The sequence below is a fragment of the Nilaparvata lugens genome, chromosome 1 (assembly GCF_014356525.2).
Source record: "Nilaparvata lugens isolate BPH chromosome 1, ASM1435652v1, whole genome shotgun sequence".
NCBI classification, from domain to species: domain Eukaryota; kingdom Metazoa; phylum Arthropoda; class Insecta; order Hemiptera; family Delphacidae; genus Nilaparvata; species Nilaparvata lugens.
This window is the reverse complement of record NC_052504.1, coordinates 37,500,269-37,788,626: the sequence shown is the minus strand read 5'-3', so window position 1 is coordinate 37,788,626 and position 288,358 is coordinate 37,500,269. Positions and strand designations below refer to the sequence as shown.

Here is a 288,358-nt window from a genome sequence, read left to right as displayed (position 1 = left end):
AGGCATTATTATGAATAATACTCTTGACTGGTCAGAACAAGTGAACAAAACTTGTAAAAAGGTATTCTCAGCCATGCATACATTGAAGAAAATGCACGATATCCTCCCTAGAAACATTAAATAATTATTTGTTCAATTAAACATAAAGTAGAAAATTTGTTTATTAATGTAACTTTTGAAAGTGTCAATTTAAATTTTTCAAGGTGTTTAAAATTAAAAGTGGAATCTTGGGTAGGCTAAATTCACGTGAGTAAAAATTAATTAATCTAATCTATTTTGAGAAAATCAGTAAAATTTGTTCATTATTTTAAAAATTAGGTCTTGTCAAAAAGAAAACATAATTCAGAGTATAGGTTTGGTAGTAATAAGTTTTTATTGTGTAACATTCTTTTATTTTGTAAACTTGAAAAGTTTTCAATAAACGTAATCAGATGCAATGTATTTTATTTATTGCCAACGCATTGTCAACTTAATGAAAATGGTAAATTTGTTAGTTTAGGATCCAGAGTAGAATGATGAATATTTTTATTAGACAAGAGGCAAAATCCTTCTTGGAAAATAAGAGTATCAAATGATTCTATCTCTGAAGTGGGGTTTCGGTGCGGATACAATCAAAGTAGACACACGAAATGCCCCAAATGGCATCCCTGAATGGGGAAAATCAAAACAAAATATTCACAAAGACCACAAATAATAAATGTTGAAACTTGAAAAGTTCATGGTTAGGTTAGAATTTGATAGTGACGCTAAGAGATACTTTGAATGATTTTGACTAGGTTAGATTACAAATCAGTTAAGTTCATTGAGTTGAAATGCGAGGTAAATTATAGAAAACATTGTAAATGATTATATCTGTATTCAAAATACTGCGTTCTGATGAACAACTATCTACTAAGAAGTAAGACGAAGACATCAACCAAAATGGAAAAATTGATTCATGAATCTGAAGCGTCCAAAGATACTATAATGGTAGATGAATTAGAAGATAGGGAAGTACAATGCAAGAGTTTGATACATCCAATGATACTATTGTATTGAATTCAAGTGATATGGAGTCGCAAGAACAACTGAACTTAACCCTAGTAGAGTCAAATGAATCCTTAGGTGAAGATTTTGTTGGTTTCCTCGATCAAAACGATAGGAATTGTAATAAACCTGAACTACAAGAAGTTGATGATTCAAATTTAAAGATTTCAAATGATCAAGTCAATAATTCAAACAATGATGCTCAACAAAACATTGAAGATTCTATTGCTCAATCTAGCGATTCACTTTATAATGTAAATTCTAAAATGGATATCTTGATGAAGTTTCTTGAAGAACAAAACAAAAGTATAAAAAATGAATTTAAAAAACAAGATGAAGCAAAAAATGAAATTAAAAATGAAATTAAAAGTGAAATTAACAGTGTAAAAAATGAAATTAATGGTTTAAACCAAAAAATTAACAGACAAAATGATAAGTTTGATGAGAAGTTTAATGGAATAAAAGCACAGTTTCAAACAATAAATCAGAAAGTTGAATGCCAGGACAAGAAAATTGAGAAGGTTAGGTCAGAACTAGACAAAAAAATTACAAAACAAGAAAGTAGGTTAGATCAATACTGTATGAAAAATAACAAAGAAATCGAAGAAATGCAGGTCAAAACTAAAAAACTTGAGGTACAAGTAGGTCAGGTAACCGAAACAATGAACAAAAATACAAGTCAATTGAAAGATGAAATTAATAATATTAATGAAGAGATGGAAAATGTTAGGGCTAGTGTTCACCAACAATCAGCCATGCAAATCAATTTAGAAGATAGGATCACTAAGAAATCTGGATATTTTGGAAGTTAGGCAGAACGAAGAAGCTGTCAAGGTCTGTACCTTAAGGTGCGTACAGACTTTCGTTCCGCTCCAAGACCGAACGTCACTCCAGCAGAGCGATTGATGATCGACCGGCGAGCAACAATGGTTCGACCGGGGAACGCGAGAAGATCTACCATCTTCCGTAACGTTCATGATCGGTGCGAGTAGAGAGCGGAGGCGGAGCGATTGCTGTGCGATGGTGGTACGTGGACGGTACGAGGGAGGAGCGTGCTCGGTGCGGGTTGGAAGCACGAGTATGTGTACGCAGCTTTTACAGTTGAATGTAGAGAAAAACAGTGAAACAGTTGATAAATTACAGAAAAAAATCTCATCACAAGTGAACTTTGTACCGCAAGTAAATAATTGCTTTCCTTCTGACAAATACGAATTTCAAATGTCGATTGACAGGAGAAATCCTATGAACTTCATCAATAGCTTGACTGAATATTTATCTCGTAACCATATTAATGAATGGGGAAAAATAAAAAGTATTTTGGACAATAATTTGAATAAAACTTATCAACAACAAGAATGGTGGGATTCTGTAAAAACCGATATTGACAGTTTTGAAAGCTTCAAAAACAAATTCATCTCGAAGATGTGGTCGCAAGACATCCAGAAGAAAGCACGACAAGAACTTCAATTTGGAAAATACGTCATTGGTAGTAAGTTAACTTTAAGTGAATATTTTATTTCCAAATTTAACATCTGTAAAAATTTAATTCCGGCTATTGACAAAGACACAATTTTTGAAATGTTGAAAAATCATTACAATGAAAATATAATTACCGCTGCAATTGTTAGAAATGTAAAGAATGCAGAAGAATTTATTAAGGTGTTGGATGCATTCAGTTTATTAGATGAATATAGGGTGAACAAAAATCAAAACAATCAAGAAAATCAAGATAAGAATCAGTCAAATGACAATCGAAGATTTGATCAGGTAGGACGCAATAATTTTGATAATAGAAGAAATAATAACAACTTTCAAAGATCAGGTTATCAACAACGTCAGGAAGATCGTAGACAATCAAATAATGCAAACATGAATCAAATGAATCAAAACATGAATCAACCAGGTAATTTTCATCCTAGAAATCCAATGATGTTTCCGCAGCAGTTCAACTACCCGCCGCCTGGATATGGAGCATCACAAAGAAATACATCACAAAGTACAAATAGTAACAAACATCCTTTAAACTAAAGGATGAACAACGAAAAATGATTTCTCCTGTTAGTTCATTAAGTTCAGGGTTTACCAATGAAAATTCAAATGAAAATCTAAGTAAAAGTTCAAATGAAAATTCTTCAAATATAGACAATCAACCTGTATTGAAAAATTATGAACGAATTTTAAATAAGAGAAACTTTTGCATTTTCCAAGAATTATTAGATGAACCGGACATGCCTATAAAAGAAAACTATGAACTTGTCGAAGTAAATGTTAAGATTTGTAATAAAGAATTTATGTTAATTATAGACACAGGATCTGAGGTTAGTGTAGTAAATGAAAAAATAATTAAAGAATTGAAAGTAAATAACTCTAAGAATTTAAGTATTGTTCCAGCTCAAAATATTAGTATTGTAAGTGCAACTGGTATAAAACATAAGAAAGTAAATAAGCAAGTTATTCTAGATGTAGGGTTTGAGAAGATGGAATTACCAATAGTATTCTTAATAGTTGATGATTTAAATACAGATTTAATTGTAGGTTGTGACTTTCTAAAAGAAATAAAAGGTATTGTTAATTTCGAAGAAGAAAAAGTAGTGATTAAAAAACTAGAGATACCTTTCATTAAGAAACCGATTTGTAGGTATGGACAAATTTTCAATATCAAAGTCAATGCTGATAAAAGAACTAATGAAGAAATTTGGGATGATCAAATATTAAATATACGTCATAGTTTACAGAATGAATCCAAAGATCTAGTAGAGAAATTAATTGATGTGTTTGATTCCAATAAAGATGTATTTTCTGATTCTCCAGGCTCAGCTAAAGGATACGTTTGTAAGTTAAGAATGAAAGATGATATAAAATTAATCAAGAAAAGTTATCCTATTCCTTATAATCAAAGAGATGCAGTAAGGGAAGAGCTCAACAAAATGTTATCTCAAAAAATCATTGAACCAGGCTGTTCTGAATACACTAATCCAATGGTTGTAGTTAAAAAACCGAATAATAGTATCAGATTGTGCTTAGACGGTAGGGATGTAAATAAATTCATATTGAGAGATTACACTGAGCCAGAACCGATTGATAGCTTATTAATAAGATTCAACCAATGTAATTATATAACAAGTTTAGATCTAACTCAAGGTTTTAATCAGGTAAAATTAGATGAAGACAGTAAAAAATTTGTAGCATTTAACGTATTTGGACAAGTATATCAATACACGCATCTTCCATTTGGACTCAATATCAGCTCATCTGAATTCATAAAATGTTTGTATAAAATACTAGGAGAAGATGTTTGTCAATTCATTATCGCCTATGTCGACGACTTAGCTATTTGTAGTAAAACACTTGAGGAACATATTCAAAGACTTGATCTCTTATTTAAAAGATTGAAAGAAGGTAATTTAACGTTAAAGTTGGCTAAATCTAAGTTAATTGCAGATAAAATAAAACATTTAGGATATGTAATAAGTAAGGAAGGAATCGAACCGGATCAAGACAAGTTAAGAGTAATTAAAGATTTTCCAGAACCCAGTAATTTAAAACAACTTCAATCTTTTCTTGGATTTTGTAATTATTATAGAAAATTTCAAAAGAACTATTCGTACTTAACAGCTGAATTTAAGCATCTATTGAATAAAAATAAAAAATTTATTTGGACTGATAAGGAAAGAAAAGTATTTAATGAAATAAAAGAAAAATTCATTGATTGTGTAATGCTCTGACATCCTGATTACAATAGAGAATTTATTATGAGTACTGACTGTAGCGATATAGGTATCGGTGTGGAATTATTCCAAGAAAATAATGAGAAGGAACATGAAGTGATAGCCTATGCTAGCAGGAGTTTAAATAAGAGTGAATTAAATTATTCTATTTGTGAAAAGGAGTGTTTATCAGTATTGTTTGGTTTGCAAAAATTTCAGAATTACTTTGGAGATCGTAAAATAATAGTAAGAACAGACCATAAAGCATTAACCTTTATGAAAAAATGTAAAGTAGGACACAGTAGAATGGGCAGATGGATTTTAGCATTGCAAAATTATAATATTGAATGGGAATATATCCCAGGTAAAGAAAACATTGTAGCTGATATAATTTCAAGAACCGACTTTGAGGGAAATTTAGAGGTACGTAATTCAAATGAATATAAAGTTTTTAATATTATTAAAAGTGATAAGCCCATGAATGAAATAATTAAGAAAATAAAAAATACACAGCATACTGATCCATGGATAAATAAGATAAAAGATGAAGTAGAAATGGGTAACGTTCAAATTTGTAAATACTTCACTGTCCATGAAGACTTATTGTTCTGTAGAAAAACTACTAAAAATAATTATTGGAATTGTGTGTGCCTTCTGCACTTTATGAAGATTTAATTATGGAAACACATTATAGACAAGGTCATGTAGGTATTTCAAAGTTTGTAGATTTTTGCAAGAAACATTTTATATTAAAGATTGCTATAAAATGGTAACGAAAACTATTAAATATTGTAAGTATTGTCAGTTGGTAAAAACTTCAAATGAGAAAAAGTTACTCGATATGCACACTATCATTTCTGAGAAAAAGAATAGCAAAATATTTGTAGATGTATATGGTGAATTACCAGGAGGTCGATATAAATGGATGTGTATAATATTAGATGGGTTCACAAAGTATGTAAAATTATATTGTTAGTAAGAGCAAATAGTAAGACTTTAATTAAAAAAGTAGAAGAATACATAAAAGAATTTGGTAAATTTGAATACATCATCAGTGACAACGGTACCTGTTTTCAAAGTAGAATATGGAAGTCAGAAATGGAGTGTCTGGGAATCAAACCTTATTACATTTCTATGTACCATCCTCAAGCTAATCTGAGTGAGCGGCCGTTAAAGGAAGTAAACAGGATCTTACGCACCTATGTTCCGAAGGAGAAGCATAATACTTGGTACAAACATCTTGATAAGGCAGAATACATCATTAACTGTAACTTTCATGAAACAACAGGACAGATTCCAGTAGAGATGATGATGAATAAAAAATTAGGTCATTTAGTTTTCAAAAGTATTAGATTTCCTCCTGATAATAAATTTGAACTTGAACCCGAAGAACTTAGAAATAGAAGAGTATTAATTAATATAAAAAATAAAGGAGTAATCAGAAGATTTAAACAGAATATGAGAAATAAAAATCCATGTAGAATCAATGTAGGTGATCAAGTCTTGATAAAAAATTACATTCTATCTAACAAATTGAAGAAAATATCTGCGAAACTGTGTGCAAAATATAAGGGACCGTATGTTGTAGTAAAAGATTTAAGAAGGGTTGTTATGAACTTGAAGAAATAAAAACTGGAAAAATTTTGAAAGTAAATAAGTTTATGATGAAGCATTTTTACCATAAAGATGATTAATTTTTCTAAACTTACGTGATCAATGGCTTGAGAATCATTCTAAAATAAAAAATATGCAATTGAATACTATAACACTTTGTTAAATCAACTGTAGAAAATGAAACTTTGTTTAAAATAATAATGTAATTCTAACAATTTTATTGAGTCATGAAATCTATTGTATTGGTACTGTTGTTTAGTATTCTTGTTGGTATGTATTAGTATTAGTAATTATTGATTTATAATTGTATTTTGTTTGAGTAAGAAATCCTGACCTTGAAGTCTTAAGGGATGCTCATAAATTTTGTGTAATGTAATTTGTGCTTATGAATGACCATGTAGCTTGTGTTGGTAATACAATGATTTAAATGACTTGATGAAACGTATTTTGAAAGTTTTGGAAAATTTATAAGTAATATCTAAATTTCATTGTGTTTAACTTCCTACTTTTATAGTAAATTCATAAACAAATGATTGACATTTGTGATTAATAAAAAAATGATTGTTCAAATTAATTGAAAATAATTGCTGAAAACTATTGAAACGATTTAAATAAAGGAATAAATAATATAATATTGTTGTTACCTAACTGTCTGAATAATTCTGAATATGTATTTTGTTCACAATGACTTGAAAAATATTATGAAGGTATTAATGATGATTGTTATGTTTAATCTGTCAAACATGTATTCAAATATTGTTGAGGTATTCATGATGATTGATATATTTACTCTATATTCACTTGTATTCAGTAATAATAATGTGTATGTACTTGAAATAATAATATTGTTAATTAAAATTGATTCATATGCTATTGATCACTAATATCCTATCTAAATATTTAGTATAACTCTTCTGTCAATATTTTATTTTATGATTTACTTGAAATTTGTAGATAAATTCATGAACTTACAATATTCATGATTCATTTTGTTTGAAATATGACTGACGATTTATCAACTTAACTATATTTTTGAGTAATAGTTAATTCTAAAACTTATCTTAAAAAAATATATATATATTTTATTCTTATTAAAAATTTAAATAATAATTTTTTATTCTTAATGCTCATACATTCTTGACGTGAAAGTGACTACTAGTGCATCGAATAACACTGCAACGTATAATACAAATGTGAATGATATCTTCGAATCTTCAATATTCTACGACAACGAAATTACTGAAAATAAAATGGTAGTGGTATGGAACTTCGTCGCAGAACTTCAAGCTGAGATGTGGCCTAACTCCATTCCACAGCGTAAATGTCATTCCACATAGAGGGTGTTCCAGAAATTATAGTCACAAGAACTTCAAGATTTTGCATTGCAAGAAACCTTTACCTAAAATTTACCTTACCTTAAAAAGCTATTCCTTTCTAGATATTGGCAACAGTGAATCCTTTCTAGCAACTCACTCCGTTCCTTAAGTTAATCCTTTCAAAATTTTCCACTTGCACATAATGCAACTACAACTACAAATAAAAGTGCTATCTAAACGAGTATGGACATGTAAAAGTGAGAAGTAAAAGAAATGAGTGATTAAAAAATAACGAGATGTATCTACGAATGTGCCTGCAAATGAGCTTTCATCTTCGTCTAAATCCAAAAATGTTCCAGTTGTAAAAAAAAAAAAATTTGTTAAAATTGATCTTCAAGATTCGCATAAAACCAAGTTTAATGGATTTTTGTAACATCTTCATCTAAATCCAAGTCTAATGGATTTTTGTAAACAATGTTCCTGCTTTACAAAATGTCAAATTGATCTTCAAAACTCGTAATAACTATCGAATAAAATAGTTATTTCTACAAGAACTTCTATCAAATGAACTTTCTCATTGATGCTAAAAAAAAAAAAAAAAAAAAAAAAAATCATGACTGAAATCTACAATATCTTCAAGTTATTCACGATGTATCTACAAGTTATTACTGCATAAGATGTGTCTGAAATCTGTATGCTGATATATTATCTTCGAGAATAAAAAAGAAGAAAAAATCACTCCTAAAAAATTTTAGAAGCACTAAGAAAAATGAAACGAGATGTTTGCGATGTCTACAATTTGTGACTATAATTCTTCAATGATGACTGATGACTACAATTCCATGGTACTTCAAGAACGAGTTGGTCTACAAGAACTTCTAGAGTTCTATACTGCTACCATCTTCGCATTCATTGGAATAAAAACATTCTTCATCATCATTGATCATCACATAAAACATTTCATCGCAAAAATTCAATTCAGTTCAATTCAATTCAGTTTATTTCCAAAAACATAATACACGAATAAGAAATACAATATACAACATATTTTGGAATCCCCCTACTAGACTATCCATCTGTGTGTAGGGGGGGAGTTCCACTTTATACATAATAAGCTTAATCTGCTCATAGAAGTAAATAATAGAGAATACACTTATATTATGGATGTATTATTAATATTCTGATTATAAAATAGATAATATATGTGCTGATGTATATTTAAGAATGAGTATGTAGGAATAAGTATACTTAATACCTTGATTGATAAAAGAATAAATAAAGAAGAAATAACAATATTTTTTTGAAGACCGCAGTGGCAGGGATTCCAGAAATTCTCAGAAGAGAGAATGAAAAAAAAGCATAAACCAGAAAGGCAAAACAGTCAAATCGGTTATATCAATGATAAAATAAATACCAATCAATTGTCTGGAAACCTTGAAGTCGTGTTGGTCACCAAGCATAACGAGATTGGAGTAGTTCTTCTGAAGCTTCCCAACCAATCTGGTACAGCCACCTGTCCACCCTCTTCCTAAACACTACCAAACTAAATGCCTCTGCTTCCCTAATCACCCCTGGCACATTTCTGTACAAGACATGGGCCAGGTATGAAGGATTTGTCAATTCAGAGCCGTGAGTCAGCTGAGGTATCTCAAAGCTGTAATTGGATCTGTGGCGAGTTGAGTAGCTATGGTTAACTGTTTCTCCCAGAAGTTCAGTTTTGTATTTTTTATGTGGATCAACAAGGATTTAATAAAAAGTTGTCTAACATTCAGTACGGGAAATTCGATAAACAATTGTCTTGTTGGGTATCTAAAGTCTCTCTTTAAAATTGTTTTTATAATTGATCTTTGGGTGACTGCGAGAGGCTCAATGACTGAGGAGGAAGCCCCTCCCCAAGCTAGAATTCCATATAGTATTATAGATTGGACATAGGCAAAGTAAACTACTTTGCACTGATCCACACTCAGAACATTACTAAGCTCTGAAAATGCGTGAAGCAGCTTTCTGAGCCTATTCTTAGCACACTGGACATGTTGTACCCAACTCATCTTGGAATCCAAGACAACGCCCAGGTATTTGTAATGATCAACGCGCTCAATCATACTACAATTACATCCAGCAGACCTGGGATTATTACAAGAATGCATCGTTAGTATTAGAGAGCCTGGATCAGCTTGATTTCTTGTAACTATTGGCATAAACTTCGTTTTTTCCACATTTACTGTAAGGCTATTGTGATCAAACCAGTTCTTTATTTTTGACAAATCAATTGAAGCACTCATGTAGGCCTCCTCCCAAGTGCTCCCAGTAGACACTAGTGCTGTGTCATCAGCAAACAGATACAACTCACCTTCAACTACTAATTTTGACAGATTGTTGATATAGATTAGGAATAGCAGTGGCCCAAGGGTGCTTCCCTGGACTACCCCATACTCAACATTCTCTTTATCACTATTTTCACCATTTATGCAAACTGATTGCTGTCGATTGTGAAAGTAACTCTTAAACCATCGGAGAGAGATATTTTTTATCCCCAATGATTCAAGTTTTTTTATTAAAATTCTCCTGTCAACTGTATCAAAGGCTTTTGCCAAGTCCAAAAAGGTTATCAGTACTTTTCTTCTTGATTTAATACTACTTGAGATAGCCCTAGACATATTGAAAAGAGTATCAGATGTATTTTTGGACTTTTGAAAACCATACTGTGAGTTGGAGATGAGATTGTACTCGTTTAAATACTTAGTCAGTTGTATTTTTATACACTTTTCGATTATTTTAGATAATGTTGCCAACAAAGAAATAGGTCTGTAATTGGAGAATATGCCTTTGGGGCCTGATTTATAAATAGGTATTACTCTGGCTGTTTTGAGAGCGCAAGGAAAGTGTCCAACCAGAATGCTTAAATTGACTATATGTAGGATAGGATGTATTAATATGTCAATATTGTTTTTAATCACTCTAGTAGGGATTCCATCACAACCTGGAGCTGATCGCCCTTTCAAACTCTTCACTACCTCCTCCAATTCCTGCCTTGAGACCGGTTGCAGTTGAAATTCAGAGTCCGCAGCATGTTCATCATCTCTCACTACTGGTGCATCCTGGGTTATTATAGAATTTGCTAGGTTTGTCCCAACTTTGGCAAAATATTGATTAAATTGGTTGGCAATTTCTTTAGTTTTTTGAGAGTCGATGACTTCACCAGGGCGGGAGAATGCACTAACGGGGAATGATTTACTATTATCTATACGACCTGAGATTTCGTTTATAACCGACCAAAATTTTCTAGGGTTACCAGTCGCTTCTTCAACTTTGTTTTTGTAATAGTTATACTTGGCTCGCTTGATTGCTGAATGTAGCATATTTCTATATTGAGTAAACTCATTTCTAAGGAGATAGTTAAATGGTTGTCTATTGAGTTTTTTTCTGAGTTTATCACGATGTCGAATAGAATTTACTAGTCCAGCAGTTATCCATGGTTTGAGTTGAGTATTTCTAGATGAAACTTTTACTTCATGTGATTTTTCGGCAATTATGTTTTGTACCGATTCAATGAAAATATCTGTTGCATTGTCAACGTTGTTTTGTTCAATGACTCTATTCCAATTGTGACTAGAAAGTGTGTTCCTCACCTTTTTCCAGTCTGTTTTAATAATGACTCTATCTGTATTAGGCGGCTTATGAGTTTTTGTCGATAATATATTCAAGCAAATAGCATAGTGATCGGTAACCGAGGACTGCAGAATAACAGAAGATGCATTGAAGAAACGCGGAAGCTTGACAAAAAAGTGGTCAATACAGGTTCCGCTGGCCGGCCGTGTAACCTTGTCAATACAGGGCACAAATCCTGCGTCACTCAAAATATCGATATAATGCTCCTCAACAGAGCCAGGGGCAACATTCAACGTATCGCAATTGAAATCACCTGCCAGAATTCGGACGACACCTGGCGATTGTTCATTGCAATATACGTTTAACGCGTTTATGAATGTAGTTAGATTAGTGCTGGGGCTGCGGTAGACAGCTAGAATTTCGCATGCCGCCCCCGCCCAGGTAAAGGTGAGAGAGAGACAGGTGGCCAGACCGCCCAGTACCAGTTCATTGCAAGTGACTGGAAGTCCTTCATCGATGTAGACCACCAACCCATCGCTCTGGTTCAGATTATTGAATGATCTAAAAGAATGGTAACCTGAAATGTTAATTGGATGGCTGTCGTCGTTAAGCCATGCCTCAGTTAATATTATGCAGTTAAACTTATGCCCTAATCCCTGTAATACTGTTGAAAATTCGTCAAAGTTACGTCTATAACTACGTATGTTCTGATGAATGACCGAGAAGCCCATGCCACTGCCGTTTCCCATAGAATCTCTATTACTAAATTTACCATGAAAGTCAAATATATCAGCACACTCTGTGCATCTTATTAGAGATACATCAAGTTCATCAAACGATTCTCTTATCATCCACCTTCTAGTGCCTTATGATCGGCATCCCAACGTGACAGCCGTTATTTATAGTAATTATTATAGTAGAAATGTAACTATTTCGTTTCACTAATTAACATGTTAAAGCAGGAGAGGAAGAAAAGCGTTACTACTATTTTTATGTTTTTCTTTTAGATGACAATAACCCATAGATGAAAAGAAAATTATGTTGAACAAAATAGAGTGAAGGCTTGAATAGGTCAGCGGTCTGATAAAATAAAGCCCAAGCACAGATTGCAAACTTGACTCTGAAGCAATTTCAAGGTGCAATGCAAGATGCATTGCACAACAGAGACTAAGTTCGACTATGTTAATTAGTTTTAAAATATCAAAATTTAAAATTTTTAGTTTAGGCATTAGTTTTGAAGTGTAAATTGGACTTTTTGAAGTGAAAAGTGGAATCTAACCTCCTTTTTGGAGACTTTTATTTGTAAAAAATTTGGGAGAAGACAGTTTTGGGCTATGCCTGTTGTCTTTTCCCAATCATATTTTAATTATGATTGTGATTGTGAATAAAATAATTAAAATAAAATGTTTACCTATTCATAACAACGTAAACAATCATAATTTCAGCTATGACCTATGTTAAGATAAACAAATTTACGATGCATAAGTTTAAGACAAGTTTGGTATTATATATGTGTGGCATAGAAAAAAAAATATGTATAGCCTATCAGAAACTAATGGCATTACGATATTATTCATGGTTATTAATTCATCCATTTGTGGAATTTGAACCTACAATATTGGTGAAACACAGTAAGCTTAGTAATCTTAATTGAGCTGTGGTAGCACCAGTGAGGATAGAAAGAGAGAGCTACTCTCTGGGTAGCACCAGTAAGTGCTTACATTGCTATTCATTCATTCACACAATGATATGATATTTACATCCTAACTAAGCGTTTTATAATCAAGTCACCAACTATATAACAGCAGTGTGAGAGCGTTCAACTGCAGGCCACATATGAATATATATATATATATATATATATATATATATAATATATATATATATTCATATATACATATACATATATATACTGCATAAGCTGCATATGCTGTATTGTATTATTGAAGCTAAATTGCCTACTGGGCTCAGAATTACTTTGAGTAATTCTACTGTAGGAACGTGGGAAACTATTCATGAGAGATTGATATAAATATTGTATCTGTCTGCCATAGATAGTTGGCGCTACACTTCTTGATGATAGTATAAAGAGGAATATCGACAATAATGCAATTACTATGACCTAGAATTGTGTGAATATTGCGAACATTGGAAAATTGAAGGTCCCTTATAAGATCATAATATCGTATATTTTAGTAAATTCAAGTTCGGAAAAACAAACCACGTCTGGTTCCGTATCTTCTCCAATCTACGATTCTCAGATTGCCGCTATTTAGTAGTCGCAACAACTAAGTAGAAACAACTCTCTTCATTCAAAAGTAGCTTTTCTATATTAATGTACTTATAGTGTAGCCTAATAACTGGGTGATTCACTTCTATTTTGTTATAAAAAATGTCATAGAGTTGAAGATATTAAGATGATTATAGATATTAGAATATATATATATATATATATATATATATATATATATACATACATACATACACATATAATAATTAGACTATCAGAATAAAACCTAGATATTTGAGTTCATAACTTGAAGGATGAAAAAAAAAACAAATAGAGTTCTTATCCTAGGTGAGAGTTTAACATAATCCAAAGTCCAGTCACAGTTTAATTGTATAGAAATTATAATTGTTGTACTCATCCTCAGCCCGAGGCGTCGACGCTGACGTTGACCGACGCATCTGTCGTGAAGTTCTCCATCTGCTGAATAGTTTTGATCAGCGTGATTGGTGCTCCGGACTCTGCAGACTTCTTGACGTATATTCTGCAATCCCTTGTCCATGCAGCTGCAAGTTTTTTCTCGCGGACGAGACGTTTCGCGTTTCCCAGGATGAATTTGTTGGTTGGGGAAAGATGCTCGTTGACGTACACAGAGGTTGGGGGCCAGTTGATGGATAGCGAAGCAGCTGTCAGTTTCTTGCGATTGGCCCGTGCAGCTCCTATCCACGAAGACTTGTAGTCTCTAGATATGAACTTGACAATTATAGGTGGATTGGGACGTTCGTTAGTCACGCCTAAGCGGTGCACGGTTGAAATAAAGTTTATGTTGTAGTTGACATCAATAACGGCAGCGATTCTGTCCAACAAACCATATAAATCTTCACCTCGGTTGTACGGAACACCTGTAATTTCTATGTTGTCTTTTCTGCTAAACTGTTCCATATCTTTGATTTTGTCATCAAGAAGATGAACAGTCTTTTTCAGCTTGTCATTTTCTTCCCTAATTTTCAAAAACTCCGACTTATGTGATTCATTATCAGATGCAAGCAGTGCGAGAGTGTCCTGCATTTTGTTGATAGCGCTATTGACACCTACTAGTTCATTCTTAATGTCAGTTACATTAGTGGCCACTCCACCTATCTGCTTTTCCATGTTTGTCCGCATACTGGCTATGGACGCAAGGATTGCGTCTTTAGATTGTGATAACGGCGAATCACTGTGGCTGGAATCAGACGAGTCTTCACCCAAACAAGAGTTGCATTTCCACGTATCCTTATCGAGTTTCGTGAAGTCAACTTTAACACATTTTATATGGAAAGTTGATTTACAGGTTGAGCACGTAAGCCTATCTTTTTGATGTTTGATTTTGTTTGCACACTTGGAACAAGACCCCATCGTAGAAGTTGTTTGTATATTCTGATAGTCACTGACCACACTATACACGCTTAATAGTAATAAAAAGTAGATCACGATTCAACTTTTAGTATAAACACTCGTTATATGAGTACATGATAACGTATTACAACGACCGGCACGCCAGGCTGGAGACCTAGGCTAGAGCGAACCGATAACGATGTTCACTCATCGGCGTCTCGACTAGAACTGGGAAAACATTCATCGACGTAAATATATTGAAAGTGTCTTCATATATTGAACTATCTTCGTAAATAGACTATAATTGAGTATGAGTATTTGAGAATGTTTTTTATAACATAAATATATCCACTATACATCATTGATTTATTCTATATTTGTTTTGTATTCTAATAATCTATATTCATTTATTATTAACTTATGGAATTTTATTCTTACAGTTTGACATTTGTTTATATCTATAAGGTATTCATTTTGATGAAAATTTTGACAATATACATTCTAGATTGTTATGCATAAAAATGTAACGGAAATATTTTGTAATTTTCTTATATGAATTAATAATCATTTGAATATTTTTTGACATACTTAAATTTTGCTATGAGAATTTAATGCAATTGCTTTATATAAAAAAAATAATTATTTCAGTATATTCGATGTAATAATCTTGATTTAGAATTTCTATACTTTGTGTAATTACACTATAAAAAAAAATCAATTTTAAATTTTTTCAAAATTGAAAATAATTTTTTTTTATTGTTGAAGGCGGGCATTTGTAATGTTAGGAAAAATAATGAAAAATGTTACACTAAATATTATCAGTTAACTTGAGAGAGAATTGATTTTGTAGTTCAAACTTGTCGATCTCGTACCGCCAAAACAAAATTTTAAACTTGCCGCCTTTTAATGTCAATAAATCAGGTTGAATAAATGAACTTGTTTGAATTGTAAAAATAGTTTATTTAATTTTTTATAAAGTTTTGACATTGTACAAATTAAATAACCAGATTATAACTTAAAATTTAACTTTTATTTGTTTGATACATTGAATTATATAACTCAGATTTCAGTAGCATTGAGATTTATTTGCTCTAGGTAAAGGAAGTTCATAATATATCCTGTTTGATTCAGTACCTTTTTCACCTGAGATTCCCACGAGTTAGAACAAAAAATTTGGTTGCTCCACATTTATTGGTAAAATTCTAATTAATAGCTTATTATTTCATTTATTTGTTCAATTAAACTTAAAGTAGAAAATTTGTTTATTAATGTAACTTTTGAAAGTGTCAATTTAAATTTTTTAAGGTGTTTAAAATTAAAAGTGGAATCTTGGGTAGGCTAAATTCACGTGAGTAAAAATTAATTAATCTAATCTATTTTGAGAAAATCAGTAAAATTTGTTCATTATTTTAAAAATTAGGTCTTGTCAAAAAGAAAACATAATTCAGAGTATAGGTTTGGTAGTAATAAGTTTTTTATTGTGTAACATTCTTTTATTTTGTAAACTTGAAAAGTTTTCAATAAACGTAATCAGATGCAATGTATTTTATTTATTGCCAACGCATTGTCAACTTAATGAAAATGGTAAATTTGTTAGTTTAGGATCCAGAGTAGAATGATGAATATTTTTATTAGACAAGAGGCAAAATCCTTCTTGGAAAATAAGAGTATCAAATGATTCTATCTCTGAAGTGGGGTTTCGGTGCGGATACAATCAAAGTAGACACACGAATCGCTCCAAAATCTATTCAAGCTGTCCCATAACAAAAATTAATGAAACAGTTGGAATAATGAATCAAGATATCAATTCGATAGTGGAATGGACAAAGAAAAATGGCCTTATGCTTAATCCCATCAAAACACAACGCATTATAATCGGATATTCTCGTCTTATAAGCAATATTGACTTTGAATAATAGATTCACAAAATTAGTGTAGATGGTAATGAAATTCCTCACTGTAGCTCAGTTAAAAATTTAGGCATTATTATGAATAATACTCTTGACTGGTCAGAACAAATGAACAAAACTTGTAAAAAGGTATTCTCAGCCATGCATACATTGAAGAAAATGCACGATATCCTCCCTAGAAACATTAAATAATTATTGGTTCAATCTCTCATCTTCCCACATTTAATGTATTGAAATTCTGTTCTTAACGATATGCAAGTCACTCTGAATGATAAACTACAGCGTTGCCAAAATTACATTCTTTAAATGTGAAAAGGGAAATAGCTACAAATGCTAGAGATAGAGTAGCACAAGATGGTAAGGTTTTTAGTATTTATCATCAAAATATTCAGTATCTTCGCAACAAAATTGACAGATTAGAAGTATTTCTTAAACAGGAGGATCCTGACATTGTTATTTTCACAGAGCATGGCTTAAAAATAAAGGAAATAAATCAAGTTAGGATTCCAGGCTATTCACTGAGATCAGAATTTTGTAGAATAGCTCATAGAAGTGGTGGTGTATGTATATTCACTAGCAATGCTAAACATACCCAAACTTATGAACTGGATTTTGTTAAGAGATTTTCTGTTAAGATGGATTTAGAGGTGACAGGACTAAGGTTAAAAATTGATGATCGATTCGAGGTAGCAGTGTTAGGTATCTATAGGTCACCAAATGGAGACTGGCAAAAATTTTGTGAGCTGCTCCATACACTTTTGGAAATTACAACCGCTCGTTTCACACATGTTATAGTAGTAGGAGATTTCAATACTGATTTTGCCAGGCAGGATAAAATGACAGAGGATATTAGAGATATTATTAATATGAATAATTTAGAAATTAAGGTCCACGAATATACAAGAGTAACTCGAACTTCACAGACAATTATTGATAATATCCTCACAAATATAGAAGGTTGTAATGTCAGGTTAGGTAGCTCAGATCTATCAGATCATAACTATCAAATTTTAGATGTTAAGTTGCAGGGCCAGAATCCAAGCAGAAAAAAAACTTTTGTGAAAGAAAGCAATACGAGCTAGGAAATATAATTTGTTTGAAGCAGGAACTGCTTCAAGAAAATTGGAGTAGTGTTTATAACAGTTGTAACCTAAATTACAAATATAAGCAATTCATTGATACTCTAAGATTTCACATTAGTGTATGCTGTCCGATAAAAAAAGTCAAAGTAAAAAGTAAATTAAACAAAGTAGATGAATGGATAACTGAAGATATTCTTACTCAAAGAAATATTGTTAGGGAAGCTTATGAGGAATTTAAATTAGTGAGGGATGTTCCGAGTGTGGTCAAATACAAATGTCTAAAGAAAAACTATGCAAAAGAAGTGAGGAAAGCTAAGTGTAAGAAAACAGCTGAAATATTAATAACTAGTACCAATTTTAACTCTGCTGTTTGGGAGGTAATTAATAGAAATAGGAGAGCAGCTCAAAAAGATACAGTTACTAATGTCCCTAGGATAATCGATGAACATGGAAATTATATGGATGATAGTATAGACATTTGTAACTTTTTCAATAAATATTATCAACAGGTTGCATATAATCTCCAAAAGTCACTGAACACTAATACTTATAATACAACTACATTAAATGCTGAGCCAATTGAAAAGATATTTAAATTTCATCCATTATCAAGAGATGAGTTGTCAAGAATAATAAAAAATTTGAATAACAAAAAAACAGTAGGATTAGATGGGGTCTCAAGCAAAATTTTAAAAGAATGTGAAAATGAATTACTGGACCCTTTATTGCATCTCCTTAATACTTCACTAGAGCAGGGTATTTTCCCTGATGATCTGAAACAAGGAAAAATTTTGCCAATTTTCAAGAGCGGTGATTCTGAAAGAGTTGAAAATTATAGACCCATTAGTATTCTAAATGTAATAAGTAAAATTTTTGAAAGAGTAGTTTTAAATAGGTTATTGATGCACCTGGAAGAAATTAATTTCATATGTGATGAACAGCATGGGTTCCAGAAAGGGAAATCTACTAAGACTGCAATAGTATCCCTTGTTGAAAGACTAATAGATATAATAGATTCAGGTGAGAAGGCAGCCGCAATATTTCTTGATTTATCCAAAGCTTTTGATTGTGTGAACCATAGAATATTTTTGGAAATACTAAAAACTGTAGGTGTGAATGGTATAGAACTAAAATGGTTTGAATCATATCTCATAGGTAGAAACCAGTGTGTTGAGCTTACCAAGGTGGATGGGAATGAAATAGTAAAAATTAAATCTCAAAAACTGGAGGTCCAGGCTGGAGTACCTCAAGGCTCAATTCTGGGTCCCTTACTGTTTCTGTTGTATGTGAACCAATTACCAAAAGAGTTAAAAGATCACAGAGCTCTGTTGTTTGCTGATGACACATCGCTTATCTTTAACAATTATTTATTAGATAGTCTAGAAATAAATGCTTTTACTGGAGTACAGTCAATTGTCCAATTCTTGAAGCAAAGGCAATTAACAATAAATAGTAAGAAATGTCAATTCCTACAATTCAAAAGTAAATATAATTCAGTAGAGGATATATAAATGTGAAATAAATGTGTTTGTAGAGGAAAATGAATTAGACCAAGAAGAGAAAGTAGCATTCTTGGGAATTTTATTGGACAGGAAATTAACATGGCATCCTTACATTGAGAGGATATGTAATAAGATATCATCTGGGGTATTTGTCCTGCGGCAGCTTGCTAGGCTGAATGATAAAAAACTACTGTTAACTGCTTACCATGGACTTATACTATCTCATATTAGGTATGCTATTTTAGTATGGGGTAATTCATCTCAACAAAATATGGACAGAGTGTTTAAGATTCAAAAGAAGGCACTCAGATGTATAGAGAAAGTGAATAGGTTAGACTCTTGTAGGCCTTTATTTAAAAAGCTTGGTCTATTAACTGTGCCATCTTTGTATGTATATGAAGTTGTAATGCATGTGAAAACGAGTGGTGTGATCCAGAATTCAGATGTTCATGAGTAGGCTATAATACGCGAAACAGAGCAGATTATCATATAATGGGTCACAATAGTAGGTTATTTGAACAAAAACAAGATTATATTGGTAGGAAATTTTATAACAAGCTACCTCAAATCTTGAAAAGTAATGATGATTTGAAGATTTTCAAAAAACAAATGAAAAAATATTTAGTTGATAAAGCTTTTTATAGTGTACAAGAATTCCTTTCAAACCTAAACTAGGTTGAACTACTTAGTGTTAGAATTATTATGTAATAACATGACTTGTCTTATACTCCATGACTGGAGTCTTTAGAACGTAATCTTAAAAAAAAAAAAAAAAAAAAAAAAAAAAAAAAAAAAAAAAAACAAGGCTCACTAGAGTTCATATTGGAAAAATTTAGTTCAATTTTGATCAGTTCAACAACCTGAAAGAAAGGCACAAAAAAAACTACAAATCAAACCTCTCAATATTCACCATATTACAATAATAAAGGCCTTTTCAAAACTAGTAAGATGACAAAAATAAAAATCGTCTATGATACTTTTATCCAAAATGGCGGCTGATTGAACTTTTTAAATTATTTCTTTGAAAGCTAAAACTTCAATCAGCCGCTATTTTGGATGAAAGTATGATAGAAGATTTTCATTGATGTCATCTTTCTCGTTTTGAGAAGGCTTTCAAAATTTTGTATCACACAATGGGTATCTACATTCAAAATATTTGAGTTACAACCCCTCATTTCTTTGAAAACTAAAACTTCAATTAGCCGCCATTTTGGATGCAATCATCATAGAACATTTTCATTGATGTCATCTTTCTTGTTTTGAAAAGGACTTTGAAATTATGTACTACGCGATGGGTGTTAACATGTGAAATATTCGAGTTACAACCCCCAAGTCACCCCCATAAGAGGGGTTGAAATTCAGTTGTATATCAAAAGGTGGAGTATTTGACCAATAGCTTATCCTGAAAGTTACAGTATTACAGTATGTTTTGAAATAAAATTCAATTTTAATATGAATTATTGTTGTTTCTTCATTTTATTAAAGCAAAAATCATCCTATTGGCCATCCAGACATTTATGGTTTTTTCCCAATGGGTGATATAAAGCTATAGTGAGGTCCACGTTATAATGACAGTATTTGATCAACTTTGGTTTTGCTTTCCTTGTCTATCTTCCGACAAAGCCGGTGGTACTATCCTTTTCTAGGTCCCCAACGATACCAATTATGTTTTTGACGGTATAGAAATATAATTAACTAGCAGGAACTCGTGCTCCGCAAGGAGCTATTTTGAAATTTGACAAACTGAAAACTTGACGTAATGGAATTTTGAAGAATTGAAGATAGGCCTATAACCATCGTTGGTTAATTAAGAATCTACATGCAAAATTGTAAGTTAGTTTCAGTCCAGTAGCTTTGATGATGCGTCAAACAAAATTTTCTATCCCGTACGTGTATAAGCCAGCTTTTTACTTTATTATAGATATAGTTAACTGCAAGAGATAGGACTGTGGAACAGAATAGTGGTGGAACTATGATAGCGCCAGAAGTGTCTCAAACACAATAGTTGGTTACTACATGAAATTTTTGATAATGATTTGAAAAAAAAAGTTAAAACAACAGAACTGAAAGTTGTCAACCTTATCATTCTACCTCCATTTAGAGAGACTTTTGTTTGAGCCGAATGTAAATCTATATACATAAAAATGAATGTCTGTTTGTGTGTTTGTTTGTTCCCTATAGACTTGAAAACTACTTGACATAACGACATGAAACTTTGGAAATATGATGTGTGAATATTGGGGATGGTTTCTGAAGAGAAATTTTGATAGGGGGGGGGGATAATTATTTATTAATCTATTTTACAGACCTATGTTTTCGAAATAAATTGTCGACAGAGCGGCTACCGAAGAACGGAAAGATGATCATGATTCAAGATCATATTGTGATCATATGATTGAGCATCTGAAGTTACCAGCTGTATAATAAACACGTCACCCTGTGATAAATTGTGTACTGGTATTAAAACGGAGATATTAGATACGGTAATCGTTCCTTAGAAGACATAAACAAATAATTATCACTCCTCTATCATTGAAAAACTGGAAAATGTTGGAAGAAACAATATTCACCTCATGAAAGAGAGTTGTTGATATTGCATCCAATAATTACGGAAGAATGAAAGAATAATTTCAAAAAATTTGAATTAGCTTAGCTTATATTCATCCTGAAATGGAAGATGGAAAAAATATGAAATTCTGTGTGATTCATCGTACATCGCATATTTCCTGGACCATCTATTGACAATCAACAACTATGAAAACATTGAATTCATTCCTGAAACACTGATTCAATCTATCTATTTTTTTCAATTCAACACTTTACTGATAGATATTACTACCAATTGATTGAGTAGAATATGTTTTCGGAATAATGAATGCTGCATGACTAAGCATATAGGGATAGGAAGTCCGTATTGAGATGTAGATAAAAATATTGATTGTCAAATGAATTTCATGATTCACCAAACAAAGACAAGTGTGACATGTGATACATTGATCTTTTGGCGGTACGAAGTTCGCCGGGTAGACTAGTTGTAAATAAAGCTTTATTATTAATAGTCAACGCTGAAAAAAGACAGACTCAATTACCAGGAATACTATAAATTCTATGAGGGACCAGTAAGCCATTAATTTTGAGTATTTCAATCACTTTCACCATGGACACTGGATACATTATATGGACAATCAATTAATCAATACGTTATAGTAATTCAATTCAATTCAAAAATACGTATGAAATTTATTACCTACAGAATAAGAAACTTTTGATTGCAGTGACCCCGACTACTACAACATGAATAACCATTTGGATCAGATATAAGGAATTACCTACATCTCTCATCAACTCGTACTTTTTATTCACAAAATATTAACAAAAAAATATATAAGTTATATTGAATGAACTCACGGCTAAGGTTTGCCTTTTTATGGCCGTGCTACAAATAAATTTAGGTATATGTGCGACATTTTTTTTGTAATCATGTTGTCTATTAAGAAAGTTTTCAATGTGATTTTTGATGGCAATAGAGTTTGAATTTGAAAAAAGAATTATCAACAAACTCCTAACCAAAGAAAATCTCTGTGCTCTGTTCTAATCGGTTCTAATGTATGAGACTCCATACAGCTGATAGAAGGCGCAAACCGAACTGGCCAATAATGCAACAATGAAACACGCACGTGGCAAGCTCGCGTACTTGATTTACTGAAAATTAATTCGATCAGCTGATTGATAAAATTATTTTAAGCTTTCCAATGATTACAACATATGTTAGAGTATCATGTGTCAATTATCTCAGTTCCATATGGCATTCACCTTACCATGTTCATAACCTTACTAAAAAGAATCCTTTTTCATCCTTTGAAACCCTTAGAGACAAAATATCTCAAAATCCATTCTTTGTGCGCGTCTAGCATGTTTGAAGAATATTTGTGCAAAGTTTTAAGCTGTAGTGTTATTTTACATATTTTTTTCGAAAAAAGCCCTCTCCTGAACACCCCTGTGCTCCTGATCGGAATTTTTCTGTAAAGATCTAATTATTTTCTGTAGCTGAACAAAAAAGTTCCTCATGACTTTGCTGTGGAATGAGCGGTTAAAAAGTACAAAATTTTGGGGGGCCCCAGCTCCCTCAGGGGGGCAAATTTTTGAAAATCCTTTCTTAGTGGATGTTTTGAGGCTACCATAAACAATTGTGCAAAATTTCAAGTTTTTAGGCACATTAGTTTGGGCTGTGGTGTGATTTCAGTCTGTCGGGGCTTAGCCTTTTATGGATATAGAGAAGAAGAAAAGAGAAGAAGAGAAGAAGAGAAGAAGAGAAGAGAAGAGAAGAGATCAATGTAGAGAATCGGTATCGCTATTCTTCTATCTTCATTCATTGCCATTATAACGTGGACCTCACTATAATAGAAGCAGATGGCTGATACGAAGTCCATCAGCTAATTTACAAAAAGGGAGCTCACATGAAAAATATTTGAAATTTGTCAGCTGTTAAATGATCACAAATAAAAATGACCTTTTCCTCCACCTACTGCCTAAAGTACTTACTTCACTCCCTGAAACCTAATACTAAAGTGTCACTTTTTCGCTCTCAGTAGTAAAAAACAGAAAAACTCCCTAGGGAGTAAAAGTGACTCCATTAACATGGGGAGCATCTCTATTTTGAAACTTACATGGTTGTAATAGGTTAGAAGGTCTAAGCTCAGATGAGAAAGCATAATAGAGGTGTCTGTCATTGAGTCAACTGAATTCAATAGTCTACCACAACCAGAAATTTGATCAACTCATGAAATAAATGTTTGTATGATAATTATTATATTCTTAATATTAGTAGACGATAAAAATTTATACAATTTTTAAAATATTTTATTCTATTCAAAATACCAGCCAACAAATATTTTTGATCTGCTATTCAAATCTGAACCGCGTGATCTGGAGTCAGCCATTTTTGATAGCTGCTCAGCTGATATAATTGTTACAACTTTTGCCGATAGATAGCGCAATCGTCAGTGCCAAACAGACGACCGGTTTTTAGGTTTTAGATTTAGGTTATGTTGTTAGGAATCATTGTCACCAATACGTAAGTTATTAGAATGATTTTATTTGCAGTTTCTATAAAAAAATGTACATGGAGGAAAAATGTTGTGTACATCATGAGCGAAAAATACTTTTTCTCCCTCAGGAAAATTGCTGCCCTCAGCTTCGCCTCGGGCTTCAAACTTTTTCCCACAGGGAGAAAAAGTCGTACTTTTCACTCTAGATATACAAATAACTATTCTTTTTGTAATTATAGTGTCTAGCTGTTAGATTGCATACATCACCTACTAGGAAAAAATCCATTTGTCTTAATAGCACTTTATAGTTGAATTTAATTTCTATTTAGTTTTGTGTAAAATTGTTGTAAAGTTAGGGTTGAGAATTTACTTCACATTATATTGTGGTTATTCAAAAGTTTTATAATATTTACAGTTTTTTAATGTAAAAATGGAAAATTGTAAACTTCTCCATCTTCTTACAATGAAATATTGTGAAAATGTATTTAAAAAACGTTATTTTCATGTGAATTTTTGGAAATTTTCAGGTGGAAAAATGACATAATGTGGGACAAGAAATGTAGAAAAAAAACGTTTTATCCATGTTCTTTTCTGAGAGTTTTTACATGTTCAGTATAACGTGAAAATGTGAAAACAAAAAGACTTTATTTTCAAGTTTCAGTTTCATGTCCTTTTCACGTGAAAAGTTGGAACATTTCCACTTTTATTCACATGAAAAACAATGGGGTTTTCTCGACTTTCCCACCAGAATATAACGTTATGATGTAAAACTGTGAGGACATAATTTTCATGTAAAAAAAAACGCTCTTCTGTTATCTTAGATTTTCCTTTCACGAGAGGGACAGTCATGCATATTTGAATACATTTTAGATTATTAAATAAATTTGCTAGCAGATTAATCCAGGAAATGAAATCCTTATTTTCTAATTTTATACGTTTCTATTATTTTCTAAGATTTTATACTTTGAACTGTTATTTTTTCTAGAAATGTTCAAACACCGGAACCTGGAGGAGAATCTGAATGCTTCAAAAATTGAAATTGAATTGAGGTAGAGTAACATAAATCAGTATGTAGCTCAAAAAATTGCTACTTCAAACAGGAAGAGATTGAATACATGGATACCTATTGATGTTTATTAATATCAATAGGTATTGGGGCCAAAACACATCAATACATATCCATGGATATGTATTGATATCAATACAGCTGATTATGTATTGATATCCATGGATATGTATTGATATCATGGATACCATGGTTAGCTATTGATGTGTATTGGCCCAAATACCTATTGATATCAATACATTTTTCTTATGTTCTCCATTGATCACTTCCACTAGGGACATTAGTTGTTCAATTGTAAATCCTCTCCTCAGTGACCACCTGGCACTCGGCTGCAATGTGGAATTGCCAACTTCTGCCAACCCTACCTCTGTACCTGCAGGGCATCATTGATTCACTTGGGTGCGACCCATCACACAGGGTGGACATGAGCGTTTTCTGACCCTATTGACTGACCCTGATTGACTGGAGCTTTCTGAAGGATCATCTTGATGCACAGCCCAGTTTCACAGCGTTTTCTGATAGACTCCTGACTGGCTTCAACAACTGCTTTCCACTAAACCGATTCCTCTCTGGAAGGCCTGGTAAACATGGTGCACTGTGGATTACAGATGACCTTCTTGACCTGAGACACCTGGTTCTCATGGCATATGAGCGGTTTCGGGCTGATCAACTTCTGTCCTCTAAACGGACCTACATGGGACTTAGGAGATCATACCAGCGGGCTGTTTGTGCGGCCAGGATGCGCTACAACTCTGAGCTGATTGACCGGGTACCCAATAGGTGCAAAGCTGCCTGGGGTATCATCAGGGCCGCTGCAGGTGTACCAGTTCCTGGTGTGTTCCGGTATCTGCAGATGATCTTCATGACGTATGGACCAGCTCTATTCGCGGGATCTGCGAGGGGATTCGAGCTTCTCCTCTGGTGGTGGCGGACCTGCTCTCAGCTTTGGTTTGGCCTCCCGCTCTTCGGCTTTTGACCTGGCGCCATATTACTTGTGATGATGTCACTCGAGCTGTGAACTGTTTGGGCAACTCGGTTAGTAGAGACATTTATGGTATGACCAGTGCTACTATTAAGAGTGTATAAGCTCTTATTGTTGCTCCCCAGACTGCTTGTATCAATCTGTGTCCAGCAGTCTGTATTTCCTTCTCAGCTTAAAATTTCTAAGATGGTGCCGGTCTTTAAGAAGGGTGATAGGCATGATCCTACTAATTATAGGCCTATCTCCATCCTGCCTGTTATGTCAAAGGTTTTTGAAATCCTTATTGCTGAGCAACTCCTTGCTTATTGTGACCAGTGCAGCCTGTTTGCGACCACCCAGTTTGGTTTCAGGAAAGAGAGATCCACCACTGATGCAGAGATTTCCTGCTTTCCAAAATATTTTATTGCTTTGAGACACGTGGACTTGCTGGGCTCACCTTGTGTGATCTCAGCAAGGCCTTTGATACAATGGATCATTCTATTCTCATGGACAAGCTTAGGCATTATGGTGTGGGACTGTCTCCTCTCAAACTGATTCAGGCCTACCAGGGGGTCTCGCAGACAGGCGGTGCTGGCTAATGGAGTTCTCTCTGAGATCAGGGATTGTGTTGACTGTGGAGTGCCTCAGGGCTCTGTCCTGGGGCCTCTGTTGTTTCTGATTTCAGTTAATGACATAGCTCAGGTGGATTGCAGGTGTGTTGTTTGTTATGTTGACGACACCACCTTCTTCAATGCATCGCGAGATGGGAGGGCTGAGGGCAGCTTTGGTAGTGACTGGGGCATTCGTATCGGACTGGTTCTCTGCCAATCGCTTCCTCCTCAATGAAGACAAAACAGTCTATTTTGTTCAGTCTCAGAAATGGGAATGATTACTATTTGCCCCTATTAAACTGTTAGGGTTTACCCTTGACAGGAAGCTTACATGGGGCAAGCACATTGAGACAGTCTGTGCCAGGTTGAGCAGAGTGGTTTTCCTGCTGAGAGGTCTTAAATACAATGTGCCACCTCATTATCTTAAAATGTGTTATCTTGGCTTTTTTAGAGTGTGATTTTATATGGCCTCCCCCTCTGGGGCGGAGCCTCAGATGTCACACAAGTCCTTCGTCTCCAGAAGAGGGCACTGAGGATTATTTGTGGGGCTGGTAGATTAGCCCACTGTTGCCCGCTCTTTATCAAAGAGAGGATCCTCACCATCTTCTCCCTCTATGTTCCTCATACCCTTTGCAGAACACATGCGAACGTGGGATTTGCTTTCAGCCTGACAGAGCTTTCAGCCATATGAGACTAGGGGTGGACTCAGGCTGGATTTACCCTACCAGAGGCTGAGCAGAACTCAGTCTGGTCTGGCTCATATGTCTATCAGCCTCTATAACAGGCTGCCTCTGTTAGCCAGGGATCTGCCAGCTGTGCGGTTTCAAGGGGCTCTGGAGATCCTGCTGACAGATCACCCTCTGTACTCACTCCGTGAGTTCTTTATGTTGGAAAGCAGTGTGGTGAGTGCCTATTTTCTCATTTAATTTCTGCCTTAGGGCAGTTGTTTTTCTTCTACTTTTTTGATGTGTCCCAGTGGGCTTCACTTTAGTGATACCTTTTATGGACCTAATTAATTGAATACTGAATGCTACATACTGGTTATGTCATGAATAATATGGCTTCAAGTGTTGTCATAAGGTTATGTTATGCATGGCCTATAGCTTTCGAGAAGATTATCATTTGAATATTGTAACATTATTTTTGATGGAATAATGCTTTGCCTCCTGCTTGGCGTCAATCGGTAGAGCATGAGAATTAATAATTATAAAATCTGGTCGTTGTTTTCTAGGATATAATTTCACCCAGATCCTAATAGGCTCATTCAGGAGCTCTCACAATAATTTAATACTGATAATTAAACAAATATATATAATTTGTATCCTATGGTATTGGGGAATAAAATGAATGGTACACCATGGAAAATTTGATACATATATTAAACGAACAATCTCAAAGTCAGATCAATATAGAAATATATAGGGCAACAAAATATACAATGAAACCATAACGAAATCAAATAAAATATCACAGATCAGTACTATTTTCCAGTTCTATAGCACGAAACTCTACCATGTGCTTTTCACTTCATTGATCATATGCATTTATTTGCATGTAGCTTTGACATCAACTTGCTGTTGCCTGTCGATTTAGGTAATCTCCCTTTATATATATTACTTCCCAAATCAGAGCATGATAAATTGACAAATCAATAATCAAATATATATTAATTTCTATGACTCCCAATAAATTTATATATCTCAGGGTGTAAGATTCGGCACCTGATGGAATTAGATAAATCAATTTATCCAATGAACCAGAGCTACATTATATTATTACAAATTATATTATAAAGTCAATGATCATGTGAACATTAGTATTACTAGCTTAGAACTTAATATTCTTTTAATTGGTGTATCCCTTGATATATAAATTGACTCGTTCCTATTCAACAAAATATTTCTTATACCATTTTAAGACTTGCGCAAGTATTTTTATTAATTTCTTAATTTTTAGAACCTTTCCGATGAGCTAGCTTTTATTTCTTATTTCACTTGAAGCACTGAGGGCGCCCTATTCTTATTTCAACTATTTATCACTCACGTACTGGATTTTTTATAAGTTGCTGATGGCGATCTGAATTCCTGGTAGTCCTGGATTATTGGTGGCCAAAGTCATCTCTTCCAAGGGATTAAAAATATTTGAATGACTTTTGCTTTACTATAGCATCACAAAGTCTTATGGAAAATTAATAATTTGATTTAACTTTAAGTCATTAAAAATGTACAGTAAAAGATATTGTGCTCTATGAATTTTGGTGACATTCCATGGTAGTGGTTGGCAGGCAAGTGGGCCAGTTCTACTTTTCTTTTTTACAATTTTCATTTCCAACTTGCAAATTTACATAAAATTTAAATAATTTGTTACTACACCGTTCAAGGCTCAAATAGTTCGTGCCAATCTATTAAATTATTACTTATGTCACCCATCTGACATTATATCTGTCTTTGGGCCATATCCAATACATAAACTGAACAACAATAATTCATAAACTCTTATCATTTATAGAAATATATACAAATACATTTGAATCAGCTCACTATTACCGCCCATCGATTGCTACCTTTTGATTGGTTCATGCAAATTTGTTACAGTAAACATGCGCCTACAAACCTTCTACTTCCTTAATACATTAATTTATTTTCATCTTGGGTTTTTAGTACATTTTTTACATGCAATACAATTTTCTATTGTTTATAGGTTGTTTCTCATTTTATAACAATTAGCCATGTACATTTTTAGTTCTTCTAGTTGCATACCATTTAATTACAATAAATTTCTGCCAAGGTGTCTGGCTAGATTTCACATTATGCGACTCAATCGATCATTATGTTGCCAATCAATAGATATTTTATGCCTAACCTCAAATTTTCAATACTTTATATAATATTATATAAGTGGCAAATTATTTCTATTTTTATTCGGCCATTCTAAATTTAGCCATGATACCTGATATTATCTAATCTTTAAAAACGTTATCACATTTGGCGTTACTAGACTATTATTCCACTTTAGACCTATAAATTTCATTCAAGTAGGGATTTTATTTACCCATCAGATTTTTATACATTACAATATGTAAGTATTTGAAGCCTATGATAAATTTATTCTTCCATTTTACAGTGATTAAAATGAAATAGAAACAAAATCACTTGACTTACCTATATTACTGGATTGAATCACAAAAACTACAAACAACCATTTCATTCCAAAAACCGTTGCAAAATGCATTTTGACCAACCACCACTGTGTCATCCTAATATCGATAAACCCAAAATGTCAATATAATATTATCAATAGGCCTAAATCGATAATTAATAATTATTATTGATTATTGATAATTATATATTTTCAAACATAATTTACATCTTTGTTCGAATATGGGTTATTCAAATTACATAATTAAATAGTAATACAGGAATACAATCCTGATTTCTATATTTTTTAATGCAATAAAATTAGTTAACCTTGGAGAAAAAGTTAGAATTAGTTTGATATATTGATTGTTTAAACTTTGATATTTCCATTTCATAGTATCAATATATTGATATTTTAATTTGATACCATAGTAATGATGGCAATTTCAAAATTATTGATACAGTATTAACAATGTTATTGTTAATATTGAAACATTTGATATTTCAGGTGGGGATTAATGATTTTTCATGGTGAGACATTTGTGCTTGAGACTGGAATAATGTTGGAATTGATAAGATAGTAGGTAGTTATTATTTAAATTGAAAACCCAAAAATCATTTCAAAATCTCTGTGAGTAACTTGGATACTGCATGATTTTCCTCATAAACTGTAATCTAATTTGAAAAAGTGATATAATTTTTCAAATTTTGGATAAAATCATTCGAAATTCTAGGACAAGGTTGATTATATAAACAGAAACGTTCATGATTTTTTCCAGAATTTTTCATTATCAAATACTATTTCTTTTCCAATTTAAAATGTCAGTGGCATGCTAACCGCATGTGTGACAGGATTTTCCCATTGCACAAAATGTGCTAGAAATTTACTTCTACACCCAAATCAGTCATAAAAAATACATTGTTTTGAAAAAAATTGAAAATTTTTCAAAAGTAAAAAAGTTTTTACTGCATTTAAAATTACCGCAAAAGGTCTATTCTATTATTATTGGTGCATTGTAGACGATTATTGCAAGAGACAAAAATTGTTTGAAATTCAATTCTGCACCCGAATTAATCGACAGAAAGCCTAAAGTGAGACTTTTTTGGAAAACTAAAAAAAATCCAATAACTCTATTGGCAAGAAACATTTTTTAATCTCTATAACGATTGTGTTGTAGACAATTTTTGCAAGAGATAGAAAGAAGTTGAAATTTGATTTAACATTCGAACTGTTGGTCAGAAAGCCTAAATTGAGAGTTGAAAAAATGTTTTATTTCCACTTTTTACTTTCCTTACCCTATTACCATAGGTAAGGAAAGTATTGCTTCCCAAAAAATTTAAGTTACCCTAATTTCATGTTTTATATACGTTTCAAGGTCCCCTGAGTCCAAAAACATGATTTTTGGGTGTTGGTCTGTGTGTGTGTCTGTGAACACGATAACTCCATTCCTAATTAACCGATTGACTTGAAATTTTAAACTTAAGGTCCTTTTACCATGAGGATCCGACAATAAGAAATTCAATAAAATTCAATTCAAAATGTTGGAAAAAATGGCAGATAATGGCAAAAAAACATATTTTTCACGGTTTTCTCAAAAACGGCTTTAACGATTTTCTTCAAATTTATGCACTAGATAGCTATTTATAAGCCCTATCAACTGACATGAGTCTCATTATTTCTGGGAAAATTGCAGGAGCTTCATAATATTCCTGAGAAGAATGTATTTTGTTAAATTTCTATCACAATTTTCTCAAAAATGACTCGACCAATTTTTTTCCAAATTTATACCCTGTATAGTTATTTATCAGCTCTATTAACTGGCATGACTCTCCTCCCTGGGAAACTAACAGGAGGTCCACCCCATCCCTGAGAAATTCACTTTGTAACCTCCTTCTTGTGCGTGAGGTAGGTAGGTAGAGCAGTTTATTCAAAAGAACACATGTCGTTTTTTTTTAGTTGTAGAGCAGCTGTTTTGACAACTTTTGAAAAATCCTCAAAGTTCATAATTCAAACAAAGGAAAATGTACTCTGAAAACAATAACAATAGTATAATCATAGTTTTAATTATTTAGCCGCCAATCGGCATAATGTTATTCCCCAAAATTATCCTCGTTTGAGAATGAGGCTTATAGATCAATGAGCAAGGAAAGTTGTGTGAGTGTACCACACCAGATTTTTATTCATGTGAAAAAAATTGATTTTCACATTGTGTGTTGACATGGGTAATATCATCCTGAGAGCTCAGAAACCAGTCCTTATTGATATCAATGAAGATTTAATATAATCAATAGATGCTCATTGACTGTATTTACCATGATGTCCAATTGTTTGTATTTACTTCTATTGATATCCATATAAATTTATTGATATCACTAAACGTTCAGTGATACCAATAGATTTCCATTGACTGTATTTACCATTATTTCTATTGATATCCATGAACACCTATTGATGTCACTAAATGTACAGTGATATCAATAGACGTTCATTGACTGTATTTACCGTGATGTGTATTTGTTTGTATTTACTTTATAACGGTGCATTTTGGCACACATAAAATTCATTTGTTGAAATGAATTATTAGGTCTAATGAAAAGAAACCAGAGCCTTTTATCATCCGTTATATTATCAGTCAATAATAGAGATAAGATAATAACAACTATAAAGGCTATGATTATTTGCAACAATACAAAATGAAAGTCATTTTTCAATTATAATAACAATAAAATATTTTAATTAAATATAAATATTTTAAATAATAAATATTATTATTTATAAAAAAATTTTATTTATAAAAAATATTATGATTTCAAATAATAAATATTTTAATTATAAATAATAATAATGAAGTATTGAGGTTGGGTTCTTTGGAAATAGAGCTTGTCAGGAACATCAACAGCAGTCAAGCTGTACATCTGAAATTCAGTCAGATACTTTCTAGCAAAATAATTGCAAGTAAACAGTACTCAATACAGTGAAGACGAAGGGGTTTTGTAGATTACTAGCATGCTAAATGAAGGACATAAACGTTTGAAAACATATAAAAATATTCATTGTTCATATATATATATGAGCAGATGAATTTATGAAAAAATATAATAAAAATGAAGAGGAAATGGGATCTAGTTTTATTAGGCATAGTAACACAATAGCACATTTTGTACAAAAACTGGTGATGTACCAATCAGAATCCAGTCCTTGATAGGCGCTAAAAATGTATACTTCGAAAAGTCACAACAATGTGTAAGCCGCTCTCCTGGTGACAAATGATTTTGTCGGAGAAGGCTTAGTTGTTAAAATTGTGCTAGGCCCTGAGGTCTGTGGATTTTTATCTGATCAATAATGTGATCCTAATTCTAGTGGTTTGAGGGTCTTGGAAATAAAAACCTAGATATGCGGTTGACTGAGTGCTCTTATAATAATGGAAATAATATAGAAAATATTACAAAATACATCTTTACAAGGATAATCAAATAATCAATCTGTCTTTACGAGACCAACACAACATGTCTTTAAAGGGCACGCCACACCAAGCTCGCTACCGCGGCGGTAGCGAAGTTTTAAAAATCGCTAGCCATGTATTCAGGTTGATCGCGCCACACCGAGTGGGTAGCACTGCGGTAGCACGACGCACTACCACCTACGACCGCCTGCTAGGCGATTCAACAAAAGTTCGCTGAGAGGTAGTACGGCGGACAAAGCAAGCTCAGTGTGGCGCGCTCAACCTGAATACATGGCAGGCGATTCGAAGAGGTAGCGCATGCGCACAGAGTGATGACTCATTCGGCGTTCCTCCTTGCAACACAACGCAACTAGTACGTCTCACTCCCACACTGTAGTTGGACTCACTACTCGGAGACTACCGCTAGGGGACGTTTTTCGGTGTGGCGTGCTCAGCCGAGAAAACTACCACCAGCGGTACTACCTCGGCGGTACTGGCGAGCTTGGTGTGGGGAGTCCTTTTAAGAGATCAAATACTCATGATTGTATTTAAGAGATCAAATACAATACGTCTTTAAGAGACCAAATACTTATGTCTTTAAGAGATCAAATACAATATGTCTTTAAGAGACCAAATACTCATGTCTTTAAGAGATCAAATACAATACGTCTTTAAGAGACCAAATACCCATGTCTTTAAGAGACCAAATTTACGGGGGCAAATCTGATATTGTAATGGAGGGTATCAAGCACTTATCTAAGATCTGTCGTCCTCGAGTCCGGTGTCCAAAGGGTGATGGATGAGGATGAAGGGTGATGGTCTCCAGGCAACGGGCTAGTGGCGTCAGATCAAAGATCGTCTTTCAGCCCTGCACGGCAAGGTCAGATGCCCGATATCACCGGCCATTTCGGTCGGAGAATTTGTAAGCACTCGTTCGACAGCAAGGCATATTTTACAGCTCGATCCTAAAATGAGTATTCAATAATACACACACACACACACACACACACACACACACACACAAAAAAAACCTGCAACACAAGTCACAACTACTTAGTAATGCTAGAATAAATAACATACTGAATATTGTATTCAATGAATGGTTTCTCAAGAAATCATCTAATGAATACAATACATACAATTTACATAAAATATAAAATTGGAGGAATATTATAGGTTTTAATTGTAGAATTTGAAATTTAAGTTACAGAGTTGCAGTTGAAATACAACCAGTGAGTATTTCAAACTTTACTCACAATTACAGAATGTCAGAGATATAAATGACTGTACCAGTAAAATAAAGAATAGAAATAATATACTACATCCAGTATAACTTTCTTGTACATTAGGATATTGTCATACATCTCAGATGTAAGACTGCAAAATTGAGTAAAAGTAAAATTATCAAAATTGTAATATTACATTTTTTCTCGATTGGAATTGAATCTTCAATTCGAGATCTATAAAACTTGATAGTAAATATCAGAGTAATCGATATGCGGACAACTTCTTAACTGAGAATTTATCGTGAATAATTGTGTTGCATTCCATGGTATCACCGAAACAGAGAAACAGAATTAATAGATTATTTAAATATAGATGATATAAAAATTTAAAATAACAGTTTCAAAATAAAGTTTTATTGAGAACAAATATAAAATGTAAATTCTAAACTTGTAATTTATAATTTTTTGGAATTTAATATCAATGATGTGTCCATAACGTTGACACTGATTTTGAGGTGTGGTCTCTGCTCTGTACTTTGTGCGGTTCTTCTCTAAAAAAAATGGTGGCTGGCTATGGAAAGTGTTTTGTGCTCTCTGAATATTTTTCTGTTTAATTGAAATTTATAATGGTTTAAATTGAGTTTTGAACAGTTTTATAGTGTTCTAATTTTGTATAAAATTGTTTTGTGTGTATACAAGCTATAGCCATTGTTTTCAACTATATAAACTGGATAAGTATTTTAGCTTGTAATGATGCTAGGATGTTTAAGTGTGTAAGGTATTGTATTGTGGATTTGTGTTGTATATTGCCAAAATCTTCTGAAGATTATAAGTTGGTTTGCTCTGAAAACTGAATTTCTCATTCATAGGCGATAGATCCATTCATAGTTTATCAAGAATCTACCACTTTGGAGCCAATAACTTCCTGTAGGTTAATAGGTGTGAAATGCTATCCAACCTATTTAGGAGAAATTGGTAGCACGGCAAATGTTACCCCTGGTGTGGGACGAATCTCCAAATTGTCCAAATGGTACGCCCTGGTGTGGGACCCAAACTACAAAAAATATATCCTGGTTATAAAAAATTATTGGTAGGCTGATGTCTTGATAGGTTATGAATGGTATACTGCTGAATGGGAGGTCAGTTCTGGAGTGGTCAAGTTTTAATGAATAGATATCAGTGCATATTACAAAATGGTAAACATTAAAAATGATCTGAATCTTATAGCGTTCTTAACACAAAGGTTTGATGAGAAAAAGGCTAAGATTGATAATTTGAAACAAGATCAAAATGCTAGGTTTGATGATATGAAGCAAGAATTTGCTAGCATAGACTAGAGCAGGTTAGTATAAACCTTCTATTGAAAGATGCACATGAGACATTGATTGATAGTCATGGAGATGAAGGCAAATTGAAGCAGGATGATAGTAGTGTGAGATACAAGATCAATTATTTCAAGTTTCAGATAATGTAGGCTAGTTAATGTTATTGAAAAAGTAAATCTAGTGAGATAGTAGAATTGAGTAATGTAGTAGGTAGGGAGTTGTCTTTATTGAAAGTCAACAGTAAAGAAAGTAGTATTGCCAAATTGAAGTTAGGAAAACAGTAAAAAAGTGAATGTTTACATGAGGCAGGTTCTGTAGAGGTTAGGAACAATGTAAACAAAATGAATCTTGCTTTGAATCAAGTTGATGAATTCAACTTTCAACTGAAAATTGAAAAAGTGTATGCAAAGCATTATCTAGTGAACATGACTGATTTTTGTAAGCAAAATGGCTTTGTTGAAACAAATGAACCCATGAATAAAATTATGTTCTTGAAGAAAACAAAGCACAAAGTCACCATTGATGTGTTAGTATTCAAAGGTTGTTTCAAGTTGCTTACTTACAAGATGATGACTGTGAATCACATGATGAAAGGATATTCTGCAGCACACAATGATTAGGAATCCTGTGTTATGCCGGGATTCAGAATAGCATAACCACTACGCAGTGTATGGTAAGAGTCCATAATTGTGTCTTTTTTCTTTCCTGTAGCCTATTTTTCTGGGCCCTTAATCTTTTCAAATTTCGATTCTTTCCTGTCTTTGTGTAATGTTCGGTAAATTTCTTCTATGATGCATATCTTAACCAATCTTGTCCATAGTCATTTAAATTTGTATTTTTTTCTGAAATAATTTTGGAAGTTAAAATAGTAGCTTATTTCCTAATCTTCAAATTGTTGATAAAACTTAACTTTTCTAAAATCTATCCATTGTAGTGTAAATATTTGTTTGCTTGTGGTATATTTTTTCATCATGTATTACAATTTTAATTTATCTATTTTATGTCAGGTATTATATTAGGTAACTAGGTCTTTCAGAGCAAAATTATGTCCCATTTTCTCATCTTTCATTGCATATCGTGCCATAAGCCATATGTAATTAGGTTATAGTTTTCTTCTGGGCTTTTAACCTATTTTGCATTTTATATATATATTTTTTTTTTTGCTGTCCAATTATTTGGATTTTTGGTAGAAAAGTAGGTGTGATTCTTTTAGAGGTGTGGGCGTGAACCACATATGGCTAGACTCGATTATCTGACCTACTTGTTTGCGATATAAAAACTTTTTGACTGCAACATCAAATGTTTGTAAAAACTTTTGCATACTTTTGTTTTTGTGGTCCAATACTAGAGTCTGCTATCACATTGCCTTACAGACATCTAGGAACTCTCCACCCAGTCACAATAGTCAAAATATTTTTTCCTTCACCAGTTGTTTTTGTGGGAGTGATAGCTCACAGTTATAACAAATTAGAGTCATACTTGGAATCTACAAAATCGATAGTAGTATATTTTATTAAATATACTTCCTTATGAAAGTTTAGAACTGACATGTAGGATAGGCTCTAATTAATCTTCTCTTCCTTGTATTATTTAGGAAATTTATTTACTCAATTTTTCTTTTTCTCTTATTTGTATTTTTTAGGGAACTTATTTACCCATTATTCATCTTGATCGTCTTTGTATTGTAATCTTGAAATGGTTTGTACTTATTATACAGTCTTCAAATTCTGAAATTATTTAAAAAATAAATGGTACAATTTAGAACATACTGAAATTTAATCTATGTATAAACTCTTTTGTTATAATAATAAAACTTCAAAATTTTAAAGTATTAATGAATTGTGTTGCCATATATATGAGATGTTCAATATAAATTAAAGTTAACTTGAATAATGTTTTCATTAAATAAAAACGTTTTGTCATATTATTAATTGAAATGAGTTAAAGGTTAAAATTTCTCTAAAGTTTTTGTAATTGATGTCTTTTTCTAAATATTAAAAACTGTTCTATAAATTTTGATATGATTGATTATCGTTTGAAATGGATGCTGGAGTGTATTTTGAATTTTTAGTGGGGTTTGTTGATTAGAATTTTGCTGGTATGTGATTGTTTTTTGAGATGGAAACCCATTATTGCCTAAAGAAGGAATAACAGAGGTTATGACTTAGAGAGGCAGTAATGAGATAATATTTTTTGTATTGATTACTTATGTTGATTGCCATAGATGCAGATGATTACTTATGAATATTGATTGCCTTTGAAGCAAAATATTATTGATGTTTTGAATGATTTCTTGTTTAATGATTGATAGTAAAGTTCTGTCATGAAATGTAGTTTGTGTTTAGAACATTGAAAAGTCGAAATAAACTATAGTACCTATCCAACAAACGATGATTAATAATATTAAATAATTTGCTTTTTATACAATATTTGAACAAAAAATTAAAATGAGAATTTATAAATGTGTTCACATAAATAATTTTGAATCCCTGAATGATAAATCATAAATGTGAAATGAATTTGCTATAAATGCTATAAATGAAATGTTATACTAAATGATAATGAAATGCAGATATATTGTATTATGAAATGATTGTGATAAGAAGACCAATTGTCTGAAATATTATTGAAATATGTATTGAAATTATTTTTGTTGTGATGATCTGATGTTTTTTACAATTTTGATAATGATACAGGGTGTAATGAAATTCATGTAACATGTATTTGTTTATGTTCTAAATTTTGAAGAGTGGATTAAATTTTGTTATTTGAACAGTGAATGAATGGAAATGAATTTTTTTTATTAAAATTTTGTAATTGATGTCTCCAAATTTCACAATATATGTATTGCTGACTGTATAATAAGATGTTAACAAATTTCATTTTTATATTGATTATATACTTAGAAATAATTTTCATGTGTATTAGATTGTATTGGTAGCCTAATAAAATTTTCTTTTCAGTTTATAAACATTTTAAGATAACATGTACAGCGTGGACATTAACATCGAAATAATTATCATGTGAATCTCAAAATCAGCAACAAGTGAACGCTATGAAGAGTGTTAAGAACATTTGGGTGATTTTCGAACTAGTGTGACTCATTAATTGACTATCAGCGCCCAATGTCAATGCCAACAACTACACTGATGTCTATGCCAATGCCTGCGCCAATGTTGATGCCAATGCCAACGCCAATATCTACACAAATAACTATGCCAATATCTACGCTGATGCTTATGCCAATGTCAACGCCAATAACCACACCGATGTCTATGCCAATGCCTGTGCCAAATGTCGATGCCAATGCCAATATCTACACAAATAGCTACGCCAATATCTACGCTGATGCTTATGCCAATGCCAACGCCAATATCTACGCCAATATCTACACCAATAACTACGCCAATGTCTACACTGATGCCTGTGCCGATGCCAATGCCAATATCTACGTTGATGTCTACGCCGATGCCTGTGCCGATGCCAATGTCTGCGCCAATGTTGATGCCAATGCCTACAACAATGCCAATGCCAATGCCGACACCAATGCATATGCCAATGACAATGCCAATGCCTATTGCTGACCATGTAACTCAAACTTCATACTACCACATTATCTGGAGGTAATTGCCATCCATGTTCACATTCACAACTTTACAGTCACAGTATCATGAAAGAATTGATTCAAAAAATCCTCTCCTAAATTATTCCTGTATGCAGAACTCTAAACCTTGAAAGCTGAAAATATCAAAAAACCAAACCTTACCTAAATTAATCCTCACCTAAGTTAATCCTGTATGCAGCATCTATCTCTTTTCCAAAAAAACAAATCACATTGTCATTTCAAGCCTGAAATGTACATTGTTTAATTATATGATACAAAATTTATGTGACTCTGTATCGAGTTTGGTATGCAGCCATCTACTACAAGCATGAGGCAATGCTAACTGAGATGTCACCTGTATCGAGTTTGGTATGCAGCCGTCTACTACAAGCATGAGGCAATGCTAACTGAGATGTCACCTGTATCGAGTTTGGTATTCAGCCGTCTACTACAAGCATGAGGCAATGCTAACTGAGATGTCACCTGTATCGGGTTTGGTATGCATCAGTCGACTACAAGTATCAGCCCAACACTACGTGCATCCAGATCAGCCCAACACTATGAGTATTCAGATCAGCCCAACACTGATGTCATCACACTGGAGTCACACTTAACTGAAATTCATACTGAGTGCTTTAACGGACTGTTTTCCAAAACTTGCATCGATAAAATCAACTGTGTCAATAGTGAAAGAAATGAACATTTTTGATTTATTGAAATTTTATGTGAAAATTAAATGTAACAATTCATCATTCATTTAAAAAAAAAAATTTTTTTGTTCAACATACTAAATTTTCATGCAATAAAAATGAATTTTCTATCTATTAAATTTATATGCAATTTCAAAAACTATTATTATATATATTAAACTTTCTGTTGAGATATTTTCCTCAAATTATGAGGCTAAATCAAAAGTAATTTTGATATTCTATACTTTGAAATATTGTTCGGAAACATATAACAAATGCTATTGATGGATTTTTATAATAATTTTCAATTATAGTTGACATGTAATGTTTTATAGAAAAAATTGTTACTGTTCTCAAATTTAATTTCAACAATTTCCATTTGTTTCAATGTAATTTTTTTCTTTAAATTCTCAAACAGTAAATTTTTTTATGTCAAGAGGGGGGTATTTGTAATATTACATTTTTTCTCGATTGGAATCGAATCTTCAATTCGAGATCTATAAAACTTGATAGTAAATATCAGAGTAATCGATATGCGGACAACTTTTTAACTGAGAATTTATCGTAAATAATTTTGTTGCATTCCATGGTATCACCGAAACAGAGAAACAGAATTAATAGATGATTTAAATATAGATGATATAAAAATTTAAAATAACAGTTTCAAAATAAAGTTTTATTGAGAACAATTGTAAAATGTAAATTCCAAACTTGTAATTTATAATTTTTTGGAATTTAATATCAATGATGTGTCCATAATGTTGACACTGATTTTGAGGTGTGGTCTCTGCTCTGTACTTTGTGCAGGTTCTTCTCTAAAAAAAATGGTGGCTGGCTATGGAAAGTGTTTTGTGCTCTCTGAATATTTTTCTGTTTAATTGAAATTTATAATGGTTTTAATTGAGTTTTGAACAGTTTTATAGTGTTCTAATTTTGTATAAAATTGTTTTGTGTGTATACAAGCCTATAGCCATTGTTTTCAACTATATAAACTGGATAAGTATTTTAGCTTGTAATGATGCTAGGATGTTTAAGTGTGTAAGGTATTGTATTGTGGATTTGTGTTGTATATTGCCAAAATTCTTCTGAAGATTATAAGTTGGTTTGCTCTGAAAACTGGATTTCTCATTCATAGGCGATAGATCCATTCATAGTTTATCAAGAATCTACCACTTTGGAGCCGATAACTTCCTGTAGGTTAATAGGTGTGAAATGCTATCCAACCTATTTAGGAGAAATTGGTAGCATGGCAAAATAAAGATAATAATACAAAAATTCTATAAAATATTCATCACTCACCCTTGAATGGGTTTTCGACTGTTACTAATCCATAGCCTACAATAATAATAAAGTGCAGCAGTCAACCGCTCTGAATGGAAATGAACTATGCCATTAATAATAATTTGATGAAATATTAGGGATTTCAAAACTGATCAGATAAATGATTCCAAATAATATCTTTAGTATCCAGGAGAGAACAAAAAACAAGACGAATATGTCATGATTAAATCAGATAAGAAATAAATCAGCTCAGAAAATAATGTCTGTACTCTACAGAATCTAAAAGCGGTCTCCTGTTCAGGTCTCCAAGTCGACCGAATCAGGCTCAAAAATAGGTATCAGGGCTAGCAATATTATATTATGAGATTCACCCATTTGCAAATTACTTGGTGAGGATGACAATAATTTCCCTCAATAGAACGAGAAAGGAATAAAACTAACAAGGACAGAATACAGGAAAATTCCCTCAGTCAAAGTAGAAGACTCAGCAATAGAATGAACGTTCAACTGATTTTTTATAATGATTTTGCGTCTACAACAATTCTAAGTACTCAAGGGAAACGTTGGAAAACAATAGAGGAAATTTCAGAATTTAATTATGTAATGTGCTGAATTAAATCATGAAACTACTCCGATACCATGGGAATAACAATGCCAATCCAGCACTCTAATAAAATTTTATCTTGGAAAAGTTATAATTTTGAAAAAAAATTTGGCACATGTGGTCTTTTTAAAAATTATAAAAATATACAATTATTGTAAAAAATGTATGTGTAATTGTAACTAGCATGGGATCAAATTTAAGTGTGAATATGTTTATATATAACTATTTACAATGTCTTTGTATTGCAAACTATTTGTCAGAGTCAAATTATGTCATTGGGGATTTGTTGAAATCCACCAATAATGGCAACTATACAAGTTCATGCAAATTTAGAAATAGGAAGTATTGCCGAGAAAGAATAAGGGAGAATCACCTCCCCACTTGCTTGCCAGAGATCGACTGGGAAACCAACCAATATGAGAGCATTAGACTGAAACCCTTATTACAGTATTAATTTTCTCTTCAATATTCATATTGATTAAAACTTTTACAATATTTCCATTAATAAATAAATCCTTAGTTTAAATAACGAAATTAACGTTTTGGTAGAGAGTTAGTGGGGAGGATATTTTTAATATTCTTCCGAAGAATGGACATTGATATGTCCAAAGCTCCACCAATTTATGTAGATGCATAACAATATGATTATTATCTATAGTTATTATATTACAAATTGCTTTTTCATATCATATCAAATCAATTTATTGCCATTCTTTTTTTTTACAAACAAGTGAAACAAAAACATTCTTATAATGTTATAACTAATTATAATCTTAACTAATTTAAAAACATATTCAACGAATGTTTTCTTTTATTTTAATATTGAAATAATGTTCTCTCCCAGAAAAGCTAATGCTTGAGCTCTGGAAGAGAGTTCAAAAATCTTAAAAGTAATTAGGATGGATGTCTAAGACAATTTAATTAGTACCAGAAGAAACAATATGCAATATAAACACTAGAACATAAATGTATGTACAATATAACAATGTAAGCACTACAACAAAAAGTCAATTAATCTTCTGAAATCTCAAGTCCGAAGTAAACTTTCCTACATACCCACTCTCTTATTTCATAAATAAAACACTTAGTAATTCTATTTAGAATGAATTTTTCAGGTAGACAATTTATTATTCTATGGCAATAGAAGGACAATTGGTGTTTGCAAGATGTAAGTCTAGTGAATAGGTTATTGTAGGTATTGAAAACATTTGGACGTATTAGATATGGTGTATTACGAGTAGTGAATTTGTCTTTGTTTTTATTAATGCACAGAATTGCGTTAGTTACGTATGTTTGTCTCAATGTTGGTAAATCAATTTCTTTAAATAGTAGTCTACTAGGGTACATTCTCGGTCTTCCCAGGGCTGCTCTGATAATATGTTTCTGTAGAACAAAAAGTTTATTGAAGTGAGTATCCTGAGCTGCCCCCCATGCCTCAATGCTATATTGAAATAAAGAGTGTGCATAAGCAAAATAAATGTTTCTAATAATACTTGGATGTTTAATTTTATTGATTTTGTAGAAAATATAAGTCAGATATTTTAATTTTGAGCAAAGGTGAAGTATATGTGCATTCCATTTCAAGTTTTGATCTATAATTATACCTAAGTATTTAATTTTTTCAACTTTTCCTATAACTTTGCAAGAGCAGTCCACAGAGACTTCATTATGGTTATGCATTTTTATATATTAATCTATTGGGAGGTTGTCCGCTATTATTTGGTGAGAAAGCAATAAATTTTGTTTTGTCTACATTCAAAGTGAGAATGTGAGTTTGTAACCAGTAGTTCGTGATTGACAGCCCTCTATTTGCATTATCATACGCTTCGTTCCATGATTCCCCTGTGAAAATTAATGCTGTATCATCTGCAAAAGATACTATATTGCAATTTGGTATATTTAGCTTATATAAATCATTCACATAAATCAAGAATAATAGCGGTGAAAGTACCGTTCCTTGTGGAAGTCCAAATTCTGAGGTGTGTCTACTGTCAGTTTTTTTGTTAAGGGTGAGGATCTGCTTCCTGTTCGCAAGGTATGAAGCAAAAAGGTTCTTTGCTGCACCTCTAACACCACAATTTTCTAATTCATTTAACAATATTATGTGTGGAATGGTATCGAATGCTTTTGCAAGATCCAAAAACACTGATATTGTTTTTTTATTATCATTGAAATTACTGCTTAAAATTCCGGTTAATTGAAGAATTGCATTTGTTGTTGATTTTCCCGCCTGGAATCCATACTGAAATTTTTCTATAAAATTATTTTTATTTAGAAAGTTTAAAAGCCTCATTTTTAGTATTTTTTCAATTATTTTTGAAATATTAGTAAGAAGACTAATAGGTCGGTAGTTCTCAGGTTTTGACAGATCACCAGATTTGGGAATTGGTTTAATCACAGCAATTTTGAAAATTTCGGGGAATATGCCATTAATAAAGCATTTGTTAAATATGAATTCTAGAGGATGTACAATAAAGTTGGCGATTTTTTTAAGACAAGTTCCTGTTATTCCGTCGTATCCGGGTGAAGAGTTATTACCAAGAGTAGATATTATTTGCTCTATTTCAATTATATTTGTTGGATGAATGAAAAAACTGTTTCTTGGGGGTTCTGATAGCGGAGGAGGGATGATTATAGCAGCATTCGGGCCATTTTCATTCAATATTTTATTTGCATATTTACGACCCACATTAGCGAAATGTGAATTCAGTACTTCTGGCTCTAAGTTTGGTTCCCTACGTTCGTTTTCAACACCAATCATTTCTCTAATGTAATGCCATGTTTTTTTTATTATTTCCCTTGGCCTCATCAAACTTGCCATCAAAGTAATTTATTTTTGTCTGTTTGATTAATTTATTTAACTTGTTCCTATAATTCTTGTATTCTTCTTCCAGTCTGTTATTGAAAGGTTCTTTTATTAGTTTACAGTGCATATACTGTTCAATAATTATCTTCTTAGTCTATATTATGTAAATTCATCTATAATTTTGCTGTATTGTAAGCTATTGTATAGCCTATAAGTGTATAAGCCAGTATATATTGTAATCTACATAAATAAAGTACTCAATCAATCAATCAATCAATCAATCAATCTTCCTTCTTCTCTAAAATTGAGAAGCTAGGTTTGGGGAAGAAAGGGTCACATGACCAGTTAATGACCAATCACTGGTCAGAAAAACAAATCATTGTTTAAACAAAAACAATCACCCTCTAATAGGATGGCTACAAATGAGGAAAATGTGTTCAGGTGTGCCATATAGAATAAATAAATAATTTTACAAATAAAAACGAGAAAACAAGCAAAATAAATATAGGGGAACAATGAGCAGATTTTTCAGCAGGTCAAAGTGTACAATAAACAAATAAAATAAAATTGAAAATCGAAGCAAGCAGTCAACAACCAGAAACAGACATGCCGGTTATCAGCTGACTGATAAGGTAGCCGGCTCAGTTGCATCGAGAAACTAACCCTTATTGTAAACAAACATTCATTATGCTGTTATAGGTTATTCGAAAACCATTTACAACTGTTTGTGGATCTGGATCTTAATAAATGAATATATCATAGATTTTGTTGTTATTTCAACAGCCAATAAAGGTGGGTAGTCGTAGTTTTTAGCTTATTAGTATAGAAAGTTGCTTATCAAAGCTGTTTGGCGAATCTCACCGTGACAGTATTTTGATGGAATGAAGAAAAAAATGGCGGCTGAGAATTGTTTGGTCAGTCTTTTACAGTCACTGTCAAAAGTGAATATAAAATATTCTGGCAAATAGACAACATTGCAAAACGAGAGAGAGATAGTGCTATCTGTTTTGTTGTGTGATAGAAAAGGACAGCAACAGTATTGTCAATCGTACACAATGTGGACCTCACTATAGGGTGGTTTTGAGTGTTCAATAAAACGATGAAGCCATTAAATTTAACAAAAATTTCCTCATTCGTTCACCCTTTATTCAAGCATTGGTGGGCCATCCTTTTTCAAGTGTGTGCTCATTCTCTTTCTGGGAAAAATAAACAGTGGTGGAATGAAGGTTCCAGATGCACTCATTGCACACATTACTGTGATAAGCTTTCCTATTTCCCAACTGGTTACAGATCCAACTTTTTCCCTCTTGTTGCCAGTATTTTCCCAGGGTCTTGTGCAGTTGTTATGTCAGTTTCATCTGCATTGTAGATTCGGTCTGGTGTGAATTCATCTTTCGACAGAACTAATTCAAGGTTATCCTAAAACTTTGTGACTTCTTCTCTGCAAAATCCAGTAATTCTATAAATACTTGTAGCTTCAGGTTTATGTAGACCTACAGTTGGATTCCCTTACCTGGGTGAATTTTTTGCTTCCACTTCCCACAAAGGTCGTCCACATAAATATTGAAGAGAGTTGGTGAGAGAGGACAACCCTGTCTCAAATCGACATTTATAACAATTTCCTCTGACTGGGAGCCTGAGCAGCTAGGATTATTTCTGTCTCGTAATATTGTTGATATAAATTAGAAACAGCAAAGGATCAAAGGTGCTTCCCTGAACCACACTATTATTGACACTGATAGTGTCACTGTCCACACCATTCAATGATATAACTTGTTTTCTTTCCTTCAAAATAGTTCTCAAACCAGCTCAAGGTAATACAGTTGAAGCCTAGCTAATTGCTTCAAGTTTTCAAAAAAGTAGTATATCTCTATCTATCAAATCGAATGCCTCAACTAGGTCTAGAAATGTAATTAGGACTTGTTTACTACTAGATTGAGTAGTTACATATTTATTTGAATCAAAAAGAGCATCAGACGTATTTTTAGAGCACCTAAAAGCCATACTGGTTGTCAGATATTATATCACAATCACTCAGGTAACTGTTAAGTTGGAATAGTTGATACCTGATTCCAATTATAGGCTTGTTAAATCTTGTGTGATATTGATTGCTGATTCTCGTTAATAATAATTAACTCTATCGAAAATATTAAGTTACAGTATATATGATTTTATTCACAAAGAAAATATAATATTTAGAAAGAAAATTCAAAATGGCCGCCATTTTGTTTCATTATTTTAGAAATAATCATAGTTCTTTTGTTGTTTTGTCCAGTTCAATCAATCAAGAATCTTCTTTATTCCACAATACAGCAAGTACATAAACGATGAATAATATGAAATATAAAATACAAATTATTAGGTACTTATATTAGGGTTTCATATCGATATTATCATAGCCACCTCTAATACAAGGCCACGGCCTGCGATATTGCAACGTCGCAGTGTAGGCCTAGAATCTAATAAATGATTGGTGAAAAAGATCAGCTGGTATTTTTAAAAATCTTTTTCACCAATCATGTATTAGATTCTAGGCCTACGCTGCGACGTTGCAATATCGTAGGCAGGCCCGGCCCCAAGGGTGGGCGGACCGGGCGGCCGCACAGGGCGGCATTTTTTTGGAGGCGGCAAATTTTAAGGAATGGAACATTTTTAAATGCAAATAAATAATAAATTTCATGTGAATAGTAAAATTTTATAAGAAGCTTTTTCTAACTCAAGCTAATGAAGACATATATCTAAGATCAACAATGTCCCAGGAACGTCTGAGTGGTCTAGCGAACATAAAATATCTCAGTCCCTAGATCTTGAAGAACTAGAGAAGGAATTTTTCTATGCAAAGGTCAGACGAGTTCTACTCAATTAAACAAGTGGGTTGAGCAAACTCGTGTTGTAGCAATTGTAGTTTTGATTACTTAGCAAGTTAAATCGGCCCAATACTCTGTTGCAGTCTCTTGATTCAGAACTACCGTCTTAATTATGTTTTCTTATTGTGTACCATATATCTGTTTCTAACATAAAAATCTGGTGTGGTACACTCACACAACTTTCCTTGCTCATTGAACTGTAAGCCTCATTCTTAAACGAGAATAATTTAGGGGAATAACATAATGACGATTGGCGGCAACATATTTGAAACTACGATCAGACTACTGTATATGTGTATATATATATAATTGTTTTCAGAGTACTTTTTTCTTTGTGTAAATTGTGAAATTCGATGATTTTTTAAAAGTCGTCAAAAAAGCTGTTCTACAGATGAAATATCTCGACTATGTGTTCTTTTAATAGACTGCTCTAACTACCTACCTCATGCACGAGAGGGAGTTTACAAAGTCCATTTCTCAAGGATGGGGTGGACCCCATCAAATTCTCAGGAAAAAGACTCATGCCAGTTGATAGAGCTGATAAATAAATATATAGGGTTTGAATTTGAAATAAATCAGTCAAGTTATTTTTGAGAAAATCGTGAAAAACATGGTTTTTTAGTAACTATCCGCCATTTTTTTCAAGAATATTACGGAGCTCCTGCAATTTTCCCAGAAATGAGACTAATGTCAGTTGATTCGGCTTATAAATAGCTATCCATAGTATAAATTTGAAGAAAATCGTTAGAGCAGTTTTCGAGAAAACCGTGAAAAACATGGTTTTTTTAGAAATCATCCGCCATTTTTTCCGCCATCCTGAATTGAATTTTATTGAATTTCTTATTGTCGGGTTCTCATGGTATAAGGACCTTAAGTTTAAAATTTCAAGTCACTCGGTTAATTAGGAATGGAGTTATCGTGTTCACAGACATACACACATACACACACACAGACCAACACCCAAAAATCATGTTTTTGGACTCAGGGGACCTTGAAACGTATAGAAAACTTTAAATTGGGGTACATTATTTTTTTTGGAAAGCAATACTTTCCTTACCTATGGTAGTAGGGCAAGGAAAGTAAAAATAGTTTAATCAGATATTTTGTGTTACTGTTCTCGTCCAGTCAATTTAAGATTATTGAGTGAAATGTTTGGAACACAATTTTCAACTCAAGAGCTCTTTTAAGTAAGAGGATAACATATCAAAAGTCCTCACCCCTTCCTCATGTGCTAAAGGAGTGGAGGTGGTTTGAAAGTACCATTTTTTCATTTTTCTCATATATCTCTGGAACTATGCATCTTATGGACATTTGTATACTGTACAAAATTGAAGCTCACAAAATTACCAACAAGTTTTGTTCCCTACATTTTTTTCATATCTCTTACAGTTTCTGAGATATCCGCTTTTGAAGGTGAGACATTTTTTGAAAATCACTTCTGCCTACAATTTTTTCATCTTTTCGGCCTTATAATTTTTGAACGATTGATGAAAAGAATCCTTGCTGACTATAAGCTGACGGAGCATCAAATTATATTCAATTTGATGTATATTTTCACTATTTTACGCATTTCCCTACGACTGTTGCAGCAGTTTTAGTAGCATCACCTTAGAACATATATATCTCAAAAAGTATCAGATTTATCGAAATCCTCTACCAAACAAAACTTTTACTCTCAACACTAAAACTGAACTTCTGAGATATGACTACTTTAAGATATGAAAAAAATGTAGAGAACAAAACTTGTTGGTAATTTTGTGAGCTTCAATTTTGTACAGTGTTCATAAGATGCATAGTTTCCGAGATATATGAGAAAAATGAAAAAATGGTACTTTCAAACTACCCCCACCCCTTTAGTACATGGGGTAAGGGTGAGGATTTTTGATATATCAATCCTCTTAACATCCTTAAAAGAGCTGTAGAGTTGAAAATTGTGTTCCAAAATTTTCCCTCCATACCTTTATTTGAGCATTCGTTGCCTGCACTTATTCCTCAATATTTATATTTGTCAAATATTTGTTTAAATGTCATTTTTAACTTGAACAGCTGATAACCTTCCGGCAAATTTATAAGTAAACAATAATTATTAGACGGGATACCTGTCGTTTGGGGGGGGGGCGTTTGCTGATTTCGCCCAGGGCGGCAAAGTCCCTAGGGCCGTGCCTGATCGTAGGCCGGGGCCTTGTATTAGAGGTGGCTATGATATTATACATTACAGAATGAGCCTACATGGGCACTGTGACCTGTGTGTAGACTCGAGTTGGTATTTCAAGTTGAGTGAATCTTATGAAGGGGAAGAAGAAGGAGAGCCTAAATGAATTTAATTGATGACGGTAATTTCATTCAAATGATTGTCATAGTTTCTTATTGTAGAAAGTCATTCTATATTGATGTTATGTCCGTCTGTAACGTATATAGCCAGTCTGTATAGTAAAGTCAGTTGGGATTGATATAGAGTCAGTAGAAGTCATGTTAATTATTATGAAGTCAGATGAGTCAGCCGCCCGCCAAGACCAGACCCACAGCCACCTTCTCACTTATTTCAAACAACCAATATTTCAATCTTTTTTTGAAAATTGCAAGACTTGCAGCTGAAAAAATGTTATTTTGCAGAAATAATCTCTTGAAATTATGATATATTTCTGAGGATAAGAAAATACAATTTGTTGTTGAGAAGGATCTCATCAGCTGGATAGTTCTGATCCCAACTGTGGCTGCATATCTCCTGTTATGAAAATGTAAAGATGGTAGGAAAATTGAACCAAAATGTTTATAAACATGAATGAGTAAATCCTTTATGTATAATTTTTTCATAGGTAGGAAAACTCTAATTTCCTGAAATAATAAAGATGAGGGATATCTTCCACATCTACAAAAGCCAGCTTTAAGTAGTGTACACACCAAACTCGGTAGCTCTGCAGAGTCTGTGGATGGATGGATGGAAAAAGATCTGTCGCCGGCTTAAGCAATGCAGTTATACAGACCGCACTCTGCTTATCAACCCATATCGGCCAGCCGACGTTTCCGAGAAAACTCTGCTGGCATGAAGATGTTTTCGCTCTGGGAGCAGTTTACCCCAGGCATCCCAGCAGACGTTTTCAATAATGTTCTCTCATCAAAAACCTAAATCGTGTAAAAATGGAGATAGAAACATTCTAATTTCAGATTCAGGTTCAGCGCCTTGAAATTAATAATTTGGCTTGCATTTGCTTAAAAAAATGAAAAATATGAGGAATTGGCAGAGATCTAGAAGAAACGCCTTCTAAACATTACCTGAAACTCCTAACAGAGAAATTTGCTCAAAACGAAGGTATTTTTATTATTCTGGAGTTGGTAGGCATGCTATTGAAGTGGGAATGGTTTTCATTAATGAAATATGATACTAGTATTGTATGATTTATTTTGACTAAAAAGAATGATGAATGTACAGTAACTATTAAGTTGTATTATGCCAAATAACTCACCTTAAGCAGACAGCTAGTCATTCTCTGCTACTCATACATTCTCTGTGGTTGGTATCTTCTTTTTTAATTTCATCATCAATAAATGATGAAACTTCACTAAATTGGTCCTTACTAAGTCTGAAGTACCCCCTAAATCTGTCTTTATCAGCTTGGAGATCTCGCATCAAGTGATGAAACTTGCCATAATTTTTTTTTTATTTATTGGGTGCACCCAAATGAGATCTACCACTACTACTAGAGTATAACAAAAGCAGATCATTGTCACTGCTATCATCGTTGTCCCTATTGATCCAAGGAACACTTTTATAAAATAAACTTCTACATCATGGCACAATACTGGTTTGACATCATCTTCCTTTGTCCAGAGTCAGAGCGCAACTGTGAACAGAGCAAAAAGCTCTGTAGGCCCACAGATGTTTTTTGGTGTGAATACAATCTCTAGGGATGCTCAGATATCTGTGCTCTGTTGCTCTGCCACTCTGCAGATCAAAATAGTTTGGTGTGTATAAAGCTTTAAGGATTGCTTTTTGAATAACTTGTAATATTACATTTTTTCTCGATAGGAATCGAATCTTCAATTCGAGATCTATAAAACTTTATAGTAAATATCAGAGTAATCGATATACAGACAACTTTTTGACTGAGAATTTATCATAAATAATTGTGTTGCTTGTTCCATGGTATCACCGAAAAAACAAACTCTGTAAACCGAGTTAACATAATTAACAGATCATACAGAGGATATATAAAATTAAATAACAGTTTCGAATAAAGTTTTATTGAGAACAAATGTAAAATGTGAATTCTAAACTTGTAATTTATAATTTTTGGTGACGTGTCCGTGAAGTCGTCACTGGTTTGAGTGTCTTTGCTCTTTACTAGGAGGCTTCCTTCTTCTCTAAAAAATGGTGGCTGGCTACTGAAAAGTGTTTTGTGCTCTCTGAATATTTTTCTATTTAATTGAAATTTTAATGTTTTAAATTGAGTTTGAACAGTTTATAGTGTTCTAATTTTTGTCTATAATTATTTCTTGTGTTTACAAGCTATAGCCATGGTTTTTTTCAACTACATAAGTGGATAAGTATTAGCTCGTAATGATTTTAGATGCTTAAGTGTGTAAGGTATTGTTCTTTGTGGATTGTGTTGTTATTGCCAAAATTCTTCTGAAGATTATAAGTTGGTTTGCTCTGAAAACTGGATTTCTCATTCATAGGCGATAGATCCATTCATAGTTATCAAGAATCTATTACTTGGAGCCGATAACTTTCCTTAGGTTAATAGGTGGAAAATGCTATCCAACCGATTTAGGAGAAATGGTAGCATGGCAAATGTACCCCTGTGGTGGGACCGAATTACAAAATAAATATGTCCCAAATGGTACACCATGAAATCCCTGGTTATAAAAAATTATTGGTAGGATAGATGTCTTGATAGGTTATGAATGGTATACTGCTGAATGGGAGGTCAGTTCTGAGTGGTCAAGTTTCAAGAATAGATATCAGTGCATATTACAAAATGGCAAACATTAAAAATGATCTGAATCTTATAGCGTTCCTAACAAAAAAGTTTGATGAGCAAAATGCTAGGTTTGATGATATGAAGCAAGAATTTGCTAGCATTAGATTAGAGCAGGTTAGTATAAACCTTCTATTAAAAGATACACATGAAACATTGAAAGATAATCATGAAGATGAAAACAAATTGAAGCAGGATGATAGTAGTGTTGAGATACAAGATCAATTAGTTCAAGTTTCAGATAATGTAGGCCTAGTTACTGTTATTGAAAAAGTAAATCCTAGTGAGATAGTAGAATTGAGTAATGTAATAGGTAGGGAGTTGTCTTTATTGAAAGTCAACAGTAAAGAAAGTAGTATTGCCAAATTGAAAGTTAGGAAAACAGTAAATAAAGTGAATGTTTACATGAGACAGGTTTCTGTAGAGGTTAGGAACAATGTCAACAAAATGAATCTTGCTTTGTATCAAGTTGATGAATTCAACTTTCAACTGAAAATTGAAAAGGTGTATGCAAAGCATTATTTAGTAAACATGACTAACTTTTGTAAGCAAAATGGCTTTGTTGAAACAAATGAACCCATGAATAAAATCATGTTCTTGAAGAAAACAAAGCACAAAGTCACCATTGATGTGTTAGTATTCAAAGGTTGTTTCAAGTTGCTTACTTACAAGATGATGACAGTGAATCACATGATGAAAGGATATTCCCCAGCACTATGTTATGATTAGGAATCCTGTGTTATGCTGGGATTCAGAATAGCATAATCGCTACGCAGTGTATGGTAAGAGTCCATAATTGTGTCTTTTTTCTTTCCTGTAGCCTATTTTTCTTGGCCCTTAATCTTTTCAAATTTCGATTCTTTCCTGTCTTTGTGTAATGTTCAGTAAAATTCTTCTATGATGCATATCTTAACCAATCTTGTCCATAGTCATTTAAATTTGTATTTGTTCTGAAATAATTTTGGAAGTTAAAATAGTAGCTTATTTTCCTAATCTTTAAATTGTTGATAAAACTTAACTTTTCTAAAATCTATCTATTGTGGTATAATTGTTTGCTTGCGGTATATTTTTTCATCATGTATTATATATTTTAATTATGTCTATTTTTTGTCAGGTATTATATTAGGTAATTAGGTTTTTCAGAGGAAAATTATGTCCCATTTTCTCATTTTCAGTATATTTTTATTAAATATGCTTCCTTATGAAAGTTTAGTACTGACATGAAGGATAGGCTCTAATTAATCTTTCTCTTCCTTGTATTATTTAGGAAAAATATCTACCCAATTTTCTTTTTCTCTTGTTTGTATTTTTTTTTTAGGGACTTATTTACCCATTATCCATCTTGATCGTCTTTGTATTGTAATCTTGAAATGTTTGTACTTATTATACAGTTTTCAAATTCTGAATTATTTAAAAAATAAATGGTTCAATTTAGAACATGCTGAAATTTAATCTTATGTATAAATTCTTTTGTTATAATAATAAAACTTCAAAATTTGAAAGTATTAATGAATTGTGTCACCATATATATGAGATGTATTAATGAAAGTTAACTTGAATAATAATGTTTCCATTAAATAAAAACGTCTTGTCATATTATTAATTGAAATGAGTTAAAGGTTAAAATTTCTCTAATGTTTTTGTAATTGATGTCTTTTTCTAAATTTTTAAAAACTGTTTATTCTATAAATTTTGATATGATTGATTATCGTTTGAATGGATGCTGGAGTGTATGTAGAATTTCTAGTGGGGTTTGTTGATTAGAATTTTGCTGGTATGTGATTGTTTTTTGAGATGGAAACCCATTATTGCCTAAAGAAGGAGTAACAGAGGTTATGACTTAGAGAGGCAGTAATGAGATAGTATTTTTTTGTGTTGAATTGTGTTGATTGCCATAGATGCAGATGATTACTTATGAATATTGATTGCCTTTGAAGCAAAATATTATTGATGTTTTGAATGATTTCTTGTTTAATGATTGATAGTAAAGTTTTGTCATGAAATGTAGTTTGTGTTTAGAACATTGAAAAGTCGAAATAAACTATAGTATCCAACAAACGATGATTAATAATATTGAATAATTTGTTTTTTATAAAATATTTGAACAGTGAATAAATGGAAATGAAATTATTTTTTCTATTAAAATTTTGTAATTGATGTCTCCAAATTTCACAATTTATGTTTGCTGACTGTATAATAAGATGTTAACAAATTTCATTTTTATATTGATTATATACTTAGAAATAATTTTCATGTGTATTAGATTGTATTGGTAGCCTAATCAAAATTTTCTTTTTAGTTTATAAGCATTTAAGATAACAGGTACAGCATGGACATTAACATTGAAATAATTATCATGTGAATCTCGAAATTGGCAACAAGTGAACGCCATGAAGAGTGTTAAGAACATTTGGGTGATTTTCGAACTAGTGTGACTCATCAATTGAATATCTACACCAATATCTACGCTGATGCCTATACCAACACCAATATCTACACCAATAACTATGCCACTATCTACACTGATGCCTATGCCAATATCAACGCAAATATCTGCTCTGATGTCAATGTCAACGCCAATATCTACATCAATATCTACACCAATAACTACACTGATGTCTACGCCAATGCCTGCGCTGATGCCTGTGCTGATGCCAATGCCAATATCTACGCCGATGCCTGTGCCGACACCAAAGCATACGCCAATGACAATGCCAACGCTTATTGCTGACCATGTAACTCAAACTTCAACACTACCACATTACCTGGAGGTAATTGCCATCCATGTTCACGTTCGCAACTTTGAATTCAAAATAACAGTCACAGTATCATGAAAGAATTGATTCAAAAATCCTCTCCTAAATTATTCCTGTATGCAGAACTCTAAACCTTGAAAGCTGAAAATATCAAAAAACCAAACCTTACCTAAATTAATCCTCACCTAAGTTAATCCTGTATGCAGCGTCTATCTCTTTTCCAAAAAAACAAATAACATTGTCATTTCAAGCCTGGAATGTACATTGTATAATTACAAATATGATACAAAATTTACGTGACTCTGTATCGAGTTTGGTATGCAGCCGTCTACTACAAGCATGAGGCAATGCTAACTGAGATGTCACCTGTATCGAGTTTGATATGCATCAGTCGACTACAAGTATCAGCCCAACACTATGTGCATCCAGATCAGCCCAACACTACGAGTATTTGGATCAGCCCAACACTGATGTCATCACACTGGAGTCACACTTAACTGAAAATCATACTGAGTGCCTTAACAGACTGTTTTCCAAAATTTGCATCAATAAAATCAACTGTGTCAATAGTGAAAGAAATGAACATTTTTTGATTTATTGAAATTTTATGTGAAAATTAAATGTAACAATTCATTTAAAAAAAAAATAATATTAATTTTTTTATTCAACATACTAAATTTCTTTTATGCAATAAAAAATTGAATTTTTCTATCTATTAAATTTATGTGCAATTTCAAAAACTATTCTTTATATATTAAACTTTCTGTTGAGATATTTTCCTTTAAATTATAAAGCTAAATCAAAATTAATTTTGATATTCTATACTTTGAAATATGTTTGGAAACATATAACAAATGCTATTGATGAATTTTTATAATAATTTTCAATATTATAGGATGACATGTAATGTTTTTATAGAAAAAATTGTTACTGTTCTCAAATTTAATTTCAACAATTTCCATTTGTTTTAATGTAATTTTTTTTTCTTTCAATTTTCAAACAGTGAAATTTTTCATGTCAAGAGGGGGGTATTTGTAATATTACATTTTTTCTCGATTGGAATCGAATCTTCAATTCAAGATCTGTAAAACTTTATAGTAAATATCAGAGTAATCGATATACGAACAACTTTTTGACTGAGAATTTATCATAAATAATTGTGCTGCTTGTTCCATGGTATCACCGAAAAAACAAACTCTGTAAACAGAGTTAACAGAATTAACAGATCATATAGAGGATATATAAAATTAAAATAACAGTTTCGAAATAAAGTTTTATTGAGAACAAATGTAAAATGTGAATTCTAAACTTGTAATTTATAATTTTTTGGTGACGTGTCCGTGAAGTCATCACTGGTTTGAGGTGTCTTTGCTCTTTACTAGGAGGCTTCCTTCTTCTCTAAAAAATGGTGGCTGGCTACTGAAAAGTGTTTTGTGCACTCTGAATATTTTTCTATTTAATTGAAATTTTAATGTTTTAAATTGAGTTTTAAACAGTTTATAGTGTTCTAATTTTTGTCTATAATTATTTCTTGTGTTTACAAGCCTATAGCCATTGTTTTTTTTCAACTATATAAGTGGATAAGTATTTAGCTCGTAATGATTTTAGATGCTTAAGTGTGTAAGGTATTGTTCTTTGTGGATTTGTGTTGTATATTGCCAAAATTCTTCTGAAGATTATAAGTTGGTTTGCTCTGAAAACTGGATTTCTCATTCATAGGTGATAGATCCATTCATAGTTTATCAAGAATCTATTATGTTGGAGCCGATAACTTTCCTTAGGTTAATAGGTGGATAATGCTATCCAACCGATTTAGGAGAAATTGGTAAAACGGCAAACTTCTAGTCTTCTTAGATGAGTGTGGTAGGCTGCTCCCCATGCTAAGATGCTATATGAGAGGCGAGACTGTACAAAGGCAAAATAAGCTACTTCAAGGGCCGGTTTCCGAGCTCGGGATCTATAAGTTCTGGACTTACAGAGTCCAGGACTGAAATAAGCTCTCGGGTCTAAATTGGCTTTCTGAGGCACGATTTTATCTTCCAAACTCTGGAGTCTATCAAGTTCTCGACTTATTTGAGTCCAGGACTTTAAGGCAGTAAACATGAGGGGAATTCACAATATTTTGCTGTTGTATTGTTGGCATTATAGCAAAATGGAAACAGCTGATTGCAGCAGGACAATCCAAATGAGCATGTTCTCCAAACTATTTTGTAAAAATATGTTTCAATTTCTTTGTGGGCCTATTCAAAGCAAAACCTTTGAAAGGTGAATGAATAAACATTTCATTTTACATTATGCTATTATTAATCATTGATCCTGATCCAAACCAGTGATTTTGGAATGAAAGTTTTATTAGGTTATTGAAAACGTATTTGTTTTGAAAAAAAAACTGGAGTAATAATTTATTATTGTTATTAATAATAATATGTTGAATATGGCATTAATAACATTCAGATTGGAATATAAATTCCAATGCAATCCTTTTATTATTTTGCTTGAACATTTTTAGGTTATGTCACAGTTGTAAAATGAGGTTAGTTTTTACACATAATTCTGATACAATTTTATTCCAAAATGAACTTGCAAACTATGAATTATGAATTTAGATGGACTAATCCAAATAATTTAGGTATTATTTATGACATCTATTTGGCTTCTTATGTACTCCTAAACAATAACTGAATTGTGTATGCTCAGTTAAGTCTAGAACTTGAATTTAAACCCTACCCCAGTCGAGGGTTTAAAATCTTGCTGTTTCATAAGTCCTGGAATTGAAGATTTTTGATAAATCCTTGACTTGGAGAGAGGCAAGAATCTAATTCAAGTCCTGGACCTATAAGACCTTCACTCAGAAAGCAAAATTATAAACTCCAGGGTTCAACGTGATCTCTAAACTCCAGAGTCTATGTAAGTCCTTGACTACATTAACGCTCTGACTCGGAAAGCCAATTTTCTGACTCCTGAGTTTAAAGCCAGTTTAAGTCTAGAACTTAGCTAATTCCCGAGCTCGGAAACCGGCCCTAAGTTCGTTAAAATTGAGAATTTCTCCAAGCTGCCTAAATGCAAATATATATTTACGTAAGGTTTTCAATTGGAAGTCAATATGTTGTATCCACTTAAGTCTGGAATCAAAAATAACGCCCAGATACTTATATGAAAAAAACTTGTTCAATATTTTGACATCTGCATGAATTATTTAAACAGTCATTATACAATTATGAATTTTAAGATCCTCTAGATTGTAATCAGCTGTATGGATTAATTCAATTGGCATGAGCTTGGTTTTAGATATATTTAGTGATAATATATTTCGATCAAGCCATTCTTTAACAATAAGTAGATAAGTCGAGTTGCTATTAATGATTGTGCAAAGTTCTAATTTTGTATGTTTAACCATTATTTAGAAAAAATAATAAGTGAAAAAAGCAAAATGGCTGAACTGAAGACTTACGGACAGTTTAAATACTGTATGATATTTAGATATGTCTTTTACCAAGGAACAATGCCCTAGAGTATTGGTAGGGAGTCCGTAAACACACTGTAGTATGCATTACATAATAATATTATTATGCTTTCTTTGATCAACTGATCAAATCGCACCTGTAGCTCTATACGTATGCAAGTTTTCAAAGATATAGAGAACGGTAGAATCTTATAGAGAAGAATTTTTTGTTTCATTCTAGATACTTGCTTTGTGACAAGCTTCACGTCAGTTCATATGAAAAATCATCTTCATCACTGATCAAAGATTGTTTTTAAAATTATATTCAAATGAACTGAAGACTCATTCATAATCCATTTTAAATGACTTTTGATGTTCAAAAGATATTGATATGAATGATTCAAAACTCACTTCACGGAGGTTGGTGCAACTGCTTGAGCTGTACATCCAGCTGATTGTAAATTTAAATGAAAACGTAAATAATAGCAATGGCTGCCTGTGGTGAAGATGAACCTATATCCCCATTAGAAAATAGATTTTTCTCTGAATTAGGAAGTAATGAAAATAAAAACTTATCGCGATCTCCGTCTTTAACATCATTTGATCCATGGCCATCACTTCTTGTCTCTCGAAAACTGCCACCAAGAGGGAAGAATGTATCCGAGGGTTGTAAGTACAACTACAAAATAATTAACATTATCTGCTTTATATTTAAAATTTAAACTTAGTTATGAAAGTGCGTGCTCTCAAAATAACTTTGATTACCAATAGGCTATATGCTATCAGTTTTGCTGTAGTCTAGTTAATTTTCTATTGAACATAGTTGAACTAACCTTACTTTACATACTAAGGAGTTTTACCATGTAGGCCTATTACATTGTACAGTAGTTGATTTCGAAATAACCATTTTCTCATTTTACCATTTTAACTCATTTTTAATTTAATACTTCTTTAATAAGTTTCTTGGCTAAAGTGCACGACCAGTGCCAACATACCTGTCATCAAATTTTTGGTTGGGATCGATTTAGTATGTTATTTTGAGCACAAAATCACAAAAATTAAACGGCGGTCACTATTGTTTTTAAAATGAACTAAGTTCAAAGTAGCACAACTTTACATTCATTTAACCTATAAGTAGCTAAGGTTAGGAAAAGCTTTCCTAAGGTTAAATGCATGTAAAATTGTGCTACTTTGAACTCAGATTATTTTAAAAACAATAGTGACCGCCGTTTAATTTTTGTGATTTTGTGCTCAAAATAACATACTCAATCGATCCCAACCAAAAATTTGATGACAGGTATGTTGGCACTGGACGTGCACTTACACCAGTTTCTTTGGCTCTTATTAGATTGGGCAACCAAACGGTGTCACCGGTTAGGCCTACTGTACAGGCAGCCAGCCTGCGTCGCCATGAGTGAGTCATCACCTAAACTTAACTTAGCCCTAAATTACTGGTTCACTTACTTCAAGTAATTTTTTTACTTACCTTAAAGTAATGACAATTTTTGCTTCTGGCGAGACGTTTTTTGTTACCCAAGGTCTCAATCACCTTTTATACAACAGATTTATGTAAGAAATAATGAGGATGAATAACTTATAAATTGCAGTAAGTTCAAAGAAAACAGTAATTTGAAGTTTATAGACTGATCATAGACTGAAAGGAGAAATGAGCACTTAATAAATAATTCAATTGCACCACTATTATTATGCTACTTTCATGTCTTACAAGTTGAATAAGATTTTTTTCTTACAAATAAATGCCTGTAAATCAGGTATTGAGTGTAATTTAACTTTTATGCTTGATTTTATTAAATTCCTCCGCACAAAAATAATTGATTCCCTAAATAAAGATTAGAGTAGAATATGAATCCAAAAATTAGAAATTATAAAATACAGCAAAATAGGCTAAACTAAAACAAGGAGCATACTCGAGTTTAATTCAATATTAAAAAGAAAATAATTCTCACAACCAATGAGCTCACAATCTTTCAAGAATCATTGAGGCTCACTTAACTTGTAATATAATACTAGTCCAGGTAACGAATGCTCAGAAAGATATAGAGGGAAAAGTTTGGAACCCAATCTTTGACCTTGCAGTCCTTTTAAGGATAGTGAGGGGGTAAGCATACAGGGTGGGTTAAAAGTCCGAGAACGGCTTAATATATCATATGCAATGATTATTTGACGGTAGGTATGATTAGGGATCCTACTCAAATTGAAAATACTACTTTACTATGACTTGAAAAATCTGGTCCGCCATCTTGGATCCGCCATATTGAATGCAACTTTATTTTCTTAAATATGAAGGTGATCATGCAATACATGATTTCGATACGAAATTTCAAGAAAAAAAGAATGGCAAAAACCGCATATTGATATCTCAAACCGTTTAGAAGATATTCACATTATTAATCAATACTATTCAAAGCAGAAAGGAGAGAAAAAAGTCCGAGAACGACTAATATCTCATACATAAAGGTAATTTGATGGTGGGTGTGATCGGGGATTCTACTCAAATTGAAAATACTGCTTTTCTATAACTTCAAAAATTTGGTCCGCCATCTTGGATCCGCCATATTGAATGCAACTTAATTTTTTTTAATAGGAAGGTGGTCATGCTATACATGATTTTGATAAGAAATTTTAAGAAAAAATAATGGCGAAAACCGCATATTGATATCTCGAACCGTTCAGAAGATATTCACATTATAAATCAATATAATGCATAATTATCAGAAATGAAATACATAACTGGTATTGATTAATAATGTGAATATCTTCTGAACGGTTTGATATAACGATATGCGGTTTTCACCATTCATTTTTTCTTGAAATTTCGTATCGAAATCATGTATCGCATGACAACCTTCCTATTTAAAAAAATTAAGTTGCATTCAATATGGCGGACCAGATTTTTGAAGTCATAGTCAAGTAATATTTTAAATTTGAGAGGGATACCCAATCACACTCACCTATTTCGTATCGAAATCATTTATCGCATGGAAGGAAGGACCACCTTCCTATTTAAAAAAAACGTTGCATTCAATATGGCGGCTCCAAGATGGCGCACCAGATTTTTAATCGAGTTTAATTTGAGTAGGATCCCCAATCACATCCACAATCAAATTACCTTATGTATGAGATATGAAGCCTTTCTCGGACTTTTCACCCACTCTGTATAAAAAGTCCTCACTCCTACCACACTCAACACTAAAACTGCTATAAAAATTGATGGAAAGCATAAAAATATGAAATAATACATTAAATTGAAGAGAATTGAATGCTGTACAACTCTTTTAAGTACTCCTATAGTCCAGTCAATGAAAGATTATAGAGGGAAAATTTTGGAGCACAATTTTTGACCCCGTAGGTCTTCTGGCACGGATGAATCATTAAAAAGTTGAAAAGGCCCAAAATATGAAAAAATCTGTGCCGGTAGGGTTTTTCTTCAAAATGTGATACCTTAGAGAGCTCATACTTAGAAAACTATGAGATATATGGAAAAATGTTAGAAATGAAACTTGTAGGATAATTTGATGTATCAATTTGATTTATGAAATTTCGCTTCAATATTATGACTGTGTTCGACAACAATTTCCGAAAGGCGCATATTGTTCGAGTTCGAGATATAGGTATGCAAAAAACAAAATATGGCACTTTCAAACCACCTCCACCACCTTAGCACAGAGGGTAGGAGTGAGAACTTTTGATATGTTCACCCCATTAATTACCATTAAAAGAGCTACGGGGTCAAAAAGTGTGTTCCAAAATTTTCCCTCTTTAATATTTCATTGACTGGACTATACAAGTATTTAAGAGAGAGTGAGTGAGCAAAAACAGGCTCGAGGAATTATGATTTATTGATTATATCAATGTAAAATGTGGCTGAGCCTGATCAATATCAAATAGAATGATGATGGTTCATTGATTACATTGATGTAAAATATGAGTGGGATTGATCAATTTCAATCATTTTTAGAGCAATTTTATAAATTCCCTTAAGTTTCTATAAATTCCCTTAGATTCCCAAAATTTCTTGGCCTCGGAAATATTCCCGGAAATATTGCCAAATCATAAGTTCCTTCCCACTGGGAATATTCCCGATCCACATCACTACCCCCACCACCTTAGCACAGGGGATAGGAGTGAGGACTTTTGATATGTTTACCCCGTTACTACCCTTAAAAGAGCTACGGGGTCAATAATTGTGTTCCAAAATGTTCCCTCTACAATCTTTCATTGACTGGACTATACGAGTATTTAGAAGACAGTGAGTGAGTGAGCAAAAACAGGCTCAAAGAATGATGATTTATTGATTATATCAATGTAAAATGTGGCTGAGCTTGATCAATATCAAATAGAATGATGATTTATGGATTATATTGATGTAAAATATGAGTGGGATTTTTTAGAGCAATTTTATAAATTCCCTTAAGTTCCCATAAATTCCCAAAATTTCTTGGCCTCGGAAATATTCCCGGAAATATTGCCAAATCATAAGTTCCTTCCCACTGGGAATATTCCCGATCCACATCACTAGACGAGATACAATTCCTCATTCTGTTGTTTATTCCGGTTATGTCTACCTTCATTAGAGAAAGCAGTTCAAAAAAGGGGATCTGGCATTCTCATGTAATTGAAAAATTTGGTTTGATCATTACAAAGTTCGTCAAAAAGGGTATAAAACAGTCCTTTTGTTTTTCCAAGGGATAATATCGGATGCTCGTGCATTTTCCTTACCCGTCTCCTCCTTTTCTTCAACAAAAGAGGAAGAAGCAGCGTTTCTTCATATTTTTCAGACATTAAGACCAACCACTACACTAGTATCAAGCAAAATGAACTTGTAGAACACAACAATACAGTCGTAGTAATGCAAAAGTTGTGACTGTGTTCAATAGGTCCCATTTGATTCAATACCAAGCGATAATATTGGTCACCCAGCAGTGACTCGTGTGGTTACGGGGCAGAGTAGCCAGTCAGGCACCAAACGCTGGAGAGGCAACCGATTAATGTAATGTAATAAGCGCTATGACTAGTGCCCAGCAAATAGTCGGGTCACCGGTGACGCAGCCTGGTTATCTAGTCTAATACGGGTCTAAGCTACTGAGGTGGGATGCTTCTTACTGAGGTAGCCTAGATAACTAAGGATACACTGGAACGAGTGTGGAAGAGCTTCCTGAACAGAATAGAAAATTGCCTCAGGGAGGAAGGATGTAGAATAGAATAGAATAGAAAAGAATTTTATTGTTCTCAATACACAATTACATCGAATAATAAACACTTTACATTTTATCCAATGAAGTAACATGCAGTATTATTCATTCTATGGTTGACAAAAATTCATTAGGCATGGCCGAAGCCGTCAGCCAGAGTTGGTAGATAAAGATAATAGTTTTCCTTAACTAATCAAGATAAAACGTTTGATAAATTTCAGTCATTGATTCCGGTACTCTATACAAGAATAGTTGTAAGCCTTCCTCAACATAGATGAACTATTATTGAACTATAATTGAAAAACAAAGTTTATTCTCATTTACAAAACAAGATAAGATTCAGGTAAACAACAATAACAAAAACAATATATTACAGAGAAGCCTAGGTTAAGAATACTAACTATTTCACAGTTCAAAAATTGAATTCATTAATAAGGAAATTTCTATATGTTCCCGCTGATCTTAAATACCCCTCCAACCGCACCCAGTCCTCCCCGTTAAGATATCTCCGCACTACTTCGTCTCCTAGTACTTGGTGCTGTAACCAATTTTTCCTTTGCTCTCCCAATACCTTACAGCGGCCTATAAAATGATAAATATCTTCCCTTTCCCCACTATTGCACAAAGAACATATTATATTAGCCCCTCTCTACCCGGTCTGAAATTTAATGGCAATAAGGAGCCTCTTGCTTTGAATATATTACTAATGAACCGTCTCTTATTCTTATCATTCATGTAGCTTTTATTCATTTGATTATTTTCCAGTCTGAGCTCAGCATAGATTGAGTGATAATGTGCATTTTCAGCTCTATTCCATAAATCTTTTGTCCACTTTTCTTCAATCTTATTAATTACATCCGAGCTTTTAAATTTCCATTCATCAGACTGAGTCACTGGGTCCACCCAATTAATATCATTCAAACCGAAGAGCCTTCTCCACTCCTCGCACCATCCAAACTTATTTTGAGCCATCGTAATGCTAATTTTTTTGGGAAACCTGTTATCTGATAACGCTATTGTTTTCAAAACATAATCTCTGTTCATTCTTAAAGTTTGGAGATACATTTCTTTTACATCAGTCTCCAAATACAATATATAATTAGGAGTATTTCTAGGTAACCAGTAAAGACGCTTAATAAAAAATCTGTGGAATATTTCTAGATCGTTTCTTTCCTGATAACCCCACACCTGTGCTGCATAAGTAACCGTTGATCCACTAACTGCATTGAAAACTTGCCATTTTGTTGAGACAGTCACATCGTCATTTGCTATCAGTTTATTCCACACACTCTGAATTCCAAATTTTGCTGTACTTAATTTTTGCCTGAAATGAGCCGTTAATGACAGAGTTGATGTAAAAACTAAACCTAAATACTTATACTCCTTCACAATTTCTACAGGTTCACCCCCATACTTCCACTTCTCCCTTTTACATAGCTTTCCTCCATTTCTAAAAACCATCATCTTTGATTTCTCCATATTAATAATAAGATTCCAACGATAACAATTATTATGTAGTCTATCGATCATTCTCTGCATTTCAGTAACATTATCGGAAATGATTACAAGATCATCTGCATAAAGAAGAGCGTTCAATTTCATATCTCCTACCTTGATTCCCCCTCCCAAAATATCGCAAATATCATAAATAAATGCGGAGAACAAAAGTGGAGACATCAGACAGCCCTGCCTTAATCCGCTTTCAATACTTATGTCTTCAGCTTGACGCCCCTCCTTGCACCATATTGATGATTTTGCATTCGGCCCATATAGTGCTCTTATTAAATTAACAAATTTATTTGAAACTCCTATCTCAGCCAGTCTATAAAAGAGTGCCTGTCTCTCTACTGAATCGAACGCAGCTTTATAATCGACGAAGAAACAGTATAATCTTTTACGCATGAATAGAGAATGTTTAATTACGTTGAAAAGAATATAAATGTTATCAATTGCGGAGTAACCTTTCCGAAAACCTGCTTGATTCTCACTTATGACTTCTCGACCATAAATCCACTTCTCCAATCTTGTCAACAAGACACTTACAAATATTTTGTAAATTGCATTAGTAAATGAAATCGCTCTGTAGTTCTCAGGATTATTGGGATCATTTTTCTTACACAATGGAAATATTATAGACTTTGTGAATGACTCTGGTACATCAAGAAAACGAATACGGTTAAAAAACATGCACAATAGCTGTCGGAATTCTATTGGCGCTTCTTTAAAAAACTCAGCCGGTATTCTATCAACACCTGGTGCTTTATTGTTTCGAGCTTTTTTCAAAGCTAAATCTATTTCTGTTATCTCGATTGGCTTGTCTAATGAATCGTCGATAACAAGAGGCTCAACCCACGATATCGGTCCACTACATCTAACAGGTGTATACAACTGTCTAAAGTGCTGTATCCATTGTTCTGGACTAATACTTCCACTTCGCGTAAGTTTTCCCTCCCTGAAAAACCGAGCCAGCTCCCAAGATTTCTTAGAATCCATTACAGTTTTTAGTTTTTCCTTAATTTCGGCCCAATAAGCTTCTTTCTTTCTCTTACATAACAACTTATATTCCTTTAGCTTTGACGTGTAATCGTTCTTCACTTGCTTGGAATTCGTTCTTCTAAATAATTTGAGAAGCGCAAACACGCGATCTCTGTATCTTACACATTCTCCATCAAACCAGGCATTTTTCCTGACATCAATCTTATTTCCTCTTTGCGATATTGAGCCGCTAGCTGAATCAGCTATCAATTTTGTCAATTAATTATTTGCTGCATCTATGTTTCCTGGTAGAAAATCTATTTTACGACTCTCCCCAGCAAGCCTTTCAGCATAACCACTGTCATCTAGTTTTCCCCATGTCAATTTCGGTAATAACGGTAGCAAATTTTCATTGAATTCCAACTTATCACTAAACATATTCAAAACAATAGGCATATGATCTGAAAACATTGCAGGTAAAACACAAAATTCCTTAACTACTTTTAAACGATCTAATGCTACGCAACATAAATCGATTACTGAAGCTCCCCTTGCATTTATTAAAGTATATTCACCATCAGTATCACCCCTAACTCTTCCATTTAATATTAACAAGTTAAAATCTTCGCAGAAATCTATAATCTTTCTACCTTTTGCATTAATAACACTATCTTTGGAACTACGGATATGACTCACAGTGATATTATCTAAACTCAACTCTGGAGGTAGATTCTGAGAGTTACCAATTCTCCCATTCATATCACCCATCACAATAAGATTATTAGTATCATTCCACGAGCTTAAAAAATCATACAGTGCATAATAATCAAAATCCCAATCCGCTTGTTAGCCACCGCTTAAATAAACTGGGACCACATAAATATCTTGCTTTACAAATTTGATCACATGTCTACCGTTCAAAATACTAGTTGTAATATAATCTCTCATAATTTTCCTTATTGCGATTAGCTGACCTTTTTTCGCCCTACCAAAGTGAGCATCTCTTAATGCGAATTCCCAGCTTAAAGCATAATCCTTCAAATAATTTTCATAAACTATATGGTCTCCCTCTTCAACATGCGTTTCCAACAAAATAAAACAATCGAACCCCATTAAAAAACTAAACAATTGGGAATATGGCTTACCCTTTAAGCCTGCTACATTGAAGACCATAACACTTAACTCAATAGTGTGATGTCCTGATCATGGCTGACGGCCACGCCTCACTGTTGCTCACGCGTTGCAGCATCGTCGCCTCGCTCCTGTTGCTCTCTCGTCGCCTGCAGTACCGTCTCTGCGTGATTTCCCAGCACCTCCCGCAATTTCTGATCCGCATCCTGGTTCCCGAATGTTAACTTTCCATTCTCATCCATTCCAAAAAATACTCCACTCACGCTCAGGCGATCATGAAGAACTCGAACTCTCTCTTGAGGAAGTACCTTCAATATATCCTTCCTTACCGCAAAAAGTCTCGATCTGGTTTTTCTTGTCTCCTTTGAAAAGTCTTTATGCGCATAAAAGCCGGTCCCTCGGAGCTTCTTGGTATTATTTAGAATGTGTTCGACGTCACTATCATCGGGAAAATGCGCTATCAATGGCCAACCCTCTCTTGATGCCCCGAGAGGATGAACACGATTTATCCACACATCTGGCCTTGATCCCAGATAGTTTACACAAAAGTTTTTCACAACCGACACGGAGTTCAATGCCTTTACGTCATATTTGAGTCCCTTGAATACTAGGTTATTCCTTCTGCTCCTATCCTCGAGATCAACTACGCGTTTCGACAATATTTTATTAGAGGTAGTGAGATCGTTTAATTGATTTCTAAGTTTTTCGTTTTCTGCAGACACTTTGTCCAACACACTTTTCACTAACGAGAATTCCTGTGCGAGTTTATCGAACTTAGCAGTCATGCGAGTTTCAAAGTCCTCAAAAAGTTTTTTAAAAAGATCACTATCCATCATTGGTTTTGACGAAGTAGGTTTTTTTCTGTTATTAGCGGATTCTTCGGGCTCCGGCGAGATTTTTGAGCGTACACGTTTGTTTGAAACTGTCGGCGAACAGTAACTTTTGATGTCTGTCTGCATAAGTACCACTTTTATTCATACAGCATGCCACGTACTTCACGATACAAACCGGAACTTTACACTTCACTATTACGAAAACATTAATTAGAGTTTATAAAAGCGAAAAACTGTACAGGTTAGGATTGCACGAATTGTATGAAATATTGAACAGGCTCGCTTCGATAAAGTTGAACAAACAAGATAAGAGACCGAACCGAAAACACGTCTGCTCTGCTCGGCTTCCACTACTCAACTCTCGGGAGGAAGGATGTCACCTTCCTGATATAATTTTCTCTGCGAAAAGTAAATGACATATACTCACAACTATTTTACTCAAGTTGAATAAATAGTATCTTGAAAAATTAATATTGTTTTGTTTTTTTTTCTAAAATGTAAATGTTTCTCGTGGTCACCCCGTACTACATTTTATCAGATTGTGTAAGTAAACAAAAGCACTGGCGCAAAAAGTGGCAGATCCAATATGCTTCATTATTATAAATAAGTCGAAAATTACCCCCTTCTTCCCTGTTCATTATGTTATAACATTATTGTATTGTGGCTAGAAAAATAAAAACAATAGCCTATATTTTATACATAATAGCCCAGTCAATGAAAATTATTGTTATCTGGAATATTCTTGAAACGACATTAATTAAAACAAAACTGTGTGTATTATCAAACATAACCATAATTTTCCAATACTGACTCTTCAATGATGATTGCTAATTTAATCTTTTTTTATATTTAATAAAAAATCTTTTTTTATATTTAGTATTATTTTTCAAATAATACTATTATTATTTACATTCATTTTTATTATTATTTGAAATAATGAATTTTTAAGATATAATTGTAATGAAATATTATGAGTTTATCAACAGAGTTTTAGGATCACAACACAGGAATATCACGATCTTCAAACAAAAAGGGAATTCAAGATTAATTCTTCGACAGTCGAAGATGTGATAAAAAGAATTGATAATACTCAATTGGAAATACCTGTGAAATGAAGTATTTGAAGTATTAACAAAATACAATGTACTTCTTTTCAGTGGGTATTTAATAAACCAATTGCTGTTTTGTAGCTATATCAGCTTTAAAATAATTCAGCATGTCTTCAGAGTAGACAAACTGGTAGCTTATTGAACACTGGCATTTTATTCTGCATTGGTATGCAGAAAATATATTTGATTGCACAATAAGTGATCTTTCTCAAAATATAACATTAACGAAATCCTTAATTATTATTGGTCCAGTTCTTTATCAAATTATTTGATTCTGTAATTGGACCTCTAGTGCGATTTTATTTGAAAAGATGGTTAAGATACCCGAAAGTTTGCCTTTATTAAGAACTGCAAGATAGCATTTTGACCAACGAAGAATGTCAATGGGGAATGAATTCCAGAATTAAATTATGAATTTTTCTACAAGAAGGTTTGAATGGCTATTGTTCAAGTAATATAAAAATTGTTGAATATCTAAGTCAATAACTTGATAATTAGAGAATCTACTATATTATGGTATTCCAAGGCTCTTTTCACAGTTATCGATTGTCGACTGACACTCGTTCGTTAGCCAACCAGAGTATGATTATGAATGAGTGTCAGACGATAAATGTTGGCTGCCAATCAGTGTTGTGAAAACTGCCCACCGGTAATGGCAATGCTCGTCGCAGTAACACCTTGGACTTAGTTAACTCGCATCAAACAATATTTGTTTGGTGAGATTCATTTTAAACTTTAGTCCAGTCAAATGGTCATTTTTCAGGAAACAGCCCCGAAAGAGTTTTTCTTATCATTTTTAAATATGAATTTGGGGCGCTGAATTCGAATCAGAAATTTTCTGACACGCCAGAGGGCAGCTTCACAACTGAAAACCCTCAAATTTTGGGATTTTTTTCAATTTTTCCATCTTATTTCGAAAACCTCGGGGTTTTCGAGAAAAAGCAGGTTTTCTCTACAAAATAAAGATAATAAAATTTCCAATAGATTGAGTGGTCGCACAAGATTTCACGATTTCCTGTTTTTGAGCTACTGATTTAAAAAATGGGTATTTTTTCAAATGTATTTTTGAAAACTCTGGAAACTCACTACTTTCACTCTATACAACTTGGAGCAATGATGAAAAATGGCAATTTGACTGGACTATGTCAGTATTGGTCAAAACTCTATTATCAATAAGGCCGCGGATCCACTGGCTGTAGATTATCGCGCTACAAAGTGTGGCTTGTAAATCAGAAATATAAGACGGTAGCAATCAAACGTAAATGGCTCCACTAGCGACAGTCTGCAGCCTCTCTCATTTCATGACGCACTGCAGAAAGTAGTGTCGCGCCAAAATGGAACCAATTTTCGCACGATACTACGTTGCCAGTTTTGTTGATATAGTTTCAACGTCGAGGGTGCTCTGTTCGTCAACCTAGCGACGTCCATTAATTTATTGTTGAAGATTTTGAAGAGCTATCCATATTATAAGAGAGACTATGTGACTGTGGCAACCTAACGACGTCCATTAATTTATTGTTGAAGATTTTGAAGAGCTATCCATATTATAAGAGAGACTATGTGACTGTGGAAACGATATGTGAAGGTTAGCTAGTTAAGATTCTAGCCTTGAATTCCAAGAAAAAGGCAATATTTTTAAACTAGAAAATTTGAATATAGAGTCCTCAAATATTGAAATTATGCATCTCGAAGCCCAGGGGGTGGAATCGGACGCAGGCTGCGTCCTTGAAATTCTTTTAAATTCACCCCTAAATTTTTCTTCTAGATTTTTCACAATAAATGCTCAAAATTTCAGCAGATAAAGCCCTCTATTTCACAGACCTTGTCTTAAAAATATTCTATCTTCAGAACGTTGTTTTGGATTGGTTTTGAAATACACTGATTTTTAACACTCAAATGATTACATAGCGTAGTCCGTAGTGGATAACACGTCAGAATCGCATTGCAAAGAGCCCGAGCTCAATTCTGAACCAGGCGATTTTTTTGCAAACCATTAACTTTGATACGTTATCCTATTTAGCATAGCTAAATTTTAATAATAAAATAACGGAATTTTAACGGAGAAATGCATCGCATGCTGTTGGGGGGGCGGGGGTCGGAGGTAGATGACGATCTCGTCTTGGATCGTGTATTACTAGCAACTAATAAACAAGGTTTTATTTGGCTTGTCAACTTAGCAGCATCAGGCGCCGGAATGCAACTCATAAAATCTCTCTTGATCGAAATTCAGTCCATATGGTATTGTTCTAAAGAACTCAATATAATGGAGTTTGCAAGCTGTTATTGATGGTTCAAAGAAGGGTCAGAGACATTTCAACAGCTTTCATTTCAGTTTGTAGTGACTTACGCAACTATTTACTTTAGTGAGATTTAGGTTATAGTCCAGGCAACAAATGATCAAAAAAAAGGTATAGACTAGGAAAAAGTTTGGAACACAATTTTCGACCCCGCAGCTCTTCTAAGGATAGTTAGGGTGTAAACATATCAAAAGTCCTCACCCTCACCCCCTGTGCTAAGGGGGTGGGGGTGGTTTGAAAGTACCATACTTTGGTTTTTAGCATATATCTCGAACAATATGCGTCTTTCGAATATTTTTGTCGAATACTACATTAAAGCTTGTACAATAAGCTCTGTAAAATAAGTACTTAACATTGGGTTGTAGAGGATTCAATTCTCTTCAATTTTATGTATTTTTTCACCATTTTATGCTTTCCATCAATTGTTATACCATCTTTATTGTTGAGAGTGAAATTCTCAATACAGCAACAAGTGTCAACTTGACGGAACCCTACTTTTAGCACAGGGGTTAGGGATGAGGATTTTCAATATGTTCAGCTCCTATTGTCTATTGTTTTTGAAGGGACGGATCCAAAGGTTCAAAGAACCCCACACGTCAAACGAAGTTTATTGTGTTCCCAAGTAGTATGCTAGTTAGGCAAATCAATACATTAGGGTTTAATTAAATCAATAGGGGTTTTCCCTATACTAACATCCCATTCATCACCTGGTTGCCTGTCGCAATCCAGTGTGATATGCTTTGCAGTCTCTTCAGACTAATTAGTCCTCGTGACCCACGTGAGTTCCAGTCCTGGCCTTCTTTGAAGGTCCTTCCGCTGAGGAAGGGGTGGGCAAGTTGCCTCTAGGGCGCCCGGCCACCCTTGACTCAGCCTCTTGACCCACATTTGTGCCTGGAGTTTCACCCATCTCTGGTCTCTTGGGTTTTTTCTTTTGGCCCCTCCGAAACTTCGCAGAGTCAAAAGCCTCACCCCTCCCAAGAAGTTTTTCCTTAATGGCCGCCCTTCTTTGAGCAGTGGTGAGGTTTGGTCTCTCCACCCAAAACTCGTTACCTACATGAGTTCCACTCCTGGTCTTTTTATAGGTCCTTCCGCTGAGAGAGGGGACGCCAAACTGCCTCTAGGGCGCCCTGCGCCCGGCCACTCTCGACTCAGCCTCTTGACCCACATTTGTGCCTGTAGTTTCACCCATATCTGGTCTCTTGGATTTTTTCTTTTTGCCCCTCCGAAACTTCGCAGAGTCAAAAGTCTCACCTCTCCCAAGAAGTTTTTCCTTAATGGCCGCCCTTCTTTGAGCAGTGGTGAGTTTTAGCCTCACCACCCACAAACTCGTGACCAACGTGAGTTCCACTCCTGGCTTTTTTGTAGGTCCATCCGCTGAATGAGGGGTGGGCGAATTCTGGTTTTCAACACATTCTTGAGTACGATGCTCGACCCACAGGGGGCTCTATATATTTTAACTAGACTCAATGAAGCTGCTGAGTCAAAAATTGTGTTCCAGATATTGTGTCCAAATTACATTGTCAAATTATCTATTGTTGCTGTATTGAGAATTCCACTCTCAACACTAGAGATGCTATAACAATTGATGGAAAGCATAAAATTGTTTCTCCTCTACGACCCAACGTTCAGTACTTATTTTTTCGATGCATTGTTGTTGAGTAATAAGCTCTGAAAGTTGAAAAAGTTGTAAGAAAAATTGTCTTTTTAAAGATTCTGCACTTTTAAAAGTGGATATCTCGAAAACTAAAGGAGATATCACAAAATTCTACTGAACAAAACTTGTAGGAAATTTATCTAGCTTCATTTTTGTTTAGTTAGTTATGTCACTGAAATGCATTGTTTCCAAGATACATGCGTGTAACTTTAGCCAGAAACGAAAAACTGCAACTTTTAAACCACCCTCATCACTTAAGGACAAGGGTAGGGATGAGGTCTTTTGAAATGTCTACTTTACAAGTAGTCCAAACAAAGCTACGAAGTCAAATATTGTGTTCCAAACGCACCCTCCAAATTTCCCTGTCAATTGATCTATTGTTGTTAAATTGAAGATTTTACACTCAACAATATAACGGCTGCAACAATCGTAGGGAGATGCTTGAAATAATTAAATAATACATGAAATTGAAGAGAATATGATGCCCTATGAGCTCATGATTAGCACGGATTTTTCAATCAATCGTTAAAAAGCTATAAGGCCAAAAAATGAAAAAATCGGAGCCGGAGGTGTTTCTCTTCAAATTGTGACACCTTGAAGAGCTCATATCTAGAATATGAGAGAGGGAAAAATGTTACAAATGAATCTTGTAGGCTAATTTGTAATCTTTAATGTTGTATTCGACAAAAAATTTCGAAAACGCAAATTGTTCGAGATTTATGCAAAAAAACAAAATATGGTACTTTCAAACCACTCCCATCCCCTTAGCACAAGGGAGGACTTTTGATATGTTTACCCCCTAACTTAACATGTAGAAGGAACATGGACTTGGTAATTCCCAGGATGACAACATCAGCCGCTCAGAGGTCAGCCACATATTTAGGACCAAAAATTTTCAATAAACTGCCAATAGCTATTAAAGAAACAGTTCCAATCAATTCATTCAATTAAAAAAAAAGTGGCTCCTGGATAATAGGATCAATCATGGAGAACATGATTGACCTCTGAACATGATTGCTCTATGAAAAAATCTGGTGTGGGGCACTCACACAACTTTCCTTGCCGTTATGAAAATTGATCACCTGACGCTAGTGTTCCCGCGCATCTCAAGTCTACTATTCAAAGATTTGAGCCAGCTGGTGACAGGGCAATAACGCTGGAGCACTGCCTCCGAAAACTGTTTACGGAGGTAGTGGCTGGAGACACACGAGGTTTTCTATCTCTTCATAGAGAATCATTTAATAGAATTAACAGTTGCCAACAGTTTGCAATAATTGGATAATCACATTTTCTCGAATTTCGAGCTTATTTTTAATTTTAAGTGAAAATGTTACTAAACATTAATTGTAGAGATTCTCATACTAAATCTTTTTCATTCGAAATTTTTTGTTTAAATTGTATCTGAAGCCTGATAATTGAGAATCTAAAATCAAACTTTGCATAGATGGGACGGAGCTCCTGAAATTTTTACAGATATGGGACTCGTGGCAGTTGATAGAGCTTATGAATAACTATTTTAGGTATGAATAACTATTTTAGGTATGAATTTAATCAAAATCGTTGGAGCCGTTTTTGAGAAAATCGCGAAAAACCATGTTTTTGACAACATTTTCTCCATTTTAGCCGCCATGTTGATTTGCATTTGATCGAAATTGTTCGTGTCGGATCCTTATATTGTAAGGACCTTACGTTCCAAATTTCAAGTCATTCCGTTAATTGGGAGATGAGATATCGTGTACACAGACGCACTCATTCACACACACACACACACACACACACACACACACACACCACACACACACACACACACACCACACACACACACAACACACACACACACACACACCACACACACACACACACACACACACACAACACACACACACACACACACACACACACACACACACACACACACAGACCAATACCCAAAAACCACTTTTTTGGACTCAGGGGACCTTGAAACGTATAGAAATTTAAAAATTGGGGTACCTTAATTTTTTTCGGAAAGCAATACTTTCCTTACCTATGGTAATAGGGCAAGGAAAGTAAAAAATATAAATCATTCAATCGTCAAGAAAAGAAAATTGAGTTCACAATACAGAACATTAAAACTGGTTTAATATAATCATTCGCAGAACATATAATTTAGCAACTATGAAAAGAAAAAATCCCTGCAGAGGTTTAAAAGCCGCAGGAATAAGTCGCTATAAATTCTTATATACGCCTTATCATACGCCAAAAAATGACAGGATGTTTTGAACATGATTGATGAATGAAAGTGGATTACTACTTACAAATTTCTCGTCCTCTATGAAGCACTTCATGAACTTGCAAACTTTTTCAAACTCTGTCAGCAACATCGTCCAAAATAAATATTGAGCTATGTTCCCTCTCATAAATAGTATAGTCTAGGTATATCCTAGATTATCTAATGTCTATCTTATTCAAGACGGGAGCGCTCAGTCTGAGTCTCTCTTCCATACTGGATAGATGTCTCACAAAGTAAAATCTCTTTTCAAAAACTAATTTTCAAGTTATTTGGTGCAAGAACATGGACCGGGTGATAAAAATTTCGTGATCAATAATAATTATTATTAAGTTTTCCGGTGAAATTCTTTACGCCTGATCCAGTGAATATTGTTTTCGCAAACGCAAAAGTTTCAGTTCGTCGTCTACCATACATCATGGATATAACATCTAAGTATTTAACATCCTGGTGACCATTGAATGCTCACTTCCACCATTCAAATAATCTTTGCGACTTCATCACCCAAATCTGAAGACGTGACTTGAAGAAGTGAAGGAAGAAACCATTCCTATTCAGCGCCTGAGAACGGGAGCATGCAACCCGCTCAACAGCAACACATCAACAGTCTGTTTTGCTATATAACTGCAACTGTAACTGTAATTGACCGAGCGAAGTGAGGTCCAAGATTCAAGTCGACGGTTTGGCATTTCTCTTAATGTTTAAATGTTTATATGTTGCGCATTTACGGCGAAACGCGGTAATAGATTTTCATGAAATTTGACAGGTATGTTCGTTTTCTAATTGCGCGTCGACGTATATACAAGGTTTTTGCATTTCAAGGATAATATAAAAGGAAAAAGGAGCCTTCTTCTTACGCCAATATTAGAGTAAAAATGAGACTATAGAATAAATTATTCATCACAAATCAGCTGACAAGTGATTACACAGATGTGTGGAGAAGCCAGTCTATTGCTGTATTTCCATAAGGTCTACAGTTTCAATCAGGTACTGGTGGATGAGAATACTGCGTGAGGTCTACTGTTCACAGAACTACTAGTCTTTATAATAACTGAAATTGTAACTGTATAGTAACTGTAGTAGAACTTATTTCACAACTTATCACCAAAGATGATAAAGATTTGATCATCATCTTCACTTCAGGGATTAGGTTTATTAATGAACCTGTTCCGGTACCCATCTCTTTCTTGGTCTCCCTACATCTCTTTTTCCTGTAGGTCTATAGTTTTGGACTACAACGGGAATTCTTCCAGGTGGCATTCTATCCAAATGACTGCATCAGTTGCGTCTATTTTGAATAATTCTTTCATGTAGAGGAGCAACCAATAAAACTTGTCTTATATCAGTATTTCTGATTTGATCCCCGATTAAATTGATAATATAATCGCACCAAGTCAACTGTATCACCACCATAATCCGGTATCAAATTCGTATCATATTTGGCGATAATTTGCCATTGCTACAAAAACGGCAATAACAAACAGAGAATCTCAATATTAATTTATTGCCGTTCCATCCAAGGGAAAGTTATAAGGCAACGCACGGCACTCCATTGTCAACTTCTCACAACCTCTACAGGAGTGTTTAAAGGTTGTGTTTACAGGTTTTATTAGCCTCCTTCATACGTCAATATTAGAGTAAAATTCAGACTAAAGAATTTATTATACATCACAAATCAGCTGTCGAGTTGATTATAAATTGCATGCCATGACGCATGCAATTCAATATCTCAATGTAACTTGGTAAAAAATCAGCAGCCGTGTAGACTATAAATTGCATGCCTCAATGAATGCAATTTTTATGCACTATTAAATAGGATAAGAGCTTATAACAGCTTGTCTGGGCGCCTGTTAGATGTCTTCTGGTTTTCTCGCGCTAAATTCCGGGAAGTGTTATTGAACGAGCGAAGTGAGGTCTAAGATTCAAGTCGACGGTTTGGCATTTCTCTTAATGTTTGAATGTTTGAATGTTCAAATGTTTATATGTTTTTATGTTGCGCATTTACGGCGAAACGCGGTATTAGATTTTCATGAAATTTGACTGGTATTTCCCTTTTTTAATTGCGCGTCGACGTATATACAAGGTTTTTGGAAATTTTGCATTTCAAGGATAATTTAAAAGGAAAAAGGAGCCTCCTTCATACGCCAATATTAGAGTAAAAATCAGACTATAGAAAATTATTCATCATAAATCAGCTGACAAGTGATTACACAGATGTGTGGAGAATCCAGTCTATTGCTGTATTTCCATAAGGTCTATAGTTTCAATCAGGTACTTGTGGAAGAGAATACTGCGTGAGGTCTACTGTTCACAGAACTACTAGTAAAATAATTGAATCTTGTGTAAGCATGATCTGATCAAATAAATAGTTGATGTATCAGTATGGATGTGCATAAATGGTTTGGGACGTCGTTCAGTTATAATGTTTTTTTTATTCTATTGATAACATTTTTGTTCATTTATTTGTTATTATATTCTTTAATTTTTTTTTAAATTTTGAATTCCCAATTTGTTTTACTTTTACTTTTTTCATAAGTATTTGAAATCTTTGTATTTTTCATTTTTGAATTAGGTGGTATTTTTGTTGTTTGTATTATTTATTATTGCATAAGTTCGTATTATTTTTATCATTATTTTTCTTTTTCCATTTGTATCTGTACAATTTTTATTGTTAAAGAGACATATTTGGGGAAACCCGTTGTCTCCATTGTGAATAAACAAAAAATGAACTATTGATTGCGTGCAATAACGCATGCAATTGATATCTAAAATAACATAGTATTGTCTCTCGAACTTTCTCTGCTTTGAACTTGGGCTGTCCTGATGCCAGTATGTCTTGAAGGAGATTAGCTTTTGATACACCAACCCCAACAACCATTAGCCGTTTTCACACAGCGCGATATCTCGCCGACATGACATACAGACAGGATTTACTCTGATGGACAGTATAAGAGGAGGCAGCGGTTTATAACTGCGCGAGGTCTACTGTTCACAGAACTACTATAATAGAAATATTATACTATATACTATACTATAATATTACAGAACTTTCTGTAATAGTATAGTTTTAACTTACGATTCGATTAGATAAAACACAGTACACACGATGAATAGCGGCTGATAAGATCTCATTTCGTGTGGAAATAGTTATTCTCTATCGCTATAAAATCGAGTATAATCCGATTTTCATCAGATAAAGATCCGTTTGCCTTATTGTTTACACAGTTTACAGTATTGAACTTTTTAAATACAGGTTTTGAGTTTGTTGGATAGCATAATGACAAGCTGAATCAACATACTCACTCAATCACAATTCGTAAATTATTGAATTTTTTTTTGTTTTTAATCAGTTTTTAAATATCAAAATTCAAAATTTCTATCTTTGTCATTAGTTTTGAAGTGAAAATTGGACTTTTTGAAGTGAAAGTTAAATCTTAACCTTATTCTTTTTGAAACTTTTATTTGTAAAAATTTGGGAGAAGACAGTTCTGGGCTATGGCTGTTGTCTTCTCCCAATCATAATATATTTATTATAATTATGATTTGTAATTGTCAATGACATAAATAAATAAATGAATAATAATTTGCTCCCGCCTTTTTTTTAGATTATAAAATTCTAAATAAAAAGAGATCATTCGGAACTCTCTATCTCCAATGAGTACTGAGTTATGATTTTTCAAAAATGAGTGAAATTTGAAGAAAAAATCAATTATGATGAATTTTAGTTTTTGATCAACAATATCTTCCGATTGTTAACATTTAGATGTATAATTCAAAATCTCTCTGAGCGTATTTTTGTGCTCTACAATCTAAGATCAGGTAGAGCGCTCTATCTCGTATAGATTTCCAGGTACACCTGACAACAATGCTCCTTGTATCGTGAAAAACACCTAATTTTCAGCTTCAACCATCATTTCCAATTACATTGTCCTCACATTGATAATTTCATGAGATGACATAACATGATATAATTTCATGAGATTATGTTCTATGAGAATCACCCGTTAGATGCACTTCATTTCAGTATTTTCTAGTTGGGAGGCGCGCTTAAGGACACCTCAAGGATCAAAATTTCAAACACTTATAACTTTTGACAAAATGCTCTGATTTCATCGTACTACACTTTATTCTTCTCGGCTCGTCAAGGCGGTCCAAAATCATGCATCATACGTCAAATTCGGTTGAAAAATGGAAATTTTATTGTTGAGTGTACTGAAGCCTTATATTATATTGCCTTATAGAAGCCTTATATTGAAGCCTTATGTATATTTATTCAAATATACAAAAAATGGCCAATTTCTATATTGATGAAATAAAAACACATAGATGTGTGGTCACGAAACCATGGTCGTGTACCAAATTAAAGTGTAGAAAACTGACAACATCTATGTGTTTTTATTTCATCATGGAACGTTTCTACAACATCGACCACAACTCAGTTGAAATTTCTATATTCAAAGCTATGTATCTCGGTAACCCTTCACTATGAAAATCATTACTTGATCTTGAAATGTACAATAGAATTTTCTCTTCCATCTGCTGTAAACGATTTATTGGCCATTTTTTTGTTGTATATTGGAAAAGGGGCTTCAGTAGGTACACTCAACAATAAAATTTCCATTTTTCAACCGAATTTGACGTATGATGCATGATTTTGGACCGCCTTGACGAGCCGAAAAAATAAAGTGTAGTATGATATAGTTATTGAGTTGTATGGAGGATTAGTGCGTGAAAACCAAAATCAAGTTGATAATGACTGTGATTAGATAGGAATCATTTCAATGGCTACATTTACGATAAATTCCAATATATAAATCCAAAACAAGAATAATGTTTATCTAAATCATAGTTGAATAATTACTTCTCATCATTTAATAATAAATAAATAATGTTTCTTTTTTATTGATAATTAATTTTTCAACTGGAAGCAATGAGAAATGAAGCAAATCGGCTACAATTATTTATGAAGTTAGAATTTTGAGGTTAAATAATTACCGTTCGATATCCATGTAAAAAAAATACATTAAAATACTACAATAAATATTCTCTGTTGTCTGTCTATGTTATTTTTAAAAATATTTTTCAGTTTATTTTGAACATTTTTTGGTTATTTTGAGTTAACCATAAGTCTAAATTTCTGTTTTTGGCTGAATGAAACAAATATAGGTATGATTCTTTCCGCTAGGTCGTGTTTTTCAATGAAAATTATACATGTAGTTTTGACAAAATGAATATTTTAAATTGATTAATAAATTATTGAAATTAAAAATTATAAGATTTGGATTGTTTGAATTATTGACTAAAACTGTTTGATTAAGAAAGATATTATTTCTAGTTTATGTCCTAACAGAGAACAGGTGCTGTATAATAATAATCGTTCTTGCTTATTATTAAAACAGGAAATGAATAATCTATATTTTACCCTGACAAATAATTCACAGTATTCTTCAATCCAAATATTATGCTGCCAATACAGATAAAACAGTTTTGAAATTAAAAAAAAAGTGGCTCCTGGATAATAGGATCAATCATGGAGAACATGATTGACCTCTGAACATGATTGCTCTATGAAAAAATGTCCATACTGTTTCATTTTTATTTTCTTCATTTTAATGTTTTTTCCCATGAGTATTATAAATGTTTTCTATGTTAAATTTATCTAAAATTTCTACATCATAAGGTTATCAATTTTCTTTTTTAAATATTTGTGTATATAAATGTGATTTTCATGAACATTCTCGCATAACTTTCTCTTTCATGAGCATTCTCATGAATAACTCGCAAGATGTATCTTTATTAGAATTTTTACTTTTGGCATAAAATCTTGAACAATAGCAAAATTAGTGGCATCCCGACACATATTCATATATAGTGGTGCCACATTTTCTTAGATCAGCAAATAATCAACCAATTGTATTAATACTTTGTAAATAATAATTGTAGTATGCTTTTGTAATCATATCTATATTTTGAATAAACTCCTCTGGACGTGTTGTACCCTCGACCAGAGAAATTATTATTATAACTATCATTACAAGAGCTGCGGGGTCAAAAATTGTGTTCCAAACTTTTCCCTCTATAATCTTTCGTTGACTGGACTATTATAAAGCCAGCACCTGATCAACGTCGGTTTACTATCGATGTCTGTCATCAGACAAAGCAGTTATTGTAGCTCTATTCTTTTCTACCTTCGCACTGTTACCAAATCGTTTGTTGACGACCAATAGTTTGTTCGAAGAATCATTATGAAAACTACTAATTATATTGTCTCTCAATTTTGAAAATTTATTATCAAATCATGAGAGAATATATTTCTCATTTTTGTATCTAATAGGCTACATCTAAATTTTAAATTTACAGTTCTATGATTTTTGTACTGGAAATTGTGTAGAAATTGTGGGTGAAAAACTGTTTGTCATAGTATGCCAATGTTATTTACATTAAGTGTCATCTGTGTGAATAAATAAAGAATGAAGAACTAAGTTGTGAATTAATACTTTCAATGGAATGAACAAAGATAATTTATCGTGAAAGCTGTAAAACTAAAATGCCATCAACAATTTATCATTTTCAAGTTATGACTGTATAAGTGTGTGTAATTTTTTGCATGTGTATGAATGCGAAAGTGTGGAATGGATGAGCAAATTTGAAAGTGCCTAGTAGCAGGATGGCTGAAATGTGTGGCTCAGTTTATTGATCCAAGGTCCTACCTCCCCTCACAATCGATAGTGCTGCCCTCTCCCCTATTTCCTCAGTACTTTGTCTCCGGCTGAATTCATAACATCCAAAAAACACGCTTTATTGTAAGTATCAATCCATTCTTCATTATTCCATGATTTTAGTGAACAAATTTATGTTTATCTTGACAATGTAACTGTTTAGAAATAATGTAATCAATTCTTACAATGTTCTCCCAATGCACCCTATTGAATTATTGTGCAGTACTAGTAAACAATTGCGTTTCTTCCTGATAAGGAATTAAACTTGCAAGTGGAAAGTAATAATCCTATCTAGCCTTTCACATTGTTTCATTTTCGTAATAGTAAGCCTGAAACTGGCAAATTTGTATTTATTGATATTCAAATATTCATGAACAATGTATTGTGGGGAGTATACCTATGACACTTGACGCAGTATTACTCATGAAAAATTTGATATGTGAAAAATCATAATGAATCAATTGTACCTACTACTTGTACCAATTGACATTAACTTAATCTGATTATCATACTCATAATACTAGTTCTCATAAAATTATCTCTTTACTACCTTCTATCAATTTTTATAATGTTGTTTAGTTATTTTTTTATTCTATTTAAGTTCTACTCAATCTACAACTTGTAAAAAAACAACTAAAATTCTTCGAACACTAGCAAAACTATTCGAATAATTTTCTTATTTAAATATAATCATTACAATTATCACATAACAGTCATTACAAAAACTCATCCTGTGTCTATCAGACAAACATGAAACTATTTTAAAATAGTTTATAGATAATGGCATTATAGCCGAAACATGTCGTGACTAAATAATTTTAAAAATAGCACTCAGATTTATAATTTTATTTATTTTCAAAAGTAGCCCTAAAGAAAAAAAATACACTGAAACTATTATTAAATACAAAATTGTGAATCTATTGGAATTTGAATCCATTCATGGATTTCTGGTGAACACCATTTCAAATCCTATTCAATAAGATTAATACTGTGGCAATTATTTTTCGCACTAGAAGATCCATTTCGATCTTTTCGATGCCCCACTATACATATAAATAACTCAACGTTAATGTTTCCAAATCAAATTACAGTTCATGATTCCCAACCTGAACTGTATCTTAGTAATACAGATTACCATATTCTATTGTATTATTTTTACTGATAATGGTAGAAAATACCAGATAATTGTATCTTGTACCACTACTGTCTTCGATGTTAATGACTAATTCACTGCCGCTCTGCTTTATCCATGTTATCCTACGTTGTCAATGGTAGTTATCCTTGTTATCAACATCAAGTTATTCCAAGTCATCCCAATAGCCTTTCCCTATAACTACTAACAATCATTACAATTATTATAGTTTGTCATTTGCAAAATACTCATGTGTCCATCAGACAAACAAAAAACTGTTACGATACAGAATTGTGGAACCCAACTTATTGGAATCTGAATCCATTTATGGATATCTGGTGAACACCGGCAGTAATGTTTTTATTCCTTTAGAAAATTCTATATTCTGAATAAGAATGTGTATATGTTGGTCAGTTATGGGATCAATCGGTTACTCACTTGCAGGTTGTGAACTAACGAATATTCGGGGTAGATGTGAACACTGATGGTGCTCTGATGAGGATGCTGGACACAAACGAAGGGGGTCTGGTGGGGGGAGATGGCATGGTGCCGGGGGGGCTGGGGATCGGGGCGCAGGACACCATCTACCTGTGCAACTTCCGCGTGTCTGTCGACGGAGAGTGGCTCTGCCTCAAGGAACTGCAGGATGTCGAGTTCAACATTCCCGACTCATTCCCAGAACCCTCCACTCCATCTCCCATTGAGCCACACATTATGCTTGGTACGACATATCCATTTCATGTGTGTTGTGTTGGTATGTGTGTGCATGAATGATCGGCTGTGACTTATGATTGGCAACAGTTGTCAATAGAGTAGTTGCCACTCTATTTTATTCTGAATAGTGGTGGATAACATACATCTCATTTTAATTGTGTAAGTGTGCTGTATTCTAGGCAATGATTGGATGTACTTATTATTGACTTTTCTATTCATCGATGCTAGTTGAAAATATTTCTCATTTCATCTTACTTGAATAATTTATTTTTCAATGAATGAATAAGCTCATGGTTATGCTGAGTGATTAGAATAATAATTGAAGGTAAATAAACCTACTATTCAAAAGTTTCTTTCTAAAACTTTGTTGATTATTCGAGAGTTGGAGAAGGAGAATAAAATATAATGGGAAATAAGAGTAGCCTAATGGATGAATTGAGAAGAAAAAAGGTTGAGATGAAGAATGATTTAAGGTGGATGGAAAGGAAATAATGTCAAAAAGAATAATAATGAATCTAACTTCATTTGATGCTATGCTAATTAGCATTCGGGAGAGAAATAGTTGAGGATTCGTTTGATGTTCCCCCAATCGTTTTAATTACGAATGCTGCTACAATAAAATGAATAACTTGTCAATGTCTTGATAGTTTCACTCGGGCTTTCAACATTCAGCATGAGTTTGAAGCTCAAAACTGATAATTAGTGGAGCTGGCCTTAAGCTGTCATCATTTAATAGGAGGACTGACTTCTTTCGACGAAGTAATCAAAGAGATTAGATGGCATGCTTATCCAATTTACTGTATTTCTTGAATATTTTTCATATTTACATTGAGGAAGTCTATCATAGATAACGTCATTTTTCATTGCAAGAAATGTTACAAACAGCTACTACTATGAATTGATGAAGGTTGTCAAATGATATCAAATTCATCAAGTCAATCTCTCCTCAGTATTTTTAAAAACTAAGTTCAATGCACGATTTTCACTTTTTTGTTTTGGACTCAAAAGTTTTGGTAAATTTAATGATTTATTCTTGCTTGATTAGAATAGTATATTCCTATCTGTTTGTAAATAAATGGTTTCAAATTTCTATTATATAGAATATTTAAAAAAAACGACATCTGATGAATGTAGGCTACTTAATATTAACTTGAACTTCCATTTTTATTCATTGATCTGACAAATTTTTCTTCTTCAAATTCTGTATATTGAAAAGTTATATGAGGGATTGGGTATTCTCTCAGATCCAGTATAATTATTCATTATTTTTTTATATTTCTAAAACAACTACTATTTCTTTAATTTGAATTTCTCTGTCACAGTTCGGTTCCAACCAATTTACTTGTGCAGTAACCTAATGCAATCTAGTTAGTATTTCGATGGTAACCATTTGTTTCAGCTCGTGATCCGGTCATTATAGAGAGGCGAAATTTAGTGAATATTTCAAAATTAATTGTTAAGGAACTAATTGAGACATCTCTGAAGTATGGACGTATGCTGGACTCTGATCACATGCCTCTGCAGCATTTCTTTATTGTTCTGGAACATGTATTGCGACACGGATTGAAGCCCAAAAAGGTATATTTTCAAAAATATTTATCTCTGTAAAACCAATATTTGGCTCAAATATCTTCTAGTCTAGTTGTTGAGCAATTAATATTGCATCTTACTCCATCGCTGTTACTTTACACAATTAAGTTGCCGGTTCAGTCTTTTTTCATTTTGATTTTGTGGATAAATCAACTACTCTAATATTATTCACTAGACCAGACTTACCAATTAAGTAATTAACATCGCCATTACTTCTGAAAATTGAATTTCCTCTTAACTGAATTCCTATTGGTTTTATTCACGATTTTGAAGGAATTCAAAATTTGAAATATGTGATGCTCCAAACCTACAAACCAATATGACAGTCGTGCAAACCTCGTTGATCGCTGGTGGTCTACAATCAATTTTTTGTTCATCTGTGGTTCCACATGCCAAGATTCAAATTTTTCACCTCTGCAGAAATTGAGTTGAAACCTGTTCTGCCCTACATTATTTTTGAATCCGGCTCATTTGTTTATTCTCATTATCTCTCATTGTTTTCAAGCTGTTCTTTGCAGACTTTTTTATTTGAAATTACTTCAAGGACTACTTGTCACTTTTTTTAGATATCCTAGGTACGGTTTATCAAAATTTGTAGAAATCGCTTGAGGCTTGGCTCACTCGATGCGATCGAACTCAATTATGGACTTAAAAGAAATGATTCCCTTGCAGGGTCTTCTGGGTCCAAAGAAAGAGCTGTGGGATATTCTTCAGGTGGTTGAAAAACTAACATCAGAAGCACAAGACATTACGGCTAGTGTGAGGGATTTGCCAACTGTAAGGTATGTTCCTGCTTTTGAACTCCAAAATGTTTTTCATAGTATTGCAATTCCATCAATGCTCTCTGCTTAATCTAGGATCAAGCATCCTCAAAAATCTTGATTTTTCAAAGATCACAGAGTATATTTTACACTATGAGTTGAAACCTAATCTGAACACAGCTTATAGGTAACACTATTAAAATCAGTTGAAACCTGATCTAAACGACGCAGCTTGTAAATAGAATAAAGCTAAATTTTTTTTAATTGTGATTCATTCTGAGTCCAAACCTCCCGTTTTTAGTTTTAACAACTTACAATAACCTACTTATATATTTTATATAATACAATATATATTTATATATTTATATATTTTAATACAACTTATATATTTTTTTGAAAATGTTACTGTTTGCAAAATTTGGGAGAAGAACAGTTTTGGACTGAGCCTGTTGCTCTCTCCCAGTCATTGCTATATGATTTGTAATTGTATTGATAAGTGAAATAAATTGTAGTCTACTAATTGCAAAAAAAATCTGTTTTCAAAGTAATGAACAAATACAGTTTTGAAAAGCAGTGATATTTGCTATAGGCCTATTAATAGAAAGATGGACAATTTTAATAATCATAATGGAGATGAAGGTAATTTTATTTAATTAGTCTTGTATACAAAAATAGCTTGTTGAAACGCCATATTTTTTAAAGTTGTGTTCTTCAAGCACAGCTGCACGGTTTTTTGGTTTTTGGTTGCTTACCTCTTACAATCAGTAGAATCCAAAATAATAATGTATTGAATTAGAAACTGAATGCAGACATTGATTTGATTCAATTTTTGATGTTGTTCAGAACTCAAATGGGTCGAGCTAGAGCATGGCTGAGACTGGCCTTGATGCAGAAGAAGCTGGCTGACTATGTCAAAGTGTTAATCGACCACCGAGATGATGTCCTGGCCGACTACTTCGAGCAGGATGCACTCATGATGAGTGAGGAAGCCAACATCATTGAGGGACTTCTCACCGGATTGAATGTGATAGACTGCAATTTATGTGTCAAGGTTAGTAGACGAAAGTAGCTGATGCATCTGGAAAAAGTTAAGGATATCGAAATCTAATTTTAAGAATGAATTTCTCATTTTGTTTTAGCTGCTAATTTAGATTCTTATTATTTTGGCTTTTATAAAACGGTTTATTTTTATAATTTGTAGAACTTATTTGGTTATACAACACACCTTTACAAAACAGCTCAGCTATTTGCGAGTAGAGTAGGCCTAATGTATTAATTCACAAACTATGATTTCATAGTAGAAGTTCATTTTTATCTAATTATAACACTTTTAAGACAAAAATTATCAATGGAGACTATATAAAAACTTTCAAAAGTAGGAAAATAATTTTCGTTGTTGAACTTTCAGCGTGGTCTCAAGCAGAACATGCTTGTTTCTTTTTTATGCTAGATACTCCTTGTTATACTCGAGTTACTAAAGTAATCAAGTCTCTGAAGGAGTATCTAGTATCTAAAGAATCAAAGCCATTTTTTCAATTAATTATGATAATTCAAAATAATTGACTCAAATACTTCAAACCAAACCACAGTATACACAATAGAAATTTTCTTATTTTCAATCAATTCCAGAATCAAATTATTATCATTAAATGTCCTATTGAAATTCCGTATCTTTAAGACATCTTTATTACATGCTAAATAATTTTGAAAAATACGAAATTATGAATTTTCATCTCTCCCAATGATCTATTTCAATATTTTGGAACTTGATATCTCTATGAATTTTGGAAAGTATTGATGAAAAAATGGAATCTCCGGCCATCTTCATCATGATTTCTTGAACTTTCCAGGAAGAAGATCTAGATTGCCAACAAGGTGTAATCGATTTTTCTCTGTACCTGCGCTCAAGCCACCATACCACCACCATCGCACCTGAAGAAAGCCTATCTGGAGGCGCCAATGACGATCTCGATCCTGATAACATGACCACCGTTCTCGATCAAAAGAATTATATCGAGGAATTGAACCGACATCTTAAGTGAGTTCAAGATCTCCACTCTTCACAAACTATCAATATTCAAAATTATTTCTCCTTCAGTTCTATAATAATAGGGGAAAAATTAATTTGCTAACATGTACTTCTGACATTGGAACAGTGATACAGGCCCGAGTTATATAATTAACCTGATATAAAGTCGATTTATTTTGGCACCTTTAATTTTTTTGCTGAGGTTGATGCCCACATGGGCTTGCTAACACATATGCGTGGCTAATGGGAATTTAGATAGGCTCCAATCAACCGGGAAGCGATTCATCAACTCATTATTATTTATGTTGAAATGCATAGTAATAACTTTTATAACAAAAAAGTGAAGCAAGCAGTGTTATTAATATTGTAATTTTCAACTGGAATACTATATTTTTGAATCATGATTTTTTCCAGTGCTACTGTGGGAAATCTACAAGCCAAAGTTGAATCATTAACAACTACAAATGCGCTAATGAAAGAGGACCTGTCTATTGCGAAGAAAAACATTCTCACTCTCATGGAAGAGAATGCAAATTTGAAGTGCGATCGCTACGAGTTGGGAATCGTTCATAAGAAAGAAGATGTAAGTTGACATAATTTTAATTGGTTTGAATTCATATCCAAAATCGTATTGTATATGATGTGAGTTATTAGAATAAGCATTTGTAAACATGTGGGATGAATGGTAGTTCTGAAATGCTGTACACAACTGACTAATCATATGGAATGAACTCTGCATAACAATAATATTATTACTACCCAAAAGTTATTTCACCCAACTGATTTCAATAATATATCATAAAAGCTCTAATGAAACTCTCATTCAATGAGTAGGCCTATGTAAGGGTGGCCACTAATGAACGACAGGACAAGTGTGTTGAACATACTCACATACTCGTCATGCATGTTGTGTTATCAGCGAGAGGCTTCGAACAAAAACCAGCTGTTTGACAGCAGCTCCTAATATGAAATGGACAACCAATAAAATTAAATAAATCACTGGAAATTTCAAATTATAATGATACAAAAACAATTTTACATCAAATAGAGCAGCGATGAAAATCAACTACAAAAAATCGAAGATACAAAAACCTAACCTCTAAATTTTTTCGAAGCATTTCGCTGTGATGACACATCAATGTATGAGGACTTGTAGACACATGTTCAACACACTTGTCCTGTTGTTAGTGGCCACCGTGAGGGTTTCTATTTCGCTATTGTTGATTTTAGTTGGAACAAAAAAAAGCATGATAGATATAATATTCTCTTAACTTTCCAATAGCTGAACTTTAAAAAGTTGTGATCAGCTCAGTAGTAGGCTGTTCACCTTGTTGGCAAAGTCCATTAGTTCATTAGAGTTTATTTTCAGGTTGAATGTCAGTTTCTCTTCACTTTTTACTTTCCTTGCCCTATTACCATCGGTAAGGAAACTATTGCTTTCCGAAAAAAAATTAAGGTACCCCAATTTCTAAATTTCTATACGTTTCAAGGTCCCCTGAGTCCAAAAAAGTGGTTATTGGTCTGTATGTGTGTGTGTATGAGTGTATGTGTGTCTGTGTACACGATATCTCATCTCCCAATTAACGGAATGACTTGAAATTTGGAACTTAATGTCCTTACAATATGAGGATCCCACACGAACAATTTCGATCAAATGCAATTCAAGATGGCGGCTAAAATTGAGAAAATGTCAAAACAGGGGATTTTCGCGATTTTCTCCAAAACGGTTCCAACGATTTTGATCAAATTCATACCTTGAATAGTCATTGATAGGCTCTATCAACTGCCACAAGTCCCATATCTGTAAAAATTTCAGTAGCTCCGCCCCATTTATGCAAAGTTTGATTTTAGATTCCCAATTATCAGATTTCAAATACAATTTAAACAAAACATTCTAAGTGGGAAATATTGAGCATGAGAATCTCTACAATTAATGTTCAGTAACATTGTCACCTAAAATTGAAAATAAGCTCGAAATTCGAGAAAATGTGATTATTCAATTGCAAACTGTTGGCAACTGTGGATTCTATTAAGATTCTACCAAATTATTCACTATGAAGTGATAGCAGACCTCGTGTGTCTCCAGCGTTATTGTCCTGTCATCAGCTGGCTCAGATCTTTGAATAGTAGACTTGAGATACGCGTGAACACTAGCGTCAGGTGATCAATTTTCATAACGGCAAGGAAAGTTGTGTGAGTGCGCCACACCAGATTTTTCAACTTTAGTTATCTTGATTTTCAGAGTTCAGAATCAAAACCAAAGGATAGTGAAATTGAAGCTCTACAACAACAATTGGCAGAGGAGAAGAAATTGAGACAAGAGACTGAACGTGAATTACATTTACAGGTAAGTTGATAAGTATCTTTTCTGAGACACTTCAATCATTTCCACTAGGACAAAAACATGTCTCGTTATACTTCACCAACCTTCAACTTCAGCTAAAGACTTTAAATCATTGTAGCTGCAGATGTGCTCAAAATGTGTATTCCTCAATCTCTGAACAAGTTTTTATGGATTATCTTGACAGCTTGAAATTACTGTCTTGCAAACGTGGAACACTGTACCAAGTACAGTGTTTAATCCGGCCTCCTGCGATAAAATTATTTAAAGCCAAGCCAAGACTACTCCCGATTTTATTCAATGTAAAAAAAATAAATAAAATGTTTCCAACATTGATTTATTATATGTTGCCTAATGCTGATAAGGTTGTTTCATATCTTCACATAATTTTAGTTAGTCGGATTCAACGATAGTACATTTTCCTCGAGGAGGTCATTAGTTTTCATTTGAGCAATTATTTTATACTAAATTTTTTGATGCTCGTGTTGAAATAAATATACTCTGCAAAATGATTATAAATATTGCTACAGACATTTAATTAGCAATTCAGTACATTTGATTTCTTATAATCGAATATAAGTTTGATAGACAGTTTGAAAACGTATTAATTTCTATTTCAGATAAGTTTGAAAGCCGAAATGGAAGTTGCTATGAAACTCCTTGAAAAAGATATTCATGAGAAGCAGGATACAATTATCTCATTGAGAAGGCAACTGGACGATATTAAACAGATCAATCTCGAAATGTACACTAAACTTCAGGTAATATTCTCAATCATTAAATATGTCATAATAGAAATTTCAAGGAATTAGAGCATACATCCAATTTAACATATAATTTTCTAGTGTCAACGGTCTAGTGGAATTTTTTACAGTAACTTACTCTTGTGATATCATTCGCTTCTTTTGGAGACTTCAATCCAAAAGAAAAACTTGAAAATGAATTAATAATTTATTCAATTTATCATAATGTGTGAAAAATCTATCAAAAATTAAGTTTTCGCTTATTCAGTTTGACATAACTAGAATATGCTTACTTACATATAACTTGATATACGCGTGGTACATTAGGGAATTAAAACAACATCGGTAACTCAAGTTAAGCATCTAATTACTTGAAAATAGATCACAAATTAATATATTGCTTCCTTCGAAATAATAAGGAATATATTGAACAAGTAATATATTGAAATTGGAATTGAGGAATTTTTAGAAGCTAACACTCAATGATCACTAATCAGGTAGTAAACAGGTAGTAAGTAAAATAATAAAATAATTCTATTGAGACTTGAAAAAGTACTGCAAATGATTTAACACTTTCAATAAGTATGGTTCTACTAAAAAACAGTCCGCCATGGAAACATTACAAACTTTATAATATTCTTCCCAAAAAGAGTAACAGATTGAACATGAAATTTATTTACCATATGCAAATCTATTTAAATAGTGTTGAACCTTTGATTGATTTCAAATTCAGACTAAAATTTAACTGTTAATATGATTATCGGTCAGGAATGTGAAGAGGATTTGACACAGAAAGCTGAGATGGTGAGCAGGCTTCAGGCGAAGACTAGCCAAATTGGATTGCTTCTCAACAACCTTCAGAAAAGTCAAACCTTGAATGACACCTTTAACTTCACTTCACCTACATCATCACATCCTAATTTCAAATCTCCAACCTCTTCTAACTCTGCCAGCTCAAAAAAGAAATGATTAATCGTACTTAAATAGATTTATCTGATTATTACCAATATTCTGCTAGAGAGCCATTAGTATTACATTCAAATTCAATCTCTAAGTTTTTTTATCATTTGAATAATTGTTTCAAATAATATCAATCTAGTCCTGAAGTTGGAATTACTAACTAAATTGTACCAACCTAACTACTACTCTTATCTTATAGGAGCGTTAAACTCGATTCTAGTGACTTCTAGAGTTTAAGGAAAAGTACTTATTATTGGAAATTCATGATTATTTACCACATTACATTACAATAATGTAATTCGACAGGCTTTAGTTATTTCTAATATATTTTTATCTTTCGGTGCCACACAAATTATATCTTGTAAAACCTTTATTTCTGGCCTTTTGGTCGACAAAGAAATGATTACTATAAAGTATTCATTTTTATTTCATTGTTCTACATCTTTGAAAAACAAATGATTTATGAATTTTAATTTCAATAATTGATGAATTCACTATTACTTAACTTTGTTGATTACTTGAACGATTAATAAATTATTGTTGAAAATATTGTTATAGCCTAAACTTTGTTATAATTACTCAAATTTTATTAGACATCTTTTTCAATCTTTATAACTTGTTTTGATTTCTATGGTTTGAAGAGAATCCTTCTTCCACTTATTTTCTTGATTGAATATTTCTGCTCTACAATGATAGTAACTGACTGGTTCCAGGAATGTGAAAGTTCATTGAAGCAAAAAACAGAGCTTATAACAAAACTGGAAGATAAAGCATTTGCTATGACTGATACCTTGCAAAAGCTGGATGAAAAGTATGTACCAATATAGCTTCCTTTTCATTTCATTGTTTTTCTCTTGGTTTATCATATCTCTGTTTAGTTTAACAAAACAATATTTCAATATTGTTAGAAGACAAAATACTAACACTCGTACATTCATGGTTCAAAAATTGATAATGCTCTATAAAGATCTAATCTCGATAAAGTGCTTAATTCCTGATATGACTACTTATATGATACATTTCATTACTAAAATTTCTAACAGCATGATTTTGGTGATGGGAATTATTTTTTAATAATATCTTATTGGTTTTGATTAGTGTATTTTTTGCCCTAAAATATCATGATGTAGATTGCTGAGTAGACATTTGGAGAATAGAGGACTATAAGTTTTGTTACCAGGTGATACTAGATTCTTACTTTATCAACTTTAAATCAATTATTTTATGACATTAATCAATTATAACATTTTTTGGGAAATTCACTCGAACTATTTCTTCTTAGTATTAGAACTTCGAAATATTCACCGTTAATCGGGTTATTCCCACAAATGTAGTCTTTCAACGTATCAAGATCTATAAGAATATTAAACTACCAATATCATACAAGTAAGTAAATAAGTTACTCCAGCTCCAATGGTTTTCTCTGTTCTATCATAATGAAAATATTTCGAGAAAGTCTAAAACCTTGTAATAGTTTTAGATCTCAAAAGCTTGAATTACATAATATGTGTAGCAAAACAAAATACATTTTCAGCTGAGGACTATATTTGGTGTATATCATGTGTACTGTGAACTATCCTGTTGAATATGCAAAATTAGATTTAGAACGATCTACAGCACAAGTGCATTAGTTGATATAATATATTGATTCATTCATATTTGATAAAATACTTATCATTGATTCATAGTTGATAGAATATTTGTTTGAAACTAGTGGAGGATGTGGCAAAACTTCACCACAGGCAGCCATAAATTCCACTGTTTGTGAAATTAAATAGTTTATCTAGAAAACATTCATGTGAAATGCTTTTGTAATATATTTTTTCTACATCCTAGTCTGTAAATAATTGACTGATGAGCGGTATAACGCTGGCAAGAATTGTATTCTATGAAAATATTAATTTTCGATGATCGCTTATTAATTTCTGCTGCTTTATAAAGTTGAAATAAAACACTCTTTTCAATATTCGAGTTTCATTGCATTAAATCCAATATTCTCATCTTGACTTTTCCTAATTTCTGTCAGTTATAATTTTTATTTCATTTTTATTTTCAAATTTTTATTTTTTCTGGTTCACCTGCTTCAAGATTTGCCACTCCTCTCCTAATTATTTTTTGTTAATGTCTCTGTTAGTTCGATTTTTTCCATGTTATGAGTTTATATTGTTGAACATCGATCATTCATCAAGGATTCGAGCAGTCTATAACTAATGTGATAGGAACAGTTACCGTATCGAATTTTATCAGTTCCTTTCGACAATCTAAAATCTAATCAAAAACTTTTCAATACAAATATTCACTCACTATGTATGGGTTGAATGTTCATTCTGGGAGCTCATCCATCACTTTAAATTCAGAAATAAATTTATACATATCAACGTTCGAAGTTATGTTACAACATGATTTATAAAATCATGGAAATGATTTGGAAAAAAGGAAATGAAATAGCGAAAATGGAAAAGAGTAAGAATAATTAGTAAAACGTCTAGAAGAACATTGAAACGTCTGACTGATTGTCTTTAGTGTATTTTTTAAAATGTATTCATCGCCAGTACGGCTTGTCAACACGTTTTAAAATTATAAAAAGACGTTCGTTTATCTCTCAGTCTCATTCATTAACAAAGAAGCCTTGAATTTTTACAAATGAAAATTAACGAAAATCTTCGACATTTTTAGCAGTAAGATATATTCTCATGCTGATGATTTGGGCTATCCAATTGCAACATTTTGGAATAAATTACATGTACAGTAACATTTACTTTTGAATTTATAAGGTCAAAAGATCAATTTGTTATGGCCAGTGACTAACTGAAAACGTTTTGGAGAACCTCTCTAGGTTTTTCGTCATTTTCATTGTTTTTGTCTCTACTTGATTGGCGTAGCTGATAATTGAAAGCTGCATTGACTAGAACAATTGATCTCCATAGAAATCGTTTCATCAAGAACGTTTTAAATTGTCGTGTTCGTTTCCGGGGTTGAAGTCGTATTTCTCATAGTCCAATACAGACATGATAACCAATTTCAATATTGATTTGTGGTGATTCAATTGAAAATCAAGATTTACAAAAATGATCTATTATTTCAAAAAGAATAATTTTCTATCAAGAAATTTTATATTACATTTTACTTGGACACATGGACTACGAAAGGATAATCACATTCCATGATTTTTTAATTCAATAAATTGATTGGTGAGAACTATTTTCACATGTCAAATTTGGTATTAGTAAATTTCGTAAGTTATCTTATGTGAAGCTTCTCCTATCTTATTTCACGTAACCGTATGTTCCCCTAAACTTGTAAAGGTTAAAGTGGACTCCAAACTTTTCTATTCTAAAAAAGTATTTCCTTAAAAACACTTTTATCTAATATAGTCTAAAATAAAATAGCTTGAACACATTACGGAAAAGTTTGGCCAAATCTAAAAGGTTTGACTTTGTTCGTTAATGTTTTAGGTAATATTTTATGCAGAAATGTTCAATATCAAACATTTACTAGGAGGAAATATAAAAACTTTGGAGAAATAGGTCACTCAACCATAGTATGACCTTTCAAAGAATGTAGTTATCAGTAATTAAAGTTGTTTATAGAACTTTGAATTGTAGTCTTTATTATAAAATGTACCTCTAAAGAGGCCTCGCTCTATAATTACGTATCTGTATGTTTAATACCTGTACTTTCTTCCCCAATCATAATTTTTCTCCTGTTCAATAATAACCTCATTTTTGTATTCATTACTTCAAGGCAAAAAGAACTGGATATGTTGAGACAAGCTTTGAACAAAGTAACATCTGACGTTGAAGAGAAGAAAGTTAATCTAGAAACTGAATTGAAAATTGAAAAACAGAGAACTCATTCGTTGCAGTCTTCCATGGTTGATGAAAGAGAACGAATTTCGTGTCTCCAACAAGAAGTCAAGCAACTTCAAGCCGTTGCTTCTGTAAGTGTATTCGAACTTGAAACATCTCGACTCCCCTTCCAACTACGATTCCAATGTGAAGCAAATATTGAAAACGTAACTTATAGCCAACAATCTTCCAATACATTGATTCCAATCTCTATTGAATATTCTCACAGAATTATATGCCAAAAATAGTTATATTTTCAATCTTCAATTTTTAAAAATCAGTTATTAAATTTTATTCATCTATTGAAAAAAATACAAATTATACAATGATAAGGAAATGTTTCATGTGTATCTTGAACACTTTAGTGAGGTCCATGTTATAGTGGCAGTGCAGAAAGGTAGGCAGGAGAACATCGTCGTATATTTATAATGTAGTATTAACTGTTTATTCTCGTAAAAAATGTTCAATTATATCTTACTCGTTGAGAATATATATTTTAAATGAATTTTCATAATTTAGATTCAATATATCGTTAATTAATTGAATTTTTACATTGTTAAAAAACGATCTGACAACGTTGCGGAGTTAGAAAAGGATAGCGCTATCTGCTTTGTCAAATAATAGAAAAGGATAGCAACACCAATTTTAATCAAATACTGTCATTATAACGTGGACCTCACTATACATACATCCAATCGTTACCTAATCTTAGAATATACTCAAGTGATTCTTATAAATATTAAACACCAGGGATTAAATTTTGGGTTAGTTCAAAAATTATAGTTTATAAAATTAGTTTAGTTTAAAATTATAGTTTTTGTTCTTACTATTCTGATTCAAGAATGAATTCACCCTCACAAACTTTTTAGTGAATAATCTGACTTTGAAGCAAAATTTTAACAATACAAAGAAAAGTTGAATTTCATTCTAAAAAACTTGTTCCATAAAGTGTCTCTACCGCATATGAGTATATTAAATTTATTTTTGGTACATTTTATTCATTTTTTATCTAGTTTAATCTATATGTCGAAGTATCGCAGTTGAGAATTATTTGATACAAAAGGTCAAATATCAAACCTATTCCTACTACTCCATAAATGAATGCTTTTTAAAGAAAGGATGTATGCTTCATATCATATAATCTTCAATTCCACATATCTAATTTTTAAATCGTAAGATTGAATCTTTGTTAAGATTTAAATAGTTTCTCTCATTACATCAACGCTCATCACACTCCAATCTTTGCAGAAATACGTGACCTTACAAGAGAACTACTACAAACTGGAAGAAGAGTGTAAGGAGCAAGAACTGACTCTACAAGAACTGGGAATCCAGTTGAGCAAAAGCAAACTGCAGGTGTCTGATCTGCAGGAAGAGGCGAGTGTGATCAGGTCGAAGCCAGATAGTGCTCTGTGGGCTTCAGACAAAGAGGCAGCTAACTGCAAAACTTGCAATAAGGAGTTCAATATCACTAGAAGAAGAGTGAGTTTTTCTATTATTATTATTTCATGTTTATTTATTAAAATTGTCTCTCTTGAACTTGACTATCGAACAATGCACGATGGATCCCATAGAATTAGATCGTTTTTTATTATAATTATTATATGACATGAACAAAGTTTTCTAATATTCAGTTTTGCCAATTCAGCTAGTAAACATACTATTTTCCTTTTATATTAAGCAATAAACTCTTGTGTAATCTGAGAAAATAATAAATTAGTAGTTTTTTTATAGTTTTTGTTGAAAGTAGTCTTTTTGTCGATTTATCAATGCTTTCTTACCATCTTCAATTGAAAGAATAACATGAATTAAAAGTGTTTTATTTGACATGAACTGTCGATTAGTGTTTGTGGAGTTGTAATAATTACACATTGGAGTATTAAAGGAAGGACCTCTTTAGGATAGTAAAGCAATATTTCAGCTATCAACTCTCATATTCTTCTGACGCACTTTTCTCTGCGAACAATCCTTTGTTTTAATTCCCCTACATTTATTGACCGAGCGAAGTGAGGTCTAAGATTCAAGTCGACGCTTTTGCATTTCTCTTTATGTTTAAGGGCGAGTTTAACCAAATTCACGTTAACGCTTCGCTTAGTAATCTCCAATTAACACTAACTGATGTTAATTTTTTCGTTAATTTTTTAACGAAAAATTAAGAAATTTGATTTCACCAACGAAAACTGAAGTTACGTTACGAAACGACAGATTAGAGTGGATCAGGGTGGCAGTGCGCCGCCATGACCCTTGTTTCACATTGTTAACAAGTTTTGTTTACCAAATAGAGTGGAGATTAGCCTACAAATTTTAGTAATTAATAATAATAATAATTTTAGTGCAGTTTTCTTAGTTGTATGATTTATTAAATTTAATTTAGGTTGTAGTGCTTTAATAAATATTCTATGGATTGTTTTTTTTTTTTGTAGATAAGTAAAATTTCAAATTACACAGGATGTCTTCTAGCCATTCTGTCAATGTTGTGTTGCCTAAAGCTATCAAAAGAAGAAGGGACCCAACATTCATGAAAAGTGAAACAACGCATCTTGTCAATCTTATTGAAAAATAATTCGATTTTGTTCAAAATATTAAAATCATCAACCCTTTTTCTTATCCATCTAGGTCGGCGAACAACATAATCATCATCACTGTCACTCTCAAATACCAATTCGTATGCTCTTCTAGCATTATTTGGCCTTTCCATATTGAAACAACAAATTAATCTAATAAAAATAATCGTAAAAATCGCGAATAAATACATGACAGTAAACAGAACAACGCCATTTTTTTCTCAACGACAGATTACAGATTTCAACTGACCAAATTTCGCCAGTTAACTTTATAACGGCTCATTAGCTCTAACAGCGTGTGGTGAAATCCGATTTTGTCAGTTAAGGGCTAATTGGAGTTTACGCTTCCTCTAACGACACGTTTAGTTCCTGATGAAACCCGGCCTAAATGTTCATATGTTGCGCATTTACAGCGAAACGCAACAATAGATTTTCATGAAATTTGACAGGTATGTTCCTTTTTGAATTTCGCGTCGACGTATACATAAGGTTTTTTTTATTTTTGCTTTTTAAGGATAATACAAAAGAAAAAGCAGTTTCCTTTGAACACCAATATTACCGTAAAAATCAGACTATAGAATTATTCATCATAAATCAGCTGTCTAGTGGACTATAATACTACCCGTTCAAAAACATCGAACATCTTGAAAATGTATCTTTCCATCAACGTTAGTTGTCTACTAACTTTGTCTTCCCATAAGCTGAGGCCATGATTCTAGTTTGGAGTTATTGATAGAAAACATTTTTTTTACATTTTTTTTTTTAATCTGATGATGATTATAATTGCAACAAATATTATTGAAAGAAATTGTTTTCTAAAATTATGAAGAGTGAGAAATGAAGTTTGTAGGAGATCAGCATTATGGTAGATTATTCTTTTAATTTCAACACACCGATTTTTCGCCAACACGACAACACAGAATGTTCTCTGATGGGTTGATTGGATTGGTGTATCGATGGCAGACAGACCTGATAACAGCGCTCACACTCACATTCCGGGACGACACGTCACGGTACGATAGGACAGAAAGTTCTATGTTTGTTTAGGATTTTTTCTAGACATAAATTATTTATTAATTTTTGAGAAAACATAACAACAGGTCAATGTAACTTACTGAGCGCGAGGTCTACTGTTCGCAGAACTACTAATATCAATAAATCGATAAATCTGTCTTCAAATTTAACATACTCACCTGTTCGAATAATCGAAGTTGACAATGTAAGAATATGACTTCTTATTTTTTTGGTGAGGGCTACTCTTATTCATCAGGAAATAAATAAAAACAAGTACCCATTATTAAACACTTATTCATTAACATAATTATCAACTATTTATTAACTTATTATTAACATAAATGTCATTTCCATTAACTCTCTTGTAAATGGCATTAATATGTTGAAACATGTTGTGAATAGAAGTTTTTAACAAAGGATACTTGTATTTTTTATTTTTTCATGAATATTACTTGCTATGAAGATGATATATAATATTATTCTAGTTTTACGCTCTTATATTGAAACTGAATCTCTGATATTATGTTCTTTTATGGAGAAACAAACATGCTTGTTGCTGCAATGTAATAGGAAATATGGTATGCCATGCCATGCGTTCCATCACCAGAATAGACTACGGTAGTCGGTATGATCTGGAGAATTTCCGCATTCACAGTAGGAGCGTCCTAAGATAACATGTTAGTTAACATTACTATTAGAACATTTCATGTAATGGGAAAGGGCTTGTCCTCAATGTACACCCTTCCAAGTAATATTCTTCCTACAAGATAAATCATAAATCTCTTTTTGTTATTTTCAAATCAAACCATTTCAAATTTTTCCTCGCCATAATAAAAATAAAAAAAATATAATCAAAATAATAATCCTTAATACAAAGTTGAACAAAAACTTCAATCAATCCTTGTAAAAATACTCGAAAAGTAACTTTATCAATCAAAATAACACATTTGGCGCTGCCTGCAAAACCGAAGTTTGAGTGCTGACAGCGATTATCGATATCAATTTTCAATATAAAAATTTCAATACAGAAATAAATAAATGGACAAGAATGAATATACATCTGAATGAAAATATAAATAAACATAATATAAATAAAAAGGTAATTTAAACGTGTAATTTGAAGCATTAAAATTTAACATTATTAGTTTTAGAAGCATTATTATTGAATCTTAAGTAGAAGTAATTGCTTGTTTGCAGCACCATTGTCGAAATTGCGGGGAAATATTCTGCAACGCGTGTTCGGATAACACGATGTCGCTGGCAGCTGCAGCTAAGCCGGTCAGGGTCTGCGACGAATGCCACGAACAACTAGTTGCCAGATTCTCAATTGTCCAATAGTCCACATGCATCCACTCATGCAATACAACAATGCGCTTACTAATATTGGAAGGCACCAACTGAACCATGGTGCAGTGCAGCTTTACTGTAGGTAGAAAGTCGTTCTGTTTTTCATCAATTGACAGTAATTGTCAATTATTTATGTATCAATTATCTGGTGCTTAATTACTCCAATATTACTATAGTATTTTTTACTTATGAGGCATTTGATTTAGTTCCAGGCTGGGCTGCTCGTTTGTCCAGATTTCATTGATCTGGACAAATCAAATGATCTAGATCAATGAATCATTGATCTGGACTAGCTTAGTAAGCCTTACTGATGAAATATTATTATTGTCGTCTATGTAGTCTGCTCTTTAGATGGAGACATTTATTCTAAGAGGCAAGTAGTCACTTTAAATCTAAAAAGGCCAATGTTTTTATAAGATCCACAGGCTGTAAATATTTAGAATATGATAACTTAGTGTAGTTTCATTTTTTGGAATTGCTAACTCAGGTGTTAAAGCATTTAGTTTCTGTGCGCTCAATCAAAAAAGAAGATGTTTTCCCTCCTTTTATCACAAGTTACTGTGTCAAATAGCTTCATACATTAGGTAACTCCTATTATTCAAATATTTTATTGGTATTACTATTCTCATATATTTAGGATATGATACATTCCAGAATATCTTAGATCTATTTGAAACAGTGAAATATTAACTTTTAATATCCAAAATAAGACTATTTCATCTTGATTTGATAGAATATTTTTTTGAATTTGGCATTTTTAATTCTGTTCTAAATCAGTCCTAATTGAATACATCACACTAAATTATATTTTATGGAGCTCAATTTATAAAATATTATTTTCATTACTGAAATGTCCTAGGTGCCTTCCATGCCATGTTTGTGATTGTATTTTGTATTTATTCATTATTTATAGAAACTTGACGAATTTAAATTTTTATCAAAACCAGATCCTATATTTTCATAAATGCTGCTATATTAGTCAATTTATTCAAAACAAAGTGAAAATATTTACTGTTTGTGTATAATAGTATTTATAAGATTGTTGAAATTATATTGTATATGATATTGTTCAAGCTGTTCTTATTTATATGTCCTGATAAGTAGACTTTTTCAACTTTAAAAGGATATCATTTAAAACTAATATGGTGGTAGATTTTTGAAACTTATTACAAAATATCATTTTTTATTCTAAAGGAATCAGTTATCTATTCATCAAAATATCTTGCTCAGTTGCTTTCATTCAACATATAATGTAGCATTCATTTGGCAGAGAAATACTATATCAACTTCAAAAAAGCATATTGTTTCAAACTAATAAGATGGTAGAGTTTTGAAACCTATTACAAAATATTATTTTTTATTTTAAACAAATCAGTTATCTATTCGTCAGAATATCTTGCTCAGTTGCTTTCATTCAACAGATAATGTAGCATTCATTTGCTAGAGAAAGAGCTAAGATATCTCTGTTATTTACAATATTCGGAACCTTTGGTGTGAATGACAGAGAATTATGTAAAAAAAATAGTAAAAATCTGGTGTGGTACACTCACACAACTTTCCTTGCTCATTGAACTAACTATAAGCCTCATTCTTAAACGAGAATGATTTAGGGGAATAACATAATGACGATTGGCGGCAACATATTTGAAACTACGATCAGACTTCTGTATATGTGTATAGTTGTTTTCAGAGTACTTTTTCCTTTGTGTAAATTGTGAAATTCGATATTTTTTAAAAGTCGTCAAAACAGCTGTTCTACAGAGGAAATATCTCGATGTGTTCTTTTTATGAACTGCTCTACCTACCTACCTCATGCACGAGAAAGAGGCTACAAAGTCCATTTCTCAAGGATGGGGTGGACCCCTCATTAGTTTCTCAGAAAGGAGACTCATTCCAGTTAATAAAGCCGATAAATAACTATACAGGGTATGAATTTGAAAAAAATCGGTCAAGTCATTTTTGAGAAAATCGTGAAACACATGTTTTTTAGTGATTATCCGCCATTTTTCTCAATAATATTACGGAGCTCCTGAAATTTTCCCAGAAATGAGACTCATGTCAGTTGATAGGGCTAATAAATAGCTATCCATGGTATAAATTTGAAGAAAATCGTTAGAGCCGTTTCCGAGAAAACTGTGAAAAACATGGCTTTTTAGTGATTATCCGCCATTTTTCTCAATAATATTACGGAGCTCCTGAAATTTTCCCAGAAATGAGACTCATGTCAGTTGATAGGGCTTATAAATAACTATCCATGGTATAAATTTGAAGAAAATCGTTGGAGCCGTTTTCGAGAAAACCGTGAAAAACATGGTTTTTTAGTGATTATCCGTCATTTTTCTCAATAATATTACGGAGCTCCTGAAATTTCCCCAGAAATGAGACTCATGTCAGTTGATAGGGCTTATAAATAGCTATCCATGGTATAAATTTGAAGAAAATCGTTAGAGCCATTTTCGAGAAAAACGTGAAAAACATGGTTTTTTAGTAATTATCCGCCATTTTTTCCGCCATCATAGATTGAATTTTATTGAATTTCTTATTGTCGGGTCCTCATGGTATAAGGACCTTAAGTTTAAAATTTCAAGTCAATCGGTTAATTAGGAATGGAGTTATCGTGTTCACAGACATACACACACACACACACACACACACACACACACACACACACACACACACACACACACACACACACACACACACACACACACATACACGCACACAGACCAATACCCAAAAATCATGTTTTTGGACTCAGGGGACCTTGAAACGTATAGAAAACTTGAAATTGGGGTACCTTAATTTTTTTTGGAAAGCAATACTTTCCTTACCTATGGTAATAGGGCAAGGAAAGTAAAAACAAACAATATTTTCAACTCGTTTATTCTCATCATAACATAATACATTTCATCTACGTGATCATAGTTTTTCCAATAGAGTTTAATAAAAATCTTGTGTGGCGCACTCACACAACTTTCCTTGCCGTTATGAGAATTGATCACCTGACGCTAGTGTTCACGCGCATCTCAAGTCTACTTATAAACAAAGATCTGAGTCAGCTGGTGATAGGACAATAACGCTGGAGACATACGAGGTCTGCTATCTCTTCATAGTGAATCATTTAATAGAATCAACAGTTTGCAATAGGATAATCACATTTTCTCGAATTTCGTGCTTATTTTCAATTTAAGGTGAAAATGTTACTGAACATTAATTGTAGAGATTTTCATGCTCGAAATTTTTTGTTTAAATTGTATCTGAAGCCTGATAATTGGGAATCTAAAATCAAACTTTGCATAGATGGGGCGGTGCTCCTGAAATTTTTACAGATGGGACTTGTGACAGTTGGTAGAGCTTATCAATGACTATTTTAGGTATGAATTTAATCAAAATCGTTGGAGCCGTTTTCGAGAAAATCGCGAAAAACCCTGTTTTTGACAACATTTTAGTCGCCATCTTGAATTGCATTTGATCGAAATTGTTCGTGTCGGATCCTTATAGTGTGAGGACCTTAAGTTCCAAATTTCAAGTCATTCTGTTAATTGGGAGATGAGATATCGTGCACACACACACACACACACACACACACACACACAGACCAATACCCAAAAACCACTTTTTTGGACTCAGGGGACCTTGAAACGTATAGAAATTTGGGTACCTTAATTTTTTTCGGAAAGCAATACTTTCCTTACCTATGGTAATAGGGCAAGGAAAGTAAAAAGAATATGTTCATGTTATTTATGACAAACTGTTTTTTTTTTTAATCTCACTGTGCAACCTCGCATTACTACATTATTTGTTGCAGTGCATTAATAAAGTAAAATAATAAATTCTAATAATTTACATTTGTGAATTAATGACAATGATTCACGTGAACTACTACTATTCAGAAACGTTTTTGGTTTCTGATTTGACCAGGATTTATCAGTCGTGCTTTCTTGTGTGCTTTCTTGTTCATAGTTAATTCTCGAACGAATATCTTTCGATTCGGAGCAGGTAATACTTTGTTATCGAAATTCATAATGAGGCAACTGAATTTGATCGCCCAATACACCACTTCCACTATGCTGAGGAGACTGAATCCCAAGAATAGTCCTGCGATTCCACCGAATGATACTGTTGACAGAAACTTTATATTACAATGTTATCTCATGAAAAAGTCTACCGTAAAACCAGTGTAATATGTAGAGAAGCTACTTCTCATTATAGAAACTTCAATACCATACTATGCTCAATATATTCTATTATTGTACTATATTACTAGTAGGCCTACTATAGTAATATTAATACTAGTACTATACTATTCAATATAACCGTCGTTAAATGACGTTAGCCATTGCAAGCAATCGGCCAAATACGATGACGTCATTTGACTGCTATAGATTTAATAGACGCACGTAGAAAACTGGCCTTAATTTCCTGTCACTCGATGTATGTTTTTCTCTTAGCTGGCACTGTTCTTATTCTCCGGTCATGTAGAGAAGATAGTATAAATGTTCTTCAGTGCAGCCTGCTTCGTTGAAAGATTCCTAAGTCAATGTCATTTCAGCAATCGATGGAATAGCAAGGATTTTTCTGGCCAAAAATCATTACTTTTCTCTAGTTTATCATGGCTTTAATAATGTGTCATAAGTGACTCATTCACTCAATAGAAACCATCCTAACAAAAACAGATAACAATTTACGGTAAATGAAATCCCATTATAAGTTGGAAATTTACTTTCAACTAATTATTTTCAAGAGTTCTACTAACTCTCAAAGTAACATTGTATAATAACGGATTTTTCACGGACAATACCGGACACTACCCAAAATTTGAGAAGATAGTAGTAATACACAGTTTTTACTTGAGTTCCCCAAAATTCTATGTTGACAACTGAGTACTGAAGATTTGATGGCAAGTGTTAGTTATAGAGAGATAGTCTTTCATTAGTGCTACACACACACACACACACACACACACACACACACACACACACACACACACACACACACACACACACACACACACACACACACACACACACACACACACACACACACACACACACACACACACACACACACACACACACACACACACACACACACACACACACACACACACACACACACACACACACACACACACACACACACACACACACACACACACACACACACACACACACACACACACACACACACACACACACACACACACACACACACACACACACACACACACACACACACACACACACACACACACACACACACACACACACACACACACACACACACACACACACACACACACACACACACACACACACACACACACACACACACACACACACACACACACACACACACACACACACACACACACACACACCCAGACCAATACCCAAAAACCACTTTTTTGGACTCAGGGGACCTTGAAACGTATAGAAATTTGGGTACCTTAATTTTTTTCGGAAAGCAATACTTTCCTTACCTATGGTAATAGGGCAAGGAAAGTAAAAAGAATATGTTCATGTTATTTATGACAAACTGTTTTTTTTTTTAATCTCACTGTGCAACCTCGCATTACTACATTATTTGTTGCAGTGCATTAATAAAGTAAAATAATAAATTCTAATAATTACATTTGTGAATTAATGACAATGATTCACGTGAACTACTACTATTCAGAAACGTTTTTGGTTTCTGATTTGACCAGGATTTATCAGTCGTGCTTTCTTGTGTGCTTTCTTGTTCATAGTTAATTCTCGAACGAATATCTTTCGATTCGGAGCAGGTAATACTTTGTTATCGAAATTCATAATGAGGCAACTGAATTTGATCGCCCAATACACCACTTCCACTATGCTGAGAAGACTGAATCCCAAGAATAGTCCTGCGATTCCACCGAATGATACTGTTGACAGAAACTTTATATTACAATGTTATCTCATGAAAAAGTCTACCGTAAAACCAGTGTAATATGTAGAGAAGCTACTTCTCATTATAGAAACTTCAATACCATAATATGCTCAATATATTCTATTATTGTACTATATTACTAGTAGGCCTACTATAGTAATATTAATACTAGTACTATACTATTCAATATAACCGTCGTTAAATGATGTTAGCCATTGCAAGCAATCGGCCAAATACGATGACGTCATTTGACTGCTATAGATTTAATAGACGCACGTAGAAAACTGGCCTTAATTTCCTGTCACTCGATGTATGTTTTTCTCTTAGCTGGCACTGTTCGTATTCACCGGTCATGTAGAGAAGATAGTATAATAATGTTCTTCAGTGCAGCCTGCTTCGTTGAAAGATTCCTAAGTCAATGTCATTTCAGCAATCGATGGAATAGCAAGGATTTTTCTGGCCAAAAATCATTACTTTTCTCTAGTTTATCATGGCTTTAATAATGTGTCACAAGTGACTCATTCACTCAATAGAAACCATCCTAACAAAAACAGATAACAATGTACGGTAAATGAGATCCCATTATAAGTTGGAAATTTACTTTCAACTAATTATTTTCAAGAGTTCTACTAACTCTTAAAGTAACATTGTATAATAACGGATTTTTCATTAAGGACACTACCCAAAATTTGAGAAGATAGTAGTAATACACAGTTTTTACTTGAGTTCCCCAAAATTCTATGTTGACAACTGAGTACTGAAGATTTGATGGCAAGTGTTAGTTATAGAGAGATAGTCTTTCATTAGTGCTGTTTTAGCTGTCGATTTGTTACGTTGTGTCAGAAATGATTTTTGTCAAGGATGAACGCGTATTTTATTTTAGATACTTATGTTGTGTGTAAATCTAGCAAATCTGTGCAGGATCAGTTGAGAATGGAATGGAATCTCCCATACTGCAGTTTCTAATAAGTCGACAATAATGCTGTTGATCAATAAATTTCTTACGACTGATTCACTGCAACATACTAATAAGAAACTAACACGGGAGATCTGAAGGATCAGATCGAGATCGTTTGTTGCAGACACCTAAAAAGACTCGCTTAAAAGTTTATCATCACAAGCTGGGGTGTCATCAATCCCTACTGTCATAAGAATAATTTTATGTATAGGCCTACCCATATAGTGTAATATATTTTGTCATTCAACTTTGTTTTCGCCCTTAATGATATACTCGTTAGTTAATTTAACACAAGATTGAAGCTGTTGATAAATTATAAATCAAGCTGTTGCTGGAGTCTGTTATCTATCTCACCTAACAAATCAAGCCATCCAAAAGTGACATCCCTCTGATACTTGACTGCTCCCTCGTTCTTGTAGTAGATGTCGAGGTAGCCGAAGCTGGTCTGGCTCATGGGCATGGTGTCCTTGATGAGTTCGTTGTCGACGTCATACATGTTCTCATGGCAGGTGGGCAGGCAGTCAGAGCAGTTCAGTGGACTGAACATTTCCTGCTCCTCGAAACCTCTCAGCGTCTCTGTGGGTGGACTGAAAAACCTCAGTTCCACTGCAGAACAGTGGATGATCATACATTTGATTCCAGTAACAAAAAGGTTTGCAGTAAACAGTAAAAAATGCGCAAATTACTCCACTACTTTTTTCCTTATTATTAATTCACTCACTTATATAACTTCATATTGCGCAATTCATACTGCATGAACTCACAATTTGATACTACACGAACGAACATTTGAAAATCATTGAAGAATATAGCGCTGTTTATTGACTAGGAAGGTTAAACACTAATAAACGTGTTTTCAGCTATTGCCTCACAAATGAAATTGTGTTGACTTTAATGCTCTACACCTCAATAAATTGTGGAAATATCAATACGATTGTATAGGATACGATCATATCCAAGAATACCTTATCAAATATAACAATGATAATATCATCTCTTATAACTTACCACTATGCTCAGCAACGCATCGAAGTCTGCTTGCATTGCACACTGGTATTGTGTTATCTGAAAGAATAAGTATGTTATCAGTAATCAGAACAGTTAGAATTCCTGATTGAGGGTTTGAAACAATTATAACTTTTCGACTTATTATATCATAATATTCTATCATGTATTTTATATTTATTGGGCATTGTTGTAGTGGAATATTTTTTATACATTTGCAAGGAAGTGGAGTAAAAACTATTTATTATAGAATCCAGAGTGATTTATCATTATTATTTTATTATCAATTCACTATATACCCTGAAGCCAGTTAAACAGTTTTGGACATTTGATTTTTTGCCGTTCTTATAAATTCTATCAGATTGAATGGAACTTGGCAAATGATCACATCATATTTAATCATCACTAATTACATTTATCACTCCATATTCATGTAGTCTTTAGCGTAGCGTCAATATTGAATTACTTTACTCAGTTTGAATTTTGTTTTGTTCAAATAAGATATTTTTTAGTTTTAAATATTCTTTATTCCATTTCTTTTTCTTTTTACCTCTATCCTTTTGTAAATTATGATCAATTATTGTAAATTTTGTAATTGTTTGATTAGGGAGCAATTTTCGGGGGTTTCCCTGTATGCTCCCGCATTGAAATGTTTGAATAAATAAATATGTTTGTCAAGGTATGTTCAATCTTCATTCTAGTGAAATTTATAAGGACGGCAATAAATCGTAAGAACAAAAATCGATGTGTGTATAACTGGCTTAAGATACTGAGATGCATGCTCAAAAATCCTTGAAAAATGTTACCAGCAGTGTATGATTCAAGAGCATAAATTTTTTTATTGATCAAGTTCAACTCCGATCTTCCAGTGGAAGCGATTTCAAGCAATTCATCTATGAAGTTATATTCTCCTACAACTAGATCGATCGAAATTCAAAACCTTTATAATTGCATCACAACTTGAATATGATCTAGAATGTCACATACCTAACAGATTGAAATAGTAAGGACGACATCCACATACTTCGAATAGATAATCTAATCTGCACTCAATCAGACACGACTTCTCGGTGTATGAATTGGACACGCCCAGGTGCTTCTCATCAGCAAAATAACAGTTCCTCACGTTCACTGGTAAATTGCGAATAGCATCCGTACTGCGAGTCAGCGAAGGCTTTACGGTGGCACTCATCTTAGTGCCATGCTCGGCTGGCACCGGGAATCCCATACCGGCTTCTGGATACTCTGTCACGTGGTGTACTTGAACCTGTGAAAAAGAAGGCAGTCAATAGAATTTATCTCAGTTGATTGATAAGTTGAGTAATGGCTAAATAAATCAAAATTATGATTGTTAGATCACGTAGTATAATTGTAGAATTTAATATGATTACTGAATATAATATTTTTTCTATCCGGTCTACAGTCCATCATCAGCTTTAGCCTCCATCACTAAGCCTTTACACAAATCTCCATGTATTTAATTCGAATTATATTAATTGATGATGAAGTATTTTAATAGGGCTACTGGACTGTTCAATTATAGAATATAAAGCTGCTAAATTATTTCTTTCGACATTTATGTCATTCTCAAGTGTTCTTTTTTGTATTATGAAAACTCACCCTCACTCCTGAATATCTTACAAAATTCAATTGATCTGGCAAAAATTCAGATGAACTCATTCCTTTCATGAACACTTCCATTCCCGTAGCAGCCCCAGCAGCAGTATTCCTTCTCAATATGCATTCCATGTTGAAATCATTATGTTTTTTGTGTAGCGTGTCTTTATCAGTCAGTGTATTTTGTAAATCATTGCTAGAATAACAGAGAATTAATCATATGAATTTTAATTTAGAATATCACAATTGCAATGTATATTGGTAATTCTAATATTAGAATAATACAAAATATTAATAAATATTTAAATAATATAAATAATAATAAAATATTAGAATAATAATACCTTTGAATCAGGTATACCATTATGAATTAGGTTGGTAATCGTTGTTATCCAATAGAATTATTCACAATTCTTAACGATGTATAGGTTTCAAAAACGTGACTTTAACATGTTATTTCAAAACATTATAGTAGGTAGGCTCTTGCCTACAAACATAAAGAAGGCTCTTGTCACCTTTACGTTTTTTATGTACGATAGGGAGGCTATAAGCTTTAAAGAAGTCATAACATTTGCAATACAACATCACCTATGTCCTAGCACCATAAACGAATGTTCTCATGAGAAATCAATGAAACGTATTATTGATAAATATGATTACTGTATCGACATACTACCATCATTACTAGAAGAAACAATGTTTTTGATTACTAGACAGGTTTGATAATTAAACTTGCAATATTCCATTACAAGAAGAAATCATTTAGTTTTACCACTGATTATGTTTCTGAGAAGTCATCGAGTTGAAAGTATAGCAGAAGCCCTCTTCGGATCGCTGCAGACTGAATAACTCACAACAGTTCTCAGGCTTCCCATGCCAAGAGCATTCCAATAATAATTCCCTGCATGCTGGTAGTGACTGAAAACATGTCATTAAAACCCATCAAATATAATGCAACTCCAAGATTCATTCTTATTACATGATTTATTGATTTTATAATGTTATTATTGCTTATAGGAGAACATTATGTTTACATGTATTTATGTGTAGTATTACTTGTCAAATAATTTCTATTAACTGTAATTAATTAATAATCAATTATAATATGAACATAATAAATTCCTCTGGTGAGAATTAATACAGTACAAGACATAAACATAATAATAATCACTATAATCTTCCATGTTTGGTTTTGAAGCATCAAAATTCAAAAATCTACTTTGTAAAAATAATTAATGACTGAAAATTTTGTGAAGTGAACAACTACAAAACTTAACCTATTTCGGACTATGTGTAACCTTATCTAAATTTGGGAGATGAATAGCACAAGTTTACCTTATTTTTTTCTCTCCCTTTCATTTTGATGACTTATTGTATTTATCCAGTGGTTCTCAAACTTTTTACTTCAAGCCCCCCTGCATAATTCAGCTGTAAGCCGGACCCCCTACATGTATAAGCATAGACTACTATACATGTTGTACTTATATGTACGTATATACCTACATATTTTACACTCAATATTTATTTAGTTGAGTTTTGCACATTCTATACATAACCCAATGTTGCAATAGTTACAATCATAATAAAACAACCAATTCTCTACAAACAATAAATTATAATTTATTCAGATACTACAGCTACTATAGTAAATAGCTGTTATTTTTGTTTCTCATAGAAATTAACAATACAAAGAGCGTCAGTGTGAAGGATGGGCTTGTTTTTCTCGCACAGAGTTTGTTGAGACGAGGTGTCATCTCCGATAACGCTACTCTAAGTTCCTGGGTCACATCCAGTCTTGGTCTATATTCACTTTTCATGGCAGCTAGAGCAGAAACCCCAGTTTCACACGGATAAATTGTAGCAAATGGAGTCTATAATTATCTTCAATACCTTTTTACTCAAAATTGGGTGTTCCTTTTGCACACCAATCCAGAAGGATGTAAGAGAATATTCTTCAAACTTCATTGTAAGCGCAAAGTCACCTTGGAGTTCAATGAGGTTCTCTTTTTCTATAATGTTGATGGAGCACTTATTGATTGAGAATTTGAATTTGACAATATGAAAATAGAAAGATTGCTTATCGTATTTATTTTAGAAGTAAATTTAAAACATTTTCCAACTAAGCTTTGCGTCCCCCTCATGAGCATTCATCGCGCCCCCCTTGGGGGTCGCGCCCCACACTTTGAGAACCACTGATTATTAATCAATAAAGAATAATATCAAATCAAATAGTCAGTCAGTATGGGATAATATTTTTACTCAAACGTTACTTGATTTGAAAAATCAATCAGAGTAGGTTCTCAATCCGTAAATATCAGATTGTAACGGAATTTAAATAAGTTCTGAGAGTAAAAAGATTTCCATTTGAAAGCAATCTCACTTACCATAATCATGAGATCAGTAATGTTGATTTTCTCCAAATCAGGTAAAATTTCTTCACATTCGTCTAAATATTCCAGCATTCTACTGTAATAAGGATGTTGAAAGAGAGATAATACGTTTAGAAAAAAATGCACCTTTTGTATTGTGTTCTGGTCGGACACATTCACATACCTGAAAATATTTGCATAAGATACCGTAGATTAATTTTTAATCAATGCAGCCTAAACAAATTTCACTACATAGACAATAGCATGTCCATAAAGTTTTATTTGATCAGATTTCTCCACGTTCTTTTTTAATAGAGTATTTTTTGTGAAGTTTAGATATTTGCATTCAATATGGTCAAATTAATACTGTTTACTTCATTTAATGATTATTAAACTTTTGGTAGAATAACACTTTTCAGAGAGATATCCACTGCAAAACGAATAATTATTATTATTATTTCTTACTGTATCGCAGTAGATCCAATTACTATTACATATCAATTCTCCAATCACTGGATCACATTAATATTTACAATATGTTTTTTTTGCGGAGTACGATGCTGGATGCTCATTTCATGAATCTGAGAATGAGGTTAAGAGGTTGATGATGAATTACAAAATTCAAGATTTTCTTACTTCGTGGTGAAAAATTAAATACATTCTGTTAAAGCATTCAGTATACCTTATTATGGAAAGTTTCAATACAATTATTCTCCTGTTGGGCTCTTTGTAATTGCTGTTGTATAATTTTGTTCAGTCGCACAGTAATCAAAGTGGGAACTTCTGTAAATGAATTAAAACTTTACTACTACAATCCTTTGTAAATAAATGAAAACGTCCATGACAGTCAAAATTGGGTAATCGTTTACAGTAAAATGATTGCGATTAAATATCAAAAAGTTACCTTACCGAATATCTACCATTTTGTGTGGTATGGCAATTTTTACTTGCCTGGATATATACTCAATGGCCACAGTTCTCTTTATTTTGTTGTTGGGACAAATTGAGATGGCTGGAAATGGGAAGAGATGGAGTGGCAGATGTGTGTCTTTGACGACGGTGACGGTGGGGGCGTTGCTGAACCTCTGCCACATGGTAGCCACCAGTAAGCTCGCGCATATAAAGCACGATATCAGCACACTCAGCCATACAATCCTTCCCAATTGTCAAACAAATACAATTACATGAGATCTCGCTTAATCACCTTCAATTAGTTTGAGACACTCGCATTGAAATGTTTACCTCTTATAAGAAAAACTATGGCAATGTACCTATTTCAAAGCACCTCCACTGCACTGAATACATTTTTCTATTGAGACACAGTTAAGGATTAGTCAAGTTTGAAGACATACCAAAATTAGCAACAGCAATAAACCGTGATAAGAAACTGCTGGAGCTACCGAGTATTCTTCTCATTAGTTGAGGAATAAAATTCTCAATTTAAAAAAGTGAATTACCAATCTCAAATATTAGAATTGAATTTATTGGGAAAATATTTTTTAAATTTTCATTGCCGTGAAGCCGTGTCTTGAAATCCATCATCTAGGTCTGTAACCTCAGTGATTCTTTGTAAATCTTGACTTGAAATGTCATGCAGGAGTCTAGCTGAACATTCGTATGGCGATTTTCCTGAATTTGAGTTATACCTATTTCAGCTAGGCCTACTGAATAATTGAAGAGAGTATAAGTTTCTTGTGACTCAATTGAATTGAAAAGAGTTTGTTTCACATTAAATGAGGAAAAGAGGCAGTAATAATTAGGCCGTAATTTCCAAGATTGTAGAAAGTATCTTAATATTATATATAATTTAGATATTTTCATAATCACCTGTCAATAAAGGAGGCATTATCTCTGAATACATAATGTACGCCGTGAAGAGTGCAATGTTTTCCATATTCCCTTGCTAAATTTATGATATCTTGATCTCTCGCTCTCGTTGAATATTTTTTCTTTTTATACTTTTTATTTTCAAGAATATTTATTATTTTCTTTACTGCCTTCTTTTCAAGTATATTGCTGAACATTTTTGAACGCGAGAGGAGCTGAGGATCCTATTCAATAGTCCGGTGTTGATGTCTGTGAATTTGTGTAATGTGTAGGAATAAGGTTGTGACGCTATATTCTATTTACACATTCGGACTTTTGAATTGGAGGAACTTTATAATTCTCCTGCAAATAGGCGAAGTCTTTTCCGACACATCATCACGCCATTATTTACCTGAGAAACTCGGTATTCACTATTTTGTTGTCACACTCTATTGAATTGAAATAGAGTGTGTTTGCATATGACGTGCAAACGATATAGTAACGTAAATATCAGCTACAGTCATTATAGTTTCTCAAAATTTGTGAGGAGTTTACGAATTCTTGAAAAAATACACTCCTATTAAATATTTCAGAATATCCAAGTTTGGTTTCCCTCAAAGGTAACCAATTATTTGATGAATGACCTCTTATAAAATTTAGGAAGGTTATCCTCATCTTCATTCCCTCTATATTAAACATGTTTTTGATGTTAGAAATATGTCATATAATCCTAAATGTATTCCAGTCAGGAGAAATTTCAACATTTTAATATGAAAATTAAGAAACGTTTTTCTTATTCCTTTTTCATCCAGCTAATCAATAAATAATGGTCGTTATCCAGGATACCCATCCAATGGGAGTATTGGGTGCTCGTCACTTATTCAATTAGTGGCATGTGCTAAATCAATATAGGTAATATCTAATTATAAAGGTCAGTTACAGCTGGTGAGTCTGCTATATTTGAATATTCACGATTCTTAAGTTTTCGTGTTTGTCTTGCTACAACGAATCCTTCTAATTAATTTTATAAGAGTAGTAATGCAATTGAAAATAAACAGAAGAACATTATTATCAAACGTTTAAAAAAAATCTGTATCAGAACTACAAAAACAAAAAATAAATAGCATGCGACTTCTTGTCATGGTAGTTGACCTTTTAATTTTCTTTACAATATTTCATTCTTGAATTTATTGCTAAAATAGTAAAACATTAGTTTCTCCTCGCTTCCTTAAAACTGAACCTCCACTTTCCCAACTTTTAGTGTAAGCATTTCATAAGTCTTCATTATTATCTATTTTCACGATCATTTAGAGGATATAAGGTCTGGAAACATCTCCTTATAGATTCATTTTTATTCTCTTCCATATTGTTGTAGACGTTGTCTCTCATACATTTGTGAGGACAGAATAGTTCCTGTTTGTATTGTGGATTATCTCCATCCTTCTGTTTGATAGTAAAATTGTTATCCCAATCTTGATGAGGTTGGAATATGGTGAATTTCTGCAACATAAATCTTTCTCAATTCATCATTCATCATTAGTTCCATTAATGAAATGTTTTCTAACGGTATTAATCTTTTAAAAACCAAAGAGGGTTCAGGTATTCTCAACTTCTGTATTGCACCGGAATTATTTTATTATAGATGGCTCTATCAATGCTACTACTAGTATGTGCTAGTGGTAGTGTTTTACTATTTTACTATTTAGTATGTGCTGGAAGCATAAATATGAGTAATGGTACTTTATGAAGAAAATGTCGATTTTTAGAAAACATTTTGTTGATGAATTTCTGCAACATAATAATCCATTGATAGAATAGAGCAGCAAATGAAATAGCATTATGCTAAAATGAGGTAATGTATATATCATGACCATGAGGAAATATATTTTTAAAAATGTTTGTGTTAGTACATTGTATTTATACAACTGAAAAAGTTCTAATATAACAGAAATCTCCTTAATTATGTATATTTTATTACTCATATCTCATATTATATGAGCTACTACGGTAAACTATTATTATGTCAATACTTAAATGCAAATAGTTTTTTAAAATAATTTTACTCACAGCATTTCGTGACGATTCTGATATCTTGAACATCGCTGAGAATACTAGAGGAACAGTCACCACAAAAAATAATTCGAACAAAAATCCCCAATCTTTTATAGTAGGGTTGATCATTACATAAATGATATTGCTGTATCCCAAGCACTGAAAATTGAACATAATTCCATAGTTAGGACAATAGAAAACCAGGTAGTATGAGAAATGTTTGTTTCAGGCTGAGCGACAGGGCTTTGGAAACGTTTTACTGATGACATAATTATAGGTTTTTAGATTTTAGATACTATAAAGTTATAACATTTTAGAAAAACCACAAAATCCTCTCTAATTAAGCTATGAGCGTCTACAGTTGAAATTTTTGGGACAGGTCTTTTCAATTTTAACATATAAGCTTATAGCCATATGTTATATATGTTATATATATATATATATATATATATATTATATATATATATATATATTGAGAGTAAATAAAAATTTCAAAATATCAATTTTTGGGAGTTATTTCATTTAAAAAATACAAAATTATTCGAGTCATTATTTAAAATGACATTGCTTTCTCGAAAAAGTATTTCTTGAGAAACAAAATTCACTCTTTAAACAATAACGTGAAGAATATAGGCTACCCTCAAAATTTCAGGATTATTATTTCTTTTGTTATCAAATTTTAAAGGATTAACAAATTATTTTTCATTTTCCAAATGTAATAATCTAACATTTTCTTTCCCACAATTTTCATTCCATTTTGATAACTTGATAGTATCCAAATTGAAAAACTTAAAAATCCAAATTGAAGTATCCAAATTGAAATAAAACGTCAAAAAATCTGTTGCAAATCCAGAAATTAATAAATGTTTGATTAATAGGTTTTACTAAGAATGAATCAATTCAAATGTTTAGTGATGATTGATAAGATATTTGTATTATATATGTCATTGAATTCTCAGAGCTCAGAAGCTATTTACAGTTGTAAATATTTGCTATCGCAGAAGCGTTTAACAGAGTTTATTTTGCGAAATTTTTCCGTATTTATTTAAAATAAATTATGTTTCAATTGTTTTCCACTCACAAAATATAGAAGAAATGACAGCTTGATCAAGGTGTCACAGAGAGGTCCGGGCCTGGCTCCAATCATCATAGCAATATTAGAGCATAACTTGGAAGTGCTGTACAAGATGACCATTGCAAACAGGAACACAGCTACTGCAAATAATGCTGACAGTTGGATACCGCTACTGACTTTTTGAGACAGATGATTATCTGGAGAGTTCTGTGAAATATAAAATTATAATATCAATGCTATCATGAAAATTGTGTTTCAAAAATAGTTTTTTAAAATAATTTTACTCACAGCATTTCGTGACGATTCTGATATCTTGAACATCGCTGAGAATACTAGAGGAACAGTCACCACAAAAAATAATTCGAACAAAAATCCCCAATCTTTTATAGTAGGGTTGATCATTACATAAATGATATTGCTGTATCCCAAGCACTGAAAATTGAACATAATTCCATAGTTAGGACAATAGAAAACCAGGTAGTATGAGAAATGTTTGTTTCAGGCTGAGCGACAGGGCTTTGGAAACGTTTTACTGATGACATAATTATAGGTTTTTAGATTTTAGATACTATAAAGTTATAACATTTTAGAAAAACCACAAAATCCTCTCTAATTAAGCTATGAGCGTCTACAGTTGAAATTTTTGGGACAGGTCTTTTCAATTTTAACATATAAGCTTATAGCCATATGTTATATATGTTATATATATATATATATATATATATTGAGTGCAATATTATATATATTGAGAGTAAATAAAAATTTCAAAATATCAATTTTTGGGAGTTATTTCATTTAAAAAATACTAAATTATTCGAGTCATTATTTAAAATGACATTGCTTTCTCGAAAAAGTATTTCTTGAGAAACAAAATTCACTCTTTAAACAATAACGTGAAGAATATAGGCTACCCTCAAAATTTCAGGATTATTATTTCTTTTGTTATCAAATTTTAAAGGATTAACAAATTATTTTTCATTTTCCAAATGTAATAATCTAACATTTTCTTTCCCACAATTTTCATTCCATTTTGATAACTTGATAGTATCCAAATTGAAAAACTTAAAAATCCAAATTGAAGTATCCAAATTGAAATAAAACGTCAAAAAATCTGTTGCAAATCCAGAAATTAATAAATGTTTGATTAATAGGTTTTACTAAGAATGAATCAATTCAAATGTTTAGTGATGATTGATAAGATATTTGTATTATATATGTCATTGAATTCTCAGAGCTCAGAAGCTATTTACAGTTGTAAATATTGCTATCGCAGAAGCGTTTAACAGAGTTTATTTTGCGAAATTTTTCCGTATTTATTTAAAATAAATTATGTTTCAATTGTTTTCCACTCACAAAATATAGAAGAAATGACAGCTTGATCAAGGTGTCACAGAGAGGTCCGGGCCTGGCTCCAATCATCATAGCAATATTAGAGCATAACTTGGAAGTGCTGTACAAGATGACCATTGCAAACAGGAAGACAGCTACTGCAAATAATGCTGACAGTTGGATACCGCTACTGACTTTTTGAGACAGATGATTATCTGGAGAGTTCTGTGAAATATAAAATTATAATATCAATGCTATCATGAAAATTGTGTTTCAAAAATAGGTTTTTTAAATTCAATTTATTGAGGCTAACAAACAAACTATTGAGTAGAATTCTTTTATCATACAATAACCTAATGAATAGGCCAATTCAATCACATGCAACATGAAGAAAAGACAGCTTTCATTATCATATTGTATAATCATTTATCATGTTATTAAAACAAAAACTCATGTAGGGCTATTAGTAGTGTTTCAAAGTAATATATCATATTCTATAGGATCTTATTATAAATGCGTATATACTTATAACGTGTATATTATATTTCAGATCGTACTTTCTTATATTAAACTTTAACATTGATAAGGTAGGCCAATCCATACTATTTTAAGGCATGTACTCATGGAATTCAAGTTGAGGAAAAATGCATAAGGTAATTTAGGCCATTAGCTACACTTCTCTGACCGACAAACCAAGCATCATAATCTTATCGATTCCAGTGCAAGTGGGAACAAAATTCAATGATTTTTATTCTAGGAGAGATTAAGTACAGTATGATTCATGTGAAGAGAAATTCATTACCGATAGATGTAAGAAAAAATTCATAGCAACTCCAGAGGCAACCACAACGAAAACTGCGTACATATGTGCTGCTCCCTCAACTATCAAATCTGTCACACTTTTAACTATTGTAAAGCCAACAATAACCTGTGAAAATATGAAATGTAGATATTAGATTTTATTAAAAATGATTGACACAAAAGTAATTTTTCCAAGAAAACAACTAGGCCTATAATATACGTTACTTAATTTAAAGTCTTCAATTCAACATCTTAAAAGAATACAAAATAGATTGTTATAGCTAATTATTAATCATTTTTCAATTTCTGCTCCTGATCATTTCTGTGACCTGTATACCAGAAAACTCACCTCTTTTAACTTTTATTCATAATCTGGTACCGGTACCGTATTTAATTTCATATTAAGAAATCAAAGTCGAGGACTAAAATAGTAAAAACTGTTGAAGAGGTCCTGAATTTATTAATTTATAAACATCTAAAAGCAGATGAACAGAACTTTCAAACATATAATTAGTTTAATATTCTTATAAAAAATCAACTAAAATTGAGAAAAAAATGTCAACATAAAATCAAAACAGGAAGAACCCACCAATGTTATACCGTACGTACTCGAATCATATCTACTTACTATATAGATGATCTGAGTGAGTATGAGAAAAACCAAAAACAGCACAACCAAATATTTTCCCATGTATACTCTGCTTAGAAATTCTGGTATGAGAGCCAAAATGGTAATATCCCCTGAAAAGAAAGACAAACAAAACGTATACCCACTTTATATAATAATAATAATTTTATTAATGGAGACAACAGGATAAACCCATTTTGCCTCCTTCACACAATACAATATTTTCAACACATTATACAATTTGAAATACAAGAAGATAAAAAATGAAGAAATATACAATCAATATGAAAGAATACAAAGAATCATTGAAGTAATCGTAAACAATAATAATTGATTGGGTATAAGAATAATTATTAAACAAAATAGAATCAAATAATAATAAAAAGAGAAAAAAGAAGAAGAAAGAATGAAGAGAGAAAGGATGCCTGTGTAAAACCAAGAATATATAATTATAATGATAGGGAAAACATAAATTATTATTGAAATAAGACGTTTATGTTGTCGATACGACTATATAGTGGTATTGACAACATCAACGTCTTATTCTTCCAATTATGAAGAAATATCACCATATCTCCTCCCAGTAATTACATAAATGATCACTGCATGTGAACTATATATTTCAATTCTATTCAGTTTTTAAAGTCTCCAAGGGTCATCGTATCACCAATAGCGAATTGTGTCAAGAGAGCTCCTGTATAGCTTTCTACAGAGCAGAGGAATATAATAAAATGCATCTTAAATTACAAGAAGAATCTATGAATGCTCGATGCTTACGGTAGATTAGGAAACAGGAGCAATGGACAGCATTGTAATAGCCTTGAAGGAAACCCGCTGCAGCAAATACGAAAATTGTCACGGTATAGTGAATGAACAGATCCAAAAGACCGAAAATGTAGGTATCCACAATCGGGTTCTCATTTTGAGGAGCGTGTGCCGCTAGAAAGTTGATGACTCCATTCACCACTTGAACACTGAGCAGGACATCGAATAGCACCATCTGTGAGCAAACCAATCTACACAATGTAGTAAAAGCCTACTTATTCTATTCAATAATGCAATCACTTTGTTGTCAAACAGAAATAATAGTGATGACAATGTGGTGCGGGTGATGTTATCGGTCTTGAGCTACTCACTACCCACCCTTGAATTTGCGATTGAATTGGTCTTGATAAAATTTAACTTTTCAGAATCAATATAATGTAGCCTATCCACTATCAATCAAAAATGTAACAGAAGGGGGAAGTGGTACCGGTATTCTATGTTTAGTAGCTAAAGTTTTACCTGTTTGCCTCCACATATTTCTGTATGTAAATAAATAAATACGTGTCTTCCGTTCATTCAAAAGCACAAATAGTTAGCAAAAATTAGGCGATTCAAGAGATCAGCTCCAAGATTTGATCGTATCTTTTACTCTACATAATTGATGCAAATTTTCAGACACTATTGAAATAATTTGTGAATATTCAATACAAAACTTCAATCGATCAATTTATATTCTTCGTAGTGATAATTGGAATATATTATATTTCTCATCAAATTATTTAAAGTACAATGTAATAGAGAGAATACAAGAGGTGGATAGCAAACCAACATTTCTTTGAACGACAGATGGATCGTTAGTAACCATACTGAACAAATTTTGGATTCCCAAACCCATTGGTTCATTTCCATTATATAACGCAATCAGGAGCAGCACTGCTGTTACAATAATAGGAATGAACAGGATTTCAACCACCTGCAAGAAAAATGTTTACATTTTTGAAATAAGAAATAATGATAATATAGGCCTACAATGATGTAGAATGCTATAAAATAGTACATATTTAACCTGTCTATACTCCTTTTATTTTTTCTTTCAAGGTTAATGTTTCTATTTTTTATTCCAAGTTCGAATTTACTGTAATTATTCTAAAAAATATTATTAACGATCATATACAATTTTATTGATGAACAGGATTTAATTCTGCATAGTGTATTAAATTGTTGTACTTTTACCTTGAATCTTTGTTTTAACTAGAATATTACTAGGCTATCTGGTTCCAGTTATGTTGATTTTCAATGCACCCAAGTGCACTAAGGATCTCAGTTGTTAGTTATTGGTACGGTATAAAAATGTATGATTATTTGTGTTTATTCCTATATTCATGAAGAATTTGAATAATGATGGTAATGTTACTCATTTGCAACTTGAATGAATTATACCTAATTAGAATAGACTTAGTAAATTAATTCTGATTTTAGAAGTCAAATAATGTTATGTTGATTTTTAATGCACCCAAGCACTATGGACATGTTAGTTGGTACGTTATTAAACAGATATGATTATTTGTGTTCATTGCTATATCCATGAAGAATTCTAATAATGATGGTAAATGTGATCCATTTGCAACTTGATGAATGAATGTGTACGATAAGTGTGTGTGTGTTCATCATGTGTATAATAAGTTATGTTCAATCTAATAGAATCTATAAGGGCAGATAAATAAACATTTTGTTAATAACTTTGGTGTAAACGTAGCTTAGAATAGACTTCAATTTATTCTGGTTTTTCGTGAATATAATATTTTTTTCTACAAACTCATGAAACCACAGTACCTATATTTATGTTCTAATGTGCAGTGCAATATGCTTAGTGACTAATTCATATTTATTTTCTCAGGTAATCTATGACAATTAATAATATTTTATATTATATCACATCCATTAGAACACAAAATCATCATTCATATGTTTTGTTTATAATTTATGATGTACATTTACGCATTTAATGTATTAAGCTCAGTTCCATATAGGAGAATTATATGGAAGAATTTTATCGATTACATGACATTCTGATAATCTTAATCACCTTTATGAATCGTTCAAAGCCAATCAGCATGAATGTACAGATCAATGCCCAGATAGAGAAGACACAGAGAAGGCCAGTGTATTTTATTGATTTATTGGACAAGTTGAAAGCTTCCTCCAGGACTGTACTGAAAATATGCGAGTGAGAAAGTAACTATTCTAATATTATTCTCAGTCATAAAAAGTTAATAATCATCAATCATTCATAAATTATTCATCTCTGGTGTATTATTCGAAAAACAACTAATAATTCGGTAGTAGAGTTCTGAAAACATGGGTTTGAAAATTCAACATTCAAGTCAATATTGGTTTTATAGTACCCTTGTATTCTCAGTACCATTTTTTAACGAAAAATTTCATACATTGAATAGTAAAGTTTTTACTATATATGACACATATATATACATCAATTAATATTCAGATAGAAATTACTGAGATAATGCAATTATTCAAATGCCTATGAATTTATAATTATTATTAAACGAAAATCCAAATTGAATGCTGTAAATCACTTCGAAGACTTCTGCTACTGCAAATATTGACAAAAGAGTAAACAAATAATTTTTTAATAGTAGCGCTCATCGAATTTCCAACTAGCTGTTTACCCTGTTGTCAATATTTGCAGTAGCAGAAGTGTTTGGGGTGATTTACAACATGTAATTTGTATTTTCGTTTAATAATCATTAAAAATTAATATTATACATAATATAAATTCTATTGGCAATACCTCATGTTTGAAAATCACATAAAGAAAACTAATGCCTTTAAAATACGGTGCTGTACTGCGTTTTTTTTTATCATCTGTCCACTCTTTCCAATAAAGCCTTCATTAATTATTATTTTCCAATTAATAATACTAATTTGGAATAGAAAAATTGACGAATTTTCACCACTGAAGATTGAATATTGCACGTACCCAGCAATTATTTCGTCAATCACTTTAATAATAAAATTCAACCTTTTCTTGGATATTAGAAGGTGTTTCTTGCTGAGCCAAGAATATCAAAAAATCTGTTATTAATTTGATTTTTTTTTCATTGAATAAGGTATTTCCCGCATTGTATGTATTGTTTGAATGTTAAGTTGGGCTTGTGAGGTCATCAATGATTTTTGTGGTTATTCATATGTTGGAAAAGTCTCCAACAAAGTCTTAGAAGAATTAATTGATTGTGTAAAATTCAACAAATTGAGACATCTACATTAATGCCTATTTTGAACAAAAATCATACTTACTAGTAGTAAACAGTTCCGGAGTTCATTATCATTGGTATTTGTGATTCATTTGTTTCATTACAGTTGATCCTTGTGTAATTAGAAGCAGATGATGAACAGTGTTCATTCTCTCCATTCGGACAAGTCGACCAACCGACACTGCCCCTCAATACATCAATGAACATGTACAATGCAACCGAGACTACGTTTACAGATTGCAGCATGTAGTAGCCTCCAACAAGCAGTGTTATGCATCCAACTCCTTGCAAATGTCAAAATACAATACAATTCAGTTTGAAAAGAATGTGTAAAAACACGAAAAAATCTATCATTAAAATTGTACTATTTATCCAATAGTCTTTACATTTGCTATTATCCTAAGCATTGAAGCCCAAGATAAAATCTATAGTTTAGTAATGGATTTAAGACTATTGGAAATTTGTGACTCACCTTTGAAAAATGGACAGAAATTCCATGAATTGATTACCAGAGATTTACTGTACTGACTAATGGTTCTAACTGCCAAATGGATAGGTAAGGCCACAAATATGAGGAGTAAGCCATATAATATCACCTGGATTACTGAAAATAAAGTAAGAAATATGATAACAGATATCATCTGAAAATGTTTTCAATTTCTTGAACATTGGAAGACGAATTGTATTTCTAGTTTTCGTCACAAATCACTTCACTGTAATAAACAAATTCAGAGACTGGAACCGTATTTCAACTAATAATACAGTGAAAAAATATTTTATCATAAAAAAACTCATCAAAAACTTATTTATAAGAGGTACACTTGTATTTTTTGTTCAAATTGAAATAAGATTTCAATATTTTAAGATCTTCAGATTCTCTAAATCTGCAGACCAATCCACATAATAATATTCTTAATCCATAATCATTTTATTTTTTGTAGGAACCGAACAATACTAATCTTACTGCATTACACATCAAGAAAGTTCCATCAATTCGTCAATTTTTAATTTATCTTCAAAGGGTTATTCCAAATGATGGACCCATTTCAAAACTTGGTATTTATTGAAGTAAAAATGCAAAATGGACAATCTTTATACCAATGGAAAGAGAACATTTCAATTTTGTTGTGTTCAATGTGGCCTCCAGCTGCTGCACGATCTGTGGAACCGTATCACTGCTGCCGTGCACTCAATAACACCAGATACGCTTTCTCGCGTGTGGGACGAGTTTGACTACCGTGTAGATGTTTGCCGTGCAGCAGCCGGAGGCTACATATATTGAAAACTTGTAAGGAATTAGAAAAACTTTAAAACTTTTTCTTTCAATTTGTATAAAGATTGTCCATTTTGCATTTTTACTTTATTAATTACCAAGTTTTAAAAATTGGTCCATCATTCAGAATAACTCTGTATTATATAGGTGAACTAATTTTGTACTTACTCCCATGAGAATGATATCTTTCTGTTGGATAAGGAACTTTATCCAACAAATTGAACTGAAGTATGACAGAAATTTTGAGCAGTGTACCATATGAGATGTATGTTCTTGCCTTGTCAAGTTTTTCCTGGAATATGAAGAAAATTGATAGATTCATTACCTTATCACTGCGAAAACTACCATGTGTATTATAACAATGATAGAGATACTATAACTGTGGCATTTGAGATAGTTTACCTATTTTGTCCTGTTAAAAGTTACTTCAAAGTTCAAATAATTTTGACATATTGTGCAGTGAATAAATATACTATAGGCTATTTCCAATTTGTCAATCAATTCCCAGACATTCCTGGATGGTACACGTCACACCGTAAGTCCTAGGCAGAGAAGAAGTACAATATAGTAGTTTGTTTTAATGCAGAGTTTCAACAAACCTTTCTATCAGCATCTGCAATCAATCTTTGTAAAGCTGAATGATACCAATTTGCTCTTCTCTCGGTTTCTTGGAGCTCTAGCCTCAAAACTCTCCTTTTTTTGGAAGAAGACTGATGATGGCTCACGAGGTCAGAGATTACGTTTCTCAGTATCACCTCATTCCTCATAGATGTGAGGATCAAATTTGCCTTGATCAAATCCTTTTGATTGTATGGTTTTCCTTGCAACTTGAAAAAATAAATTAAACATTCAAATTGAATTCTGAATAGTTTTTCACAACAAATTTTATTACGTTCAACACAGTACCTAAATGTATGAGAAACTATAATATACTAGTTTGTTTGTGCAACAATATTAGTTAAACCGCAGTAGGCCTATACCTAGTTCTTGAAATGTATAATTATTTTGCTTTCTCCATTATTACAATTTGTTTTTCTTCTAAGTTAATGGTGACCATAAACTAGAAAAGTCTCAATTTTTTCTATTATTTGTAAAATTTAAAAAAGACCTCTACCTCTATACAGTGAAGTATTAGTAAAAATTCCTTTTCAAATTATACCTGATTCAAAAGCACCAAAAAACAGTACTTGCCGTAAAAAACAGCCTACTTATCGTACATGTAGGTAGTACCTATAGCTTTGTTAGAGCATAAAAATAAGTTAACTCATATAGGCCTAGTATTGGAATAGATTTACAAAATCTCTGTACATGATGAGAAAATCTTTTTGATAACTTGGCAGAAATAGATAATCTTTTTAAAATCTAATCTAAATTCATTAGTTCTTTATGTACAAACTCATAACCCTATAGGGTTACATAAAATTACAAATATTACTCTAGCCTAAAAAAGTAACAGTATGAAAAATGTAAAGCTCTTTGAGACTAGAGTCTGACTTAAAATAAAATTAATTGTGCATATCTAAAATTGTGTATATCTAACGAAATTGTTATAACAATTACCAACCTTATCTTAAATTGTGCATATCTAACGAAAATTTTATAATAATTACCAACCTTTCGCTTCAACTTTTTATGTAGCTCTTCTGCATCCTTGACATAGTCTTGACATGTCTTATCTGCTTCCGCCTTACTTGGATCGAAAAATGCCGATTCTTTACCTGTATGGGACTTGACACTAGGATGTTCGATAGCACAAAATCTGTACTCTCTGCTGATGCTACCACTGTAAGATGCCAAACTACCTCCTGGTAGCAAGTATTCATTTGCTATTCCAATCGAAGAGTTACGAGAATACGATCTCTGTCTATTATTATTATTACTATTACTCATAATAACAAAAGTATTCTCATGATTCAGAACCTACCATCTTTCTTGAATGAATGATCTTGAAAGAAATTCAAACAGCTGATAGTCTTTCAGCTGAAGAATGAGATAAGAGATAAGATTGATTATTCTTATTTATTTTCAAACATAGGTAAGGTACCGTATTTAAAAAATCTGGTGTGGCACATCACACAACTTTCCTTGCCGTTATGAAGATTTATCACCTGACGCTAGTGTACCCGCGCATCTCAAGTCTACTATTCAAAGATCTAAGCCTGTTTCTATACTTATTCTTGATTGCACCATGGTTGCATAACCATGAAGAGCCAGCCGGAATGGTGATTTCTTGTGGAGTGGTGTCGAGGGGATAGGTTGTCGTGACCGTAGACGACTTCTTGTACCCTCGTTATCATCTGGCTTCAAATCTATCAAGTTTTTTAATATTTTTCAATTTATTAATGCATTTTTAAGTGTAATAATAATTTTTTTCATCTTTCTGATCAACCGAGATACAAAATTTTTAGTATTATGTTTATTTGGACTGTAAATTTTTGCGATCTTTATAAAAGTGTTTTCATAACCTCATTTGGACTATTTTTATAAAAATTAGGGAGAGGAACAGTTTTGGGTTTATCCTGTTGATTCTCTCCCAATCATCAATTTGATGTTGTGATTAAGGAATGTAATAAATGTAAATGTAAAAATATGCCACTGCCGTCAAGTTGTCCCCCCGACTACTTGACACCTACTGGACCGGAGGTGTCAACTAGTCCCGACCGTAAACGACAACTTGATACCTCGAACCCTTACGACAGGGTGTCCTCCCCGACTAGTTATCATCTCCTCAGAAAGGATACAACTAGACGGTTTTAAAAGGGGACAAGTAGTCGGGGTGTCAAGTAGTCGGGGTGTCAAGTAGTCGGGGTGTCAAGTAGTCGGGGAGTTAAGTAGTCGGGGTGGCACCTATATAGTCGCGTACCCCCCCCCCCGTAATAGGGCAAGGAAAGTAAAAACTATTAGGTATTATCAGATTACTTATATCAAGTTTAGGCGATAAGAATGGAATAGATTTCTATGCAAAAATTTACAATGTAATGGTTTTTTATGATGCCGATTGTTTCAGTATAATTATCATTTATATATTTTTAATTATATAATATATTATCATTTTGATCTTTTTATTTCATAAGAAACAAAATTGCAGAAAAACAACCAGGTACAACCATGATGACTCAATACTATGTCAACTATATCAATAACTTCATTGAATTATATGTATTGAATTTTTCAAGTCCAATGCCAAAAATATAGGTATATGTATATACTATTACTAGTGACCACCTGGGTTGGAGAACTCGCCCATGAACTGTTGTATTGTAATCTTAGAAACCGGCAACTTTTAATTATACAGAGTTGGTGAAAATTATCGAAACAGCTAAATATTTCTTTTACAAGAATAATTTGACAGTATAGGTTTCATTGGGGATTTTATTTGAAATGAAAAATTACTCTATCGCTTCTACATCTCTGACCCTCATATGAATTCAAATTCATTTTTTAAATGAGAAGGTGGTCATGTGATTCATGATTTCGATACTGATGAGCTCCAAAAGAAAATGAATGGCGAAAACCGCTCAATGATATCTCAACCTGTATAAGTTTTTTTTTCAATGTAAAAGTTGTAAATTATGATGTACCGTAGCCTATAATTGAACTGCTGGATCATGTGTCAGCGCATGAAGGACTGTCTGTGTGATAGCTCCCAAATAGCCTGAGCTGATAATATTTTACTTTCCTTGCCCTATTTATTTAAATAATATTATCATTTAAGTTACGTAAGTAGCATAACCTTTAGACTGTGTATTCTAAATTAAGGTTTGAAACAGTTTTGGGCAAATGCCTGTTGTTTTTACCTGAATTGTATTTGCATATGAATAAATAAATAAATACTATTACCATAGGTAAGGAAAGTATTGCTTTCCGAAAAAATTAAGGTACCCCAATTTGTAAATTTCTATACTTTTCAAGTGCCCCTGAGTCCAAAAAAGTGGATTTTGGGTATTGGTCTGTGTGTGTGTGTATGTGTGTGTGGTTGGGGGGGGGGGTGGGAGGGTGATTGTGTGTGTATGAGTGTATGTGCGTCTGTGTACACGATATCTCACATCTCCCAATTAACGGAATGACTTGAAATTTGGAACTTAAGGTCCTTACAATATAAGGATCCGACACGAACAATTTCGATCAAATTCAATTAAAGATGACGTCTAAAATGGCGAAAATGTTGTCAAAAACAGGGTTTTTCTCGAAAACGGCTCCAACGATTTTGATCAAATTAATACCTAAATTAGTCATTGATAAGCTCTATCAGCTGCTATAAGTCCCATATCTTAAAAAATTTCAGGAGCTCCGCCCCATCTATGCAAAGTTTGATTTTAGATTCCCAATTATCAGGCTTCAGATACAATTTGAACAGAAAAATGAGTGGAACAGATTGAGCATGAAAATCTCTACAATTAATGTTCAGTAACATTTTCACCTAGTATTTGAAAATAAGCTCGAAATTCGAGAAAATGTGATTATTTCAATTGCAAACTGTTGATTCTATTAAATCATTCACTATGAAGATATAGCAGACCTCGTGTGTTTCCAGCGTTATTGTCCTGTCACCAGCTGGCTCAGATATTTGAATAGTAGTAGACTTGAGATGCGCGGGAACACTAGCGTCAGGTGACAATTTTCATAACGACAAGGAAAGTTATGTGAGTGCGCCACACCAGATTTTTGTGATATTGTTAATGAATGAAATGAAAACTGTAGTAATATTATTACATGCAATGATTCTTCAGATGACTAAATGTTATACGGTATATTACAATTTTTCTCCCAATATGCACTTTGAAATTTATTTTTATATCCTGAGAAAGGATGAGGGAGTGAGTCAATTTAGTTTATTTCCAAAAAAAAATTGCGTAGTTGCCTGTAAAGTTGGTATACGGGCGAAAGTTTTACGTGACAACGACTTTGAGTGGTAAAATAATTTTAATGTGAATATTCATTCCTATAGTAGAAAGAAGGATGAATTAATAGTAACAATTTAAAACATTTATTTATACAAAGAATTGTATTTAAAACATTAATTTATACAAAGAATCTCGCACTGAATTTCATATTAACAAAATTTTATTTTTACCTTCACACATCCTCAACAAAATCACTCTGTCTCTCTCGCTCTTAGGCGGGCTAACTGTGCTCGATTCAATTTTTTACATAGCAAGTCGCGCTCATTTTTTCAAGTTGAACAAATTATTATTGGCTGAGAAACGATTTATACTACTTTTGTGATTGAAAACTACCACAACATTGTGATTACTACAACATAACCTATTCACTTATACCTATTATACTTACACTTATACCTATTCACTTATACTTATTCACATATTCTATTCACCAAGTAGTGGCGCAGTCGCAGGAGATTGCTCCGTTTCACTCTCTCTCCAGGTGAATGCTTCGGGTCGCTGCTGGTTGCTCGCCACTGCTCCTATTCGTGCTCTTTCCAGACGACCGTGAACCGAAACGAACGCTCTCACTCGCTCTCATTGTGAGCGCATAACGTGGGAACGTAACGCAGTTTCTTGAAGTGTCACCCGGCAAACCAATTTATAAGACGTTGTCACGTCAAAACATAATACAGGAATAAGAAATACAATAAACATATTTTGGAATCCCCTACTAGACTATATCCATTTGAGTGTTCCACTTTACACATAATTAGCTTAATCTGCTCATAGAAGTAAATAATAGAGAATACACTTATATTGTGGATGTATTATTAATATTCTGATTATAAAATAGATGATATATTGTGCTTATGTATATTTAAGAATGAGTGTGTAGGAATAAGTATACTTATTAATACATTGATTGATTAATAGAATAAATAAAGAAGAAAAAACAATATTTTATTGAAGACCGCAGTGACAGGGATTCCAGAAATTCTCAGAAGAGAGAATGAAAAAAAGCATAAACCAGAAAGGCAAAACAGTCAAACCGGTTATATCAATGATAAAATAAATACCAATCAATTGTCTGGAGTGATCCGTGGTCTAGTGGATAGAGTGCTTGCGTAGCAGCATAGAGATCCCGGGTTCGAACCCTCTCAATACCCAAAAGTTTTTAACCAGATCACTCCCGTGTTATCGGATGGGCACGTTAAACTGTCGGTCCCGGCTGAAGTATAGGCAGTCGTAAGGCCCATTGACGGCTTAAATTAAATATTCAGGCGGTGGGACCTTCCCGCAAGGGACTCCCCACCAACAAAAACCATACGAATTTACTTTACTAATTGTCTGGAAACCTTGAAGTCGTGTTGGTCACCAAGCATAACGAGATTGGAGTAGTTCTTCTGAAGCTTCCCAACCAATCTGGTACAGCCACCTATACACCCTCTTCCTAAACAAAACGCCTCTTCCCAAACTAAACGCCTCTGCTTCCCTAATCACCCCTGGCACATTTCTGCAGAAGATATGGGCCAGGTATGAAGGATTTGTCAATTCAGAGCCGTGAGTCAGCTGAGGTATCTCAAAGCTGTAATTGGATCTGTGGCGAGTTGAGTAGCTATGGTTAACTGTTTCTCCCACAAGTTCCGTTTTGTATTTTTTGATGTGGATCAACAAAGATTTAATAAAAAGCTGTCTAACATTCAGTACGGGAAATTCGATAAACAATTGTATTGTTGGGTACCGTATCTAAAGTCTCTCTTTAAATTGTTTTTATAATATTGATCTTTGTGTGACTGCAAGAGGCTCAATGACTGAGGAGGAAGTCCCTCCTCCAACACAACAATTTTTTGTTGTCTAACAAAATTGATCTGTAAAAAGGTTCGAAAAATACGTGTTCAAAATTTAAAACTGATTGATCAATTCTTTTTAAAGTTATTGTAGAATATATACGAACAGACGGACAACGATTTTGCCTTGAATATAAATATAAGTCAAATTGAGAACTCACTAGCGCTCATTCAATAAAGGTCAAACTTGAAATTTACAATTTGTAATTTAGTTTAAAATTGTCCGCTTTTGGCGCCATTGATAAATTAATCGACTTCAACGAATCGTTACGAGTGGATCGATTCCACACAGTCGATGTCGATTCTTTTAATGAACTGTTTGTGAGTTTTGAGGTTAGGAGTCACAATTTTTGCATTTCATCATTTTCATTCTTTCAATTGAATTGGTTTTTCTTAATTTGAAAATAATTTGATTCCTATTGAGCTGTTCATATAGATTGTAAAAAATGTCTCTGGGTGTTGCAAGTCATGAAAATTTTTTAGCTTTCAAGCAAACATGCTCCGATAAAGATTTGGCTGGGGAATGGGCTCAAATCGAAGAACTCTACAATAAGAAGTAAGTGAATACTTAGTAAAGTAAATGTATTTATATATTTAAAAAATGTCTTGAATTTACAGAATTTATTAATTAATTAATCTTTGTTAGTTAGTGGGACGAGAAATTATAAGTAACTTACACCCAAGCACTTCGTTGTCAACCGATTAACTTAGCATATCCAACTAAGTCTTAATACAATATTATTTTTGGAATATGAATATTGCTTGTTTTCCATGTGAATTCTAAAAAATTAACAAAATAATAAAAATTAACAATTGATTGTTTTTGTTTACTTTATGTAAAATATAGTGGTAGACCTACACAAATTTTACATCTTCTTTTCCTTCAGGTGCACTTTATTTTTTGAAAATTGTTTTTAGATCTGACACAAAATCTTATTTTAACAGTGATTTAATGACAATACTTAATGACTGCTCTTATCCATTCAGAGAAGCAAAAACAAATAATTTTAGCATTTAATTAGGCCTACATTTAAAATTTTACAGACTTGTGCAACTGGGTCTTGGCTTATTTTCCCATTTAGCCTAATCGTTCTTAAATATTATTCTTGTATAGTATCATTGTATTAATCATGTTTATTTTTCTAAATTCATTATAGCCTAGCCTTATTAATTCATTATAGCATCTACTGTAAAATATTGGTTCAATTTAAACAAGTTTTAAATTAGTGTAGCCTATTTCCTATCTTCTTTGATTTATTGATTCAATCCTATTTTTCATTGATTTTGTTCTAGATTATGGCATCAACTGACCATAAAACTCAGAACATTTGTCAAACATCCCAGCCTCCAACATGGCGATGAACTCCTGCAACTTTATCAGAATTTCATAGAGCAGTTTGAAACTAAGTGAGTATCATGATTCAATGTTAGCCTACACATTCAATTTGATTCAATTTTCTTTCCATCCATGACCAGTCTTTATACTGGATAAATTTCGTCATAAGAAATTAAAAAACACAAACGTTCATAAAATTTACACTAACTATTGAGATTGCATGTCAAAGAGACAAAACGAGTGATCGTCTCTTTACTTCGAGGAGTTTATCTCGAAGTACATTTTTAAATTGTTTATCTTCCAATTCACGGAAACACAATTGGAGCCTGTTGAATATTTTCAAGGTGCGAATTGGAAAACTGGTGTGTGATCTGGCCAATCGCAATTGTGGCAGGTCTACATCATCACGCCTTCTAGTATAATAATGATGAACTGGCCTCTCACTTGAAATTTATGTAGCTGTTCTTTTAGAAGCACTAACGAGGTAAGCAGGTACTGACTGAAGACTCTGAGGATCCGCAGTTCTTTGTACAGTGGCCGGCAATGTTCTAGGTATGGCGAGAATGTATTGATGTGGATCACCTTTTTTTGAAGAAGCAGAATCCTTTTACAACAACCCACATGTCCCCAAAGTACAATCCCATAGTTAAATATGAAGCATGGTACGCAGTCACCAGGTAGCTTCTCGGCACAATTTTCCTCAACTTGCGCATCAAGTAAGTCACCTTGGAGAGCCGATTACAGACCATGTTGATGTGCTGGTCGCATGACAGTGAGGCATCTATCATAAAACCAAGCAGCTTAACTTCAGGCTCACCAAAGGAAGGTGGGCTGCGTCTCACAGTGCATAACATGTTCTGCGTTTTAGTCTGGTTCATGCGCAGTCTATTTGCTCCAAACCACGGACTGGTCTCTTCTAGCAGCTGGGCAGACCTGAGGATGGCCAATTGGGGATCTTCATCCTGGGCAACAAGAGTGGTGTCATCCGCAAACAATAATGCTTTTACATTCATGCTGAGATTTATGAAAATTAGGAAAAAAGAGGGGCCAGAATAGATTCTTGGGGAACTCCATGGTTCACTTGTAGTGCCTCAGATTTTGCTCCATCCAGAGTAACAACCTGGGTACGTCCAGAGAGGTAATCCTGTATTGTTCTCAGGACGGCTCCACCAACACCATATCTCACAAGTTTTCCAAGCAATATATCATGGGAGACAAAATCAAATGCTTTGGTTAGGTCGCAAAGGGTCATGGCAACTGAATGCTTGTTCTCCATCGTCCTGAGTATAGATTCAATCAGGGACTGAACGGCGCCAAAATTGATCCAAATTGATCTCTTGTGAAAAGTAGATTCTCCTCAAAATAGGTAAAGAGCTGGGTAAACATTACTGACTCATAGATCTTAGAGAATGCCGGTATTATAGATATGGGTCTATAGTCTGACAGTTCTTCCGGATTACCCTTTTTGAAAACTGTTACAGTCCTGGAGATCTTTTATAAATCTGGAAAAAACCTTGCTCATGCAGCTGTTAATTAGACCACTTACAGGAGAAGCTATTGATGCTATTGCAGACTTTAATAGAGTATTTTGCATTCTTTCTAATTATATAATTCAAAACCATAATCATGTAAATTGATTAGATGTAGAGTCTAATAATAGGTCTATAGTGATAAAAAAGAAATATTTCAGCAACTTCATTGATTTCTCAATTTGTTTCAACTTATTGTTATTTTCTTGTTAAACAGTCATATAATAATTACTTTCTATGAAGTGTGCCGTAATAATTTCTCATTGTTCCAGGATCAATCCCTTGGCTCTAGTAGAGATTATTGCATTCATCTTGCCAAAATTTCCTGACCAATCAGAAGCTATAAAGTTTTTGGAAAAAACCGAAGTAAAAGTGAAGGAGAGTAACTGTGCTGTGGCACTATGCAAAGTTCTCGAAGGACAGATTTTGTTGGATAAACTGAAGGATCTTGATGGAACAAAGGTTTGCAACTGTTGTCTTAGACATCGCTCATAATTATAATTATTTTTAAGTTGTCTTCTAGGACTAATATGACTTGTTTTTTACTATAATATAATTTTTATATTACGAATTATTGACAAAAAAAATATTGAATTTTCTAAAGATAACTTCAAACTGTTGATGTAGCAGCTCGAATAAATTATGGCATTCAAGTAAGTTAGAGTAAGCTAGTTTTGAGCTCGGCCCCCTGTGGGTTGGGGGAGCTTTGAGTCGAAAATCGTACTCAAGAATGTGTTGAAAACCAGAATTCTCCCACAGTATCCCTGCTTGTCATAGGAGGCGACTAAAAGGAACCCCAAGGCAACTCCAGAAGTTGCCTTGCCTTCAAACCCACGGGATCTGCCCCATGAGGGCAGTTTCGGAGGGGCAAAAAGAAATACTCAAGAGACCAGAGATGGGTGAAACTCCAGGCACAAATGTGGGTCAAAGGCTGAGTCGAGGGTGGCCGGGCGCCCAAGAGGCAGCTTGGACGCCCCTTCCTCAGCGGAAGAAGGCCAGGAGTGGAACTCACGTAGGTCACGAGGACTAATCAGTCTGAAGAGACTGCCAAGCATATCACACTGGATTGTGACAAGCAACCAGTTGATGAATGGGATGTTAGCATAGGGGAAAACTCCTGGTTCTTGTAAAGGACACAGGTATTGGTTTGCCAACTACAGGTATTGGTTAACTAACATACTACTTGGGAACACAATAAGCTTCGGTTGACGTGTGGGGTTCTTTGGATCCTGGAATCCGTCCCTTCAAAAATAATAATAATTGACGGAGCGAAGTGAGGTCTAAGATTCAAGTCGACGGTTTAGCATTTCTCTTAATGTTTAAATGTTTATATGTTGCGCCTTTACGGTAAAACGCGGTAATAGATTTTCATGAAATTTGACAGGTATGTTCCTTTTTTAATTGCGCGTCGACGTATATACAAGGTTTTTGGAAATTTTGCATTTCAAGGATAATATGAAAGGAAAAAGGAGTCTCCTTCATACGCCAATATTAGAGTGAAAATCAGACTATAGAATTATTCATCATAAATCAGCTGACAAGTAATTACACAGATGTATCGAGAAGCCAGTCTATTGCTGTATTTCCATAAGGTCTATAGTCTCAATCAGGTACTTGTGGATGTGAATACTGCGTGAGGTCTACTGTTCACAGAACTACTAGTAATAATAAGCTAGTTTTAGTGAAAATCATCTGATAGTTGTTGAATTCATACTTGAAAAAAATCTTCATTAGACTATTAATCATACACTGTGAAAAATCATAGGCAAACTTACTAGTAGCTCTGTGAACAGTAGACCTCACGCAGTATTCTCATCCACAAGTACCTGATTGAAACTATATACCTTATGGGAATACAGCAATAGACTGGCTTCTCCACACATCTGTGTAATCACTTGTCAGCTGATTTATGATGAATAATTCTATAGTCTGATTTTTACTCTAATATTGGCGTATGAAGGAGGCTCCTTTTTCCTTTGATATTATCCTTGAAATGCAAAATTTCCAAAAACCTTGTATATACGTCGACGCGCAATTAAAAAAGGAACATACCTGTCAAATTCTATGAAAATCTATTGCTGCGTTTCGCTGTAAATGCGCAACATATAAACATTTAAACATTAAGTGAAATGCCAAACCGTCGATTTGAATCTTGGAAGTCACTTCGCTCGGTCAATAAATAATATTTATTATACTGATGATAAGAAAATGAAATAATAAAATACTACAAACCCTCATAGAAACTTCGGCTCAACTCATACTTACGCGGCTCAAGTCGATAAGAGACTGCGACGATAGTATCTTTGTGACGCAGCATGTGCTTTCAAATGGTGGCACTCAGACCAGTCGACTCTAGTCTCCGCGACCTCACGACTATGAGACTGAGTCGAGCGTCGACTCGACATGTTGGTCGAGTCTCGACTTGAGTTGCATAGTACCATGCATTTTTAATGGAAGTGAAGTTAAGTTTTATGAAAGTGACGTTTCATCATTTTCGATAAGACAATAATAAAAACTATATAAGACAATATATTTATAATGATTATTATTATATTTGTTGCAAGCACAGAAATGACGAATTAGATCTCAGATTTTTAATAATGTGAGGTCAGAAATGGAGTAGCATGGAACTGAAGTAGTAATGAGCAAGAAAGTCGTAAGGTCGAGAGACTGGAGTATCCTCGACTGGAGTCGTACGATTTAGTCGATGTAGTGTGAGTTGAGCCTAACATTTCCTTATACATGAATAATTAAGCGGAACATTACAAACCTTGATATATCTAATCAATCATTTAGTCATGCAATCCTGCCAACTTCAATATCGAAACTGAATTTCATCCATAACAAGCTGAAAAAATCATTCTTGAAGTATGTTACAAGAATAAAACTACTGTTTATCAAGAAATAATGGACTGAAATGTTGGTAATAAGAAAATTAAAATCAGTTTTATTATGCTTCTAAACAATACAAGAATAATAATGCAATATTCTCGGTTCAGAAAACTGGCAGAAATAATTTTGATCAACGTTGTCAAACCCATTTTATTGTCCTTATATCATTCAGGGCTCTGATATACCGATATGTTTTTCAGCAAGTAACTTACTAAAAATATAAAATATTTGAAACAAATGAATTCACAAAATTAATTGACCGAGCGAAGTGAGGTCTAAGATTCAAGTCGACGGTTTGGCATTTCTCTTAATGTTTAAATGTTTATATGTTGCGCATTTACGGCGAAACGCGGTAATAGATTTTTATGAAATTTGACAGGTATGTTCCTTTTTTAATTGCGCGTCGACGTATATACAAGGTTTTGGAAATTTTGCATTTCAAGGATAATATCAAAGGAAAAAGGAGCCTCCTTCATACGCCAATATTAGAGTAAAAATCAGACTATAGAATTATTCATCATAAATCAGCTGACAAGTGATTACACAGATGTGTGGAGAAGCCAGTCTATTGCTGTATTCCCATAAGGTCTATAGTTTCAATCAGGTACTTGTGGATGAGAATACTGCGTGAGGTCTACTGTTCACAGAACTACTAGTATTTAACAAATTACAAGATTACAAATAATAAAAAGATAAATATTGTGATATTAATTGTGTGATCTTTTTACAGAGAATAATTGAAGAGGTTGAGAAAATCATAGACGGAGAAGATGGAGTAACTCCTGTCCATGGCAGACACTATTTCCTTGCTAGCCAATACTATCGGCAACTTGGAAAGCATGCTGATTATTATAAAACAGCTCTTCGGTGAGTTACCTTCATTTATTCTTAATCCATCATGTTGATTTGATTTTTTCATCGATTTAGAACCTATAGTAAACGCAAGTATTGGAGAGGCGGCTGATGGTGGCACCATCTCTGAGTGAAATTGGTAAATTTCAAGCTTTAAATTGCATAGCTTTTAATTGCAATAAGCTTTTATTGCATTTTTATTATAAATATTACAAATGTTTTAGTCATATGAGAATTTTAAAATCAGGTTTTATTTATGTTTTAGAGAAAAACAAACAAATACTCTTTACTTGTCCAATTACAATGGTTCAGTAAAGGCTTGAATTGGTGCTACTGGTTTCTTATTTTATATATTTTCTACTTTTCTTGTTATTTAATTTCAATTCTCATAATTGTTTGAATAAACATAGCCTATTTTTAATTAGAAGTCAGGTTATGATGACATTTCAAATGTAAACAAACACAAAGCAGACGAACATTTTGAACTTTTTTACTGCTTGAAATTTACCTAGTTCACTCATAGATGGAGCCATCATCACCTGCCTCTCCAATTTTCGTTCTCTATAATAAGATAGCTATAGTGAGGTCCATGTTCTAAAGGCAATAGAGAAAGATAGGAGAACAGCGTTGCCGATTCTCTGCCTGATATAGAGGATAATTGATACAGGTAGATTTGTTGTGCTCATTCTTTTTTCAAATAATCATTTATATTTTATCCAAAAAATATTTTTTTCAATCATTAAATAATACATTTTCATATTTCTACATTGTTGAAAAACGATCTGGAAACGTTGCAGAGTTAGAAAAGGATAATGCTATCTGCTTTATCGAGTTTCAGACATGGATAGCAACCAATGCTAATCTAGTACTGCCATTATAACGTGTACCTCACTGTAGGCTTTTTATAAAAATCTCTGAAAATTTTGCAATACTGATGAGACATACTCATATAGTTCATACGGTATATAATTTATTTGTATTGTATATTTGAATTTATTCCAAGATTTTCTTATTTTTCAAATAGATACATGTGTGAATGGCCGTTTCCACTCTTACCGATTGTCGGCCACCGACACATTGATCTTCACAACATCCACAATTTCCTCCGATTGGCTAATTCTCACCAACAGCTGATTCTCAGCAAATCGAACATTTTGGGTGTTGTGACAATGAATGTCGGCCGACTATCGGTAAGTGTGAAAGCGGCCAATAATATTGAAAATTCTGTTATCCAAAATATTGTTCTCTTATTGGGGATATTTTAACAGTTACTTCTCCATTGTCTTTCAGCTATCTCGGCTGTATTGATCTATCTGAACTTGCTATTGGAGATCAAGCTCAACACGCCTTTTTCCTGGGTATTGCAGCTCTTCTCGGAGAGGGTGTCTACAATCTTGGAGAGTTGGTAGGTGGTTTCAATAATTTTTAACCCAATAGGTCAATGTAATATTTTCTATTATTCTATCATATGTAACCATTAATCAAGTTCTTATGGTTGACACTCCTACAATGTCAAATAGAAACTGAAATCATTCACTCTAGGCTTCCAAAGCAAGAATATTCCTACTTCCCAATATAAAATGAAAATATATTACAAGGATACGGTTGAATTCATATTCACAGTTGAAAAGTTTGTACTCAATTCTTGGATGAGGCGTAATTGAAAATAGTGAAATGTCAATCAAATATGGTCCATTAAAATCCTACTGGTCTCAAATAAATTTTTGTTTATTTATATTACGTTTTTTTTTTGTTCTTAGTATATTGTAAGTATGTTGCTGATAAGTATATTGTAGAATACTATATAAAATAGTATATCACTATAATAGTATTGTATATAAATATAAAATATAGTATATAGAATATACTATACTAGCCGTCAGGCTCACTTCGCTCGCCATATCCGTCTAGCCAGGGGGCTCCGCCCCCTGGACCCCCGACTGGATCGTCCAAGAATGAGATCAGCAGGCTCGCTTCGCTCGCCTGCATTTTTCATTTGGGCATTTTTATCATATGTTAGGACGATCCAGTCGGGGATCCAGACTAAACGTCTGGCTAAACGGACATGGCGAGCGAAGCGAGCCGGACGGCTAGTAATATAATATTCCCAGGAATAGCTCTGATTGAAGTAGCAGAGATTTTTCCGCGATAAATGTATTTCAATCTTCAACTTGGTGCCAACCTAACAAAGTCAACTCAACTTAATGCCAACCTGACAAAATTATTAATTTAGTTACCAGTTAACAACTGTTTCGAAGAGGTACTCTCTCTACATTATAGTTCTATATTAACATATGGTATGGACATTTTTCAATTATAATTAAGAGAATAAGAAGAATATACATGCTAAAAGACGAACTTTAAACCCTTAAAAACCACCCTTATAGTTAAAATATTGCCAAAAGATTTCTTAGTGCGCCTCTAAAGGGCCAACTGAACATACCTACCAAATTTGAACGTTTTTGGTCCGGTAGATTTTTAGTTCTGCGAGTGAGTGAGTCAGTCAGTCAGTGAGTGAGTGTCATTTCGCTTTTATATAATTATATAGATTAGAGTAAAATAAGTAGCCTATATTGCTAAAAGCTCATGATTGTTGATTCTATGCTAGATCACACCATATTATATCGTATTTTCATGATTTTATTTTCAGTTGGCTCACCCTATCTTGGACTCGTTAAAAAATACACCCAATGAGTGGCTGGTTTCATTGCTACTTGCTTTCAACTCTGGCAATATAGCACAATTCGAGAAAATGAGGCCTCAGTGGGAAACTATTCCAGATTTGAAGGCCCACAATTTGAAGTTGAAGCAGAAAATCTACCTGCTTTGTCTAATGGAGGTAATAAATAGATATTATTGATTTTATCTCATATTAATAGATATGAAATTGAAGGAAATAATGAGTTATGATATCTTAGAAATGAAATCTTATTTATATAATTTATCTCTACTTGACTAGATGTAAGAAACGTCATGCGTTCTTAGATTTCAGCTTGCTGATCATACTTACTCGTGTTGCTTCTTATGTGGCCCATGTGCATTGACCAACTCAACTTCAATTCAAATGATCAAATGAAAGTGCTTAGTACACTTTTCTGGTTTAGAAAAAATTATCAAAATTAATAGACTGAGGTCTGTATAACAAGAAGATAAGCAATATTGTTCATCATTTAAGACTCAGTCTGTTACGAGATTGACATTGTGTTTATTACCTACCGAAACTAATTATTTTTCACTAGATTTTGTAATTATACGAAAAGTAAATCATTAGATTCTCAATTAACACTAGTGTGGTTAAGGATATGATCACATTGGATGCACGTGAAATCAGATCATGCATGACCAAGCGCGCAGATGAGAAACAAAATGTGGAAAGAGCCATAGAAACACGTTGTGACGTGCCTGTAGCTGCTCACATTGAACACCACCAGTAAGTGCACGCGTTCAATGTGAGTGTTCCATGGCTCTCATTTGATTCTTTTTCTCATCTGCGCGCTTTATCATGCATGTCTCACGTGCACTTGCACATACGTGCATCCAATGTGATCATACCCTTATGTTGATTCAATTTGCAAGTTCAAATTCCAAATTTATGTTTTTCCATTTTAAATTAATTACTTAATCTATGATTGAAAGAAAAATAGTATTGTGAGCCCACAATAATCAAGGGTAGAACATGCATGAACATACACAGTCGTTATACATTGTTGTGTCATCACAGCGAAACGTTTCTTGCAACATTTTTCGAGCTTAGGTTTTTGTATATCTGATTTTTGTTTATTTTTTCTTCGCTACTCTATTTGAGGTTTAATTTATTATTTTTCTATCATTATTAATTTTTAATTTTCTAGTGGTTTATCAATTGTTCATTTTATGTTGGTCATAAAATTGTTCATCAGTGTTTCGCTGATGATGAACATGCATGTTTATTTTGCATGTTCCACCGTTAGTGGCCAGTCTAAGACACAATAAGCAGTCTTAGATATTTTCTCATACGAGACCTGAATTTCATCTCTCCATATATTTTTATTGGTTTGTTTTGACGCAAAAATACATTCTTCATCCTCTCTTATCATTATTGATTTTAAATTTTGGTACCGTAAGTGGAGGCTCCTGATAATTTGCAACTATGAATGATCTAATCAAATATTATTTGATATAATTTATTCATATTATTTAATAAAATTAATTTGTAGATGACGTTCAAGAGGCAGGCTAACGACAGACTGCTGACATTCGGTGAGATCTCTAATGAAACGGGATTGCCGTTGGATGAGGTGGAGCTGCTGGTGATGAAGGCTCTGGCCCAAGGCCTCGTCAAGGGCTCCATCGACCAGGTGGCCGGCAACGTGCACATGACCTGGGTGCAACCGCGAGTGCTCGACAACAAACAGGTACAAATCCAAACTATAACGCAACTCTCAAACATAGATTATTTTTCAGTAAGTAATACCATAGAGAAACAATAGCATAAGTCGATATCCCATGGTATAGGGGTTTTTGTCGCTACTCTTACTGTTATCTCAAGCCGATAGTGCACGTAGTTCTTTCCCGTGAAGCTGTGTGACGCTGGTTAGACTTTGAACCATCAATAATCAATCAATCATATTTTAACAAATACGGTAAAGAACTATCCCGTGAAGCTGTGTGACGCTGGTTAGACTTTGAACCATCAATAATCAATCTATCATATTTTGACAAATACTTTGACATCTTCAAGTACATAAGAAAATATATTACAAATCAATATTACACCTTTTCAAAATTATTAGATAACTATGAAAAATACATGCTTTTTATCAGATAATACACATTCAACCATCAATAATCAATCTATCATATTTTGACAAATACTTTGACATCTTCAAGTACATAAGAAAATATATTACAAATCAATATTACACCTTTTCAAAATTATTAGATAACTATGAAAAATACATGCTTTTTATCAGATAATACACATTCAACCATCAATAATCAATCAATCATATTTTAACAAATACGGTAAAGAACTATCCCGTGAAGCTGTGTGACGCTGGTTAGACTTTGAACCATCAATAATCAATCTATCATATTTTGACAAATACTTTGACATCTTCAAGTACATAAGAAAATATATTACAAATCAATATTGCACCTTTTCAAAATTATTAGATAACTATGAAAAATTCATGCTTCTTCATCATATAATACAAATTCAACCATCAATAATCAATCAATCATATTTTAACAAATACGGTAAAGAACTATCCCGTGAAGTTGTGTGACGCTGGTTAGACTTTGAACCATCAATAATCAATCAATCATATTTTAACAAATACGGTAAAGAACTATCCCGTGAAGCTGTGTGACGCTGGTTAGACTTTGAACCATCAATAATCAATCAATCATATTTTAACAAATACGGTAAAGAACTATCCCGTGAAGTTGTGTGACGCTGGTTAGACTTTGAACCATCAATAATCAATCATTAAAATTTTGACAAATACATGGACATCCTCAGGTACCAATACATAAGAAAAAATATTAACACAGTATTTATTGAATCTATTTATTTGTGTAACAAACGACACTGAAAACTTTGGGAGATGAAATACTAAGGCAATCCTTGTGTTATTTTTCTTCCAAATCTAGGTGATACATTCCAAAAAGTAGATTAGGCTATGTTTCCTTCACTTTAATTAACTAAAAAACTGAAAGAAAACAATAATTATAAGTAGCACATCATTGATATGACAGATATAACAATTAATTACAGTTTACCCGCATATCGACTATAAAAACTAGTTATGTGGAGGCCTATCCGTAACTTACAAATAGATCATTGTTGAAAAATGCTATCCCACTCATAGTTCAGTCAATATAGATAAACATATACTGTACCTGGAAATCTATATGAGATAGAGCGCTCTACCTGATCTCAGATTGTAGAGCACAAAGATACGCCCAGAGGAATATGAATTATACATCTAAATGGTAACAATCGGAAGATATTATTGATCAGAAACTAAAATTCATCAAAGTTGATTTTTTCTTCAAATTTACTCATTTTAGAGAAAATCAGTACTCATTGCAGATAGAGAGTTCTGAATGATCTCATTTTATTCAGAATTTTTTAAAAACAAAAGGCGGGAGCAAATTTTTCTGTCCGATTACTGGATTTTGCGGAGATAGCTGAAAACTGGAAAATGAACCGAAAATACGAGGTTTTTGGGCCACTTTGTATCTAGCACAAGGAGATTTTGCATAAAAAACTGGTTCTGGACTTTTCTCATGTATCCAAATAATATATTAAAAAATCAGAACTACAACATTACAAGCATAGTGACTGGACTAGAATGGAAATCGGGCCTTATTTTACTCATCATAGTATCATCTAGATAATTTTTTGGTAAATTGCGTTTTACAATAAATTAAATGTTGTACTGCAAGTTTCTTCATAATTGAATGGCATTTTTTTAGATTGCTTCAATGGTTCAGCGACTCACCATGTGGTGCAAAGAAGTAAAATCGATGGAAGCATTACTTGAGGAAAGGAGTCAAGAATTCCTTCTGGCATAGTTTTTGAAACTTTTCATTCATAATTTTGGTCACATTTGTATTAACACGATCTTCAATAAATAACTTTTTTGTGTATCATCTCAATTATTTAAACATTCCTCCTCTTGATGTTCCTAAAAATGCCTTCTCGATCACATCTATTTTTATTTCGTGATCTGCCAACAAAAAATACGCAAAATGCATTCACCAACGACCAATCGATAATTTTGAATATTAAAAAAATATATTTTCTCTAGTAGTGATTCCTTAAATTTTATTTCATTCCTTTTACACCTACAACATAGAAATTATTCTTAATCATTCTAAAAACTGAAGCGAAATCAAAGTTGCAAATCTCCTGACTGATTTATTTTTTTCTATTTGATGTCATACTCCTCTCCAAATCAATTAGACACATAACATTTCAGAATTGTTGATAGAACAGTCCAATTTATTTTCTCGTTTTTAATAATATTGTCATATCAGTTTCTAATCGATTGCATTCATAATTATCCTTATCATGCAGAGTAATTAATAAGTACTTTATATTTCTACGGCTAAAATGAATACTCTTGAAAAATTCATGCTGATATAGATGAGAAACGTTTTATCCTCTATGATACCGAAAAAAACTATCAATGATCTTGATAGAAAAGAAATCTTTTAAATATGTGCCAATTATACTAGTGTATCAAGGTCCTGTTCTCCAATCAAGATCGGCAGAGGAAGCTCCTGAGCAGAAACGGCACTGATACGCGAGCGGATAGGTTGACGCGTGTCAGTGCTCTCGCAGCGTTACTAGGACAAGTTCAAGTTCTTCTTCTTGAATTGAAGCATCTTGGCCGCTTCCGCTTCATTGCCGCGGCAGGTGTCTTGAACCCGGCTACGTTTACTCGGCTCTTGATCAGTGGGCAGCGATTGGGTGAGTAGCGGTGGCAGGTTGCACACAATTCGCGCGTACCTGCTCAAAAATGCTACAGCTCGGTCACCGATAGTTCAAACCGGTACAGGAACACATGAAGAAGGACGCGCAAGAAAAAACGTTATCTATAGAAGAGTATCTTTCATGTGAATTTTTATATTCTCAGTTGATACGTAAGTCGGCAAAACCACTTTGACTTGTAGTGCTTATCCTAAGTGAATATTTTGTTAGTTTTTAGTGTCATGATCAAGTATATTATTGTTTTGTTTGCGCTAAATTTCGGTCATGAATTCAAGAGAAGCTCTTCACTGGCATGGCCGTCCCCCTCAGCCAGTCTCTCCAGGATAGCTAAAGGTAAGATTTTAGTGTTCTTCATAAATTGAATTATTTGTGTTAATGAGTATACAATACATATAAACATTTACAGATGGAATTAAATGGAGAATGCATTTATTCAAATGCTAATTAATATATATAACATATAAAAATATACAAAATGAATAAACAATTAAATATTATAATATGAAAAAAAAACATTTTTTCCATTCAGTATTATTAAAATATTGTAAACTTTGCATGTGTTTAATAATGTATTATTCGATTTTACATTACAGTAAGTCAGTTGAAAATTGAGTACATGTTACTTTTTCATAGAGTGATTGTTATATCATTATCAATTTGGTTTAGTTTTGTGGAAATGGTGGGTTGATCAAAAGTAAAACTTTTGGATTATTAAAATAAACATACAACTTTGTAATGATAATTCAATAATATTGATGGTATTCTTATTACTTTCTTCCTCGACATTGAGAAGAAGTTTCCAATCAATGTTATAACTATGCTCAGTGCTAAACTCTGTAAGATATTGTATTCAATCGAAGTTCGATCAATTACTATTTTAGTAATAGTGTATGATTTTTATATTTTCATAGAAATGAAAGACCATCCTTTTAAATGCACTCATTATAATATTAATAAGTTTTATTTATTGTTTGATTAAGAAAAAAATGAAAATGAGAAATTTCTATACGGTATGTATGCGGGTAACTTTCCATACCTTGATATAACCAACTTTCAATTGTCCATTGACTACAATATAAATTGATTAGTATAAAAAATTCTTGCAAATAAGTTTTGTTTTTTTTGTTGCAGTTCTAAACTTTTTTCCTGTGCCTGTTAGTGATGAATGTTTAGCGAGTGATGGACGAAGAACAGGTGAGATATACATTTTCAAATGTTTTAATAACAATTGATTCATGTTTGAGAAACTGATTGTAAATTATTTTCATAATTTATTTTGTTTTAATAGTAATCAATATTTCTATTATTGACATTATTTCATCATTTATATTATTTATATCTAAAGCAGCCAATTGTGTTTTACATCTAGAATAGGAAGGGAATTTGAAAAATAATTCCTTTTTCATTTAAAAATATATTTTCAATTTTTACTGTGAAAATGAGTAACTATCCACTGCTCAGAACTATTTTTACATGGATCTTCATTGGCTGATCATATGAGTGTTTCATAATGCTTTATCCTTTAAAAAAATAATGTTTTATCTTCAGGCCAGAAATGTTTTATATGTTGTTTTATCCTTCTATATCTGGATCAAGGTTTTATTAATCACCACTATATTTTCCACTACCACTTATTTACTATATTTTGAAAACTTGCCACTATAGAGGCTGATACCGGTAGGCCTACACAGAATTTGCCAGATGAGTTCTACCCTATTAGTTCCATACAAATTTATGTTAAGTTTGCATCCAGTTGACTATAAGCGCCGAATCGAAATAACAAAACAACTCATTTATCATAAGTGTTTCACATTTCAAACTTTTTATCACTTCTATTAGATGTAAACAGTAAACACTAGATATACACACTTCTATTGGATGAACAGTGAATCCAATCATCTCTTATAAAAATACAAAACTTGCACAAAAATACTAGCACTTTTGATCATTTTTTTAGAGTTATTGTATAGTATTGTATTTTAAATTTTAATTTAGTAATTATGTTAATATTAAAATTCTATATTTTCCATTTATCCTTCATAATGAGCGGCGATTGTAATTTGCTTCAGGGGTGTGCTTGAATGCTTACGAATGTCGCATCCAGAGTGGAAATCCCATGGGCCAATGCGCCCTCGGGTTTGGTGTCTGCTGTGTGTGTGAGTGAGTCTAATACTACATCTTATTTACATTTAAAATAATTAATCATTTCAATTTTATATATAATTTAATGGATTGATGATTTGGTGAAAAAAATATTTATCGTGAACTCAAATCTTTACTACCATATAAAGCGAAGAATTATGTATCCTACTGTATTATGTTTTCATACTTGTAAACAGTTAATTTCTTTGTTTAGTTTGGCCATGAAGTAAAATGTAATCATTGTTCTTGTTAAAAAAATGTGTGAGATCAAATTTTTAATAATTCATTAAAAATAATGTGTTTGGAGAAGGAGGATAATTATAATGAATTATGCAAAATTAATGCTATGTTGACTTCAACAGAATAATTTCATCCAGGGAAAAATATTGTATCGAAAATTTATTATATTCTGTGTTGATTCTATTGCAAATCATTATAGATTTTAAAGAATATTATTAGAAGTGTTCATTACTTTTTATAGGTAGGCTACATTAGAATAGTCGTGTCTCATATGAGTAGCACTTCTTGATAACTAATAAAGTACCCCACCTATTCAAATTGGTTCAATTTGTTGTCTCAAAAGAATCAATTCAAAAGGAGTCAACAATCTGTAATTTCGTGGAATATTCTCAAATGAGATTGAAAAACTATGATAATTTCAGTTAATGGTAATTCAAGTGTCAAAATTTTTAGTTTTTGTTGTTTTCGAGTAAAAATGGACTTAATTTCATAAGAGTGAAATAATAACCCTATTTCGGACTTTTAAAATGTTATCTAGATTTGGGAGAGAAATAGTACAAGGAGTATCCATAGTTTTTCTCTCTCTGTCAGTGCTTTCTTGTAAAAATAATAAATAAATAAATTTTTCTCATACAAAATGTAGAATATTATTATTATTATCAGCGTATGGCTTCCAATGGTGGGGAGACCCAAGGGTAGTTCCACCTCGCCGTATGTAGTCCAAAGTTCCCTAATGGGAAACCGGACACTAAGGTTATAGTGAGCACAATACTATAAATTTACACTTTTCCCTTCGAAATAAAGTTCTTATGGATGTTAAAAAGTCCAAACATATATAAAACCGAAACAAAACACATAACCACTGAGCCAAATTTTTAATCATGTACTGTAGAATATTGAATCATGTTGTTACTAAGCGAAAGTTTGAAATTTTGAAATTTCTGTTAAAATTTAAATCTGCACTTGACCAACTTGGCAATTTAGTTTATTGTGGTGAAAACATCTCACAGCGTTCAGATTTTCTGAGAGAAGAGGCTTGTTTCAGCTCTTGTATAACGGGTAACTTGTCTTCATTATGTTTGGCGAGAAAGAGAATAGCGGAAGAGAGAGATGGCATAAGGAAGAAGGAGAAATGCAGGTCGCTCTCTGAGAGCCAAGCAGCCAACCTTGAACTCTGCTGAAACCTAAACGACAATCATAGTTCGTTGTCCTTCTTCCTTTGCTATCTCTCTCTTGAATTGAATAAAGATAAAACTATTTGATCGTAATTGAGTCATATTACAATCAACTATATTGTCTCCTCATTTTTCATGTTGAACTGTCATCCGCTGGGAAAACTGTAAGTTCCTATAATATTGACGGATGAAGAACAACTAATATCTGCCACTTTCCACTTTTCTTGTTTTGAGCAAGTTCGGTTTCTGACCTGGTTTGTAAATCAAAGCCAGTAGTTCGCTTTGCTCAAATTGTTTTTCTCTGAACCTGTTGTTCTTCTCCATTGTAGGCTATTCTACTAGTTCCTTTTACTCATAATTATTCTGTCCAAGTTCCACTTCCCACTTATAAACCTAGATTTCTGTAAATTTTCAAACTTCACGATTTTTTAAAATAAATGATCCTACAGTGAGGTCCACGTTATAATGGCAGTAGAGAAAGATAGGAGAAAAACGTTGCCGATCCTCTGTCTTGTCAATGCCTTCTATAAACGGTAGCTGATACATGTTTATCGATGTAATATTAACTGTTTATTCTCGTTTGAAATGATCAATTATATTTTATTAAGCAAGAAATGATATTTTTCAATAATTTTATAATCAATTTTCATAATTAAGATGAAATATTTTGTTAATTAATTATTAATTCTACATTGTTAAAAGACGATCTGGCAACAGAGCAAAGCGAGAAAGAGATGAAAGAGATAGCGCTATCAGCTTTGTTGAATGATAAACAAGGATAGCAATACCATTGCTAATCAAACACAGCCATTATAAAGTGGACCTCACTATATATGAATATGCTATAGGATTTTATTAAAATGTTGTTCATTCTCATTATTTGAAAAAAATATCACTGAATTGAATTCTATAAATATTAAGTTATTTGTTATTTCAATTATTTAAAAAATCAGTTTAGTTGTCAAATTGAAATGATTTTATCATGATTTTCATCAAAGTATACAGTTCTGGAAGTATCTAAACTCCAGATGAAACAGTATAACTGAAAGTAGTAATATGAAATTCTATAAATATTATCAAATTCTTGATGTCATGTTTTATAAAGAATATGTCTTTTTGTGTTCCCTATTTTATAATTTGTATTTCATTTTATATTCCAGTTATAGCATCGTGCGATGCAGAAATATCAAATAACGTCACTTACTTTGTGAGTCCAGAGTTTCCTGGTCTCACAAAAACAGCTCAGCCGTGCTCTATCAAGGTGAAGAAAATTGCACCTGAGATCAGCCAAATTCGACTCGACTTCGTACACTTCAACCTGGTGAGTCACAATTACAAAAACCATTGAAAACGATTGACCCATTTTTATTTATTCAAGTACAGATTCAAATTAATCATCCTCATAACAGGGGAAATAAAACATTTCAAAGATCTCTCCAAATCATTAAAATGTTTTATCTGTTCACTATAATTGATAATTAATTATTTCTTGTCCCATACAAGAAAGAGCTGAATTCGCAAGTAGGTGTAAATTAAATCTATTGTCGAGCCGCAGACATTGGACACAGTGAAATACAGTATTCCAAATACATTTTAAGAGCAGTCTCAATCTATCATTTTAGGTTTTGTTAATATTTTTTATTAGCTTAGTATAGGCCATTGAATAACGATAATATAATATTGTGATGTATAATAATATAATTTTATTGCAATGAAACATACATGTTATAAGCAACGTCAAATTTACAAGTTGTGTTATAATCTAAAATTAAGTCGTATATTATCTAACAATTACTGTTCTCATCATAATTCAAAATGTTACCAAGTCAATAGTTTACAATAGAATATTAAGTACTATTAATGTAAATAATTTACATTATTTAAAACTAAATGTCATGAATTTCAAGTTCAAAATACTCGTTAATAGAATAAAAAGGATTTTTGACCAACCAAGAATATAATTCTCTTCTGAACAAGTGGAACGGAGCTTCCGCCCAAGCTGGAAGGACAACCTTTCTCCAGTTATCATCCAATATCCCTAACGCCCATAATGTCGAAAGTATTGGAATTGGTTATTCACTCACAAATGTATGATTCTTGAATGCACATAATTTACTTTCTGATTAGCAATTTCAGGACCTTCATGAATCGATGTGCAGATCTGTTCCATTGAAAAAGTTAGAGTGGTTTACTTCCCACTTGACTAAAAGGTAAATCATCCATAATCTATCAAATTTTCAGGCTCAGCCAAATAGAAGAACCGGTGTCTGTGAATCAGATATATTCAGCATTCTTGGTGGGACATCGATTGGATTGAAGCTGTGCGGTCAGAATAGCGGGCAACATAGTGAGTTTCTTCTTTGCTATTTTCCATGTAATAATATTTATCATCAAACATCATTGAGATTCATAAGAATAAATTATAAATTATCAATAAAACCTGTGTTAACTGATTATTCATAAGAAACAAGAATGCTCATAAAAATTTAATGCACAATAATGATTACTATTAATTTGCATATTTGTTGAGTCTAATTCATAAATTCACTCAACAATCACAGATAAATTTGTGGATTATGAGATTTGTGATTATGGAATTTTTCTATTAGCAATTTCAGTGAAAACTTGCTCAATTCGTGTCTTGAAACAGAAGAGTTCTCATGAATTAAAGTTGTCAAGTCTAAAAATATAAATTATTAACTTTACAGTTTACTACGATGTGGAGTCAGCAACTGAACCGATTTCAATACTGATGAATCTTACCAGCAACAATCTGTACAGGATGTGGGAAATCAGGGTAAGTCTGATTCAACACTATTATAGTAACTATACTGTCATGCAGCCTTTTCCATGGTTCAGCAGATATTAGAAGTATTATGTACAAACAGATTACGGATATTAATTAAGCAAAATATTTTTGGTTACGATGCAATATCAAACTTTGAGAATGCTGTCATGCTTTCTCAAACTGTAATATTTTTATTCAATAAATGAATAACTAAAAATGAATATCGTTATTCTGGAGTGAAGAAACTATATTTTTTCCTCTCAATATATAATAGCAGAGAAAACTTCTATAATTTGTAATAACTAATAATTTGTAATGATAACTTGTATTCTGTGATAATAGGCTAATTGAAATCATTGTAGATTCACTCGTGGAAGTTTCATGGATGTTAAGTGTTTGTGTCATCAATTTTATGCAGACAAATCTTGAAAAATGAAATAATAACACTATTGAATGCATTTACAAGTAGTATTATATCAATATACCTAGAATACAAGGTAGTGGCCACGAAAAGATGCGCAGTAACAAATCCAAACCAGCTGGTCGGTATGACGTCATTGGTGCTCTAAAAGTCTAATCTTCCTATCTTTTCAATGTTAAATTGAGCAACTTTGTAAGTATTTTTCTCAAAAAGTACATAACTTTCAAGACCCATCGACGTCTCCTACGATTCATAAAATATTTATCTTCAATTTTTCTAGAAATTCAATACTTTTGGACGGCTGGATCTTTCATAATGATCGATTTTGTAAGAGCCTGCACATCGAATACCTGTTGCTTTCTTATTGAAAATTAACATGCTTTAACATCTGCCGGTTTAACATCTTTAATCCTTTGGGAATGCACTCTCAATTCAGGAAAAAATTATATACACATATCCACATACTTTAACCAGGTGATACCTAGTTGTTTGTTACGGTCATATACAATATTTATCTTTATTTTTCTCGAGCAACTTTGTAAATCTTTTTCTAAAAAAGTACATAACTTTCAAGTCCCATCGACATCTCCTACAATTTATACAATATTAATCTTCATTTTTCTTTTAGAAATTCATCACTTTTGAACTCCTTGAACTGAATATCCGGCAAGCATCTCTATATGTTCAAATTTCTCACAGTTCTCTGCACCACTATCATTAGGACTATTCTCCCTACTAGAAATCATCAAATCATCAATTGCAGAATTTTCTTCATCTTCATTCAACGCTTCCATTCCTTCATCATTAATACACATCCATACTGATCCCTTCATTTGTTTCATTCATTCCTGTTGGAGGGATTGGCTTTTGAACCGCGAAGCTTGAGGATAAAATTTCTCCACTCAAAGTGTGACATTCATTTATCATTGAACAATTATTGCTATTCATTCCAATAACTTCGTTCACATTTTTACTTATTATCAATGACTTGATGCGATACATAACTGCTGTTGGCAAGGGATGGTCATAAAAACGTCCTAGCCCTCTTATTTTAGCAAAATAGCTCTCTAAGATGTCCTGATTACATCGAGAAGCCATAATATATTTGTAGCCTTCAAGTTTCAATTCCTCAAATAATCCTCTAAGGCTCTCGATCGAAATTAAAAATCCCTTTTGGAATGGTAATAATCTATTGGCCTCCTGCAGCTCTCCTAGCTTTTTTCTCTTCTCTCCCTCAACACTCGTCAAATTCTTTTGTTCTCTTCACAACAGTCATTGATGAAATGAGATTGTGAAATTTGTTCAAAGCTTCGTCTTGTTCTTCCAAACAAGTACCATATGTACTCTTTAGTCATCGTACCCCATCATAAGGGATGCGAGAATTCAAAACATCAAAACCATTATTGACTGACTATCTCAACAATCGATCCGACATGAGAAGACTCTGGAAAATTGTGATTAATAGCCTTCCCCACAGTTGATGATGGCAGTTGAGCAGCTTTCTTAACGTTCTGTCTCTCTGTTCCCGCTACAAGGAGGTCGTTCATGGACAGTTTAGGTGCATATTTCAGATCTGATTCAGTGCTTTCAATTTCTATCAACTTCAAGAATGGCTCTTTAGTGATGAGCTCGCCTGTTTTCAATCTGAATCCATCATCAAGCAAATGATTTCTCAATAACTTCAGAGCATATGGTACATCGCAGAATCCCCAAATCTTCCTAGACACATCAAATGGATTCTCTATAAAAGTTTTATCACATGATACATTCAAATCTTTCACCAGTTTCCTGTTCGAGGGTCCCATATCACTGACAAATCCTCGAACTTCAAAACCAATGCTCTCTTAAATTTGAACTGCTCTCAGATAAAGTGGTTTTGTAACTGGAGTATCAAAATTTAAAAAAATAGGCTGCATCCACTTTCCAACCAAAGGTCTGACAAGCATTACATGAACATAGTTATGAGGCCAACTAATGATTTCTTAGGCAGGATCAAAGCATAAATCATTCTTAATTTCCATTTCATCAAATGATAATATCAAATCCTTATCAATTTTTTTTTTAAATTTCTGCTTGTGCTTTTAAAATATTTTCACTCATCATTAAAAATCCAGGACTGATGGAATATTCACATAAACGTCTACGAATTGTTCTGTTACTAGGGAAGGGAATCTTCAATACATTTCTTACAAACCGCAAAGCCTTGTAAGAAATACTATTTAAAGTTGCAGATCCAAGATGGCGGATCAGATTTTTAAAGTCATAGTAATGTAGTATTTTCAATAGAGTAGGATCCCCAATCACACTCACCGTCAAATTACCTTTGTGTATGATTTATTAAGCCGTTCTCGGACTTTTCACCCACCCTGTATAATATACAGTAAACAGACAAGATAAAGGATTGTGAGAGAAATAATATTATAGTACAATCAATGTTTTCACGTTTTTAATTCCTTATTCAATGATCGATTTATCAAATTCATTAGCATTGAGTAATTGAATTACAAAAGCGCCAGGGAAAGCATGTTAATTTTCTTCAATAAGAGAGCAACAGGTATTCGTTGTGCAGGCTCTTACAAAATCGATCATTATGAGAGATACAGCCTTCCAAAAGTATTGAATTTCTAGAAAAATTGAAGATAAATATTGAATGAATCGTTGGAGATGTCACATGGGACTTGAAAGTTATTTACTTTTTGAGAAAAAGACTTACAAAGTTGCTCAATTTAACATTGAAAAGATAGGAAGAATAGATATTTAGAGCACCAATGATGTCACACCGACCATCTGACTGATCATTAAAAGTTGTGACCTTCTATTCTAGGTACCTTGGTATATATTATGTCATGTTTCAGATATCTCAGATAGTATTCAACCAACAAGCACCAGCAGGTTGTACACAATATCACCATGGAATCAATGGTGAGTTTCTCCAAAATATCATTTCAATAGCGGTAATTGGTTGATTTTAATTGTTTGATGTATCTTTCAATCAAGTATCGATGAGTCTAATGAAGTACAGTGATGATGTATTGAGCTTTTTGAGCATTATAAAATAATAAACAATTATTCTCTTACATCAAATATGTAAAAACTTATTCAACGAGATAAAAATGAACTTCAATAACACAATTAAAATGTATTTGGCGAATTGTGCAATTGATTTTCACTTACTTCTTTCATGGTTTTTTCACTTCAACCTTTTGCTAGTTGGCATGCGCAATTTGATGAATTGCAGATGAATTTTCCATCAACAATTTTCAGACTAAATTTATACTCAGAATTCAAAATTATTGGTGAGATATAGTTTTCGAATGTAGTAGTAGTAGTATGCAGTGGCATTTACAGCATACATGACATGGTTCTGTAGAATTTATTATGTGTTATTAAATTGTGAAATCAAGCAAAAAATATATCTCACTAAACCTCTTCCGTTTATTATAAAAATTAACAATTTTGGATTTCAATACAAATGGGAAGTTCTTCCCTCCAGTTATGGTACATCAGATCCTCCCAGTTCCTCTCTGATAAAAAACTATTTCTAAAATGTGATTTTTAGGTATCATCCAAACTATGAACTATGCAGTGAATGGACGTCATTTGGCTGATCAAGACTACCTGGTTTGCATGAGGCAAGAACACAGTGAGTTCAATTTCTCTCAAAACTTGTCTTAAATAACAATTTCAGTTCCTTACTCTTTATGATTTTCTTCTAACATTTTAGACAAGTAATTGATGATAGCCTATATTCCTAAAAATACTATTTTATATTATATTAATGAATTATAAATTGGAAAGTAATTTCCATTTTAGTACGGGGGGGTCAGTTTTTCAATCTTCCAATCATAAGACACAGGCTGACAGGTGATTTTCATAGAGCTGGTCAGTTTGTCATTCCCATCAAACAGCCTATGATTGGAGCGGCCACATCGACTAAATTGCTCTCGTTATAGACCACAAAACTTGGCAGCCCAACTTGTAGGCTACTTGGCTCCGCCAAGTGCTAGTTGCGTAGCGTTATTCGTTTTCCCAAGCAAAAGGCAATAGTTCTGCATGATTCTTAATGAAGAATTATTCAAGACAACGTAGGTAACATTATAAGTGGAAAAATGACCCTGATATTATATTATAGTCAATGCAGATTTTATAAAATGAACCTCGTATTATACTAGTCAATGCAGATTTAAAATCTCAATCAAGAATTTGAATATCCTTATAAATTCATGGAATTTACATTGCTCTTGTGAATGATTTTCTATTTCATTATATTCATTAATTTTTTGAGAGAAAAAATATAGTTAATGAAGTAAGATTCAAATAAAGTAAATCCGTGTATGATTTGCGTATTTGATCCTTCTCTAATAATTGGCATCTTAATTCCGATTCATGTAATTCAACCATCGATTCACTACAAACCAACAAACCTGAATTATTTCAATCTGCAATAATTGTGGGCTATGGTTCACCAATAACTATAATTTTGATTTTTCAGATATGTGCTCGATTGTGTATGAACCATGTGATGAAAATTCGTTCAGGATAGGTCCTCCACTCCTAGCAGGTATGTTGACCTCAATATGATGCATAGAAATCAGAAAATTTGAATAAATGCAATTAATCGAATTAGAAATAAATTCTAAACGAATAGAAATAAATAAAAATTCAATTGAAGCTTTCGCTCACAACATTTCTAGATTAGGAAATTAACATCCTATTCCATGAAGATACCTTGAATAATTCTCTTGTATATTAATAGAAAATAACATGTTAATAATAGTCCAAAATACTCTAGCCTGCCTCTTTATCATATTTCTTATTGTACATTTTCATCTTAACATTGTACGTTCTCTCATTTCTACTTTGATTTTCTATATTTATGTTCTCTATATTCTGTATTATTTAATCGTAGATGATCCTGGTGGGTCAGGTGACGGACCATTACCACCTATTCTAGCCAGTCCGGCACAAACGTATGCCAGTAGGCCCAACGGTCTCGACCAAACGAGGCAGTGCAATGACAGGGTTCTCATGCCTTGTGATTCCGAGGAGTTTCTCAACGTGAGTACTGTATGCCGACATTTTTTCAAACAATATTATATTATTTATCAGTCTTATTTTTCGACATGAGGTAAACTTCAATACAATTAGCTATTAAAGCATTGCATTATTCATCCATGTTAAAAATCACTATAAATTACACATAAGTTATGGATTATAGAAGAAAATGAGATTAATCATCTTCATGTTCCAACATTAAATATCGTAATAGCAAAATTTTATCATAGAGAATATGCATAGTAAAAAATTAATAAAGTATTTTCATAGGCTACCTACTTAATTTTGAATAATTATAGAAATAACTAGTACCCTTTTTGAACTTGTTTACATAAACTCTACTAGTTTTGGCAGAAATGCCATTTTCAAGTGTCCTTTTTTTTAATTAATCGTTATTTTCTAGTGTTTACGTATAAAAGTTAAAAAGGGTACTATTTATTTCTATAATAATTGAGTAAAAAAAATTAATATTCAGCAATTGAACAGGCATTGACTATGCCTATGAATAGGCATGGCCTGAAATCTTTCTATTCAATTTCTCTACGATGCTGTGTTTCAATCTTATAATGTGAATAGCATCACTTCATAGAATAATCATGGTTGATTTTTAGGTACTCTTTATCAGGGTGTTGTTAACATTAATGATTGAAGATATTTGTTATATCTTGTGATACATTGTGATGAGAAGAATAATCGCTATTTATGAATATAGTGACTCTATACTATACTATCATTTGATCAATCATTATGCCGATTATGCAAAAATGCAATTGGAGTTTCTCCATCAAAAACCAGGACTAGTGTTTGACAGAAATTAAAAATAAGAAATATTTAAAATTTATACATTATAAAAATTTCTGTCAGTTTTTTGCTTGGAACTAAGATAAGGTAAAATTGTTATCTAGTCTCATTGGATTTAATAACATAGAGTAAATGAGTTTCCACTGTAAAGTTAGGCCTACTATGCATGATGATGCCTTGAATACCAGTACTGTATTCCATCATGTTGCTTTATATACAGTTCATATTTAAAGAATTCAGGTTCAGCTAGCTTTCCAACCTTCAAATAATTATAAAAAGAGGCAATGCTTATTAATAAGCACATCACTCATCCCTCATCTCACATCACTCATATAGAACAAGAAATAGGAGTGCTTTAGGTCTGATCAGGTTCAATTACACCAGGACTCAAAAAACTTTTATCTATTATAGCGATAAAATTATTCAATTCTCTACCTCCTCCCATCAGAAACCTGGATATTACAAAATTTAAAAATAAATTAAAGTTAATTTTGTCAAAGAATTGTATTTATACAATCAATGAATTTCTCCAAATAAATCTTGAAGTGTATTAATAGCCTTATTATATGATTATTACATTGAGATCAGAGAATTCTAGGCGTAGAATTAGTTATAATGTGATTTATCTATCTATGTAGGCTACAAATTGTGAGTTATGGTATAGTACCTAATTGTTCTATTTATCTGTTATGTGTTTGCTTTTGTTGTCACCATTTGACGTTGTAATGCATTTTGATGTTCTCACTTGCTACTACAATAAAACATTTATTTATTTTTATTTAATAATTGATCTCAACTTCTGCTTTGAAATTTCAGCCAGCTGGTGGCCCCAGCTCTTGCGATCTGTTACATTGTGGGAATACATTTTGTACTGCTGGTGAATATCCTTGCCGAATTGAAAGTAAGTACACGATATTGACAAATTTTTAATCCTTCACGCCTTATAATAAGGTTTTTCTCCAGTTAATGATCAAAATCGTTCTACTTTGGTCCCTCCTCAATTTGAGGATTTTCCTCAAAATTAGCTTATCGAAGTAAATTTTGCAAATAATACATATGGGTTCATATTTTCCAATATCGGTACCTAATAATATTGTTATAATTTGTGTTTATTGATAATACAACAAGATCGTCATGAAAACATGGCTTGATTTTAATATCAATTATTTTTTTACTGAAACTTTTTCAATTGTAATAACTTAATAATATTTAAATAGAAAAACTTTTGTACAGCCTTGATGTATTGACCAATCATAATCATCTCTATAAAGTAAGTTAAACCAGGAATATACAGCTGTCCCAAAATTAAAGTGCCAAACTTCGGGAATAGGTTCTATGGGTCAAAAAGAGAAAATCTAGAATTTTTCCCAAAAACGCTTCGTTTGCGAGATATTCGCCATTTTTTATTTTTTACAAAATAATTTTTATCTTTGAAGTTTCCCAACCGATCGCTATAAAAATCGGTAGATATTTTCAAATAAGAGAGATGAACTGTAGAAAAAATATTCAACTTTGTTTAGTTCGAAAATTGAAAAATGGCGGCTATTTTAAACTTTCAATCCATAATTGCGGGAGAACGGTGATAGATAGAGAAATTTACCAAGAACAAATTTTTTTAGTATTTTTTTTTACAATTAGTCAACACACAAAAAAAATCGGACAAAGCATGATAGAGATACAATGAAATGTGTGTTAAGAGGCAGCAAAAAATATTGTAAATAGCAAGGAAGCCTACCAGTCTGTATTAACATCAAATTTTGATTTACTTGTGTTTGGATAAAACAAATTATAATTTGATTCTAATCAGCTAATTAAAATCATGATTTTGTTATTTAAACACAATAAAATCATAATTTTTTGTTTACTGGAAACACCATTAATGTGTGAGGCTAGGTTGAAATTATCGTATTTGTTAAAATGCCGAATTACAGTTATTCCAATCAAGAACTATCTGATGTTCATTTTATTTATGACTTTGCTGATGGGAATTCACGTGAGGCATGTTGCCTCTACGCAGAAAGGTTTCCCAATCGACGAATTCCGAGTAGGAAAGTGTTTGTGAATGTTCAGAGGAATCTGAGGGAAGGAGGAACATTAAGATCCACTCAGAAGACCAGACGGGCTTATTCTGCAAATACATTGGAGAATCAAGAAAGAGTTTTGACCGCCGTGGAAGAAGATCCAAGTATCAGTGTTAGAAAAATATCACGTGGAAAGGGTATTTCAAAAAGTTTAGTGAGACGCATTCTACGTGATCAGCAGTTGTACCATTACCATGTACAAAGGGTGCAATGTCTTAGTGATGTGGACTTTCCAGCGCGTCTTAACTTATGACAATGGCTATTGCAACAGATCGCATTAGTTCGTCTGTTTCTCTCCAAAATTTTGTTTACCGCTAAGGCTGGGTTTTCTAAAGAAGGTATTTTCAATTTTCATAACAATCACCTCTGGGCCGATGAAAACCCTCACGAGATGTCTCAAAGAAGGCATCAAGTGCGATTTTCTCTTGATGTTTGGATAGGCATTGTTGGGGACTTTCTCATAGGAACATGGTTTTTACCCAACCGACTTGATTGAAAGATTGAGGGGTAATCATTTCCAACGGACACATCAGATATTTAAAAAGATGTACTTACTCTATTCTTTATAAAACATATGGATTTGATTATGCGATGATATTTTGTTAACTTGAAACAGCAATTTTTTCTTTGCATTTAAATTATATTAATATAAATTCTAAAATTATTAACGTTCTTCACTTATCAAGGTTAGGATTGGTTTTGGGTGTAAGTGTACGTCCAGTGCCAAAATACCTGTCATCAAATTTTTGGTTGGGATCGATTTAGCCATTTTGATTATCGAAATTATCAAATTATGATATTCCTAATCTAAGTTTTCCTAACCCAAAGCTTTTCCTAACCTAAGCTTTCCTAACCAAAATTTTTTCAACCTAAAGCTTTTCCTAGCCTTAGCTACTTATGGCTGCTACCTATAGGTTAAATTCTTGTGAAATTGTACTACTTTGAACTTAGTTTATTTTAAAAACAATAGTGACTACCGTTTAATTTTTACTTTCCTTGCCCTATACCATAGGTAAGGAAAGTATTGCTTTCCGAAAAAAATTAAGGTACCCGAATTTCTAAATTTCTATACGTTTCAAGGTCCCCTGAGTCCAAAAGTGTGTGTGTGTGTGTGTGTGTGTGTGTGTGTGTGTGTGTGTGTGTGTGTGTGTGTGTGTGTGTGTGTGTGTGTGTGTGTATGTGTGTGTGTATGAGTGTATGTACGTCTGTGTACACGATATCTCATCTCCCAATTAACGGAATGGATTGAAATTTGGAACTTAAGGTCCTTCCCCTATAAGGATCCGACTCGAACAATTTCAAACAAATCCAATTCAAGATGGCGGATAAAATGGCAAAAATGTTGTCAAAAACAGGGTTTTTCACGATTTTCTCGAAAACGGCTCCAACGATTTTGATCAAATTTATACCTAAAATAGTCATTGATAAGCTCTATCAACTGCCACAAGTCTCATATCTGTAAAAATTTCAGGAGCTTCTCCACATCAATGCAAAGTGTGATTTTAGATTCCCGATTATCACGCTTCAGATACAATTTAAACAAAAAATTTCGAGTGGAAAAGATTGAGCAATCTAAAAAATCTCTAGTACAATTAATGTTCAGGGACATTTTCACCTAAAATTGGAAATACGCTCGAAATTCGAGAAAATGTGTTTATCCAATAAAGTAAACTGTTGGCAATTATTGATTCTATTAAATGATTCACTATGAAGAGATAGCAGACTACGTGTGTCTCCAGCGTTATTGTCCTGTCACCAGCTGGCAGATCTTTGAATAGTAGTACACTTGAGATGCGCGGGAACACTAGCGTTAGGTGATCAATTTTTATAACGGCAAGGAAAGTTGTGTGAGTGCGCCACACCTGATTTTTTTGATTTTGTGCTCAAAATAACATACTAAATCGATCCCAACCAAAAATTTGATGACAGGTATTTTGGCACCAGACATACACTTTAACCTTGGTTTTGTTTATGTTTTCTATTACCAAACTGATTAAACAATCATTTATGGTTGCCTAGATTAAAATTATAAAAAATTAGAATAGGCCTACTTTAAATCATAAATAATGCAAAAGTGACTATTCTGTGTAATTATGATTGCTCTTTATGAAGAAAAAGAAATCGTAGTTTATATGTTAATCAACAAAGTTTGTTTAAAACTGTTAAACAATAGTTATTTAAAAATAGAATGTGTTAGTTGTAGAGAAAAATATCTAGGGAGAACAAGGTTCAAAGATAAGGAAGTTTTAGATTTTATGTTAAAACACAATATTTTAAAAGTGTTACAACGTGTGAAATGTGTGGGGAACAGTGCAATTTGGCCAAAAAGTGAAATAGGCCTACTAGTGATCAAATAGAAGTGACCATATCTATTACCATAGAGAAACGATAGCATAAGCTATTGTTACTCTATGCTATTTGGTGAGAAAAAGGCTGACTTCCCTGGCTAACTGATTGAAATATACTGGACGTACACTTACACCGAGTTCCAGTTTAAGAGAAGATAATTATGACGATTGTGAGGAGCACAATCAGTGCATTCACTATTTCTTTGAGGCGGCGGTAAGTCGTATGTCCCCACGCACTAGTAAGGTTTGGTTGGGATGGGTTTGGTAAAATTAGTTTTTCCTCTTGCATTGGAGTTTTGAGTGTTAAACAGTTAATTAACAGTTGTCACAGAAAATTTTTCCGAAGTGTTTAAAAAATAGTGAACATTAAAAAAAGTGTAAAATACCTGATGTATCAGTTGGAAATAATTACCTGTAATTGTTGTAACTTTCAAAAAGCTGTCTTGTGTTAGAATTCAATTTTGATTTTAATAATATTATTTCTAATAGCTTACTGTAATATACTCATGTTTTGCTGCCTCGTAACACACATTTCATTGTGTCTCTGTTATGCTTTGTCCGATTCTCATTTTTTTTTGTGTTGACTGATTGTGATTAAAATTTACTAAAAAAATTGTTCTTGTTAAATTTTCTATCTATCACCGTTCTTCCGCAATTTTGGATTTAAAATGGCCACCATTTTGAATTTTTGAATTTGAAAAAGTTGAATAATTTTTTCTACAGTTCATCTTATTTGAACATGCCTACCAATTTTTATAGTGATCGGTTGGGAAACCTTGAAGATAAAAATTATTTTGTAAAAAATACAAAATGGCGAATATCTTGTAAAAAAAGCGTTTAAGGAAAAAAATATTTTAAATTTTCTCTTTATTTTGACCCATAGAACCTATTCCCGAAGTTTGGCACTTTAATTTTGGTATACACTCTGTACACAGGACCTGAGCCTGTGAGGAATCTCGGAAAAATGGCGGCGATAGTTGGTAGAGTTTTGACTCAGCTGTGAATGCTGGAGCTATGCTTTGATTAGTGTTCAGTTCACGAGTTTACGTCTGGAGGTATATAGGAGGTACTAGTTCAACCATTCAACAGTTACGTGATTTTCAACTCAATTTCTGTTATAACGTGTCACAAAAAAGTTTCTCTCAAGTAACCATTATCTTTTGTTGTTATTTCACAGGTAGTATAAGACCATTCAATATCAGAATCCAGTTTGGGCCCGGCGTACAAAATGAAAATCCTGACGATAATCTTGGAATGTGCTTGAAATATCAACAACAGCCTTGCAGTACATGAACATCATTGAACTTTAGAATGTTCTTACTGCTAGTTCCCAAACTTGTCCCATTCTCTAAAGTTTCTCCCCAACTATAAAAATTCCTCTCGTTCAAATTATTCTCATTTGAATATTTTTCGTCTTTTTAACCTTCAATCACAATTCCACAGAAATTCTCTTATCCAATACTGCATAAACTATTCATCAACAAATGTTTCATCCAAATACTGTATTCTATTATTGCCCAATGTAATTTTGATATTGTTACACTTCTTCAACTACTTCTATTCTCTGATAATAAAAACAATGATTTTTAAAAGTTGTACATTCAATTATGTTTCTTCCTTATTTAATATTATCCAACGTTGACTAGCCATGAGGAAAGATAGATGTGATTATTAAAACTGTCCATTCTGTTCAAGTTTTTATGAATTGTTTGTTCCAGTAAATCTAATAAATTTTGGATTTGAGCAGTTTCAAAAAATAGTATTTTAATATATTGCATTATTAACATTATTATTGGAATTCAATAATTATGGTAAATTCTCATTATAGCTGAATTGCCCCGATCTTGTTATAGTAAACGCAAATTGGAGAGGCCTGGGAGAGGCGGGTGATGGTGGCTCCATCTATGAGTGAAATTGGTAAATTTCAAGCTGTAAAAAAAGCTCAAACTGTTCGTCTGCTTTGTTTACATTTGAAATGTCATCATAACCTGACTTCTTATTAAAAATATTTTAAATTTAGTCATACATTTATTGTTACTTTAAGCATTCACTGAGCCGTTGTAATTGGACAAGTGACGAGTATTTGTTGTTTTTCTTTAAAACATGAATAAAGTCTGATTTCAAAAATGTTAAAATCAATTAAATATATATGATTGACACCTCTCCAATATTTAGAATAACATAATTATGCAAGCTAAACCTTGAAATTTACCAATTTCACTGGTGCCACAATCACCCGCCTCTCCAATTTGCGTTGACTATAATAAATTATGCAATAATTTTTCTATAAATTTAGTCTTTGGAAACGGTCTGAATTATATCTATAAATATTTTATGACATTAAAATACTGATTTTAAATACATTATATTGATCACTCTTAGTATAACTAAGAAAACTTTATCTATTCTTGATCAATGGAAAGGATCTCTCAAGTCCTAAAGTATGAGAAAAATAAACTCAAACTCTGTGGATTTGGTTTTTAAATTATTTATTGCTATCCAAATAACAGATCTGCAGATTTCATTAGAGATTATTCCCATCGGGTCATCGTTAACAAAATTTGATATTAAACTTATTTCAATTTCCTTACACATATTTTCACCGTACCATTCCACATAATTGATGATCTGTTGCTTTTATACTACCGTATTCCTCAACGGCAATAGAAAATTCTGACTCTTATATTGTCTATCCAATGAGTATCTTTTGAAAAATTTGTTTCGAAAACAATATCAATATCAAAATTCAATCTGTAGAATATTCCATCATTTATTCAAATCTTTGATTCGATATCCTACTTCAATTAAAATATTCTAATCATTTGAATTTTTATGAAGATGTATTTCATCTTTTTGTTATTTGTAGGAATTCATCCATGTTTTGTTATCTTCCAATCCCACTTTTCTTAATAGTTCTAAATTATAAATCTCAAATCGATGATTGTTATTCATGCAAATTCAACTCTCCAATTACTGCTTTTTCATGTGCCTTTTCATTTGCATCTAAACTTTTATCATTTGTCAGTGACAATTCAATATTTTGAGTAGGACTCTGTTCTGCCTCTCTTTTACTCTTCCCTGAATGTTCATCTTTCGAATTGTCACCTGTAGTGACAGATTGCATGCCTACTTTTCCTGAATCATCAATAGGTTTATCATTCTCTTCTAGAGCAACGTCTCTTCTAATAGATGTACCTGAATTTTGAACTGATTGTTTATTATCTTTCAACTCACCTATCATTTCTGCATCATTTGTAAATCCGCTCTTATCATTAGATTGAGCAGAGCTGTGCAAATGCTGACTCAAACTACCAATAGAATCTTCCATATCTTCATTACTTTTCAAATTAGTTTGGCTGTCAAATATAGAAGGCAAACTCAGAGATGACTTCTGGAAATTATCTATATTCCTTATCAAGTTTATCAAGCTGTTCATATTTCCTGAAGATTGTGAGCTCATCAACATATCAGTTAAATTTCTGTAAAAACTATTTAAATTATTTGTTTCCATGTTGGCTGATGTTTTATCATCCTTCTCAAGTTGTGGTCGTGATTTAGCTAAATCTCCTTCATAATTTATCTTACAGTCATCTACAGTTCCTTCCTCATCTAATGAATCAAAACTATCCTCTTCCAATATTCCTGGGCTGACAGGTTCAAACCCCAATTTATCCTTCAAATCAATCAGTCCGAAATAGTTCTTCAAATTCTTGAGAAGCATCTGTTGTTCCCCATCTCCACGTATTTGGTTGTTATCATTTTCTTTGAAATCGTAAATATTTTTATCATGTTTCATGTCTGAAGAAATTTTGTCAAGAACTTGTAGAATATCATCAATTGACATCATAGTTTCATGATGCTTTTTCTGGAACGGTGATTGACCCTTAAGTTTTTGAGACTTTGATTGGCCGCTGTAATACCTATCATGCAGACCATTGGATATTACATTTTTCTCTCTCAATTCAATCCTGTTACTTGTGTATTGTCGCCGCTTAGTTGATGGAAATCGTTCAGTGGTATACTTTGGTGTCTCAAATGTCTGGAGATCTTTGAGACTGTTCTCTTCATTTCCAATAGAATCGTCCTCATCATTATTCTCATCGTTTGAATCTTCATTTGCCTCGGTTACATCAATTTCTCCAAGCTTTTCATTTTTTGGCTGGACAGGTTTGGTTCTCCAACTTTGTTTTTGTTGATATCTATTTTCAAAACTAGGTTTTTTCATCATTATTCCAAGTGATTGCTTCAACTCATTCAGTATATCTTTTTCACTTTTCGATTTATGCCCAAGACTACTGTCGAACAGAGTTTTAGGTGTCATCTCTTCGTTTCTTTCTTGATTTGAACTATGCATTTTGAATTTTGAGATTCTTGAATTCATTGATGATTTATCCTTTTTCTGTGTGGGTTTCATCCAATCTGATTCGCTTTGCATAAGGTCCACAACTAGGGGAATATTCACAGTTCCATTCATGTTCTTAGATATTCCATTGATAAATGTTCCAATCATATCCCCGGGAGCTCCCAGCTTTCCTAACACATCTTCCTTTAATAGAAGAGCTGGAATCGATTCACTGGAACCTGTCATTTGAAAAGCATAACCTATAGTAAGGTCCACGTTATAATGCTAGTAACATTGGTGTTGCTATCCTTGTCTATCATTCAACAAAGCAGATATATTTTTTACCTACGCAACGTTTGCCAAATCGTTTCTCTATCATGTGAGAAAATGTAAATAAAATAAATCAACAAAATATTTCATCTTAATCGTGAAAATGTATTAGTTAATTTTAAATTGTTGTTCTCCTATTTTTATCCGCTGCATTTATAACTTATTATATTCTCTTAAATATAAGCCTAGCATGCTAAGCCCAACTTGTAAAAGACTGTCTATACCAGAATTTTGAGTCCATCTATGTGGAGGACGTTGATAATTGTATTGCGTCGTTGGCATAACTACATACACTAAACACTATCAAGACTGGGTGTATACTTACTAAACTGCCTAGATGCCTAGTGTTCTACAAAAGTAAGACTGGCACCCTCTCAGAAAAAAATTGTTTTGGTGTTCTCAATCATGGTATATGCCATTTGGAGTACCGGTACAAATAGTTTGTATTCTCCCATCTTAGTGAGCTGGACATCTTAAATGTGACTAACTAAACATTTCTCGGAATACAGTATTAATAATGGTTCTATACTGTACTAAAAAGATTGAATTTTTAGTCATATCCTTTTTCCAACAATAATTGTACGCTAACTGTGAGTGGAGAACCAACTTGAGTGAATGCTCTACAGTACTTCAAAAGTATACTCACATAGTTTTATCACGAAACAGCTGCAGAATATTAAGGAGAAATAAATATTGGTGCTCATTGTGCAATTTTGTAGTTACTTATTTGCCTAAAAACATTTTGATCATTCTAATTTCTTATGATTTTGATTCACTATATGAAAAATATACTTTTTAAACACTTTGGACATGAAAATTTGTTCAAATACTTTTGTACTTTATCTGACTTTTGTACTGCTAAATTCAAATGTTTGTATAATATGATTTGAGCGTTACCATAATAGGCATATTATATTTTTTTTAAATCAGGTGTAATTTTTTACATATGTCTTAAATAAACCATCAAGGACTTGTTTGATAAACAGGCATGCACTGGGATAATGTTATACTTCTGTAACAAAGACAATATCTGTTTCACAACTCTTTTTCTCAAGACAGAGTCAAAGAAAATGATTATAAGTAGGTTAGTTACTACTAGCCCAGTCGATAAATAGGTACCGTACAGTACATTGATGCGCAACAAATAAGGGGAAATCTAATGCAGGCGGTGTTAGTATGCATAATATTACATAGCCTGGAACCACAGAGTTTCATTTTTCTCTCGCTTGCTATTTATATCCTTAGGCAATTTGCGTGCAATAGAACGGCACAAGCGGCCTTTATTTATTGCAACTGTCATAAAAATGTGTTTTGGAATTCATAACTGTTAGATAGGGTAGGTTCATACAAGGATCTTATTCTCCTCTTAAAAAATTCTCGTCACTTCAAAAAAATCGATTTGACAGTGTATTACCAACTGCAACGCATCTTTCTAACGGAGCAGTGCAGCTTCTAAGAACGGCAAGAAATTGGTGGTACTGTCTCAAGTTTCGCGCCGGTACAACGACACCAACTCCTCGGTCGCCAACTTCCAAACGTCCATGAAGACATTCATGCAAAAAAATTGTATCAAACTTCATTCTTCGCCATTCCAAAGATTCGATTTTCACCTCATTGCAAAACTGTTTATAAGGAAGCTGCTCCAAATCTGGCATGAGCCTTTCCAACACCAGACGTACAAACCTTCCTTGCACAGATTCTATTTTATTTTTGTTGTTGTGCATATTCTGTCTATTCCAAACTATAGAGGCTTACTCAAAGTAACTTCGAACGATAGAACAGTAGACTGTCTTCAATGTTTGAGGATTTTAAAAGTTTCTGCCAATCCACCTTATTACACCAAGCTGCCTTCTCGCTTTAGGTAGGTACTATATCATCAATATGCGCGTTGAAAAGTAGCTCTCACTATCAAATGTGACACCAACTTCCTTCACACAGGCCACACGTTGAATTTGCTTGTCAGCTTGTTCAATATTTCAAAATGTAATATTTTAATATAATTAATATACTATTGAAACATTGTTCAGAAAGTTATTACTTTACCATACAAAGCAAGAAAATTCGAAAATTTTTACCTCATAATTTTAAAATTTGGTTAATAAAATTTTATGCTTCGATCCGGTTTTCGAGAAAAATGTTTTGTAAAGCGTTTTAGCTCGTTCCAAGACCTTTGAATGATGTATCATAATTCATACATTTTTGATATCCTATAATCTTAATATTGTCCAGTTAATCTGCACAATGTATACATTTTTCCCGTACTAGATGCCCAATTGAGTAATAGAGGCTACTATCATCAACAGGTAGTTTCGGGAAAACTATTATAGTACTGTATAGTATTTAAAGTATATTATTTATTCAAATAAACTGGGCTATATAGTTAGGTCTACAGAATAGGAGTATTTGATTAACATTGGTGTTGCTATCAACCTTTCATTCAATAAAGCGCAAATAGCGCTATCCTTTTCTAGTTTCGTCACGTTGCCAGGTCAGTTTTTAACAATAGGAATATAATTAATAAACAAAATATTTAATCACAATCTTTAAAATCTATTATTTAATAATTGAAAAAAATTATTTTCTTTACGAATTAAATAATATAATTAATTTTTTTAACCCAGAGTAAACAGTTAATATTATATCAGCTATCTTCTATAGATGGCAATGGCAAGGCAAAGAATCGGCAATGCTGATCTCCTATCTTTCTCCACTACCATTATAAAATGGACCTCACTATTGATAAATCATTTAAAAATAAATAAATATAGTAGGGTCCAGGAAGCACTTGCAAAAGTTTTCTCTTTGAACTGTATAAAGAATTTCTAAATCCGAATAGATGAGTACGGTAGATAATTATATAGATGAAAACCTTATGTACCGTAATAAGTTTGCATTAAGTCATCAAAATACAAAAATCATATAATTGAATTCAATTGGCTCATGAAATTTTCATGTCATTTGATGTTAAAATTACTTGAAATAAAAAAATATTGATTGAATATTGCCAAGATTTATTGTAATAAACGTTTGTGATGAAGTATGAATGCTCAGCATGCTGACAATTGTTGAAGATTTTCTCAGCCAATTGAACCTTCAACCGATAGACAAAAATTCTAGAAATTTCTCCTTTCAAGCTAAATTGGGTTGGCCTAAGAATGCAATACATTTTAGACAATGCTAGAAATGACTAAAATTAGCGACTTTATTTCTCACGAAAGAGTTGGATTGAAATTTAAGTTCAAACAAAGGAAAGGATCGTACGATCATCGCTGATTATCCTCAGAAGCCATACTACTGTAAGTAGGAATTTAAGTCGCAAACAACCTTGGTACAATGAACGGAGACAATAATTTATACCACTGTCAGTAACACAAACTCAGACTGAACACTTTATCAGTATGTGATATTCCATGTTGACTCTTAGCACATTATTGCCATGCCTCTGATTATGTTGGCAGACTATTGCCAAAACAGGTTGCTGGTTTTCTTTCTTTTCCAAGTTGAATACTGATGAGTTTACTTATCTACTCTTGCCAATTTCGAATTCTAACTGAAAATGCTGGTATCGGAATTCGCTATTTATTCAAATTAGTATAGATTGATAGCCACAGCCTTTTTCCTGTAAATATTGCAAAGAAAGGATATGAAGCTGTTTGTTGACATTTATTGAAACTTCTTGTGCTGGGTATGATTTGAAGGGATAATAATATAAAACATGGAGAAAAACGACTCTCCAGTTCTGCACATTATTATTGCAGTCCCTGTTTTTTAACCAATTGTTTTTCTTTCATTATATAATATGATACTGGACTGATACTTTCGTGTGAAATGAAATTTACTCGGAATTTTAAAAATTAACCCAAAACACACTTTAAAAAGCTATTCATTTGAAATACGTGTATAGTTGCCAGCAAGTTCAGGGCAAGCAAGTTCAGGGCCAGCAAGTTCAGGGCCAGCAATTTCAGGGCCAGCAATTCATTTTGAAATAAGTTTTATTCATCTTGAAATGCTTCTTCTACTTTGATGCTATATTTATTGCTTTAAACGAAAAGCTTAATTTCTAATAGAGAAAATACAATACCATATTAAGTTATACTGTAGTTATATAAGAAAGGGTCACAGTGAGGCAGGTATAACTTATATCTAATACTGTACGGTAACTAAATTATTATGCATGTACATGTAGGCTACAGCTTCTTTTTTAGTACCTACGGTACAGTGCAGTACTACCGTATTTACCTGATTGATTTAGATTCATAATTTATAACAATCTCAATTATTTTTCCTGACAGTAAAGTATATTGTTTGCATGATTCAAATTTATAATCGATTATTTCATATGATATTTAGATGAGACAGGTAACCTAAAATTACAGTAACTATATATAACCATATAAGGTACCTAAAATGGAGCTTCATCGAAACTGAAGTGTCAACTTCCAGGTGTATGTTTTTGGTACGGTATTGTTGTACTCTCAGAATAGTACATTATATCTCAAAGACTTGAGACAGGCCCTTGACCTAATTAACAACTTGATCACATTTGTTTCAAGGTCGTTCACTCTTTTCTCCAATTTGTCCAATAATCACAGTTATTACAACTGATTCTGCACGAGATCTGTACGTACCGTAATTAGGTTTCAAGACCAAGTTCACCTTCTCAAAACTTCCAGAAGATAATGCGATTTCCTTTAAATTTCTTTTAGTTGTAAATAATGTTTGAGTTTTTCCCACAACAAAACTACTGTAAATAATTAGTTTCTGTTGTGTTCTTTGAAAAGCGATTCTGCCTGTCTTTTAATTTGATCATCCGGCATGTTTTTGCCTAACTTACTGACTACCCAATTACTTTTCTATGAAGAAGGATTAGCCCAAAATTAACTGTTGATCATGGGTAGCTACACTCAACACTCATAATAATGTATATGGACAATACAGGAGGAAACACTGTAATTGTTTATCCCACGTTACAGGGTAATAGCAAGAAATTATGGGATTTGGATGAATCGAGTTATTGTTTAGGTGGGTACCGAATCTTCGAGCAGTGTTGATGATGTCTATGTAAAACTGACTAATATTGGTTTGAGAAACTACAAGATCCCTGGAAATATCCATCGGAATATTATATTCTCGTCCTTTCCCCACAAATTTGTTTCCATTTCGATATCTTATAGCATAACATGTTGAGAACATTTTTCCAAGAGTAAAAGAGTGCAACTCTTCTAAAGGAAGTAGAGGGTATCCTACCTATACGAACCTACCCCATTCTAATGTCAATATTTTCTTTTGTAATATTTTTCAGTCATGGTGCAGTTCAAATGTAACTGTATAATTGTATTAAGATGTATGACACCTTGAGGTTTGTTTCTTTATGATAGAAAATTAATATTATCAATAATTTTTATTCTCCTTCAAGCATACCTATTATAGTTTGTAGAAGCAGCACTTTGAATAAGACTTCAAAAACACGTTCCAAAAACTGAAAAAAAAGATTTAGGCTAATAGTAGTCTCAGCTTTATTTATACTTCGGTGTAATAAATCACAGTTATCGTAAATATAAGGTGGGCATCACCTATAGTAAACTGGTGATAAGTGACCCGACAAAGCCGACATACGGTACCTATTGTTATTTTTTAGTTACTACATGATATTGATAGGCCTTTTTTCACTTAATAATAAATTCATATAAATTTAATATCTTATATAAATAATATTCATATGAAGAAGAAATTAAATTGATGGATATGCAATTTTTATGTTGCCTTTATCCTACCTTAAATTAAATTAAAATATTTTCTATTAAGTAAAATATCCAACTAATTGCGTTTGATTGCTTGTTAGATACCAAGAATATTCAAGTTTAACTTTATTGTCACGTGTTCATTCTTCCAGTTTATTGAATCTCATTAGAAAAGGTTCATTAAGCTCATTATTTGCCCTACTACGTTTTAAACTTTCAAATTGTTCGTAATACAAAAATAAAAGAAAGAATGTTGCATTCGTTTACCGCGTGTGCTTTGATTTTATTCACGTGCTGTGCACCTTGAAACGGATGGCGGGGTTTAGAAAGAGAGCGCAAGTTGAATGAACAGGCGGCATGAGAGGGGAACACAGGCTTGTGGAGGGGATGTCTTCAGCGCACCGGCATGAGTTCTTGCGGCCGTTTAGGTTATCCCGCTCACAGTTTAATTTCATCACTCTGCGCAAACATAACCTCAACTACTTTGCATAGTTACTTGCCTGTGATTTTAGTGATTATTTTTTGACAGACTCTTGCAATAAATTGCTTGAAAATAGTGTAAACATCGCTCCTAATGGAGATTTTTTTCTAAACAGAGATTATAATTCATCTTCTCTCTTTCTTCAGAAGTTCCTCTGAACTTCACACTTCCTCTGAAGTTACCAGACTATCACAAGTTATGAATAGAAATTAGACTATTGAACACGAAATCATCAACTCTTCTTCATTCCTTCAACATCTATTTGGTGAGTTAAGCAGTTTTTCATTTCTTCTTTATTTATATTACTGTACCGTAGGCTATATGAAGTTGAATTTGATAAAAAAATGAGCTAACTATTTTGGGGCCTACCCAAAAATGTATAACTTAATTCTCAAGACTGAATAAAAAGCTGTCTCAACAACTTGAAATAAAAGAATAAAACATAACTTTCTAGTTAAAATGAAAAAAACGACAATTTTCCAATAAATGGTTTCTTGAGTCCAGAGATTATAATGATTGTAGGCATTGAGCCTATATAATTATGATACGGTAATAGTTTTTATGAGTAGCCTACAGTACGGTACGGTAAGTTGAAAGCTGTGAGAACTTCGAGCCTATTTATTTTATTATGCTCGTATAAGTAACACATCAATTTCAGTATAGGTAGGCTATTATATATAGTTGAGGTACCTTACAAGTCAAGTTACTACTACCGTATAATGAAAGTAAATATTCATTGCATATGAACCATTTTATTTTAACAAACCCGTCAGTTCATTGACCCCCCCCATCACATTCCAGTGTCGAATGCTATAGTGAGGTCCATGTTATAATGACAGAATTTGATCAACTTTAGTTTTGCTATCCTTGTCTATCATTCGACAAAGCCGGTGGTACTATCCTTTTCTAGGTCAACAACGATGCAAATTATGTTTTTGACAGTGTAGACATATAATTGATTAATGCAGAGAATCGGCATCACTATTCTTCTATCTTTATCCACTGCCATTATAACGTGGACCTCACTATATAGTCCTACACTATGAAAGGTTACGGGTTTGTGTAATGTGATAAAATTTTTGACAAGAAAGCACACAACAAGCAGTTTAGAAAAAGAGAAAGAATCTTCTGTACGTGTCAAAAAGGCTTAGCTCGAAGTTTCGAGAAACTTCCTACCGCGGGTATTGGGCGGATAAAGAAGGGTGGGTCAGTGAGGACGATTATCCGGTATCCCTGCCTAGATTTGATTTTTTGTTTTGTAGTTCTGGGCTATAAAACCCGTCATTCAAGTTTTGACCTAGGCCTTCTCCACAATTTTTCTTCCCTTCACTTATTCCATTATTTTGGTTGGTTTCGATTTTTACTCTCCTTGCCCTACTACCATAGGTAAGGAAAGTATTGCTTTCCGAGAAAATTGAGGTACCCCAATTTCTATACGATTCAAGGTCCCCTGATTCCAAAAAAGTGGTTTTTGGGTATTGGTCTGTATGTGTGTGTGTGTGTGTGTGTGTGTGTGTGTGTGTGTGTGTGTGTGTGTGTGTGTGTGTGTGTGTGTGTGTACACGATATCTCATCTCCCAATCAAGGGAATGACTTGTTCCTTACTATGTAAGGATCTGACAGAAACAATTTCGATCAAATGCAATTCAAGATGGCGGCTAAAATGGAGAAAATGTTGTCAAAAACAGGGGTTTTCCCTTTTGATTTTCTCGAAAACTGCTCCAACAATTTTGATCAATACCTATTTTGATTTATACCTAAAATTGTCATTGATAAGCTCCATCAACTGCCACAAGTCCCATACCTGTAAAAATTCCAGGAGCTCCGCCCCATCTATGCAAAGTTTGATTTTAGATTTTCCCAATTATCAGGCTTTATATACAATTTGAGCAAAAAAATTCAAGTGGAAAAGATTGAGCATGAAAATCTCTACAATTAATGTTCAGTAACATTTTCACCTAAAATTTAAAATAAGCTCGAAATTCGAGAAAATGTGATTATTCAATTGCAAACTGTTGGCAACTGTTGATTCTTTTAAATCATTCACTATGAAGAGATAGCAGACCTCGTGTCTCCAGCGTTATTGTCCTGTCACCAGCTGGCTCAGATTTTTGAATAGCAGACTTGAGATGCGCGTGAACACAAGCGTTAGGTGATCAATTTTCATAACGGGAAGGAAAGTTGTGTGAGTGCACCACACCAGATTTTTGTTCTTCATTATAATATTTCTTTGAAAATTAAACAGGATACGACAAAACTGCAACATAACGCTCCATCTCTTTCATTTTAATTTCATAAGAGCATGACGAATAAATTTAATAATTATCAATACCGGTAATGTTTGTATTGAATAGATTTTTTGAATGAATAGATTACTTTAGATATGACATAGCAGTCTGAACTCAATGAATATCTATTAGCATCTACAGTGAGGTCCTCATTAAAATGGCAGTGGAGAAAGAAAGATAGGAGAACAACCTGGCCGATCCTCTGTCTTGTCAATGCCTTCTATAGACGGTAGCTGATACAGGCTTATTGAGTAATATTAACTGTTCATTCTTGTTTAAAATATAATCAATTATATTTTATTAAGAAAGAAATAATATTTTTCATAATTAATATAAATATTTATTATTAATTATACATTGTTAAAAGACGATCTCGCAACAGAGAAGCGAGAGATAGCGCTATCCGCTTTGTTGAATGATAGACAAGGATAGTAATACCATTGCTAATCAAAACTGTTATTATCACGTGGACCTCACTATATTCACATTGTGGATTTCAGACGCCAGCAGTTCAAATCAAGCAGTTCGTAAAGGAAATTGAAATTGAAAAGTAAATAGATTAGTTGAGTCCATTTCAAATTTCAAAACATAAGTCAAGTTATTAATTTGAAGATTTTCTGAAAGTTAATTAGAAAAGTCCAAGTATGACGAGTGTCTACTTGAGTATCCTCTTTAGTGATTATGAATATCAAATAGGTATTTAGGATATCTATCCAGTCATTCAATCTGATGACAATTGAGAAATTTCTTTTTATGCAATGCTTCCTCTTTTTGAACAAAACTGATTAGGTATTTCCATAAAGTATTTTTGGACAGCCCTCAAAGGCAATTGAAAGTTCTTTTTCACGTCATTTGTTTTATTCATGGGAGTTCATTCACATTGCTATCTACATGAATTAACATTTTCAGCAATGCACAGAACTTTGTCATTGGCTTGTTGTAGGCCTACTGGTTTACCTTTACAATGTTTTGGATTTATCCGTAATAATTCAATGCGACTCAGAAAACTGTAATCCTCAGACCATTGTTTTATGGGCCATCGGTCGAAAGCTGTGATAAAAATGGTTGTCATTTGTATGTTTCCGTATAATTTATTTTATTAAAAATATAGGGAGCGCTTTACTCCGCACGTATCATATTGGAATCGAGGAATAGAATAAAGGCTTGAATGAAATTGGATGGTGAAAATATGTACATAATTTTTTGGTTGAATAGAATAAACTTGGAGACTTCTCCTGTTACGATTCACAAGTCTAGAGTTCATGTAGATCTCATCATAATAAAACAAAAAAATTTTGCGAATATTTCTCCCGCAACCCAACGTGAACGTTTATGATTAAGAACCATATTTGATGAGATGTGTCATGTATGCCACAGTCATACCGTAGTTCTTTCTTCACTCCAGCAGCCAAAAATTTCTGGTTTTACATTTGGCAGTCATGTTTCTCCGAACACATTTTCATTTTTTATACGTTCGACTCTCATCAGACTTCTGCATGGATCATAAACGGAAAATTCATTTATGAATTCTGACCTAATCAAATCAACAATAAATTAATGTCAAATTAAATTTAAATTAAGTTAAATGTAATTCTCTGATATTACTTGTACTCAGAAAATTACAGGAGGCGCTCCAAGCTCTATTCACAAGGTGACAAGTTTTTCATTTTAGAGAAATAAACCTATTACACAGTAAGTTATAATGAAGGAAATTTCAAATACTAAATCCTTAGTTCTGTGTGCATGAGCCTGAAGCAGTAAAGTACATTTAAATTTTGTGTAGGCAATTGAGAATTCGCCGTGTCACAACGTTTATTCCAAGAGCGTGCCTTCCGCGATATGTGACTTCTAATACTTGTTAATAACTTACATGTTGGCGGTCTGGATTTACTTACTTTGTATCACTTATGGTAAAAATCTTGTCGAGCAGGAAGGAGAATTGAACCGTTGAATCCTAGACCGGTATTTGCTCTCTGCTGCTGTATACCTTAACCATAATATACAATATATTCTCTGTATATAGATATATGCTTGTATTCTAAAGCTGACCACAAGGTCGCATCTTCACAGCACAACCATTAGAGCCATTAGAACGATTGCTTGGATCAAATCAAGTTAAAAAAATACATAGATGAAACTGTCGTTCCTTGACCTCGTTATTCACAGAAAGTTCTGCTGTGGCCGAGTCATGAGCAAACTCAGGTAGTTGGGGTTTCCATGAATTTCACAACATGTATGATTAATCTATTAAAACTGACCTCCACAAGCAGAAAATCAATATAAAGTTTGCAAGATGATAACAAATCGTTACCATAATTTTGTAGATGAGTTTGGGTGTGGGTAAACCTGAAAATTCATCTTTTTAGAATAAGAGAATGGATTCAGAAAAATATTCCTGAAAAATACTCCTGAAAATATCTAGGAGAGGCCCTTCTGTTTTGTTTCAAATGTGGGCTGAACTGGTATTTATGGATATTTCAATTTATGTTCATGAATCTGGCTGAGTTTGATTTGATAACGAAATAACGATTATGTTCATGACTAAAGGATGAATACGGTAAAATTACTAATTTAGGATACCTATATTCAGAAAAATAATTTATCAGACATTTAAATATGGGAAAATCAATAAATATCAAAAGTAATCTAAGCTAAATTCACAAGAATGTATTTTTACACCTAAAAAACTTCAACGTTTCACAGTATTTCTATTCTGTCAAATTTTCCATTCTTCAAACTTTCAGCTCCTTATCCAATCATACAACTGCAGAAATTAGTATTTAGTATTTGAATTTTCCTTCATTATAACCTACTGTGTAATAGGTTTATTTCTCTAAAATATTTCATATTATTTGGTATTTAGTACAATAATTTATATAAAAACCATACAGGTTTTCTTGGGAAAAAATGAAATATTTTTGGTTATGAAATGTTCAGCCTTAGGCCTATGTTAGATCACTTATAGCTGATAGTTTCAGTTGGAAACCAAACGCTGAAAACCAAGCAAGATAAGCTAGCTCTAATGTTGCCGAAAATTGTTTGTGATATGAGTGGTTTACTAGTGTCAAGTAGGCTATATTTGTACAGTAGGTACAGGTTCTAGATAATCTTTTTTCAGCGCAACGCTCGAGGTAATTCAGAAAAAAAATGATAATAAAATGCTTAGTATCGATAGTATGCACTGGTTCAGCAACAAAAGAGTTAAACTCAAGAATCATTACTTTTGATTCAGAAAAACTCGATAAATTTTGGTTTGAATGATATAGAACTATCCTCGAATAAAAATGAAATTTTACTTTGCTTATTACAGCAAAAAATATGCAGCCTTCTTGAAATAAATTGCTATAGTTTTAAAAATGTTACATTACACCTCTCGTTCATTGAACTGTTGTTGCAATTCAAGTTTTTGTGATGAATTGAAGTAGGCTTCCCATATTCTAGGTTAATAAACTCAAACTCAGTGAGAAATCTAAAATGTTTCCCAATTTCTTTATATAAATTTAGTTTGATGACGGTGTGTCAGCGTTTCCCATTGTTAATCACGATCATAAGTCATTAGCTCAGTGATAAGCTTATTGCTTTATATGACTGCTGAACAATAACCCAGATTTCAGGTGGTTAATATTCGGCTCCGTTAGCCTACTATAAAAATCGACGGATTTCACCATCAAATAAATAAAGAAGAAAAGTTTCCTCTCTGTTATTGATTTCTCCAATATTTTCATTAGTACGAAACTCAAAGCCTTGAATATATCGTTCTTCCAAGCTAAATTCATTAATCCGGCATTCAGTTTGAGAACATTTCAACAAAGCTCATTGAAAATACACTACCATAATACGTCAATCTAGTACTTTTCCAAAAAAAAATCAAGAAGATAATGATCTAACAAATCGTTTTGGAAAGCAGATTAACGCACCTACTTGAAAATTGTATTCATGTTTTACAGAATTATATGGATATTTTCATAGTTGCATATTTTTATCGAGAATATTATTATTTATATTTACAATACATATTCTTATTATGTGTCACAGCTTTCTATGGTTATCGCTCAAAGTCAGGGGTCCCCAACCTTTTAGCTGTTTTATGAGTTGCCCAACGCATTTTATAAGTACGTGAGATAAATATAAAAATAATATTTAAGAAAAATGATATGGTCAACTTAACGAAGTAATTTTTTGTTTGCAGTTTTATTCTGACTTGAAAGTAACATTGCATACAGGGCAAGGGACCGCTTGTAGGCCGCGAGTTGCTCCCTTGCTCTTAGTAATGCTCCCAAGTAGAGTGCAGAGTACATTTTTAATTTTCAGAATACCTCTTGCATAATGTTTCTTTTGTAGAAGTTGCATTTCCGGTACATATAAACAATGAGTTGAAGAAGAATGAAAAAGGTCAACTAGAGACCTTAACCTGTTAACAATAATCAGCATTGTCAAACTCAGTCTTAACTCTAAAATGTGATTTCTGGCAAGATTTATCATTTTTCAAGACTTTCTATCCTAGTGGCTACGTGTTGGTCAGTGTACTTTGAACATCATTGGAAATTACTCACATGTTGGAATTTGATGAACTGAAACATCCCACAAATAATATGGTAGCTCCCTTATGGATCTAAATTGGCGACCTATGATCCCAATTAATTTATTTTAAATAATAACTTTCAACCCATTCCAAATTCCAATGTACAAAGTCATTGCTAGAAATTATTAAAACTGATAAGTCAATGTAGACTGTGCAACCCTGAAATTCTTTGTAATATTATTATATAATTGACTAATTTAGGTAATAATAGGTAAGGAACATGAATATAATAATTGAAGGCTACATGCTCTTTGATGTGAATTATGATTTCTATTGATACATTTTTATGATGTGTCCTGATTTGTTATGAGTGACTTCGACCACGCATCAAGTCTGTCTTAATTTTTCTCCTAGGATAGTCACGAGCGCTCGGCAATAAACTCTCCTAAATAAAGAGACCAAAGATTGTCTTTCATTGCCATTACGCATTAAACTGTTGATAAATTGATTGATTTATAATAAATAAGTTTATGCAATAATACTACAATGTGAAATCTAGCTTTTCAATATAAACTGTTTGGAGCTTATGGTGATACAGAAGCCGTTGATTTGAATGAGGTAATATTCGCAACAGAAGAATGTGCAATGATTGGATTTTTTCAATAGGAATTGCAGTTTTGAAGTGCTAGTGAGGAAACGTGAATTGAAATCAGATTAGAATGCAAAAGGAAATGGATCTCGGTAACCTTCTGCTGAAATGATTATAGTAACGTTAACATTGATAGTTCATTCATGCATGTTTATTATGGAATACATTTTTCTCTATCTAGAAATTGGCTCACGTCCAATTAAAAAAATTCCCAATGATCTATTCTACAATATTCTTCTTATTTCTGGTTTATAGGGGGAATTATGTTTTGAAGTCATCGAATTGAATGTTTACTAGAACTTGTATAAATATATAGGTAGCGACATTGCTTGAATTTCATATAGAATTATCGAGTTGGTTACTTCAGAGGCATTACATTCTAAGAGTATATAAATTATGGATTGGAGTTGAGATGACTGACGATTGCTTGGGAATCACCTAGGATAGTTGAGATGACTTGAACAACAATCGACTAATACTTCAACTACATGAACGTAACTTGATCTTTGAATCTTCAGGTGGGCCAGATACTCGGATTATGTGCTTGAAATTAATGTTTCGGTTATATACACAGTGAATCAAATTATATTTCATATTAAGTATAATTCATTCCAATAAGCATGTTATTCATATGAACAAGTTCAGGCTCATGTGAGTATCATACACTACAAAAACTCCAATTATTTGAAGAAATCAAGTAGAACTTTGACTTTCCTCGCTTTTTAAGCTTCTTATCTTCCCTAATCTTTGTTAATTTATGGAGTAGTCGTATTCGTGCACACTGATTCCAAAATTCTAATAATTTCAATATTGTATACTGTAGTATGGTATTGTGGATTTCGAACTCATCTATGAATAAGAAGAATATGAGCTGTCCTAACCACATTTATCTCTTCTAATCTACTGAATTTGAAATACCAAAAGTTTCTGTCTTGTAGAGGTCGAACGTGGTTAATTATTTAAAATCTTTGTTTGACGCTTCTGAGAATTGCATTATTCAAATTTGTTCGTTTTCACACACTTTCAGCAATCATTACTAGAACATTTTCAGTACTAACTCATGCCATTTGGAAATTGTATGTGGGAAAATTCGATTTTTATTGGGAGTGATATTGATGAACCAAATGATGAGTTTACAAAACTGTAGAGTTATCTTGACACTTGTTTCTAATAACGTAGTCATCGGATAATTAGGAGTGCTCCAATTGTTCAAGAAAATCATTCAGACATGTCTTCTCATAAATAACAGAATGTGGCCAATTTGTGAGATAAAGTTCTCGATATGGATATTATTAGGACCCATCACATTTGAAGCTATCAAAAATCAAATTATGCTTGCAGAACATGATGAAACTATAATGTAGAATTAATTTTAATAGTTAATAAAAATTCATACCATCAGTTAAAAAAATGTATATTAATTTAATAGTAATGATAAGCAAAAATGATGTACATGTATTAACTATAAAATCTCAATATCAGTTTCTTATGAAGTAGTCCAGTCAAATGGTCGTTTTACAGGAAACAGTCCCGAAAGAATTTTTCTCGACGGTTCTATATGTATTTTGGGGCGCTGAATTCGAATCCGAAATTTGCTGACACGCCAGAGGGCGGCTTCACCCCCAAAACCCCCAAAATTTCGGACTTTTTTCGAATTTCTCATTCAATCTCGAAAACCTTGAGTTTCTCAAGAAAAATCAAAGAAAAAAAATCAAATCGGAGCTACGAATTTTCAAAAAAGGGGTATTCTTTAAGGATTTTTCAAAATTATGCAAACTCACCACTTTCACCCTATACAACTTGGATATTTCACTAGTAATGATGAAAAACCACACATCACGTGGAAGAGCAATTAATTCTGAACAGGATTACTTAGGAATTTTCAAATTTAGTATAGGGGGTGGGGGGAAACCCAAAAATAGAAAACAAATCATTCAGTAAAAATACAAATTTTTCATTATAATACCTTTTCAAGGCCTTCCTAACAAAAAAAAACTTATTTCTGCTAAAATCATCAGAAGAGGGTTATTTTCTATGAGAATCACCCGTTAGATACACTTAATTCCATTATTTCCGGGTGGGGGGCACCCATAAGGATACGTCAAGTATCAAAACTTTAAACACATAACTTTTGACAGAATGGTCAGATCTCCTTGTTCTACAGATCATTCTTCTCAGCTCGTCAAGGCGGTTCAAAATCATGTATCATAACTTAAATTTGATGAAAAAATAAAAAAATCCTTTTTTAGTGTATTTTAGCCTATATTTAAATACACAGAAAAATGCCCAATTTCTATATTCAAAACTGTGTATCCCGGTAACCCGAAATGATAAAAAATGCTACTTGGTCTTGATTTGAAGAACACAATCTCCTCTTTCATTTGTGAAGTAGACACGCCTTTATTAATAAAGAGATTACCCATTGATGAGTCCGTATTCGAAGATTTTATAAGAAAATAAGAAGATTAAATAAGAAAAAAATAAGATTAAAAGCAGAGTGCATCTTCAAATCGTATGCAGACTCATTGCTCGCTCTCTCAGTAAATCTTATGAAGTGAAGAAAGACGATACAAACAAGCAAATTACCCCTTGATATGTTTACTGACTTCCAATATATAATTTACTATATTAGAGTAGAAATTTTATCAACAACACTTTTCGGCCTTGCTCGGAAGCTATCAAGTTCAGTATTTAATTAGATGTAGCGTGCGTATCCGTTGTAAGGTCGAAAATCTTAAGATTTATCAGGTGAGGCGTCCTTCACTAAAGCGGCTGGACATGGTCAGTCATGCCGTGCACTTGAGTAGCATAGAGATCGGATGCTGTAACTAGATGATCTACGGACCAAAATAGATTATTAGAGGATCGTGACCCTTACAACGCACTGGAAACTTATCAGCTCTTCCGGCGCGGGTGTAGTTAGCTGTCAATTGAGATGTTTTGTTGGTCGTTTCATTCGACAACACAACAAGTCAGTTGACAGGTCAACTCCTTGAGAGATTTAACTATTTTTATAGTTGTTGTTAAGATGTGTAGATGAGGAGATGAGAAGAACATTCTAGAACTACAGTATACTAAATAGAAGAAGCAGTTGTGATGCATAAACACAATAAGGAGGAGATTGAGCTTTGTGCGCATCAGTAGTCACCCATGATTAGCATCTTGTTGTAATATCGCGACTGTGTTCGTAAAAATTGTTCAGCTTGTATCTAGGCTTCCAAAGAGGCAGAAGGGCTAATAATCAAGCAATAATAATAATAAAAAGATTTTATTTTCATTAATATACAAAAATACAATATATAAAATTTACTGCAAATATAAATAAATTGAATTTTTCGGAAATTAACCTACTCAACTATGGGAAACCCATGTACTAGAGCAGGTGTAGTAGTAGTAATACATTAAATTTAGAGTGGGAGTGCAAATAGATTAGGTAAGTGAGCTCACATATTGATCGAGATTATGTTTTCTATAATTACTATGTCTTCCAGTTGTTTTGATCCAGTTGCAATGTGTGATCATTTTTGGTTGTTTGAAAGCTCGATCTTATAGAAATTCTACATTCCTACAAGAAATGAAAAAAAAAGTGATAGAAGTGTTTCATAAAATTTAGCAAAACGTATGCCATCAGTTTTGAATGGTGCAACAAATTATTTAATACTTTTAGAGGCAATATATTTTTTGAATGTCATGTTTAATTTAATCAAATTTCCCACAAACTCAAAGAGAAACTTCTTCAATAATTCATCAAATCGTACTAGAGGATTCACTATAATTAGTTGTAATTCGCTATGTGATTGGAATTGTGTAATTGAATTACTCATTGCTTATTTGAACTCTTCTCAAAACTACGGAATATATTTCATTAATAAACCTCTTAATAAACTTTCCCTCTTCTATATAATCTCATGTTTTTGGTCAGTTGGATCTATTATCAAACAGGAAAATTTAACTGTCTTTATTATGGAAAATCGGATAAACGAATTATGGATGTGCTTGTGATATTTCTTTGAAGAATTCTGTAGTCCTCTATGTGAAAGATTTTTCTATCCAGAACATTCACACTATGAGAACAGACATTTATCGACTAGCAGTACATACGGTATTTGCGACATATTTGTTTATGACTAACAAGATTTCGAATATAGCTTTTATCTATTCACAAGTAGTGATTAGATAAACTCCAAATAGATCAGTTACTAGTAAATAGATCTGATTTACTAGTAAATAGATCTGATTTACTAGTAAATCAATTTACTTCATTGACCAAATTTGACCTTGAATCTCTCGGAACTCAAATTATTTCATGTTTACTTGGATTAGCGTCCAGCGTTTCTATTTTTCTGTAAGCACTTGATTCGTTCGTATTAAGGTAATTATTGGACTACATGAAACATTTTCTAGTCTATTATTAGCCTATCCCACTGCAGCCCACAAAATAAGGCCCACCGTTCACTTAAGTATGTCTTCTCCACAGAAACGCGATTGTGACCCGTATTCCTTTATTCTTGTGCTTTCAAAACGCCTCATCGTCACACATTCTCTTAATATGTGGGCTGTACCTTTAACTACAAGTACTGTTATAAGAACTGCTTCAACTCTTGCTCACATCCCTACTTTCAATTCTAGAGATCAACTTCTATTGAATCTTAATAGACTGCTATCCATATTTGGCACTCTCATTTTTTTATCAAAACTCAGGTTTCAAGCATTGTTCTTACAATATTATTTACATTAAAGTTTAGGTATTGAATTCAAAGCTGATTGATCAGATCACGTTGTATATAATTTATTCCAAAACATTCCATTTTCATGAATTGTGGCTTATTTCACCACATTGGTATCTTAATGAATATTTAAAACTGTAAACGCTACTTGCCGTAGCAAATATTTGTTCAATTTCTCAGATAGATGAACATTATATTTACTTATGCGTCTATTCAAGTTATATGATCAGGTCAGGGTCATTGTTATTTAACACTTTCTTATACATTGGGCACATTGGTGAGTAAATAATCAAGTCGGTTTATTTTCCTGTTTTGAATTAAGATTTTGACAAACGTCAAGCTAATGCAGATGTTTTGGTAACATAATTTCGTTTTTGTTTTAAAAACTCAAAATTAAGTTTTTATTTTTTTATTTAAAATTTTCAATCGTTTAAAGTTTTTAAACTTAAAATAAAAAATTAAATTTACCGGTATGTGTAGATTCTGTTATTCATTATTGGATAGAGTAGTTTTACTTCTAAAAATACACCATGTAATTAAAAAACGAAATACATTATATAGGTACACCTGAATAATAAAAGAGTTTTAGAATTTGAATTAAGATTGTTGAACGTTCAAGTTAGTATAGAATAAGATGATATATTGAACACTGGAAGTAGAAACTAGGAGTGGGTGTAATGTACATGTGTGTATGTAAGTGGAATGTTTGCTTAAATTAGGTACTTTTGATTTGCAGAACATTTTTAAATCCATCAACTTCAAAATATTATTGATAATTCAAATTTAAACAAATGTCCATCCCGATATTATTTCATTAAATAATATCATTTTTCCGTTTATTTAATTTTTTTTATCTCATTCGCTTATACAGTATTTGAATTTATCATTTTAACTCTATTTTCACATAAGAAAAATTGCAAGATTGCAGAAATAAATGTAACCAAGCAAAATTCATTCCAATAGAGGGTATGAAGAAACTTTAGTTTATAGATAGTTGAATTATTATACATTAATACATTTTCAAAGTTATTTTAAATGTACATTAAATACTTTTGTATTGTCTCAAATTAAGTATTAACTAGTATATAATAAGGCTGGTTAGTTGCATTCGGGTGTTGTATCTCCTTATTGAACGTTCAGACTGTTGAATTGGATTTTGTCGGATTAGGCCTACATAGCACGTGATTGCCTATTTCACCGTGCGCTTATTGATTCAGTTGTTGGAATTATTGCTGAGATGCTGAGCTACTTTCTTCACTTTAAACTGAGGTCTATTTGTCTTAAGGGGACTTATTACGTCTAATTCAATTCGAGTTTCAAAGCTGGCTATTCAGTATTATCATCCACATCTAGCCAGACTGATTCCTTGGATATGTTATCAATGATTCCTATTAGGCTATGTTGAATCTTATATTATACTCTTACACCCTCAATATTTGAATATAGACTTCCCGAAATTTTCGAAAATTAGTAAGCTTCTATATTTCTTGTATTAATTCACCTTTGTTATGTGCATTTGTTGTGTAGTCTACAACATATTAATCCAAATGTTGAAATAAATACTGATCTCACACCAATACAATATTAATAGACTTTAATATTAAATGCATGCCAAATTCAATTACTCTTCAGCCAAAGGTGAATTTGAATGAATAATTCCATCTATTTACAGTTGTAAATCCTTGACGCCCATAATGTGTACATGAACTAAACTTTAAATTAATGGACTTTTTCTTATTCGTGAGTTTTTGTATGGATGATAAAAATAATTGATTTCCAACTTCTCACAATACAGTAGGCTACAGTAAAGAATACTAATTTCTGACAAGTCATAAATTTTGTTATTGTTTGTCGCTAATTGCGCTTAGATTTTTCAGTCACATTAGAAATATATAGCCCTTGGTGCCAATGGGCTAGTATAGTGAATAATTCATATTTTGTTGATCACTCTGCAATTATTATTGCTTGCACACCTGACTTGTCAATGAATTATTAGCCTGATAATCAAGTTACAACGAAATTTATTCCAAGAGATTTTTCCAAACAAAACATTATATAATAACGTAATTTTTTCAATAATATTTATAATCACTAATAGGTAACCTACTTAACTTATTGAGATAACGACTCTGACTTGGAATATGTTTTCAAAGCTATTATTGTCAAAAGCATGCTAATAGAGTGAATGATCTCAATTGTTCATAACATGTAGTAATCACGGTTACTCCACATGTACAGTAAGCTTCATCTTAACTGGTTGCTCTCATTAGTCTATCGCATCACTAGGCTTAAATTACTCAAGTACGAATCAATTCCTTCTGCCTCATTCAAGTTGATCTATTTTAGGAGAGATCCAATACAAAGCAATCAATTATTTATTAATATTAGTGTTGTAGAATAGTTAAAATTTCTGATGGGTATGTGATTATGTATTTTGAAATCAGATTTCCAAAACTCATATTCACCCTTTTAATGCTGTTGAGTTACATTGATTACATAGTTTTATCATTAGACCAATGCTATCTGAAAAAATATAGGTGGATCATTTTCTCTATTCAACATAGTACAAAAATAACCAGTGCTGTGTATAAGAAGAGAAAGTATAATAATTCTTTTGAAAGTTATAGGTGGACTAGATATTCAAATAACAGGAATCATATTTGTTGATGTGGGTGATTTAAAGAAAGCTTTACGATCCAGTAAATAAAATCTTATTACTAAGAAAATGCCTTTTAATGAAAAACTCTCATATACTATCCTTAAATAGATGAGTGAGTTAATTGAGGAATTCATTTCAATAATTTCCACAATTTGATCCTGTTCCTAGACAATTATAATTTCTAATTTCATATCTTATCTCGTGAACTTTCCAAGATTGAAATAGAAATAGGCTTATTGTCTTTACGGATTTAATATAATATTACCATCTAAATGTATCATGATTCCTATGAGCCCTAGACTTGTGCTTGGTTGGTTGAATTCATCATGTTCAATACTTGCCTCAATTTGATCCTGTTTCTAGACAATTATCATTAATGATGATGATGGGTATCATCGTTACTTAGTGGAGTTGGTCAATAAGCTTTCATTTTTCCGCAATATACTTCAAACAATATTATGCAACGTTCTCTATTAATGGTTCATATCATAAAGATCTAAAGTAAGACAGTGGTTTTCATTAGAAATCACTATTATTTCTTATTTTTGTGGCTTTAAATTTTCTCAAACATTTCTCAATTAGGGTGATATACTTTTGTTTTTCTTTCCAGTTTTCCAACCGTCAAAATTTAAAATTCTTGTTTTTCGTTGTTCTTGAGTGAAAATGGACTAAATTTTAGAAGAGTAAAATCATAACCCTATTTCGGACTTTAATAATGTTATCTAAATTTGGGAGAGAAATAGTACAAGGAGTATCCTTAGATTTTCTATCTCGGTCAGTGCTTTCTTGTAAACATAATAAATAAAAGTTAAAATTGGGATTAAAAAAGTTAAGATCGGGTTTGCAATATTGTTTACTGTATCCTGAGATACAAGACTATTTTTCTGCAACTAAAAGATGTCCATTTTTCAAGTACGGTAATTATCAGGAACGTAAGTATTTTTACTTTTGAGCGGTTTTCCGTGTTTTCATAGTGCTTTTGTGGCAATGCCTCGGTTTCCTTGACCAGAGCAACGGCTTTATGCGTGTGTAATACTCAAACACACACACACACACACACACACATGTAAACACAGGTACAGAGCTAGTTATCACGTTTATGTGGTTCATGGTGAAATCCAGCATCATCATGACGATCAGTCTAATTGCGTTTTAATGCAAATCCAATTGGCTGTAGGTAGTTGAAGGGTTGGCTCCTAATAATATTGTCTCACACATGAATGTACTGGAGACCAACTCATGCAACGCCAATAATTACATAGCTGTCCGAAACTAGACACTCGACCGAGAACGGTTGCCGACTGATTGATTTTCGACCTGACTTGTCATTGCATTGCAGGTTCCGTCCGGTAACCGTGTAACAGGTTGTTAATCATGTCGGAAGGTGACGACTCTTTCCAAACTATCCACTACCACTTCTATTCTTGAAACTTCTTCGCGGATTATTGTGCTACCAGTTTTTCTTTGACTTGATCTTCACACCGGGTCTAATTTGCTCTACCTTCGGTTTTTGACCAGTTCTCCTCGACCTCGTCCCAGACATTCCCCATTCAATAATACAATTTTATTAGCTCAATGATTTTTACGACTGTGCAGGTCGTAAAGACAGTTTCAGTTAATTTGTACTAATAAATGTCATTATCCTACCAACCATCATCCAGTATTGTGCAGGTGATCTACAATGTTTCTAGATTGAGGTAATGAATGGAATAAATATTGTCAATTTCACAACTGAATTGACGATTTCTATTTCTATTCATTCAATATACCTTTATATTGAGAGGTTCGACAATATTCAAGTTTCTAAATGTTTATTGATTATTCGCCCTTTTGAATAGGCTTTATACTACCAATTCGATTCAATACCTACTGTGTAGTGTTAAGGTCATTGAAACTTGACAAAACTAAAAAGTTTATTCGCATCTAAGAGTATTCATTACCTAACTAATAATCATCCAGTACCGGTTTTTGTATTGGTTTTTTATCCTTTGTGTTGTGTCTTGAATGGAATACAATTTTCACAGTTATTATTGTTTTTGGTTCATCATGTACAGAGTTTCGAATGAAAGCTCAGTTTCAAATTTGACCAACCTCTGATAACTTACTTTCTCCCAAACTGTTGAAATTTTCTAACGATTTGTGGCATGATCAAAATTTAAATACTGTGATACATTGAAATATGCAAGTAATAATACTAAAAATCAAACAATGTAACTTTCGAGTAACAATCTATAATCTAGATTTAGATCATCGAGAATATTTCTCTACTGATGAAGTTCAAAGTCTGGGTTAACAGATTGTGTTTTCCTCCTATATGGAGTTACAATACTCCTACTGTACTCCTCATACATACTCCACTTATTAATGTATCTCACGCTTATGCTTTAATCAAACCACACATTTTTCTGTTGATAATTACATAAGGAAAAATATCAATAAATTATTTTTCCTTCTTGAAATAGGGAAGGTGACGAGCAGAAGCCCTATAATGCCCGACTTCTTCTTATGCAACCCCAGCTTACTAAACCACTTACATGACTCAACTGTTTCGGATTTCTTGAAATGTTTAGTGGCTTCACCTTACGTTGAGGAAATTATGATAAATCTGTTGGAAAATTATAGAATTAACTAGAATTTATTTTTCATGAATGAGTTATTTATAAAATTAATTATTTTTGATCAAATATAAAGTGCTTAGAAATTTGAAGAATACGCAATTATGAACCCACATTGTGACGTTCAAGCTCTATTTTCCTCATCATTTTCAGAATTACATGTGAACTCTGTTTAATCTGGTTATTTCCATGACGTAAAACGAGTTTATTCATGTTTCAACAAACTTAATATCGAATATCTTCTACACTAGGGTTTACAGTACCATCCCAATTTCAAAGATTGCAAATAATAAGTTTTACCCTAATAAATGTTCAGTTACAGTATTTTATGCTTAAGACTATATGAAGATTTATTTTAAATAACGATAAAAAATGTATTTATTCGGTGCGATTCTCAAGATCTTTTAGGTTTAAAAAATAAGAAGAATAAAAATTATTGCTGATTTGATTCTGATAAGTTTTTTCTATGTCCGCATTTTATAACAATGCGCCGCTCTTTGAAAATCAATCACATATTCTGCATCAGTGTCTACGCTTCTATCTTATTCTGCAATTTTCTATTTACAATCATATTATTTAGTAGCTCAATATGAATTGCGTTCATCTTGGGATTTTTCCCTAACTCATTTATTTATAAAATAAATCACAAGGTTATCCGTTATCAAATTCACACACAAATTTTCATTTGAATCACCCACTTCTGCACACACACACACACTTTGTGTTAAGCCAAAGTTCACTGTTTTTTTTTATTATTGCAGAGTGGAAAAGTTGCAAATCTATATTCATTCAAATAGAAATATGTTTTTATTAGGCCTACAATTCTGGATCCTGTTTAAACGTTTCTATCTATATTGCAGAAAAATTAATTCTATTCAATATTGAAGTTTTTCCATTCAAGCATCTTATTTCAAATACAAAATGAATAAATTATGTTATATGTTGTTACAAGCTCATTAGTTGGATAGTTTGAATCCACCCGATAAAAGTTATCATTTCTAATGTATAGACCCAAAGTTAGTAGACGTTAGTCTACTAACGTTGGTATAAACCTATGTCAACCAGTTCATTGTCAGTTTATCAAGAAGTGAGAAAGATAACTTTAAGCTCATCAAATATTTTTTCAACTCAAATTTTACTACGATAGGCCTACCCAATCTGTAACTCAAATTACAGTAGCCTGTTCAATCAACGTTCGATTTATCTGTGATTTGCTATTATTGAGAACATATAATAATAGTTAATTGGAATATGATCTTCCTAGTGCTATCAAACATTATTCTTCCTCATTATTCTTCATCATCACAGACTTCCGTAACCTCGAATATTGACAATAGACAATGGAAAATCGGTGAATATCACGACTAATAAAAATGTGATACAAATAATATAGCCCCTATTACAAATAATAGCTTCATCACCTAAACTGAGGAGGTCAAATCAATAAGTCATTGATATACTAACAGGGCTGCTTTCTCAATATTTCGTACCTCACTTAATACAGGACGCTTCTTGTTTTTGTTAGCAATCAGTAAGATATGACGTTGAAATCTTCCGCTGTTTTTATGCAATTACCATCAGTGAGTATAGAATGTATTACATTCTATAGGCCTACTCCACTGATTACCATACTTCCTAATAGGGTCTTTTTTCTTTAGGGCTAGGCTACTCTTGAATATAAATAAAAATAAAAGTAAATCTAAATCTATTTTTATTGATATTCATAATAATATTCTGAGATTTGGAAGGATCTAGCGTTCGCTTTAGAATATGATTAATATATTTCCCATTAATTATTATTACTACTGTTATGTGATTTTTTGTGCAGCAACTGCAGTTATGAAACGGTTTTTTATTTTAGTTTTAATGCTTAAAATTTAATTAAATTTAACAATGCTTATTGTTCATGTTATTATCTTCCTAAATCTATTCATTATTAATAATTCTTATAGCAGTTGACCTCAATATCCATTGTTTCACTAGATGTTAAACTCGATATGCGTAATTCAAAATTTGAAGATAACCTCTACCATATTTATTATTCCCATACACCCTTTATCTACCACTGAAAACAATGATATAGGGGTGGGCGGACGTGGAAAAATAAGATAATTGAAGTTCACCTCCCAAATTCATTATGAGCAATAACTTATTACATTAGATTTGAACCGTCACAAGATTACAAACAATACATTAAATTGATAATGATGATGCTTTCTGTTTGTACAAAATTCTCAAAAATAAGCTGCTTCGAATAAGGATTTTATTATTGTTTAACAATGACCAGTAATGACTTTTTCTCCTACCCTGCAATTATATGAACTTATTTCTTGCCCTTGAACTCGTAATAATTGGTTGCCAATTTTCTCTAGCTGATTGAAAACCTATCACTTTGCTGAATGCTTTGGTGAGTGTATAATGATAAACAGTGGCGCCGGCTATATACTAACTGACTTCTCAATATTGGCTGCAGTCTTCTTACTCTCAGTCCACTGACTGTTAGTTGACTCCCTGTCATAACTCAACTTTAACAAGTTAACTAATCATTGTTTTTTCGAGTTTTATTATTACTGTTTATTAATTATTAATTGTGCTAACAAGTATTTATGTAAGTATTGGATTAACTTATTTTCATCAGTAATTTTCAAATTTAAACATAAAAAAATCAATTTGAAAAACATAACGGTAATTTCTTCGATTTAAAATTGGTTTTAATTCATGTTAATTGAATTAGTAACATTAATTTTAACTTATTCGTCACATGCTTTTATTTGCATGTAATTGCTACTTTTGATTTGTTAGGCTATGAACTTATCATCAAATTTATAATAAAGATAATGAAATATTAAAATAGTTCAATAGAGTTTCGGCAACAAATTGAAAAAAATTGTTCAAATATTAAGCTAATTATTCTTATTTAAATTTCAGTGAAATTTGAATGTTATAATACATCGAATATACCTCTAGAAGAACTTAGGTATGATTGAATATGGGTGCTATTCAATACGCCTCTTCTTACTGTGTACTGTACTGCTATGAAGATTTATGGATTAAAGTAATCAATTTTAATGAATGTGATCGATCAATTAATTTGTTACAGTATTATTTAAATAGTAATTGCTTTTTCGGTTGAAGCATTGAATATGTATTAGAATTAGTGTCTTCCAACTCATCAATACTGAGAACATTGTATTAATCAATATTTCTGTAGATATGAACCTGTTTCTTCTTCAACGTCTAGATTCAACTCATCAACTTGATAATTCACTATTAGTGGGCTATGTTTTATAATGTACATTAACATTACTTGAAATTACCCTTGGCCTTTCTCATAGAACTCGAAAGTTCTTAATTATACGTTTTATTGAAAGTACCTTTAAAAGTACCGCATTAATGTTTTGTTTTTATAAGGGCTTCTCGAATTTCCGGTGGAAATGTCTGTTACTAGAATCTAAAGATTCAATTCTATGTGAATTTGAAAGATTTCCTCCTGCAAGTTGAATGATATTACGGTAGAAATGGAAAATGCTATAATTTAGGAATCTTATAATAATTTTCTTATTATTCCCTTGTTATATTTTATTATTCATTTATCTACTTATAGACAATGCATATAAACCCCACCAAAACTGATTTAATTCAAAATAGACAGTCTAGGGGCTATGTAGAGTCAATTGATATACAATTTCAAGTCCAAAAAATGTATCAACTATCACATCAATTAACTTACAAACACGAAACACCAAACAAAAAAACTCCCATCACAAGTAAATGAATACAAAATATGTATAGCTAAACATAAAATTATTTTTGCTTTTTCGAAAATTGAATAATTCTGTGCATTTATCATAGCAATTTTAAATACTGTTCGACATAAACTCTTGCAGTTTGCATGATTGATAGCACTAGAATTGCTGATCAATGAGAACTAATCACTGGCTCCTTTCTAATGATCTATCCAGATATATAAAGAACTCTCCCATTACAGTTGAATAAAATCAGCATCTATCAAGAATTGTGCTGTCTCATAGATAATTTGAACGTTTTGCATTCAAAATTTGAATTCTCATCATACGTATATTGATCAATTTGTTTCAACTCATGGCATAAATCTAATCGATACCAATTTTGTATTAATAGGTTTTATCTGCTTGATAAGAAGTAGTTCATCATGTAGTTGATCATTGAATACTGTACCTCTATATTTCTTAATATTTCCCAAACTCATCTGGCTGGTAGAAATGAATTATTAATTGTTTCATAGAGTTGAACAATATTTGTTTCTACAGTAAGTTGTACATCAAATTTTCATGCAATATAAAATAATATATTCAGTGAAAAATATTATACAATAATTATTGATTGTAAAGTAAATTTCCTAGTGAAAATTATCTGACTAGAATGAATCGTTCTCCTATCACTGCAATTACTTTCTTGAAGATTCCCAAATATGAACTTCTATCTCTCACTATTACCTTCAAGCAACTAAGGCCCAATTTCACCAAAGTTTCTGAAACCGCCGGTTTCGAAACTGTGGTTCCTGGCTGAACAGAAGTTTTGAATGCTGACGGATTTCACCAGCACAAACTGACCAAAGATTCCGAAACCGTCGTTTTGGGGTATTGTGAAGGCAGTGAACCCACTTGACGTCATTTTTATAACCTAAAAACTTCGTTGTGCTCTCGTAGATTGTTGTTCTAACATTCAATACGATTAAGAATCTTCATTATTAAAGACATTGTTAACAATGCATTTACAAACGTCAATAATAGGTACTAGATAATACATATCTATTGTAAGTGGACATAATATTAGAGTTTTTTCTAGGTTCAATGAGAGATTTCATTATTCACATGAATCATTAAGGAGTACAGAGCTATCATCTAGAAAATTTTGTACTCCTGTTTTGGATTTACAACTAACTTTGAGATTAAAATCATCAGCAAAAAGTAATCCTGCTTTATGAGTACCTTCTATGTTACAAATTATGTCATTAAAATATAGGCTATTAATGAGTATTGTTCCAAGTATGGAGCGTTAAGTGACCCTATACCGATCCTTCCTGCCCTTAGAGAACTGACAATCTCTGTAAACAATCTGGTTGCGGTCTTTTAAATATGACATAACGAGATCGATTCATTCAGAATTGCAGCCATAATAAGAAAGTTTGCTACCAAGTATGTTATGCCAGTACCGTATCGTAAGACATACCAGCATATGACCTAAAGCTAACAGAAAGATCCTTATCCAAATAATCAACAACACTATTTACTAGTCTTGTAACTTCATTACATGGCCTGAAGCCAAATTGTTTTTCAGTAAACATAACAAAGCTTTCAAAATGACTTGATATCTGGTCTTGCATTATGGCCTTGAATACTTTGGATATCACAGGTACAATAATTAATGGTCAGAAGTTTTTTTATCGCCTTTTTTATGTACAAGTAATATCTTAATGTTTTTCAATACACTTGGAAAAATGCCCTTGCAAACCAAACAGTCATATACGTATAAGTTGCCTTTTTCTTGTTTCTATAGTTTTTCCGGTGTTGTAAATTAGCTATAGGTATTATTTGTAATCGAAAATTTATTCGTTTTTATTTGTTAATTAGTTTTAATTGGGTCATTTATATATATTAGGTAGTTTAATAAGAAACTCATGGAGAAAACGTTGAGTGGGAAAACGATTGGGGAGCCTCTGCATATATATATGAACAGTTCTGATTGATCTAATAGAAAAACATTTTAATATTATTGAATGTAAGAAGACTTATTACTTTAAATAAATTATTGAAACTGTTGGATTGGTTAAAAATAGGAAGCGAATTCAACAATTTTAATAAACTACTGCCTAATGAATTAACTAACAAACTTATAACTAAATCCAACAATATCAAAATAATCAACTGACTATTGAACAACATTTGAAATGTCAATACTTGAGTGTGTGTGACCTAACATTCAGCTCTTTACGATTACAGTAGGCTACACGAAAACGCGAAAGTAGTGCGACATAAAACTGTTTATAGGTTATAATCGCCCGTTTTCGAAGGCTAACCGACCAAACTTGGCCGGTAAGTTTGAACTGGAGTTTTCGGAGTCACGTGACCCTAAACGAGTGTGGTGAAATTCGATTCTGTCGTTTACGGCCAAACAGCAGATTTCATTTTGTTAAACTGTTGGTTTGGTGTTTGGTGAAATTGGGCCTAAAATGTTTAGTTACTTCGAATACCATATGCAATCTACATATTCTTGAGCAAAGTAATTGTTTATATATTCCATGTTGGCCTAAGTTTTTTCGAATTTGCATCCTTCAAAATATATTTGCCTTCAATGAATGCCAATTCATTGTAGACGTTTCATCACCATTTCAAATAATTTATTGGCAGTAATCTTTTCAATTCTCATTTACCATATTATTCAATTTTTTATCTATATACTAGTCTAGAAGAATGAGAGGTTTGCTTATCTGGGATCGAATAAGGAAATGTTAGTATAATAATAATAATATAATAATAATAATAATAATAATAATAATAATAATTTCAATTTCAATTTATTTCATTTAAAGTTACATAGTATCATATACATACAGTGTTTTGTTGCTCCTCTAGCTTAGAGCTAATTGAGGAGTATTCAATTTCATACTACATCATAATAGTTATACATTCTATAAATACTACAAATGAAAATTTTTGTAAAGTGTTCAATAAACTAAATTGAAAGTCTATTATAGTTTCTATCTGGGATTTGATATTAAAGTTCTAATTTCTACCACTTGAATCACAACACTAGTCACTCTATATTCTACTAAATCGGTGATCAACCTTGCAGACATTATTGTCTCTTGCATTTAGGTGGCTGTGAACCTGAACAGCTGACTAGCTGAACCAACATGCGCATCAACAACATTACATCACACTTCACACACACAGTCATAGAATACAAAAACATAACCTATCCTCCAAAAAAAAAAACATTTATTATACTACAAACTGTAATATACACTCTCTTAATCATTTTCAACTGCTTCTAAAGCACTTTTTTTGTTTACAATATTAAAATTATTCTTTTTTATTTATTCATCCATAGTTTTTTCTTTTCCATTTCCCATTGTACAGTGCCGTTTATTATTGTCTACTATGTGCAAACTAACCTATCTACTAACTAACCTATTAGAATATTTTCAACATATCTTTCCATTCAAACAATTCCTATAAAATAATTCTTAAGTTTAGTTTTTATTTCATTTCTTTGTAAATTTTTCAATTCTGGTGGCAAATCGTTCAACAGGTAAGGGATTCTGTATTTTAATAGGTTCTTACCATAATTATTATTATAACGCTGTGCTCTAAATAGCCTATTTCTCAAACCATAACTTATTTCGTTTATTTCCCTTAATTCATCTTCAAAATAATGTCTGACAAATCAGTGAATTTGGCGAGAGATTCTGGTGTCATAATACCCAATATTCCAAGCTCGACTCCATTAAATAATGTATTTGCTACTCTTCTAACTACATCATACAACGGCTGTCTCAAATACACTGGTGCTAAACTATGAATTGTAATACCATAGAATATTATATTTTGAATCATAGAGAAATAGATAATTCTTTTAATATTTATTGGAAAACAGTGGCTAATTCTAGAGCATTTGTATAAAGCAGCTTTCATAATTCGCAGCATCCTATTATTGTGTGAATTGAATTTCATGTCTGCATCAAAAACAACTCCTAGATGCTTAATATTCTCACTGAATTCCAAATGCTGGCACCCGCATGTGTTTCTCAAATTATTATATCTTAGACATTCTGCTTTATGGCAAATTAATTTATAATTGTACAAACCTACGTTAATTCTAGGATTTCTAAATATAATTACCTTTGTTTTCTGAGAATTTATCTTGATACCGTTGTTGAAAAAATATTTATTAGCCAAATTGAGATCCTCTTGCATGTATCTTATGCCCATTATTAGATCAGTGTGTGTTATATATAGCAGGTTGTCATCTGCATACTGTAGCACCTTACTTTTGAAACTGAGACTAGCTAGATCGTTTACATACAGATTAAATAGAACAGGAGACAAAATGCTGCCTTGAATAAGTCCACAGGATTGATTATAATCGGTACTAATATATTCACCTATACTAACATGTATTTTTCTATTTTCAAAATAGTTTTCAAACAAGTTGAATAGCTTTCCACGAATACCTATTCTATTGATTTTTTGTAACATAATTTCATAATTAACCAAATCATATGCTTTTGTCAAATCTGTTGCAACAGTTATGACAAATTTATTGTCATTTAAAGCTTCAAATATATTTTCTGTTAGTTTTTCTAATAAATCTATTGTTGATTTTTTGGAATAAACCCATATTGAGCATCATTTATTATGTTCTGATTGATCAGGTATTGATTCATTGCATACAGATGAAATGTTCTAGAATTTTCATAATTACTGAGATTGATCCTATTGGCCTATAAGAACCTACATTTTTCTTTGCTCCATTCTTGAAAATTGGTCTGAGATGTGTATTTTTAGACGCTGAGGTATTTTTCCTGTTTCAATTATCCTATTAATCAAATGCATCAGGATCAGCTTTAGATAGAAAATGTTATTTATTATATCTTTTGGCCTAATTTTGTCAGGTCCTGCAGATGATCTATTGTTTAGTTTGTTAATGATACTATAAAGTTGATGTTCTTTCATTTTTTTAAAATTCATACTCATCCTATCCCCTATTGTATAGTTACCTTCTTTTAAATCTGGTATTATATCAAAGTGTTGTATTATATCAAAGTGTAATAATAGTAATAATAATAATAATAATATAATAATAATAATAATAAAATAATAATAATAATAATAATCCTTTCCTTTTTCCTTTTTCCTTCGTCCTGGTACCCCCAGAAGAAGGGAGTTATTATAGAAAATATAACAAACAAAAATGAAAAATACACTTATAAAAAGAAATCTTACAAACAAAACAAATGAAGAATAATAAAAAAAAGCAAGAATGACAAAAGATAAGAAGATTCCCTTTCAGTAGAACATTTCAAATATTATAAACCAGACGAATTATAAATTCTCCAAAACCTTCTAAAGAAGGTTTGACTGGAGGAGTCAAGTTTTACATTATATTAAAAAAAACCATAGAAATAGTACATTGATACAATCAATCTTGATACAATCAAAATTAATTGATACATTGATAATAATTCATTTAATTGTATTGTGTAGCAATAAAATAATAAAACAATGGGATTTCAGTTGTTGCTTATCACAAACAATAATACACAAGAAAAAATATATATAAAAAAAGAAAGAATTATGAAAATCATTCAAATTCACTCAAATTATTTAACAGAAAGTGTTTCATCTTATTCTTAACAATTGAAATTCTATCCAGACCAATTAAATCATCTGGCAACTCATTGAAAATAGTTGGTACAACATAACTAAGTTCACATTTACCATGATAATTATTGTATTCGGGCACAATAAACCTCTTATAAGCAGCACCTTGTCTTCGCTCATGCAAAATTCTACTTGACATTTTAAAGTTATTAGAAAAATAATTATTTAATAAGATATCATATCTGAAAAGCTCGTTTACAGGAAGAATGCTATATTTTTTAAACAAATTTGGCTTAGGGTAACTCTCTTGTTTTGAATGAACTATTTTCAGCAAGGAATTTTGTAATCTCTTAACTCTATCAATTTCATAGCCACTTGCATTACCCCAAACATTGACACCGTATCTTACTACGGATTCAGCTAGGGCTTTATAAACAACTATCAATGTCTTCTTTGAGACAGATCGCTGTAAGTTATATAAACCAAATAGACATGAGCGAAGACGCTGGCATACACTATCAATGTGAGGACCCCACTTTAAACAATCATCAATGAAAATACCTAGATACTTTTGAATTGTAACTTGTTTGACCTTTTCATTACAAGTACAAGGAGTTCCAAGTTATTCTCATGTAGACAATTAAGGAATGCATAGTAATATTAGTGGACTTTGAGGTTTGACGTGGCGGTCTCATATGCATACAAGTGGTTTTTTTAAAATTCAAAGTCAAGCCATTATCATGGATCCATCTTTGCATTCTATCAAAGTCTCTTTGTAGCAATATTCTTGCTTCATCAAAACTTGTGTGGCTGGCTACCATAACTGTGTCATCAGCATACTGAAATATCTTAGTTTCCTTTGAAACACCAACCATTGTGATTACTGACACCAGATAAAGCAATGGTCCAAGATTGGAACCTTGTGGCACACCAGAGGTGACAAATTCATGGCGACTGTAGGATTTTCCTACTTTAACAGTAACCTTTCGGTTATTCAAATAATCTATTAACCAGTTAATACCTCGTCTTGACAAACCAATTTCACTCATGGACTGTACAATTTTATGAAAAGATAAAGTGTCAAACGCTTTCTTGAAATCTAGAAATAATATTAAAACATGGTAATTCTTATTTAATTTATTATTTATATAGTTACATAATTGGGATAAAAGCTGACCAGTTGATTTGTCGCGTTGGAATCCAAATTGAGCTGAAGGGATTAAATTGTGATTTTTTAAATGCATAACTAATTCATTACAAATATACTTTTCAACTATCTTATCAGGTGAAGAAAGTATTGAAATAGGCCGATAGTTAGAAATTTCTGATCTGGATCCATTTTTGAAAATCGGTCTTATTATGGAAGTTTTCAATTTATTTGGAACTTTACCTTCCTCTAATGATAAATTGATTAATCTTGTGATAATTGGTATGAACTTGATACTGTGATTTTTTATATCAGACATCAAAATATTATCAATCCCTGGAGATTTATTTGAACTCATACTTCTGATGATATTACCTATTTTTAATTCATCTGCATCAGGTAAGTCAAAGCTAGGGAAATTAACATTGGTATCATTATCATTTTCTAAATAAGTAGTAATATTACACTCATGTTTTGCAGCTCTAACACCTTCTGTGAATTCACTGCAGAAATGGTCCACAACCTCCTCAACCTGCCTATCACCAACCACTATGTGTTTCATTATATTATCATCAACTGACAACTTTTCTTGTCTACCCATGGCAACGTTGATTAATGACCAAGTATTTTTTATGCTATTAATGTTTGTCTCAAATTCATTTTTTAGAAAATTACACTTTGCCTTTTTAATATCTTTATTTAATTTGTTACGATATTTCTTATATGCTTCCAAGCCCTCTGGTGTACCAGAGTGTCTATACAAATTATCCCTTTCTTTCAATCTCCTATGCAACTCTAGAGTCATCCAATTCTTTTTAAGTTTAACTTGAGATTTGTTTTTAACTTTGATTTTTGATTTTTCATATCCCAAGTCATAGACTCGGCATAACTCATTATAGAGCTCATCACAGCTATTCAAACTTAAAATGCTATTAACATCAATATCGCTGAGGTAACGATTTATTCTATTTTTTAAGTAAATATATTTATAATCACTCCCAATAGTTGAATTCACACTAAGATTTTGATCTATTGGACATGAACATAAAACAGAAAAATGATCACTTATTCTACTTTTTACTACACCAGTATAGATTGGTTCATCATACTTCATCCATCGAACAAAATAATGATCTAAACAAGATCTAACCGGTACTCCCTGCAGGAAAACCTCTCTTGTATTACTCCAAATACCTCTAACAAATCCCATGGAATAGAGCGTATCTAAGTATTCTTTTATAATAGAAGACCTATCCTCATTCAAATTGAGGTTGATATCACCTGACAACAAGAATTTACAATCAATGGGTACTTTATTAATATTTTCATTGAGCTCTTTGATAAAATTAGACTTAGATAAATTAGGAGGGCGATAAATACCCAAGAAATAAGTTTTGAAATTTGCATTAATACTAGAACGTATAAATCCTTGAACATTTTCAAAAGTAACAAAATTATAATCTATCCTTTCAAAAATAAAACAATTTCTTAGAAACATACAAACACCACCACCACCTCTATTTTCTCGCAACCAGAAATGCTTATTGAAACCCTCAATTTTGAAATGATCCATCAGGTAAGATTTAGTTTGTACTTCTGTAAAAAATATCAAGTCAAGTGATTGAATAAATTTATCATAAGCTAGTATGAATTCATCAAAGTGCAACTGGATTTTTCTAATATTGAGAGTAAGTGAATTGAAGTTGGATTTGACACCATTCATATTATGTCTATTGGTCCCTAAAGAAGAAGAAAGAGGTACAAACAATTCGAGCTCAGTAACATCATGGAAAATACTCTCTTTAACAAATGAATCTGAGTCTGGATTCAATTCATTTGCAAAATTTTGAGTAAACAAATCATGAACGGATTCGTCTCCTTCATGATCAAACATTGGCACGAATCAAAAATGAAAATGCATATCTGAACAATGCTTCTGAAATAATTCAAACGATTTTAGTGAGGTCATTATCCCTCAATATCTCAATGACAGGCTCCTTTTCATTCTTACGAACTAGAATCTTTCCATTTCTGTACCATACATATTTGTATCCATGCTTAACAGCTTGCTGCTTGGTCAGCCACTTTAGGTTTTTGAAATAGGCGGAAAGATTTTCAGATACAAACACCAATTGATCATTCTTAGAACAGGAGGAAATTATCTGAGATTGCTTAATTTTAGGGCCCTTTCGAGCAGAACTTACAATTTTTTCCTTCAAATTCCTACTTTTCAGAACGACAATGATAGAATTATTTTGTTTCTTATTTCTAGTCGGTAAACGGTGCGCAATATCAATATCTCCTATCACAAACTCAGGTACAATTTTTTCAACAGTTTTTGTCACTAGCTCATAAACATTCTCATCCTGATTTTCTTCAAGTCCAAAGATTTCTATATTATTTCTACGACCGTATTGTTGAATAATAATGATATCATTGTTAAGCCTGTATATAAATGAAAAATTATATAATTAGATATAGATAGTTCATCGACATCTTTGGTTACACTACTATTCCAAGCTACTTATAAGTTAATACACAGTTCTATACAATGAATTATAAATTTTGAAATTACCTACCCATACTTTCTAATCGTTCAAAAGTAAAATTATGTAATTTCTGGGAATAAATATTATTTTATTTAAGTATTCCAAGATTAGTTAGGGATAATATCTCTACATGGAATAATAATAATAATTTATGATTGAAATGGAATTATTTCTCATGAATGGACGACCTTAATGTATCAGTACCTAGTTTGCTAATGTCAAGAGAAAATTACTACTTAGTGCAGAGAAAATCTGTACCTTCCAACACAGCATCATGAATTCATGTATTTCTGATATAAATTATATAGTTGTTCAAACTGTTCACATTACACACTATATACCTAAAAATATTTGTTTGGGTGTGCTACGAATTGTATTCTCCCTCAGTCCAAAACTAAGACATTTATGAATCTCTCAATCGAATTTGTTCGGTTCAAGAAAATATAACTAAGCTTACTCATTGCCAAATTACTATGATGTACAATGTGAAAAATCTGGCATTGAAATAGATGTATAATATTCTTGAATGTAATAATTTCATTGCAATACGGTATCTCTTTTCCAATTTAGTGGACTCCGAATTGAACAGCAACAATTTCTATAAGTTCTGAGTAATAAGAGTTTCTATTTTGCAAGTAATAAGTTGTAGATAGGCTATTTTTTCGGAACAGATTTACAAATCGAAATTTTACATTGTATTCTACACCAGATTCTCTCTAACCCATAAAGTAAGAGAGAGTCAAGATTGAGAGGATTCTATCCGTGGGTTGTGGCTTGAAAAGGGTAAATTCAGAATGAATGAAATGTAGCGAGTAAAAGTTTTTGAAAAGTCAAGAACTACTCACTCAGGCTCTGCAATTCACATGAAAGTTTTCTTAAAATAATAACGATCCACCTGTTAGGTTCGTATTATTTGTCAGTAGTAGTAAAGTTTTTATTGAAGTAGGATGCACTTCTAAAGCTCAATGGCATATTGCTGCACTTCTAAAGCTCAATGGCATATTGCTGCACTTCTAAAGCTCAATGGCATATTCTTACTAGATTTTGCTTGAACTTCACAAGTATCCTGTTAGACTTTTCATATTATAATTGAGAAGATTAATTATTTTTGAAAACGTTTGTCTTTTCCAGCAGCTGCCCAACCAAGCAAGCTGATGAAAAACAGACTGTCGTCATTCCAGCCCAACATGCTTCTCCGCTCCGGATCTCTGGATAGGATAAGACAGTTTCCGTCCTACCTCTGTCGCCGGGGGTCCGGAGGCCAACTAGTCACCTGGATCTACAATTCAAGAACTGTTTTCACTCAAGCTCTGTCTTTCACTCATGAACAGGTGAGATAGATCAATATTCAATAAATAATGTATTAGAACTATCAAATACAATGACAATATTTGAAATCATTTTGGATTGCTTTTGAATGGCTTTCATATTCAGGATTACTAGAATAAGCGTATTTGGTTCCATTGAAAATTGGTTGAAGGCCATTCGTAGAGGTCGGCCTCCAGTATGATTCGTCAACAGGACTGAGGTCCAATCTCTAATGATTTAATCAAACCATGAAACCATCTTTCAATAGCCCATAATATAAAATTATATATTCCCCAGCTCAGTTGATGGATGGAAAAACGTATATGTCGAAATATGTAATATGGTATAATAAATTAAGCTTATTTCTGTGTTGATATCTTGATTTGGCCCACTCATGAGAAATCAGCCTTCAGTCCGGCTGACATAATATATCAGACCCAAGTCTTTTGTCTACCTTTGAAGGAACCTTTAAAGTGCAAATAGCATGATTAGCATGTATCGATGTTCAGAAAATAAGCAACCAGAATAATATATTCATATAAAGCTAGAAATATCTGAAACTCCAAGAGTCAAACATGCAGTTCTGTACATGATCAGTGCACTTCAGTTTTTTTTTTATTAGTTTTCAAAAAGTCCAATTAATTTTATTTTATAATTATTATTAAACGAAAATCCATATTAAATGTTGTAAATCACCCCGAAGACTTCTGCTACTGCAAATATTGACAACAGGGTAAACAGCTAAAAGAAAATTCGATTTGAGCTACAATCCAAAAATTATTTTCCAGCCAGGAAATCGAACCAGGTACCTCCTAATTACTAGTCAGGTGTGCTTAACCTTACACCAAACTGTCAATCTCTGGATAGCAGAACCCATTTTGGATTTTCGTTTGAAAATAATTATTCATTAATAATTAGGTAGCATTTGGATAAATACAATTTCTCATTAATTTCCATCTGTAGTTGTATTTCATGAGCAGGAATCATGACATTTGAATAGCAAAATGATTTCCTCTGATGCATTATCAAATATAAATCTTCAGATAAGATAATTCTATCCAACCTTTCAAAACTTGTGTGGTGTCAAGAATTACAAAACTAACTATTCCCATTCCAATATAATACATAGCAATGTATTCATATTGTACCAGTTATCAATAACATCAAAAAATCAATATCGAGTTAATCGAAATTTTTAATTTACGTCATCCTTTGAGATTTGTTTAAATGCTCTGGTTTGTGTTGATTTTGTCTTGTCACTTACTATTGTGCTGCTTCCCATAGTTTGAATTTGTCACTACACAAATTTGTAATTTGCAATTACAGTTGAGATCGCTGATGTTGGTTGTGTCTGTGTACCTGATGGTGGGTCTAGTGGCGTTGCAACTGGCTGCTGCTATGTTCGTCCTCTCCGTTGTTTCAACCAGCCTCCCTAACGGCATGATCTTCCTTCTCGCTTGCATCCTTATCACCTCCTTCATCGGCTTCAAAACGATACCAACCGATACCAAACTAGAGAAAAGGCAATAGCTTTAATTTTTTTGTCATTGTTGAGTGAATTCCAAACTGCATTTGAATCTACGGTTCATCACAAAAAAACTTATTTGTCAACATTTTTCTATGCTTATCAACATTACTTTTTCAAGCTCGTTGCCTGAAACTGATTACTCGAATACATCTTGTGAAATTATTATTGTGAAAGAGTTATCATCGATATGTCGATCAATGAACCATAAACGCGGATCATTTCATCCCAAAGATAATGAGTTATATTTACATAAATTTTGTTGAATCATGTTTCAACATCATGCTTTTGATTATTGGGCATAGCTGCAACGATAAAGCTTCAATTTTTCTTCATAATTACCTCAATTCAAAGATGATTTATTCATACAATGGAACAGTTATAAATTTTCCTCTCTCTATCAGTAGGCGACAATGATTAAGACTGATTGTTGAACTATGACTCCAGATAAAATATAAATTGAATCCAATGTTACTTGAAAGTGTTTTTTCGAAGCGAAATTAGGAATAAACATTGTACATTGCCCAATAAATGGTGATACTAATGAATCGGGACTTGAAATGCAGTTTGACTTTCACTTTTGTTCATATTACTGTTAATGTTATATATTTTCTTATTTTATAATGTAGATAGAACCTTCCCTGTATTTATCATTTAGTCTTCCTCATGTCATCTAGGTTTCGTTTGTATATTTTTCAATTCATAATTCTATGAAATACTTCAACATTTCGAATCTTCATTAGCTTCTATGAAAACTTCCTTCCTTATGATTATAATTTCTATTTTTATATCTTCTATATTTACTGAATTTTCAATGCCTACCCAAAACATGAACTCATTCTATTACTAGGAGTCTATATTGATTGTAAATAAATATCTTTTAGCCACTCAAATAAGTCATACTATGCAATAGTAGTTTTTGTTCATAAGTTATCACTAATACTTCATTTTCGAGTTTTTAGTGCCCACAATCAAGCTGTTCCAATTTCCTAAGAAATAACTTTTTTATCGATATTCTTCTAATCTGTCCTTCCATTCACATGCAGAGTTATTGTTTCTCCTGTTGTACTGTTTTTCAATTTTCATTTCATCATATAAGGACTTCCTGAAAACCAGACGAAAAATTGAAAATGAGACAAAAAATTGTAAATACCACTTATACAATTTTCTACTATTACATAAAACTACAAGAAAAATTGAAAAAAAAAAAATTAGGAAAAAAAATTGTAACGACCAAAGAGAATATAATAGTCTTTGATAGGCTTGGCCCACAATCATTTGATTCGGAAATCATCTTCATCCATCACAACTTATTCTATTTTTTAATCCAGTCTATTGAATATTTAAAAACTAAAATTCTTCATTTTATTAGTCTGACTGATCTAGAGAATTTATCAGTTAGCTTTAAGTTCACTAGGCTTTCTTAAATTCATCTTAATAATATTATTTCCCATTTCTAACATTATTTTCTGTCTGGTTGCTTCAAAGATTCCATATTGCCTCATTATTTGTCTATTTACTACATACACTAATGAATCTTCTTTAGTAATGAGAAAATTTTTCCTGTAAAAACTTATATCCGTTTTTACATATCAAATCCACATATTTGAACAAAAAATGCAACAAAATTATTTTAATTTATCTTGTTACCACTCTCGCATATAAATTGGCTTAAAAATGTAAGGTAATGTTTAAAAGTAAATTTTCTGGAGTTAGAATCTGTAGAATATACAAAGTTATTGCCCTTATTGGTATTTGTAATTGGTTTCTCAATTCAATTTGACAATCTTATTGAATAAATAGTTCCTGTTTACTTTATTCTTTGTCTGTCTACTAATCAATCGAACTAAAAATAGCAGACTGATGAATATACAAAGAGATTGGATGTTGAACTTGAATTCTAACATATTTCCATTGGCATTTATGTCATTATTATGTGACTTCATCTCTTATCCTAATGTTATTGGGAAGTATTTGTTTTCTCAACTGAAAATTCGAAACAATTTCAATTGTTTCATTAGAAAAAATTAGCTTTGATGTTCTCTTCAAAGTTCATTTTTAGAATGCAACCCATACTATAGTAGTCAATAAAAGATCAGTAGCAGCGTACATAAATTTGTTGAGACGTAGTATTGAGTTTTTTAAATAATTGTAACTCAGATTTCCTATAGGTCTATTGCTTTCTCCATTTTTGCTATATATATTTAATTGACTTTTGCAATATATATTTGTCCCAAGTTCTTAGGCTGTCCTATAAATTATTCAAGATGTAGTGAATTCTTGCGATTGGATACAATTTCCAATTGAAATTGAGATACCATAGCAATTTTTCTTCTGATCCCAAGGTGCTGAACTTATCTGTGCAATAACCCTATTTGAAAGGAACAGAGAACATTCATTCAATTGAAGAATAGCTCTGATCATTCAATAAGAATATTAATTTGGTACTTCCCTTCGTAGAATTGTAGTTGGTCAAGTACTTTCTATTTAGTTATTTATATTTTGTAATTTTGTAATAGAGATCATTACCATCATAATTTATTATTTATAATGTTCTTTGGTGCCTGTTTTTCAAGACTGAATGTATATTTTGTAAGAAAAATCAATAAATTGTTTTCATATACATGTGTGTGTATATATAGGCACTTGAATGTGTTACTGATTTAGAACCTCCTTCCTTTGTGTTAGGTTATCGTAAGTTTCTCTACATCTTTGCTCAAAGCTGGTAATCACTGAAATGGCATTGAAAAAATATAATAAATAGTTTAAAACCTGGCTACGACAAAAATGATCAGTAATTTGTGTTGAAACTTGATTTAGAAATGAGATATAGAATTGGGTTCAACAATTGATTTAGACATGGGTAAATTCTCTATTATTAAGATGAGACAATTTTTTAATTCCACAAATGATATAAAAAAACAGGAAACTTCAGGCTTAACCATAAGCAACGAAACTCGAGTTTTCCAAAATTGGTAATACTTTTTAGGTTTGTCGAAATTTACTTTTTCCATATTAAGTTTTGTCTCCATATTTTGTCATCATCAATGTGGCTAGAAACAAGTAAAGTTATCAAAAGTCTTATTTTTGTGAATGTTCCTAAAGCATGCATTACTACGTTATCATGGTCAACATCTCAAATGTTTTGAAATAGTTATTTGTGCAACTAGTGCCCAAAGTGACAGTTTGCTGCACCGAAAGAAACGTTTACGCCCGAGCCGTAGGCGAGGGCGGAATGGTTTCTTGAGTGCAGCAAACGAACTTTGCGCACGTATTCACATTAAATTTTCCTACAGTTACCATTCAATATGAAAAGTGGGTAATTATGGGTAAAATTCCCTGAAATCCATCAAATATTTTTCTGTGTAATTTTATTAATAATAAAAACCTTAATTTATTTAAAATTGAATAATAATAATTGAATTATAATGATTAGTAATTCAATTGAAAATTTATCTGACTGCTTGAAGGGGGTTTATGTTATGTAAGCATTGAAATGACTATAATCAAGGCACATAATGGCAAGGCAACACTGTTCTCCACTGCCATTATAACGTGGGCCTCACTAAGAGTGCAGTTACCAACATAATTTTGATTTTGCTGCACTGGTGCTCCATTAACCTTCCAACTATTTTGCATTGTCATGCTGCAAATCTGGAGTACGCAAAGTACTCACTTTGCGCACTAGTGCGGAAAAGTGATTCTTTGCGGCCTGCAATCATTGCAGAGATGGACACTTTTCAAGGTATCTGTAGGAAAAGGTATATTGTATTCTTCAAAGGGAATATTGAATATCTCAAATAGAATCTTGCATTCCTCGTAGTGAATCTTCTCCGCCTGGAAGTAAATAATGTATGACTTGAAGGATTATTGTAAGTTAGCCTATACATCTTTGTAATTTGTATGACTAAAATATTTTACCTCTAGGACTTCAAGATTGTTGGGTTGAAAGAATATGAAAATTGTGAATTAGTGTGGAGTCAATCTGGTTTAATCTATATTTACAATTTTGGTCGAATTACACAATATATTAAGTTGACACATTCCGTAGTATCTTGACTGTACACTATCACAAATGTCAATGTTCATAAGGGAGTTGTAATGGCAAGTGGCAAGAATGTTGTCAGTAGAGCATGATAGCTCCATTGCTCTTCTCCTCCGTCACTGGCACCGAAGTCTTTTTCTCACGCGAGTCGCTCGTTCCAAAGTAGATGAAAGTCAGGTTGATCACGTGCACGATCACGGCTGACACTACAAACCTGCAACATTCAAATAGACTCATCAACACATGCAGGTGCTGAAAATATTTTCAAACTATAAATTGTATATTAATTAATTCATAGTGGTTTATCGTAATAATAGGTGGTGACATTATTTTTCACTCAATATGAATCTATTTACTTTTCTTGCAATGGTGAACAACAAAGTACTTCACGTGCTGTGTTATTTTATTATAGAATGTTTGAGATTCCGTGCCCAACTGCTCACATGATGAAAATTTATGTTATTCTGATTCTTAGTGCAAAAGATGGATAATAATTAATAAATAATTATTGTTTTACGTATTCTAATGCCGTTACCTGCTTGAAAACGAGGGAATCTAAATTCAACTATTGACATCATATATAACTTAGTATCCATGAATCCTGATTACAATAAAAACTTGATTCATCATCTATAACAAAGTTTTACGAATATTATGCTAGTAGATCTGTGAACAGTAGACCTTGCGCAGTTGTAAGTCACAACCTCCTCTAATACTGTCCATCAGAATAAATTCTGTCCTGTTGTGTTAGCGAAGTATCGGTGTGAAAACTTCCAATGGGTAATCGACAATGGCCATAGGATTGGCGTATCGACAATGCGTCTGATACTCATGCTGGAAGGGCGACCATTTGTGTGATATTATCACTGATACCTACTCATATAAAGTTAATCAAAATCATTTATCGATGGCATAACTCACCCAACTCACCACTATGTAGGTGATTCATCTCTTATTATCAATTCACATTGTAATATAAACTTTATTATAAATACGATCATTTGTAGATAAAACAAAAATATTTTAAATACTATTCATTAATAACGCAATATGTTTTTACAAATAGGTAGTACATTGGTATTATGTGCAGTACCGTAGTCATTTATCAATAGCACTTTTTTTTAATGGAAATGTTGATAATTCAAAGGCATTCATGAATTTTCTCGTTGTTAAAACTTGAAGGAATGAAATAATTGCTCATTCAGACTGTGAATGTCTAAATTATCATGCTTTATACATTGTATTTCGTTTAAACCTAATGTAAAGCTGAATTACAAAACTCACAAAATTCAAGGAAAAAGTGTCAAAGATTCAAACAAACGCAAGGGAAGTAGGTAATGCCTAAGATAAAGTTATTTGAAGATCTCTGAATAGGACTGTTGAGATTTAGCAGCAGCAGGGTACACTCTACAATAAGAGACACTCCATCACCAGGGGAGAATAGAAATAAGTCAACTTGATGAGTCTCTATTGTTTTATCTGTACGGCATAGTTTAGTATGTGAGGCAAGTGTGAATGGACTAAGAAATACGACCTCCAACTTCTGAAAATCTTTCGACTTCCAGAGGTCCTTAGAGCTGAAATATTGCATTTTACCTTCCACTCATTCTCATTAAAATCTGTATCATATTATCTAGAAATTCCATATTTAATTCACTTGAATATGACCATATCTATCTTACATTGTACTTTTTGTGACTTTCAATTTTGTACATGACTGTAACGTTTCTGTTCGTTAATAAGATAGAAGAAAAAACAAATTTTGAATTGAGTACAACAGTAGGCCTACCGGTATGATTACAGTATGAGCACAGAGGGGAAGCAATATTGCATTTTCTATTATTTTGTTAATGGTATTTTAAACAATAATTGGAAAGCATTTTCATATTAAATATAATTGTGATTGTATTTCCCTTCTCTGAGGTTGAGTATTCGTATGAGTACTAGGTAAAACAATACTTGGTATTGTAGGAATAATCCTTTCAAATTTTGAATATATATTTTCTTGTCTCAATCACTGTGAGCCTGATATGACTAGTGAACAGGAGATTGATTTACACCACGGTGGAAAGTTATAAATGTCAATCATCAATATTTGGATACTCATCCTTTATGATGGCACTCAAAAATGTTGGTGATTACATTATTACAATAGGTAGGTAGGTTGTGTTAATTTCCTGATTTATTTTTTCCTGTGTTATCGTAAGAGGAAAATTGAGCAATTTGTCGATAATTGGAAGTGTAAATTGATAGTTACCAAAACGAGTGGCCATAAGCCGCCCTGCCATCAGATGTCCATAGATTGGCTTGATCCTCTAAACTCATCACATTCTTCTGTAACTTTTTCGTGAATTGCAATATCCAGAAGCTCACTGCAAACATTTGCAGAACAACTGTAACAGAAATATCAAAGAGAAATTTAGTCTCAATAAAATAGATTTCAATGAGAAGTATCTTCCGTGCCTGCCATGGTCGGTTAAGGCTGTGCGACCGGCTTTCAGAGTTCTTCCAAGTTATCAAAATAAAATAAAAACTCTGAAACATTTTTTTCCGATTATTACTTTTTGAGATGTGAGCGCCCAAAGTTAATTTTTTCAAACTGATCCTTTTCAAATTTCTTTACCTGTTTAAAGTGATCTGTTTGAAAAAATAAACATAGTCGCTCATATTTATTTATTCATACAAAAAATGTATGGAAGCAACAGATCGGTGATTCATTTTCCCTCCATGACAACAATAAAATAAACAATAGAAAATAAGTTTGAAATTGAAAATAAAAATAATGATCATAGATAACCAGAATTACAATACAATAAGATGAATAGTACATACATTAAAGCTTATAATTCTAAATATCTATATTCTGAATAATATTCTATATAATGCAAACAATATGTCTCGAAAACTAATAATCAGAAAAAAAATCTTGAGGAATTTTTCTATTTTGATAACTTGATAGTATTCTGATCGAAAACCTTTCAAAAATATCATCAGTAAAAAGTTTATTCTTAGCCAGTCTTCAACGAGATGCTACAGTACACAATATTTCATTTTTCAATAACGAAAAGTATAATACAGTTTAGTTGTATAAGAATATGTTATATTTTAATATAAATATGTATAGTAAAGTTATCCTTGGGACGAAAATGCGGTGACATAATTATATCTGGCAATGTTACTCGTTATTATTTTTGTAACGAATCTCACAAATAAGGTCATATTTCTATAATTTAAAAATATTATAGTTTTTCAAGAAAGTACCTAGAAATTATGAAATAGTATTGATTTTTGAGAACAATTTCCACTTTCTGATGAATAGGCCTAACAGTTTCCATCAAATAGAGATCGGATCAATCATGGAATAAGACGTTCACACTACTACGATTCACATTCTGTGGAGATCAAAACTCAGTGAGGCGGAATTGGGAGACCACATAAGACGTGCAAAAGAAATGCGGTTCAAAGTGAGAAGAAGAAAGCGTCCATGATACAGAAATGTGAGCCGAATATCAAGGCGAAGAGGAGCAGACAAATAGAATCAACACACTCCAGCGAAAGAAGAAAGAAAAAAGAAAAAGTAAAAAGCAGAACGCCACTCAAAGGAAACTTTGTTGCGAGAAGCTGGAAATTTGAACGAAACAGCAGCCGAATTCAATTGTGGAGGGATGAAATTTTATTTATTGAGTTGCGATATGTCTGCAAAACAAACAAATCTTCTGTTTCTAGAATTCAATGTTTGAAACCTAACAATCGGTTGGATCCGTTCTATATAGTGAGAAAATTTCCTGCCTTTAAAAGAGGAATAATTTTTCTCTATTTGAGCAGCATTTTCACTACTATTCCGCTCTCCTGGATTTTCAAATAAAACTTCCAGAATTTTCAATATCAGTTACACGGTAAAATATTTGAGTAGTATAACTGAACGTCGTTACCTATTGTACTGGAATAAGGCTTTCAATACGATTGTATTTAGAATACCATACCCAAAGGTGAAATGTATAATACAGTACATAGTTTTTCCTTATTTTCAAATAAATAATAAAATGAGCTAAGTGGATTTTTGAAGTGAGCTATTCAATTCAATTGAATCTCTTGTTGAATTGATGTATTGCAGCTCAGTTCAAAATTATACAATTATGTTACCGAACAAAACTAGGATGATTAAACTGCTGGTTACTCAAAAATAGCATCCATGGAGTTTCGTCATTATTTTTAGCCATGTCATTCAAACTCTGTCGCGCTATTACAACTTTGAAGTACAAAAAACGGTTCTTGGTCCACTTTGATGAAAACGTCATCCATACACATTTACATATACATTATACATATACATCCATATACATTTTCCATGGTGGATTCTGCGAGACAGTAGTGAGCATTTCACAAAATTCTGTTGAAACATTTATTTATCTATACATAATTAAATAATAATTTATATATAATAATAATAATATTTATTTATCAGTCCATAACTTCAAAGTCCAAAAATCAGTCCACACTCTTTATAAAATATGTAAATGAAATATGGAAGGAATATAATTCAAAAGTTTCAATTGAGAGAACCAAAATTATGGCATTTACAATTTGTGATCAATATCACAATACACACGTTTAGGATTCAATATCAATTATCGAGAAGACTTGAATATTGGAAAGAAAATAGAAAAAAATTGAAGCAGTAGGTTGTGCCAAAATTTATTTATTTTTTCGAAATTATAACTTTTACAAGATAAAATTTTATTAGAGTGCTGGATTAATGTTGTGATTTTCTCACGGTATCAGAGTAGTTTCATGATGTCATTCCGCACATTAGGTAATTAAATTCTGATATTTCCTCTATTGTTTTCAAACGTTTTCCTAGAGTACTTAGAATTGTTGTAAACACAAAATCATCATAAAAAATCAGTTGAACGTCCATTCTATTGCTGAGTCTTCTACTTTGATCGAGGGAATTTTCCTGTATTCTGTCTTTGTTAGTTGTATTCCTTTCTTGTTCTATTGAGGGAAATTATTGTCGTCCCCACCATGTCCTTTGTAATTTGGTAATTTTCTTTTGGCTACATTACCAGCCCTGATACCTATTTTTGAGCCTGATTCGGTCGACTTGGAGACCTGAACAAGAGACCGCTTTTATCTTCTGTAGAGTACAGACATGTTTTCTGAGCTTAATTATTTATTGACCTGATTCAATAATGTCTTTTCCAGACAGTTTTTTATTCTCTCTCAGAGACTAAAATTATATTATTGGGAATCATTTATCCCATCAGTTTTGAAATCGCTAATCCTTTTATTAAATTATTAATGGCATAGTTAATTTCCATTCAGAGCGGTTGACTGCTGCACTTTATTATTATTGTAGGCTATGGATTAGTGACAGTCAAAAACCCATTTAAGGGTGAGTAATGAATATTTTATAGTAGGCTATTGTTGTATTGTCTTTATTTTAATAATTTTGATATTACAGGTAACAACCCCTGATTTAACAATTCTTCGCTTTCAAATATTTTATAACTCAATTTTGTAGTCTTACATCTGAGATGTATGACGATATCCTAATGCACAAGAAATCTATACTAAATCGAGTATATTTCTATAATTTAAAAATATTATAGTTTTTCAAGAAAGTACCTAGAAATTATGAAATAGTATTGATTTTTGAGAACAATTTCCACTTTCTGATGAATAGGCCTAACAGTTTCCATCAAATAGAGATCGGATCAATCATGGAATAAGACGTTCACACTACTACGATTCACATTCTGTGGAGATCAAAACTCAGTGAGGCGGAATTGGGAGACCACATAAGACGTGCAAAAGAAATGCGGTTCAAAGTGAGAAGAAGAAAGCGTCCATGATACAGAAATGTGAGCCGAATATCAAGGCGAAGAGGAGCAGACAAATAGAATCAACACACTCCAGCGAAAGAAGAAAGAAAAAAGAAAAAGTAAAAAGCAGAACGCCACTCAAAGGAAACTTTGTTGCGAGAAGCTGGAAATTTGAACGAAACAGCAGCCGAATTCAATTGTGGAGGGATGAAATTTTATTTATTGAGTTGCGATATGTCTGCAAAACAAACAAATCTTCTGTTTCTAGAATTCAATGTTTGAAACCTAACAATCGGTTGGATCCGTTCTATATAGTGAGAAAATTTCCTGCCTTTAAAAGAGGAATAATTTTTCTCTATTTGAGCAGCATTTTCACTACTATTCCGCTCTCCTGGATTTTCAAATAAAACTTCCAGAATTTTCAATATCAGTTACACGGTAAAATATTTGAGTAGTATAACTGAACGTCGTTACCTATTGTACTGGAATAAGGCTTTCAATACAATTGTATTTAGAATACCATACCCAAAGGTGAAATGTATAATACAGTACATAGTTTTTCCTTATTTTCAAATAAATAATAAAATGAGCTAAGTGGATTTTTGAAGTGAGCTATTCAATTCAATTGAATCTCTTGTTGAATTGATGTATTGCAGCTCAGTTCAAAATTATACAATTATGTTACCGAACAAAACTAGGATGATTAAACTGCTGGTTACTCAAAAATAGCCTCCATGGAGTTTCGTCATTATTTTTAGCCATGTCATTCAAACTCTGTCGCGCTATTACAACTTTGAAGTACAAAAAACGGTTCTTGGTCCACTTTGATGAAAACGTCATCCATACACATTTACATATACATTATACATATACATCCATATACATTTTCCATGGTGGATTCTGCGGGACAGTAGTGAGAATTTCACAAAATTCTGTTGAAACATTCATTTATTATTTATTTATCTACACATAATTAAATAATAATTTATATATAATAATAATAATATTTATTATCAGTCCATAACTTCAAAGTCCAAAAATCAGTCTATACTCTTTATAAAATATGTAAATGAAATATGGAAGGAATATAATTCAAAAGTTTCAATTGAGAGAACCAAAATTATGGCATTTACAATTTGTGATCAATATCTTAATACACACGTTTAGGATTCAATATCAATTATCAAGAAGACTTGAACATTGGAAAGAAAATTGAAAAAAATTTAAGCAGTAGGTGGCAATATTAATAGGATCTTAGAAAAGAAAGCATGGAGGGATACTATATAATTACATTTTATAGAATAGATGCTGCAAGCGATTCCACGCAGAACTGAGAGATGTGATCGGAGAAATCATTTTAGTAATGAAGATATCCGAGCAGAGCTGGGAATTTACAATTTCAATGAAAAGTTACAGAAACTGTAACGGATTCAATGGAAGGAATATATCAAGAGGATGTTTGCTGAAAGGTTTCCTCTACAGGTATTAAATTATAGACCAGAAGGCAAAAGATGAATTGGAAGGCCACGTAAGATATGTCAATAACTAATCTATGTATTATAATAATAATTATGTATGAAATGTGAGTTGACTGAAGCTCAAATAACAAGAAGCTGTTAGTAAGTCGGAACAAGCAATAGCCTAATCCTTGTACGTAAGAAGATGATATTGATGAAAGTTTTTATCCACTTCCAATGGAAAATGAAATAAATCGCTTCTTACTTGTGAGAAGATTCCATAGGTACAATCCAGGAACTCCAGTGAATGTGCCAATGGGCGTTGTTGCTGTATTTATGACAGCGAAGACTGCAGAGGCTGCAGCGAAGATGAGGGAGCTGCTGGTTGTGACAACTGTGGTCATCCAGTAGCTGTAGACCATGAAGTCCATGTCTTGTTGCATCAAGTCTAAAACTGAGAACAATTTGAACACATTATTATCATCTTTCAACAAAATTAGAATTATAGGCTACTCAACTATGAAAAAATCTTATTCGATAGGCTGAACTTCAGATTTAAGTCAATAAAAAAAAACTTTTGTAGCCCATCCTTGTGACATTTTAATAAAATTTCACAAATCAACATGAGATGTTTTAATGAGAGCTTCAATGGTGGTTTTTATTAGTTGGAGCCTATGAAAACTCAGTACTCAGTGCATCACTTATAATAAACAGCTATTAAACAACTTATTAAACAACTATCAATTGGAGTAAATTGTATTCAGTATTCTACTAACAGAACTGATACAGTTTTCAATGATTTGTATCTTCCCAATTTTCATCTTGATAGATAAAATTATAAGTTGGGAATGGAAATTTTCGTACCATCCAATGGTATAGCTGCAGGTTTCTTAAAAATAGCCTTCATTGAGCATGGAGGTTTTGACCATGTTATTTAAACTTTGAAGTAGAAATAATGGTAATCGGCCCACCTTCATAATTACACACAATCAGATTGTTAAGATTCTGAAAATATAGAAAATTAAAAAAAAAAAACACCTGAAACTATAGGTCTGTTGAAAACATATAGCTTATAATATTCTTCATAATGAAAGCACAGGTTGCTTATGTAGATACCAACTTCAACAAAACGTTGAATCCAATCAAGAACAATCAGCTATTCAAAATCAATCAATAAACTATTTTTTTCTCCTCCAAAAGGTAAAAATCCTCCTTTTTTAAAATCAATAAACTATCGTATCCTTTTCTCCTCCAAAAGGCAAACGCACACAGCTACAGACGGAGAAGATTCTCTCACCAGGTGTTTGAATGTTGTAACACATACAGACGACCGTCTGTCTGCCTATGATTGTTCACGTCTGCACAAAAAATATTTGATTCTCTCTTCGTCCGTCTACTGATGTGTGCGTTTGCCAATAATCTACGGCCTACTCAATGATAGATAGTATATACTCGTACTATCCTTGCGGCATACTCACCACTGAAATGATACGTTCTCCATCCGTAAGCGACGTTCAAGTCCTTGACGCCCTGGAATAGTCCGAAGTGAACATGACCGTCGGACTCGGTGGGATTAGGGATGCGCCTGGCCTGCGCCACCACCCAGTAGTTGGTGCCCAACGCCGCTGCTATCAGCACTATGCTCAGGCATGACCCGAGGAATGTCACAAAGATCATTCCCCGTTTGTACAGATTCATCATGGCTCCTGCTCACAGGGTGTCCTTCATTTTCTGAAAACAACGAAAAGGAGAATTTAGAAGTGAATTTGTGATCTATTATGTTTTATTAATTTATTCATATCAGTTCAAGTCAAATCAAATCTATTATTTAAATAAGAATACAATGGAAAGAAACACATGATAGTAAGAAGTTCAATGAATTCTTCCTACAAGACCAAGCTCAAAAGATAGTAAACTTGATACAAGACTACAAGACTGTCCATTCGTTCGTTGAAGGAAAATCATGATGATGTCATTTATTTTTTATTTATTCATTAATTTAATCATTCAAAATTGAACAACTTACAGAAAAGTACCACAGGCTTATAAGCCCAAAACGGTTCCAATTCTAATCTATACAACAGCCCAAATGTAGCTAGGTTATGTGTCACTTAACATTCATTAATTACACACTCAATTCACAATTCAAAACACACAAAAATCATTTTAAATTAAATTAAATCAATCACAATCAATTAGAAAATTCCAAACTTTGAAAAAAACTATAACATTTTGAGAACGAGAAGACAAACACTATGACAATGATTGGGAGAGAAGTAACAGGATTAACTGATTTTTCTATGGAAAAACAGGTTTTAAATATGGTTCGACCTATTTATAAATACATTTCTCACGAATAAAGTCTGGATTTGTATCTAAAAAACTGAGTATTCTAATATTATTGAGAAGTAGGGGGAATTTTTTCTCACATGAATTTTTATTCTCTTCTCATGAAGCCTACAGACAGTTTAAAATTAATGAAAATTGAATCCAGGGCAATCAAAATGATTCCTTCGCATTTATTCCTCCATCCTGTAAAACATTTAATAAAATGCTTCTATTATGTTTTTGGCAACGTGAAAGAAATACAATCATAATATTAATCATCATTAACATTTTGTAATAACTTCCTTCAAAGATCATTCATAAATCCAATAGTTATAATTCAATCTATAAGATATATAAATCTTGAATTTTCGTGAACAAAGAGTAAACGTCGAGATCGCAGTTCACCCTCTTTTTTACGAAGGGCTGCGCTCTTTTTTCGAATCTAATATGAAACTGCCTTGCAGCTCTGACCGATCCAATACTCTGTAATATCTTTTGAATGTGGGTTCTTTTCGCGAGTTCCCATCCATCTATCCATAATTGTCTGTCGCCAGAATGGGGATATCGATCAATAGAACATTATTTTTCATTTGATTTATTGACAATCCTGCAAATTGAAATCAGTCTCATTCTTCATTGAACACTTCCTTGGACACACTTGAGGAATACGGATGAGATCTCGAACATTATTAGCAAAGAGATGAATTTAAATTAATTTAAAGGAAATGTGTCTCTTCTTTCAGTCACATTTGATATAAGAATGGAATGATAACTTGCCTATCACTGTATTACTATTTTTATTATGATACCATTTGTAAAAAACATATTTATGTATTTTGGAAAAAAATGCTTAAGCTGGGTTTACACCAAAGTTATTAACAGAATGTTAATAACTTAATCCTTATAGATTCTTTTAGATTGAACGGAACTTGACAAACACATATGTTCATCATATGTATGATAAGTTATGTTCAATCTAATAGAATCTATAAGGATTAAGTTATTAACATTTTGTTATTAACTTTGTTGTAAACCCAGCTTTAGACTGTCTTTGTGATAATACTCAAATTGGATACTGATAACAATTCCATTCTTCTTGGAAATTCCCCGTCATAAAATCACCTCTGCACTTTCCCTCGGTAATAGTTTTTAGTTTTCCAGTGGAATTTTACAAAAAAATTAGCCCCTAACTGTTTTTAGCAGCATGAATATTCGTAGAGTATATAACATTTACTATACAACTTGGGATGGATCTGTATCTTCATAATTTATGTTATTAGACATCTCCAATGGAGAACTAAGAAATGAGGACTTTGAAATTCTGTAAAAAGATTATTTTTACTGAACTGTAATAAGATTCAGATTCAGATTCAGATTCCTTTATTCATGTGTTAAATGTATGTCCAAATAATTATCATAATCATATTATCTTGTTATATACATAAACTAATCTCTTTTGTACAATAATTTCCCTTTGTTATTAACATTATTTTTGGATTTAAATCAACAAATCTCTTTTGTTGAATAAGTATTCAAAATAATTATGTCCAAACATAATTCAACTTACGTTCTAGCGTTAAAAATAAATACCAGTAGCGGTAAAATGACATGGTGAATCATATTAAACTAATGAGTTCTACAATAATATTGAGCAGGAAAAATGATGAAAAATGCAAAAGTTAAGGTACTACTGTAATGTTTTAACATGAAACGGTGAAGTTTCGACCTTAAGAAGTCCATTCTCAGAGAGGGTATCAAGGATACCCTCCCCTTCAGCACTTAACCGTAAAAAAATAAAGTTAAAAATTCAAACGAAATATTATGTCTAAGCGAAAAAAAATTAAGACTGAAAATATCAATAAGTAAAAACCAAATCATAGAAACGATAAATCATTCAGAGTTAAATCAATTAACAGAGAAGAGTAAATAATAATAAGGATAAAAATAAAGTAAAAGTTAATTCCCAATAATTAAATCGATATGATATAATAATTGGAATAATGAGGGAGTGAAAGTTATTATTAGAAAAGAGATTTGTTGATTTAAATCCAAAAATAATGTTAATAACAAAGGGAAATTATTGTACAAAAGAGATTAGTTTACGTATATAACAAGATAATATGATTATGAAAGTTCATGAAGAAATGATAATAATTCTAATTAGGGAATTATGAAGGTGAAATTATAATACAAAAGAGAGGGTAAGGGATATAGAATGAGGTTGCTAAGATCCACTCGAGGAAGAGTTTGAATAAGAAACAATCTTATGCTAAATTTATGCACTAAACTTATGCTAAACTTATGCACATTTTTATGATAAATTTACATGAATTAAATAAAAAGAGAAAACCCATCATTTATACTTGGGAGTGGAGGGAAATGATTATAAAGGATAAGGATAGGGATTAAGGAAGGTTTAATTGAATGTCATGCTGCTTTAGGGTTGGACAGTTTCAGCCATTTTTTCTAAAAGATAATGTCTCAATGTACGGGTGGACCCCGCTCGTCTCTCTATGGACCCAATTTGATTTGGGAGTGCATTCCATGCACGACAACCGCTAACATGGAAGGATTTTGTATAAATAGTTGTTCGATGATTTGGAATATTCTTACAGTATTTTCACCTGTTCTAGTGTGGGAAGCATCAATTCTCCTACCTTCAGAGACAAATTTAAAATCGTTTTTGAAATAGATTGGTTCACCATATTTTAAAATGTCCCTAACAAGCTTGGTTATACGAAGCATTCTCTGATCAGGTAACTTTAAAGTTGAACTGTCAATATGGGCTTGAGTGATTCGTTCATGGCGTTGGAGAGAGTAAACAAACCTGAGGCAATAGTTTTGACATCGCTGAAGTTTATCGTTTAAGGTTACTTGCATATCATTGAGCACAGAATTACAATACATAAGATGTGGGAATATGAGCGATTTGACTAGTAACAAAATAATTTTTCTGGGAAGAATATCTTGCATCTTCTTCAATGAATGCATGGCAGAGAATATAAATTTACAAGTCTTATTAATTAGATCAGACCAATCAAGATTTTTGTTCATAATAATTCCAAGGTTTTTAACTGAATCACAGTGAGCTACTTCGACACCATCAACATTAATTTTGTTAAGTGAGTTTGAATCGATGTTGTTTACTAGTCTTAAATATCCAATTATTATGGGCTGAGTTTTTATAGGGTTGAGTTTTAGTCCGTTTTTCTTTGTCCATTGAAATTACTATTGAGTAGTAATTTCAATAATTAATTTCATATTCGTTTTTCCAAGTCAAATGTCTTTTTAAATGTTCTGTGAGCTTTGTCTCTTTGTCCAATCATTTTGAGTATTTCAGGAGTCATCCATGTTACACGTCGTTTTCTGTTTATCCTCCTTGTCACATAGGGTGCATGTTTATCATACATACAGATTGAGTGTCCAATTTTCAAAAGTTTGAACCATTGCATTAACAGTGGGTAAGGCTTCAATCTGATGCCAGGGGGTTTAGGCTACGTCAGTAAAAAAAGAGTCTTCGTCAATGTGTTTGAAGTCTCTGTAAGTAATAAATTTCTGAGCGGGTTTAGGTGTCCCATGAGAGAGTACACAGTATATCAAGTCATGTCCTGAAATGGCTGGCACAGAGATTTGACCAGTTTCAACAACCTCATTTGGATCAATAACTATTAGTAAGTCAATGAATGTGTCAGAGTCATTAGTATGATGAGTTGGGTCGAGTGGTAAGATAGTCATATTAAGGCATTGGAATATTGTGGTCAGTTGAAAGTAGTCAAAGTTACGATTTGTCATATTTAGGTCAGTGTTCATATCTCCCATAACTAGTATTCGATTATAATGAGGCATGAAAGAAAGTAAGGCATTTTCGAAGTCACTGAAGTGGCCAATTTTTGGTGAGCGATAGCAGATACCAACAAGTAGTTTATTAGAGCTAGATAAAGATAATTCAAGTAACATGAATTCAGGTCTGGCAGAATACTCCTGCTCTGATGAGATAAATATTTTTGTTTTTATATAATCTTTCACAAAGACTGCAACCCCTCCACAAGCCTTATTAAGCCTATCATTTCGGAAAAGATTATATCCGGGCAATGCAACTTGGCTAGAATGAATACTAGGCTTGAGAAATGATTCTGAAATACCTATTACATTGAAGTCTTGAGATCTAAAAATTGCTCTCAGTTCATCGATGTGGATAAGAGAGAAACAGAGGACTCAACATGTAAAAATACAAACAATGCAAATTTCCATAGACGATACTTCAGTCATCTGACCTGCTGGGGAGATTATGTAAGGAATTTTATAATAGATGTTGAATGATATTGTGAAACTCTTGATCACTGACGATTAATTCATTAAAATACTGATTCTCCACACAAATGATTCATACTGGAATATAAATACTGTATTTTGAAATAAGTTTCTTCAATAATAATTCGTCATTTAAAAATAACATTTCTTTCTTTACAGTTTACAGTTGTCTCGGAATTGGTCTCCTCAATGTCGACTACTTTCATTTCTGTTTAACAGTCAAAGATGAGCGGCGCTTAACAGTTATGTCTCACGAATAACTTCGTAGTGACGAGGAAGGAGAAGAAAGAAGTAAATAGATGAAAAAGGATTGAGTATTTTGAAAGCCGTTCGTGGAAAGACTCACAAGACCGTGTGGCACTTAGTGGATTTCACGGAATGATGTACACATGGAAGAGAAGTAAGAATAAATAATTGGTATTTCGAAAGGTAGTCCACGTCTTGGGAAGAGGTACTGGTACTCAAGAGTCGTGACTGAATGCGGCCTGCGACCTTTCTAAATAGCATCCGTGATCGTCGAAGCCTAAAAACCGAGATAATAAAAGATGCAGCATCTAGTCGAGGCGAGTCCCCATTCATGTTTGCAACTTGATAACAAGTTGCTCTCTGCTATATCCATGTCTCACTCAAACGTGTAGGCTGAAATTTTAAGAACGCATCAAATTCGTTGCATACGGAATTCTCCCACGGTACGATTGCTGCATGATTATGAAGAAGAGTCAGACGAGTTTCATAAGATTTCTCAACATCACCCAATTGGTATTTTTTGTTTCCTGCAATCCTTGAATGATTCGAGCTAGATGAAAGTCTAGATTCTACAGGTGGAAAAAGTGGATAGTCTAAAAATGGTATTTTCAGAACATTCATGTCTAAACTGTAGATGCCACATCTATAGATAAATTATTGAACGGAATGAGTGAATTTCGTGATTGAGATTCCTCATGAACATGAATAATTCTTGCTTTACCATAAGAAACTCACCGGAAAATACCACCGGTAACGGAATGTAATTCATGTAGTTTTCTAAAAATGAAATCATTAGAAAGTATCCATATTGCTAGTTTGCTACACATCAATCTCAATCAATAAAGAAGCTCTTTTAGAAGCAGTGTGGTCATTCCAAAAGAACCATGACAATTATTGTAAAAACATTCATATTATGCTTATCGAACAATAGGAACAAATTACGGAAGTAGATAAGCCAATGCTTAAGGAAATTATGATAATTGTTAAATGATCCGACCAAAACCAAATTTTGAGATGACCAATACAGCAAGACATTTCGAAAAGGGCCAAAGAACTTGTACCGAAACAGCAAAGCACTTGGGCGGAATTCTCCATGAGCAAATCACGAAGCTTCATAGACGACATAAGTAGCTGATTTAAAATACTCTTAAAAGATTTTTTCTGATATTAAAAGAAATAAACATTCATTAGTTCATCGCTATTGCGAATCTGTTACAGTTAATAGTCAAAGATTGGTTGGGCACTGAATGATGGACATAAATGAACTGAAACATTCATTGCTATTGAACTGATAAAAAGAAAACAATAAAAAATCAATCCACTCGTTAAATCAGAAGCGTTAATTAATATTACTGAAAACGTCAGTGAACAATGGAATTGGTAGAGACAATTGCAGTTGGGTCAACTATGCACTGCGTTAGCCGGAGAAATGACTCCGGCGCCGATATAATTTGAGTGGCCGGCAATGAATTTGAGTGATGCAGGCGAGCTGGGCCGAATACGATTTGTCAACTGCACGGGTGGTTGACTGGTCGGCTGATGTGGTTTTCACAGAGAATAGTTTGGTGTGGTTCGGCTGGTGTCGGGGTTAGGAACAGTCCAGCACCTACGGAAATGTTGCGTCCTATACTGTACTGAAAACACGACTGAGTTTTCAAAAAGTGAAACTTTATTAACACTACAACTACAAAAAATACCGAATTAAAGAATTTCGGGAGCCGAGTGCTCTCGTCAAGTGATTGCGTTTTCTACGCAAGAGGAAGTTGCGAGAGACTAGATGTGTGTGAGAGAGGGAATGGGTTAGTGTGAGAAGAGACAAGAGAGACAGAGAGATAATTGAATTGAATAATATTGTCTTCATTAAGGGCGGAGTTGGGACTCAAGGTCCTCTCTACCACACAACTCTTCACATTTCATACGAGGAAAAGTGCATATTACAAAATCAACATTAGCATGAAAAAATTTTTAATAAAAAGCAAACTTTGAAAGATAATGGTAAAAAAAAATAGAAAGAAATATATCGTCTAGGTGGAAATTAAGATTGAAATGTGGACATTGTTGAAGGATTTTTAAGATAAGTGAGAGATAAGATTGTATTAAAGTTCTTTATCTATGTATGTTACTATATTTACTGGCTTATACATCAATTTACATTAAATGACAGTATTGCTAGTTATTTATCGAATTTTACAGAGGATGGAAAATTAATCAATGATGATGAAGATTGAATTCAATTTGAATAACGATAATATTATATTGTGATGTAGCTTCATGAATCAGAGGTGTTTTAACAAATAATTGTCGTTTTTAGAAAATGATATAAAATAATATCCTTCCCATCAATAAACGACTGGAAAAGTTAAAGAGAGAGAGAGAAGAGAGAATAATGAAAATGATAGAGGAAGATTGATTAAGTGGTAAACGAGAAAGTGGTGAGGGAGCTTCATATATGAAACTGTATATATTTATATGAGATGGTTGAGGTGATGAGGGCCAATCATGAACAATGAAAAACAATACTTCATTATAAAAATTACATGCATCATGGATGCTATTCAACCAGGTAATTGGTAGTATGAATAACATCCTTAACAATACGATACTGATGAGATAAGTGGTGGTGCATCTCAATAGAATGGCAAAGCTCGAGTGTGGGGATTGCTCATTGTTGAAAGATTCTTGGAAATGTCTTTCTTATCGATTTTCAACTGTGAGTGAACCCGTTTTTCAACCAGTATATGGTTACGGAATTTGAATGCCAATACAGAATAAAACGGAATACAATTCTATCAGCTCGTATTTGTGAGTTTACTACATTGTAGGCTATTGGTTTGATACCGTTCTTGAAATGTAATCAGTATTGGACATTGATTGCACGGAGTTCTATGTCATACACATAAGCCAGTTAGTCCAGTTATACAAAAACACTCACACATAGACTTTTGGAGGAAGTAGGGAAAGGAGTTTTCCCTAGTTGTCCTCAGAAATCCGTGTGGCTTCTCATGCCAACGCACTGAAGACTACCGTTCTTCATTCTTCCTGATAAAAAAAACTATTCCGATGACTTTACAAGGGTTACTGTTATAAAATTCCTCACGATAAACAATCACATGGCGAATTTTAATTTATTATTACTCCTCTCACTGTTTATGCTAAAGTGCTTCAAAACAGGTTCATGAGTTGTGCAAACTCAATAATATCATTCTTAACTCATTATGCATGATTGGGAAACGAACAAACAGGCTAAAAGCCCAAAACTGTTCCTATCCTAAATTCCAATAGAAATAGTCAAAAATAGGTTATGTTTATAAGTTTTGTCCAATTTTGAGTGTAAAACAAAATATAATATGAATTAGGAACTTAGGATTTAGATGAGTTGAAAAACAAATGAAATAAAAATATTTTACAAAATCATCACTGGTAACTGGAAAGTACTGTATTATTAGAAAAAAATTTAATGTTGAAAAGAAACTCATACTTACTTCAAAAATAAAAGTTGGTGTGATTTACCCCATGACATTCACTTTTTGAATAATACAATATGTTGAGGGAATAATAAATGAAAATATTATACAGTTGATGTTATCATCACTGTATGTATCATGTACTATACTGTATTATAGTGTATCATACTGTATTTTCAAGTAGATAAGTGGGCGAATAGAATGAGTGAATGTTGGAGGACATGGGCGATGATTTTTGAGGAAAAATAGACATCGGCAAAGGGAGAGAAGGGGTTGAAATGTTTGAGGGTGAGTACGATACGTGCTGGGAATTTGGAATGCAATAAAAGTTGAAAGCGCTTTATGGTAGTATAAAATGAGAATCTATACTATGTAGTATCAACTACTATCACTATTGAATAAAAACACTCTCATCCTATTCAATACAGTCAGTGTTTGTTGTTAATGAACCGGACTTATTCAAAAGCACTAAAATAAGGTGAGCTGAAATCTACAATTCATTAACAAACCTACAAGGTACGTTGCAGAACCTGATGGGTTATGTCTCCATGATTACTCATTGCAGCACAAACGTTAATAATTGTACTGTTCTGACAAGCTTAAAATGTACACTGATTAGATCCCATAAGTATATTGTTACAATATTTAAAAAGAAAAGGGTACTGAGATTTATATTTTTAATTTATGTTACAATCATATTATTATAATCCTAGTCTATAAGTACTGTCAATAATCAGTATGATAATTATGCTCAGAGAGTGATGATGAGAGGGGTAAATGGAGTACAAAATAATAGAGAGGATAGTAAATTGATAAATAGCTTAGTTCTGAATGAGTGATCAGAATGAGATTCTATACTATAGTATGTGGAGTTCTCGCAATGTACCTTCAATACATTGTATGAATTCATGTATTCTAGGTACCTTGAGTTCTTGTTTCTCTTGGATAATCTAAGAATACAGCTGATATTATACATTTGAAAACACACCTGATAAAATCTCTCCTGACATCTACCATTTATTAAGCTTGCGTATACTATCGCATCCAGAAGAACATCAGAAAATCCTTCTCTCCGCCACTAATTTGTCATGTAACATATCAGGGAACGGACACAATAATAAAACAAACGGAACTTAAACACCCATAATTCCTGGCAATGACAAACGTTAACTTTGAAAATGCATCGGCAAGCAACGTGTATCGCATTCAAGTGGGTAATCATACAATTGCGACTGAGAAACTTTGAATGGAGCCAGCTGAAACTTTGATCCAACTAATTGGATTAGCGCAATAAGGCGTCGTCCTGTCCTAATCGATGGCTGCCAATATAATTATTATTATTCTGCTGAGTCCAAGTTTAAGCACATCTCTCCTCCTCTCCATCCCTTCATCGCACTCTCTTTCATGAAGCTAGAGTTTGAGTGGAGAGCTTTGTTCATAATGGAAAATATTGCACATGCTACATGCAGTAGCGTAGAAAAACATAAAACATTTACTAGCCCCAACTTATAAGGGATAAAAACATGCAGTGACAAACATTCAGTTCAACAAGTTGGAATTCTCATTGAATAAGATACTTATATTGAATGAAATATATAATATTGTACTAAGATCAAGTTTGAATGGCAACCGTTTTATAGTTGAAACTGAATCCAATACAATTGTACCAAGATTAAATTCAAAAACCATTTTTAAATTTTAGTTAAGATTAAATTTCCCATTACCATTAAAATTTGAGAGAGGAATAGTACAAGCTAAGCTGAGTTTTCCTCTTTCAGATTATGATATCTATCATGACAAATCATTGTCATAATTTTATATATAAACAAATATCGATTGAAAAATATATTGAGTTGAAATTGCTTTATTGGTAGTCTTCCCATCAATCAACTAATACAAAATTTGAATAAGCATATAAGACTTGCAGCTCTTTGACTAATCTTGATCTAAACCAAATGATGTAAACTATTCAAATTGGATTTGTTTCTACCAATTCATCAATATTAATTCTATTAGACCATGGTGTCTCTCTATAAAGTCAAAGATAGAATAGAGAGATAGTCTCTTTATCAGTCAAAAGAATAAAGATAGCGTGAGAATAATTGAAAATAATTTCAAATTGAAGTAATATTGTGAATGTATAGGAACTTGTATCTGAACAGATGCATCCAGGCATCACAGTACAGCTGAAGATGTGTTGTCAACATGAAACTTTAATTCGTTAGTAAATCCAATAAATGTGGATCTGACAAGAATGGAAAGGTTCCACAATATGAATGAATATTTATCACATTTTATTATGAATAGGTAGGACTACACATTTACATTTGAGGAGTGAAATAGCTGGACTGGAAAGGAATCAATGAGCCCACGGCTCACAAAGATTCACTTCTTTCCACCTCCGGATTGCATAGTTCCATGGTTCATTGACTTGGAACTCTCAGTCTCGAAGCTCTTTCGCTTATGAAAATTGATTTCATACTCTTTCCTCTAACCGCATGAGAAGAGATAGTTATATTAGATTTTATCAAAATGACTATTCATGATTTTCTAGAATATCAAAGTTTCAACTACACGAAATTTAATTTCTACTGCATACAATTCGATGTTTTTCAAACAGAATTTTATAATTTTTTGAAATAGATCAATGCAATTCGATTGCACTAGGTCTCAACCCTGGGATAACTCGCTGAACGACATTAAAAGGATAAATACTCCTTGGAAAAACAGCTGGAAATTTTGTCGTCTGTCGATACCGTAATGGAATTGAGTGAACGAGTGCATGTGTTGGATCATTGAAATGAAATGAAATGGAAAAATTCTTTATTAGGCGAAGTTAGGACTTTTAAGTCCTCTCTACCACTCAACCTCAACCAATCATTCAGCAGAACTAACGAGAAGAAAAATTCAGCAAGGAAAACGTATTTTCGTTCATTTCTACTTTTTTTCAGAAAACATGTTTACTTCAGAAAGTCAAAAATAGTAACTAGATGCTGTTAGTGTAGAATAGTACATAGTATATTAACAAATAATGTAGCAAACATCATAGTAAATCATTATAAATCGTATTCATAGAATATCTATTTGTAGGTTATTGATTATATGTTTGTTTTTTGAAGTGTGAATAATTTGTTATTTTGATGAGTGATAGTAGCTTAATCTAGATTTTGATTTGGACTATAGTATGAATTTCACAGTAAAGTGACAATTATGAGCATAAGCCTGATGCCTCCTCATATAACTGTAATAGTATATTTCGCACCTAGGGCCGAAAATGAGACTTTTCCGGCTCGAAATCGGTTTTCAAGTCTAAGGCCGTAGGCCGTATTCATAGTATATCTATTTGTAGGTTATTGATGATATGTTTGTTTTTTGAAGTGTGAATAATTTGTTATTCTGATGAGTGATAGTAGCTTAACCTAGATTTTGATTTGGACTGTAGTATGAATTTCACAGTAATTGATTACTGATTATGCACAATTATGAGCATAAGCCTGTTGTGCCTTATATAACTTTCAAGTCTAAGGCCGTAGGCCGAGGACTAGAATAGATTGAAAGCTGGAAAAACATTTTTGCCCATGTTGCGAACGCTATTTTTCGCCACACAGAAAAATAAACAATATTTATATATGAGAATAATTGTTCATTAAGCACTTCCAAAAGCAAAAGTGGAAGGTCATAGCTCTAGAAAATCTGAGGTGATCTGAATATCAGGAAATTGTCCAAGTATTTTTTTTCTGATTTGTCTAAATAACCTAAAAGATTATGTTCAATTATGTGGGAGGTTGAGTTTATACTTCTCTATTCTTTCAAATGTCAATAGGATGATATTATTATAAATGTTTTAATTATAGAATAATAAACTCAAATAATAAAAAGTTTTTTGACCAGCTGTTTTAGCACACTTGAAATTCAGCCAATCTGAATGTCAACGTCAACAATGCTTGTTGTCGTTGACTTCGGAAGTTTAGGTTAGAAGTTAGTTCTATCCTACTCTGAAAATCGAATTTGAATATTTTATAATATATATCTTATCTGTATTTCATTCATCCAAATAAAATGATAGCATATTATTGCAGAATACTTTATTCAATTTTTGAAGCATAAACTGATTCCGTTTCATAAACTATTTGTAAAAACGTTCAGGACCATGGATTGCTCAAGTAGTTCAAAAATTATCCACCAGGTCTCGTAATGAACGCAGTACTATGCGGTTTGAGGTAAGATTCCATTATACTCTGAAAATTGAATATGAATAGTTTATAATATCTTATTTGTATTTTATTCCTTCAAATAAAATGATAGTATCTTATTGCAAAATAGTTTATTCAATTCTAGAAGCATAAACTGATTCCATCTCATAAACTATTTCTTGTCATATTCAATTGCAGCTGTTTTCCATGCATTAAATCAAGCCGGTAAACAGCTCTTTGCAGAAGAAGAAAACATGTGATTTTCATCACAGCATACTATACTGTAAAGAGATCATAATGTTCTCTTTACAGTCGAGTATGTTAGGACTCTACTGAGTCCTAATAACATCTGAGTAATTAATATATGAACTCAAATAATTAAAGAACTCATTTAAGGAGTTTTAAGTTATAAGAACTCATCTGAAATCTTATAATTTAGGCCTTTATATTTTATTTGAGCTCGAAGGGTCTGTCTGTTATAAACTAGGCGCTACGGGCTAGGTCATGTTTATAGAATGCAGTAGCTTGAGCAGCAGCAGGTAATGATTCCTGTTTCTCAGTAATATTATTCTTTCTCAGATAAGTATGACAAAAAATAGTGTACGTAGCTTGTACAGTAACGTATTTACCACATTCGTATGATAATTCTGCCCTCAACTACGTTTCGGGCAGAAACAATCATACTTATGCGTAAAATTATCGTTACCGGACTTGTTACGTAAAGTACTATTGTAAACACGTTCACATCAAATCAGAATCAGCTGACTTCAAGGTTATTTTACAGCCTTAGGGCCATAAAATTCTACCGGCCTGGTCAGAAAACAATCACTTTTTGCCTCCATATGACACATGTAAACCATCTCATTACATCCAAGTGGGGCGAAAAAATAATTGTACAACTGAGAAAATGAATAAATAAATATAAACTATAAATTCACTCCAGAGCGATGCTCGGTCCCCCGATATTAATAAACAAGGAAACGATCTTAGATGAACTGTACTGTACTCTGAAGGAACTGATGCATATATTATATATATATATATATATATATATATATATATAATAATTATGCACTGATATGTATATGTATAATAATCAATTACTTTAATTCATTACTAATTTTTTGAATTCTAAACCTTTTCATAGAAAAATCTTGATTTCATTATCTAAATAATACATAAAATATACAGCTATTCTTATTTAGAAGTTGTATGTTATTTTTGGCTTTAAATTTTACAAAATAACTCAATTAAGTTAATGTGCAGTGATAATTAAGTGTAATATTTTACTATAATTTGGTGTTTTAATTCTTTTAAATTCAAAATTTCTAGCATATAAATATTTTTGGATGAAAATTCAACTTGAACTTCTTACAGTAGAATCATCACCTATTTTTTTGAACATTTCATTGGTTGCGTTCAAAGCCACTGATCAATTCCATCGTGTTTTTTTACGTTCAATAAAAAAACCTGATTACAGATTGGTGATCAAAGAATGGAAACTCGGTTACTATCCTGATGCTAAAATCCGACATCTTGAAAGAAAATTTAGCATTGTGATATAGCAGTAATTTTAATTTCTAACAAGACGATGCAGTCACGTGGTCTTGGTGCACTCAAGTCTTGATACCTTAGATTTAGATTGATACCTTCTATTCTGTATGTATTCTGTGGCTGAACGGTTGCTCATGAGTCATGACTGACAGATGGTTTCTCTGCTGCTTATATTTTTGTAAACAAAACTAGAACCTAACCTATTTAATTGTATAATCAATTAAAATGGAAAACCAACAAGTGAATGGAGTTGTTTTGAATGTTTTGTATGCTAAGATATTCTCAATGCTATTGAATTTATGTAATCATGTATTTCTCTGCTCCCAAATAAATGATGATGGAGTCCATTATTTGTAAACAACCTCGTATTCAGCCATGTCTGTTTATGTTCAGCTACTCTGTTTACGTTCTTTTCTATTGGTAGAAAGTACGATGAGCTTGATCAGTGAACGAACCGGATATGACATTTTTTTTTCTTATCAGTTAGACCAATGACCTTGAAGAGGTATAAACCCACAATGCCTATGCCTTCCCAATGCTTACTAAAAATTAAATGCTATCATTGAGGTATTCTAGCGCGAGATATTATGTAATTTATATATTTTTGTAATATTCCAGATTACAAAAATCTTCAAGATCTTTAGTATGTAATAATCTTCCAGGTTGTCCCCTCAATGGCCGATTTCAATTCAAAATATACTAGCGCACAGTGCCTCGTTCAGAGCCATGTTCACTCACCGGTCTCATCGTTCACTCACCGATCAGTGGCTTTGAAATCAACCATTATCAAAATTTGGGAATGGAATAGTTTTTGTTCAAGCCTGTCCTTCCCAATCATATTTATTGACCGAGCAAAGTGAGGTCTAAGATTCAAGTCGACGGTTTGGCATTTGTCTTCATGTTTAAATGTTTAACTGGTTTAATCTTTAAATGTTTGAATGTTGAAATGTTTAAATGTTAAAATGTTTGAATGTTGAAATGTTTGAATGTTAAAATGTTTGAATGTTTGAATGTTTGAATGTTAAAATGTTTGAATGTTTAAATATTTAAATGTTCAAATGTTTAAATGTTTAAATGTTCAAATGTTTGAATGTTTGAATGTTTAAATGTTAAATGTTTAAATGTTTAAATGTTTAAATGTTTAAATGTTTAAATGTTTAAATGTTTAAATGTTTAAATGTTTAAATGTTTAAATGTTTAAATGTTTAAATGTTTAAATGTTTAAATGTTTAAATGTTTAAATGTTTAAATGTTTAAATGTTTAAATGTTAAATGTTTAAATGTTGAATGTTTAAATGTTTAAATGTTTAAATGTTTAAATGTTTAAATTTTAAATGTTTAAATGTTTAAATGTTTAAATGTTTAATGTTCAAATGTTTAAATGTTTAAATGTTTAAATGTTTAAATGTTTAAATGTTTAAATGTTTAAATGTTTAAATGTTTAAATGTTTGAATGTTTAAATGTTTAAATGTTTAAATGTTTAAATGTTTAAATGTTTAAATGTTTAGATGTTTAAATGTTTAAATGTTCAAATGTTTAAATGTGTTGCGCGTCGACGTGTTTACAAACTTTTTGGAATTTTGCATTTCAAGGATAATATAGAAGGAAAAAGGAGCCTCCTTCATACGCCAATAGAGTAAAAATTAGACTAGAATTATTCATCATAAATCAGCTGTCGAGTGGATTATAAATTGCATGCCATGACGCATGCAATTCAATATCCCAATGTAACTCGGTAAAAAATCAGCTACTATGTAGACTATTAATTGCATGCCTCATTGAATGAAATTTTTATCCTATTATTTTAAGCGAGCAATTTATGTTTATATATATTTATATGGTTATGTGGTTATCTAGTTATCTGGTAATGTGGTTATATGGGTATATATTTATGTTCAACGGATCTCGAAAACGGCTCTAACTTTTTTCACGAAATTTGGAACAAAGTAGGTTTATGATATGAAGATTCGATTGCACTAGGTCTCAACCCTTGGATAACTCGCTGAAGGACATTAAAAGGATAAACCTCCTTGAAAAAACAGCTGGAAATTTTGTCGTCTGTTGATACCGTGATGGAAGAGAGTGAACGAGTGCATGTGTGTGGGATCATCCAGCTGATCTCACGAAAAGAAAAATTCAGCAAGAGAAACTTATTTACGTTTATTTCTCTTTTTTTAGAAAACATGTTCATTTCAGAAATAAAAGTCCAAAATAGTAACTAGATGCTGTTAGTGATACAATTTGAAAAAGGACAGTTTTGGGCATAAGCCTGTTGTGTCTTCTCATATAACTGTAAAAATAATTGTACGACTGAGATAATGAATAAATAAATATAAACCATAAATTCAATCTTTCGTTACAAATTTCCTGTGCTTTTACACTCCAGAGCAAAGCTCGTTCCCCCGATATTGCACTATTAAATGAACTATTAATTGCGTGCAATAACGCATGCAATTAATAACTAAAAAAACATAGTATTGTCTCTCGAACTTCCTCTGCTTTGGACTCGGGCTAACCTGTTCCTAGTATGTCTTGAAGGAGATTAGCTTTTGATGTTAGCATTTTTGATACATCAACCCCAACAGCCATTAGCCGTTTTTACACCGATATCTCGCCGACACGACATACAGACAGAATTTACTTTGATGGACAGTATAACAGGAGGCTGCGGTTTACAACTGCGCGATGTCTACTGTTCACAGAACTACTAGTATTATTTGTGATTGTATCCACAAATAAATAAATAAATAAATGAATAAATAAATGCCGATGGAAGAATGATAGTATCCAAAAGAATCATGTGACTGTTTTCATCTGATAACTTGGGAAGCGTTATTGTGTATATTGATAATAGAGAGTGAAGATGATCGCGCCTCACAATTTTTTTGAAGTTCAATATCATGAAGAGAAGCACAAACTCCTATGCTAGCAAAAAACTATTCATGCATCAATGAAAAAAATAAAAGAAAATCATACTGATTAACCTCAAATTTCCTGTCCTATTGTGGCAATAAGAAAAATAATGAGTTAATATAGATTTCCGATTTAAAAAGTTCCTATTGCAGTCTTTTGAGATCAATATCCAATTTCAGAAATAGAACAAATAGAACAAATAGACAGGATAACGTTCACATGAGAACTGTTCTATATTCAAAAGGAGCGATGCGTAAATAATGTACCGGTTCATACCGTTCCGTAAGTGAAACATAATATTTCAAAATGATGTGGAGCGATGTGGACCTTGAATAGGAATATCAAGTTCGACATTATGAAAGACATGGATAAAAAGCAGTTGTTCTCTAATATTTGATCAAATAAAATCCTTTGTTGGATACCTGCTAGCAATATTCGAAGAAGATATGATATTTTCAATATAGTATCATGTGCCACGTTGTAACTGAGTTAGTTCTGAAAGAATTTGGGAGTGCCTCAGATCTGTGAAGTTTCGAATTGCCTAGTGTATGAACAAATGAACATAACATAAAAATCTGTGTAGTACACTCACACAACTTTCCTTTGCTCATTGAACTGAAAGCCTCATTCTAAAGAGAATAATTTAGGGGAATAACATAATGACGATTGGCGACAACATATTTGAAACTACAATCAGACTACTGTATATGTGTATATATAATAATTGTTTTCAGAGTACTTTTTCCTTTGTGTAAATTGTGGAAGTCGATGATTTTTTTAAAGTCGTCAAAACAGCTGTTCTACAGATGAAATATCTCGACTATGTGTTCTTTTTATAAACTGCTCTACCTACCTACCGCCCTCATGCACGAGAAGGAGGTTACAAAGTCCATTTCTTAAGGATGGGGTGGACCCCCTATTAGTTTCCCAGGAAGGAGACTCATGCCAGTTGATAGAGCTGATAAATAACTATACAGGGTATGAAGTTGAAGAAAATCGGTCGTCATTTTTTAGAAAATCGTGAAAAACATGGTTTTTTTAGTAATTATCCGCCATTCTTCTCAAGAGTATTACGAAGCTCCTGCAATTTTCCCAGAAATGAGACTCATGTCAGTTGATAGTGTTTATAAATAGCTATCTATGGTATAAATTGGAAGAAAATCGTTAGAGCCGTTTCCGAGAAAACCGTGAAAAACATGGTTTTTTAGTAATCATCCGCTACTTTTCTCAAGAATATTACGGAGCTCCTGCAATTTTCCCAGAGATGAGACTCATGTCAGTTGATAGTGCTTATAAATAGCTACTCATGCTATGAATTCAAAGAAAATCTATAGAGCCGTTTTCGAGAAAACCGTGAGAAACATGGTTTTTTAGTCATCATCCGCCATTTTGTCCGCCATCTTGAATTTAATTTTATTGAATTTCTTGTTGTCGGATCCTCATGGTATAAGGACCGACACACACATACACAGACACACACACACACACACACTCACTGGTTTTAGTTTCAAATAACTTGAATCAAGAGAATTGATGAGAAAAGTGATGAAATAGGTTATTTCCACTCAGCTGTACAATAGTTATTTCCTTTGAGTTATTTCATTTGTATGACAAACTTGAGTTCAATTATAAAAATCTGGTGTGGCGCACTCACACAACTTTCCTTGCCGTTATGAAAATTGATCACCTGTCGCTACTGTACACGCGCATCTCAAGTCTACTATTCAAAGATCTGCCAGCTGGGACAATAACGCTGACAGATCTGACAGGACAATAACACTGGAGACACACGAAATCTGCTATCTCTTCATAGTGAAGGATGAACAGTTGCCAACAGTTTGCATTATTGAATAAACACATTTTCTCGAATTTCGAGCTTATTTCCAATTTTAGGTGAAAATGTCACTGAACATTAATTGTGAAGATTTTCATGCTCAATCTTGAAATTTTTTGTTTAAATTGTATCTGAAGCCTGATAATTGGAAATCTAAAATCACACTTTGCATTGATAGGGCGGAGCTCCTGAAATTTTTACAGATATGGGACTTGTGGCAGTTGATAGAGCTTATCAATGACTATTTTAGGTATAAATTTGATCAAAATCGTTATATATGACTATTTTAGGTATAAATTTGATCAAAATCGTTATATATGACTATTTTAGGTATAAATTTGATCAAAATCGTTGGAGCCGTTTTCGAGAAAATCGCGAAAAACCCTGTTTTTGACAACATTTTCGCCATTTCAGCCGCCATCTTGAATTGGATTTGTTCGTGTAGGATCCTTATAGGGGAAGAACTTTAAGTTCCAAATTTCAAGTCATTCCGTTAATTGGGAGATGAGATATCGTGTACACAGATGCAAATACACTCATACACACACACACACACACACACACACACACACACACACACACACACACACAAACCAAAAAACACTATTTTTGGACTCAGGGGACCTTGAAACGTATAGAAATTTAGAAATTGGGGTACCTTAATTTTTTTCGGAAAGCAATAGGTACTTTCCTTACCTATGGTAATAGGGCAAGGAAAGTAATAAAAAGGTTCTGTTCAATACTCCAATTGGGTTTTATAAAAGGGAAGGTTGAGGAGTTTGGCGTTGTGCTTCTAAATGGCAATATGTTAATTGAAATTTCTCAATAACTTGCATGATAAACACAAATAACAAAAATTTAAAATACTCGCGCATATGAATGATAGCCAAGGAATCGCAAATAGAATGGTTGAAACCAAGGAACCGGCAAATCACCCTATTCTTTATCCAAATTGACTCAATTTTATACTTTGCTATTTCTACGATTGAAATTTATAAAAAAACTTTAGCAAATCCAACTTTATGCGTTGTGACTTTTGAGTATTTCGATATAATAAAAAGGGGAAAGGGGAGCCGACTCAGATCCCTCGATTTGTGAGGTTCGGTTTTGCATCCAAAATTAGGGATGAAGAATAATAGTTCTTAATTTTCATCACAGTTTTACTATATGACAGATTGAACACCATCAAAACTCTCCGAAGAAGCTTTAAAAGATCTATCTAGCCCCAATAATCGAGAAATATCCATGTCAATTTAATGGCTAGACGGCTTAATTTTCAATTAATACGTAATCCAGAACTCATTTGCAGTATGAATGAAACTTCCATCTGAATAAAAATACATCATGTCCGTGAATAATCCGCACTGGAGTTTGTTCTATCAATCATAGTGAGCATCAAAGAAAATATCACTTCATCTTCTCTGAAACTCTCATTTTGATGATGAATGGGCATCACACGCAATGAACTAAAAGCTCCATTTATTTCCATAGAGAGGGGTTATTTCGGCAGTGCTTTGAAAAGTAGTACATATTCTAGTTAATTCACCAGTTCGATTGAAATCAATAGCAACTGTTATTTTTCAATAATCGAATAGCTGTAACTGGACTATTTTCATTAATTCAATAACTTGTATCTGTTTCTCCATACAGAATTTTACGAGCAAGTGGAATCGGATTAGTTGCCAGATGTTATTTATTGGGTAAAGGATTTTCTTATTGGACGAAATCCATGGAATAAGAATATTGTTGAATTAAAAAGTGTACCAATTCAATTATTAATTTGGAATAAATACATGATAGGAAAACTATGCTTTAATCCAGTCATTATTATTGTGTCTACACTATCTTAAAAACAACTCTTTTTGGAATAAATAATAAATTTTCCAAATTGTTACAGCAGAAAGGAGATTACCGTCTAAGCTGGAACAGCATAATAATATTATTATTCCTTTCCTTATAATTCATTTACGCAGCCATATCACATCAGTTGGTTTCGTCTTCTCCCCGACAAATGATTGTGCTAACAATAAGATCAACTCAACACTAACATGTACTTGAAAATACTTGCATTATAAAATAATATTTGAATCTACTCTATCATACATCCTAATCTCTCCAACAATTCCTCTAGGTTCCAAGAGTTTAATCAATCACAGCCATAAAAACGTATCAGTGAACATTTGTTATTTGTCAGGAAATTTCCGAAAATTTACAATTTTTCAATAAAGATGGGTTTTTAAGGCCTAAGAGTTTGAAATGATAATTAATTATGTATTAGAACATTAATTCTCAATAGTTTAAATACTTTAGAGTAAGCATCTTATGAAAACATAATGATTTGAACCAACGTGTAGCTGTGAGTTCGAATTTCGAATTAGATGTACCTACAATTGGATTGCATTCAATCAATGAAATGTGATTATTATTGTTAAGATATATTATTGCTTATCCAAGATATATTCACATATTATCGATAGGGTAGTTATATGAATGCATGCATGTGAGAAATGTTCACATTTTTGAAAATCGAAAATTTAGAAATTCTACTAATATAAACTACTTTAACCTTAAAGGATCAATTATAAAATGGTAAAAATGTACTAATGTTTGAAGTTTATCAATAAGACGGTCAGGAAATAAGTGAGAGTTCCATTCGAAATCAGGCTTGTGAACTAATTAAGGAGCATTAGGTGTTCCGTTGGCAAAAAGTAGCGCGTGCAATGAGCATTTGTCAACTTGACGAATTGCCAGATCTGTTCTATATCAATTCCTAAATTAATATGCTTATGAGTTGTGAGAGCAGATTGCAGTTCCATTTGAATTATGATGACATTCAGAGGTCAAATTCAACAAAATTTGAATACCTGCTCCACTATCAGTTCATATTCAAATCTCTTTGTCATCGCTGCAGTTTCAAACTTGATAGAGCGTCACTTGAATTTCAAAATCCTTCAACCACGAAATAAATGTTGCCACAGTTGATGGATCTGTTAATTTGCTTCGTATTTGTATAGAACGACTGAATGTGGGCATGATCCAGTTTGTATCATAAACGTGCATCACATTAAACTAATTATGGGTTGGAAATTGAGTAAATCAGTAGGGTTTATAGCTTACATTTCCGTATTATTTCAGCAGATAGAAGAGTATTTAGAATCAACTCAATTTCTACTTTCTATTGATTAAGTGATGGTGAATTGGTGAGTAAAGTACTCATGATAATAATTTTATCAATCCACAACCATCAACATTCAATTGATCCACAAATATCTAATCGTTTTCCATTCCATTTCAAGTGAAATATTGTATTGTAGTTCACTAGGCAGCACATGACAGAACCAGAGAAAATATAATTATCTTATATTGTATCTGACAGATCTTAAAAAACCTGAGTGATTTATTCCAAGTTTTCTCAATATTCTTCTCTTTGCCTCCTAGCTGAGGGTAGTAGAAGCTGTGAGTCAATATTTTGGTATTTTAATATTAAATTATTGAAGTATTATCACAATTTATTGTATAGTGCTCAATAAGAAATTATAGCTCTATTCGCTCTGTTCACGAGAAGTAAAGAGGAAAATAGTTTGTTAGTGTTAAGGAATGGAGAGGATCAGTAAGAAAAGTACGTGGAAGTGCGATAAAACCGTGATTAAATCCCTGTTTTTGAAGGGGGTTTGTGCATTATAATGGTTGAGTTGGAGTAGGTAGTAGGCCATAAAAGAAGTGAATGTTCATTCTTGATAGGCTTACTTCGAACGAGTACCATAGTTCATTCTTGAAGGTTCACAAAAATTAGTCCTAGAACACCATACATATGACAGTGAAAAATATATTGTGCCGATGAAGAAAATCGTGATTGTAGTGTTTGCAGAAAATTGATTTGTATCAATATTGCTCTTGGTGGAATACAAAAGGACTCAGGAGCTATGGAAAATAAATATTCAGCATCATGTCTGGCTCTTATATTATTTGGTACATGAGAGAAGAATTTCAGTGAAGGCATCTGGACTACAATAAAAAACTTGACTCCTTTCAATCACAGGAAAATAGGACTACTAATAGGTAGGTAGGAACTAACAGGAAGTTATAGTATTATATATTTTACGCTGATATATGATATCATTATCGACTAAAAACACTTTCAATTATTGCAATGAGAATTTCAAATAGTGACTGATAGAAATGATGATATAGTTGTAGTTCTCAATTGGAAGCTTGGAACTCCAATGAATAATATCATACACTAAATTAATAATCAAAATCTGAGATAAATTATCTATAATACCTGAGAACCCAACTGTAGCTCACACAAAACCGCGGTTATTAGGGAACATCTTGGTGCTAAAATTGCATTTTTTTCTCATTTAACCCTTGCACTGGTCATTCTTTATAACAGAGTTAGTGATATGGAGCAATGTAATGAGGCTACCATTTTCAAGGAATTCAGTTGACCAATTAAATTACGGCAGCAGCAGACAGGTAGGCTATAAATAATCCGAGTGTTGAATTACATTTTCGACACAAAGAAACTAGAGCTGCCTCCGCCGCTGTATGACATATTGTAAACAAAGCGCGACTGATAATACTTTGACGCATCGCATTGTAATGGCAGGATAGAAGGTGCATCAATTAGCCAGCATGCCACTGGCCACTGGCACTGGGGCCACGTTCTAATATCATTATTGAAGAGGGGCATGGGGGTGATATGGTGATGGTAGTTCCGGCCTTTACTGTGTTGAGGTTCAACAACAGTTCGACATGGCTAATAATGGACTCGATGAATGAGAATTTATTAGGGTCACTCTCGACTTTTGTCTGCTGAACAAAATGAACACTGTTCTTCTCTCTTTTATAGATTGCGAATTGCCGGTGTTTATAAATTAATCTTCCACGTTTGGATGAGCTAGCTGCAACAACAGCAGCAATGCTTTCGCTTGGAAACGAAAAACTTTGTTTTCGTGCTCCATTTTTCCCCACGTGGACACGTTTATCCTTTGAAAATAGTCGCCAGTGACGGGTAAAAATCTGGCGAAATAGATAACAAATGGATTGTCACGGTCCGGCGTCAGAGAGGATTCTTTTATTAATAGCAGCTGCAATAAAAAATTCAAAGGCATCAATGTTGTGAATTTGCAGTGAGCATCTATTAAGTTATAAGTTTTTCCACCTGATGTAACAGAATGGTTCAAAGGATAATACTTCTTATACGATTGAAACTTGCACGTGCGGCTTTTATTTAAATTGTGCAATTAAATTGGAAAAATGTTTGGAAAGAGTTTCATAAAATACGGTGTTGAGTAGCCTCAGTTAGATGGATGGAATTTTTAGTTAACGGATTACTAATTCAATGAATGAATAATTTGAATTGATGAAAAAATATCACCTCTTATACAAATACATTTCAGAATAAACTGTTTACAACTTTCAGAGCAAATGAATAATGGTCAATTGTCCAATCTCCTGGTATGAATCAATCTGAATACTTTTTCGACGATATAGTGAAGCCTTTATTCTCCTGATATGGAATTTTCTAATACATTCAAGTGTCTGCAGTGAACACAATTTTTATTAATGTGATTCGAATGTATAAGTATACAGTAAAGTAAAAGTGAAGTTTGAAATACTATAGAACCGCTACAATCTAAGCCCCGATTAACCAAATCGCTGATTATCGGAATCGCTTTTAGAAGATATAAGGTGAAATTTCCACAAATTTACGATATGAGAGTCTCACAAAATGCTAAAAAAAAAACTAGTTCAGCAAAGTTAGTTGTTAGTTTAACAAGAACTGCTCTGAACACAGGTATCATCACTCCTAGACTGTTCAAAACATTCACAACAACATCCTCGCATTATAAAATCAATATGAAAATATAAAATCATTATAAAATCCTGAAAATAATAAAATAAGCCATCTCAAGCAATTAGTCAACTTAGTGTGACTCGTGAGGAAATGGAGAATTATATAGAATCAATTTATTCTGATCGATAGTCGTCGAGTAGTGTGATAAGATCGCAAGTATACCATAATATTAAAAATTAATATAGAATTTGAATAAAAATGAGAATAAAACATAAAAATCTGGTGTGGCGCACTCACACAACTTTCCTTGCCGTTATGAAAATTGATCACCTGACGCTAGTGTACACGCGCATCTCAAGTCTACTATTCAAAGATCTGCCAGCTGGAGACACACGAAGTCTGCTATCTCTTCATAGTGAATGATTTAATAGAATCAACAGTTGCCAACAGTTTGCATCATTGAATAAACACATTTTCTTGAATTTCGAGCTTATTTCCAATTTTAGGTGAAAATGTCACTGAACATTAATTGTAAAGATTTTCATGCTCAATCTTTTCCACTTGAAATTTTTTGTTCAAATTGTATCTCAAGCCTGATAATTGGGAATCTAAAATCACACTTTGCATTGACAGGGCGGAGCTCCTGAAATTTTTACAGATATGGGACTTGTGGCAGTTGATAGAGCTTATCAATGACTATTTTAGGTATAGCTTTGATTAAAATCGTTGGAGCCGTTTTCGAGAAAATCATTTTAGCCGCCATCTTGAATTGCATTTGATAGAAATTGGTCGTGTCGGATCCTTATATTGTAAGGACCTTAAGTTCCAAATTGCAAGTCATTCCGTTAATAGGGAGATGAAATATCGTGTACACAGACGAACATACACTCATACACTCATACACACACACACACACACACACACACACACATATATATATATATATATAATATATATATATATATATATATATATATATATATATATATATATATAATAATAATAGTTCAAAAAATCTTTATTGACATCAACCACAACAACAAAAAATATATAATAACTTGATAAATTTTATACAGCAATGGCCTTCAGGCCGTCTGCCATATATATATATATATTATATATATATATATATATATATTATATATATATATATTAAATACTACACTATATTTCATTTTACTAATGGAGGTTTCTTCTGGATTCCTTTGTTTTTCATATGAAAACTCCAATCGTGTGAATATTTTAACCGAATTGGGTCTGGTCTCAATTGATTCAGATAACTTTGGACTTCCACTGTACATAAAATATAATATGATAATAATAAAGATCGTGTACTGCAATCAAAAACAAAGGAGGAATATGCAACAGAATAATTGATAAAAGCATTATGATAATAATTAATGAAAACATTTCATTGAACAGATGCCGATAGACGTCTACTACTGATAGAAAAAAATGTAGAGGTAATTGATTTTTCACAACACAAACTAACATTATTTGTGAAATAAAAAGAGAATGCACTACTAAATATTCAACACTTTCCTAGCATACGTGATTATGAAGATAGAAGAACAAAGAACATATTATAAAGCATGAAGTTATTGAAATGATATGAAGAGAGAGGGAAGAAAGTGTGATTGACAAGCAGTGGAGTAAGAAGCATCAACCGCAAGTGGTTTGCATGATACGGGCAAATGGAAGTGGAGCGAGACTCGAATTATTTTAGCGCAGCGTTTTACACAGTTGATCAATACGACCAAATATCTCCACTTGAGAGACAATTAGTCACAACTAATTTCGCTTACCTCACAATCCAACTAATTACAAAACTGACTGGAAATTATTATGAAGGATAGATCGGTTTAATTCGATCTCATTAGGCTCAAATAATTTGAACATGGTAAATATTGTAATATTCCATATTGTAAGGCTGTTGATTGGAATCCGAATCAATTAGGATGGTTTACTGGACAAGGATGGACTATTTTTATTCTAGCATAGTCGGAAACTGGGACGAGTTTAGATATAGTCACCGATAAATAAACAGTATATAATTTATGGGATTATGATGGAAGATCATGATAATACAAAATTAGTGATCGAAGGGGGAAGATCTTGAGATTGTCTCTTTGTAGTAACTGTAATAATAAACAGATGTCATCAAGTAAAGTTGGAACATTTTTCTATAACATTAGAAATATTATTTTTACTTGTTATTTTAATTTTATTTTATATCAATACTAATGGACAGGGCGAAGATAAGGTAATTGAAATTTGAATGAAGTTTTTAAGTGATTCTTGAGAGTTGGATGCAATGAGACTGAGTAGCACATCCCGTGAAGTGGTCATATTTTTTTACTAGTAGTTGTACTGTGAACAGTAGACCTCACGCGGTTTTTTCATCCACAAGTATCTGGTGTCACCTGCTCACTAGCTTCTACAGACATTTGTTGACCGAGCGAAGTGAGGTCTAAGATTCAAGTCAACGGTGTTATATGTTAATATAGTCAACGGTTCTCTTTAAAAAAGGAATAATCCCGATTTGGGATTATTTTACCGTTTGGCGGTAAATACGTTACATACATACAGACAGACAAAAGAAAATCCGAGTTAAAACATAGTCCTCACTGCGTTCGGTCAAAAAACTTAAATATACTGCTCTTATTTCTATCGATATTCAAAGAAATTGAGAAGAAAAATAGCTGCAGAACTGATTTATTTCATAATGCTACTTGATACAAATTATGTGATGTGATTGAAAAGTGTCAACAGAAAAATGGTTTTCTCTTCAATTGATTTTTAGAGAAAACGATTGGAACAGCGGCGATGTTCATACATTATCATGTAACCTGATCTATGTGAAGTGATCTTTATTGAAAGTTGGCAACAAGAATTCGACTTCTATTGATTTTTGAAGAAAAAACGCGGTGAAGTTAATACATCCTCTTCATATTACCTGATATGAGAAGGTGATTACTAGACGATACCAATTTATAATAGTTATCCAGCAGGTAATCAAGTCGGGAATGTTGATGATAATCCACCGCCTGAGTGCGCGCTGGTGCTACAGGACCTGCACACTGCACAGCACAGCATCACTCTGCTCACCATCCAGCCTGATATCGCACCCTAGTCAAGACTGACTTTAATTAACTTCCCCAATCAGCAGAGAATGAATACCCTTCACAGCTGAGTCAGTGGAGATTCGGGCCCCGGAACTGCACTAGAATTACTAGCACAGCTTACAGCCAATATTGAGGTGTGCGCTACCCTAATAATGAATATATTTCCCATCATCATCTGGATTGTCTCCTGTCCAAGTACTGTGGAAGGGTTTTTATTCCCCCATGAAATGTAATTAGAGAGATGGAAATAGCAAATAAATTATTTTCAATACAAAATCTATAGATAGAGTGATTTTCTAAATTCATACTTTTGTTCTGTCCTAAAATAAAATACAAGAAAATAGAACATAGACTATAAGATGAAAATACAAAGTGATGCTGAAATCAGTTTCCATGATAGAGAATTAAAAACTACTTCCTTGAAAGAGCAAGCTCAAGCTTGAGAAAAAAATACATACTAATTCATAACAATGTTTGCATAGAAATTGGAACAATTCACCCCGAGTTTTCATTCTATTTGAAACATGAATTCCAAATAATTTGAGTGTTTCTGTACTTTTCAATGATATTCTGCTGACTTCCAAATTGAATTTTTCCATAATCCTTCAAATTTGTACCCTAATCAAGTTGAGAACATCAAATGATACCATAAAAAATACCAAACTAGTTTGAAAGTACATTATCGTAACATGATAAATAAATATGATAAAATCAGTGGAAGTGATGATCTATCTGCTTGAAAATTTTCGATTTTTTCAACTATTCACAGTGGCTCAATGTAGAAGTAGAAGTAGATTCATCCATCTACGATTATACAGCGAACCTTACCAGCAATCAAAATATAGTATGAACTCTATTCTTCCAATATCAAACATTCATGTAATGAACTGGCTACATTTTCTTAATGAATCAATATTATTTTTAATTCAAAGGTCAAAACTTTCGATATTGAACAATATCAAACTTTATCTATTTTTATAATTCAACTCAAGTTTGTCATACAAATGAAATAACTCAAAGGAAATAACTATTGTACAGCTGAGTGGAAATAGCCTATCTCATCACTTTTCTCATCCATTCTCTTGATTCAAGTTATTTGAAACTAAAACTAGTGCAAAATAGCAAACAGTTACAGGAAAGTGTGCACGTTTATCGTGCCTTACCAACTGACCTTGACATATAGGGTAATTAGATCATGATGGACACGAAATGGAACATGAATGTTGCATACTGCATTCGGCAATTGCTATTTGCTCAGCCAAGGTGGTCCAAGCAGAAAGATTGGGCTTTGTATGCACAAAAACGATGGAGATGATAAGCGATGTTTTGTCGCTATAATTTGTACTAATTGGTGAAATAGTTCTAGTTGGGTACTGTTGCTTTGCTAGCCGGCGGTTGGCCAAACAAAAGATCTGGAAGAGATGGCTTCGCCGGTTGATGCTGGGATAATTTGCATGGAAGGTTGTGTTGGAAGAGGTTAATGGCTCTTCTGCTGTTTACTTGTTGCAGGAAAGTTAAAGTGAAAATGCGATGCGCACTTTCACGTAATGGGCCCATTATTCTGTTCCCCCGTATTGTTTTGTATTTTGAACTAGTCTGCGTCGTTTTTCATTGTCTGCTTTTAATGAGGGGTGGAGGCATCCGAATCGCAATTCACACGATCCTCGGCGAGTGCCGAGTTCGACACACAATCAACATCAACACACAGCAAACAGCAACATGCGATCAGCCAAGCCCACTTAGTTCCGTCAAAGTTTGCAACTATCCGCCGGTCTGAATGGCTCATACAGGTGCTAATGGAAGCACCATTTCCTCCTATCAAAACCTATTGGCGCACAGCGGCTATCTGAATACACTATTTATGATAATGGTCGTTAATAATCATCAAACTGCAGAATTTTGAAATTCGCAATGGTTAAAAACACTCATATGCATGGTTGAGGTAGTATACCTAAGCCTATGTTTACTCTTACAATATAATTTATTGTGAGAATAAAGAGCTATGTTCGTGAATGCTGATGATAGGCTGAAGACTTTTCAACTGTCAAATCAAATGATAATTAACATTGATGTTAATAAACATTTCACCACTATCAAATGATTTCAAGAGAAGTGCACTCCATTAGGGCTTATGCCTAAGTGTGCCCATCTTTATTTCGCTTTATATTTTTGTCCTCAAAAGCAAAACAAATAATGTTAAAATAAGTTGTTTTTCAAAGTGGATTTTCATTAGTATTTTTTCAGCCGGTACAATGTTTTGTAATAATATTATGTTGTGCGAAATTAATTAATTTTTGTAAAAAAAAGAAATCGTTTTAGAAACAATAATGCATGTTAAGAACAATATGCTTTGCTATTAGAAACAATACAAAACATTGATGTGATTATTATCATGGATCAGAAAGGGTGACACAAATCAATCAATGGTTAATAATTACGTAATCATAATTTCTGTCATTATTCCAACAGGTATTCAAGCGATTTTACAATAGTATCCAAATTTTTGAAAAACAATTATGAAGCAAACCTAATGGATGAGAATAAACATTTGAATAAGAACTACTTTACTACCTGTAATTAAATATTGAATTCAACTGCTTTTGATATAGCCCTCGGTTCTCTGTTGTCACCTGTAAAAGAAAATTCATAATGTAGATTAGATCCGTCACAATTTTTTGTGAGAAAAATATACATTTTTATGGGTACCTTCTGAGAATTGGGCATTTTAATGTGAGTTCAAATAATTGGCTTCATTAATTTCAATTACAAGACTTCATGTACGCCTATTACTTCCTTAGATGGATAGAAGTGATATTGGGTTGCAAATTCATCTTCCTAGACCCTAACACAAGATAATTTATGATATCATGATATGACACTGTAATACGATATGGAGCCTGCCTTCTCAAAATTCTCCGTGCAAAATATGACTGCGCTCATGTCGACTATTAAGGTGGAGAAACGAACGAACAAACAGTGGCGACCACATGAGTAACAGTGTAATCCACCATACCTCGAATACTTTGCATTCTACCCGAGCAAGTATGAATTTCCAAGGAGAGGAATGGATAACATTGTTTGCTCTTTCTTGAATGCACTCACTCTCTTCCGTTCGTCACTTCTCCGCCTCGCAGCCTGTTTTCTCAAGTCTTTATCATCTTTCGGAGTTGATGAGCAGAATTAATTTATATGCAGACGTGTTGCCTCACGATTTGCGAAGGTGAAGTTGCCTGTTGTACACGAATGTGGTGCACTGGAGCAGTGGAGCTAACCCAGTTTGAAGCTCTCTCTCGAGTATCATGCTAAATTTATTGTGAGCTGAGACTCATGTCGCAGCTGTGTTAACGTTGTTAATATCGGGGGACCGAGCTTTGCTCTGGAGTGTAAAAGCATAGAAAATTTGTAACGAAAGATTGAATTTATAGTTTATATTTATTTATTAATTTTCTCAGTCATACCGTACAATTATTTTTACTGTTATATATGAGGAGGCACAACAGGCTTATGCCCAAAACTGTCCCTTTTCAAATTTATACTACAGTCCAAATCAAAATCTAGGTTAAGCTACTATCACTCATCAAAATAGCAATAGATATACTATGAATTCCATTTAGAATGATATACTATGTTTGCTGCAATATTTGTTAATATACTATGTATCACTAACAGCATCTAGTTACTATTTCAGACTTTCTGAAGTAAACATGTTTTCTAAAAAAAAGATAAATGAACAAAAATAAGTTTCTCTTGCTGAATTTTTCTTCTCGTGAGATCAGCCGGATGATCCCACACACATGCACTCGTTCACTCTCTTCCATTGCGGTATCGACAGACGACAAAATTTCCAGCTGTTTTTCCAAGGACATTTATCATTTTAATGTCCTTCAGCGAGTTATCCAAGGGTTGAGAGCTGGTGCAATCTAATCATCATATCATAAACCTAATTTGTTCCAAATTTCGTGAAAATCGTTAGAGCCGTTTTCGAGATCCATTGAACATAAATATATAACCATATAACCACATAACCATATGAATATATATATATATATATATATAAATTGTTCGCTTAATGTAATAGGATAAATCCAATGTAGGCCTACAACTTTTGAATCGATTATACCGCGTATACATGTTTTTCATCACCCCATTTTGAGTTCACAACTATCACAATCTCAAATGAAATTGCATGTTTCATTGAACTAAATTGCAATCTAATACTACATTGAACTAAATATTACATCTCAGATTGAAATCAGATTCAGGAATGACTACTTTTTGAAAAAATATTGTTGCTTCACTTCCTTCTTTTCAAATTTACAATTTAATCCGATGACAGCATCTCTAATCAATGCATGCTTAAAAGCCTTCCCAATGGGATACTGAGTGCTATCATAGCTTTGGCACGAAGAGGTTCAATGATCTGCTTTTAGTGCGTACATATTTAATGGAAATCACTTCTTCTTTTGAGGAAGATTAGTTATTTCCGGAGGAAATATCCTCCATGGATATTATGCCTATCATGAAATATATGTACCGTAATATATTGGATACTCGCTAATTTTTCTAATGTCGTCAATTTTGAGAAATTTTCATCACATTCAAAATTTGTCCACGTATTTGTAATCTGCTTTCAAATGTGAGTGACAATATTGAATTCATAGCATTATTGAACTGACAGGTCCACAATTCTAGAAACAATCGAAGGAAACAATTTACTTCTGAGGAAAGCTTAAGGATTTCAATTACTAATGACTTTGGACAGACTATTCAAAGTCAGATATATACTCGAGGGAAAGTGTTCTGTTGCAGTGCAACATACAGGTGGTAACTTTAAAGTTATCTCGACTACCCTAGAAATTATTTAGTGGCTCTCATGCTGATGAGATTGTCTACTCTCTTCCATCAATGTAAGGGGGAGGTAGTGAAAGAGACAGCTGTAATTAAAGTGCTGCATTATTGAATATGGTCGAGTGGAGAACAGAATAACCTGGAGAGATACAACTACCCTGCATATTCAATTACAGAGACTTCAGTTTTGCAAGGTCGTAAGAACATCATGTCATAACGTGCGCAGATAGCATCAACTAATAAACTCACTGGGATAAATGTGCTTTCATCGCTCAAGCTCACACGATATTGATATTGATCGAAGAATATGTGATAAGTGAACCTCTAGTATTATGGTGCACACATTACAGTTGAATAAAAATGTTATTGGATTAGAAAATATAATCTATTTGTACATTCAATCTTTAATATAATTGGATGTTGTGTAACATAGAAACCAATAAATCAGTAGCAGTGACAACATTTTTAGTCTTATCTTCACGAATACGTGGTGAATACAGTGAATGTACATGAGGTTTTCTGTTATTTTAGTGCAGTGCTATTTCTTATCACGTTGCCACATTCCTCCAAGCATCAAGAAGAAGATCGGAAGAGTCAATATGGGAATAATATTTTTATCATTAAAGTCCAAAACTATAGAACTACAGGAAAAAGAGATGTAGGGAGACCAAGAAAGAGATGGGTACCGGAACAGGTTCATTAATAAACCTAATCCCTGAAGTGAAGATGATGATGATGATGATCATTAAAGTCAAGTTCATTCTCAAAAAATAGTGAAGTCGAACTCCATTCAAGTTAGGGCCTCTCTTACACTTAACCCTCAAACTCAAATGAGTTTACAGAGACTTCAGTAAGTGACCACAATATAATTCTGTTGATTTCTGTTGAGAGTGAGTTTTGCAGAATTTTCCATATTGAAAGAGTTCAGTTTTATTATTATTGAACGAAATCCAAACTAAATGCTGTAAATCACCTCGAAGACTTCTACTGCAAATATTGTCAACAGGGTAAACAGCTAGATGGATATTCGATGAGCGCTACTATTCTTCGTATACCAGAAAATCTATTATCTACTATTGTCAGTTTGGTGTAAGAGTAAGCATTACCGGGTTCTATTCCCGGGCTGTCAAATAATTTTTGAATAATAGCGCTCATTGAATTTCCATCTAGCTGTCTACCCTGTTGTCAATATTTGTAGTAGCAAAAGTATTCGGGGTGGTTTACATAATTTAATTTGGATTTGCGTTTAATAATAATTAATTCATTAGCATTTGATTAAATGCAATACCGTATCTCAGTAATTTTCATCTGGAGTGCAGTTTTGAAGAGAAGGTGAACTTTTTCCTTTCCATTGATGTAGGTATACAAATTGATCATGGACGAATAAATGACACATTTTCTTTGTTTGGAAGACTGGTGTGGATCACTCGATTTCACACTATATCAAAGGAAAGGAAGAAAATTCGTCGTCGTCGTCTTCCTACAAGGATTAGGCAAATTGCCTGTTCCGACTTCAAACTCACCATCACATCCATCTTTTACGGGGTCTGCCCACACTTCTCCTTCCAACCGGGTTATACAACATGACTGCCCTGGGAATCCTGTCGCTCTCCATCCTTTCAACATGCTCTTTCCAGTTTTGCCGATTTTCTTCGATCTTCTGCCATATGGAGATTATGTTGAGCTCGCTTCTTATATCAACATTATGAAGCCTATCTTCCCTTGTGCACCCTTTTACTGCTCTTAAAAACCTCATTTCGGCAGCCTGTAACCTACTCCATTCTTTCTTCCTAGGTATCCAAGATTCAGAGCCATATAAGAGCGTTGGAATAGCCATAACCTTATAGAATTTGAGTTTTGTCTCTCTCCTGGCTCTGTTTCTCAAAGTCCTATTTATTGTTCCACAAATGGATTGGAATCTATTCAATTTTACACTCAAGTCTTGGTCCATTTCATAGGTTATATCACAACCCAAATACTTGAAATGTGATACTTGTTCCAGGACTTTATTATCGAGGACTATTTTAGATCTCAATGGATATTTTCCCTGGAAAGCCATCACCTTCGTTTTGCTGAATGAGATCTTCATGCCATACTCAGCACTGAGGAGATTCAGATGGTATAATGCTCTCTGCAGATCATCCTCAGTTTCTTGCAATATTACCTGGTCATCAGCGAACCACAGTGAACTGAGAATCATTGTAGGAGATATTTGGATGCCTCCTTGTATCTTTTGCTTCCAACTTCTACACAGATCATCAGCATACACATTGAACAATGTTGGAGAGAGCGGACAACCTTGTCTTAAGCCAACATTGGTGCAAATTTCCTGTGTTAATGAACCTGAACAATCCAAGATTATAGTCGTTCCATGATACAAGCTCTTGATAACCTCAACTAGGTGGATTGGGAAACCTCTTCTTATTAATTTTTCAAATAATAACTGTCGATCTACTTTGTCAAACGCTTTTTCGTAGTCTACAAATGCAAGGTGTGTCTCTACATTAAATTCTACTCGTTTTGCAATTATCTGCTTTAATGAAAAAACATCGTCAATACAAGACCTTCCTTTTCTAAAGCCGGCCTGCTCTTCTAATAAAAGCACATCCGAGATTTTTCTGAGCCTATTGTTCAAGATTTTACTGTATAGCTTATACACATTGCTCAATAAACTTATCCCTCTATAATTATTTGGATTATTCCTGCTGCCTTTTTTAAAAAGTGATATAACTATAGCTTTTTTCCAATCTTCAGGAATATACCTTGAGGTCCAGCACATGTTTATCAAGTGAAGTAGGCGAAATTTTAAAAGTGTGCCTCCATATTTCAGTAGTTCTGAGTTTATGTGATCCAATCCTGTTGCCTTTCTATTCTTGGTTTGTCTAAGGGCTTCTTCTAATTCCTCAATACCAATCAGATCAATACCATCTATCTTTCTTTGCAACTGTTGTGCTTTTTCCATAAATGGTACATCACTTTTGTACCACAAATCCTTATAGTGCTGAATCCATTCTTCTTTGCCTATGTTTTCTATTTTAGCCATTTCCTTCACATCACTATTGAGGTGTTTTATTAGTTTATAGGCAACTTCCTGCCTCCCATGTAAATCATCCTCAATTCCTGAAATGAACCTGTCCCATGAGTCTTCATGTGCTTTCCTGACAATAGTTTTTGCTATATTGCGCTTTATTCTATAATTTTGTTTTGCCTGATCTGTTGGAGATTGTAGTAATTGTTTGTAAGCCTTCTTCTTATTCCTTATTGCTTCAGAAATCTCTTCGTTCCAAATTTTTAAACCTTTTTTTCTTTTTTTTAATTTTTGCGTGCCAAGCGTTTCGTAGGCTACATCTTTTAGCGTATCTCTTACAATGTTCCATTCTTCCTCCACCGATGATGCAGTTGGCCGCATAGAGAGCTTCTGTGTTAGTCTGGTCTGATATAAATTCCTGACACTCTCGGTTTGTAAGAGGTAGACCTTATAAGCTTCGTTTTCTTCTTTTTGTGTGAGTTTCTTTCTTTTCCTCCACTTGGTCCACATCTGTATTTTCGAAGCTACTAAATAGTGGTCACTTGAGATGTCACTTCCTCTGTATACTCTAGTATCTTGAACTTGACTTGACATTTTCTTATTAACTATAACATAGTCAATCAACGATCTGTAGCCTCTTGCTGCCCAAGTGTATTTGTGAATGTCCTTTTTTTTGAAGAAAGTATTTGTGATTTTTAGATCATTGAATGTACAGAAATCACGTAAATGTCTCCCATTCTCATTCAAATGACATTCTCCAAAAGTTCCTACCACCTGTGGAATTGGATGATTTCCAACACGAGCATTCAAATCGCCAGCAACAATGACATAGTCTGATTTCTTACAAGATTTCAGTTGTCGCTGTAAAATGTCATAAAACTCTATAGTTTCTGCCTTTCTTCCTTCCTCTGGAGCATACACACCAATCAATGTCAAGAAGCCTCTGTCTACTTTAAATCTGATTCTTATAGCTCTTTCATCGACAAAGGCATAGCTCTCTATTCTATTTTTCCATTTCCGGTCAACCAACACCATCACTCCAGCACAAGCTCTCCTATTTTGTTCAACACCACTCCAAACCTCCACGTAATCTCCCCAATCCTTGGTGCCTTTTAGCTTTTTCTTGGTCTCGGTGATCACTGCTACGTTCACTTTACGGTGTTTCAGCTCTTTCATCAGCTCGCCCTCCTTCTTATTTACACCTCTCACATTCCAGGTTGCAAAAATCAATGTTTCCGTTATTCCAAATCGTTTTTTCTTTGGCAGTCCATTTTGTTTATCCGTTTTTCCGGTCCTATCCGAGGCTGTTTGAAGTTCACCAGTAAGTCGAAGATCCCCCGGCCGCGTTACGAGCGCTGCGCAGGTTAAGTTCAATGGTGGGGCCGCCACCTTGCTGCATCTGAACTCACAGGATTTGTATGAGGTTTACTCCCTTAGACAAGTTGCTTCCACCTCAGCTAATGAGTCTTGTCTACCCAATAAATTAGAAAAGAAAAACGAAGAAGATTAGTCAAGGAAGACCAGACAGAGAAAGTAAGGGAATAGAGAATAGCAAAAAGCTCAGTCAATAGAAGAAGCTATTCTAGATATGAGAGAGTTCCAGAGCAAAAGAAGAAGAAGGAGGGTGATGGGAGAAGGGCTCTGGAAGTTGGAATCATGTCGCAGATAGCACAGTCTACATGTTTTACTGTGGCAACAGTCTAGATGGAGGTGACTGCCGATCTGACCAAACCAATATTAATCTAGGTTCAAGTGAAATTTTAGTAGAGAATTTTGATATTGTGTTTGAAAGTAAATTAATCGAATAAATCCATTTATTCTAGTTAATAATTTTTTTTTGGATTCAAAACTGTGTGTAAATCAAATCATGAACTATACATAACCTTAGGTCTGTTTATTTCAAATTAAGGTTGAAAGCAGTTTTGGGCGAATGCCTTTTGTTTACACCTGAATAAATGTATCTATTGTCTATGAATAAATAAATATATATTATATAAAAATACATAAACAAGCTGGTTGATTATTTGATTCTGTTATTCACGATAGTACATTGGTGCAATCATAGCTGGCAAATACCATCACGGTATCATAATATTATGATTTGGATTGGTATGTTGATATTGATAAGCTTACTCTGAGAAAAATCATATCTGATATTCAGGTACAGAGATGGGTGGAGAGATGTAATTTCTATTTGCTGAAGAAAGTAGTGTGACATTGGAAGATCTAATTTTCTTTAACGAAATAGAAAAGAAAGTCACATCGTACAAGAAAGGCATTGCACTACAGTAAGTGGATACGGCATCTGCCTGTGCCAGTGAGAGTGAGAGATGTTCAAGCCGTGACTTGTTAAGATAAGTGACCTCCATATGAGAACTGGTCCTCTCTGGGTCATCTCCCAAACAAATAGTCACATACACACGCTCGCACACTATTTAGAAAGCCCTTTGACCCAAGTTATAAAACATTCACCCTGAAAATTCCCGAAATTAAATAGGATCCGGGGTCTGTTTCGTAAAAATTGGAAGTCCTAAAAGATAGAAAAATGACTATAGACACTTGAACATTATATTTATGACATACCTCGTTGAACTTTCCATGTATAGGAAGTGGAAGCCTCCATGATACAGAGCTTCACAATTTTTATGAATCAGGTCCCTGATACATGATACATAACGTCCTGTTAGTCGTTATTGAATTTTCAATTTATCTTTATTCCAATAGATTCATATGAGCAAACCTATTCTTGCTGATAAGGCTCTACTACGATTTGAGAGAATGGTTGAAGAAGCAAGAGATCGTAGGAATACATGTTGTCAGACGGGATGGGACTGAAACCCACAATCGGTAGCAGCGATTGCAGATTGAAGTTTTGACGCTCCAGACAAGAAGGCTACGCCGACTCGTCGTTAATCGATGAGACGTAAGAGTTATCAGGGTAAAATCGATTTCTCACACTATAATATATTATTCTCCATGCTCCCGCAAGGATAGGGAATAATCTCGAAATCCTCAAATCCAGTCTATGAAAATGCAAATTTGTTTGGCAGAATGACAGCATCAGTTGTGGCAGCGATTCATTCCAAGTCTCATTCAACTTTGCAACTTTGTTCGTACAAGTTTTGTGAGATAAACTTACTCGCCGGAAGTTTCTCTATCAGCAGAGTAAATAATACTAACGGAGACTCATTTCTGTTGCAGCTCTAACATCTCAATCTTCTAAAGTGTGAGAATGAGAGCGTGACAGAAAATCTTCGATCTGGAGTATTACTATTTTATTTGAACACAATAAAAATTTTATAATAATAAGTAACTTATTGATTTGAAATCGAGGTATTTATCTTGAAATATGAGTTTTCTCAAGAAAAACTGTCGAAAAAATTCGATTAGAAATATTGATAGATAAATTATTTTTTTAATTTTCTTAAAAAACTGTTAATACACTCAAATTGAAATTTCATTTTGCATTCATGAGATAATATTTTTGGAGAAATAAAATTGTGGAAGTGAAGTGGTGAATTATAATACAGCAGTCGAATTAACTTCAATTTGCAAAACCGAGGAGACTATAGTGAGCATGCTACGATTTCGCAATCAGTGAATCATTGCCTGGAATCGAACCATCAGTATGTCTATGATTATTGTGCCCAAGAATAGAACATGATGAAATGAAAGTTGATATAGATTGAGCTAGGCGGAATGAGAATGGAAATACATGCCAGAATGAGAATCACCTTAAGACCACTCTCAGACATCAATCATGAACGTGAATTCGTCATAACATTCAATCAATCTTGAGCAAGTTATTGTTTGAGTGCTGAAGAGAGAAGAAACTAATCCATTGATTGACAGCTTTCCAATAAAGAGCTTGAAGCCAAGTTGCGAATAGGAGAATTGGATGAATCAAGCAAGGATTGCTCATGAGTCTTACTTATACAGTACAGTACTTTAAAGGAAAATTCTTCCCATTAAGTCAAGATTCATGGTTATAATATTATTCACAAAGAGTTTTATCACAAGTTTGGGCCGATTCCCACAAACTCGATATCAACAAATTATCATTCACAGCACAAATTATTAATAGTTATTTCAATCTACAATGTACAAAATTTCCAACAAAGCTATTTTCGGGAAAATCACACCGATTTGATTGTGATTGCTGATGTGCTTTCTGTGAAAAGCTGTGATTGCGGCAACACTTGCTGCCCAGTGAATACTGTTAGAACGCCTCTCAGGACTATTTGTTTGCCTATTAATTCTTCGCAGAATACTACTTATTCTTAGTTCTTAGAAACTGTCATACCTTCAGTCGAAATTTGACAAACCGACACAATAACTTCTTTGCAGATTCGTAATAGTTTTACTATTCAACTCGAGGTCCCCAGTTTATGAGGATCAACATTTTTACTTCTGGCCGATAGTCACTTCATGATTAAAAAAAAAGTAATTTGCGATCATTATTCCAACGATATGATAATCGAGAAGAAGATTTTACTGGCAGTCTTTGCTCGCTTTATCTCTCATTAACGAGTGCCACGCGAAAGAAGCAGCGGAACAGATTATTATTAATGATTTTCATCTAAATAGGAATTATAATGAATCGATTCTTGGGTCTGCGTGGCCGGCCATTGTTAGCTGGGGAGGGCACTTAGCATAATAGCGAACGGAGCCGTGAACCATAATCGTTATTACGAACGGTGTGAAACGAAAACGAAAGAGAGGAGCGGCTAATTAAGGTGGTGCTTGCCGCTGGTGTGAGGGAGAGGGAGATATCTGGCCAGGTGTTTTCGAGTAGGAGAAAGGATATGCGGACGAGCGCGCACATAGCGAAGCATCGCAGCGGAGCGCAGTGGAGTGCGCGAAAGGCAGGATATCCGTTCTAGGAAAGCCCAAACAGCTTGGAAAATAAGACACTCCGAATATAAGAACCGGAACGAAAACGATGAAGATCTAACTGTGCACAACATTTCCATGTAGCTGCCTGCTGCAGTTGATGGATAGACGGATTTAGAGGAGCAGTCTTTCGTTGGTTTAAGGCTGCTGCTAAACGGAAGTTTAAAGAAGATGGACTGAGAAGCCTGGTTGAGGCACTATTGCAGTCTGATGAATGATTGATTGACCCAATTTCGGGGATTGATCCTTGTGCTCTTCAATTCACATAAATTCGAACCTCCACTTCACTCGGGTTCTAATACGCTTTAACAAAATATAGTACCTTATTCAAGTTTTTTTATGTTGTAGGTAATGCTTCACTCATTCATATCGAATTTCACAATGATACATTCCTTTAGAAGGACTATTGGTCTTTAAGGCTAATTTTATACTAGATTGTAATTATTGTAATGATATTGGTGAAACAAACTTGTGCAACACATATCAATGTTTTATCATAGTTATCTGTATCTCACTGTTTCTGCATAAAAACAGTACAATAAGCTCAGCATCAGTAGTTAATGAAAAGCGAAATACGCGTGTTCGTGGCTTACTCATGTAAGCATTCACGTTCTTCTGGATTGAGACAATTCAAAGTGATGGTAATTTACTAAAACTATGAACCTTCCATATCAACTTCATGAGAATTTCCCTTTCAGCCGAAAAGTGGAGCTAACGATACTGTCCGAGCTTTCGAGGAATTGTGAAACGAACAAGGGTCAGGCTCACGAGATTCTAAAAGATCAGTGATTTCATCTCTCTTAAAATATTAAAGCTGGAACGGGTTATGAAATTTTGAAATGTGAATGTTACATTTTTCATTGTTTAAAGCCCTGGAGCTTACTAGTCTAGTCCTAGTCTAGTCTAGTTCTATGATTATTTTACTATGATTAAATTTTACGAAAATCTTGAAAAATGAAATAATTCAGTTACGTGAAATAATAAGATTTGCATGGAAATCGTATTTTGTATACTTCAAGCCAGGGAAAATAAACCAGGAAAGAAATTTGTTTATTTAGAGAAAATCTAGTCTCATTCGGAGCAGTAGGAAGCATTATTAGATTTCCTCTTCCTTCCAATATCTTAATGTTTCCTATTCCCGATTCAGATTATACGGAACGAAAAAAGCAGTTGATTGTTTCCAGTTCATTAAAAACGCACCGCGTTCACTCCTGATCGGTTAATTTGATTAATGAGGGCTGTGGCTGGTGGTGGAACTGAATCGAGATCTCTCGTTTGGAGTTGGATTTGCTAGATAAATTTTGCCAAGAGAAAAAGTGAAGTAGCATGTTAATGGGTTCATACTATTACTTCAGGCGCCTCATATTTCGAGTTTGAGGCTTTCATTTCCTTCTTGGAGTCAGAAAATTGGAAATAAAATCTTTCCGGTGCTTGAACTACCTCACCACAAATCTCAGAGTGAATTTTTCACAACTTACTCATTGATGGATTTATCGGCTTCAATTTCGATAAAGATTGCGAACTAATTGTATATTTCTCAATAGATAATCAAATTCAAAATCGTTTATTCAAATAATTCTATCAATCAGAAGACTCTGATCTATTGACCAGATCAAAAGATCAATCTTCCAAATGGCACTCACTCTATGAAATTTTCAAGTATAACTCGATAATTATCATTTTCGATAACTTTCTTTTACTCTTTAATTTTGAGAGTATTCAATAATATGATAACTTGATTATTCTCTTGTTATTTTATCCAATCACGAGTCTCTGTCGTCATTGTAATTTATTCATGAGAGCCCTCATGGAAGATTGAATTTCATTTCAAATAATGATGAATTTGAATTAATGAAAATTGAATTTGAATTTTCATCCCAAAGTGATCATAAATTGCAGCCGAAGTACCCTATTCAAAACAAAAATATTAAACTCTCAAAATTCTCATTGGAATCATAAAATAATCCCACTTTGAACAATGTAATAAAATGTTTTTATAGAACTTATTACAAAATAGTGTTCCAACAACGTATCTCAAAACATCATAGAATTTCGAATAAATGAGAAACCAAAAGTTTGAGCTTACATAATGGACAAATACGGCCACGGTTTGATTTTAACTGCCTACAAGCACAATAAAGGCGTGGGAAGGTTATGCGAGCGGTTTTTGTCGCTATGAGATTTCAATGAGTTGTGCGCTTCAGCTCTGAACTTTATGGGATCACGTTGAACTAGCGCGCAGGTGAGCTATAACTATTTCTCTTTTTGTCTTGCTAAGTTGCTTCCTCTGTTCAGTCACGCTCCCGTTTTTACTAATCCATTTCCAACAGATGAGCGCGCGCACGCCCAGGCCCAATCCTCGACTCACAGGCTGGGAGCAGAGGAGCTGATCGTGTCGCGGGGGAGTGAGCTGAGTAAGTCCTGAACGGGCGACGCTCACCCCGGCCTACAAAAGACAGCGACGCGCGTAAAAGCACCTCCATCTCGTTCCACTCACCACCGGCCCATTCTCAGGCGTACAAGCTTATTTATGTTTCTTTTTCGAAATGACAAAAAAAGAAAGAAGAAATAATATCTTTTGAAATAGGACTTCTCCAGTCGCGCACACGAGAACATTTCTGTGTACTCAAGAGTGCACCATCTTCCTTCTTCGCTCCTCCAACCTACAACCCTTCAACTACCCTTTCCCCGCCCGTCCAAACAACAGTCAAGATTAAGTCTGAATCCGTGTGCGCTTCGAATTCGCTAGGCGGCCACCAGGCTTCATTATCGTCTTCAAAAGAATCCTTCCGTCTTTTACGAATGGATACATTTTAATATTCCACAAAACCTAGACTTCTGTTGTTGCATGCTCTCATTTAATCCACATTGTACGGCTTTATTATATCCCAGCAAGCCTTTGTATGCCAAACGTTTTCTTGTGTTTGAAGAAAATAACGTACACTTGTTTTGACTGTAAAGAGATGTGATTCTCTCAGCTTCCTATAAAAACTGTTTTTCACCAACAAAGTTGACGAGCACAACGGTTTGTAAAAAATAGAATTCCTATGACAATGATCATCCCAGTGAGCTGTATTTCAATGAGAGGATACAAGGCTTTTTATCTATACCGCTGGCAAATCAACAAACTTTCAAGACAGTTTCAAGAAAAAATGGAGCTTTCATCAAATTTCCCAGGAACACTATAAACACTCGATCAAGATTGCATAATTTTATATTGCCATCCGGACAATTCCATCGATACGTCATGTTTCTATAAACTTTACGTATGTAGACTTAAAGGCTAGAAAATATTGATCTCTTAAATATATAATAATAATAATAATAATTCTTTTATTTCACTGCATTTTTACAATAATTCGTAATACTAATACATACATTAAACATAATGGTTGAACATTACAATTGGTAATACAAATACATACCTTAAGCATAATAATTGAACATAGATAATAATATTAAGCATGTAACAGAAAAAACCACAGTGCATCCCTCTTTAGGCTAAACCTGTGTTGAGGGATGTCTCGCTCTCTAGTTGAGTCAACTTAATTATAATACAATAACAATTTTGAGGTATCAAACAATAAAGTAAATTTTATACAATAATCAGTGTGCTTTTCACAAGATGGGATTATGAATCTTTAACAATAAATTACATTTGAATGAAGACAGCAAAAAAATTTAAATAATATTACACCTCTATTAAACGTTTTTCTTCATAGAAGCGATTAAGTCTATTCTTAAACAAATTGTAACTGGGTGCATCTGATATATCTGATTGCAGTTTATTGAAAAGTCGTGGTCCCTTAGCAAAAGCATGTAAGGAGGCCACTCTACTTCTTGTAAAGGGTTCTTTTAATTTATTAGCAAGATTTCGACGAGTGGAATATACATGTTCATCCATAACTGGAAACTCTGAACGTCTTAAATACACAAACTTCAAAAGATTTATTTCAAATAGGGTATCAACACTAAAAACGCCAAATTCTCTATACAATAATTCGGTTGGATATCTTATGGGTCTCTTTAAACATATTTTTATTATTCTTTTATAAAGAATTATGAGAGGTTGCAAAATTGAACTCCCACAACTTCCCCAGGATACAATACCATAGCAGATAATTGACTGTATCAGTGCCAAGAATACCATTCTTAATTGATAGATAGGAAGGACATTCCTTAATTGAACGAATTTATAAATTAATTTTCTAAGTTTTGAACAGATGTATGAAATGTGCGAGCTCCACCGTAAATGTACATCCAATACTACACCTAAATATTTTATTTCATTTTCTTTCTCTAATGTAGGACATCCACAGCTGTAGTATGGACTGGCACAATTTATATTATGTGATACTAGTTTACAGTCATTATTATCGGGAGGCAATCCAGAGGACGACAATGAAAAGGGAAGAAATCTAGTTTTTTGAATATTCAAATGTAGGAGACTATTCTTTAACCAGGACTTGATAACATCAAAGCATTTATTAGCTCTCTGGAAGGTGATTGGCCAAGTTTCCCCCCAAACTATAGCAACTGTGTCATCCGCAAAAGAGTACAAGGAGCAATTCCCAAGATTTATATTTAATAAATCATTTATGTATATTAAGAAAAAAACTGGCCCAAGCACTGTTCCTTGTGGAACTCCAATATTCACATTTAATAGTCCACTTGTCTTTTTATCAAGCCTAACTTTTTGTCTTCTACAATTTAAATATGACTCAAAGAATGACAATGCAATACCTCTTATTCCTATTGCTTCCATTTTATCCATTAGAATTCTATGGTCAACTGTGTCAAATGCTTTTTGTAAATCCAGAAATATTCCTAAGCATTTGTCCCCATTATCTAATTTGCTCAAAATTTCTCTTGTTACTCTAAAAATTGCATCGGATGTACTCATACCTTTTCGAAATCCATATTGATTACTGAACAAAATGTTGTGTTTTTCCAAATAGGATACCAGCCTCGACTTTACACACTTTTCAATTACTTTGGATATACTTGAGAGTAGGGAGATAGGACGATAGTTACCAAGTTCAGTCCTACTACCACCCTTATAGAGAGGAATAACTGTAGCTATTTTCATTTCATCTGGAAAATACCCCTGTTGGAAGCAAAGATTTATAATATGCTTCAACGGGTCACATATTGCTGAAGAATTTTCTATCAGACATTTTGAATAGATTCCATCTACTCCCGGAGCAGTACCTTTTTTAAGCCCAAATATGTTATTTCTCACCTCACAGGCCGTAGCTGGATAAAAGAAAAACGACCTACAAAATGATCTATCGACCTTATACTGGATATGATTTAAATTTGAACCTGTCTCTTTGACCCTATTCGAAATTTTCTGTCCAACATCAATGAAAAATTTATTAAACTCTTCAGCCATTTGTTCACTTTCAGTGGATTTTACTACTCTACCATCAGGTATATTAATTTCTTGAATAACATTTTGGTCTCGAGATTTGGAATCAGTAGCGTCATTTATAGTTTTCCACACCTTTTTCAAGTCCTTACCGCAATTTACAAACTCATTTCCAAAGAAAATCTCCTTTGCAGAACGTATCAGTGCCTTCAAAATAGTGTTGTATTTCTTATAATAACGAACATTAATCGTGTTAAACGGCTGCTCCCTTATTTTAAGTGACATATTATTCCTTTTCCTGATACATTTCAATAACCCTTTAGTTATCCAAGGTTTCAATCGTTTCTTTCTATTACTACTTTTCTGCTTCGAAGATGCACACGAATTAAAAACATCTACTATTTTATCATAGAATCTGCTAAAAGCTACTTTAGCATCCTTTTCATAATAGACTCCATCCCATGACACTTCTTTAATTTTAATTTTAAACAGGTGGTCGTCAAAAAATAATGCATCATACTGTACAGGCTTCTTATTAGGCTCTAAACTAGAAATCCCCGCACCTCCATTATCTTCACTTGCAGCTTGTTTGAAATCGGCCAGCCAGTCTTCTTTGTCTTGTCTTCGAACGAATTTGAAGACAATCGGCTTGATTTGCTCTTTTCCCCGAGATGGTAGTCTATGTGCAGTACTCAGACCATTCGAAACAACAGGACTTTTAATAACAGAAGAAAGTTTATTGAAAAGTTCAAACACCGATTCACTTTTTGTTTCTGGAATACCCGTTACAACAACACTGTCTTTGCGCGTATATCCCTGCATTTCCGCCACTTCGCTTTTCAATTTTTCATTTTCTTGTTTAAGTGTCATGACTTCCTTATTTAATTTATTAACTTCTTCCTTATGTTTTAGTAGATCGTTTTTGAAAGAATCGAACTCATTGGACATGAATTCTATAGAATGTTTCACTGATTGGAAATCTTCTTTGAATGTGGGTGACAGTTCAGAACTTATTATTTCTTTAACTACACGTCCAATAGCCTGTATATCCAACACAGAAAGCGATTGTTTGTTATCGGCATTGCCGGCAGTAGACAATGCTTGCACTGATAACGCCGCACTATCCGACGACCCAACCGAGCCTGTCTTACAGACAATGCACTTCCACTTCGCTCTATTATCAACCGACATTTTTCTAAAATTCGATTCTTTAATCAGTTGACACAAAAAATGACATTTTGTACCACAAGATTTACATGTTATAAAATCCTGCTCTGGAACATCCGAATTACACTTCGAACAAATCATTATTGACCCGAAAAAACTGATAACAAATATATGAAATGGAGCTACAACAAAGATTATGACATGCAAATCCTTTCCAAATGGCGATTTTTCTCAAGCTTTTTTTTGATATTTGCAATTTCTAGTTCTATTGAATTAGAATATTGTTCTAGGACAATGGATAGTTTCATAGAAATGAAAAATGTCCATTCCAACTCCTTCAAACAGAGCAAAAATCTATTTGCTTCTTTTTTTGCCTCGTCTTGATTCAATTTTTTCTTGGAGGCTGAATAATCAGGAAGGACGGAATGAACTGAGGAAACACATAACTACCAGGGGCAAGTTTTTAGTATTATAACGTAGAAGGTAAGATTCTTCTCAAAATCCACTTAGGGTGCATTATCAATGAGCTCGTTAGAGCAATACGTAACGTATTGTCTAAAAAGCAAACAAGAGGATCCTAGAGGACGCAGTCTCGATATTCATGTGTATGATTCCCAAAATATCCTGGGTATAATTCCAATTTATAAAATACTTTCAACTTCAATGAAGATTTAACTCATTGCGAAAGTTCTCATTTTTTGAAGGAAGGACAAAATTTCAATTCTCAAGAGCTAATGATTTCATCTTCAAACATTCAAGTCATCACGAAAATGTTTGACCCTTATCATGAATAGGTGAATTTGGTTGAACCCATTTGAATTCTACTAACTCATATACAGAGAACTTTTTTCCCATCATGCTCAACCTTCACATCCCTCCTTAAATCACCATTGATATATGACTGCATGATTCCATGCGTGCATGCGTACATGTGTAGTTGCATCATTTAAATAGGCCTCTGATTGGGTGGTTCTACGGAGAAGCGAGAGTAGATGATTTCTGCGTCCAGCTACCATAACGAAGATTTCACTCCTCATCGAGTCTGATGATGAGAATGAGAATCTTCAACAAAAATAGCGTTAGTAAATATTAGTAGACGAACTTCTGTTTCGCAAGAACAAAACGACTGCTCAAGCGCTTCTTTAAACATCTAACGGAAATTTGTTCCTTTCTTTGATTCAGAAAACACCTGTTAATTCTAGCATGAATGATTAGGCTGGCTACGAAAGTTAGTCACGATGGAATCCAGTCATGCTAGATGATAAACCGTTACAAGGATGGGAAACATGTTTTTGCAGGTGGTTCACGGAATCACAAGATCATTAAACTTAATTTATGATACCTGTAAACGAGAAAAATTCGTTTCAGTTGGGACTTTATTGGCTGTTTTTTTCCAGAATATCTAACTAACAAATACTCCCAACGTAGATGAAAATATTATTATCTCCCATGAGCAAGCAAAATTATACCTTTTTCATTCAACTACTCTCCAATTTTTCATATCCATTGTCTTATTATAACAGTACATTATGAGAAGTAACAATCGAAATTCCATGCCTTACCGTTTCCAGAGAGTATAGAATGTACAAGTGCATAGATAAGAGTATAGAATATACTCTCTGGCCGTTTCTTGTATCACAAGCAACTCTTATTCAATAAATTGATAATTCAGGTTTACAAGCTCTATACTACTCCAATTAACCCATCTACTCCATAACGTACCAAAAAATCATAATTCCAGTTATAGAAACAACAGACTCAACACAAAACCATTCTTTCTCCATTTAAATTTTTATGTGATTGACAGAGTTCAAAATGTCACTTCAATCAAAAAAGAGTAACACCTAAATTTACGAATTCCGATGATGTTGATGAATCTACGATGATGGATATAAAGATACTTCTTCGGTCAATATTTGCAGTAGCACAACTCCTTAGTTCTATTTATATAGCGTTCATAGGATATTTGAAATAATTATTATACAGTAATAGTTCTAGATATAGTTGAACAAGGTGCATTCCATGACTTCATCAATAATTATTGCCATACTGTAAATAGAATTCCATCAGTTAGTAATACTGAGAGTGCAATCACTTTCGTGTAAATTACCGATTGGAGCAGTTTCCCACTTTCCTGATCGAGTTCTAGTGCATTTGGACACATTGCCAATATCAATTCACACACCAGATATCGAACAGTGCGGGCAACAGTGAACAGTGAACAGTGCTGCTGCTGTGAGGTGGCCTATATGCGATCGAATTATTCCCTCCTCAGGTGGAAATCACTTCACCTTGTCCAGATCGATACAGCTACCAGCTCAACTATTTGATATCACACCCAGCAGGTGAACTAAGCGAAAACAACACATTTTCAAAGAAAATTGAATGATCGAATTTCCTCTTGAAAACACACGTGAGAAATTCTTTTATAAACTGAGATCAATTTCAAATGTGGAGCAGAACGTTTTTGCTATATGTGGAACACCGGTGGTGCTTTTTATCATCTTTCTGGTTTTCTCATAATCTATAATGGTAGGATCCAATTTCTCAAGGTGGAAAGATGATGTTAGGTGAGAATAGGTGATGGAGGTTAAGGAGGTTGGATGAGGCAGTGTATTTTTGATTTAAAGATCATATCATTTTTATGACTCATCTACACTTTCCAATTGAAAATCACCACTTCTTTAAATACTCACTTTCTTCTACTTTTATTTAGCCTACTCGTCATTGTAAAAATTAAATCCCTTTTTTCAAATGCTATTTGAGTTATTCATTTCATTGGAGTTATCATTCAAATACAGTGGTTCCTTCAAAACATTTCAGAGATCAATTTATTTTCTTTCGTCAAAAATTTATCTTCCTCTTAGTTAACCGATTTCTCAATTATTATCAAATGACCAACACATTATAACGGAACAAGGACTTCCCAAATGACATCGTTAACTTTGCTCCAGACAGAAGCGCCTAATTATCTGGTCATCTGATTACACGTCCCGAAACAAAGGAAATTTGAAGAGTGGTCGGAGCTTAATTACTCCAGGAGATATAAATTGTTCTATGTTTTTTCCAAAATCCAATCAGTCCTCAAACTGGATCGAATAGTGAGGTAGATTCATGTCAATATGTATGTATATAATTTCTGGAGAATTGTATATAATTTCTAGAAAATGTTTGCTTTTTAATAAGACTCATGAAATAATAGAATTTATTCCTTTTTTTACGTCGAGTTCTCCTTGGAGCGTTCATGAACACTACAGTTTGTTTCTCATTACATGAACCCTATCTCATGAAAATTATATATTATTCTCCACGAGTACCTCCATAGTAGTGAACTATATAGAATTGTATAGTGAAATACTGAGACTGAATAGTAGGAAACTCATTATCAGAAAGTTGTTAAAAAGATAAAGGTGATTTAGTTTTCTACTCACAACTCTATTATGCAGTTGTGCGTTTGTGATGAGATAATATTGAAAAATATTATATTATGTCATAAAAATTGAAACAACTTTTTTCGTCTTGGCAAAACTATTGTTAAGGCTATTGGTTGATAGCACAGACGAGACATCTCATTTGTTTAGTCTTTGAGTCTACGCTGATAGTTGGAACGGCTTTGAAAAGGTCCATATCAATTATTATCATCAATGAAAATGAGAGTCACAATGTTTTCAATCAGGGTCATGAGAAAATTATAAATAGATAATTAGAAACTTAGAAGTTTGACCGCGAATTGGGCAGTCGGCAGTGAATGAAGAAGAGTTGGTGGCGTGTTGAAAGTTGCGTTAAGAACCAGCCAAGGTCATCGACTACATCTTTCCATAATAACGGAACTCCCGCCCCGCCCCACCATCCGTTTTCGCATACTTTTCAATCCTTGGAATAAATTCACTGTTGGAGGCCATCACAACTTCAACATTCATACATTTGATTATAATTATTGTCATAGAGACTAATAATCGTTTTCCTGTACTGTGCGCTATGTTCAATCAGAGAAACGGAAGTAGTAAATCGTAGAATTTGAAATCCAATGCGTCAGTTCAGCAGATAAAAATTAATTTTCTTCTCAATAATAAAACTGCAGAATATGGAATTCCTATTTCCCTAATATGAATTCAGATTCACAATAATAGAAATTATACAACACTACAGGTTAAGAAGGTTCTTTAATTTGCTCTATGATTCATGTAATATATTCAGAAAACGCATAATTATCTAGCATTTGCAAGATGTTACGGGTTGAGGTCAGGGTGACTGCCTCAACAACCTTTCATGGATGTAATTGTAAAATTCACCTTATTTGTGATACCATTATCAAGATATTCTACTATTACTCGAGATATTATCGATCCTGATGAAGAGGATTTTAATTGAGTCCATGTCGAATAATACATGACTCTTACATTGTATGGTAATCAGAGAGTATCGATTGGATTGGCTATTCTATGATAGTAATAATTGAATTATTCTCATACCTCGGGCTTGTTCTAAAACGGAATGCTAATGGGAGGGTTTTTCAGTATATCTTTCGGTTACCAACAGAATCATATCTTGCAATTATCTAAGTAGTTGAATATTGCAAAAAGGAGTAGGTTGCTATTATGATACCTAAATAACGGGAAATTGGGCATCACATGGAAGGCTACTCTCTTGTATTAATCTAATCTATATCACGAATTAGGCTCTAATCTGGTAAAAAGAAAAAATGTACTTAATTCACTTGAATTTGATTATGATCAACTATACTGGCAATTCTATTCAACTGACTATTCTATTCAATTCACTGATGTAAAGCGTGATAAGCCATAACTATATCCTTACTTTAAATGAACAAATCCACGCAATTCACATGACAAGAAGGCACTGAAAATTCATACACTTTCAATTTTAACTGATGGAACTTGTTGCTTCAGCATAATTTAAAATAAGAAAAGTAGGATCTTTGCTGATCCTTCGTGAGATGATCTAGATACAAGTATGCAATTGGAAGATGCGAGAAGAAGGATATTATTTGTAATAAAAAATAGTGAAAAAGGTGTTATGTTCTCCAGAAAACAATGCTCTCCATGAGAAGAGTTCATCTCTATTAGTATGAATAATGCTAGATACACTTTGTATGAGTACAATCAATCCAAACAACGCATGTTTTCTTTGCGTCGCTCACTGAATTTGGAATGAGGTGATTGAATACCCTCAACGTGACTGGATTCATAATATTATTAGGCTTGCACATTTTTTGACCCGTTGTTTTTCAGAACTGTGAAGAAGTAACAAACCAATAATATATGACACATGACATGCATTCGTGAATGAGCTATGTTCGTGAATGTTTTTGTGGAAGGCAGTTAGTCTGAGGTTGTATGGGATATATTTTTCCTGTGAGCTAATACCAGTATATACATAGTTTGTAATATATGAATATGAAGCATACATTCTTTGAAATCAATATTTTTCTAAACAGCCTGGAGAGCCTGTAATCGAATAGGTACGGCATTGAAACAACTCTACATTATTTGGTACATCTTGTATAATTATTGTACACGAAATCTCTTCTCCCAATTAACGGAATGACTTGAAATTTGGAACCTACGGTCCTTACACTATAAGGATCCGACACGAACATTCTCGATCAAATGCAATTCAAGATGGCGGCTAAAATGGCGAAAATGTTGTCAAAAACAGGGTTTTTCTGGAAAACGGCTCCAACGATTTTGATCGAATTCATACCTAGAAAAGTCATTGATAAGCTTTAACAAATGCCACAAGTCCCATATCTGTAAAAATTTCAGGTGCACTGCACCACCTATGCAAAGTTTGATTTTAGATTCTCAATTATCAGGCTTGAGATACAAATTGAACAGAAAATTTCAAGTGGAAAAGATTGAGCTTAAAAATCTCTACAATTAATGTTCAGTAACATTTTCACCTAAAATTGAAAATAAGCTCGAAATTCGAGAAAATAAGATTATTCAATTGCAAACTGTTGATTCTATTAAATCATTCACTATGAAGAGATAGCAGACTCTGTGTGTCTGCAGCGTTATTGTCCTGTCACCAGCTGGCTCAGATCTTAGAAAAGTAGACTTGAGATCCGCGGGAACATTATCGTCAGTTGATCAATTTTCATAACGAAGGAAAGTTGTGTGAGTGCACCACACCAGATTTTTTTATTTATGTACGGTAATAGAAATTATATGAATGAGATATTTATGGAGAGTAAATTCAATCACAAAATATCCATGAATTGGATAGCCTTAGTGCCGGTTGCACAAAAGTCGGTTAAATTTTAATCGTGATTAATTTCACGGGAACCAATAAGAGAAGCCTTTTTTCGAAATAGCCTTCTCTGATTGGCTGTTGTGAGATCAATTATGATTAAAATTCAACCGGCTTTTGTGCAACCGGGCCTTAGAGTAATGAGTTTAAATTCCACACGTAGGGTATATGATTGGTTCAAGGATTTTACTGAAAGTCCACTCTTCCAATTTGCTCTATTCTTTAGAAATCTGATTCAATCTTATCAATAAATTCAAAATGGAATTAAGAATTACACAGTGGAAAAATCTGTATCTTATTCCCCAAATTGGATTTATTCGATTATTTGATCTAATTGAACATGAACATGGTCTTTAACGAATTTTGTACTAAATACTAAAACGTATGAGAAATGTTATACTAGGTCAGGCCTTTCTTGTCAACTGCAGTACCGGTATGGAACTTGATTCAAAACCCATGTTGGTTAGACATGGATGATCAAAGGAAGTTCATTTGCTAGAACTAGATAGAGATATGTGTAAACCAATGGGCTATTCATTCATCATTCATTAGGAAAGTAACATATAAATAGAGATTGCATTGGATACGGATAGCTAGAGATGAACCCACCGTCAATGCAGAATGTTTGTTTACAGTATCCATTCAAACTGAATTGCAGTATCTATATAAAGAGTGTAACATATTAAATCTGGGTAGATAAAAAGCCCTAACAGAAATAGTAATAGGTCTAAAAATAAGGTAATTGGCTAATATCGCCAAGCAGATAATAAACAAGATTAGATAGCATCAGCTTGTTCTGGCTAAATGGTACAAGAACCTAAAAAGGATTTGAAGGAAGTTTATTGCTCATAAATAGATTATTATTTAAAATATTTGAAGATTGAGGTTATGTAGATGTATTCACGGATCGGTGACATAGAGATCGACCAAACCGAAGAACGTAGAATCTGACCAAAACCCCTTGGCAGAGCTTTATTGCATTCGGATGGTGTGCAATGTGAAAAAACACCCGTCCACGTGGCTAATTATTAGGTAGCATGGAATTAATATTAATGTATAGAATATTAACTAGCATGCAAAGAGCATAAATAAAAAACCAAATAAAAATAATTTAATGTATTCAGGAAATAAGAGTTACCAGGCGCATGAATACCTAATAAAATTTGCATGCACCAATAGTAAAACGGCAGTTAATCGGCGGCAACTGTAGGCCAATTCAAAAATATTTATATATATTTATATAAATGTACTAGATTTTGTGTAAAAATTTGTGTAATCTATGTTATCAATATGGCTCGAATGCAAAGAAATTATTAATCATATAATCTAAGCAATATTTTAGCATTTTTTGTAAGATCTATTTGAATTTAATGGCGGAGGATTGAGATATTTAAATTTTATGCTAATTTGAAAGTCGGAAAGAGGATCTGAAAAACTTGAGAAGGAAGAACCAGCACTCGCCAGCCAAATGCCACCATAAGAGGACCCCAAATATTTTTAGAGCGTAGTACCTTACTAATGGTTTTGTAAAAGTTAAAGTTAAAGTAAATTATTAAATTTCTTAAAAGACTTCGTGATGCTATTGTGAAGCAGAAGTCATTTTTCATTTTTAATTAAATTTATAACCCCTTGGAGGAGACGATTCCGGCTACCATATTCCCGGACCGCATGGAGTTGGATCGACATCGGCGGCTTACAAGAAGATTTTCGACACGTGAGTGATTAAATTTGAATTTAGTGATGGGCGCCCTAGTGCTTCGAAATAATCTGATGATCAAAGCTAGCTCGCCGAAAGGGTTATTATAAATTGAGAAATTAATAAGAGTAATACTTGCGCAAGTAAAAATTAGTATTAAAGGTATTTAATTGAAAGAAAAATATAGATCAATATTTTAGAAATTTCTATTTAATCAAAGAAGTACGAAATCTAGGCTATCAAACGTATGCATACAATATTAATTTTTTGCAATACAATTTGCGATAATTTATCATAGTTCTAATTCACTAGATGAATGGCTCTACCTATTCCGTCAGGTGCCGAATCTTGCACCCTGAGATAAAAATATATTCGGTACAAAGAAATCTACTAAGTACTAGAGATTTTAATATATAAATATATATTTGGATTATTAGTGGCTAATTTATCAAGCTGATCTTAGAGCACACATTTTTTGATTGAATTATCCAAGTCGACAAGTATTAGCAAGCGCATATCGCAACTACATGCAACAGAATGCATATGATTTTAAGATAAAGGCACATGGTAATGATTCGTGCCATAAATCTAGAATATAAAGTTAGCCTGTGATATTTTTATTGATTTCAATTATTGTTCTATTTTTATATTATATTTTTTATCGCTCTATATATATATTTTTTGCCTCGATTGATCTTTGCATTATTTATGTAATATATGTATGAAACTTTCATGGTGTGCAATTTATTTTTTATTCCTCAACACTATAGTATAAGTATCATTTATATATATATTTATTATTTATTGAATTACAAGAGTTATTGGAGAAGTCCATATCTAGGCCTATCAAGATTTTTAAGACTGAATACTATTAGAAAAACCACGACCTAATTATATTAAATCTCATGCTTTACCGACTGATGCCAAGCAGGAGGCTAATCGTTATTTAAATATAAAGAATAACGTGACACAAAGACATGTCGTACCAACGTGGGACTGATGATGAGAGCCAAGCTCATCAAATAATTATTTGAAATTAAGTCAATAACCATATTGAAAATTATAGATAACTTATACGAGTTGTGAGGAAAACTGGCGAAGGGAAATTTGTATTACTTTTTGGGGAAACAATAGCTTTAAATAAAGAGAAATTATATGTTTTAAAGAAAATTTTATATTATTAGTACTGTAGAAAATAGATTTTATAGAGAGAGCTATTATATTTTATGGGCCTAAACTGCTAGTCAGAAATCAATGAATAGTATTATTATATTATAAGAGCTTAAGTAATAATAGGTTACCTGGCTTGTAATGTCCATAGGCCTATCCTCATTTGTGTCCTTATTAATGCCTTGTTGGCCAAAACTTTCACTTTTTTAACAAACACTTGACACTTAATCCATTTTTAAAATATGAGTCTCTTTTCGTCCACGCAAAGTAAGGTAGCAGACACACTGCAGACGGCGATAGTAGCGGAGATCGACACTGAGGGGGGCGCGATGGAGTCCAACGCCCAGATCTCTTCAATCACCGCCAAGAATCCTGTGAACAGTAATAAACCGTTAAATGTCTCCCAAGAAGCAATAAGAAGGGTTATAGTAGAGGGGATGATCAAGTCATTTTCTAATAGTTTAGAAAAAACAATGACCATGGTAATGAAGGACTTGAAGGCGGAAATGAAGGAAATGCGGGAATCATTGGAGGATACATCGGTAAGAACGGGTAAGGAAACTGCGGACACAATATCAGCATCTACCGCTGAAAATCAAGAACTAATTACAACCGATTTAACAGCAAAAATAGATACTGTCACTTGTGAGTTAAACGAAAGAATAGATAGCCTAACCACACAAATCACTACACCCGTTCAGGATATAACAAATAACATTAAGGCCGATTGCCACCAAGAAATCCACAAACAAATTACCGTTGCCAATCAAAACTTAACAACTACAGTTGACAAAAATATTAACAATATTAAAGAAATACAAAACAAACAGATTAATATGTCCACAAAAATGAACCAACTGCAAGGTAGCATCAATCAAAATACTGAAACCTGTAAAGCTTTAAATGGAACTCTACTAATTCAAAAGTCCACTCTGACTCAATTAAATCAAGAAATAAACGCAAATAAAATTACACATAATAGTCAATGGCAGATAACCCAGGAAAAAATAATAGCATTGGAAAATCATATTCAACAACAACCTCAAGGGATTCAAACAGACAACCTCAACGTACATAGTATATTACAAGGACTAGGAAAATTTGATAACACTGATCGCCATTTGCAACCTCAACCATTCATTGATCAGATAAAATTAGTACAAACTCTTGCACCTACCTCTTGGAATTTTGGCGTCTCCGTTTGACTAATTTATTGATTGGCGAACCCCTGATGTTCTTTCGGAGTAGAGCCCATGAATTTACATCATTGGATGAGTTTGTCGCTGTCTTCCTGGAACAGTATTGGAGCAGAAGTAAACAGTTGGACGTGCTAGCGGACATTATATCATGCGATTTCAACCCTAACTTAGACGGTGCATGTACCACTTTCGTCACTGCCCTACAGTTTAAAAATTCTCAATTGAGCGAGCCCATTAATGAATCGGCATTAGCAAGTATTATTTTAAAGAAGCTACCGTATCAAGTTAGAATGGCACTCGCCACGCAACCCATTACTGATTGTAAGCAGCTGATAAATCATTTATATGGCATGCAGTCTGCAATGGCAATATCAAACCACCGCTCAGACCAGAGATACGCACCAAATCAACATAATTCAAAATTTAATCAGCATAACAGCCGAAATTATGAACCGGTATCATATGATCGCTACCGATCTGCTCCTCAATTTGAACGCCGCTATGAGCACAGGCAAAATGGTAACTGGAATAATGAAAAATTTCAAAATCGCACAACCAACCACTATGCCCAGCAGAGCAATCGTAAGAATCACTATGATGGCCGTGATCGATTAAACTCACATAATAATCACACACAAAACAATTACAACAGAAATTATAAACCGCCACCTCAACAAGTAAGTACAAATTATACACTAGCACATGCAATAGGATTGAATCAACAAAAAACCCCGGAACCCAACACCCAACGACCCGCCACCAGATATACAGAAAACTACAGCTAATAAACCAGGACTATATGATACCCCCGATATAACAAGCACAAGCTCCAATGAAACAAACAAAGAAAATCAAGATATTTCAACGTCATACACCACATTCAGAAATGATTTATCGGAGACTTTGTTACAAGAAACACAAGATAACCCACCACCAGACACACAGGAGCCCATACAAGACAGCCTATCACAAAAAACCGCCGCCCAACATGCAATTAAAACCAGCCGCAAGCATCAGCCTCTATTAAGTTTCCTGTTCCCCACCGAAGAGCAACCTGCCACCGAAGAGTCACTGCTAAAAATAAACAGCCGCCAGGAGGAGACCGCCACCATACTACCTGTTTCGACCACCACCATGCATCCGCACACAGAGTCTACACCCGCGCATCATTCCACCACACGGCAAACCAAGGACCCCATGGAAGAACGAGAGGACGGCATCCAGGACAAGAGGGGCGACCACCGCAAGGCCCGGAGACGGAGGCGCCCGAAGACACCCGACCGGCATCAGGACGAGGAGGACGGACTACATGACCGAAGGAGCATGCATCGTAAGGCCCGGAGGCGGAAGAAGCGACGAAGGAGGAACCGCGCGCGCCGATGGAAGCCGCATGCACGGTTCAAACGCCCGAAGAGGACACCGGACTGTCACCGAGGAGGACAGGAGCGGACCGACGGCATGCATCCGCGGCACATACGCTTTAAAGGCTACAATCAGCGATGTGACCGGCAAAATGGATCGAATGAATGGGATAAAAACGGAGCTACTACTATGACTACTACTGATTCATGCCTGGATAAAAATAAAGTGGACTATTTATGGAGGTTGATAAAGGATAGAAAGCTAATAAGATTGGAAGAATTAAAAAATAATATTAAGAAAGTGGAAGTACCTGGCTATATGTTGAGAGGTTATACTATTAAGGAGATAATAAATGTTCTTATATATTGTATACTATTTGTTATAATGGCTGTGATATTAATAAAAGAGTGTGTTGTAGACATGATGGAAAATATTGTATTGCTATTATTAAATGAATCTATGATTGATAATTGGAAAGCTAATATTATAAAAATGTTTATTGTTGTGGGCATAATGATTTATGACAAACTGAAATCAAGAATATTAAATGAGCATGAAAGGCAGGATGCAGATGCATTAAGAGTACAGATTGATTGGAAGAAAAATGGATTAAAAGGAATTATCATAAATGAAGCTTGGAATTATTTGAAAGAGTACACCAGATACAAGGGCTTTAAATTCATGAAGATAAATTATCAATTAGGACAGCCTCACCCAACGGATAGCAGATAACCGAACGGCCTACAGCAACAATCTACAAACAGAATGCAAGAAGATGCAAGTAAATCACAACATTTCCACATGCAATATCGTCGAATTTCAAATAAATATGATAAGAAATCAAGGAAAACATTATTATCAAACCGATTACTAACCTTCCTTAATAAATTTAATCTTGGCATAGGACCGCATGGCAACAATCCAGTGTTTTAATTCCTTCCAACCGTTAGAAGCCTGGAACAGTCAAAAGAACAATTTTTAAATATGTAATTAAATTATATGCATCAGATAAAAAAGGACACAAGCGGGGATAATAAAATTAAAATTTGTTAATTACCTTTTTAAGAGAAAAAATTGAGCAGTTAGGTTAGTATGAAAGTCGACAGCAAATTCTGATGTAACATGTAGCACTATGAAATGTAGAACAGCGACCAGCTGAGCAAAGCCACCTAAATCAAATATGTGACGTCTGTTGAACATATGTTTATAAAAAGAAATACTGTACCCAAAAGTTATTTATTATTGTTATTTATTATATTTATTAATGTCGATATATTTATTTATATGTTTTATATTTATTACTTTTAATTATGCCACGTTGTTACCTGAAAAAGACTTAAAGTGAATACCAGCTACCAAAACCAAAGAGCCATTAGCAAAAGAAAAGTATTGTACCTGATGTATAGAAAATTATTTATATTAAGACCTAAGAAATACTATAAGATATAAGCCCAGAAGTTTTGTGAATCGAAATTATTGTCTAAAAGGAATCATTTGTGAGAATTATGAAATGTGTGTAGTTAGGTTGGCGGCCCTGCAAGCGGCGAATTTAAAAATTACTATATGTTAAGTGTTGTCAGGAGGAGTACGTTTAGAAGTTTATATTTATGATATTTTATGTGTGTTGAGGAGGAGAATTTGTTATTGTATTTGATAAAGGTATAAAGGAGATGCAGCAAATATGTCTGCGAACTGTGATAGAAGTATGAGAGTATAATTTATAAATAAAGTATAGTGTATATCGATGTATTGAAGGGTGGGTTTTCATTAAAAACATTGTGATTCTCAAATATTTTGAATTCAAACCCAGGGGCGCGTGTAACATATTAAATCTGGGTAGATAAAAAGCCCTAACAGAAATAGTAATAGGTCTAAAAATAAGGTAATTGGCTAATATCGCCAAGCAGATAATAAACAAGATTAGATAGCATCAGCTTGTTCTGGCTAAATGGTACAAGAACCTAAAAAGGATTTGAAGGAAGTTTATTGCTCATAAATAGATTATTATTTAAAATATTTGAAGATTGAGGTTATGTAGATGTATTCACGGATCGGTGACATAGAGATCGACCAAACCGAAGAACGTAGAATCTGACCAAAACCCTTGGCAGAGCTTTATTGCATTCGGATGGTGTGCAATGTGAAAAAACACCCGTCCACGTGGCTAATTATTAGGTAGCATGGAATTAATATTAATGTATAGAATATTAACTAGCATGCAAAGAGCATAAATAAAAAACCAAATAAAAATAATTTAATGTATTCAGGAAATAAGAGTTACCAGGCGCATGAATACCTAATAAAATTTGCATGCACCAATAGTAAAACGGCAGTTAATCGGCGGCAACTGTAGGCCAATTCAAAAATATTTATATATATTTATATAAATGTACTAGATTTTGTGTAAAAATTTGTGTAATCTATGTTATCAATATGGCTCGAATGCAAAGAAATTATTAATCATATAATCTAAGCAATATTTTAGCATTTTTTGTAAGATCTATTTGAATTTAATGGCGGAGGATTGAGATATTTAAATTTTATGCTAATTTGAAAGTCGGAAAGAGGATCTGAAAAACTTGAGAAGGAAGAACCAGCACTCGCCAGCCAAATGCCACCATAAGAGGACCCCAAATATTTTAGAGCGTAGTACCTTACTAATGGTTTTGTAAAAGTTAAAGTTAAAGTAAATTATTAAATTTCTTAAAAGACTTCGTGATGCTATTGTGAAGCAGAAGTCATTTTTCATTTTTAATTAAATTTATAACCCCTTGGAGGAGACGATTCCGGCTACCATATTCCCGGACCGCATGGAGTTGGATCGACATCGGCGGCTTACAAGAAGATTTTCGACACGTGAGTGATTAAATTTGAATTTAGTGATGGGCGCCCTAGTGCTTCGAAATAATCTGATGATCAAAGCTAGCTCGCCGAAAGGGTTATTATAAATTGAGAAATTAATAAGAGTAATACTTGCGCAAGTAAAAAATTAGTATTAAAGGTATTTAATTGAAAGAAAAATATAGATCAATATTTTAGAAATTTCTATTTAATCAAAGAAGTACGAAATCTAGGCTATCAAACGTATGCATACAATATTTAATTTTTTGCAATACAATTTGCGATAATTTATCATAGTTCTAATTCACTAGATGAATGGCTCTACCTATTCCGTCAGGTGCCGAATCTTGCACCCTGAGATAAAAATATATATTCGGTACAAAGAAATCTACTAAGTACTAGAGATTTTAATATATAAATATATATTTGGATTATTAGTGGCTAATTTATCAAGCTGATCTTAGAGCACACATTTTTTGATTGAATTATCCAAGTCGACAAGTATTAGCAAGCGCATATCGCAACTACATGCAACAGAATGCATATGATTTTAAGATAAAGGCACATGGTAATGATTCGTGCCATAAATCTAGAATATAAAGTTAGCCTGTGATATTTTTATTGATTTCAATTATTGTTCTATTTTTATATTATATTTTTTATCGCTCTATATATATATTTTTTGCCTCGATTGATCTTTGCATTATTTATGTAATATATGTATGAAACTTTCATGGTGTGCAATTTATTTTTTATTCCTCAACACTATAGTATAAGTATCATTTATATATATATTTATTATTTATTGAATTACAAGAGTTATTGGAGAAGTCCATATCTAGGCCTATCAAGATTTTTAAGACTGAATACTATTAGAAAAACCACGACCTAATTATATTAAATCTCATGCTTTACCGACTGATGCCAAGCAGGAGGCTAATCGTTATTTAAATATAAAGAATAACGTGACAAGAGATGTATAGTAGGTTTAGTTCGAATCTATCACTAAGGCAGAATGTTCAAAAGATTTGTATTGTAAAAATATCTCAAGATACTCTGGGAATTTTCGTTTTAAAGATAGATGAATCTTCTATTTGATGACAATATTTTATTTGTTCGTTTCAAACTCAACAAACAGTATAATATTGTCTATTTCTATAAAAAACGTGAAATTCAAAATAACTTGAAATTTAGAAAGTCACCATTGGACAGTATCAATCATCAAAGCAAGCAGTGAAAGTGAAGGTTTCAAACAGTTGGCAGTCATGCAAATTCACTCAGAAGCCACAAACGTTTCCGTGAACTCTCAGCCAGTCGAATTATTTGATGACGAAAATAGGAGACACGCATTTAAAAGCTGTTCGATTGTTACGATTAGTTTCTCGGTGAGAGTTTTGTGAATAATTACTCCAATTAATATCAAATTACCACCCTGTGAATCTCACGATAACGATCGTAATTGACGTGATGAAACTCGTTCAAGTACAATTGGATTTCTAGTAAAAATCATCATCATCCTGGCACTATTTTTGAATCTCTGAATCTAAGTCTCTTATAGGCTTCTTGTAATAAAATATAACCAGGAAGCTACTGTGATTCCTCACTAATTAACATTCAGTTTTAAAATCATGTGGATAACTCAATTGAATTAACCTCGTCGACATTACACAAAAAAAGATGATTATTCTCACAATAATATCACAGAATAAGATCTTCAACTTACTGGCAAACCCATGAGACTTCTAAGTGATTTACATCAAGGAGATATTTTCTTTTCAATTGATCTTTCTACTGCAGGCCTACTATTGTTATTGTTGTCTCACCAGCTAAGGATCTAAGCGTTGATGGGAAATTATTGTGCATTTCAAGGAATATTTTCAAGGAAGAACTGCCTCTCCAATCAACAATCAGCATTTCAATAACTATAACTGTAGTTTATTCAATAAAATGATTAACATTGAGTGATATGACCACTCCTCATAAAATTGATGAACAAACTGGAAAAACCGTTATTTTAGAATCATTATCAAATATCAATGTCGTTCGACGTTAATGCAACAAGATTAGTTGATCTTGATTTTGCTAAAACATCCAAAATTTCAAGTTATTTGTGAATTAAAAAAAAGTAATTGTTGTTACATCATTGAATTAATTTTGCGAGCGGCGGAAAATGGAAATGAGGTCTCTGAATGCTGAAGGCAGTAGAATATTGAACAGTGAGCACTATAAATTACCCAAGGGCCGTTCTTTTTGTTCAAGAGAGCTGGAGGAGCAACAAAAATATTCACGAGACCGAGACAGCCTACGGCATCACCCAACAGCCAACACTAAAAGGGTAGGCTATTCAGTGGTTGTGCGCTTTGAATATTAATGGATGTGTTTATTCATTCACTATGTATATGTGCATCGCATCACAATAGCAGATCAGGCATGTTGTGGGTTCTGGAAAAGTGCAATAGGTTTTTATAGTGGATAAATCTTACATCTTGATGAAATAAACGAACTTTTCTTCCTAAAAATGAACATAAATGCTGTTACGCCAATTAACTAATCCAATAATTGCAGTTGAGTTGTGATAGTAGAAAACTATATTATTCAATGTTATAGTTCCACACATCTAACAAAAATACATAGCAGTTTCATTTTTGAAATATGAAATGAAATTAATTTTCTGTTTCAATGTGTCACTTCAAAGAGTGACCTCTGTATTCTTACAATCAAGTTGCCGTTTTTGAAAAAAATTCCTCAGGTTCTCTTCTTGAATAATAATCCAACAGCGCAATGTTTATCTATTTAAATACATAGGCTACAATTTTCCAAAGCTAAGAGGAAATTTGAGTTTTTTAAAAGGACAATTTATATTTGCTTCATCGTGGTTATAATCACCCATAATATACGATGGGGACACCAAAGATCGAACGTTCGTTGTTTCTCCAAAGAAATCTTGTCATCCACATTGTGATCTGAGTAAAATAATCACAACAGAAGAGAATTAATTTTTTCACCATTAGGCATTGGATTGATGGATACGAATATTAATTATGTTGATTGATTTCTCTTCCGAGACCAAAGGCTGCTTGACATGGTGTTTTTCATTCTACAGAACCTCTATCGATATCAGGCCTACTTCGGATCAGAACCCAAATCTTTGAAAAAGTTCCAGCAATCAAGAAGAAATTAACAAGAGTAACATTCATGTTCAGTAACAGCAAGAACAGCAACAGAATTCTGTTGACCTTGCTCATTGGTTTTGTTGGCTGCGTTCTTCATTCACTTTTCGGCTATTGAGTTATTTATTCATTTTTAGACAATAGGTACAATCCAGGTGTAAACAACATGCATTTACCCAAAATTTCTTTGAATCTTGGTTTGAACTTAACAGTCCAGAGTTTATGATTGTAGAGGCCATGATTTGATTTACACACAATTTCAAGTCCAAAAAAATCGATTATAATTTTGGATTTTTCTAATTAAATTATTCCCAAACATTTGATATTGAACATCTTTGAATAGTGTCAGTTTCCTTTTTTCTACTGCTCTCAAAATTTCAAAAGGAGTAGCCTATATAAAACAAGTCAATACCATGATAACATGAAGGTAGATTCCCACTCAATAGATTGTTTAGTCAAATTCCTGGCACCAATATTGTGTATTGGTGACAATAGCAGAAAATGGAATCATTCCATTCTACAAATCAAGATATACTCACATGAGATACTTGTATTCCAGAGGAGGATCCGAGGCGTTGAAGCATCCTCTTTGACACAAAAACACTGGGTGCTTTCGACACCTACCTACCGAAGCACAAACAATATCAGTAATACGAACACTGCACACACAACATTAATATCAAACACTGTACTACTTGAACAATATCTGTTGAAGGCGATTTTAGGAAACTCCAACGCGCAAGAATGTCAAAATAGCAGCATGCTTACGCTGTAAAAGGCGGCCATCTTGTTCCGTTGTCCGTTCCACGGTCGGTCTCCGTCTGTTGCCTACTTTTCAGCGCAGGAAAGGTCGGTGTCGGTTCTGTGGCAGCTGGTGGATCCCCCGACCCACGAGGACAACCGGTTACCGTCGATGGCTCTTTCCACTCCATGTAGACGCTCTCAGTTGCTGCACGTTGCCATGTTGCGTTGCTGTTTATTTATTTATTATTTTCATAACATATATATTGCTGTATTTTTATTTATATTTTCATGCACTATGTTTCAACTATCTCGGCAGCAATCAATATAGCCTAAACTAATTTATCCTATCTAGTATATGAACTATTGAGCAAGTTTTATTGAAGTTCTATGAAGAGTTTTTGTGAACTTGAATGAAAAGGTAGGGACAAACAACCTGAAAACATAAGAGACTACTCAAAAACGGATGTAATGATCTATGTAATAGACAATATTCCAAGTCGATTTCAATTCAGTAAAATCAAAATGAGAATAAAATACAGTGATAATAGAACTCTTAAAT

General features: G+C 33.0%; 9 protein-coding genes across 13 annotated transcripts; 4 read left to right on the top strand and 5 right to left on the bottom strand.

The window, feature by feature from the left end:
* Positions 1–59,671: 59,671 nt before the first annotated feature.
* LOC111059906 (protein RUFY3) lies at positions 59,672–103,023 on the top strand. Of its 3 annotated transcripts, none has more exons than XM_039420902.1 (13): positions 59,754–59,881; positions 84,489–84,765; positions 86,158–86,336; positions 87,021–87,130; positions 87,953–88,160; positions 88,960–89,147; positions 89,553–89,721; positions 91,381–91,485; positions 92,100–92,240; positions 93,896–93,993; positions 96,927–97,122; positions 98,279–98,512; positions 101,806–103,023. In XM_039420902.1, exons 2-13 carry the CDS (start codon positions 84,540–84,542, stop codon positions 101,944–101,946), a joined length of 1,995 nt encoding a protein of 664 aa, XP_039276836.1. In that variant the 5' UTR covers positions 59,754–59,881; positions 84,489–84,539; the 3' UTR covers positions 101,947–103,023. The 3 variants fall into 3 exon arrangements, with proteins under 3 accessions (XP_039276852.1, XP_039276836.1, XP_039276843.1); XM_039420909.1 differs by lacking the exon at positions 59,754–59,881 and adding an exon at positions 82,907–82,996; XM_039420918.1 differs by lacking the exon at positions 84,489–84,765 and having other exon boundaries at positions 59,672–59,881.
* A 4,569-nt stretch (positions 103,024–107,592) lies between these two features.
* LOC111059907 (sodium channel protein Nach-like) lies at positions 107,593–118,949 on the bottom strand. Of its 2 annotated transcripts, none has more exons than XM_039420893.1 (10): positions 118,754–118,949; positions 117,688–117,831; positions 114,735–114,969; positions 113,830–113,961; positions 112,218–112,363; positions 111,449–111,641; positions 110,816–111,095; positions 109,832–109,888; positions 109,178–109,429; positions 107,593–107,860 (listed from the first exon to the last, which is right to left on the bottom strand). In XM_039420893.1, exons 2-10 carry the CDS (start codon positions 117,690–117,692, stop codon positions 107,631–107,633), a joined length of 1,530 nt encoding a protein of 509 aa, XP_039276827.1. In that variant the 5' UTR covers positions 117,693–117,831; positions 118,754–118,949; the 3' UTR covers positions 107,593–107,630. The 2 variants fall into 2 exon arrangements, with proteins under 2 accessions (XP_039276827.1, XP_039276823.1); XM_039420889.1 differs by having other exon boundaries at positions 113,830–113,998; positions 114,766–114,969.
* Positions 117,801–128,819, bottom strand: LOC111059904 (sodium- and chloride-dependent creatine transporter 1). Its single transcript, XM_039424988.1, has 14 exons — positions 128,433–128,819; positions 127,418–127,645; positions 126,987–127,110; positions 126,018–126,149; positions 125,589–125,829; positions 124,357–124,483; positions 123,100–123,243; positions 122,283–122,505; positions 121,506–121,618; positions 120,879–121,004; positions 120,101–120,301; positions 119,036–119,179; positions 118,773–118,954; positions 117,801–117,831 (listed from the first exon to the last, which is right to left on the bottom strand). Exons 1-14 carry the CDS (start codon positions 128,706–128,708, stop codon positions 117,801–117,803), a joined length of 2,292 nt encoding a protein of 763 aa, XP_039280922.1. The 5' UTR covers positions 128,709–128,819.
* Positions 128,820–133,710: 4,891 nt separating this feature from the next.
* On the top strand, positions 133,711–146,796 carry LOC111059903 (26S proteasome non-ATPase regulatory subunit 13). The gene is made up of 8 exons (XM_039420885.1): positions 133,711–134,107; positions 134,845–134,958; positions 136,689–136,878; positions 140,039–140,175; positions 141,451–141,565; positions 142,811–142,999; positions 144,357–144,554; positions 146,623–146,796. Exons 1-8 carry the CDS (start codon positions 133,998–134,000, stop codon positions 146,719–146,721), a joined length of 1,152 nt encoding a protein of 383 aa, XP_039276819.1. The 5' UTR covers positions 133,711–133,997; the 3' UTR covers positions 146,722–146,796.
* A 592-nt stretch (positions 146,797–147,388) lies between these two features.
* LOC111050636 lies at positions 147,389–169,275 on the top strand. 2 transcript variants are annotated; one of them, XM_022336983.2, is made up of 12 exons: positions 147,389–147,976; positions 148,775–148,837; positions 149,713–149,799; positions 152,361–152,521; positions 153,442–153,547; positions 153,909–153,997; positions 157,265–157,331; positions 157,969–158,052; positions 158,902–158,970; positions 159,319–159,467; positions 161,082–161,166; positions 165,872–169,275. In XM_022336983.2, the coding sequence occupies exons 1-12, from the start codon at positions 147,865–147,867 to the stop codon at positions 165,985–165,987; spliced, it is 1,188 nt and encodes a 395-aa protein (XP_022192675.1). In that variant the 5' UTR covers positions 147,389–147,864; the 3' UTR covers positions 165,988–169,275. The 2 variants fall into 2 exon arrangements, with proteins under 2 accessions (XP_022192675.1, XP_022192676.1); XM_022336984.2 differs by having other exon boundaries at positions 147,726–147,976; positions 149,713–149,803; positions 165,872–166,286.
* On the bottom strand, positions 167,167–170,474 carry LOC120349827 (interaptin-like). The gene is made up of 2 exons (XM_039420864.1): positions 170,013–170,474; positions 167,167–169,275 (listed from the first exon to the last, which is right to left on the bottom strand). The coding sequence occupies exons 1-2, from the start codon at positions 170,068–170,070 to the stop codon at positions 167,639–167,641; spliced, it is 1,695 nt and encodes a 564-aa protein (XP_039276798.1). The 5' UTR covers positions 170,071–170,474; the 3' UTR covers positions 167,167–167,638.
* A 36,629-nt stretch (positions 170,475–207,103) lies between these two features.
* Positions 207,104–211,586, top strand: LOC111062310. The gene is made up of 2 exons (XM_039420854.1): positions 207,104–207,439; positions 208,743–211,586. Exons 1-2 carry the CDS (start codon positions 207,263–207,265, stop codon positions 208,944–208,946), a joined length of 381 nt encoding a protein of 126 aa, XP_039276788.1. The 5' UTR covers positions 207,104–207,262; the 3' UTR covers positions 208,947–211,586.
* Positions 211,587–212,910: 1,324 nt separating this feature from the next.
* On the bottom strand, positions 212,911–287,999 carry LOC111050640 (clarin-3). The gene is made up of 6 exons (XM_022336990.2): positions 287,595–287,999; positions 252,609–252,667; positions 221,747–221,999; positions 220,534–220,722; positions 215,244–215,379; positions 212,911–213,200 (listed from the first exon to the last, which is right to left on the bottom strand). The coding sequence occupies exons 3-6, from the start codon at positions 221,967–221,969 to the stop codon at positions 213,065–213,067; spliced, it is 684 nt and encodes a 227-aa protein (XP_022192682.1). The 5' UTR covers positions 221,970–221,999; positions 252,609–252,667; positions 287,595–287,999; the 3' UTR covers positions 212,911–213,064.
* On the bottom strand, positions 252,664–269,368 carry LOC111056792. Its single transcript, XM_039424905.1, has 3 exons — positions 268,698–269,368; positions 257,648–259,312; positions 252,664–252,667 (listed from the first exon to the last, which is right to left on the bottom strand). The coding sequence occupies exons 1-3, from the start codon at positions 269,366–269,368 to the stop codon at positions 252,664–252,666; spliced, it is 2,340 nt and encodes a 779-aa protein (XP_039280839.1).
* Positions 288,000–288,358: the final 359 nt, after the last annotated feature.

Coding starts and splice junctions, on each gene's coding strand:
- LOC111059903 (XM_039420885.1), top strand. CDS start 133,998: ATGTCTCTGGGTGTTGCAAGTCATGAAAATTTTTTAGCTTTCAAGCAA. Junction 134,108..134,844: donor GAAGAACTCTACAATAAGAA/GTAAGTGAATAC, acceptor ATTTTGTTCTAG/ATTATGGCATCAACTGACCA. Junction 143,000..144,356: donor ACCTGCTTTGTCTAATGGAG/GTAATAAATAGA, acceptor ATTAATTTGTAG/ATGACGTTCAAGAGGCAGGC.
- LOC111059906 (XM_039420902.1), top strand. CDS start 84,540: ATGAGGATGCTGGACACAAACGAAGGGGGTCTGGTGGGGGGAGATGGC. Junction 89,148..89,552: donor GAATTGAACCGACATCTTAA/GTGAGTTCAAGA, acceptor GATTTTTTCCAG/TGCTACTGTGGGAAATCTAC. Junction 91,486..92,099: donor AACGTGAATTACATTTACAG/GTAAGTTGATAA, acceptor TTTCTATTTCAG/ATAAGTTTGAAAGCCGAAAT.
- LOC111050640 (XM_022336990.2), bottom strand. CDS start 221,969: ATGATGAATCTGTACAAACGGGGAATGATCTTTGTGACATTCCTCGGG. Junction 220,723..221,746: donor GAGAACGTATCATTTCAGTG/GTGAGTATGCCG, acceptor AATTGTTCTCAG/TTTTAGACTTGATGCAACAA. Junction 213,201..215,243: donor GCTTATGGCCACTCGTTTTG/GTAACTATCAAT, acceptor TGAATGTTGCAG/GTTTGTAGTGTCAGCCGTGA.
- LOC111050636 (XM_022336983.2), top strand. CDS start 147,865: ATGATCAAGTATATTATTGTTTTGTTTGCGCTAAATTTCGGTCATGAA. Junction 147,977..148,774: donor TCTCTCCAGGATAGCTAAAG/GTAAGATTTTAG, acceptor TTTTTGTTGCAG/TTCTAAACTTTTTTCCTGTG. Junction 157,332..157,968: donor ATATCACCATGGAATCAATG/GTGAGTTTCTCC, acceptor TGTGATTTTTAG/GTATCATCCAAACTATGAAC.
- LOC111059904 (XM_039424988.1), bottom strand. CDS start 128,708: ATGAGTAATAGTAATAATAATAATAGACAGAGATCGTATTCTCGTAAC. Junction 123,244..124,356: donor GCTTTGAACGATTCATAAAG/GTGATTAAGATT, acceptor TTTTTCTTGCAG/GTGGTTGAAATCCTGTTCAT. Junction 121,619..122,282: donor CTCCTGTTTCCTAATCTACC/GTAAGCATCGAG, acceptor CTTTCTTTTCAG/GGGATATTACCATTTTGGCT.
- LOC111062310 (XM_039420854.1), top strand. CDS start 207,263: ATGAAAAACAGACTGTCGTCATTCCAGCCCAACATGCTTCTCCGCTCC. Junction 207,440..208,742: donor TGTCTTTCACTCATGAACAG/GTGAGATAGATC, acceptor TTGCAATTACAG/TTGAGATCGCTGATGTTGGT.
- LOC111059907 (XM_039420889.1), bottom strand. Junction 113,999..114,765: donor GCCATTGAGTATATATCCAG/GCAAGTAAAAAT, acceptor AAATATTTTCAG/GTATGTGAATGTGTCCGACC. Junction 109,889..110,815: donor TTACTATTTCAATCTGTTAG/GTATGTGACATT, acceptor TTATTCTTTCAG/ATAACACAATACCAGTGTGC.
- LOC120349827 (XM_039420864.1), bottom strand. CDS start 170,070: ATGAGCACCAATATTTATTTCTCCTTAATATTCTGCAGCTGTTTCGTG. Junction 169,276..170,012: donor CTGTTTCGTGATAAAACTAT/GTGAGTATACTT, acceptor TTCAAATGACAG/GTTCCAGTGAATCGATTCCA.
- LOC111056792 (XM_039424905.1), bottom strand. CDS start 269,368: ATGTCGGTTGATAATAGAGCGAAGTGGAAGTGCATTGTCTGTAAGACA. Junction 259,313..268,697: donor CCTAATAAGAAGCCTGTACA/GTATGATGCATT, acceptor CTGTGAGTTCAG/ATGCAGCAAGGTGGCGGCCC.